The sequence below is a fragment of the Pezoporus flaviventris genome, unplaced genomic scaffold (assembly GCF_033815535.1).
Source record: "Pezoporus flaviventris isolate CSIRO_AGI_PZ_B2104156 unplaced genomic scaffold, CSIRO_AGI_Pfla_v1 ptg000002l, whole genome shotgun sequence".
NCBI classification, from domain to species: Eukaryota; Metazoa; Chordata; class Aves; order Psittaciformes; family Psittacidae; genus Pezoporus; species Pezoporus flaviventris.
This window is the reverse complement of record NW_026892550.1, coordinates 58723617-58992609: the sequence shown is the minus strand read 5'-3', so window position 1 is coordinate 58992609 and position 268993 is coordinate 58723617. Positions and strand designations below refer to the sequence as shown.

The 268993-nt window shown below is 45.1% G+C and overlaps 14 protein-coding genes across 23 annotated transcripts; 7 read left to right on the top strand and 7 right to left on the bottom strand.

The window, feature by feature from the left end:
• The first annotated feature begins 9783 nt into the window (after positions 1-9783).
• LOC133283411 (placenta-specific gene 8 protein-like) lies at positions 9784-20938 on the top strand. Of its 3 annotated transcripts, none has more exons than XM_061480154.1 (5): positions 9784-9938; positions 12935-13063; positions 13273-13397; positions 14198-14301; positions 20781-20938. In XM_061480154.1, coding segments are annotated over exons 2-5 (345 nt in total). In that variant the 5' UTR covers positions 9784-9938; positions 12935-12948; the 3' UTR covers positions 20782-20938. The 3 variants fall into 3 exon arrangements, with proteins under 3 accessions (XP_061336138.1, XP_061336120.1, XP_061336129.1); XM_061480145.1 differs by lacking the exon at positions 20781-20938 and adding an exon at positions 14571-14726 and having other exon boundaries at positions 9785-9938; XM_061480136.1 differs by lacking the exon at positions 20781-20938 and having other exon boundaries at positions 14198-14305.
• Positions 15651-20938, top strand: LOC133283398 (placenta-specific gene 8 protein-like). Of its 2 annotated transcripts, XM_061480124.1 has the most exons (5): positions 15651-16223; positions 19545-19689; positions 19921-20045; positions 20377-20485; positions 20781-20938. In XM_061480124.1, the coding sequence occupies exons 2-4, from the start codon at positions 19584-19586 to the stop codon at positions 20482-20484; spliced, it is 339 nt and encodes a 112-aa protein (XP_061336108.1). In that variant the 5' UTR covers positions 15651-16223; positions 19545-19583; the 3' UTR covers position 20485; positions 20781-20938. The 2 variants fall into 2 exon arrangements, with proteins under 2 accessions (XP_061336108.1, XP_061336099.1); XM_061480115.1 differs by lacking the exon at positions 15651-16223 and having other exon boundaries at positions 17798-19689.
• Positions 20939-29090: 8152 nt separating this feature from the next.
• On the top strand, positions 29091-52153 carry ABCG2 (ATP binding cassette subfamily G member 2 (JR blood group)). The gene is made up of 16 exons (XM_061480222.1): positions 29091-29698; positions 35426-35638; positions 38075-38134; positions 38609-38723; positions 39771-39923; positions 40690-40847; positions 41568-41719; positions 42809-42913; positions 44388-44638; positions 46680-46762; positions 47729-47818; positions 48417-48541; positions 49351-49505; positions 50389-50478; positions 51052-51149; positions 51622-52153. Exons 2-16 carry the CDS (start codon positions 35433-35435, stop codon positions 51770-51772), a joined length of 1992 nt encoding a protein of 663 aa, XP_061336206.1. The 5' UTR covers positions 29091-29698; positions 35426-35432; the 3' UTR covers positions 51773-52153.
• A 7244-nt stretch (positions 52154-59397) lies between these two features.
• Positions 59398-81812, bottom strand: PKD2 (polycystin 2, transient receptor potential cation channel). The gene is made up of 15 exons (XM_061480105.1): positions 81394-81812; positions 75363-75476; positions 73066-73199; positions 72474-72724; positions 71541-71765; positions 70744-70972; positions 69494-69664; positions 68072-68253; positions 66888-67008; positions 64337-64435; positions 63246-63367; positions 62663-62780; positions 62236-62399; positions 61304-61451; positions 59398-61085 (listed from the first exon to the last, which is right to left on the bottom strand). Exons 1-15 carry the CDS (start codon positions 81794-81796, stop codon positions 60852-60854), a joined length of 2715 nt encoding a protein of 904 aa, XP_061336089.1. The 5' UTR covers positions 81797-81812; the 3' UTR covers positions 59398-60851.
• Positions 81813-82177: 365 nt separating this feature from the next.
• On the bottom strand, positions 82178-86598 carry SPP1 (secreted phosphoprotein 1). Of its 2 annotated transcripts, none has more exons than XM_061480084.1 (7): positions 86452-86598; positions 85124-85190; positions 84978-85028; positions 84006-84104; positions 83828-83869; positions 83338-83586; positions 82178-82867 (listed from the first exon to the last, which is right to left on the bottom strand). In XM_061480084.1, the coding sequence occupies exons 2-7, from the start codon at positions 85175-85177 to the stop codon at positions 82466-82468; spliced, it is 897 nt and encodes a 298-aa protein (XP_061336068.1). In that variant the 5' UTR covers positions 85178-85190; positions 86452-86598; the 3' UTR covers positions 82178-82465. The 2 variants fall into 2 exon arrangements, with proteins under 2 accessions (XP_061336068.1, XP_061336077.1); XM_061480093.1 differs by having other exon boundaries at positions 83338-83583.
• A 23732-nt stretch (positions 86599-110330) lies between these two features.
• On the bottom strand, positions 110331-116664 carry MEPE (matrix extracellular phosphoglycoprotein). Its single transcript, XM_061480059.1, has 5 exons — positions 115927-116664; positions 115095-115166; positions 113590-113643; positions 112793-112885; positions 110331-112683 (listed from the first exon to the last, which is right to left on the bottom strand). The coding sequence occupies exons 2-5, from the start codon at positions 115152-115154 to the stop codon at positions 110686-110688; spliced, it is 2205 nt and encodes a 734-aa protein (XP_061336043.1). The 5' UTR covers positions 115155-115166; positions 115927-116664; the 3' UTR covers positions 110331-110685.
• A 909-nt stretch (positions 116665-117573) lies between these two features.
• Positions 117574-122463, bottom strand: IBSP (integrin binding sialoprotein). The gene is made up of 6 exons (XM_061480070.1): positions 121850-122463; positions 121708-121758; positions 121519-121590; positions 121285-121344; positions 119178-119279; positions 117574-118874 (listed from the first exon to the last, which is right to left on the bottom strand). Exons 1-6 carry the CDS (start codon positions 121964-121966, stop codon positions 118287-118289), a joined length of 990 nt encoding a protein of 329 aa, XP_061336054.1. The 5' UTR covers positions 121967-122463; the 3' UTR covers positions 117574-118286.
• A 9734-nt stretch (positions 122464-132197) lies between these two features.
• On the bottom strand, positions 132198-149995 carry LOC133283343 (dentin matrix acidic phosphoprotein 1-like). 3 transcript variants are annotated; one of them, XM_061480035.1, is made up of 5 exons: positions 149431-149995; positions 135115-135188; positions 134969-135016; positions 134246-134497; positions 132198-134090 (listed from the first exon to the last, which is right to left on the bottom strand). In XM_061480035.1, exons 1-5 carry the CDS (start codon positions 149621-149623, stop codon positions 132834-132836), a joined length of 1824 nt encoding a protein of 607 aa, XP_061336019.1. In that variant the 5' UTR covers positions 149624-149995; the 3' UTR covers positions 132198-132833. The 3 variants fall into 3 exon arrangements, with proteins under 3 accessions (XP_061336019.1, XP_061336035.1, XP_061336026.1); XM_061480051.1 differs by lacking the exon at positions 149431-149995 and adding an exon at positions 136101-136802; XM_061480042.1 differs by lacking the exon at positions 149431-149995 and having other exon boundaries at positions 135115-136013.
• Positions 149996-152295: 2300 nt separating this feature from the next.
• Positions 152296-170269, top strand: SPARCL1 (SPARC like 1). Its single transcript, XM_061480024.1, has 11 exons — positions 152296-152912; positions 158075-158192; positions 158321-158374; positions 161108-162274; positions 163352-163421; positions 164058-164176; positions 164761-164881; positions 165675-165811; positions 167539-167687; positions 168584-168732; positions 170131-170269. The coding sequence occupies exons 2-11, from the start codon at positions 158139-158141 to the stop codon at positions 170157-170159; spliced, it is 2049 nt and encodes a 682-aa protein (XP_061336008.1). The 5' UTR covers positions 152296-152912; positions 158075-158138; the 3' UTR covers positions 170160-170269.
• Positions 170270-172777: 2508 nt separating this feature from the next.
• NUDT9 (nudix hydrolase 9) lies at positions 172778-180898 on the bottom strand. Its single transcript, XM_061479996.1, has 8 exons — positions 180663-180898; positions 178954-179190; positions 178045-178140; positions 177181-177267; positions 175544-175655; positions 174958-175104; positions 174634-174718; positions 172778-173379 (listed from the first exon to the last, which is right to left on the bottom strand). Exons 1-8 carry the CDS (start codon positions 180851-180853, stop codon positions 173204-173206), a joined length of 1131 nt encoding a protein of 376 aa, XP_061335980.1. The 5' UTR covers positions 180854-180898; the 3' UTR covers positions 172778-173203.
• A 424-nt stretch (positions 180899-181322) lies between these two features.
• Positions 181323-189100, top strand: LOC133283325 (estradiol 17-beta-dehydrogenase 11-like). The gene is made up of 7 exons (XM_061480014.1): positions 181323-181610; positions 183415-183522; positions 184110-184241; positions 184978-185084; positions 186421-186558; positions 186821-186937; positions 188426-189100. Exons 1-7 carry the CDS (start codon positions 181401-181403, stop codon positions 188511-188513), a joined length of 900 nt encoding a protein of 299 aa, XP_061335998.1. The 5' UTR covers positions 181323-181400; the 3' UTR covers positions 188514-189100.
• Positions 189101-191118: 2018 nt separating this feature from the next.
• Positions 191119-197591, top strand: LOC133283316 (estradiol 17-beta-dehydrogenase 11-like). Its single transcript, XM_061480004.1, has 7 exons — positions 191119-191412; positions 193213-193320; positions 193907-194038; positions 194636-194742; positions 195844-195981; positions 196244-196360; positions 196922-197591. Exons 1-7 carry the CDS (start codon positions 191203-191205, stop codon positions 197007-197009), a joined length of 900 nt encoding a protein of 299 aa, XP_061335988.1. The 5' UTR covers positions 191119-191202; the 3' UTR covers positions 197010-197591.
• Positions 197592-209303: 11712 nt separating this feature from the next.
• On the top strand, positions 209304-224558 carry KLHL8 (kelch like family member 8). Of its 4 annotated transcripts, none has more exons than XM_061479978.1 (9): positions 209304-209572; positions 212960-213280; positions 215800-215986; positions 216682-216825; positions 218611-218722; positions 220437-220605; positions 221170-221329; positions 222318-222519; positions 222984-224558. In XM_061479978.1, exons 1-9 carry the CDS (start codon positions 209372-209374, stop codon positions 223105-223107), a joined length of 1620 nt encoding a protein of 539 aa, XP_061335962.1. In that variant the 5' UTR covers positions 209304-209371; the 3' UTR covers positions 223108-224558. The 4 variants fall into 4 exon arrangements, with proteins under 4 accessions (XP_061335962.1, XP_061335957.1, XP_061335970.1 ...); XM_061479973.1 differs by having other exon boundaries at positions 212732-213280; XM_061479981.1 differs by having other exon boundaries at positions 209527-209661; positions 212732-213280.
• A 7893-nt stretch (positions 224559-232451) lies between these two features.
• On the bottom strand, positions 232452-262545 carry LOC133264980 (AF4/FMR2 family member 1-like). The gene is made up of 20 exons (XM_061445177.1): positions 262541-262545; positions 262277-262397; positions 260786-261691; positions 254253-254297; positions 252864-252950; positions 252456-252492; positions 252032-252083; positions 248239-248296; positions 244188-244238; positions 242012-242112; positions 239182-239431; positions 237989-238080; positions 237634-237637; positions 237422-237481; positions 236498-236628; positions 235274-235345; positions 234561-234663; positions 234433-234470; positions 233630-233844; positions 232452-232564 (listed from the first exon to the last, which is right to left on the bottom strand). The coding sequence occupies exons 1-20, from the start codon at positions 262543-262545 to the stop codon at positions 232452-232454; spliced, it is 2541 nt and encodes an 846-aa protein (XP_061301161.1).
• Between the last annotated feature and the right edge of the window lie 6448 nt (positions 262546-268993).

Genomic DNA, 268993 nt, shown 5'->3' with positions numbered 1-268993 from the left:
ACATTTTTTGGGGCCTGGAACAGACTCCTGTGTGTAATGAACATTTCTTGAACATACACCTTGTAAAGCTGGCTTTTTCCTTCTACTGTTTAAATCAGTGATGATAAATACGTTTTGAACAAATTAGAGTAGATTTTTCAGCCTGACTGCATATAAGACAACTACGTGAAAATGTTAGGAAGCATAACTGCTTTTAGGGCCTCCTTGGTCCTCACACAGAAATTCTTAAATAGGATTTATGATTTCGGGGTGGAGAAAGTATTCCGTTGAAGAAAAGCAGTTCAAAAATTAGGAATAACAAGTTTCTGAGCAATTATGAGTTGCATTTTGTAGAGGGAGGATTGGATGCATCCAGCTTTGTGCTGAACTTTCAGTATAAGGCATTTACTTGTAATAAAAAAGTATTGTGATGTAATTAGTATAGATTGGTTTCTTAATACTTGTAACATTACCTTGGAGAGGTTGTGGCAAAAGTTATTAATCTGTTTTTAACATGTTAAAGTGTCTCTAGATTTGGGATTTTTGGAGTGCTTTGGACCTAGCGGTGTCCTTTGTCTGATGACAATGTGCCACAAGCGTTTGTCTTATAATGAGAGGGAGTAGGAGGTGTAGCTAGATAGAGTAAAAATTCAAGTTATAAAAACAGTCTTCATGTCCTAAATGCTAAAATCATTGCATGTTTTCTGTGGGGTTTCCCAAATTCATCTTAAAATGCGTATTACAAAGATAAGCCATAACTGTACATTAGGTTCATAGCCTGAGAAATGGAGAACAGTTTAGATTCTAGCTTATAATAGTGTCATTTGTGTGAGCATTGTATGATTTGTACACAGAAAAATGAAATAACTTTTTAAGTGCAAAATAGACAAAGGCTGAACTGCTTCCTGGGTAAAACCCTGTTTGTATCTGCTGACAGGTATATGTACGTATCTTCTCCTTCCATTCCCAAGCTATTCTATTCCAAAACTTCACAAAGACACTCTCTGCTGTATTTAGATACTGCCTATTAAATAAATCTCAAATACACATATTTCTAAGCAGCAGCTTCCTTATTAGCTAGTGTGCTTTTGCAGAGATAAGCATTGTCCCCTGGAATTTTCTACTCCCCTTCCTTTTCAAAGTGTTCCTCTGCAGGATCTTGAGATAATAAATGCTTTTGGAGGTAGCAGGAAGGTCAAATGTGCCTTGCAGAGACAAAAGCCTTGGCAGTTAGTGAGACAGAAGACTCTGTAACCAACACAAATGCTTGCCTTTGTGTGCTCCTATTGTACTTTGTAGAAAAGCATATGAAAGCAACACCGGCTCTTTGTAGGAATAGTAGTACACAGTAGGGGTGCTAGCTCCTGCCGGATATGGGCAAGGGTTGCCAAGGCATCAGCAGCCCTTTGTGGTGGGGCTGCATTTTTGACTCAGCACATGCGAGCTTTCGCACTCACTCAGGGGGAGGGACTCACTAGAGGGTCATCCAAGATGAAAAATGCTTGAATTTTGCTTGTTTGCTCAATGTGCTTGTGAGGTGGGCCAATGCCAACCTCATGAAGTTCAACCAAGCCAAGTGCAAGGTCCTACACCTGGGTCGGAGCAATCCCAGGCACAGCTACAGGTTGGGCAGAGAAGAGATTCAGAGCAGCCCTGTGGAGAAGGACTTGGGGGTTTTGTTTGATGAGAAAACGAACATGAGCCGGCTTCAGTGTGCGCTTGCAGCCTAAAAAGCCAACTGTATCCTGGGCTGCATCAAGAGAAGTGTGAGAGCAGGTCGAAGGAGGTGATCCTGCCCCTCTACTCTGCTCTTGTGAGACCTCACCTGGAGTATTGTGTGCAGTTCTGGTGTCCTCAACATAAAAAAGCACATGGAACTGTTGGAACAAGTCCAGAGGAGGGCCACAAGGATGATCAGGGGACTGGAGCAGCTCCTGTATGAAGATAGGCTGAGAAAGTTGGGGCTGTTCAGCCTGGAGAAGAGAAGGCTGCGTGAAGACCTCATAGCAGCCTTCCAGTATCTGAAAGGGGCATACAGGGATGCTGGGGAGGCACTCTTCATTTGGGACTGTAGTGACAGGACAAGGGGTAATGGGTTCAAACTTAAACAGGGGAAGTTTAGATTGGATATAAGGAGGAAGTTCTTTACTGTAAGTGTGGTGAGGCACTGGGATGGTTTGCCCAGGGAAGTTGTGAATTCTCCATCCCTGGCAGTGTTCAAGGCCAGGTTGGACAGGGCCTTGGGTGACATGGGTTAGTGTGAGGTGTCCCTGCTCATGGCAGGATGTCAGAACCTGATTATCTTAAAGTCCTTTCCAACCCTAACTATTCTATGATTCTATGTTTTTGTGTTTCTTAGCAAAATCCAGGAAAAATTTCTTCCCTATGAAGGTGATGAGACACTGGCACAGGTTGCTGAAAGAAGCTGTTTGCCCCATCCCTGGCAGTGTTCAAGACCAGGTTGGATGGGGCTTTGAGCAATCTGGTCTAGTGTGAGGTGTCCCTGTCTGTGGCAGGGGGTTGGAACTGAATGAGCTCTAAGGTCTTTTCCAGCCCAAACTGTTCTGTGACTCTATGGTTGATTCTTGGTAAATACATTAATGCAAGGGAGTCAGATTTTTCCATCCCTCTGATTTCAGGAAAGTATGCACTGCAGGCACCTAGTTCAGGAGCTGTGGTGTGCAAACAGCACAGACCCGGGACATGGCACACCCAGTGTGTCTGGAAGGCAGTCGAGCCACTGTGAGTCACCAGGTCTGTAGGTCACTCGTATCATGACATGGGAACAAGAAGAAGGCTTGAATCAAAGTCAGAAAGGTGTGCCAGCCTGCAGAAAGATCAGAGCATCCTGTGGGCTGAAGTCACTAAAAACATGGCTGAAAACTAAGGTAACCCTTCACCTGTAGCAGCATTGCACTGTGGTTAGCCAGTATTCAAGGAAGATGCTGAAAGCACAGCCTGATGTGATGAAGTGCTGGTGTGGCAAAGTGGGAGAATGTATTTTGTGGGTGCTTCTTTGTTTTCTCCTTTTGGTGAAAACAGGGAAAGGGCCATTCTTATTTCTAAACACACTGCAGTGCGAATACCGCAGAGAGAAGAACCGTTCCAAACCGCTTGAAAGCGAAGCTGCCAAGAAAAATGTGGATGTTAACCAGCCATAGATTATGTGACATTCTGATACTAGCTGAAGGTTATTGGTATGAAGGTGCTAGCTCCTGGCATACTGGAGAGGTGAGTTTCCTGTAGTGCCTCCCTGTAGTTTGTGATGGAGGTGAAAGGCCAGAGCAAATTTTGGCACAGTGTGTGCCAGATACAGTACCAGAATTACAAAGGGAATGAAAAAAAAATCTTGTTTGCACTTCTCCTGAATTGTGGTGGTTAAAAATCACCACCCTCCTACCCCCAGCCAGGCAGCTGTACCCATTGTGGTGGCTGTGCCCATTGTGGTTTTGCTTGAGCTAAGCAGGAAGAGGTCTAATACAACTGAAAACAAAACAAAACTGCCAACCAGAAACAGTCTTCAAATGCTGGTTCAAAACTTCCATAAATGCAGCTATAGTTTCTGGAAGACCAAGCAGAAGATCCCTGCCCTAATGAAAAAACAACCAAACCAACTCCCCCCCCCAGACCCACTCCTGGATGTTTACACCAGCAGAACACAAGTCACTGAAATTGCAGAGCTGCTTGGCTATGACAGGCAGAGTAACAAGGAGAAATACCTAATGCAAATATGTTGCTTTAACTGCATAGCAGAAGCAAGCCTTTAGCAAGCCTAGAGGGCACGGGGAGAAGAAAACTGCCTTCCCCGTTACACAGTGCCTTGTTTTTTTTCCTGGACTGGCATCAAAGTATTGTTCAGCTCTGAATGAAAAGTATATTGAAGTGAAAAAATGTTGCCTCCAAGTTAACCCTGCAGGCAAAGCGCACATGCATAGCATGAGTGAACTGTTCCAAGGAAAGTGTTAACTGGCTGCTTAATGGAAAGACCTGTGTGCTTTGTGTTGGATGTCATGCTGTAGCATGACCAAATACGTCAAACATATTTTCCAGCTTCGTCATTGCTTATTTCCCCACAAATGCTGTCATGCTATGTCATGCTTTTCCAGGAAATGTATAAATGGAAATAAAAGTACTGCAGAGAAAAAATGAAGGAAAGCGCAGACTTTGTGTACACCGTAACGTGATTTTTGGCAGTACCTGCATTACTGCTGTCCTTTATTTAAGCATTGGTTGGAAGGGACTTTAAAGAATTTGTTTGCATAGTGTTGGCATGACGCTTTTCTCCCACCTCCCCAACTTCCCCATGCATGACACCAGACATAGATGCAGTAATGCAACAAATGAAAGATTTGGCAGGTCACTGTAAAAGTTGTCATGCTGACAGTGTCTGACAGAGAGAGGGGCTGGGAGGTCTCCTGTCTTCTTCCTGCTTGGGGTGAAGACCCAGGGCAGAGAGCCTAGTCTGTCTTAGCACATTATCCATGATGCTAATAGGGCTGAGGTTGCTCTTGTGATACTCAACTTGCTGAGACCATAAAGGGCTAATCCTTATGGAGTGGGCTGAGCCTGGCAGGCAATGAACTGAGCTGTCTTCTATACATTCTGTGATGAGCAACTTAGGTAACAGGAAATGTTTGACCAGGAGTAGAATAGGTGTCTCTGTAAGCAAGATAGAACAAAGGGTGTCGGCCTAGGCCCTGTTGAAGCAAATTTTGGTAAAACACTGATAAAAGAGGAACGTTATTCATGAGTTCCAGGAAATGATTTATATATATATAGGACTTTCCTGGGAAATCTAATGAATATGTATGTATCACTGTCATACAATGCCTGCTTTTGAGAACTCCAGGTGGAAGGATCTCCATGTCTCCAGCTCTGCAATAAGGAATGCCCACTTTCTAAGATTCCAATGCAAGTCTTAGAGAGTTTTACTTGCTGACTTTTATGGTATCACTTGGTGGTGTAAAGGACAGGCTGAAGGTCTGGTGTTGTTGGAGTGCATACGTCCTCTCCCAGGTGACAGATGATAAAGACCCAGTTGCTCAACCCCAAGCAGGGCTTTGGCACCGGCAGGTTCATCCCTTGTTGGGTCTTTACCTGGCAGGGGTTGTCTCTGCAGCCAGCACAGCCCAGGGACCAGTCACCCATTTTAATATGCTGGGCAGGACGGGGAGAGAGTCCTCTCAGTCCTTCCTGTGTCTCTTAGCCCCGTCATGAGATGCTGTGCTGTCAGGGGTCCTCTGAGATGTTGGGACATCCATGCAGGGAAGCCATCTGCTACAGAGGGGGTGCAAAGGTGGTGACTGTTGTGCCTATCTGCTGTTATGCCTATCTTCAGGCCTTGCTCAAGAAATCAGTGGCAATTTATGGGGGGGGGGGGGGGAGCGACTAAAAAGTTGACTTCGAGAGTTTGAGCTGCTCAGTACTGATTTATTTACACCAAGGTAAGTCAGAAGGTACTTCCTAAAATTGGAGGTTAAACACACAGGGAACTACCATGAGAGGCTATCAGGGGGAGCACATTGCGTGCTGCATAAGTCACACGGAAGAAATCCCATCATACACAAGAGGCAACATGTGCAGACATGATGAGGGGAGAAACAAGACTGCTGTAGAATTGAAGGTGAGCAAAGCTCTCCTTCAAGCAGGACTCATGGTCATGTGCACACAGCTGATGTGGAGCTGCACAGCTTCCCCTGCACATCATCCAGCCCAGCTCTCAGATTGCCTTCTCTCGTCTTAAAAAGCGCCTTTGTTATTGAGTAGTAAAGGCCCTTTTTAACTCACAGCACAAGTTATTCTACTAAGTAACAGCAATACACTTTAAAAGTACTTGTTGCATGTCAAATTCTGTTACAAAGTGTGTTGGGTGTCATTCTGCCAATACCATGGTTAATGTTGGATTAAATCTGTGATGCACGATGTATGGCTGCGCACTCAGCTCAGGTTTTGGGCTAATACCGCAGTTCCTCGTGTATGCTGAGAGCAGCATCGTCAGGTTAAAGCAAGGGCATCATGTATGCTGGACACAAGGGACAGGAGAATGGAAGATCCATCGTTCCCTGCAGCATGGTGGCAGCAGCAGGCAGCTTGGGATAAAACTCTTGGGAGGCCATAGAACTGGCAAAGAGCACATGTCCAAGGTGGAAGGTAGACACAGGTCAGCTTACCCAAAAAAGCCTCTGGAACTGGTAGCCACACTTCTGGGGTTCTCCTGCTTCCAGCCACCAGCTGGGCATGAGGACGGGGACAGGAGGACCACGCTCTCTGGTAGCTCTTCTGCTTGTGCATGAGTGCGAGTGAAGTGAATGTGTGAGTTAGGGAATTAATTACGAAACTAATTAATTGAACTAGACTGATACAAGGGGGTTGATTTGATTGTTGGTTTTTACCTTAGTTGTTTTTTAACTCGTGAGCTCCTCAGATGAAGTCTGATTCTCAGGCCAGTAAATCTGAGTGGAGGAAGAGTAGCACTGCTGACAGGATGTTGAGAAGTAACAGAAGATGAGTGCAGGAAGCAGCTCAACCAGGCTGCGTGAAACCTCTTGTGACAAATCTTTGCACAAAGCCAGCATGTGACCACAGATGGATGTGAAACCACTTCCTTATTACTTTCCTTTGGGTCTGCTTGGCGTGAGCCGTATATATGAGGATCTGGGGCCCTTGGCCCCAGTTGTGAGCTCCTTGCTGCACACTGGACTTCGTGTTTGGGTGTCTCCCAGCCATACCCCCAGCACCATGTTGTGTCTGATGAGCCAGCTGAGCAGACCCACTCCACTGTGTGCAGTGCCCTTGCCATGGGAAGGACCAGCTGTAGCCACTTATGTTTTGATGAGATGTGAACCTGACCTTAGCTACATTTCCAAGGGCTGTGAATATTTCTCCCAACACTTGCTCAGCTCCTTTCTCCTCTGACTTCTATAGTTACAAGGACTTCCCTTTCATCTGAGTCATTCCTTTTCACTTGAGTCATTCCAAGTTGTGGAAAAGAGTCATGGTCTGGGTGAGAGGGGCTCTTCCATCAGATCAGTGGAGACACCGGGATAAACCAGTGTCACACGCAGAAGTCCTTCTCCGCGTCTGAAATGAAAACCTGAGTTTGTTACTCTGCTTTTTGAAAGGGCTGGTGGGACCACAGCTTTGGAGAGAGGCCCCCAGGCACCCTCCTACCAAGCAGCCACCCCTGACCTGCACACCAGTGAGCTTATAGTGGACCCTCTGTTAATGAACAACCTGCTTTTTGCCACTCAAGACACCGGGGTTCATACAACTAATAGTACAAAGGCAGTGTACTGGGGAAGGCGGCTCTGCTTGTTTGCAGCAGTGTTTAAAGTTGTGCGGTGGAGTGGCTTCAAATGGTACAAAGAACAGGTGGGAATGCCTGCATGTGATTTGTGCCAGCACAGAATAGATTAAGCTAGTTTCTGCTTGCCATGTCCCTGTAAAATACAATGGCAAACCACATAATTTATACTTTGTTCTTGCAGAGAAAGCAAAAATGTATTCAGGAAGAGGTGTTTTTCAAGACTCCTGAGTCTTTATCAAAATTGCATTTACTGTAATGCATGTTAAATAGGTGAATATTAATTTCAGCTGAATTTTTCCATTGCCTCCTCAGAAATAATCTTTTATTCTTACTGTGTGGAAAAAGGCATTACAGGTTTGGACTGGTTACCATACTTCTTTCTGGCTATTGAGGAGTTTTGCTCTTGGCCGTGCTGTGGCTGAGAGGAGTGCTTTGCAGCTGACTGCCTGTCTTCCCCCAGTGCCACTTCATGGACCAGGAGAAGCCACACGTGAAGGGTAACCACAGCCACCAGCCATAAGCAGATGCTCAGGCCTTGTGGTGGCTGCGATGGGAGGTGACGGGCACACTTGGGCCAGCACTAGGTGATGGCGATGCCCTTGCTGAGTTCCAGGAGCTCCTGTTTTGATTTCGCTGGTGAGATATTTCCAGGGTTTTTTGACCAACTTAAACAGCAGGTGAAAGGAATGAGCTGATGCAGGTGGTTTTGGTGGTGGTTTCTCAGAGTGACAAAGGGCAGTTACAGCTTGATGCACTGGAATCACGGGTTTCTGTGAAAGAAAAGCACTTGCAGGGTCTTGTTGCTCAGACAGTCAGTGTCACCCCCGCTCTGAACAGAGCTTTAACAGACTGTTAAAATCCCTAAGGTGTTGCTGATGAGCCTTTTAATGCGTTATCTCCCATAATGACTGCATTTCAGCTTCCCATCTCCCTCCTTCCCCAGAAGACTCCCAACCTAGTCTGGCCAGCCGGTGGGAAGTCAGGTATCTCCTCTTCTATAAAGCATTGGCTGAACTAAAACTTTTTTGCAAACCTCAATTTCTGCAGCTCCTTGCAGTGTTTGGTTTGGTTTTTTGGTTTGGTTTTGTGTTTTTTTTTTTTTTAATTGAAAGAAAAATGCGCAAAAAAAAGATAAAAATGAAAGCAGGTACAATGCAGCCAGGGATCAGCCAGGTAGCCCCGTCATAAAGCAGTGATAGCTGCAGTTAGACTTTGGAGATGTTGTAAGCCAAAGGGAGCATTCAGGGCAGGGCTTACTGTTATCTCAGCAGTACTACTGGTAAAAAGGCTCTGCTTAACATGCCATAAATCCCAGCCTGTTGACAAAGCTGGTAAATCGCAGTTTAACCCCAACTTCTTGCTGGTGGCAAGCAGGAAGCAAGTGCCATCAGCACTTTATGTGGGAGGCTTTGAACTTGGTTGCTCCTGTCAAGGAGCAGCTCAGATCCCTCTGTGCTCTCTGCACGCTCTGTGCATTGTGCTGGGAAACAACAATCACTGTCCTGGTGTCGCAGCTTCTCTATGAAATACGGAAGTGTATCCAAACCTGCCAGTGGCTCGCACAGGACATGAGTGGTTAAATATTTGGGGCATGTTGGTGAAGAAATAGTAAACATTAGCTTCTCAAGGAGAGAAATGGATGTGCGTATAATAAGGACTCAGTTAATTTTACAATAGCTGGGCTATGAGGCTTGTGACAAGCACTCAGGGAACCAGCCTGATTTTTATAGAAAGCCTCCACATGAGGTATACTGATTAATCCAGAAATGAAAACCCAAATGCATCCTCAAGAAGGAGCAGGGAGCATGCCTGCTGGAGATGGAGAAGAGGATTAAAAGCAAAATTACCATCACATCCTGCTGCCTCCTTATCTGGGCTCAATAGAAGTGGAGGAGGACAGTGGGGCCTGGGGTTCCCTCCACATCACAATGCCATGGCACAGGGTGCTGACCTGCAGGGAGCTACTCTGTGAGGCAGGTAGGTCTAGCAGTTGCTAAACAAAACCAGTTGTTGCTGGCTTTGGTGGAGAGCATCCTGGTTTGCCCCCTGCACCAGCAGGTTGGGGCAGGGGCTGTTCTGGGCACCCCTTTCCCTTTCACCCCAATGCAACCTGCCCTCCGTCGCCCAAGCCTGGTTGTGAAAGCAAGCATATTGGCACAACCCCTTCATCTGAAGCCTTTTCCTCAAGAAAAGGGAAAAGCTCAGAGTGAAGGACCCTGCAGTGCTGTTCATCTAGTCTGGCCTGGAATCTGGGAAGTATGCTTTTCCTTTAGGGAAAAATGGTGGGGAAATGTCTATCCCAACGAACACACATCACTCAGAGCTGTTCTCCCCCAGACAATAACCTCATGTACACAGAGTTAAGGGAATAAGACGATACATGCAATCAGTTTTTTAAAAGACAAATAGCAGTCTGTGATTTAATTTGCAGGGCAGGGGGAAATAAAATTGTGCAATATCTATAACCATACTGAAAGGGCACAGCTCCTGACCTCCCCTTCTAGTTACCTCCCACCATTACACTTGCTTACTGCTGACTGCCAGTAACAGCCTCCAAGAAAGAGAAACTTTAGTTTCATCTTCCCCAGAGCCTCTTTGTGCAGGGCTCCAGATAACAAGGAAGAAGGCACTGGCAGAGGCTGCTCATCAGAAGGTTGGTTCTCTTAAAGCATTGGAATAGTAAAAACCTGATAGCCTGGGAAGAGTGGGATAATAGTGCAAAAGGATTTTGTGGTTGTTGTGGTTTGGGTTTTTTAATATTTCTTTTTTTCTGCCCAGGACATTTTTTAAAGCCAAAAATATGGCAAATCCTACTTGGAGAAAGGGGGTGGATTAAAAAAACCTAGGCAAAAAAGCTGGATTATGGAGAGGTTATTTCTTCTGCGCTTCCTCCTGCTTCCAGGATTGTGTAACTGCATTAAAGGACTCTGCTGGTTCTTTGCTCTCTGTTTAAATTGGATTCTTTCTTGTCTACATGGACCCTTAAGATGAAATTCCTCTTAGCAAGGCTGTTTTGTTGTACGTGTTTCCTGGTGGGCTCTGAGGATGTGCTGGATGTAGCTGCTGTCCTGCCAGAAGCTTGCATGTCAGTCGCTTTTATATGTTGCTACCTCCTCTCCCTATGTGTTTGCTGTCCTTTCCAATGGGATGTGCTATTGGTGACAAGAGCAGCTTAATGTTGTGATCCTTCATTAATGTTCGCAACTATGAGAGAAGAAAGGATGTCAGTAATGCTCAGGATACAGTATACTATGCATTTCTAAAGGTGTAGAAAGCAGATTTACAGCGTGTTGGTGACATTGCTGTGGGTCTGCAGAGGGCAGCGCTCCGAAGTAGTGCGTTGCTTCCCTCGAAATGTCTCCCTCTGGAGAGAGACATGTCTTCCAATGCCTCTTCCCAATGTCTCCCTCTGACACATACCTGATACGGTGCCTTTGCCTGCATCCACACCGGGCTCACAGGCTGGTGTGTGCTGCCTGGTGAGCTAGGAGTGGGATTTCTGGAGGAGCATGCATCTCCCCAAAGGGTGGAGAGGAAAGGAGAAACTCCCCTCCCAGCACTATTCACTCAATTTCGGTTTCTATTCTGCCTTCTGAGCTCAAGAGCTGGTGGGGAGGAGCCAGACCACCCAGCAGTGGTTCTGCCTTTGCCAAGAAAGTCTCAACAAATGTGAGCAGGCAGGGGCTTGAGGTTTTCCTCCCTCTTTCTTCTACTAGTGCATAACTAGAAGAACTTGGCCTCAGGGCAAAACTTACTTGTAATTGTTATCTGCGAATGTTTTGTGTTGTTTTTTCCTTGGCTGGGAGAACAGGAGCACAGAGCTTTTTTGCGTTGATTTTTTCTTTAGACCTCAGGCTTCTTGGTTCTCAGGGTTTACTTGCTTGCTTAACCACAGGAAGACAAGGACTGGGGTTCAGACTTGGGACATTGCATTGAGTTTCTGCCTTTCTGGCTCTCTATGACAAGAAACCGGAGATACTCGTTTTCTACAGTATCTTTTTTTGCATGGAGCCTGGCTTCGTTATGAGGAAGTGAGAGAACATGGCTGCTTCCTGCATGCTTTCTATTCATGCCACACCAGTCTTGTGCAAAATATGACAAGTTCAACGATTGAAATGCCCGGGTCACTGACTTTAGCCTAGGTTCACTGCCCAGCCCTGCTTGGCACAAGGGAAATGGTGAACTGTGTCTATGCACTAGCGAAGCCTTTCTGGGATGGAGTGGGGAACATCAGTGGCTTGATGCTATTTTGAAGGCTGGATAAAATGGCAGAAAATGCAAAAACCTTGAGAAGATGTAAATGTGGGTAAGATAGGGTCACGCTTTGCCACACATCCAGTGGCAGCAAGGCAGCTGGCAGAAGGCTGCCTGCTGAAGAGTGATGGCGACCAGCTCGGTTGGGGGACCAAACTGAGCACTGTTGTAGAATCATAGAATTGTTAGGGTTGGAAAGGACCTTAAGATGATCTAGCTCCAACCCCCTGCCATGGGCAGGGACACCTCACACTAAACCATCTCACCCAAGGCTTCATCCAACCTGGTCTTGAACACTGCCAGGGATGGAGCATTCACAACCTCCCTGGGCAACCCATTCCAGTGCCTCACCACCCTAACAGGAAAGAATTTCCTTCTTATATCCAATCTAAACTTCCCCTGTTTAAGTTTTAGCCCACCAGCCCACCTCACAAGCATGTTGAGGTCCCTCTGGATGGCATTCCTTCCCTCCAGCGTATCAACTGAACCACACAGCTTGGTGTCATCGGCAAACTTGTTGAGGGCGCACTCAATCCCACTGTCCATGTCACCGACAAAGATGTTAAACAAGACCGGTCCCAACACCAATCCCTGAGGGACACCACTCGTTACTGGTCTCCAGCCGGGCATTGAGCCATTGACCACAACTCTTTGTGTGCAGCCATCCAGCCAGTTCTTTATCCACCGAGTGGTCCATCCATCAATTAGAGACAAGGATGTCATGTGGGACAGTGTCGAATGCTTTGCAAAAGTCCAGGTAGATGACATCAACTGCTCTACCATCAGTTCCGTAGCCCCATCACAGAAGGCCACCAAATTGGTCAGGCAGGATTTCCCCTTAGTGAAGCCATGCTGGCTGTCACCAAGCACCTTGTTGTTCTTCATGTGCCTTAGCATGCCTTCCAGGAGAATCTGCTCCAAGGTTTTGCCAGGCACAAAGGTGAGACTGACTGGTCTGTAATTCCCTGGGTCATCCATTTTCCCCTTCTTGAAAATGGGGGTTATATTTCCCTTCCAGTCGTCGGGAACTTCACCTGACCACCATGATTTTTCAAATAAGATGGACAGTAGTTTAGCAACTTCATTTGTCAGCTCCTTCAGGACCCATGGATGGATTTCATCAGGTCCCATGGACTTGTGCACATTCAGGTCTTTAAGATGGTCTCGAACCAGATCCTCTCCTGCAGTGGGCCCAAGGTCTCATTCTCACAGTCCCTGCGTCTACCTTCCAAGACTTGGGTGGTGCAGTCAGAGCCTTTGCCAGTGAAGACTGAGGCAAAGAAGTCATTCAGAACCTCAGCCTTCTCCAAATCCTGTGTTTTACTAACTCCAAATCCTGTGTTCTCCAAATCCTGTGTTTTTCTAACCATCTCTTTCCCCTCCCATCTCTTTCAGAAGAGCAACTAGGAATGGCTGTCCCAACCGTTGTGACGATCCAGCCACAGTACGGCATGGCCGTGCCCACTGCCTCAAGAAACATATGGCAGACAGGGCTGATGGACTGCTGCTCGGACTGTGGCGTGTGTGAGTGGTCCCATCTCTCAGCCATCAGCAGTGACATGCTGCAGTCCGTCCCATGCCCTCTCGGGATGCTTTTCTCACCCCAGCTGCTCGGGTTAATGGTGTGACAGCTACAGTTGTGTAGCCTGGTCCTCTCAGTTCCCCTCCCGATGGCAGTGGTGCTGGTCGGGCAGGCAGAGCCTCACATGCTGCTGTGTTTCTCTCCCTGCCAGTCTGCTGCGGGTTATTCTGCTTCCCCTGCCTGGCGTGCCAACTCGCTGGGGACATGAATGAGTGCTGCCTGTGTGGGACTAGCGTGGCCATGAGGACCCTCTACCGCACCAGATACAACATCCCGGTCAGTGGTTAACCTGCCCCTCACTGTGCTGTGGGGCTGGAATATGAGATGCACCCAAGCCCCCCTCTCTGCACATGAGGGATGAGCATAGGGTTGCAGCAATCTCCACTCACCCCTTTTTTTTTCCCACTTCTTTATCCTGCATGATGCCAGGAGCACAGGACAGGGGTTGGGCCACCCTCGGGCACACTGATCCCTGGGATGGTGTCCAGCAACACTCTCTAATCATTAGTCGGACACAACTCCTTCCCAGCAGCCTTCACTGGGGGCACAAGTCCTGCCTTCAGCTGCTGCTGACCACAGCTGATGCTTCCCCGTGCTATTGCCAGTCTTTGAAAGACGGGAAAGATTTGGGAGAATTGTGGGCAGACCAAAGAACAGATTAAGCCAGTTGCACAGATGAACATCTGTAATTGGATGCAGGAGAAAGGTGGACATTCATTTAAAGTACAAAAGTGAAATGGTTTCTTCCCAGCTGGGGGTTTGTGCCATCCCCAGACGAACCATGCTGGCCTAAAACCAGTGTGCCCAAAAAAATCTCCTTCTGTGTGTGTGCTCCCTCCCAGTTTTAAAACTCAGAAGCCAAAAGATAATTAGCTATCTGCAGCCTGCAGAAAGGGCTCTTTCTTTCCTTTCCACTACATGTGGGTTCTCCAGCACTGCTTTTTAGTATCTGCTACTCAGGACACTGCAGCCAGCCAGGAAACAAAGGGCACACAACCTGGAGTATGCTAAATCTCTTCCTGGCTGAAATGCGCCTTTTAGGAAGCCTTCACCCCTAACCAATTTCTTCCTAACAGGGGTCCATTTGCTCTGACTACTGTGTCAGTATGTGGTGCCTCATGTGCTCTGTTTGCCAAATGAAGAGAGACATCAACCGGAGGAAGGAGCTGGGCATATTCTGGTAAGCTGGGTATGCTGGTACTGGTTTATAGAGCCACTGCCTCAAGCAGTCATGCGGCTTCACAGAGTCTCTCCTGCCAACGCCTGACGTGTAATGCAGGGTCACTGCAGTGGGGAAATGGCCACGGGTGGGTAACAAGAGAGACCTGTCCCTCAGCACAATATTGCTGGGAAACTTGTGCAGGAAGGGGTGGGGAGGACTGAGAACATACACACGGTGTGGTGGGGCATGGCTCCAGTCCCTGATCCTCCTCTTCCATCCCATTGCAGATGCTGCTGTCCTCACTGCATCCTGCAGAGCGGCTGCAGGCAGGAGTCATCGCATTCTTGGCTGTTGGGAAATGCACCATGGAAAGGTTGCCTTGACTGTGGTTGATTTCCCTTTCCCTAGGTAACAGCAGCAATAAACAGCAGTTTGTCTTCCTGCCTGTGTGTGTGTGTGTCACTCTTGCACCACCTGAGAGCACCCAGCCTTCTCCTGCTCTGCCTATCTTGGCAGCCCCTGGTGCAGCTGAGATTTCCCTGTGCCTGCTGCAGAAACAGATTTTCACTGTGTTTTGTTAATTACTCCGCTTTTAGAAAGGATGTTCAATGCATAGGAGGAGCCAGTGTTGGATGAGCAACACACTCATCCAAGCTGTAAAACTTGGCAAAGTGGCTTCTGTCCCAGGGCAGAGCTGGGACTTCTGGTAGGTGAGTGATGGCTGCAGGCCACTGAGTGCTGAGGTGCCCCTGCTGTGGTGGTCCCAGTGGCCATCCAGGGCTGCTAGCCAGTCTGAACATAAAGCTGCCTGACCCCATTCCATCTCCTGGGTTGCAGAGACACGTTCCTCTATGGACCTGAGAAAGAAATCCCACCTGCCTGTGAAGATGACCAAAAGTTTAGAACAGCTTCCAGACAAGGAATAAGTAAATGCACTTCCCTGGCAGTATTCAAGGCCAGGCTAGACAGGGCTTTGAGCAACCTGGTCTAGTGGCAGGTGTCCCTGCCTGTGGCAGGGGGTTGGAACTGGGTGAGGTTTGAGGTGACTTCCAACCCAAACCGTTCATTTATTCTGGGGATCTGTGATAGTATACCTGGCTGGGTCGTGGGTTGGCCCATTCCTCTCCATGGGCAAACCCTGCCGCCTCCTGGCCACAGCCACGCACAGCACACCCGCGTGCTCAGCGATAGATAACGCTGTCCAAAAGGCAGAAGTTACATCCACCCCTCTCTCCATTGCTCTCTGAGAGATGCTAAAGGATTTTTGATCCCTACAAATCTTCCCCCATCTTCACTGACTAAGGAAAATATGATATTTTTTCCCCCTTTACCTTCTTTACCACAAACCTTGTGAAGGGCAGGTGGAGCTCTATCAGTGCAGTGGGTGGGTCTGCATCATGGTATGCCTAAACCCCAGATAGCCCAGAGATTCCTATGAATGATCCCTGGAAATGCAGCAGACTGCATTTTTAGCCTGAGAGGTGAAGGCTAGTGGAGAGGGGGAGAGAAGAAACACCACGCTGCTGCTTCATCCCACCATAGCATGGCTTGATTTTGTGGCTGTACCTCGAGGCAGCACCTGCATCACCCAGTTATGGTCAGTTCTTGCTAATGCTCAGGCTTAACAAAGAAAAGGCGCTGCACCTCTAGCAGCAGAATGATTAAGGCAGTGCCGGAGCCTGAATGCAAACTGTCCTCTACCAAAAGCAGTATGTCCCATCAGGGCTCTGTGGCTGCAGGAGCCTGTCAGAAGTGGCATCAAGCTTGCAGCATGCTGCCTTCAGCAGGGAAGCTGCAATTGCGCAAAGCAGCAGCTAAGCCGGTGTCTGGTCTGTTAGTCAGAGGGAGCGGAGGTCATTCACCAGGGGGCACCCAGAGCATATAAAGGATGAGAACCAGGAAAAGGATATGCATCTCCTGGGACAAAGGCGGCTCATCGGGTATGTATGGCTTGGCTTTGCTTTGCAAGAGCTGCGATGCAAAACTATGGAAACTGCTCATGGCTGAAGTGGTGTTGCTGGGGAAGGGGAAAGGGTGGAAATGGAGGTGAGATTTTCAACCTGGAAAGCTACTTCAAAGCTAAACTAGAGCATTCTGGGTGCTGCTGACAGGCATCTCAACAGAAGCGGCAGCAGAGGTAAAGGATAGCAGCTTTTGCACTGTATCATTCATTTGTACACGTATACATGTGCCATAGCAAAATGCCAGTTTATGACCTTGGTTATGGGTAAAATGTGCCTGCATGCACCTCAGGATCATGCTGTAGAGCTGTAGAGTTGGGGGCACCCAAGGTGATGTGCAGGGCCTGGGCAACCTCTCAGGAGAGGAGCATGCAGTGGAGGCTTCTCCAGGCTGCTGCCTGCTCATACCACAGCCTCCATCCATGCAGAGGCATGGTGTGCTCAGACTTGGGGAGAGGAAGGGTAAGTCAGCCCTTCCTGCAAAGGGCACAGTGTGTGTGTAGCAGTGAACATCACTTGGCTGCACTGAACATCACTGTGCTACTATTAATCTTGTTATCTGGTGGGGGGCAAGTGCTTTCTTTGGCACAGGAAGCTGGTGGGATCCTGTTCATAAACCTTTCCAGGCTGCTGCTCCCACACGTGCTTCTCCCTGTGGTCCCTGAAGTCCTGCCTGCTGCTGGCCATCCCTTTCCCTGCATGGCATCCCCATGGCCACCCTGTGGTCTGTCCCCTTCCCTGCCCTTCCTGGCTCCTGCCTCTTCTTAAATCACCCTGTGCCAAGGCTCTCCATGGGGCTGCCGTTTTGGTGTGCTGTGGGGTGTTACATTGGCTACAGAGGTGATGGGAATTACCTGGGGACTTCGGCATGAATAAGAAGGGACAGAGAACTGGGGCAGAGGTAGGAGATGTCCAGTGACATCTGATGGGTGCCATGGCCCCCACTGCACCCCTGAGTGGTGGGGTTGACTGTGCTCACCCCAGAGGTGTCTGCCAACAGCCAGGAGATGTGCTCCAGAGAAAGCACAGCAGCATTTTTTACTGCTCAGCAGCCCTGTTCTGTAACAGCAAGAAAACACCCTTGTCTTTTAAACCTCTGGTGGAGGCCAGTGGTGGAGAGAATCCCTCAGGGTAGTGGTCCCCCCTTAATGGCCACTTGTCACCTAATGGGAGCAGATACTGGTGTCTCAGATAGTGGCAGCCCAACCATGTTTCTGCTGCCTGAAGAAAGCAGAAAAAAAGTTATGAGCAAATCACTTTGAGAGTTTTTACAAGCCTTCTTCTATCTTACAGCATAACCCAACATCTCTTTTCCTCTCTATGTACTACCAGGGAACAAGGGTTGGCTATATGGCAACAGGCTGTTTCTGACAGCAGAGATGTGTCCAGGCTAGTCTGTAAATTATGGAGAGCTGCTGGCAGATCCACCAACCCCTTTGCCACCTGTTAACAATAGTCAGTATAGTCAATACAACTGCAATCTGTATCTCTACAGTGTCAGATGCGGGTAATGCACTCTATGGTGTCATGTGAATTCTGGGCATAGCTCCACCATATTCCTGGAGAATCGCCTTTAATACTCAAATTCTGTGCAGATGTGTAATTCTAACAAGGCAGAGTTAGATTAGATACTAGGAAGAAATTCTTTACTGTGAGGATGTAGAGACACTGGAACAGGTTGCCCAAGGACGTTGTGGATGCCCCATTCCTGGCAGTGTTCAAGGCCAGGTTGAATGGGGCTTTGAGCAACCTGGTCTAGTGGAAGGTATCCCTGCCCATGGCAAGGGGTTGGAACTGGATGAGCTTTGAGGTCCCTTCCAACACAAACCAGTCTGTGATTCTACAATCTACTGTGAAAATAATCCCGTTCCCTTTAGAGTGGTTTTAAAGACTTTACAGGAATTAATGCCATCATGCTTCGCTTCAAAATGTAAAAGCTTCCCCTGTTTTTCTTTTTGCTCCTCCTAGCAGCACGAAACTCATGCCCTCCCTTGCCACACAAGGGCAGGGAGCTCCAGGGCAGGGAGGGAAGGGCTGCTTGACAGGCACCCCCTGGACACTGTCACCCAGACAGGCAGCAGTGTTGCCTGCGCAGGCAGGATAAACATGTCAAAGCTGGGCAGGTGCAGGCAGGATGCAAACTGTGCAAGCGTTCTCTGTTGAACACAAATAATGTCCACCACAGAAATGCCCATGGGTTGTGCAGGGATGTGATGGTGGGCGAGAAGCTATCCAGGGAGCTCTCTTAGGACCCCTCCTGGGCAGAGGAGCAGCAGCCTGCAGTTACGGGGTTTAAAGCTCTGGCGGCTTTCCTGCTGATCATTTCATTGCTGAGGATGAGTGGCTGTGTGCTAGAAGAAAGAGGAAGCCTTTGCAGCTGTAAAAGCATGTGAGCATCTCATTCACATGCTGCTTACCAGAGTGGTGCTCAGCATGGGCACAGGGCTGGGAGTATATCTGCATGGGACTTCCTATTATTATAGAGGAGCATCCTCTATTATTGTTGTTATTATTATTATTAAAGCTCTAAAGCTGAAATGAGAATGGCAAAGGGTGGTGCTGCGCTTTGCAGAGGGTGGTGGTAGGCAAGAGGCCACAGGTGTAGATAGAGGTGGAGATGGAGTTATACGAATCAGGTGGGTTTATGGATTGTGCTGCAGATGAGGAGCTCTGCACTCACTGGGAAAGGACAGGCAGTAGAGGGGTTGTGAGGGCCCAAGAAAGAGGAGGACAAAGATGAGGCACTGGCAGGTGGAAAAGTGCTAGGAACTGGTCACTGGGCTTAGGATGATGGAAAGGGACAAGGAGAATCCACTGCCTTGAAGCGTGCTGAGAAAGGAAGTGAAGAACGAAGGGAGAGGAAGGCAAACAGGCTGAGGTGCTTGGTGACCAAAGCAAAGATGAAGGTGAATACTGAGAGCTTGGGAAAGCTAGGACTGAGCTGTAGTAGTTTTGGAGCACTGAAAGCATAAAAATACTAACACTATTTTAAGCCGATAATGATGAAAGATGAACTGAGGACGCGAAGACAGGATCAAAGTGTTGAAGCACTGAGGTTCTGAAGCAGAAGGATCTCTGTCTTTATAGAGGCATTTTACTTGCATAGGCAGGGGGATGCGGTGCTGCTGCCTTTAGTGGGGAGCTGGTTTTGTGGACGGCTTTGCTGCAAAGGACAGTGGCAGCTCCTGGCAGTGGGGTCCCCTTGAGAACCTGTACTGCCCTCTCAATCTTTGAATGAAGCAGCCTGAACCCACTTCAGAAACACCAGTGGCATCTTTCTCTGATGGCTTTTCTTTCCAGACCACAAACCGCCTAGAGGGACCCAATCCTGTGCTAGCAATGGCCTCTCAGCAAGTGATCACAGTCCAGCCACAGTGTTCAATGGCCCCACGGGCAGGCGAGTGGCAGTCAGGGCTGATGGACTGCTGCTCCGACTGTAACGTGTGTGAGTACTTATGTACCCCTTGCTCCTGGTGTTGGCCCACAGTGTGTTTCTGGTGTTTTCTCCACTCATTCTGCAGCATCACCTCTGTTGCAAACCCCACTTTTGTGGGTACCAGTAGTAAAGCAGCTTTCATCTGAGGTCAAGAGTCATGGCCCCCCGACCAGCTTTGTTCCGTTACCTCTTTCTTTGCACCCCTCAGCCAAGCCCATGCCCATGTCTTGCTGTCCACAGGTCTTTGTGGAACCTTCTGCTTCCCCTGCCTGGGGTGCCAAGTGGCTGAGGACATGGATGAGTGCTGCATGTGTGGCCCCAGCGTGGCCATGAGGACACTCTACCGCACCAGATACAACATCCCGGTCAGTGACCCAGGCATGCCCTGCTGGCAGTGACAGTCACAAGCTGGGTGCTGGGGTGTGAGTTCAGGGGAGGATAAGGTGGAGTCCAAGGGGAAGAGCAGTGGTAGGAAGTTGCATGGGCAGCCCCACAGGCAGTGAGCCAGGGACACATCTGCATCACTGCTGTGAGCTTCTGGTAATCCTATTGCACATCACCTTATCCCAATCCTTGCTGGGCATCAGCAGTGCACTGCAGGGCTGGAGTGAGATGCCCAAGAGTGTTGGTGATGAAAAATAGGAACACTTAAAAGCTGATGTGGGAAGGGGTTATTCAATGTCCCTTGCTCCACAGGGCTCCCTTCTGGGTGACTTTGCCTCCACTGTGTTCTGCCCCATGTGTGCTCTCTGCCAGCTGAAGAGAGACATCAACCAGAGGAAGGAGCTGGGCATATTCTCGTAAGGTGGGTGTGCTGGTGCTGGTTTATAAAGTCACTGCTGCACAGAATCAAATGTGTTCCCAGAGTCTCCCTTTCTAGAGACACCTGACTTAAGACACAGGGTTGCTGTGGTGTCAAAACAGCAATGGGCAAGTGAAAGGGTGACCTGTCCCTCAGCAAAATGTTGCTGAGAATCTCTTGAGGATGGGGGATCTGCTAAGGGCTCATCATCTGGGTCCAACCAGCACGGCTGGGACACACACACAGTGTAGCAAGGCATGGCCCTACTCCCTGACTCTCCCATCTCATCCCACTGCAGATGTTGCCGTCCTCACTACACCCTGCAGAGCTGCTGTGGGCAGGAGTCTCCAGTGCCTTGGGCTGTTGGGAAATGCACCATGGAGGGGTTGTCTTGATTGTGATTAATTCCCCCTTTGCTGGGCAACGCCACCAATAAACAGCAGAGTTTGTCTTCCTGCCTGTGTGTAACAACTATTTATTTCTCTGCATCCTCCTGCCGCACCAGAAGAGAGCATTTTACTTTTGTATGCTGTGTGGTCAGAGCAATGCTGAGGTTATCAGAGAAAGGAGACTTTCACTTGCAGTCCTACACTGGGATAAAACCAGATCACAAATTTCAATGAGAAGTTAATATAAACCAAAAGCCTGCTGTGGACAGCTCAGCTGCTCTGTAGACACTGGAGCATGCAGAGCTGGTGACAGCATCACTCTGTGCTCATAGGCCTGAGAGCATTGAACCCATCCCTGTTTCTGCCTGGACCATCTGAGCAGCAATGGGGGAGTGATGGTGATGGTGTGGGGATAGCAGTCCCATTCACTTCCCTCTCCACAAACCTTTCTGGGAGTCCATAGTGTTGGAGCAGGGTTCTTGGTGTGGTGAGACATCCACAGCTGCAGGTGTTGGGTGTAATACACTGTGGTGGAAGAGCTGGGAGTATCTGAACCTTGCTGGGGCTTGGGTGTGCATTATCCATTACCTGCCATGGTGAAGAATGGTGAAGAAGTAACTCAGGCTGGGGCTGATCCGCTGTTTTCACTGCTGCAAATCCCATTGTGCAATTCCCCTGGTGTGAAGAGGCTGTGGCCCCTGTTGACAGTGTGTACATGCGCATTTGCACATTTGAAACACGATGTGCAAAGAGAAGCAGAAGAAAGCGGTTGTGGCAAGGTGACAGCCTGAGCAGGGAGCAGAAAAGTGTGCGTGTTGCTGTGGGTCCAGGTGTTGCCACGCTGGCTTGTGTGTGACCCACAGGCCTGCTGGGTCACCTCTCCTCAATCCTGGCTGCTGGTCCCAAATCCCCATCTCTCACAGTCCGTTAGGCATGGGGACTGTGCCTCCCCCTGTGGCACAGGCAGCTGTGTGATTCAGGGTGGCAGGGTCAGTGACAGCCCTGCTGCTCTGGAGCTCATGGGTGAGCTGAGAGCTCCCAGGATCAAGGTCTTCAAAACCACCCAACCATGAGTGCTGGGGTTGCCCCTTTCCAGTGACAGGTGAGCCCTGTGCCCCAATCTCCCCTGCCACCATAATGGTTGTTATGGGGTCCCCCTAAAGTCATTCCTGCTTGGGGCCCTTCTATCCCTTGGCCCACCCTGGCAGGGGCTGCTGGCCCCCCATGGCTTTGCCCATCCCTACTCATGGTATCTCTTCTCCAGGTCTGTTTTTCTCCCAACACATACTTGGGACCAGAGCTTTGGCCTCTGCAGGGACCTGAACCCTCACAGGGCTCTTGTCGTAGAATCATAGACAGGTTTGGATTGGAAAGGACCTCAAGATCAGCTGGTTCCAATCCTCTTGTCATGCACAGGGATGCCTCACACTAGACCATGCTGCCTAAGGCCCCATTCAACCTGGCCTTGAACACTGACAGGGATGGAGCATTTACCACCTCTCTGAGCAACCTGTTCCAGTGCCTCACCAACCTCACAGTGAAGAATTTCTTCATGATGTCTAATCTAAGTTTACCCTCTTTCAGTTTAAACCCGTTACCCCTTCTCCTATTACTACAGTCCCTAATGAAGAGTCCCTCCCCAGCATCTTTGTAGGCCTCCCTCAGGTACTGAAAGGCTGCTATGAGGTCTCCATGCAGCCTTCTCTTCCTCTTCTCTTCCTCTTCATTCCTGCAGGCAATGCTGTGGCAGTGCAGTGAGGAGCCAGGAGTAGCCAGCCCTGGGCCTTGGTGCAGGGCACCAGTGCCCACCTCATCCGAGGAGTCTTAGAGGTGCAGAAACCGCAGGTGACGCCCAGTGAATGCCCAAAGCAACTGCTGGCAAGAATGGATCTTGGGGTCATGCTGCAGGAGAGGTGCTGTGCCACAGGGGCAGGAGGGTGGTGGTACTGCACCCACAGCAGAGCCCAGTGGGGTGAGCATGCCATGGCTGTGTCTGGCTGTTCCACAGAAAAACTCTGCTGTGGGTGGTGGTATTGGTTGTTGCTGCATACATGGCTGGGGGGCATTCTGAGGGCTGCTGGGGCTGTGTGGGGTGGCAGCAGGTCTGTGTCACCACATGGGGGGTCTCCCCCTGGTTTGGCAGAAGGAGCTGTACCCCGGGGCACGTTTCTCCTCTGGGGGTAGTTTCTCGGCACAGGGGCTGTGGGGTGAGCGTGACTGCTCCGGGCAGCAGGGTGACAGCAGCCCACGGCTTGTGACCCTACGGGAGCTCCACGCAAGGCTGATTAGGCTGTGCTGTGTCACTGCCACAACCTGCAAGGGTGACACAAGGGTGTGAAGACTGCAATACCAGGTTTGTAGGATGTAGTACACCAGGACACAGAAACTCTGTTTCTGTGAATTTATTACAAGTTACGACTAACAAGGCAAGTACATACGTACGATCACTTACCTACAGGCACACCTATATGTGGTTTTGAGGCGTTACCAGCACAATATTCGCCAAACCACCGGCAAGAGCCAGCGTGACAAGAGTAGTCTCCTCACACACCATCCATGTCAGAAGTGAGTCAGGCACCCCTAGCAAGGGTCTGCCTGGGCACGAATGCGCCTGACCCAGCACCCTCCCGCCCGGGACACGGCTTTGGTCCTCCCTCACTCGGCTCCTGCGCGGACAGCGGCTCCCGCGAGAACCGACCGGGGACCCCCGCGGCCGCACTCCCACGGCTCCCGGAACACTCCACTCCCCGGCGGCAAGGACCGCTACCTTCCTCCGCTCCGCCACCGCCTACCTCCGTCCCGCCAGTCGCCGCCGCACCGGGCTCCGTCCCCACCGGCGCCCGACCCGCGCAATTGGTCAGTGCGTCTCGGGGGAGGCCTGCGATCACGATGTCGAAAGATGGCGGCTCCGTGTACAGAGGTGCTGCCCTCTAGGGACCCCCGCTGCCTGCTGCAAAACGGCGGGGTATTGGAAGAGTGAAAGCTGTGGGTTGGGAGAAGAACAGTTTAATAATTGAAATAAAGGATAAGAGGAAGAATGCCAACAATGACAATAATGATAATAATAGAAGAGATAATAACAAGAGAAGAACATTCAGAAAACCCAAGTGATGCACAATACAACTGCTCACCACCCACCAGCCGATACCCAGCCAGACCCGAGCAGCCATCTGGGCCTTCTGAGTGACTCCCCCCACTTTATACACTGAACATGACGTGCTGTGGTATGGAATACCCCTTTGGCTAGTTCGGGTTGGGTGTCCTGTCTGCTTCCTCCCGGCTTCCCTTGCCCCTCCTCACTGGCAGAGCATGAGACTGAAAAGTCCTTGATTAGGGTAAGTGCAACTGAGCAACAACTAAAACATTGGTGTGTTATCAGCATTGTTCTCACACTAAAGCTAAAACAGCACTGCACCAGCTACTGGGAAGAAAATTAACTGTTACAGCTGAAACCAGGACACACTGAAACACCACCAGCCTTGGATACCAAGACCTCAGTGACACTACAGTACCAACAAGCCCTGCCCGTTCTACGTCCCCAGGGACACTGCAGTATCACCCAACTCATGCTGTTATGCCTCCCTGCTGACAGTGCAGTACTACCAAACTTGGACCGTAAAACCTCTGGTTGGATACGGCGATACCACCAAATTCAGGTTGTAAAACCACCACAGTGCCACTGCAATACCCCCTGCAGTACCACCAAAACACTGCCCTAATATTGGTCAACAAGAATATTACCAGCTCCTGTAAGACCTCCACAGTGCCACTGCAGTACTACCAAACTCCTACCAGAAGACCTCCTCTGCAGTACTGCAATGTCACCCAACTCCTCTCTGGAAACCACCCTCTAAAAGGCCAGGGCCAGAGGTACCCACCTTAGTACAGGGGCTACTCCAAGCACGTCCTGCTGAGCCAACAACCCCCACCACTCATGCATTCCCAAGAAGCCCCATGGAGCAGGAGGCTCCAGCCCATACTTCAGTTACAGGCTAAATTGAGGAAGAATACATCAGTGAAACGTAGCCCACTCCAACCTGCTGAGGAGCCTGCCCACTCGAGTACAATGTGTGATGTTAACACTGCAGTGGTGATTTAACTGGTGCTTTTCAGGGGTATGGATGTAATCACTCGGGGTGTGAATGTTAAGCCTTGCAGGGAAAAGGCCCATCATGTTAGTTTCATAATAAGGCAGACCAAAGGGACTCCTGACAGATTTGCGTATAATGCCAAACTGTAAGTACTGTACAGTACCATGCCAGCCTGATCCACCGCTCAGAAGTAATTCTTGGTGAGCATCCTATCAAGCAAGATTAGAATCAGGCTCCACAGTCTTTCCTTGCATTCATCACTTCAAGTCTCTTAATAGCAATTACTCAAACAAGATGTGCTTCCTTGTCCTGTTCCTGTAATCATAAATGATTATCACAGATTTAAAACATTGTCTCCAAGTGCTGGGGTGAAGGTGTAGAGCCCTTTTCACCTCTGAACAAAAAAGGGGCAGACTCAAGGACCTCGCTGTGGTTGGTGTGGTGGCTGCATCCATTCCAGCTTCTGAACTTCTTAATGGACAGCCAGGGTGGTGAGCTTCTGCCAGATTTAATATTAAACAGCAAATGCAAATGCATCAAAGCTATTTGGAAGCACTGTCTGATAAGGCTGTATCCCACTCGTGGTGTGTGTTACTTATTGTGAACTGACCAAAGGTGAGTTGTGTGCTATGGGTGTGCCCCACATCAGACGAAGCACAAAACACAAGTCAGAAAGGTTGAACTGCAGGTTTAATCAGTTACTAATATTAAATATTTTTATGATGTGGCCACAGGTTTGTCTAGAGATAGATGAGAAACGATCTATGAATGCTTGTTATGAATGCATGCTCATCTGACAAACAAGCAGACGGGGCTGGCATGGCCTTGAAAACATTAAGATAAAACAGAATTTATTTGGGTAGAATTTGTTAGTGAGCTTTGTGCTCACTTCTGTGGGTGGAGGTTTCGAGCCTTGCAGAAGTACATGAGCCCTGAGTTCACCTGATCTCCTTGAGGCCTCTGCTGTAATAAAACCAATGAGATAGCAGAGTCTGCACTCTGAAGAAATCTGTAGTCTTATCACTAAGGAATCGTGTTCTAACATTATTATTGTTATTATTGCTATTCTAAATGTAAATAGCTATATACTATCTTTCTACAAGACTATCAAGCATTTCAGCAGCTAACAGAGTTGGTAACAGTCTCAGCAGCAGCCTCTCTAGTACACGTACTTTAAGAAAGAAAACTTCACAGTGAAGTTCACTCTTGGCCACCTCCCAAAGCTGCAGAAAGACAGGCTGAATAACTTTCACTCAGTGTTTCAGACTGTATTGAAAGCATGAGCTGTGTCTTTTCTTTAGTGTTCTCTATGTCTGAAGACAGGAACATCTGTGTATTCACAGAATCAGGCGTGGAATTCCAGGTAGGAAGGGACCTCAAGGATCATCTGGTCCAACTTGTCTTGGCAAAAGCAGGGTCTAGACAAGATGTCCCAGCACCCTGTGTATCTGAATGTTAAAGGTGTCCAAAGCTGGGGAACCCACCAGGGAGATTATTCCAAAGGCTGATTTTCCTTATTGTGAAAATTTTTCCTCTTGTGTCCGATCAGAATCTTCCCAGGAGTAACTTGTACCCATTATCCTCATATTTTTCATGTGCCTCCTTATAAAAAAGGAGTCTCCATCTTCTTTGTAGCCACTCTGTAAATGCTGGAACATGGTGACAAGGTCTTCCCTGAGCCTTTTCTCCAGTCTGAACAAACCCAGTTCTCTCAGCCTTTCCTCAAACAACAGGCTTCCCACTCCTTGGATCATCTTTGTGGCCCTTCTCTGGATCCTCTCCAGCCTGTCCTCATTTTTTCTGCATAGCAGGGAGCAAAACTGAACACAGACTCCAGGTGTGGCCTGAGAAGAGCTGTGTACAGTGGGAAAATGACATCTTTATTTCTGCTGGTGATGCCCATGTTGGTGCATCCCAGCATCCTGTTGGCTTTCTTTGCCGCAGCAGCACACTTCACTCACATTGAGCTTCTTGTCTGCCAGGACCTCCAGGTCCTTTTCCACAGAGCTTCTCCCCAGCCAGGTAGATCCCAGCCTGTGCTACAGTCCTGGATTATGTTTTCCAGGTGCAAGACCTTCCACTTGTCCTTGTTGAACTTAAGGTTCTTGTTAGCCCCCTCTTCCAGCCTATCCTCTCCCTTCCAAAGTATCCACTTCCCCTCTCAGTTTGGTATCATCATCAGACTTCATCGAGGTACACTTGATTCCATTTCCAGATCACTTATGAAGACAGTGAACAGCGCTGGGCCCAATATTGATCCCTGGGGGACCCCACTACTGACAGGTCAACAGTTTGAAAAGGAGCCGCCAGTTCCCACCAGTGCACACACCACTTCTCCAGGCCATAACACATCAGCTTCTCTAGGAGGAGGCTCTGGGAAACTGCACTGAAAGCCTTGGAGAAATCCAGGTAGACAATGTGCAGCTCTTGGCCTACACCAACCAAGCAGGTTTCTTTGTTGTGGAAGGCCATCAGGTTTGTCAAGCACAATTTGCCCCTGGTGAATCCGTGCTGGCTTTTCCCAATCATATGCTTCATTTGGCTTGTGGTATCCTCTAGGAGGATTTGTTCTATAACTTTCCTGGAGACTGAAGTTAGACTGATGGGACTGTAATTTCCTAGATCCTCCAGTCTGACCCACTCAGAAATTATCTGAAAAAAAAACCCAAAAAACATATTAGGTTTTACCAGTAGTGCAAATGTCTGTGAGATTTTAACATCTGTGGTTTTTAATCTCAATTCTTTGTTGTTTTGTTTCAGCATGAGTGCCAGTCATGAGATCAGTAGCTACTTCTTACTGCATCCTGTGCAAATGCTTTTTTGTGACTCACTTGGGAACAGCCCAGATCTGATACTACGAACAGTCTGCTGAGATTTCCAGGCCAGACAGAAGATATGCTCCTTGAATGAGACAACAGGTTTTTTGCATCTATTTGGTCATATGTGCACCTTCTCAAATGCTACTGTGACTATGCAATGCTTTCAGCTACCTGCTAGGATGCTTAAAATTCTTGTATAAATACAGTACAGAGTTATTTATAAAATTACTGATAAAGAACAAGATCCCAGGAGTGTGATGCCTGAATGATGGAATACTTACCCATCCCAAGTTACAGCCAGCTAAAAAAGCTGGCCTTGTGATGTTCTGGCCTGGGCAGCTCTTACAGGCAGCCTTGATGTTTACTAATTAGTGATGAGTCTTGGTAGGAAAATGCGAGCATAAAGCTTACGTTTTTAACTGGAAACTGTCTGTAATGTATGCTTTTCTGCATCTCTCTGCCAAGGGGAATGACTGTGAATGCACTGGTTCCTGCTTTTGCCAAAGCAGTGGCAGAGCCCTCCTGCATGATGGTACCTGGGATGCTGGCCAAGTGCAGGCAGCCTGTCTAAACTGAAGGATTTTCTTCATCATCCTCCAGGGCCTGGCCAGCCTCATCTTGAGTTACTGGACTCAGAAGCTACAGCAGTCCTGGCAAGCCAAACTGTGTCAGAGAGCAAAATTGAAGAAATGGTGTGCCTGTCATCAGTGCCGCTCCAGATGTTAGTGCAGCTCCTGGAAAGCTGTGGGCTGCACTGCCCAGTGGGCCCAGTTGGGCAGACAGCATGTGCCAGAGACCAATGCCCCTGCCTCATATAATGAAGCTGCCTCAGCTTTGGTTCCCTCCATAACATCACTTACATGCCCATATGTTATCATGTGAAAACCCCACTCTGATGGGCTCTGTACAGCATTCACACTATTGCAGGTATTTTCAACTGAAGAAAAACATACTAAGGTAATAACCATCTGGAGGCCACTTGGGGAGAAGACTTCACAACCAGCTGTGCCTTGTCTGACATGCCCTGCTGGCATTCAGCAAGCAAATCTAGAAGAGGGTCATAAAGATGTTCAGAGGGCTGGAGCACCTCTGCTAAGAAGACAGGCTGAAAGAGTTTGGCTTGTTCAGCCTGGGGAAGAGAAGGCTCAGGGGAGATGGTATAGAAGCCTTCCAGCCCCTAAAGGGGGCATAAAAAAGTGCTGGAGAGGGACTTTTTATGAAAGCAAGTAGTGATAGGACAAGGGTTAATGGATTTAAACTGAAAGAGGATAGATTCAGAAGTTCTTGACTGTGAGGGTGGTGAGGCACTGGCACAGGCTGCCCAGAGAAGTTGTGGGTGCCCCATCCCTGGCAGTGTTCAAGGCCAGGATGGACAGAGTCTTGGGCAACATGGGCTAGCGCAAGGTGTCCCTGTCCATGGTAGAGGGGTTGGAGCTGGATGAACTTTAAGGTCACATTCAGCCCAGACCATTCTTTGATTCTGTGACTCATCATGCCCTGCCGGCTCTGCCAGACATGGCCATCACTGCAAGCCTGTGGCAGTGGAGATGCTGTGCTTCATTCAGATGTCACCACTGCTGATGCGGTTGGCTCAGGGCAGCTAAAAGACTTGCTCAGATAAAAGGAAAAAAAGTGGAAGTTTTGTCTGGCCCTGCCCTCCCCACGAAACTCTGTGGTGCAGGGAGAGGGTGGAGACTCCCTTGGGTAACGGAGCGCAGGGAACCCAGCTCACGGCTCGCAGCCGTCTTGCAGCAGATGTGATGACACGGGTGGGACTGCCCTGCCCTACAAGCTGAGCGAGCCACCGGGGCTGCCTTCCTACACACCACGCTCTTCTCATCTCTGCCTCCTGCTTCCTTTCCACCACCTCTGCCACTTCCTCAGCAGCCCTGCAGCACTGACCCAGACCTGCTGCTGGTAAGTGAGCTGGTAGCAGCAGTTCAGCCCTTTTATTGAGATATAGATAGATAGATAGATAGATAGATAGATAGATAGATAGATAGACAGACAGATAGATAGATTTAATTCGGGTAGTGACTTGCTTTCTCATCCATGAATTGCTTATGCTGCCGTTGCTAAGGAATTAGATTCAACAGCTGTTTCCCTCCAATAGCCAAGGAAAACACAGAAAAATGCTTGCTACATTTTCCTAGCTTTTCAAGGGAAATTAATAAAAATATGTTTTATAAATGGGGGACAAAAGCCTCAAGGCTTAAAGTAAAACCATTAAAAAGGTGAAAAGTTAGAATATTTTGCAAGAGCTCCCATACTCGGAGTTTGCCCATGCATGTTAATGCACTGCAGATAGCACACGTGCAAATGCCTGCACACACAGGGTGCTGTTTACTCAGTCCCCAGTTAACACAGAGGGCTCTTTTCACAGAAGGTAGGTTACAAATCCCTAGTAAATCAGTTGGCAATTAACTTACAGATTGCCTGAATCGCATTATCCTTTTTTACTCAAATGGTTTTAACTGCCTACACATGTTCCTGAGGAAGAGGACTGTATGGTCCTGGGCTGGCAGTACTAGGCTGTACTGTCCTCTTTGTGTGTCCACATCCATTCTCTGGCCAGTCTACACCCCTGTAAGTGCATGTGAGTAGGGGAAATAAAGGTATGCTTCCAACCTCTCTGAATTTATATGTATCCAAAGCCTAAAATGTGCATCTGTAGTACATGGTACTGTTTCAGCTTGCAGGTTGCAAGACTGAACTTTGTACCCATTAAACTAAGAGAAATAATAGCTCACTTAACTGTGATTTCTCTGACAAGTTCAAGTATTCAGAAAAAAAAAAAAACAGGCTATTTTTTAAGGGGGTTGTGACAACTTCCTTTAGAAAACTCTGCTGGAAAATGCCCATGTCTCCAAGATTCTTCCTTCTAAAGTAATTTCAGTGCTTATTCTCAATAGAGAAGTACTTTGACTAACTGCCTGGATTTAAAAACAAAACAAAACAAAACAACCCCCAAATAATTAAAAACCCTTTAAAATGCACTTCTGAATTTTGCCATTCAAAATTTACTACAACTCCTGTGCTATTGTTTTCTTGGTTTGAAGTACAAATCCTGCTGGTGCCAAAAGCTTCGCCAGAAGACTGGCAGGAATGAATGCTACTTAGCTTTCTGTATAGACAACATATCTTAAAGCATACAAATAATTCACTGAAATTGCTTGACAGACTCCAGACATGGTATTGCTGTGGTTGAAGTCTGTTTAAGTCAATGAAACTTTGCAGTATATTTTGTTGTTGTTTGATGTTTTGTTTTAGTGTCCCTGTGTCTGTAGGGGAAAATGACACTTTGTACTTTAGATGTCTCAGAAGAATACACAGGAAAGTGACTGTATGAGACCTTCATTTTTTGTGCATCACAACAGTCAGTGGTCAAAGTGACCTTAAGAAAGCAGTTTAATTTTGCCGTTAATTAAAGGTTAAATCTCAAGATCCAGTAGTTTGCCTACTGACAAATTATTATGATACTGTCTCTGAAGAAAAGGGGCTTGTATTGGGCTTGAACTGAAACTGATGCTGGCAATAAAAACATTTTGGAAAAAAATGAAATTTGTAAAATTCCTAAAGAGTTCATAGATTTTTATATTTAGCTAATGCAAAAATAATGTATTATATCCAGAGCTAGTATCATGAGGATATGAAATGCATTAACAAATATTTCTGAATACAGCAGACAGTATATGTTGTCATTGAATCTTCTGCTTATTTCTGATCTGAAGTAGGTATTTGTATGACATTGACAATGAGTTCTAGGAAACTTCATTTAAAGAATTTTAGTTTGCAAAGAAGTTGATTTGATTAACATTCATCATGCCTGTTTCTTTGTCCTGCACATGCTCTGACTTAAAATGTTTTGTGGTTGTTTGTCACATTAAATGTAATAAATAATTCTTTAAACAAGACCTAAAGCAATATTCTAAAAAGTCCATTCCTGAAGAGCTATTGCAAAGAGTCAACAGTTATATGAGCTGTAAAGGCTCATGTCCCTGTACTCCTGTGGTGAAGTTTATCACTAGATCAAAAATTGAAAGGTTGGTTTCTACAATACCAAACTGTTTATCTCACTGCAAATACTTACCCACAGTGTAAAAAAAAAGGTCTCCAAAAAAAAAGAAAAGCAAATCAAAAGCCTAACTCTAGTACACAGGTATAATTTCCACTGTTAGCACTTCATCTTCTCTCAGCACACTGTTAGCCAAGATCCAAATTTCCACTCTCAGTGGTTTCCATGAGTTACTCACACAAAGCCAAGGCTGCCCTAATCTTGTAGTGACTGCCCCAATAAGAGGGAGAAGTTGGGCCGTGGGCCTTCCCAAGGCTTCTTCGCACCAGCATGTCCAGAACTGTTTCATTTTGTCGTCCCATGGAGCTGCTGTGATGAAGTCCTTGCAACAGTTAGTTACGCTCCTTTGAGAGAGACAGCTAGCACAGATTTCATACAGCAACAGCGAAATAACCATTCCAGTTTTAAGCGGATGAGTATTCTTCAGTTTCTTTCTGTAACAAATTCTAGTAGTTCTGAAACGGTAAAATTATTTTTAGTATTAACCCAACATCTGAAATAGATTTTTTTTTCCTTTAACTCTGATAAATGGTGTATGCCCACAAATACACCTTTGCCTGAAAAGGCAGCCATCAGGAAGAATAGCACACAGACAAATCCATGTCTTCCACCTACAGCATCCCACCCTATCACTGCAAGCAACAGAAGCTCACTGCAGCTATGAGGAGCCACGCTGATTTACATCAGAGGTCTAGCTAGAATGTATCCAGCCTCTGCTTATCGCTGCCAGTAACCAACTCCTTCACAAGAGACAGTATCAAAGAACGTTATTTTTCCCTAAGAGATTTGGACAGTTGGTGGCCTCAGGCTTTCCTGAACTGGAGGTTTCTGGTCGACAGCTGTATTAAATAGCCATTGAGAAACTGTCTGCTATGGATATGTCTAATCCTTCTCGTAACTCGTTTATTTATCTTGCTTGTGCAGTGTTCTTTGCAGGGGTGTGTACAGTCTAGTCATAGCTCAATTGGTAAATTAAATTTAACTTCAAAGTACTGTCTGTTCTTAAGAATGACTGTGAAAGTTGTGTGATCCTGTGTTTATGAAAATAGATTCTGATTCTGTGCTTATTGTCTGCCAGTCAGGTTCAGTCTGGAAGATTAACTCTGTTTCATTCCTACATGAAAAGTTTGTTTTCTAAAGAGCATTTCTGCAATTTCTGTACAAAGCTTTTCTGAGTTAGGTTTTGTTGCTGGTTTGTGAAAGAAAAAAACACCTAAACCCCAACAAAGCAACTAACAAATGAAACAATGAAGAATTTAATTATTCTGCTGATAATACTGGAGTTCAGACTCCACTTTCCCCCATTTGCTCAAAATTTTACATCAGCAATACTGAAACATTAAGCTGAGAAAAAAATCTGATAAGTGAAATACTGTTCTCATATGCTGAGTGTTTGGTACTTTGCTTGGCATACTAGCAAACATCTGCTCAGTGTGTGGTGGGATTTCCAGCAGAAAGCTCCCACTGTGGTTCTGAATGCATGTCTCTGCTTTACCAAAGCATCCTTGCAAATGCCAGTGTTTGATGTCAGCCAGGTTAGCCCAGAAATTACTAGATAAATAGCCTTAAAAAAATTAACTGCCCTCCTAACAGGTAGGTAGGTCTCCTCCAGCACAAGTAGAAAAAAGTGTAGGCAGTTTATCAATAACAGGCTTCCAGTCTTTAAATGTTGCACATTTAATTGATGTTCAACTTACTTAAAATCCATTTTAGTTAAAATTAGAGCTAGACCCATTATAATTATATTTCAAACATGGTTTCTTTTCATTCTAGGAAAATTGGGCCAGGATTACTGCTTACTAAACCAGTAAGACCTTGTATATTCACCAGCACAGAAGACTGCAGTTTTGACAGAAAAGGCAGCCTTGGGCTAGATTTGGGATAGTATCACTGGGAGACAGATGAACCCTCCTTTATGTGCATATAGGCTTGTTGCTGAAAGTAGGGCTTCCAGGGGTTTAACAGTGCTGATAGCCACAAAGGAGAGTTCAGCTGTCTGGTCAGGCAACCTTAGCAAACTAACAAAATAAGGGCTTGTTTTTTTATGCGATCATATGATTGTGTTAGGTTAAACAGCTTTTTTTTATGTCTCTTTTTATTAACTGCTCTCATATTAATTAAACGTTTCTGAAACAGTCTCATAATTTGCCTTCTACCTTGCTGCAAGCTAGGGTGCAGGACTGATCATCCCAGAGCTCCTAGCTGCTCATCTTCCCTCTCCGTTCTCATGAGCTACTGCATTAATAACGTGTCCTGTAGTGACAGCTAGAGTTATTAGACTCAGGTGAGTCAATATGATATATAAAGAGAGGCCATATCCTGCCTCCCACCTAAATAGCCCTGTGACACTTAGGAAGCACAAAGGGGACAAAGGTCTGCCTGCACAGGGGGACGCCCCTGCAGTGCAGGTAGATGGCTCATAGGCAAGAGCCTGTCTGACGGGGAAGTGAGCTAACTTTAGTTATTCCACAACTACCTTCTAGTTATTAGATGGAAAGCAAATCCAAGGAAGAGAGTTACTTGGTAGCGGTGTCAGTTTCCATGTTGCTATACTGTTGGCAAAATTATTTGGATTAAAAAATAACCAAACAATTTTAGATTCTGTTACCTTTACTCAGGAGTGCTAGAGGTTGGAGGAGCATCTTTACTTCCAAACTATCTCTTTAAAAGAGTATCTAATAGGCAAATATTAAGCACATTCAAAACTAGAAAGAAGGCTGATGAAGTGGACAGGCAGAAGGTCATTTTGGACCTCAATAATTTTGAGCAAGTTTTTCAATGAGTCACCTGTTGTACCTGTGGTTTCCAACAAGAATGCAGTTTATGTACAGCCCTCTCTGCCAGGGGCAGCCCTCCTGAAGGAGCATAATGTCATGCTAATGTCTGCTGTGAGAGGTATCTACTTCCATGTGCCAGGAGAATAGATGTAGTTGGTACCCATGGCCAGATGCTGCTTCAGTGAGGTCCCGGGGCGGGGGGAGGAGGGGTTGGTGTCACTGCGAAAGGACCTGGGGTTGCTCCATGCTGGACACAGCTGCCTCCAGCTGGGACTAGCAGACCCACCACTGGCCAAAACCAAGTGTGTCTCAGTGATGCTGGTAGTGCCTCTCTGAACACCTGTTTAAGAAAGGGTAAAAGATGCTGTGCAGCAGCTGTGAGAGAGGAGTGAGAAAACGTCGGAGAAACAGCCCTGCAGATACCAAGGCCAGTGAAGGAGAGGGAGGAAATGCTCCAGTGCCTGGAGCAGTGGTTCACCTCAAGAGGGCACCAGCTGGGTGGGCATCAAGGTCAACCCACCACAACAAAACCATCAGGGTGGAGGGAGAGTCTTCTACATCCCTAATACTGCAGGGGTGCGTAGCAATATGGCAGACTCGGCTTCTCATCAGCTCTGTGAAATCTCCAGGTCTGAGCCCACAGGACGCAAACTTCATGTCTGAAGGAAAGAGACATAGATGGACATCTACAAGTTTCACAGTAGGTCCAGTGCCGAACCCTGGATCCAACAGACACATCTTTCCTCTCTGTACCTAATTGAATCTTTCCCATCCTTGTTTTTTCATTTCTAGAGGAAGGATGGCAGAAGGCCGGCCACACTTAAGTATTCAGATGTCAGACTTGAATACAAATGGCACCCCCAGCAGAAAGCAGTCCTCTGCAGACTTAGCTGTTAGGGGAGGAAGCGTACTCACTTTCCACAGCATCTCCTACCACGTGAAGATGAAGACTGGGTTCCTGTGTTATCAAAAAACAGCTGATAAAGAAGTTTTGAGAGATGTCAAGTACGTATTTAAACATCTCTTTAGAGCATGTTTATGTAGTTTTTCTTTCTGGACTGTTGAGCCTACTCGAGTCACTGAGCCACTAAGCACAATATACAGAATTTGATCAAGATTAGAAAAAAATGTGTGCATGTATGGTTCCTTTGTGTTCGCTATCTACTGTGCTCAAGCTTCCCAGTGGGTCCCAGTGGTCCTCAGTCATTAGACTTGTACAATAGTACTAGTCTGTACAATAGAGAGCTCACACTGCTGGCACCCGAGAGGGACTGCCTTCTTGACTGCTAATCGGCATAGGGGCACACAAGCCAGCTGTGGTTGTTCTACACTACTTGGCAAGTCTCCCACTGTGCTGTGGTGTGTAACTGAGATACCAACAGCCTGCCCCAATGCTTGCATCTCCTTTGCTAAGGTAGCCTTTGGGAAGGTTAATTTTGGGGGTTTTCACTTAAAGTGTTTGATACAGTAATATAAATGAGGGTTAGGTTAACTTTGAAGATATTTGAAGTTTTCTCCCATCCCCAACATTGAGCACTACTGCAGTAAAGCGATCACATTATTATGGCCTTTGTTCAATAATATATGCATAAAGTTTGTCCATTCATAGTTCAGTAGTTAAGCTAAATGGCAAGCACTCATACAGTATGCCATTCCAAGGCACACATGACTTTCAGCTCCCTAGCCCCAATCTCTATCATAAATATTCAACCTTTTGTGTAGCTCTGTCTGTCCCACTCTTTGCACATGCAATTTCCACACCTTCTAAACATGAGCTCTTAAAATCTTGCCTACTTTCCTCAAGAGGCGTAAGTTATGGTAACTCGATTGACATTGGTCATTTGCAATAATGTGAACAGAAGGCCCATTTTGTGGCTTATTGTAAAAGATTGATGTTAAACACGCATTATGCTTTTCTCTTTTAGAAAATGCAACATCTGCATTTATTTTATTGTTATATTTTATATTGTTATTTTGTGTTAAAATCACATATAATGTATACCATAACTTGTGTATAATCTATATGCTTCTTAACCTGTGGAACCATAAATTTTCACAATGACAAATTGAAGGCAACAATTACAGGAAGGAACAAATATCCTCAGGAAGAGCAAAAGGGGCAGCTGTTCTGGGCCAGGTACACAGCCAAGTACTCAGATCACTGATAACAACCAGTACCAGAGTGCAGTTCAAGATAAACCTAGTATCATAAAAAGCAGGCAGGTATTTATATGTGCAATGTGATTCTTGTGTACACCAAAGTTTGTTGAGCATGCATTTTTAGGGGCTAGTCAGGAAAAAGAGCAGATATACCTTCACATTCTCCATTGTCCTGGTTTTGGCTGGGATAGTTAATTTTCTGCCTAATAGCTGGTGCAGTGCTGTGGTTTGGATTTAGTATGAGAGAATAATGCTGATAACACACCAATGTTTAGTTGCTGCTAAGGAGTGCTTACCCTCATCAAGGACTTTTCAGTCTCTCATGCTTTGCCATTGAGGAGCTGCACAAGAAGCTAGGAGGAAGCAGAGACAGGACACCTGACCTGAACTAGCCAAAAGGGTATTCCATACCACAGCACATCATGCCCAGTATATAAACTGGGGAGAGCCAATGATCGCTGCTCAGGGCTGCGTTGGGCATTGGTCAGAGTGTGGTGAGCAATTGTGTTGTGCATCACCTGTTTTTCTTCAGTTTTATTCACCTTTTCCTTTTTAATTACTATGCCTATTATTATTATTTTACTTTATTTAAATCATTAAGCTGTTCTTATGTCAGCCCATGGTTTTTACCTTTTTTCAATTCTCCTCCCCATCCCACCAGGACAAGGGGAGTAAGCAAATGGATGTGTGGTACTTAGCTGCTGGTTGGGCTTAAAACACAACATCCAGCAAAAAGATAGAGAGAAGGCAGCTGTTTTTCCATATACTGAATAATTTCTGTAGGGTCTTTTTCCCCAATACTTAATCTTTTCTATCTGGCCTTTGAGTTCCATGTGGCTTAAAATCGGATACAGAGGAACTATCAATCAACTGCAATTTCTGTAAGTGCAGACAAATCCCTAATATATTCTGTCTCTAGGGCCATTATTCTCTCTGATAAGAGAATAATACTGTTAGAACTGAATGGGTTAAAATAAGTGGTTGCTTCACTTCTAGAGATCCATGGAAGAAAAGTATGCATACGAGTTTTGCTATATTTTACTCACAATTTCTGTATTGTCTTCATTATACAAGGAGTAGTTCCTGAATTAGGAATAAAAAAAAAAGAAAGGTGGAGTTTAACAGATCATAAATATCGCTTGTGATCAGGCAGCTTCATTAATTCCAAAATTAATGGGATGCAGAATGTAGTTCTACAGGTAATTTACACTAGCCTACCAGGTGACACAAGAGACAAAATCACCCATCTATTTTATAAAACCTATCTGTTTTGTCTTACAGTGGCATCATGAGACCAGGACTGAATGCAATTTTGGGACCCACTGGCAGTGGTAAAACTTCGTAAGTTCCCTCTTTGCCCTACTCAGAAATTACACCAAGGAGAGAATGACTCTGCACATATTTAGCAGTAATGGACAATACTTTCAGGGAAAGATTTTGTTTTCATTTAGATCTGTGCATATCTCACTGGTTTCTGAGAAATACCTGAATTCAAATAAGACAATCACCTTACATGACACAGGTGTAATTCAATTTTAGTCCACACTTTCCTGAGACACGATCCTTACGTATCATTCTTGGGTATGCTATAGAACAAATGGACACAAATGCACTATGAAATTGCACAGATATAATTTCTTAGGAAACCAGGACAAGAGAAACTCAGCCCTTGAAAGTGGCTGGGTTTTTTCTAAATAGCTAAAAAAAACCCATGGGATACTTTCATGTAGCTTTGTGTTCCATGAACTGGGTTTGTGGTTCAGGGAGCTTATCTCCTGCATACTCATCTGATGAAGTAACCAACTTTTCTCCTAGTCTGCTCGACATTTTGGCTGCAAGGAAGGATCCCCAGGGGCTTTCTGGTGACATTTTGATCAACGGAGCTCCTCAGCCTGCCAACTTTAAATGTACCTCTGGATACGTAGTACAGGTAAGTATTTTTTATCACTCTACCGATTTTACTGTCCTCTTCTGACTGCAGTTGTAAGAAGTTGCTGCTGTGTTCCAAGCACATTGCATTGAATCAAGAATCAAGGCTGGTGTGGTATCAACTCTTCTTCACACATCCACCCTCACTGGAAAAGATACTTTGCTTTGTGTTTGGATCTCTTTCCTTAATGCTCTAAGTCAACAAGAGCAGGCTCTTTGGATCTCTTCTTGTTCTCCATTTGGGGGAACAGCCATAGGCTAAAAATATGCATGGAGTATTTTCTAAGTATGATGCTTTCTAGTAGTCTACAGCTTGTACCTCTGCATGCCCAGGGACAATGTCACTAGGTCTCATTATAAGAACAGCTTTGTTCTGCTAGGGTGTGCTGGGGAGAAAGACATGTGAAGGACAAAAGAAGGAAAACTGTATCTCCTAATTTCTTCCCCTCTCCACTAACCATGCTTAGCAGCATGCTTGCAGTTTATCAAGACCTGAAGAGATACATCTGTGAAAACCCCTCAAAGCACACATAACTCTCTGAACTGTCTACAGCTCACAGATCCCTTTTGCAAGAGACAAGCAGCTAATACTGAAAAAAACTACCCTCCTTCTCCTTTGCTGAAACAAGCTTGGAAAACCTTCACCCTACCCCCTGTGGAGCCAACATCTCTTTCCTTAGGTCCCTTTAGCCCTTCAGTATCTCACTTAATGCCTCCAAAACTCTGACTAAGGTAAGAAGAGGCGAGGGATAGTTTTAAATACGTCATTATTTGTGCATTTTGGTATCATGCATGATGGAGGATGTTCCTGTACTGCATTGTTTTATGAATAAAGGCAAATACAATTACGTGCATGAAATCAACTCTGCTATGACTGACATTGAAGATGCACCTTACTGCATGTTCTGGCAGCTGCTACCATCCCTTAGCATGCAGGGACAACATAAAACACAAGTAGATGCAGTTTTCAGAGGAAAAAAATAGAATTGCTAAGTGATCACCAAGTAGCTAAATTTGCCTTATTTTGTTTTGGTTTTTTTAAATGAAGGATGATGTGGTGATGGGAACCTTAACTGTAAGAGAAAATTTGAAGTTCTCAGCAGCAGTCCGTTTGCCAAAGTCAGTGAAGGAATATGAAAAAAATGAACGAGTGAATCAGATCATCAAGGAACTGGGTTTGAGTAAAGTGGCAGATTCCAAGGTAAGGTGTGTGAGTATGGTGCTTAAATCATGAACAAATCATAGAATCATAGAATGGTTTGGATTGGAAGGGACCTTAAAGCTTATCCAGTTTCAACCCCAATGCCGTGGGCAGGGACACCTCACACTAGACCAGGTTGCTCAAAGCCCTGTCCAATCTGGCCTTGAACATTGCCAGGGATGGGGCAGCCACAGCTTCTCTGGGCAATCTGTGCCAGTGTCTCACCACCCTCACAGTAAAGAATTTCTTCCTACTATCTAATCTAAATCTCCCCTCTTTCAGTTTAAAGCCATTGCCTCTTGTCCTATCACTATCTGCCCTTGTAAAAAGTCACTCTCCAGCTTCCTTGTAGGCCCTTTTTAGATATTGGAAGGCTGCTCTAAGGTCTCCCTAGATATTAAGTGATTTCTTTAATTAACCAAATGGCTCAGCTTGGCAGATAAAAAAAGAGTAAAATTAAACAGACTATTTTGGTAATACAATAACATTTCTGTATGGCGATCTGCATAGACACCGCTGTAATACTGGCATATACTCTTACATTGAGGGGAAGGGAAAGGTAGTCTGTTGCTTGAGAAAAAAAGAGAACACCTCAAGTAATACTGATGTTGAGAGCTGGCCTGTGTGAGGTACCATCTACATCTGCACTGAGAGCAGGGTCAAAATTTCTTACAACTCTTCCCAAACATGACCATGTCAGCAGGATGCTGTTCACTCAAGTATTTGTTCTCAGGCCAAACAAGACAAGTTTCTTGTTCTGTGGCAGGTTGGCACCCAGTTCACTCGCGGGGTGTCTGGAGGAGAGCGCAAAAGGACCAATATTGGGATGGAGCTCATCATAGATCCTGACATCTTGTTTTTGGATGAGCCAACTACAGGACTTGATGCCAGCACTGCTAATGCTGTTCTACTGCTACTGAAAAGGTGATGGCCTTGGAAACAGCTTCCCGTTTTCATCACTCACTCTGCTACATTTCAGTTGTATTTGACTTAAATCACTGTTAGAATAGGCAAACAGGGAAATCAGAAATGTAATCGTTTACAAGTGAGCCAAGGCGCAAAAAGATTTAGGAAAAAGGATGTATAAATTCTCTCACTCCAAAGCAGATGCTTATGGCAGTGCACAAAACGTCTTGCACAAAGCGTGTGCATGCCAGGACTACAATTTGTCCAGGCAGCTTCCTTTTTCATGTCTGCCTGAGCCAGAAAAGTAATTAAAACACCTGTTGTCTGGTAAAGTGGTCAGTTTTAATATGGACAGTAGTTAGAACACAGCTGGCTGTTTTGCCATCAGCAAAAAGTCTATCTTTGGGAAAACAAGCACAACATGTTTTTCGTTTGCAAATTTTACATAGTTTTGCATTTACTACAAGCAAACAGGACTCAAACGCCTCTTTTCAGAGCTTTCTGTTTGCATCAAAATCTTCCCCTCCAACAACACTCCCAGTGACAGAGAACCTTCTTTTCTCACAGAGGCACTACAAATATTACCCAAATATTTTCTTTTTTTTCTTTCTCCCCACCCCAGCCTACTTAGTTAAACAAATTTAACTGAGGCTTAACTTAACTTGCAAATTCTCTTATCTAAGGGCTTAATCAAACTTGCTTGCAAAACTAACATCTCTTTTTGTTCTTCACATTCAGGATGGCAAATCAAGGTAAAACTATAATCTTCTCCATCCACCAGCCTCGGTACTCCATATTCCGACTGTTTGACAACCTGACACTGCTGGCCGCAGGGAGGGTGCTGTACCACGGCCCCACTCAGCATGCCATGGAGTACTTCCAGTCTGTCGGTAAGCATAACTAACAGCAGGGCCAACTGCAGCAACATCTTTAGTTTGCACTAACCTGAATGAAATGCCAACAGCGCTTGATCAGAATTGAGCATTGTGTATTAGCAAGCAGTGATTTTAACAGGCTAAGCATTTCTCTTGTTGTTTCACCTCTGGACCCATATGTGCTTTTGGATGATAGGCCTGACCTCTAATCAACTGTTCCTGAGCTTATCTTAATTAGACAAAGCCTAGGCTAGAGCTGGGAAGGGCACATTGCCAGCTGTCACCTTGCTTTCACTGATAGAGCTGTCCAGCAATGCCATTCATCTCTTGGATAAGCACAGACCTTTTGAAGCCTGCAGTGCTTACAGTACAGGCTGCTCAACCGGCACAATAATGTGCCTGGGGACTGTCAATCTGTGCTTGCAGCCCAGAAAGCCAACCAGGACTGCATCAAAAGGAGTGTGAGCAGCAGGTGGAGAGAGGTGATCCTGACTCCCTACTCTGCTCTCGTGAGACCCCACCTGCTGTACTGCATCCAGCTCTGGGGCACCCAACATAGGAAGGACATGGACCTGCTGGAGTGACTCCAGAGGAGGGCCATGAAGATGCGCCAATGGCTGGAGCACCTCTCCTATGAAAACAGGAGGGGAGAGTTAGTCTTCTTGAGCCTGTAGGATAGAAGGCTCAGGGGAGACCTTACAGCAGCCTTCCAGTACCTGAACGGGGTATACAAGAAATCTGGAAAGTGACTTTTAATAAGAGCAAGTAATGATAGGACAAGGAGTAATGGGTTTAAACTGAAAAAGGGTAGATTTTGATTAGATAGTGGGAAGAAATTCTTCGCTGTGAGGGTGGTGAGACACTGGCACAGGTTGCCCAAGGAAGTTGTGGCTGCCCCATCCCTGGCAGTGTTCAAGGCCAGGTTGGATGGGGCTTGGAGCAACCTGATCTAGTGGAAGGTGTTGCTGCCCATGGCATTGGGGTTGGAACTGAATGGTCTTTAAAGTCCTTCCAACCCAAAGCATTCTATGATTATGATAGCCATGCACAGCCTTCTGCCAGTCACACAAACACCGCTTAAAGCTTGTAATGCTGTCACCGCAGGCTACGAGTGTGAGCCATACAACAACCCTGCTGACTTTTTCTTGGACATCATTAATGGAGACTCCACTGCAGTGGCACTGAGCAAGACCAATGAAACTGAGACAGGTATAAAACAAAGAGCTGTATGAAATTGTTGTCACGTGTATTTTGTCAGAAGAAATCACTTGCAGGTGTCAACCAGTAACCATATTGTACAAGCGCATGATTGTTTGTATGCATGTGAGTATCACATACTGATGATCCATGGTGCTTTGTAGGAAAACCCCTCATAGTACTCTTAAATCCTTTTTGTTTATGCATGAAAACCAATTAGTATAACCTGAAATAAGTACCAAATTCACATACAGTCCTACTACATAAAATATTCATGTCGTGTGTGAGACTAGTTTGCCTTTCATAAATAATATTTAGTAATTTTTCATTGCTATCCATTTCTTCATACATATGCAGTGATCTGCATACTTCTGTGTCACACTCAAATAACAAGATGTTAAAGGTGAAAGAATATCTTTCTGCATTGAAGGTGTAATACATGGGAAAATAAACTATTTTGTTACCTCTCAACACAGATAAAGACCTTTCATCTTTGACGTAAATGAACTGGAGTCCTGCCAGAGAGATGATAAACCAGGAGAGTTGTTACAGTTAGGGACATAATTTGATGTGGTTCTGACCTGTATTTTTACCTAATGGAATAGTCTGTCTGTTATGAACTTACTGTTTTCCTTCCTCAGAGTAGGGTGGGAAAGGAGGAAGGAGATAGGGGACCAGTGTTCTGAAACTGCTCTGAAGCTGTGGTAAGGCAGAAATGATCCCAAAGTAAGAAAGCAAATCTCACCTACGTTCAGTAGCATGTTTTTTCATCCTATCTGTTGCTACTCGTTAACAGCACACTCCTTTCACATGAATGAAAAGGGAAATGTAGTATGAAGTAATAAATATGCTCTGTGCCCAAACACAGATTTTCACTATATCTTTACCAAAGAAGCAGCATTTTACAAAATGATGTCTGTGTTCAGGGTCTGACTAATGTTATAGCTGGCAACACGTTGCATTTGTCATTGGAAAAGGACACACTGTCCTACAGTTGAGATTAAAGAGTCCAGCTGAAATTTCTTGGAGACTTGACAGACTCAAACGTTTTACTGAAGCAGACACATGCAGGATTACCTGGATCTAGAAGTCTGGGAGGTGTAGGATTGTCTCATCAAATCTGCGAAACAGACCTCTTACAGAAACCCAAGGGGGTGTGGGAAATCACTTCTTGATGAAAAGTCAGACTGTTGTGAGTTTGAAACTTCATTGGTGACAAGGGTTTACCTACAGTAGTCTGCTGTGAAGCTGCTGCCTTCAGGGACATGTTGCACTGACAAACGTAGAGATTTGGTCTTATTTGTACTGACTCTTCTGACTTGTATGCTATGAGACTGAGTGCAATGAAACACTGAAACTAAATGTACACATTAATTCTGCTTCGTTAGTTAACTCTCCCACCCCAACATAACTCTCCGGGCTTAGCTCCCAAACAACCTTCCCATCCCTTACAGAAACAGTTGTATTTCTTTCCATTTTTTTTCAGCAGAGAGCACTGAAGAACACACTGAATATGATTTAACCTTGGCTGAGAAGTTAGCAGGAGAATACTTCAACTCTGCCTACTACCAGGAAACAAAAGCTGTATTAGAGAGTATTTCTTCAGGAAATGAAAAGAAAACAAAAGCAGTTTTCCAGCAAATCACATATGCCAACTCCTTCCTTCATCAGCTGAAATGGGTGTCCAAGCGCACATTTAAAAACCTGATAGGAAACCCTCAAGCTTCCATAGCTCAGGTAACACTATTTGTATATACCCTTTTGTGATATACATTGCATTTATTCCACTCCTGTCTTAGATAATTCACTGGGATAGTTTTGCCTCTTGATATTTTAACTGCAGTAAGCATCCAAAAGAAGAGTTTTCAAGGTCTGGAAATCTGATTCACTAGAAGATGTCCTAAATGCTTCCAAATGAGCAGCATGAGGGTCTGTTCAGTAATTTATTTTGGACTACTGAGAGGCTGGGAGGCAAGATCTTGTCCAGCAGGGTATTCTGCTGCTCCCAGCCAGGAACAGGGTATCTCCCAAGTAGTTTCACACATTAACTCAAGAACATTCTTCAGACTTGACTTCAGGCTTGGCACTGTGGGGTTTGGCCACAGATTTTCTTCCCTGCCAGGGAAAGTTAACAGACTACGCTTGGATACTTAACTGAACTTCAGCACACAATGAAGTGCTGCAGTTTGCTCAAGTGTAAAAGTATTTTCACAGTCTCAGAATGTGTGTGTCATTTGGTCATTTCACTGTTCCTAATGGCAATGATGTCTTTTGGAGAAGACCTCAATAGAGACTAACACCTGCCAGAAAAGGTGAGCATGTTCTAAATGACTGGCCCTCTCAGTGCTTTTCAGAAGAACCAACACTGAAAATGTTGATTTCTTGAAAGCTGCACATTGCTTTCAAAAACAAAGAATGCCTGGCTGCAGAATGACTAATCCTCAGGAATCCCCTAATTCATGGGCCAAACTTTGCAGTCCCAGCACCACCAAAATTTGCAATTCTAGAAGAGCCAATAGAAAAATTGATCCCAAGCCAGGGGTATAAATTATCTTCACCGTGATTTATACAATGAGTGAACAAACATCCAATGTGGAGAAGAAATGAGCCCAGAATGCCCAAGGTTAAAAGGCTTTAAGTATGTGTGTGTGCCTGTATGTTGATACTATGAAGATCCTTAATAATTGCATTGTAAAAGCTTGACCTTGTGACAAGAATTAGATTCTCAAGGGTCTCATAATGCCCTATAGTTAATGGTCCTGACTTGTTTCTCACCATCTCTTTTATCTCCCCTCCCTCGTTAGGGATGGATTTTACAAGCATTCTTTTTATGGGTACTTGGCTCACTAAGCCTTCTTTCAATAATCTGCTCCAAATTGGTCTTGATATGATCCCAGCTTTCCACTGTAATTGGTTTAGGAGCCAAATAATCCCTGACATTTGCTCCTTTCTGCAGGATCTTAGCCATAGGGTACCATGGATCAAATGGTTTATAGTGTTAAGACTCATGCACTGCTTGGGCTTAAAAATGTCAGAACTGCCTGATACTGTCAGTCTTGCTGAGATTTTTGTCATTTGCATTTAGTGTGATGTACACATTTCTGTCTTTTCAATGACATCCTTGAGGCAGCTGGTGTCTTTGCAATTTAAATGGTGTGCCAGACTGCAAATACCACGGCACCTGTAGCCTGATCATGGTATCTTGCTCATGTTAAAAACAATCCCATGAATAAGATATGTGATATTGCCCTGCAGTTACACACTGTGGAGCACGTAAATAAACTGTCAATCCCAACCCACCATTCAGGAAAGGCTTCTTTCCGTTATTGGTTGCCAAGATCAAAGTAGCATTGAGATGGCTCCAGAGAAACCCCTGCAGAAGCACTCGACTAGAGCCATGGTCAGCCCTTGAACTGAAGCAATCCTTATCACTGAGAGCAGATAGGGAATCACTGTCTGTCCCAAGGAGGATGAATGATGGAGAGCATAAGCAGGGAGAGAGGAGTGATGTAGCAGTACATCACCAATTAACTTAATCGTGACATCCAAGAATGGCTGAAACAGTGGTGGAGGAAAAGAGCATGGCTGATGTTCCCCAGATGTGATGAGGGGTTCCTCAAGGGAAAGGTGCTATTCTCTATTTCTAACCTGCCCGATCAAGCCCCTGCTATTATCCTTCTCCCATAGCTGGTGCTAGCTACACTCACCCACTATGTATTTCAAACTACTGAAGCACTGAAAACCATGAGAATAATACTTGTCTTCTATTTACATTTAGCTGTGTGTTACGGCTTTCCTTGGCCTGGTTATAGGTGCTATTTTCTTTGGACTTCAAGAGGACTCTACTGGACTGCAGAACAGGTTAGTCAGTTTAGGTAACGTATATTCAAAAATTTGATAAAGCTCCCTCATCACTGTGATTGATAGGATAACAAATAGGTTGGAGGATGAGAAGGAACCCGTGAGCTCTTTATGAACTATATTTACCTCTCTAATGCAAATGTTTCCCTTCACATCAGTAGATAAGGCCAAGCCTACATTAGTGACTTCAAAGTGAGGATGCCCTTCTGCCTCTAGGAAGGTCCTTGCAGAACTGAGAGAGGGATGCAGTTCTGCCCTGCCCTACCATGCTGTAACCTAGGCAAGCAGTCCAAATGAAGTGAGTAATGCTACTTCTGTAGGATGACATTTTTCAGTCCCAGTCAGATTGCTGAAAACACTGAACAACAGACATCATGTTAAAAAGGCTTAATTCAGCATGGCAGCATTTTAACTTGTTTTTTGCAAAGATTTCCCCAAGATAAATAGATTAAAATATATAGATTTGGCTACATAAACTGGGTAACTAAAACTTTGCTCTTGCAGCTACTTCTGTATACACCCTTGAGTTAACCAGCAACAAGTCAGAAGGTCCATCTAAAGCCAGATTCTGCAATTATTCTGGTCTGTGTATGATTTTGACAGCTCTATGTACATGACCTGAAAAATGGATTTGCAACTAAAGGAAGCTTTGGGTTCTTAGTCTTGGAACACTCCATAGCATTTACTTTAAAACTGCCCAGTTTTAAATGGGATCTGAAAGCCTTAAATTTTAGTGGAAAAGGTAAAAACAACTTCTCACATTGCTTACTCAGTTCCTCAGAGTTTGCATCAGACAAATGCCTCACAGACTGAGAATTTTTAATGTGCCTTTTCCCATGGACTTCAGAGTGGGAAGTCACATACTGCTGAGCTCCAGGCACTAAAGCTGGATTTACATACACTGCAGCAGAAGCACTACACTTACATCACATCTTTAATAACAGCTTGCTGGTTTGCTTTTTGTAGAGTGGGTGCAATGTTCTTTCTGACAACCAACCAGTGTTTCAGCAGCATCTCAGCTATTGAACTCTTTGTTGTGGAAAAAAAGATATTTATGTAAGTAAAACATATAAAAACATTATCAGGGACTAACTCTAGAGAGCTTGTTTGTTTGCCCTGCTGTAGCCAATTGTCACTTAAGTACACCTCGTGCAGTTTTCAAATGAATTCATTGTTAGTGCTCATCGCAAATGTACTCTTTCAGCCTGCTAGTGAGTTACCTGCAAATCCCCCAAATGGTACCTGTCACTACAAACATCTCAGAGTTTAAAATTATTAACATATGTGGCAAAAAATTCCCTGAATACTCAATGTAGGTATTGATTAGTAAGTTTGTGATTTGCTAGTGAGGGCAGAGAACATTATCTAATTGCAATCTTCTAAGCTATGCAGATTACACTGTACAGAAAAGAAAAAATATTGAAGCTGTACTCGCTGTTTCGATGACATGACACATATGTTTACTAAAAATTACGTACACAAGTATCCATATTAATTTGCATAGGAAAAGGGCATCATGGCTATAGTATGTGGCTTACTGGTCTTTTATATTACAGTCCAACCATAAAACAATTCATTATTTCCACTTTGAGTTAAAATAAACCTTACTGTTTCTTAGTGATTAAATTTGTAATATGCTGTGTATTTGTTCCAGACATGAATATATCAGTGGATACTACAGAATATCTGCATATTTCATCTCAAAACTAATGGCTGATTTAATACCCATGAGGACTATACCAAGCATCATCTTCTCCTGTATAATTTACTTCATGTTAGGCAAGTGTAGTCTCCTACAGACAATAAATCAATGAGGCATTAGCATTTTGTATATGTGCATGTATGCATGTATATTTGTATAGGCCAAAGTACTATACCAGCATGGCAGTGGTTACTTTGCTTGCTTTTACTATAACATGCAATTTACAGAAAAGACACACTTTTAAAGGTTTTAAGCTTCCATGTCTCAATCTGTGACATGTCTCTTCTCCACTGTCCGTAGAAGGAAGTGTGCCATTACTATATAGGTTTGGTTTATTCTTTTCATTTATGGCCATCTTAGTTTCCAGTGACTTTTACAAGACACTTTTTCCATCTTTGCAAGAGCACCTATCAAGGAAAAAATGTTGTTTTAAGAAGTTAATATTGTGTGATTTAACACTAGCTTGTTCTTTTTGGTGAAATGCCTTCTGGTTAGTGAGCAGACTTTGCTATCGAAACTATAACCATCCAAAAGCCTCTGGGTCTGTTAGGAAAGCTTTCTGCTGGAAACAAGTGAAACGTTATACAGCTGCTGCTCATGGAAGTGCACTAGAAATTCCTCCTTTGGTAGACAACTTGAAGCTGCAGCAAAGGCTTCACCTTAGACTGTGTGGAGTACAGTACTGTAATTTCTACCCATTCTGCTATCTCCAGTGCTACTGCAGTTACAGGCATACTACTTACTCATCCTGTCCTCCACTGACAGAGCATGTTAGACAACATGCATTCTGCAGGCAGGATACACTGCCTAAGTCAGAAGAGCATTCAGGTTATGGTAGAGCTTTTGGCAGGGTTATACTGAAACCATTCCTGTTCTGATCTTTAAGGTTTGAAACCAACAGTAGAAGCTTTCTTTACAATGTTGTTTACCCTTATGATGGTGTCCTACACAGCCACTTCTATGGCACTAGCTATTGCAGCAGGAGAGAGTGTGGATGCTGTAGCAAACCTGCTCATGATGATCACATTTGTTTTTATGACTGTGAGTACCATTATTCAGTATTCTAGACTGAATTCCGACATCTAGATATCCTATCAGAACAGAGTTCAGCTGAATTCTGAAAAAAGACTGTGGGGGTCAAGCGTGTCAAATACTTTTCTGATTTGAATATTCTGAGACTATAGCATTAAATATTCTGATTTGTCCTTTTAGTTAACAAGAACTGTAGGGATTGGGTGTGAGGGGGAGCTAAGAGTGGTTCCTCTGTACTCTTTTCTGTGGCTCTGGCAGCCAGCATACTGCCTGAAGAGCAGCAAAGCAGTCCAGAGCTGCATTTTGCTTACTCTCATCTTTGCCAAAGGCAAATTTGGCTAGCTGACGACATGACCCTGCTCTCTCTCTCAGGGAGTTGCTCTCCTCAGCTGCGGAGCCAACCATCAGTCATATTAGGACTAGGCAACACACAAATAGGTACAGTTAGAAGACAGGCACCACAAACAATGAGGCAATGCTGAACCAAGAGCTGAAACCCACATTGCCTCAGACTCAGGGCACACAAGCAAAACCAAGTGCACAAATTCAGCAGCTCCTTGCTATACCTGAGTAAAAGCAGACAGCTCAATTGAACCCACGTGTGGCCCACAGATGGAAAGCATCTGGATTTGATGCACATGTGAAAGCATTCCCCATTACTCATTTCAGAAGAAGGACCACATGGCGTTATGGCCCAAAGCTGGGTAGCAGAAATGATTCCTACCCTTTCCCCTGTTCTTCCACTGGAAGAGCTTTTTCCTCTAGAAATGCCTTCCCAGTTGTTTTTGATCTGAAGAAGCAGAGTCAAGAGCTAGAGAAGGACACCTGGTAACGGTATGTAATTTGTAATATGTTGTTGTGGTGGGGTTTTTTTTGTAATCCTTGTATCTAGATTTTCTCTGGGTTGCTGGTCAACCTCAGAAGCATCGTGTCCTGGCTCTCCTGGCTCAAATACTTCAGCATCCCTCGATATGGAATGACAGTAAGTGCTATATTTTCCTGGGCACAGGTTTGGAAAAGCTTTGCTAGAAAGGAATGTCTTTATTCATGATAAAGAAAACTTCAAACTTTATGGGATAATGAGCAAAAAGTAAGCTAATTAAGTACAGCAACCTCAGAACACAGGGCAGTGTCTTGAAACAAGAAGAAAGGCTTCTCATCAACCAGCACCCACTGCTGTTTAGAACTCATTTCTGTTAACACCAAACACCCATTTTGGAAACACCTCACATGACAGAGACACTAAACAATTACAACCACTAGAATGCAGCTGGACAAAAACAATACAGAGTAAAGAACAATGTTATCCCAGAAAAACAATTCTTCTCTTTTCCATCAGTAAAACAAAAACTTGTTAAGCTAAAATTTTTCTCCTAATTTTTGATAATTTGAGGTAGGGTTCTGTTTTGCAGAGAGATCTGGGCTTTTATATGCCTGTGCAGAGGTAGTCTAGCCTGAGGGACGTGTTGAAGCCTGGCAATTGAATTATATCTCATGTTGTTAAAGTATCATTACCTACTAATTTCAATAGTCATTGTTTCTTTTCTTTTAAAAGGCTTTACAAATCAATGAATTGACTGGTCTGAACTTTTGCAGCAGCATCAACAACACAAATTTAATCAGCAACAATAACTATCCACAGATGAGCCAGCTGTAAGTATTCTGGTACAGTAAAATGAATCCCACCACTGGTAACTTACAGAGTCCGAGAGCATTAGTCTGTGAGATGCTCACGAATGACCAGCAGAATCTCTGAGTGTTTATGTGGAAAATGAAATTTTCACTGCGCTTTTGTATTTTGTCTGCAGAGAACATTCTACTTACAGTCATATTTAGTATTGATAACACTAGAAATACCTGGTGTTGTGCTTCTCACTTTAAACTGTGTTTTCTGAAACACACGTGCACACACTACAGTTATACAGCCTCACAAAATCCATTTCAGCTTCCTACAGGAAATCATTGTAGCTAGAAGAAAAAAAAAATTTACAAACAGTAAAATAGCAACGTGTAGCTGGTGTTTGCCTGGCCTGCTATAGACATAAAATCACATTGCAGCTTCTAGGGTTCTGCTTGGGTACTTCAAACTGACTAAGCTTACAATTGTGTGTGTATTTACCCATAGGTGGTGTTTTGGAGAGGAATATCTGAAAAATCAAGGCATTGATGCGAGTAGCTGGGGCCTGTGGCAGAACCACCTGGCTCTTGCCTGCATGACCATAATATTCCTTACCATCGCATACCTGAAACTGCACTTCATGAAGAAGTTTTCTTAAAACCAGAATGAAAACCACAGTTCCCACTATTCAGTAGTTTGATAAACTGTGATCCGACTTGATTCTTTTTTAAGAGACCTTCCTTTGTACTGTTGTTTATGATCACACAAATCAACAATGTGAATGCCATCCTTGTATATCAAATACTTAGTATTAAAGTACTTTGCTGATGTGTAGCATTCCTCAGTTCTCTTTGCCAGAAAAAGGATACAACTATTCATTTCTTCAAGAGACCCTTCAGACTTTCTGCATGTTCTAGCTGTGAATTTGTTAAATAATGAAATTAGTATTTAATGGCTTAACCTGAAAACCAAAACTAATGGTTCATTCTTTTAATTAGCACCTACACTCACTGGCAAGCCAACTTTTACTTTGCTTTTACTTTATGTCTCCAGATTCCTTTCAGAATGGTTTAATTTCTTCTTAGGGTCTTAGATATTTTTTCTGCAAGGGAGGATGCTCATGGGCTCTCTGGATGATAAATGTACCTCTGGATATGCAGCAGAGGTAAATACCTGCCTTTGCTGTTTATGACCTCCAAGGGACATATTCTGCATTAAAATTAACAGTCATTCCATGGAGACTTGAGCTCAGATGTCAGGTATTAAGCTTACTGTAATAAACCTCTGTAAACTAGTTTCCATAGATCAGTATCTATATACAAATATGTGGAGAATATCTTTCCATATACTGAGATACAGATAATTTACATACATGGAATTCTCCTATCTCACATCCCATAATTCCATGGAAAGGATTTGGTTTAGGCTTAAACAACACAGCATTTAGGACAGCCTGACTGGGTTAGATATATCTTGAACATGTCACTTATTTGCTTTTTCTCAAGTGTCTCTTCTGCTTGAGATCTGGGAGAACAGTCACAGTATTACCCTGTTTTGTGAGATGTGACCCTAACCAGCTTTCTCTCTGCTTTGTTTTTAGGATTTAGCCAATCTCTATTTTCACCTGCTTCATTTATATTGTTATATTTGTAATTTTGTAAATAATATATATGATTTTTTTTTAATAAAGAGATCCCAAATATTTCTGGAAGGCAAAAAAACCTGAGGCTAAGCAGTAATTTCAATGGTCTTTCTTGGGACGATATTTATAATGTTATTTTAGTAGTCAAACCATCAACAGGCTCAAGTTTATTTAATTACTTTCCAGGAGAAGAATTTATCCTCAGGAAATATCACGTGAGCACTAAATCCCAACTTACTCTTTTGCTCAGATTTTACATATGCATTTAAATTCAATGACAATATATTCATAAAGGCTATTTAAACATGGAAAAGGTCATCAGGATTCATACTGACATACTTCATACTACTCAGATTTGCATGCATGAGTGTTATTAGTTATTCATAGCACAATTTCTCACAGAAGGGAGGGGAAGAAATGATAAATGCAGAAGTTGAATGGCTGTTCTGTATTTTCTTTTACATTCAGGATGGCGAGGCAAGGCAGGACCTGTCTCACTATTCCATATTCAGTGTTTGACAGGAGGCCAGGAGTACTGTGGCCCTGCCCATAATATCTGACAGTACTTCAGATAGATCAGTGAACTTTCAACAGCTGGGGGTTCTGGTCACACAGTGACAGGCACTGAGTAAAACCTTTCACCTTGCACAATGTTGGTCATGTTTATAACGAAATAAAATACTAGATTTTCATTAGAACCCAATTGGTTATGCAAGGTATCACTTAAATGAGCTGTAGCTCCCTCTTACGGTAAGGTCTGAGGTGTTACACTGCTGCGTAAAATGCTATTTGAAGACAAGACTTTCCCATACAGCTTTTCAGGAGTAGCTGCATTAAAATGAACCAGTAACTCTGGATTTAGATTCAGGTATTCTGATTTTAATTCAGATATTCCAGCTTTATTGCTAAATGGTTTGCAGGGAACAATTTACCTAAATATCCTGATACTCGCTCACTCGCAGTGGGAAGGGTCCAGTGAATAGTGTTTTGCATTCACAATGTCCTGCCTCCATCTTCAAGGGTTAGTAGGACCCTCGTTAGAAGTACCTAAGTGAGTTGCAGCTATTTGGAACAGATATGTATAGGCATGTTATTTATTGTATTGATAGTTCAGTTTCTGAGTCAAGAGTGCATTTTAATAGTACTTTTTTAAATCTATGGGGAACGTATCGTACCCAGCCTTATCTAAACTTGGTAATAACTGCACTGTCATCTTTCTAACTTTCCATATTTCTAATGCAATGAACCAACACACGGAACTATTTGTAAACTTTAGATCCAATCCTGACCTTAAGGCTTGCTCTTTGCTATTTCTGGCAGTGCAAGGTTTGATGCTGAAACACGTACCTCCGAGAATGCACCATCATTCTTGGTGGTAAAATTCTGATTGTAAAACATAAATCTGCTTAACTTCATCTATATTTTGTATTTACAGATTGAATTGATTTTTGGTTTCAACTCAGGTCTTATCTTTCCAGTGCTTAACTCTGTATTTCACCCTGCAGAGAAGTTAACATACTGCCTGTATGATTTCACTTCCATTTAAGTGGCCGCCCATGTTACCAGAGCAAATCCCAAGAGTTGTTGCCCAGGAAGAAACCTCTTCATCTCTATGAAAGGACAGACTATGCTACTCCTAGGACATCACTTTTTAGCCTATTTGCTCCCACTGATTTTAATAAGTACCCATACACTAATGAACTGACAGCAGCACAATCTAGCCATCAAACTGTTAGCTGAGCTCTGCAACTCCATAATGAGATATATAAAATTCTGTACCTTAGTTCCCTGAGCAGAAGTTACAGTACTCATGTCACACTATGGGCTTTATATTAACATTTCCTCTTTTTATCCAGCATTCTACTTTCCATATATATCTTAGCAGAAGATAGGACCAATAAATTGCTTGAAGCTGATCACTCATGGCAGACTATTTTCATGGTTCTCCTCTTTCATTTGGACACTGACTGGTACAATTAGACTTGCACAACCCAGGAGATACTTAATCTCTACATGCACTATAACATGTACCTTAATGAACAAGGAAAGCAGAAAAAGGGGTAGGCGGGGGAAGTAGTTAGTAGAAGGAAAATGAGTCCGGAATGCCCAAGGTTAAAAGGCTTGGAGTACATGTGTGCATGCCTGTATGCTGATACTATGAAGATCCTTAATAACTGCATTGTAAAAGCTTGACCTTGTGACAAGAATTAGACTCTCCTAGTAACCCAGGGTTAACGGTCCTGACTTGTTTCTCACAATCTCTTTTATCTCCCCTCCCTCATTAGGGATGGATTTTACAAGCATTCTTTTAAGAGAACATGCTCATTAAGACTTTTTTTCATTAATCGGCTCCAAATTGGTCTTGATATGATCCCAGCTTTCCACTGTAATTGGTTTAGGAGACAAATAATCCCTGACATTTGTTCCTTTCGGCAGGATCTTAGCCATAGGGTACCATGGATCAAATGGCTTATAGTGTTAAGACTCATGCACTGCTTGGACTTAAAAATATTGGAACTGCCTGATACTGTTTTCTTCCTGAGATTTTTGTCATTTGAACTTAGTCTTACACAAGAACTTAATCATTCTGATCATATCACTAACACAGGTGAAAAGGTGTTTTTGTGTTTGAAAATCCCTGTTTCCATTTGCTTACATTTAACGTTTGCTTACATTTTTAATAAAGAGTCTAGAAAACTTTGAAAGACTTATATTTAAGTTTGATGTGAAATGATTCAATCTGGTTCAAGATTCTGCTTTTAAATCCCTGTCTGAACTACTTTAAAATAATTAAAAATGGATCACAAGCTGAAGGTTGTTACTTTCTAAAGAGGTACTGTTATTTGTTTGAATTGATTAGTTAGAAGTTTTACTATAACCTTACAAGCTACTGCTTTTAATTTTTATTGTTGTCAGTACAGAAAGAAAGGGGTTTATATTTTCAGTCCCAGTAACTGAAAGTAATTCTTTGTTCCTTGTAAAGAATGCTCCATTTGCTGTAATTAATAGCATAGGCACTGCTAAATAGCAGGGGTACTGCATTTTTTACTGACCCTTTCTCCTCCTTAGGGATCTAGTAAGAAGCGTTTTCCCCCAAACATACCTACATATACCATGTGAAGTATTCATTACTGCTTGGTATGAACATTCATTTCATTCATTGCCTAAATTACAACTTTTCCATCTGTTTGATCAGCTGTTACAATCTCTCAGCCATACATTCTGTTACTAGCAAGCGCCTGATGTTACACTGCTATGTAACAGGCAAGAACAGATATTAAACTGCCTAGATACAACTAATAGCTCCAAACATGCTGCCCCAGTGCTGCTTGGGAAGCAGCTTCCTCCTCTTTTGACTTATTTTACGACAAGTAATTGACTGAGGTCCAGTTTTCAAAGTGTAATAAGTAATTACAGGAAAGACATCTAATTTCAATTAGGATTTTTCATTTTTTAAGTTGAAAACTGTATCTTTTCAAGTGACTTCAAAGTACTAATTGAAAAGTGTGTGTGTTTATCAATGAAGATGGGTTCAATATCCCAAGCTTTCATTGCAGGCCCTGATGTGGTTAAAGGGTAGGTGAAATTGCACCACCTGCTAAAGATATGTGACAGATTTGATACACAAAGTGACAGATTTGATACACAGTTCTCAACAGAATTATCATGTGATTCTGTAGGGATCTAGTCTTGTCACTCACTCATCACAAGTATAAACGGCCTTAATAATCCTCAAGACAATTTACAGAAGAAATTTGCTGTGAATTTACCTTTTCAGTACTCCAAACCCGGCACTGAGAGTGTTACCATTTTGCCATCTTTTGAGACCTCTGTGCTGGTAGGTACAATAAAAACCTTGTAGGCCATATATTCACTATCTGTGAGGAAAAACATTCATTTAATTTGGGTTTTCTGGGAGTCATCAAGGGAATTGTAGAGTAGAATCCTACTTAGACAGAGAATGACAGCCCATTCCACAAGGATTTTCGATGATAAAAAAGCAATAAAGGTATTTCAGACATCCACTAGAGAATAAGGGATTAAGACAGCAACACGACAAAAATTAAATATTGCATGTCTACCTCTTTTCATCAGAGAGACCGGTTACAGATTAAGAGCTCAAAGCAACACTTCCTTTACATGTGGGAACAGATGGGTAAGTTCAATCTTATCTTGTCTTATCTGACAATACCACTTGGTATTGTCAGGTAAGTATCTTGAAGAATGTATGGATTACTGCCCTTCCAATTGCCATCCCTCTTTGCTCTTACTGCATATTCTATATAAGCAGGAAACAAAACGAAGCCCCATTGGTGCCTAAATATACAAGTAACAATTGCTCACAGTTGTTTTATCATAACTTTAACTTTTTTCCCTTCTTCTCTTTTTTTTTTTGTCTTGTTTAGATTTACTGGAATGGAGTATTTGAATAGAGAAGGCATCCAAGTGATGCCCCTGGGATATGGAAGAATTATGGGGCTCCTACCCCAAACATGCTTCTCAAACTGCAGTTCCTGAAGTTTTCAAAAGTCAGCAACACTATAGCATACACACAGTATGAAATAAAAGGAGGTTCCCACTTTCCACATGCTGTGACGTCTATAACACACTAAGGGCTTGCTTAGTTAGCTTAGTCAACTCAGTATGTATATATTTCATTAAAGACTACGATGGATTTACATTAAGCACTCAATTTCATTAATAAAACTTCTGACCTGGTGAGACAGCTGCCCAGACAGAACTATGGGCCTGGGATCTCAAAGGACCATTCAGTTTTCCAGATGGTTAGGACCACCTGAAACGAAGGCAAAAAATAAAGGGAAATAGAGAAAAAGAGAAGTCAATTTACATAGCAACTGTGACATAATAAAGGGACGAAGTTATCAGCTGCTACCTAAAATGGCAGAAAACAGACCTGTGCATTTGCACAAATGCACATGAGAAATAAACTGCTAAAAAAAGCACTGCTTGGGCAATGAAGCAGTTGGATCAGCCCAGTCCCCTCTGTTCATTTACACCCTATACTCCTGTTTTATGTGATTAGGTAATCTAAGAATAAGCTATGGGATAGAAGTAACACACACAACATAGGATTCTTAATGTTCTGTTATAAACAAACCAAGTGTTTGGCACAAAGATTGCTTTATAGATTATATAAAATGTTTATTAGGAAGTAAAGTGCTCAGTTTTACAGATCAATACAATCTTGATCATTGTAGAAGGCTTGCATAATTAACAGCTTCCTAATAAGACCAAATACTGCACATTACTATACAAAAACCTTACCTTTGTAATATGTGACAAATGGCATTATAATCTAGTGGAAAAATGAAATAATAAAATGTTTATAACATTTGTCAAGTGCCCATGCACTCACTGCAAGGCCACTGTCAACACACACGGGTACCCCATGAAAACTTACTGCACTTCAAGATGAAGTTTGTTATTAAGTAACGACACGTTACAGAAATATATTTCAACAAATACAGCTACGAATGCAAACACTTTCCGAATAAACATATACTACAAATAGAAGATTAACTGTTTGACTGAATTTACATTTTGAAAGATACACCTTTATAATAAACCTATTTAAAACCATACTGACAGGTTTAGTTTTGCTTTCTTTCCCCCATTAAGGCACTGCCTCACCAACAGATGACCACAAGATCCCTGCTGCCATAAGCCTCAGCATGCCACATGCCTTACTGGCTGCAGGCACAAACCTGAACACAAAGTATTCCAATTACGGTTCCTCCTGATTGCTGGACAACTCCAGCTGGGTCATTTGGCGAAAGTCTTTGATTAAGTACATGATTATTAAATACTATTTTAGTATTTAGGTAACTCTGGACCCTAGAAACCCAATATTAATTACATGTTACACACATGTAATTAGTTAGCATGCTTCAAAGTTTAAACTGTAAGTCATGCTACACACCAACACACTACCCATTCTAAATATGAAGACTATGCATATTTAAATTGCTTTGTATGGTATTTTCTGTTTTCCCTGCACATCACCTGGCCACGTGTTCAGCTAGTGTTCTTTGGTTGGTTTGTTTAAAGTTACAAATGCCAGTTCAATACAGAAATGCTTTCCTCGGGAAGGGTTCTAAGGTCCAAAAAGTTTCAATTGAGGCAAGACAGAGCTTAGCCTGAGTGTCTCGTTTCACACAAAAGCCCTAACTACTGTGCTGTGCGCTGTTTTGGGAAGCTGACAGGGTTTCTTCTGAAGCAGTATGAATTTCTTCCTAGTACAGGAACCACAGAAAGAATAAACACTTCACCTGTTCCGTGAATCACAACCTGTTTTCCCACGCTGGTCTGCTCTCAAGCCAAAGCTACTAAGAAATTCCAGTCCCGGCACTGAACTTCCTCCTGCACCACTTACATTCAGTTTCTGTGCATATGGTTTCTCATAAACTTAAAAACAGGGAAAGGAATTAAGTCTATTTAGTTCTAGCAAGTTCTCTGGTTAGGAAGAAAGAATTCTGAGTCACTGTACATCCAGGCAATGCAATTGTAAGATCATACGCAAGGTGTAAGCTTCACCTAAGCAGCACAACTGCAAGAATAAGGTGTTAACTTCCGGCAACAAATGCTTTTTGAAACACAAAGCATCAATATAACATATACATATGCTACTTATACTTTGTTAAATAGGCATTTTTCCCTCTATATACCCTGCTAACAGCTTTGATGTGTTTGATTGTGTAGGTTTCCCTCTTCCTTTACAGCAACTCTAAGTCTTTAAATACAACTGCCATCTTCAGGAAAAAAAGCACAACTGAAACTCCCTCCTAAACCAGTATTCCACAGACGGAAATACGTTGCTAGGCAAAACCACAAACACTACGCCCCAATGGTTTCTGTAGGAAACCAACCTAATTTCAGTGTCCTTTCATAAACAAAGCTTCTACGGCCCAGAAAGCAGAGGAAACTAAACACTAAAAATCAGTGATTATACTACAAACACCTTTCGAAAGGCATCATGTGTTGCACCTCAGCAGAGAAGCATATGTAGAAATATACCTAATAATATTACAAGCAGTTCTTTTAAATGTACATACAGACTACACAGTTGAGACATGGTTACAACTTGACACAGCACAGGATCAGACTGCAAACCATCAGCAACTTCTCTGCCCCCTTCCCTGTTGTACCCACAGAAGAGTTGATGTTTCTCAATTTTGTGAGCTTTGAAAGAATCTATTTTCTGCAAAGTAACCATATTTACCTAAGAATTGGTGGAATGTTTATCCCAGGAACACTTAGATCATGAAATCATAGCATTAAAAAATGGGCACTTTGCAACAAAGCCCAAAATTATTACTTTCATTGGGTGTGAAGAGGCAGCTCTCAAATAGTGCTTTTGAAATGCTAATGGAACACAAACACCTGCAATGTGTACATTTCTATTATGGAATACGTGATTTACCATTGTACAAAGTGAGTGTACTTTCTTCTGTTTAAAAAAACATAGTATTTCTCAAAACCAGGAAGAAATGAACATTTGAAGTTGATTAAAATGTTAGTAACACCAAGAATAACTCAGAAACATAGGCAGAAGCAAAGTAAAAAAGTGCTATTTTATCTCTGAAAAGTGTCAGCTGTTAACAATGAATGAGGCAATAAATTCATGCCATCTTCTTTTAAAAATTGCTTTTAAAAGCATTGGGAAAAAATCCTATTTTCCAACAGAAAGCAAAATACTTGCAGCCTTTCAGTGGAGTGGTTTTAGCCACAGCACATTATTCTGTCTGAAGCTTGATGCCCTTGTGGAAGTGTCCCCATAATACATGTATGGAATCAAACTTCTGGCCAGGTAGATTTTGTAACAACTGTTTCCATTCTGCCTCCTGCACTTTCATTTGCAAGGCTGACAGTTTACTGTGGGCAACTTGAACGTGACACATGGCTTATGTAGGTCTGAAAATGCCTTTTGAAGAGAATATTTACTTTTGCCCATGGGTGAGAAATGTCCTTAGTGGTCTGATGAGGATGATCACCTCATGCTGGGAAACAGTGGAGTAGTGTATTTGCTGGCTTAATACTGACCTGAAACATTCAGAATCGCCTACAAAGTTAATCCTTACACATGGATGTTATTCCCCCCATTTCCTCCTCCCCCATCAATACCATCTGACTGGGAGGATGATGGCCGAGAGTTCCTTGAACGAGGCTGGCCATTCAGTCCAAGTGGTGTTCCCAACCGATGGCTCATTTGGGATGCCGTGTCATCTGATTCCCACCTCTCCAACTCCTCTCGCACAAGTCGCTCCATTTGTTCTCTATGGATTTCATTGTCACGACCCAGTCTTTCATCCTGAACAGATTAAAAGACGCAACCTTGAAGCTCAGCTTCTAAACAACAGCCTAAGCAAATCCCTACACAAACATGGGAAAGTCTTACGCCACTCAAGTATTTCCATAGGCTAGTGGAGAAACACTGCTAGTACAGTAAATGGTTTTCTTTCCAGTGATGTAATGCCCAGGTTGTCACCTTCACTGATGACAGCACAATTTGTATTACAGTTTTCTTACCTCTGTTACTCCATCTAACAGCCTTCCTAACACATCTCTCCTTTTTAGTTTGGCTCTCTCCATCGCTTCAAGCTTCACGATAACCGCATCGATCTTGGAGACTATACTGCCGATAGAATGCTCCATGCGATCCACCCGCCTCATGAGCCTAAGGGCAACAAGTGTGAGCTTCAATAACCCTGTCTGAGTCAGTATCACTGTAGTATGCCAACACACAAAGCAGATAAGGATGAGAGCCTTTTAATTCTGGCATGCATCTGACCCTCCACAAATCAGTCCTGATGTCCAGGCAGGGACAAGGTACACAAGAGCAAAAGGATAACACAGAGATAAAGCAGATGGGGAAAAAAACCCCAGAAACATATTCCACTCTGTTTTCCCTGCTTTTAGGGCATCCTCATGAAAATTTGTTGGTTCTAGTTACTGAAATTCTTCATTCAGCTAGTGTTGCTATAATTAATTAATATGGAGATCTATTATTTTAGACAAAATACACACTCACAACTAACTTAATCTTACTAAAAAAAACACCTTAAGTTCTCAGTGAACCTAAAACAACCTCAAGGTTTTACTTCTAAAAATCGTAGAAAAGTCTTCTGGCATTATTGTATCATTTTCCCTGTTCCCTACTGTACCATTTGACCATTTTTTCTGTCTTTTCAATGACCAGGTTTTAAAGACAGGGGCTTTTTTTCTTTGGTTGGTTTGTTTTTGGTTTTGTGTCTAATTCACATCAGCCTCTCTAAAGTAATTCCAGTTCAGACACTAAAGAGTGACTTAAGTACCTTCAAAACACAGCGTTTACTTTTATGAATAATTTGATTAATAGAGTTACAGGAGACTCTATTATAGAACTGAAAGAAGAAAACCTACAAGGGAAAAAATCCCCCAAACACCATGCAGATTTTTCCTCCTCAGAACAATCAACTTACACTTGGAACTCTTCATAGGAAACCCCACTAGAGCTGCTGCCCCTCCTCCTGGAGCTGTGTCCACTGTCTTCATCCTCATCCTCCTCAGAGTCGTCCAAGCTCCGGGGGAAGCTGCGGCTGCTCAGAGGACGTGGCAGAGAGCTCCTATCCAGGTCCAGATCCTCCTTTGTGAAAACACAAGACACAGACAAAGATGATGTAAAGATTTTCACCTGTACATGAGGGATGGGGGTGTCAAGGTCAAAAACCTCTTGCCCTCCATCAGCTCCTCCTTGCCTATTTACAGTCCTGCTCAGACAGGCAGGAATGAGAGCAAATGTGAAGGGAAACAAGAGGACTCTTCTAGGGCAGAATTGTTCAGAAACAAGCATGGGGAGAAGACTGGCAGATGGCAGTGGTGGCATATCACTCCTAACACGGAGCTCACCCTCTCTTTCTCAAGGTCATCTCTCATCTGCTGATGTTCATGCTCTGTCAATTCCTGGTCCCCATCCTGGTCATATTTGGTAAATATTGCTTCAATCTCTGCATCCGTGTGCCCCTTCCTGAAAACGGAGTAAAAACAGTTCCCTTATTTCCCATTTTTTGGACGCCAAGTGAACTTCAAGTATTAGAAAAACACTTCACTCCATCAGACCTTCATCCCCCAGCCAAAGGCATAACTGATCCTAGTGCTGCCTATGAATTCACAACACTGATAATAAACACCTCAGCCCTCACCTTTTATTACTCAGTAGCACAAATCTCCCCTAGACTGCACCCTGCTCCTTCACAACCATCCCTTTTATACCTCTTTGTTTGCTTTCCTTGGATTCCTGACTGTTCACAATCTCCTGCAGTGGCTCAGATAGAAATATTACCATTTCCTCAAATGCTTTAGATCTCTGCTTCCTAAGGCCCCTTCTACCCACAACAAGAGAATGTGGCATTCTCTTGCTTCTCACAGAAGCATCAAAGACATGACATGTCTCTGGGATACTCTTCCAGATAATAAGTAACAGCTTCCTTACCCTTTCAGATCTTGCCGGAGCTCATCAAAATTTAACTTTCCCCCACCTTGTCTCAGGCTTTCTGAAATGTCATCAACAGTAGTCTTCTTCAATTTAAGTTTGATCATGGCTTTGTTGTAGCCCTAAAAGAAACAGTGATATTTTGTGTTTTACTTGTCATGAAATGTTAACACTTGATTTCTAATAACTTTCTCATTATAAAAATCACCTAGTGTATACTATCATTCAGTGCGTCCCAAAAGTCCTGCAGGAATCTCTCTTTTCCTCTGGTTTACCCATCTTTTATTTCAGCATTTAAATGAGCAACATATAAATACCTCTGCAGTTAGAGTAAGGCTTTCATCCTTCAGTTTGCACTGCAGGTCAGCAGGAATGGAGTATTTTGTACAGCAAGACCTTTAGCAGTCAGTTACTGACAGTTAAGTGACAGTTTTAAATAATGCTGACAACACAGGTACAACTTCCTGCAGTTATTTTGCTTCTCTGTCATGCTTCCGTTGTAGGAATGACATAAAATCTTCATCCCAAAAAGCAGCACTCTTTGTTTTTCTCTGCTCTGTTTTAATAACCAGTTTGCAAGTTTTAAACTCAGAGTTACTGGTCATGCCGAGTATGTGGTTAGACATTTCTGACCACAGTACAGCACCGCATCCATGCCAGAGCACACGTATGTGCACGTTTTTCCTAAACTGGGATTCAAGTCAAGCTCCTAACTTTGTATTCAACAACCTTACTGGCAGCTGCCCCTGGAAGCTCCCAACGCATTATCCAAGACTCGCCTAAATTTATTGCCCAAAATGAGGTAGTTCTGTGACCAAACCAAACAGCAGCTTAGCTTCAGTGTTCAGTGTTTCTGTAGGTACTTGACAGTCAAATCTTATGTTGTATTCAGCAGGCTGATCATTCAACACAAAGTCTCAGATGACTAAAATATGTTGTGATGGAAAGTTTTCATTTATTTTACACTCAGCTCAGATTAATTTAACTAGAGATGTGTATATTCATCAGCTGCTGCCAGCTTCACTTTGTAGCAATTTATGGAGTGAGTTTAGATGTGAGGAATGTTAAAACAAACAAAATGTTACTTTTACCTTTCTGATAAGGTCAGACAGTTCCATTTCTGCCTTCTGTTGTGCCATATCCGATTTGACTTCAGAGTACGTATCATTGATGATGGCCAAAAACATGTTCTGTTCATGAGAGAAATGAAAAAGCCCAACTGAAATTTCACCAAGCCTAAGCCCTGCTCCTACAACCTTCATGTGCAGACCTATACATGACTTTTTAAAAAAGGCCAGGAGAAAATGGTGAGCTTTTTCTAAAGCACTAACATCAAGAACTTGAGATATTGAAATGGGATGCACTGCAGTGTAGCAACTTCTAGTCAAGACTACTGGTTATTAATGTAACTGGAGTATTACTTTCCAGAGACAGTTCATACCTACACAAAGCAGCGGCAATAAACCATGCTTGTTTAACATTATATATTTAAGTTTGACCTTCTATCTGCCAGGCCAAACTTACACAGATAGTAACTATTAATTAATCTAGAGAACACAAAAAAAGTGCCTGAGTAGTCAAGTCAACTATTCATCTCATAATAACCAGGACAAACATAAATTTCTTACCTAGTTACCGCTCTGCTTGCATTTCAGACTAAGATAAAAACAAAACAGCTTGCAATCAGACATTTGGCATGTACACCACCAACTCTGAAAAGAGTCTGGTTGCTTGCCCAAATGAAAGAGAAAAAAAAAAGTAGGTCTCACTAACCCTGCGCCAAGCATATAGTTTGAGACATGCTGTCATTACCGAAAGGCTCCTGCTGAACAACATGGAGTAAATATGACTGAATTGCAAGCTGGATATTCAAGTTGAAGAAGAATTACTTAATTCACTGGCACATTCAATGTGCCACTCTCACACAGAAAGGCAGTGTTAACCTCTATTTCCTTATGGACTTAAAAAATTGCTTTAGGATAAATATCTTCCAACACTGTACCTTTATGCATTATTGTCCAACACCAGAGAAGAGGTAACTTGACTACCGTATATTTGCTTTCAGCTACTCAAAATTAAGAGCTGGTGCTTTCTGGTCATCTTCCCTAACTTAGTTTCCAGACCTCAGACTAGTCTCAAGGAGCTTACAGCAACATTTCACTCCAGCCAAATGACAGGATTGTGCAGGTGTGGATAGGCACAGAAATTATAGTGAGTATTTTGGATAACCTGGTCATGCCTTCACGCTCTAGTACTTTTCTGCTACCCCTTCAGAAAAAAAACTTCTCTCCGTTGCTGAACACTAGCCTCTGCTCCTCTGCATCTTGTGAGGTGCTTCAAAACAAATGTAAAACCTGCTTCGTTTGCTTCTTGGGCCGAAGTGACCCATAAGTTATTTTCTGTTTGACTACTGGTATATCCTTCTGAACACTTGAGATTCAATGCTTCCTTACTAGCCAAGATGAAGTCTTCTCCCACAAATAATATCTGAATGCCATTTCTCCTCATTTCAAAGATTAATAAAAAGCCTCATTAAGTACAAGGTTCACTAAGTAACTCTAATATTTATGATGATACAGGACTGCTGTACTGTTCCAGGTTAGTAAAATCCTACTTTAATGCTTGCCATCTTATCAAATCCCCCAAAGATACACAGTTTGGGGAATCATCTGAGGGCTTCTTGCTCACATAACAGCTTCCATGTGGTGATACACTAGAAACAAAATTACTACATCTTAATGTCAGTACCAAACTAACTGAAAACTACATTTAAGTACAAGATACTGAGGCTCTTCTCTTATATCAAGATAAAAATGAATTTACCTGGTCTCCTAAGTTTCTAAGAGTGGGGCTTCCTCCCTTCAGTTGCTACTATCAAAAAGACTAATATGGATTCAATATTAGTATTAACAGAGAGTTTACAAAAGATGCGTACTCACAATGTACTCACTGTTTGAATTTATTTGTCAAACAATCATGTCTACATACTGCCTCTCAGATAAGCTAAGCTTCTTGCAATACTGTTTGTCAGAAAGTGGACAGGTAATCTGCACTGGGAAGGTGAGAAAGACAGGGCCCAACTTTGCCCTGGAGAAGGAGAGAGGCCTTTGCAGGGAAACCTGCATATCTGACAACTGCTGCACTGCTGATGAATTAGACACTGCTAGCAGACAAGCTGTGTGTTGCATGCATAAACTAGACTGCTGTAAATACAACCAGCCACATGTTAGAGCACCTTTATAAACTAAGGACATTATGTATGGAACATTACAGCTACTTTGCACCAGAAGATATGGGCTTGCTTTGTGTGTCAACCAGGCACTATTCAGCTTTTAGAAATAAGTAATCCTTTATAATGATAAAATTACATAAATTAGAAAGAAAAGAAAAAGGAAAGAAAAAAATAAATACACTCCACCAGAACGTGGAGCACTATATGGGAATGACAACAAACATACAATGCAAATTCATTTTAAATGAAGAAAAACTGAGGAGTGTAGTGACCAGCCATGGAACAGTCAGGCCCCTACATGGACTGCACACTCACCAATATCAAAAAAAGCCCCAAAGCAGCAGCAGAAATCAAAGAACAGATGCAGAAATGGCCACCTACCCACCCCACATAAACAAAAGTGTACATACCAAAAGAATGAAGAACATAAAGAACACAAATGTAGTGAAATAAATTGGTCCCAAAATTCGATTAGCTTCTTCAACCTCTGTGAAGTTGAAGTCTCCCAAAATGATGCGGAACTGAGTAAATCTTAAAAAACAAAACACATCCAGGTGTTGAACAAACGCACTTTCAGAGCTGTGCAAGAATTCTAAAACCATTTTACCATAACAGTCTGACTGATGGGCAGCAGAGAGGTCTGCACTACTATAATACTTTGTCAGGCACTCCAATAGCCAATTCCTCAAACCTACCTCTAGGCATAACCAAACTCGCAGTCAGATATCACAAACAGAGCAAAACTGGGGTGGATACTTCTGACTTTTAGTCAAAACTGATAATAGGAACCACAGAGAGTGGAGCAGAGCAAACCAATGGTTACCATTGTGAAGCTTTAAGACCCACTCCTGTCCCTGTCTTATCCCTTCTGCCTCTTGCATACAACCTCAGTGCTCTCCACGTTGTCTCTACAGTGCCAAGGCAGGAAGAGGCTTGGCACTGCACAGCACTGCCATCATATTTCAAGTTCCTTCAAGTTCCTTCACCTCTCTACAAAGAAGTTTTTGCAACACTGCCCCAGTGTAAGGGAAGAGGGGGAAATCAATAACTAAACACTACCCCCTTTAGAATCAAGTTACGTTGTACCAAATCAACTGATTACTGACCGTATATTAAAGTCCAATCTCTCTCTGGATTACAGCAGATACTTACAAATTTACTAGCTGGCTGTCCAAGATGCAACCTGTGAGTCAAAGAACTACACATGCTACCAGGAACATGGTGTTATTACACATACAACATTTCCATAAGCATTAGAAATATAAGTAAGCATATAATAATTCAACTGCTGAAGACAGAGTTATTGCTTTATCTAGGAATGTGACCAACTGTTATAAAACCCATGTCACTTCTACCAATCAAAGCTTGCCATTTTTGGCTCACTGATCAAACTATAGCACATTTTTAATCTCATAGCAAAGACAGGTTTTGAACTAAAAATGTTATTAAAAACATGCATTTGCTACTGAGTTACATCAACAGTGATATGTCTGCAGCTTATCTGTTTAGATTGATGTTATAGGATTTGTCTCTCATGAGGCAACCGAATCTATTTACCAATGAGCTGAGAAATTCTTAGCACTTTTGTACTTACATGCAGTCCTGGAAAGTACTGAAGTCATCAATTTGAGTGCCAAAGACAAGATAGGCCAACTGAGCATATGCTAAGAAAATAATAAAAAACATAATAGCAAAGCCAACAACATCTTTGACGCAGCGAGACATGGTAGTGGATAACTGACTCATTGTTCTGTTGAAGTTAACGAATTTGAAAAGCTGTCAAAAGAAAACATGACAAAAAACACAACTGTAAAGACAAGGAAAACAACAATTTCTTAACACAACTGTTCTCCAGCCTTTTACATATTAGATGTCTTACTTAATTTGATGGGAGACGAAGTCAGATAATTTACATTTAGAAATACACCCTTTCCTAAAAAACACTGAGGCTTGAAATGAGAAGAAAACTCTGTGAGAATGACATTTCTTGTCTAGCTGCAGGGGTTTGCTTGTTTTTCACTCCTGTATTTGTCAGCCAGGCTTCAGAGAAGTGTAACCAAAACACCTCATTTATTGTCAAAGAAGATGTTAGCTATGAAGTAGTAAAATGTGAGAAAAGCAAATCTCACAGCTGACCTAGCTCTGAGCAGGTGGACAGAGACTTCCTGAGGCCCCTCCACCCTGCATTATTCTATTATTCTGCAGTTTACCATTACTTCCTATAATAAGCCGCTTTATTCCTTAAACCATGATGCAAAATAGACGCAGCTTTGTAATTATAAAACGGTAAGAGACAGCTAACTTACTTAATAAACTTAAGTATCAGTTTGGAGTATCATAGTGGAAATTCATTTATCATTGGTCTTGTATTTTCCCCTATTTATCAGTTTAGTAATTAAATATTCCTCTGCAATGTTATATATACAGAGGACAGGAAATGAACATGAACTTGAAAAGAAATATCACTATAAAGGAGGCAGAAAACCAGAGAAATTAAGTCTAAAGTAATATACATAGTTTTCAAATGAATTGGACTAGGTTTACCAACACTCTAAAGATTTAGAAACTTTGAATAGATAGAACTGGCACAGTTAAACCAGACTAGGAAAAAGCAGTACCAGTAAGTTACTGACTTATTAACTCAGGAATACTAAAAACATTGATTTATATTTCTGCTGTGACAAAGCACTAGCACTGACTACATCTTTGAGACTTAAGGCTGATTAAAACTTATGGCAAATTACAACCTTGTTTTCAGCCTGCAAGAAGTTACCCCTGTGCTCTGACTTTCCTTTGTGCCCAATTTTATGAAAAACATAGAATCATATAATGGTTTGGAAGGGACCTTTGGAAGCTCATCCAGTTCCACCCCCCCTGCAATAGGCAGGGAGACCTTCCACTACACCAGGTTACTCAAAGCCCCATCCAGCGTGGCCTTACATGACTAAATCTCAAATCATGTAATCAACAGAATTACATTCTAATGTCAGAATAAGGATATACATCTTGGAGTTACCTTAATCCAGACAAAAAACACAGTGACTGCAGCTATGTTGTTGAATTGCATTTGCCAATATGCCAAAGGTTCAAAATTGGGGAAAGAGTTCTGATCTTCCAGCAGCTTCTTCAGGAGCATATCAACAGTTGATGTTCTGTAGATGCTAATTCCTATAGCTGCCACAGAGAGCTGAGTACAAAAGAAACATACAAATTTACCAAAGGTGATGAGGGTTTTAAAACACTTTGCCATGTATACAGAGTCATAAAGTACATAATCCTAAAGTTAAACAATGTCCACCAGACCAGGTATAAACAAAGCGTTTTATCCCTTTGTGTGAACCGAATTTTATACTCGCACTTGAATATACTTCACTGACTGTAACAGTAAAGCATCTTACTCCTGCCCCTGCCATTAAATATAAGGAACAGCACACAGTTCATGTAAACATCCCCCCAAACAGCCTTTCATATAAAAAGCACTGTGATACAAGTATGATTTCTCTGGAGCACTGGCTTCAAGACTTAAACCTCTGATACATCCAAGCCTGAAGATAGGAAACAAGAACAAGACTGGGTCTGTTTCAGTATTGCTTACTTTGTATTCTTTTGGCAGGCACAGCTTGACATAAATCCAGAGAGAATTACATATGTATTTTTAAATCAAAGATCATGATTTTCTGTTACACCAAGATTGTTGATGTGCAACGCTGTCCACTTAACCAAGAAAGCAGCCCTGACAGCTGCTAGAACTCTACAATTCGAGACACTTCTTCAAACTTGGTATTAGCTGCTGAGTATTTTAATGACATATGAAATCTCTTTGTGGTTCTCTGCAAACATATTCAAATCCCAGTCCCATTCCTCCAAACATAAATCACTGCTTTAAAGCAGCTGATTTTCTTACTTGAAAGTCACTGCAATAGTCAGTATCAGATCTGTTGAAGAGAAACATGGGCAAGTTTGTTATCTTTCATAATGACTACACCATTATAGACAAAAAGTGTGAGGAAGCACACTGGAGAAATACTCTAATTTTTCAGCAGGATGTTAAGGTTGAAACCAACAAAGAGAAAAAAAGCAAGTCTGCAAAATACATCAATATTACAACACAGACTAAAATAGTCTTATTCAGATTGAATAGCCCATTAGACTGTAAGTATCCTTCCTAATAATATTCCTATCCCTTAAAGCAATACTGAGTCATTAATGTCACTCACAAAGGGCATTTCAGAAAGTAATTTTAGCCTTATTATAAAGATTACTTACCACAATGATAAGAACATCAAGGCAATTCCAAAGACTTCTGAAGTAGTGCAGTCTATGAATGTGAATTTCTAAAATCTCTTCCACCATGTAATACAGCACAAAGAGACAAAATGCCATTTCACAGGCTGCCAGGAAAAAATCAAAAGTGGAGATGTAGTGAATCAGCCTCACTGGCTGAAATTGCCAAGATGTAACAAGGCCTCCAGTCGCTGGAAACTCCACTAACAACCTGCATCAAAAACCAGAAAAAAGGGCAAAGAATAAAAGATTTCATTTACACAGCATTGATGAAAAGCAGAGTGAAAATACATGGGTTTATTTCCATAATTATTTAAATAATGGAAACAGGCAAAAGCCCACATTTGATTCAGCAAAGACACTACACAGAACAGAAGGTGTAAACCTGACCACACTCAATTCTGACTAAAATCAAAAGCATTTCAGGAACAATGAGATAAACAGAGACAGAAAGACCTGTCTTCATCTGCATTTGTTTCATGGTGTTGAAAAGACTGATGTTGTGTATCCACATATTAATAAGTCAACTCTCTAGAGAAGTCGCCTGCAAACTGCACCCAAGCTGCTGTAGCATCAGCAAAGCCAGAACTGTCTCCAGACAATGAGTGCAGCTTCCATGTGGAGTCTCACTTCTTTGACAGGGAGGCATCCCATTTCACTTGTCTGCCTCCTTTATGCAAAACACTTACCCACGTCCTGAAAACAAAGCAATCACAAGAAAACCCCAAGTCAATAACTGACACTGTGCAATTTGAAAACTCTTATGGCTCTGTTCATACCTCACAATGCAGAATAGGTTGATGTTTGCATTGTATACAGAGAAATCAATGAAAGCTGCTCTGGTCCCTCTGTCTAGCCACAGGTTCTTCTTAAGGCTAGCAATCTGCACAGCTGTCACTTCTCTGTTCCTTGAGAGGTCTTGGTAATAACCAGCCCCACTGTATGTGGCAATCAAGCCCCAGTGGCTGCTCCCATTCAAATCCTTCTCATTGGTGTATGTCCAACTAGTTCAGAAGTAAAACAGAGTACATTAGTCTTTCCATTTGCAACTTACAATTAAGAAAACAGACACCACCAAAACCTGACCAAAAAAACATATCAGTTACTTAAAGCCATTTAAATTTAAGAGGTACTTGTAGAAAGTTTTGATGTACCCTGGAGAAAGATCTTACAAAGTTCCTTTGACTAACACAACAAAATGAAGATAGAAAAATGGGTCACAAGTATATTAATTGCCAAAAAGAAAATACATTAATCTAGTCACATAGAATTTTTCCTAAGGGAAAGAAAGAAAATTCTTTTCCATCTCCAAAACTTTTCACAATTAACTCACAAATTGTCCTCCAAGAGAGGCAGTGCTATTCCCATTTTTAGCCAGGAAAGACAACTCAGTGAAACCCACCGCAGTAATACAATCCGGAATTACAGAACAGGCGCTCACCAGTTGTAGTGCTGCACTCAGACCACAGAGTGTCTCCCATGCATAAAATGGTACAACGGCAGCCCCTCAACTCAAGCGGGTAAGAGCACAGTGCTGTCCAAGTTTAGTAAGGTTTCTCCATGAGCAGAACTGGCAACTGCTCATTTTACTAGGCTTTACAGACAGAACAGACAATAAATGCAGAGTTGCCTCTGCCAAGTGACTTATTGTGTAATTCAGCATAACCAAGATCAGGAAAAAAAATCTATGTGAATACAGGAATACTACATACGCTGTTCCATTTCGAAGTCCAAACGGAGCAGTATCTTCATTAGCTACAGAATAGACATCATAGCAGTCCTTGATTTCTTCCTTTAAATCTTCAGGTATTGAGCATGAACCATTTCTAACTTTCAGCTGCCGAATACGAGGCACCCCTAGGAGCAGGTTCTCATAATAAATGAAGCTTTTGTTTTCTGCCATGGTTTTGTTGTTGTACCACATTTCCCAGTAGAGACCATCCAGCAAAGGGCCTTCTGTGAACTGGGGAATAAGACAGGATTTCAGTTTGCATGTTTCCATCATGGTTTTTATAGATCTTCATTCCATGGATGTGTTAGAATTGCAGTTGTTAATTTTTCTGACATAAAGCCTTACTTGTCCTCCAAAGACATTCACCTTGCCCTACCCTGGCCCTCCAGCCAGGCCCCCCCCCGCCTTTGTTCTAAATTTTCACGTATTAAAGGCCAACTCTGTTCCATAGCTTTGACACATAAATCTTCACGCACAACCAAAACCACATTAGAAAAAAGATCCTGGTAGGTTAAATACACAGGACAAGCATATCACAACAAAAGAGAGATAAAAACTTGGGCTTAGATTACCTTCCAGAAGTCGTCCATTGTGGATAAAGTTTTGAAATCAGTTTTCTCCATTTTTGATACAGGTGTTTCCAGGAAGAGCTGCGACATGACCCTCGTGTAATAATACATACTGGAACTCACTGTCCCGTAAGTCACTGCAAAAGATTTAGTTAAGAATGAGAGGAAAAGGGTAGGGGAAAGATAAGAGGAAAAAAAAAGGGAAAAGAAAAAAAAAAATCTTACTTTTTTTGTTGAAATTGTATAGATTTTGCACCAAAAAGTTTAAGCTTCAGAGCAAAACAAAATCCACACCAAGCAGCATTTGTCTTTCAACTGTGAGTAAGACATAGAAAGCAGTGAAGAACAGTCTGACCAATGAGTTTAAAATACTCAGTTCTCTTTCCCACACCTCATTCTATTATTAATGTTTCTACAAAAACTAACTTCAGGAAAAAAAACCTGCATGATTCAGCAGCCTGAAGAGTGCCTTTTTAGGTGACTTGTACTATCTAAGGCATCATAGAGAGCTGGCACAGATGGCATGAGATCTCAGGAAAACTATGCCCTGCTTGAGCACATAATAAGTCAACCAGGATATTGCAGGGCACTGTGAATGACATCAGCTGCCTATGGTTGACAACGAAACCCCACCCAAGATATGCAGCGCTTCTAAGATAATCTCCCCACAGAAAATACATGACTCTGTGTTACTCTTACACTGGGCAGAACATTTGTCTGATGATGGCCAGAGCATAAATTATAAAATGACGTACAAAGGCAAGATGGCTTCAGAGAATGGTCTCTGGCTCCAATAACATCACTGCTTATAAATACTTAAAGCCATTTTGTGACAGAAACTCAGAAAGGCCTGAAAGATTAATTCTACACCAAACAATCTCCATCTGTTTTGACAATTTTATAGAAATATTTTGTCTTAGGGAAGAAAATGTGAACAAGAACTATTTTTAATAGACTTCTGCTCTGCTCTCAGAACCAGTCAACCCACGTAGTTTTGCTTTTTCTTTCCACTCCACAATTCTCTCTCACCTAAATAAAAACATCACTCCATTCTATCACAACTGATCATAAACGACAACTTAAGTGTCACTGACATTTCAGGCATATAGAACAGAACTGCCCACACTAAAAACTGAATGCTTGAAACATACCGGCTTTCCAAAGATACACTAACTTAATGCATACAGATTATTCTCCTAGTAACCAAATAAAACATCTATTTCACACTTCATCATAAGTTCTATTTTGCATCAACTTCTAATTTTTGTGCAAATACATGAACATGCCTCATTTGAAGTTCCCAAGGCCAAAGGCGGCTGCTCTCAGAACCGTTACATTATACCATATCTATTATACATTATACCAACTGTTCACAGTGCTGTGTGAGGCTTGTGATAAATCTCTATCTCTGCACCAGCATCACTAAGGTTCTTCACCTTGAGAAAAGAACAGCAAACTCTGTTCAGGATACTCTCTTAAACTCCATTTAGGCCCAGGAATATAATTCAGCACGAGGCTGGTGATCCATCAGGCTCCTCACTTCTGTACTAAGTCCGTATTTAGTAGAATCTGCTCATATTCAGTGTCAATTCTAGAGCACCTACTTTCAAGCAATCACCTACTTAAAAGCCAAAAAAAAAAAAAGTAGGTTGACTGTTACCCTGTTCTGTGTTCTATAGTGTTACAATACTTCATATGATATCATAGACATCAAAACAAATAATGCACTTATATCATGGAAGTCTCCAGCTGTGATCCATATACACTTGAGTACATGTAGGTTACAGATGCATTTAGAATGTCCAGCATCATGCAAACACAAATTATTAGGTATTTCTAAGTAGCTGGCATCATCTCTGCCTTTCCAGCAACCGTCAAGAGCTTTTATTCTTAGAATGATCTGTACATAAGCTTGGAGAGAAATTCAAAACTCAGTGATGTAATTAATTTTTAGTCCCAGATGGTAACTCAAACTCTTCACATTTAACAGTTCTGTTCAGCAATTTCAAAATGTGTAGCAGAACCATTACACTGCAGTGTGGTACTACATTAAAAAAATACTCCTTAAAAACAAAGAATATTACCACCCTGCTTAAAGGTTCAAAATTTGTGAAGTTACAGAAAGTTGCAGTACTTTAAATCTCAAGCAATAATCCATGTGCAGAAGAATTAATTCCCAGTATTTGCCTATGCACCTGCCCATTAATTCTTCTCCAACATCACTGAAACAATCTTCATTCTGGAATTACAAACAGCAAGCAGTACAGAAATGGATACACATAATGCTGAATGGTACTTACAGACACACAAGACCACAAGGAAAACCATGTACGTAACCAACTCCCGTAAAACACTTTTCAGGTATCGCTCTCTGCTGGTGTTGCTTTCTTCCATGAGTCTTGTTCCCCATAGACCTTAAAAGGAAAACATATATAATGATGCATACAGATGTCTACATAAGCAATGTAATAAGGTTGTGAAAGCTTAACCCGTCTGCTCCAGGTTCTTCTCTGGACTTTAAACCAATTTAAGGTCAAGCAAGAACTTCTTCCATACACTGAACAGGGCCTGAGACAGTATTAGCTATTCATAAGATACCATAATAATCTATTAACAGCTCAGCAGAACTCTTAACAGATTCTGCTGAAGATTTGCCAGAAGTGCTGTCCCTTAAAGCCACATGGTAGGAAAACAAATACAAGTATACAAAGACAGACAAACAGAGTCATCCTTCAAGAAATTATTTGTTTGGGGTTTTTCTTTGTGGTTTGCTTGCTTTTTAATATGAAGAGCATTGTTAGATGAATGAAAATGCATGATCAGTATTTAAATTTTATTAGGAGGCTTAACTAACCTTCTACCTGAAAGGGTATGTCCCTGCCCATGGTACAGGGGTTGGAACTAGATGATCTTCAGGTGCTTTCCAACGCTAATTATTCTATGATTCTATGTCAACCAAACGTATTTTTTAAAGAACAAGTTGTAACCATCCTCTCCTAGATAGGCAAGGCATGTCCAACAGAGACATAGGAGGGACCTTGGTAAGTATTTCTATATGATTTCTTTCCTTGCATATCAAAAGATTATCACAGAAACATTAAGTAGCAGCCTAAATGAGCAACTGCTGCCTAACTGTCAAACTGGGCAACTGCATTAGCTGAACTATTTCCTCCTGTTCCTAGCTTCACGTTCTCAAGAAGACAGTGTAAGAGAAGCTACTGAACTTGTGTGATCCTGTCCAAAAGGGTTACGGAAAAGCAAAAGGATCTTCCAAACTGTCTCTGAAAGAAACAATAAAGAAACAATCACCTGAAAACAGAAAGCAGTTAGTAACCACCATACTTATTTCCTATGCCTAATACAGGACACAAAAAAAAGCTGGGAACAGCTGCTGATGCATAGACCAGAACTGCTACCTTCAAGGAACTTCTCTTCATTTAAACCTAAATAAAGCAAGGTGATTTGACCTTAGTTTATGGTGAGAGAGAAAGTATATACAAATAAAAATTCACTGTAGAGAAGTGCACCAAACTTACACTCTTTTCCTTTGCAGCTATTTTAAACAGCCAAACTTTTAAAATGCCCCATATGTTCTCAGTAGATGGAAATGAAGTAACCTCAAACTCCCTAGGAAAAAATCCTGGATCCATCAAACATACCACAGTAATTTTAAATCAAATGGAACAGCAACAAGGGATAGCCAAAACACACTATAAAGCTCACAAACAATCAAGAGTTCAGTTGCTTTGCAACTGCTGCTGTAAGACTACACGGACAAAGGGCTCATCTGCCTGCTGCAGAACCTCATTTGCTAACAAAGAGACGTGAGTAAGGAAGCTCTTCCCTCTAACTGCAAATATGAGGTGTATTCAGGAAAAAAAAAATGTGTCAGATGATTTTAGGAGCCTTTCAGCTACCACATATTTAAGTTGCGACCTAACCACAAAGTCAACCAGGAAAGTTCTCTTGCATAGGCACAACAAGCACTAATAGTCTTAGCATTAATTTCTCTTCACATTCCTTTAGCAAATTACAACCTCCACTAGTGTCAGCCTCCAAAACAAGAGAGCCTTTTCAGAGCTGTTCTCTAAGCCTGGAAATTTACAGATAAAGACTGCAACTTTACTGCACAGAATGCCAAATCCTCACCATTAGGTCATTCTTGAAGACAGAAACACAAACCCAAGAACATTTAGAGAGTCACATAATAAAGAACTCAACAAATAGAGCCTTTAGCACAGCACTACGTTGCACTAGCAACCCTCATAATAAAGGCAGGAAAACATTACAGAAGAGAGGAAGAAAAGGCTGGAACAGGCAGTGAGCTAAGCTGGCGAGGGAGCCGAATCCCGGCTGTCAGCACATTACTCACCAATAAGAAATGTGGTGAGCAAAAAGCTTGCAAGCTCAAATTCTGTCATATTAGAATCTTGTTAGGGCTCAGCCAGGAGCAGAAAGTTACACGTGAATAAAAGAACAAAACAAAACCCAGCACCAGAGATCATACAATGAACTTTGTGTTAAATGAGCTCTGGATTTATGTGTCAGCTACAAGCCCCTTTTTTAGAAGACACACACATTATTCTCCTTTCGCATTATTAGAATATTGGTTTAGATGCATCAAGAACAGTGGTGGTAAGCAGTGCTGAATTTAAGTTGACATCCACTGCAAGCACCAAACGCACTTCATTTCTAGCCATTTTCAGTCCATTCCTTATGTAACTTTTCTATTCATCAACTTTTTGATAAAATCTATGTACGCTTTATCAAACAAACCTGAAACTAACAATTCTCTCACACTCATTCTGTAGTCCAACTGGCTTACTCATGGAGTATGTGAACTCAGAAGAGCTGTCAAAAAATAACGATCAAATGCAAATAAAAAACAGATGAAATTTCAAACAATAAAGTCTAGCTCATTAGGTACATGGGAGATTAAAGTATTTCTGTTTATACATATATAAAGTGTTATATAAATATATAAACACACATATATAATGTGTATGTACTTATACACATAATCACAAAGCCAAGTTTATAAGGTACAAAGTGCATATAAAATAATTCAGACTTGTGTGAAAGTTAAGTTCTGAAAGCACCCAAACCAAAATACGTATCACTAATCTGCCTACACACAAATTCAGATGCTGGGGAAACAATGGGGCTAGGGGAAAGAGAGGAAAGCGACCATCAGGCAAAGATGCTTTGCCCCCAGACAACAACAAAATAGTCTCAAATTCCTTAGTAAGGTATAGTCAGAGCCTACACTAGGTTCAAGTCAGTAAAAATGTCATAATGCATTCTTTGTGAAAGTAACAATTAATGACTGGAAATATCTGATGCTTCCATTTAGCAGTAATTAAGAAAACCTTTCAAGAAATATCCCGCATACGCTCCTTAGTATTGATACACGAGGACTCAGTAGCACTGGGTGACCAAGTACAACTCTGAGGGGCAGACCTTTCCAGCTTGGCTCTGGAAATGGACTTTGCTCTTACCCATCGAAACCATCTCCTTAACAGAACTGGATAGTCATCCCCTCCTCTCCTCTCAGCATCTGGGCTGTTTGCTGAAGAGATGTGCAAAACTAGGGGGGCTAAAGCTAAAGAGTTAGAATCTGAAAAGAACCCACAAAGAGAAAAAACTAAGATACAGGTAGTCTGAAGTAGCTTTCTCTTCACTTAGGAACTCATGTTAGCTATCTCCCCTGTAGTTGCAATTATCAAAAATCCCATCATCTTAATCCTCTCTGCTTTTTTATTTCACAACTGACAGCAAGGAAAGTGTAAGCTGTCATTCAATATCCTTCAGTTCATGCATGGCAATCTGTTTCGCCATGGTAATTCTATCACTTTTGATATCCAAAGGATTAATCCTTCTGGTTGAATTCTGTCTAGTGAAATGGAATTTCATTAAATAAATCTATGCTAACTTCTCTTTAGTCATCTTGAAATAAAATTTAATAAGAAGTATGCCCCTTTCTAGTCTTCAAAGATGAAACATCAAAATAACTACCGAGTGCTCTTTCCAGTATTAAAACCTCTCTTATCCTTTAAGTGCCCTATATTAATTTCAAGTCCTTTCACTGTGTAGCCTGCAGCAACAGCATTCTTCAGAGGTTAGTTACCTCCACAGCAGGCAAGTACAGCACCCGGCAGTACCTTCACAGCAATAAAATTACACCTAGCCATTTACTGTGGTTATAAATTAATGGCAACATTCTCATGAAAGAGCCAGAAAAGAATCTGTCTACTACAGTAACTTTGGCTACACCTCCCTACAAACACAAAATGTAGGCAGGTCAGGAATCAACAGGAACTGTGGATAGTAACCGCAGGGATAAATCCACTCCTAACATTCCTATAACATGAACCCAAGTCTTTTCATTTTACAGCCAAAAATAGAATACTACCAGTGTACACTATCTCCAACAGCAAGAGGCAACTTGGTCCACGGCCATTACTGAAAATATTGGTTTTCTTAAACTGCAAGAATGTGTAACTTTGCACCATTCTCCACACATCACACACTTGATTAATCAGCTCACACTCAGTAGTGTAAAAGAACCACACTAGTTGAAAGGATGCATAACGTTACGACGTCAAAGGTGGTTCTCATCTTTCAGAGCTCAAGCTATGGACATGCATCAGCTCCAAAGTGATTAATCTAGCCCCAGATACATTGCTTTTAGGCAGCAGGACAGGCCCCTGTCAGCACAGGGCCAAGTAGCTTCTCTGGCAACATCTGCCTGATGCTGATGAAGACTCATTCTGCCCAGCACAGCATACAGCTTCACCAAAAGCTTATTCCTCTTTGTTCTGCTGTGCAACTGAACCAGGTTGAAACAAGGTGAAAATACACAGACAACCTTAAAACAAACAAATAAAAAGCTAGAAAAAAATCATACTAAGAATAAGCATCTTTCCTTCACCCTAAACCACCCCTAAGTGCAGATAAACTATAGGTGATTCAACAAATCTATTACAAAGCCTTTGTTAAATTACATCTGGGGGGGGGTGTGTGTGTGTGTGTGTGTGGATTTTCCTTTCATCTGCAAATACTCTGACCTTACACAAATCACATGTTATTAAGCTCTGACTTCAGGTTCAAAACGGCTCAGAAACCAACACCAAGATCAGTCCTAGTGTGGATGATCTGTTTTGAGCATTGCTGCAGAAATCATGACGGAGATGAAACAGGAGTAACTCATGTCAGGTCATCATGAAGCCACTCTCACCTCACATTCAAACACCACTACTTTTCACCGCAGTTAAAAGCATATACAGGAGGTTCCTTCTTGGCAACAACTAGTATGAAGGGAGGATCTGAAAAGTCTACTTAGGTGAGAATTTTCATGAAAGGACTTCAGTTTCTCCATGCTAAGCAGCTCCTTTCCTAGGCATTTACGTATCTCACTGACAGACTAAATTAAACACACCTCCGAAAACTCTAGAGCAGTGCCATTCCATGCGTAACACATAAAACCATTCTACAACTGACATTTTTTTTCCCCAGCCATTCCGGTCTCTTTTTATGAAGAGACGTAGTTCATTGAACACTCTCCCAATAAAATCTGCTGAAAACATGCTTTATTCCATAGTCTCTGTAAATCTGACTTGCATCCAAGTAAAAAACTGCAATGATCAAGACAGACTTACTTTGGTGCAAGACTAAGGCAGAGAAATCATTATAGCAAATGATATCTGAATGCACATGAAAAACCAAAGTGAAGCATACAGGACACGCAACAGCCTAATTTACAAAGTCCTGCTTAAAATCAAGTTCATACTGACACCTCTGCTGACGCTATGCCAAGCAGTAACAGTACAAGCACTTCAGAACACTCGCATTTTAGAAGGAACCTTATTTCCTAACTATGGCTTCCTTCTGCCATATATAATATAATATATATATTTTGTCTGACACTTAAGCAAATCCTACATTTAAACCCTTCACGATTTGATGCTGGCATTTTAAGCTTCTCTAAAAAAGTAGCCAGGACTAAGACCTGGGAGGCAGAGCTCTATGCTCCAGAGGAAACCAAGGCGAAAAGGGTGTGTGCATCTGGGACGGGAGAGGGGGGCATAACCAGGTCAGAGATGGGAATACACATGTGCATAAAGCGGGGACACAAACATGGATGGACTGACGGGAGAAGGAAAAAGAATAGGGACAGAGGAAAGAGCATAGGCAGCAAAGGGGTGGGTGAAAGAAAAGGCACAAGGGATCACAAACAACCCATGAACGCTCCCCTCGCCGACAGTCCGCAGTAAAGGGCAGCCCAGCAAGACTCGGAGCCCCGCTCCGGCAGGAAGGGCCAAAGGCTCTCACCTCGCAGCCGCCGCGCCAGCCGCTTGGCCCAGGCCGCCCGGCGGGGCGCGGCGCCGTCGGGTGGCACCTGGTGGCGGCTCGGCACCTCCGTTCCGCCGCGCCCCGCAGGGACCCGCCGCTGCCGCCGCCCGCCGCCGCCCATGCCCGCCGCGCTGCTGCCCAACGACGACGAAGCGCCGGCCGCGGGACTGCCCCACTCCACGTCCATCTCCAGCACCGGCCCCGCCGCCGCCGCCGTTCCCTCCTCCTCCGGCTCGAAGCCCGGGTTGTCCCGGCTCCAGGCCTGCCGCGAGCAGGCGGAGAGCGGCGGCGACGGCGGGCAGGAGCCGGCCCGCGCCGCCTCGCCCAGCCGCTCCAGCTCCAGCTGGTCCCTCCCGCGCCGGCAGCCCCCACTGCCCGCCATCGGCCAGCCGCCACCACCACCGCCCGGGGCGGGGCACCCCCGCCTCCGCCCTTTCCCCGCCCGCCGGCGCCTGCCCGGAAAGCCCAGGGTACGGAGGGAGATGTAGTTGCTCGGCCTCCTTCCCTCACGGGGGGCGCGGCCATTGGGCCAGGCCAGGCCGAGCTGTGAGGCGGGAAGCCCGAAGGCCTGGGGCGCTTCAGTGGAAGCGGTTCAAGGGCCGGCACCAGCACGCCGCTCAGCCTCGGTAAAAGCTCCACGGAGGGGTTTTATCTACTTAATAAATAAAATATCAGCTATTTAATTTTAAGGAGAGGGATTACAACTCCTCACGCAGCCGAGAAGCTGCCCTCTGACCCAACCCAGGAAACGGTAACACAGCCCACAGCTACAGGGTTTTGTGTGTTTATTTAAATCCAGTTACAGCAAAATACAGGCTGGCGGTACATACAGCAGCATGCCACAGGGGTAACGCTCGTTCTGTGCGCCTGACAGCATCAGACTCGCTTCCCCATGCACTTGCAGCCAAGGGGAGGCCACCGGGTAAAAGAAGCTGTCCCGAACCCCAAAAGTCACCACGCATTCTACATTTACAGTTACCAGACACGAAGCTACCCTCCCTCCCCTTAGGTAGGAATTGGAAGAGAAGGGAAATGTTACATCTGCCTCCCTTTAAAGAGTGACTTCGTTGTTCTCGATGCTGTGACGGTCTCGAGCATCCTCGGCACTCTCCAACGTTTGGTTGCTGTTATCGTCAGGGATCTCAGCGGAAACGTGGGCCTGGCTCTCCCTGCTTTCTATGCTGTGGTGGCTATCCTCTCTGACACCAGCCTTGCTATCATCATCTGCCTCATGGCTATCGAACTTCTGCTGGCTGTCATTTTCCAGGCTCCGGTCACGCTGCTTGCTGTCCAGCTCGCTGCTGTCCTGCCCATGGCTCTTGTCAGCCCATTCCCTGCTGATGTACTTCACCAGGGAGTGGCGGGCAGCAGGATGATCCTGGGAGAGCCCCACTTGCTGGCTGTCTGCATCCAGGGCGCTCTCATCCTCCTCGGTGGCATCATAGGCAATGAGCTGTGTTAGAGACCAAAATAAGAACCATTATCACTCCTGAGAAACTGACCTGTCAACAGGTGCTGCTGTACTGTACCAAAGCAAACTGCATAGGGTGTTGGAGCACTCAAAGCCTGCATGATGCACCTCTGCCTGGAGACACTGTGTTCTTTTATGGGGTTACATGAACCTTTCACATAACAAGAAATTCCAATTTGAACTTGCCCTCAGATTTTGTGTGTGCAAGTAGAGCATGATAGTTCAAATGGTAGTATTGCATAGCTTGCAGCAACGGGCTACACTCCTACCTCAGCACACCACCAGCCATAAGCAGGCCCTGTTTTGGGATATCCAGAGAAAGGAAATACATTCCTTCACTTGTGCCTACCTTCCCCTCACCAATCCTTTTCAAAACTGACATGTCCATTTTAAAGGTTCAAGTTCACTATCCGCTTTCCAAAATCTGGGTACCAATGCTCACCACTATTTACCTTCTTTGCAGCTTTGCGGAGTTTGCTAGATTTCACCACTGAGGCTTTTGCCCTCATTCTGTAGGCCACGCTGTCGCCTCTGCCAGCATTGTCTCCCCGGGTGAAGGGGAAAGGTGGGAATGGTGCAGTTACGGGAATGTCTGTGGGAAAACTTGTGACAACCTCATCGGATTCATCTGTATCATTGGAATCATTATCATCATCATCATCCACATCTTCATGGCTCTTGCTTGACACATCAGGGAACTGCTGGAAAACATTTATTATGCATCAGGCAAATGAAGACTTACGCGAGATTTGCAGCCTGGTATCTGTTCTGCTCACCCAGAGTTTATGCAGTGTTGAGGAGCTATTCCCCTCACCCTCCCTGAAGCTCTGGGGCTTTTTTTTAGAGAGAGATGTTATCACAAGAACCACGATCGATTGAGGAAAATGCGTGTTGCTACACACTGCAGCACTCAACTGACATTTTACTGTTCAAAATACTTACCTGTTCTGGGACATCCACACTTTCCTCTGAAGAGTAGAGAGTCTGAAAACAACATAAAACTCACTATTAGCACACAAAGACACATACAGTAGAGCTGATCAGTATGTTGAATATTCTTTAAGCACTTAATCCTAAATTGAAAAATGCTCTGCTTTCTCTTCCAGTCAGTTGCCTGTACCTGCTGAGGTGACGCCAGGTCATTCTGTTGCTGTTGCAGACTCTCCCAAGACTGAGAATTCATGTGGTGGTATCTTCGTGAGTGATGGCCCTTGGGGTCCTTCAAGAGAAAAAGGAAAGGCGGGTTAAATCCACAAAGAAGCATATAGGAGCAGGCAGAGCTGCCTGCATCACAATCTCTGTTTTCAGGCAGATGTGACATCTGCAATACACTCCTGCGCAGGATGTGTCCTCAGCAATTCACTGCGGTAAGAAGAGGACTCAAACAATGTAATACAGAAGATGTGCCTCTCCCACTGGCAGAATCTGGGGAGCTTCAAATCAGTTTCCCTGGCTCACTTCCACTGAGTGAAATTTGGAGCTATTTCTAATGACCATAATTTCTTCCAGTTCTCATGCCTTTTTCCAAAGAGTGATTTATCTCTCACATCAAAAAGACTTGAAACTAAATGCAGTAGCCTATTCTCCAGACAAAAAGTTGATTTTACATGGATAGTAGCTAGCAGTGGAGCATAAATCAAACAGTTACATATAAGGTTAATGCAACTCACTCGCACCACTCAAAAAAAATAATGGGAATTAGGTTAAAGTCTTGAGTTGGTGTCTCCCAACACCAAATATTGTCATCTGATCCACAGTAATGAATGTGGATTATAATAGTTGTGCCATGTTGTAGACCTTTTTGCTTTTTAACTGACAGCTTTCACATTTTTCATTAAGAGAAAAGGTTTCCAGTGCTGGTCCAGAGACTAACAGAAGTCCACAGCCAGGATGCCTAACAGGCAAAACTCTGCTGATGTTGGTGTCTCTCCTCTTTGGCTGCCTGAGGAGCTGGCTTATAACAGCTAGGTGAGGACAAGTTCTGCAAGCAGCTACAATCATAAAACAAGCATCAGGCAATGTGTATTAGATGAAAAAAAATATAAAAAAGGATTTATTAAAGAAAATTAATAGAAAGACAAAAGGAGCTTACATATTTTTCTTCAGAGCTGGCAGAAATGGCATGCTGCTTGGTTTTACTCACCTTCAAGGGAGACAGGAAAAAAGCATTTGTCAGTATTAATTTCTTGCTAACATACAAAGAAAATACACAATTTGTGTATTTTGTGATTTACTTACTGGCCATGCAGCAGTGATGCTGATAAGGCATAAACACAGAACTGCCACCTTCATTGTGATGTTTTACCTACAAAGTATTTTGGAACAGTGAGTCAACAAGGTAAAATACCACAGAAATACCACAGGTGTTTTCTCCCTTCTGGTGTACTTCACTGTGCTGAGACCAGGTCTCTGCTGAGGATTCAACCTGTCCATTGCTGATCTTATTCCTCTGTCCTCCATCACCACCCCACATCCAGTTGGTTTTGTAATGACTTAGCAACTCAAAAGCTACAAGGATTTTAAAACCAGGTACTGGGAAGTGCTGAGCAGTGGTGAGAGTAGCCACAGAAGGTGAGGAGTCTCCTGTCATCTACTGACTTGAACTGGCAAAGGAAAAGCTTTGTGAAAAACAAAGTGCTATGAAGATAGCTTTGGGTTATCTTTGTTCATTTAACATCATTTTGCCAGAAGAGACAGGACAAGACAAACTCAGCTTGGGTTCTCTCTTCAGTTATTTTAAACCTAGTTTTCAGGGTTATTAACTGGAGTTGCTGTGAGTAAATTCAGTCTATATGAGCATAAATTGCTTTATTGATGGACCTTTATTTCCCCCTCCAGAAGTTTGAGCAGAATCACCTGTGTTTCCAAGCAAGAGATGAAGTGAAATATCTGCTCACATTGCAGCTTTAACAATTTAGTAAATGAGTGATTCATGCTGAAATTAGGAGAGTGCTGAGCTGCAGTAAATTCCAGTGCTGATAGACCAATTCCCAGGATAAGGAACATCCCTGAGAAATTAAACTGATTTATTGATGAACAAGAGGCATTCAAAACTTCAGTATATCATAGCGGGAAAGAAAGGCTACTAAGGGCACATTTAAAATACATTAGTAAGGCTGCTCCTGAGACAGGACACTCAATCAAATGTGTTGCAATTTCAAGAGTTAAACAGAGAAGGGTGTGTGTCCCATCCATTCAGTAGCGTACAGCACAAGCTGCAAGCCTGCCAAGAGAAACAGGGGCACTGCCAGGCAGTGGTTAAACAAGGAAGGAAGCTTTCTGTGTTCAAGTATCAGCTTTGAGCTTCCAGCACTTGATTCAGTGGCAAGGTTTTCAGTTATCTCCTCCGAACATCTATCAGCACTCAGGTCTAAATTGCTATTATGTATAATACCTTCATCGCTAAAGCAACTTTGCTCCTATAAAAGCATACCTTTTTCCATAGAGAAACATCAAACATCCCTGACCAGTGAAGCAGTTTTCAAAGATCTCCTGCCCAATGCTTCCTTGACTAAAGCTGCAGACAAAATCGCACATAATCAGGTAAAAAGAGAAAAAAATACTACCTTTTGTGGTGCTGGAGGAGTCAATTGCAACAACAGCACTCTTGGTGATCCCAGCAGCTGCTCCAGCCAGTTGGTTCCCAGCAGCTTGGCCTTTCTCCCCTCGTCCCCTGTCTGCCTAACATCTCTGATCTCGGGGAATTTAAACCCTGTTCCAGGCACAGCCACCAATCCCTGTGAGGCGGAAACAGATGAGGTCATGAGGTTCCTGGCCGCGGTCCTGCCCACGTTCTCCTACACTTCCTCTTTGGCTTTGTGGCTTTTGAAGCAAACAAAAACTGCTCTATGGTTAAAACATTACTTATGGGCAAGATCATTAACCAGCAGTTCTGTTGAATGCACAGCATTTGGTTGGTAGCATGTAGAAGGACTTCAAGGCACATCTGTCCTCTTGTTAAAAGGCAGAGCCCAGTTTCCCAGAAACCTTTCATGCCCTGTTCTATAGGGGGTAGGAATATGTAATGTAAGAAAAAAAGACATCTGAAAATAAAATTCCCCAAAAAGGTGTTAATGCTTCCACAAAGTTGTAGACTTGCTGTCTAGGATATACATGTTGCAATGTGAATTGCAAAGACGGTGCAGACTTTTTGGTCTGACCTGAGTCTCAGGTGGTTTGGTTGAGTCATCTGCTACAGCTGCCTGCTGCACCAAACCTACTCCCAAACCCTTTTCAGGGACTAGTTGCCAGATATTTTTCAAGGTAAAAAAAGAAAAAGAGGTGGGGAAGGAAGCTGTACCTCTAGCATGGGGAGTGCTATAATAGCACTGGGAAGCAAAGGACTTCATGGGATGAAATTCCATGTCTGCTGCAGGGCAGTGGATCAGCCCTGCTGATGGGCAACATCTATTCTGGCAGTGCCTCACCTGAACGGCCATAAAAGCTATGGTTTGATTCTGCCTTATCTGTAATGTGAGACTCTCTTCCATTCAGTGTTTCTGTAAAATGACAATGAGGCGTCATTCAAACACAGGAAAGCATGCCAAACAGCCCTTCTAGATGTCAGAATATTTCTGTTTCAAAGCAGTTATGTTCTTCCTCATTTCTGATATCCAGCTAATGTTTGATGTGTCCTTCATCAAGGAGCAACAAAATAGACAGCTTGATGTCCCAACCTATGTTTCCAATTATCTTGTGGTTACTAATTCTTCTGTGACATGTTTAGAAACACCATGAGAGACATACCCAAGTTAGCTCAACAACTGCCCATCACACAGACCTATCATAATTATATTTTTGAGCTGAGGTGAGCAACAGCTAGAAGTTTAACTTAGTCTGTTTAATAGAGTATTCTAATACCCTAGGAGGAGAACTGGATAAAAAGACAGTATGTCATTACTGACATAGTATGTCATTATGGACATACATGTCCATAAACCCATGTATGCATCCACCTGAATGAAGGACTATCCTAGCTTCTAGTTTTGAAGCTACATGAACATTATTATTTACTAACTCAGGAAAGATGTTTCAAGCAAAAAAGCTTTCAATAACTAGGATTTCAGCAGCATGATCTGCAGATTTAGATAGTTTATATCATCTCCTATTGTATCTGCAGCTCAGAGCTTCTGGAAACTAGACAGTTTACAGAAGCCTTTGAATGCAGATGCAGGACTCAAGCTGTAAATGGACGCTATCTGTAAGTTTTGTCTTGAGCACTATGTAGTAGCTCATACACCCAGATTATAATACATCACTTTTACTTAGTAACTAGGACTGCTTCAAAAGGCCACTGTTTTTGACTCCAAGGAACCCCAAACCAGCCCCTTAGGTAGCCAAATACCTTTGATCCCCAAAACTGATACAAACGAGCAGTACAGCTTGCAGCTCCCCTGACTGGTAAGAAAGAACTATTTCCCTTTGATGGAACTGACAAGAAACTGAGACACAGAGAAGCTTGGTGGGTCACACCAGTGAATGTGGGACTGGGTATGCTGGCTCATGCTTTCTTGTACACACTTGCTCAAATTTGCAAAACCCTACTTTCTCTAACAGCCATTCATTGGGAGACACAGAAACAAAAACCAACGTTATACTGAAAGATCCCCTAGAGCAGTTGTTTGGCCAAAACAAGAGCCTTTCAGCACCTGCGATCTGCATAATAGCATATTATTGTCCATCAGACATTCAGGAAAATACATATTATGTCAGGACTTGTAAACAACCTGTTTCACCAAGTTCAGCTGCAGTTATCAGTCATGCTGATGGAGAGCTCAGAGCCATCAGAAACATAGTCTTACTGCAGTTTGTGAAGACCTTCCTGTACAGGTCAATTATTATTGTGGCTTTTCAAGGCAAATGTTTTCCAAGTACCTAGGATACTTGTCTCCAACCAGAGACACTATGTGACCCCCAGGGAGTTGGTTTTGGCAGACAACTGGTATTTTCAATGTGCTGGGAGATGGCAGAGTTTCTGAGCACTATTGCCAAAGCTGTATGGTTGATTTTGTAAGAACTAAGGAATAACAGTGAAGTTTTGCAGTAATCCAGAAGCAGGACATGTAGCTACAGTTTTTACTAAATAGCTTCATTTTATGCAAGATCAGCTGGTACAGAGCTGTAGTAAACTTAGCATTTGCCTCATGCCTGTCATTATGTGGTTATTCATCTGTAAATCATTTTGTCTGGCTGAGGAATCCTTTGCCTTGGTACTGCTTCTCATCCTCTCAAAGATAAGGAACAAGCAGAGCAAAATGGGAGCAACTTTCACCTTTTTCACTTCCCACACTAAAATGCCTAATTCTGGAGAGAACATTTGGCTGGCAGTGTAACAGTGCACAGCAGAAGCAGTGCTCACATTTGTACAAGTGGGAGCCATGACAGGCTGTAATTTGTTGCATGTAGGTGACATTTTCTACTTGGCTATCCTGTCAAACAAAGCGTTTGACCACAATTTCTTCCATCTTGGGCTGCATTAGGAACATGTGGTTAGGTTGCTGTTTCATGTAGTTGAGAAGCACTATCAGTGCCTCCCTGTGCAACCTCCAACACATAAGATCCTGAGCTGAGACATCAGCACAATGCCTGGTGATATCTCTGGCTGGTGTGGGAAATCCCAGTCTGCCTGCAGTGATCTGTAATGCTCAGTCTTTGAGGACAGCTGGCTTTCATTTAGATTTGTTCACCAAAAAACAAGTCCTGGGGGAGATGAGAGCAGTATCTTCTTGGTGGCGAAGATTAAGACTGGAAGAGAGAGATTAGTTTCTTCAGCAGCATTAAGAATGCTATGAAGTAAAAGCCCAAAGAAACCCCAGCCTGGTAGTGTTCTTAGATACAACCATTCTGCAACTAGAATGTCCCAGAGAAAAGCAGAGCTAGTAAATAATGGTGCCTGTGGAAAACATGGAAAGTAAGCCTTCTTTGCATTGCTAACATAAAATATTCCCAAAAGGTGCCTTGGAAACTCAGCATGCCAACCAATGTAGCCCTTAAATTTTCCAAATTAAAGCTTCAAAAGTGGGGAAAAGCTTACATTCCGCAGTTATTACGCTTCAAAAAAATCTTCTCCCTCTTAAATGGTGTTTGTGTCCAGGTATGGACAGGGGATACAGGTGTCAGATCTGTTCGCTAAAGAAATTACAAGAGATTTGCTCCTTACATGTGTGAGCAGGACACCTCATTAACACATGCTGTGCACCGCAACTGTGTATCTTCTGCTTTGCACCATGCTCTTAAGTCTTCCTGCCACTTGTGATCTGCAGTGCAGCTCAGATAACTAATTACCAAGGCAAGCTCTATTTAACCCTCATCTAGGAAATAAAAGGGGCTATGTTATCTTACTTTCCCAGGGTCAACCCTAGCTGTTCCTGTTTGCAGAATTAGGCGCAGCACTCACCTAGAGCTGCAGTAGGTGATCAATCAGAGCAGAACAGAGACTTCCTGGGAACAGAGATTTTTTTCCACCACTGTAATGTCCAGCATATTAGAAAGTGCCACTGTTTGATAGTTGTTTGGGCTGCCTTTATGCCTGTCTGCATATAAAGAGACCCCACTCACTTGTCTCTGACACCTGAGACTAGTTGCTACCTGTTGACATTTCCAAATGCCTTTTTAGGAATGGCTTTGGAAGCTAAAGGGAAAAAAAAGAATCATTTGAGAAACTGCCATACAGCTGTGGCCCACAAATCCTGGAGTCTCGTCAGCCTCAGTCAGATCCTGGCTTTCATAGAGGCAAGTGGCTGCTTCTACTTGCAGCATAAATGCAGTCCAGCTGTCTGTAGCTTCCTTTTCCTGATATTTCTTCCATTGGTTTTTACAGCCAGCTAGGAAAAACAAATTTTCAAGATCTTTTTTTTCTTGTTGGAATTAATGTATTTTAATTCTGAAGTCCATGGAGCAGCAGCAGCAAGAATTAAACCAGCACATAAACGTTAGGTTATTATCAGGTCATCATAGTTACCAGGGTGAAGAGCAAAACACCACATACTCCAGTGCTGGTTTTGTGGCTGTGTTTCAGCTCTGAATTGATATAAAAAGAATTGCATTAGTTTCAACTTGAAAATTTAATAAACACAATGATAATCTGAGCTACTACTAGAAACAAAAGCAACCTGTGAAAGTATTTATGGTATAGGTCATGTTTTCACTACTGTGCAGTTTTGTGATGAATGTAACCCTCAAAAAGCAATTGTTTGATAATAGAAGGATGAGACTTTCAGCAACTCAATGGAGCTGAGCTCAATCCACTCTCTAAAGATCCTGGCTCTGAAGCCTGAACACTACTGCAGAGGCAACGCTCCAGGATGAAGGAAAGCATGTAAGATGCATGTGCTTAAATCCTCTATATGCTCATAAGAAAGTAACCATCAGTTTGCCAGCTCAGGGATCACAGTTCAAGTACTGAGGGGAATTTGATGGTAGGAAATAGCTTCACAGAAGATTCAGAAGATTCTTTTTGGGCAAGCATTGCAAAATCTTTGTGACAAGTTGTTTCCCTCTCTTTACCCCTGCTCAGTTCCGTGTTTCCTATCCTACTGCAAATTTTTCTCGTTCCAGAGAGAAAGGACACTAATGGAAAAATCTGAATATGCAGAATGGGTATGGAAAGAACAGCATCTTCTTGCTCTGCATTGTGAAACTGTCGGAAAGTCACAAGATGCCTATTCCACTGAGTGCAGGGGCTTTTTGCAGGGCACCACAGGAATGATTCTGCACCCCTCAGCTTGCATCTTCACTATGCACCACCAAATCACAAAGAGCCACGTCCTTCCTGCAAGAAACGGGACAGATTGCAGCACAGCATGACAGGGAAGGGGTGAAAAAGGAAGGCCAACTCCTCCTCTACAGTCATCCATTCACTGCTTTTGTGCATAACTGAGATAAACACTGCAACCCTATACTGCCTGATAGAGTCCTAAATCTGTCCTAGCAATCCTTATCACAGAGCAGCCTTGATTTTGCATTCCACATATACCATGTTGAGCTTATGGCTTGTTTCCGACACAACCACACAGAGTTCACAACATGAGGAGCAGAGTCCAGAAAAGGTTGCTGCCAGTCCCAGATACAAACCTTTTACAAGGCACACTTTCTGAGTGCATCCTGGAAGGGGTCAGCACAAAACATCATTTGGAGAGGCACCAGGCATTACGCAATGCAGGATTTCAGCCTGCATATCTGTGGTTATCAGTATACAAGGCATCTTTTCTGCAGCCTGCCTTGACTTCTCTATCTCCAGAAGGTCTGGGGAAGATGAAGCATGTGCTGTACAAGTAGTACAGGACTGCTAGGACAGGTTGTGACCCTGTCAGTAAACCTGACCTCAGACCCAGGCTGGGCTACACACCAGAAACCCTTCGGATTTCACGTGGCTTCAGGTTTTGTTGTGAGCAGCTTTCTTAACTCTTGGTCTCAGTCTGCTGTGGTCTGAGGTGGGACAGATACAGAACTGAGTCAGTGTGAAAGCAAACATCTCCCACTGGGTGTGGAGCCCCTGCTGGTGGAGTGGGAGGAAAAACCCATCTGTGGGCCTGATAAAGGGAAATTAAAGAGTTGGGGACTGGATCTGGGGAGGAAGTTGTTTGGCTGAGAAGCTGATTTGATTTTGTGGGGGAACCAGAAACCAGCAGGCCAGGGTCAAGGCCTCTGCTGTCTAGACTGAGTCATGGAGAGATTCCCCACAGTTTGCTCAAACTCAGAGGTGAGGCTGTTTTCCCTCGAAGCCTATCCAGGCAGGAGCCCTGCAGGATCCAGGGTTCACTGCCACAATGGACCATTTTGATTCTGGCTTGGAAAGCTGGGAAAACTCCTGCATGTCAGGATACTTCATCTTAATTGGTACTGGGGTAGCCACCTCTTGTACAACAAGCAATCGATGTGCCAATAGAGAGCATCACTCAGACCCAGCAATTTCTCCTTGTGTTTTGCATATTAAAATTGTATTAATCCTTTCAGTTTTCAAAAATTGGGGTTTGTTTTGGATGGAATGGGAAGTAGTAACACACACCTGACAGGTATTACCATCAGGGAGTCAAAGGAGATACTAATTTTCTTATTTGCGTAATTTCTCAAGTAAATAGGATAAAGTGATACACGGAATAGCTCAGATGATGGGTAATACAAGTGCCTGGGGAAAAGTAAAAAGGTTTCTTTTCATTAGAGAGGTACCTTCCCGCCCCTCTCCCGCTGCCTTCATACATGTTCAGTCAGTTTTCTTTTCCTTCCTGGCCTCCCTTTTAGCAGGACTGGAATGCAAAAATGCCTTGTTTTGAAAAGTACCTGTGTACTGTCTGCTGAACTGGCAGCTCATGTGCACAGGACGGGTGCCCTTCCTCCCCACATTTCTCACCTCCTTGACCAGCCAGCCCAGGACTCTGCCCAGCACTGAAGATCAGGAGAGCCCAGCAGCCCGTGATAAAATGGAACTGCATGGAGGCACATTGAGCTTGGCTAGCCAGGAGGGCAGACAGCCTGCTAGGTACAGGAGCACAGCAGCACAAACACTTGGCAAGCCCCTGCTCTCCCTCCTGGCTTACCAGCTCTCTTTGGAAGGGAGAAGCATTTTTGGAAATATGCAGTTGAGAGATAATCACATCCAGATTTAGGAAATAACATTTTGCACATAATTCATACTGGCTACCTAGACAGATTATTGGTTGAGCATGTAGCTACAAATTTGGCAGAATAAATGGCAAACTGTGGTTGGCATATGGATACAAAGCAGGAAACCAACTGCAGCTATACATTAACTAGAGCAAATGGGTTAACCAACAGGCTCTGAAGCAAACAATAAGAAGGGGCAGCTGACTGGACAACTAGATCTTGAGGGGCATATGCAGCATCAGGGCTCTTTGCATTAGGAAGAACATTACCAGTTAGTAAATAACAAATCAGAACGTCTGTTTTGCTCACTGAATCTTGTTTATCACAAAGAAGTCAAATGACTTCTCCTCACCCATGGAAAATGTGAACACAGAGAATGACAAACAATTTTGGGAAGCAACATCCGTTCTGTATGGAGAAACTTGATCTGCTGTACCCAGAATAGCTGGTGTTGAAACACAGACTAAATCTCATCTAAGCAATTGATTAGAGAAAATGAGAAAGTGCAACTGCATGTTGGAACTGTGTTGATCTCACCTCAGGCAACAGGGCAGTAACAGGGGAGAGACACATGGGCTGGGACAGATTGGAAATTACAGATCTAAGGAGGCAGGTTGTCAACAGATAACCCTGTGCCCTCAGCAGGGCTGAAAAGCATTTGTTGTGGCACCCTATCCATGAAAGAAGCACTATAAAACCTCTGGCACTTGTACCTTCCTTGGCAGTGGCACAGGCACAGGTTCCCAAAGGAATCTGTCTGATCCATGCAGAACCACACTGCTGCCCACATCTCTGACACTACCCTAATAGTGCAGGCAACTGTGTATCAGCACAGCACCAGGCTTCCTGGGTGTGCTAAACAGAGAAAAAGAAATAGCATGCTTTCTATAGCAAAACCCAGAACTGGTTTCAGGTCAGTATTCAGCTAGCAAAGCTGAATACAGATAGATTCATGACTTGTGCAGAATGCACAAGGTGCTTCTGTATGCACCTTTTGCAAAAAGCCCCAGGCCAGGCTTTAGTACAGAGAGACCCCTCATTGGTACTGGGGTAGCCACCTTGCCTCCACACACAAGGTGGCTGGAATTTTGCAGGTTGAAAATTAGAGGCATAATTACATCCTGGGCTGAAAGTCTGATCAGAGCAGGCTTCCTGCCATACACAGATGCACATATGTAACAACATACATATGCACATATAGTTAACATTTCAAATTCCACCCTCTGGACCAAATAAAGTTCTGGCATTGCAAATCACATGGAAGTAACAGAAAAATACCCCCAAAATCAACAGCAAAAGAGAGTGCCATACCACAGCAAATCCCAGTGAGAACAGTCTGAGCTTCCCAGCTCAGGCTTGGGGAAAGATGGAAAGAGGAGTGCTTAATTTCAACGAATATTCACCACCACGGGTGTCTTCTTTGCCTCTGCCCCAGGCAAAGAAGTCAGGCTGATACACGGGGCATTTTTAGGTATACCTTCCAATCTTTCAGGTTGGTCAATTCATTCATCCCGCCACTTTGCTAGGTGGCTGCTGTCATGAATCAGAGTTGTGTAGCACAGCAGCAGTCCCATTGACAGACACTTACAACAGGAAATGCAGCACTGTCTCAGAGCAAGGGTGAGAGGAGGTGGGCTGTCCTGGGAATACTCACCATGGCTTTTTTGGCCAGTGCCATACAACACTCCTGCTTTTACAGTCAAGATACAAGCATGCTTGCTGGCTTAAGTTCTTCAGATGATGGAATAATGCAGATTTTCCAATGATAACTAAACAAAAACCCAGTACCAACAAAATAATAAGAAATGCAAACTACCATGGCAAGATTTTTTTTGAAGTAGCTTTTTATTTAACTTCATATCTACTACACCTGCCCATCCCACACTGATGTTTTAGCATGTGACTTACATTATTCTCAGCAAAAATAATAGTCATTATGGCTCTGATATTGCAAAGCTACTGCGTGGGCACAAGCTTGCTCTTATTGATCATACAGTTACAGAATCATAGAATACCAGGTTGGAAGGGACCTCAAGGATAATCTGCCTTGACCTAGACTAGATGTCTCAGTACCTTATCCAGCTGAATCTTAACAGTGTTCAGTGCTGGGGAATCCATCACTTCCTGGGGAGGTTATTCCAACGGCTGATTGGTCTCATTGTGAAAAATTTTCCTCTTGTGTCCAATTGGAATCTCCTCAGGAGTAACTTGTACCCATTACCCTCATCTTTTGATGTGGCTTCTTCTAAAAAGGGAACCTCCATCTTCTTTGCAGCCACCTTGTAAATACTGAAACATGGTGATAAGTTCTCCTCTGAGCCTTCTTTTCTCCAGGCTGAACAAACCCAGTTCTCCCAGCCTTCCTCAAACAACAGGCTTCCCAGTCCTCGACTCATCTTTGTGGCCCTTCTCTGGATCCTCTCCAGCCTGTCCTCATTTTTTCTGCATAGCAGGGAGCAAAACTGAACACAGACTCCAGGTGTGGCCTGAGAAGAGCTGTGTACAGTGGGAAAATGACATCTTTATTTCTGCTGGTGATGCCCATGTTGGTACATCCCAGCATCCTGTTGGCTTTCTTTGCCACAGCAGCACACTTCACTCACACTGAGCTGCTTGTCCAGCAGGAGCCCCAGGTCCCTTTTCACAGAGCTTCTCCCCAGCCAGGTAGATCCCAGCCTGTGCTACAGTCCTGGATTATGTTTTCCAGGTGCAAGACCTTCCACTTGTCCTTGTTGAACTTCATAAGGTTCTTGTTAGCTCTCTCTTCCAGCCTATCCTCGCCCTTCCAAAATACCCACTTCCCCTCTCAGTTTGGTATCATCATCAAGCTTCATCGAGGTACACTTGATTCCATTTCCAGATCACTTATGAAGACAGTGAACAGTGCTGGGCCCAATATTGATCCCTGGGGGACCCCACTACTGACAGGTCAACAGTTTGAAAAGGAGCCGCCAGTTCCCACCAGTGCACACACCACTTCTCCAGGCCATAACACATCAGCTTCTCTAGGAGGAGGCTGTGGGAAACTGCCCTGAAAGCCTTGAAGAAATCCAGGTAGACAATGTGCAGCTCTTGCCCTACACCAACCAAGCAGGTTTCTTTGTTGTGGAAGGCCATCAGGTTTGTCAAGCACAATTTGCCCCTGGTGAATCCTGGCTTTTCCCAGTCAAGTGCTTGATTTTGTCCAGTTATTGGGTAAAGACTATTAAATATAGTTAAAAAAGGAGGCAACTGTAAGACTCAATGCAAATAGAATTTCCCCATTTTCTGTATCGACTCCTAGCTTGAAACCACACACACATCAGATGCTCTGAACTCAGAGGTATGTTAGCATTTACCTTAACACACTGATTTCCCATCACTATTGTCATGAAAAGCAAGGAACAACACAGAGGCAAAATAGGAAAAAAAATAACCTGGCCAAATAATTGCATTCTTTGCCAGTAGGTTTAAAATGTCTTTCTTTAACAGGAAGTCTTCCCCATAGGCTTCAGTGGAAAACAGCTATGTTTGCACATATACAGATTGTGCATTGGAGTCAGGGAAAGAGGGCAGCTATTTTTTTATTACGTGGGCTACACAGACTGCAAACTGAAGCTTAAGACAGCAGGGCTGCTCCTGTTTCACCATGGTACGGCCTGCTGACAATTAACCTGTCTGCTTGGGCTGCTCTTCTTCCCTATCCCATCCCTGCATAGCAATTAACAGGGGTGAAAGCAAGCCTGTGCACTCCGTTGTTCCATGTTGGACTGCTGCTTGGGCTACCCAGGGGCCCAGGTCAATGCCCAGAAGATCTTTCCTGGAAGGCCAATGATTCTGGCAGGCTTGAACTTGTAGTACAGACAGACTACAAGAGTCCATTACCACAATGTACAGATGGTACATAACAGAGGGTGAGGATTTGTGGATTCTTAGAGTTACAAGACACCATCTTCCACTTTGACCCCCTGCACAAATTGGACTGAAGGACCAACTCCAGATACTACTGAGCTTAACAGCTTGCAGTTAACCAAACACAGTTTTTCCTCCTGAATTCAGGTTATTCTACAGTACTGGTATTAGCAAGTGGTACTCTGGTTTTAACAGAGATAACCCTGGTGGCAATGTTGGTGAGGTTTTCCCTTCTGCTCACAGCTGAGAAGGTCTCCCTAGAGCACTGGTTTCTCACTCTTCTCCATTTTCAGACTTTTCTGTCCAAGAAGTCTTTGCTTTACTTATGGTGGATAGGTCTGTGCTCTCCTGCAAAATAGGAGTTCCTCCAACACCATTAGGCTTCATGGACATCTTCTGACTTTCTGGAAATAAGATTTCTCCTCCCAGTGATCAACTCTGGAAGGCAGCAAGATGGTCAAAGTAGCTGAGCCACTGATGGAAAAGGGATCAGAAACACACAGGTATTAAAAAAAACCTAGAAATTAGTTCTGGAAGTGACCAGTGACAATGTCTCTCCATTTCTCTCTCAATGCGGTGCAAACTCCATTGTCCGCTGTGTTTTTATTCTACTCCAAGTTTTTGTCATAGAAATCCAGAGGAATAACTTTTCTGGATTCAATGAAATCGAAGCAGAAGTGTGAAGGACATCCCCAAGTGGAGGATCCTTCCTGCCTGATACCTATTCAGCATCTCTGTACATAGGAAGCAATGCTACAGCTTTTCAGGTTACACAGCGTGGTGTAACCCAACCACTCTGTGTGAGGTACCCACCTAAGTGGGGTCTCACCTATGTACATGCTCCCTCTCAGTGAGGCACTGGTAGGGTCGGCATTTCTTATGCTGGAGCTACCAACAGTTCTGTACATTGTCATCATGCAGGGCCTGTGCCCAGCAGGAGCAATTCTTTGTGCAGGTTATTCAGATATTACTCTCCAGGAAATGGCTTCATCAGCATAGGCCCTACTCTGATGAGCAGCAGGGCAGAAACTAGGCTCTCCAATGAAAACAGCCACTGGTTTATTTGTTTTCTTATTTCAACACAGCAATCTCCCTACAGAAAGTTCTAGGAAAGTACACGAGAAACGTTTCTTCTGTGAAATGTAATGAACACAGTTTTCTTCCAGTTGCAAAGCATAATTGAAATATAAACCAAAGCACAAGAATAGGGTTATTTTGGGTGATGGTTTGTGCATCAAAATACTGTGAACAGTTTGGTTTGTCAAATTGAAGACAGGGCAGACGTCTCTCTCCCTTCCTGTTTAAGTCAGTGGTCTGGGAAGGACAGCCATAACCTATAATGATGGTTAGCTCACCGAGAGCAACTTGTTTCCCCCAATCTATAATGCAGTTTTCCAAAGATTGAACACATGCCACAACATGCACATGCTTTGTGATCCTGTTTGACATGGCAAACCCTGGTCTGATTTCAAGTAATATTAAAATCTACACATAAAATAATCAGTTCTGGCAAACCTGACAATACACTTTCTCACATACACAGCTCACACGAAGATGTGGAACAGTCCTTCAAAGTCAAAGAAATGAGTCAAACTTTTCTCTGCAAAAGCAGTTCCTAACTACGGAAGAACTTCACCAAACATGGGACCATGGGACATTTCACTCTGTATTTGCAATTGCTTTTGAGGTGGCAAAGCACTTGAACACATACACAACTGAGCTGCAGGAGCTGTTGAGAGAGGTGGACAGCAGCATGATGTGGCTGCAACATTGCAGCCTAGGAAAGCAGTGGTAAGGCACCTTCTGGCCAAAGAGCATTTTATCCAGATGGGTAATTCCCTGCAACGTGTCCCTACATGCAAAACGTATAATCCAAGACGGAAACAGAGGACTGAAATAACGAATGGTTTAGTTTCTCCTGCTTTCAGAACAAGGTCAATCATTAAGCAAAAATGAAAACATTCTGTCAGTGGAAAGCCCCACTGCTAGGTATAACACACTTACTGAACTTGTTTGGATCTGGGCTCAATAGTCTTTTTGAGCCAACATACCTTAAAAAATATCAGCTGCTTCCTACCTTATTTTCTTAAGTCACTGCAGGAATTTACAAGTAAATACTCCAGCCTCCATCCATAAGAAAACACACTGCAGCACAGGCGTCACGGCTGAATAAACCACTGGGCAAAAGCAGGCAAAAACAACACACAAGCAAACTTGTCACACTGTATGCGGCTCAGGTGAAGTGAAACAAGGCTGGTCTGGCTTGGACCACATGGGAGCAATACCCGTTTGTCCAAGAGCTGCTGTCTCCTGACACTTGAACACGGGAGTGCACTTCTCTGACCCTCTTCTCTCCCTTCAGGGTCTGTCTGTCTGTCCCTCTGAGCTGTCAGGGGCTGGGGGCTCCAGGCAGACTCACACATCTTGGTGAGAAATGTGCTGAGCATCACCACCACTGCCCAGGGAGCTGGCAAAGTGACCAAGGGACATCAAGGGGTGCTTCTCCCAGCAGTCAAGATGTGTGTTAGAAGGCTACAGGCACATGACTGAGGAGAAGTGGTACATGCACATAATTTTAAGATTAATATCCTGCTATCAGAAGATGCCGAGGTAATCCACCAGAAGCTATCCCCATCTTACTGGGAAGGTGTTCGTCAAGGTCTAAACCACAACTTTCAAGACAAAGAGGAGCAACACAGGGGAAAGAAAGGAATGTGGGAAGAAGATGAAATATTTTGATTTCCAAGTAATTGCACAAAGGCCACTTGACAAAACCTGAAAAGCTTCTTGAATCAAATTCCTGCTGAAAGCCAGGAACCTGAAAGGTGTCCCCTCACATCTGTTTTACAATGTTTTGGCTCATTCAGTTTGGCAACTTACTGTCAAACACAACATCGTCAGCTATGGCTCAAGCAAGGGTACTCCCAGAGACCTGACACTTCCAGTGAGCATTTAGCAATAGATTACTCTTCTAGCTCTGTTTTGGAACCCGTGACAGGTCTAGCATTATGTCAGGAGCCAATCTCAAGGACAGAGGTGCCAAGACTGCTTCTTCTCACAGCCAATGCCTACCTCTACCCTCCCAAAGCACCATCAGGGTGCTGCTGCGAGCCACTGCCCTCCTGTCCACCTATGGCTAGGCAAGTGCCAGCTAGATGTGTGCAGCCTGAGGCATCAGACACATTTCACTCTTGTCTGGCAGCACAAACCAGCAAGGAAAATCCAATCACAAGCTCCTCAAGTCACTTCTTTCTTTAGCAACATACACGAGGCACCAAATCCTAAACCAGCCCCAACACTTGGTAGAGTTTCAAGGTTCTGCTGTGTTTTGCACTGACTTTTGCCACCTGACCATCGGGAAGAAATGAGGTCCCTTTGTATATAAAACACAAAAAAAACCAAATTGACTCTGAGCACCTCCACAGGTGTGACAAACTGCTTTGTTTCAGTAACATGTAAAGCTTTTAAACTGGGATTTTCCATCACCCCCCAGTGCCAGGCTGGTGGCTTATGAATCACATTTTACTTATCACATCAGCAAGATGTGTCAATTCTTGCATCAAAGAGGATTAAAACTCTCTTTTGCTTACTCTCATGAGAGCAGGCTCCAGGCTGAGCAGTGTTTTACTTCCTTTACACTAGACACAGAACATCTTCCAGCACATGCTTTGCCTTCCTGGGGTCTTTAATAACAGCATGCCAAGACCAACCCCAAGTAAAAGTCTCTGAAGCACACAAACACTGAATATCCAGCAGTGTTAGGAAAACATGAGTAGCTATCAGTAGGCACTTGTACATGAGCTGAATTACAGCAGCACTCTGCTACCTACACCACAAACTAATTCCTTTGTGGTTACTGCAAGAAGAAGAGGTAATAGGACCATGCAGTGCTCCATACTATGAGCAAAACTTTCCCCTTGTGCCTGGCATGCTGACTGGCCACTGACCCTTGCTAAGGGTCAGAGCCTGTGGCAGGCTTTGGAAATACAGATCCTATGTGCAGATAGGACAGGAAACATGCAACATGACCACTCCCTTTCTGATAGAAACTACACCAAGGGGCTGGTTGCTTTAGTGGAGGATCAAAGAGAAAGAAAACAAGTAAGATTTCTTTTTCCTTTTCCCAGTTTTCTCATGTCCTGGGAAAGCACATCATGGTGCTACTCTAGGTCTCTAGGTACTTGCATTGTCACCTGCACACAGATCCAGCTGTCCCCTGCTGAGCTGTTTACAGCATCAGGGCTTTACCTCGCCTTTAAGAGGTTAGCTTTTAAATTGCACCTCCTACATCTCTGAGCCCTTAAAAGCCTTTTCGTACCATGAGGCAGAAGTATTTTATTTCTGTCATTAAACCCCAGAGATTTAATCTCACTGGTGTCACAATGCATGCATTGTTAACTTAATCCCATTTTCTAGTTAGCCATGAACTCTCAGATTGCATTCACGCCTTTAAACAAACAGGATGTTCAGGGATGGAGTGTGGCACATAGCTTGCTGCTGCTAAACCCAGCCAGCACCTTCCACTCCCTTTAGGTGTGCCACAGCAGATTGCCCAGACAGCACCGCCCAGGACAGTGCCTGGCCACAGAGCTCAGTCCCTGTGGAATCAGCACCTCAGTTTCCCCACTGGAAGTGAATGCAGTGGCCATGGGTTGCTGCAGAGGGGATGAAAGCTTCTCCCTTGCCACAAAACCCTGATGGATGACACAGACACCCCCCACTTCCCTTCCACATCCTCAAATGGAGAAACACAAGCCCCCACCCCAACAAACGCCTCCACCTACCAACTTGAGGGAGGTTTCTCTAGCTCTGAAACCCCAGGCCTGGGCAGTGTTTGAGCCGGATGGAGGAAGGGAGCAGTTTTGGTTTTTCAGTGACCATAGTGATGCCCTGCTTTTTTCTGGGGTCTGGCCTTTTGTTTTGTGTGGCCCAGAGCCAGGCAGCACTAGTTTAGCAATAGCAAAACAGCTCTGGTCTAGCACAGCTCCTGTTAAAATCTTACTCCTGGCTCAGCAAACAGGAAACTAAAAATTAACCACCTCCCTTGAGCATACCTTCACAAAAGCCCCTTTTGTAGAACACACCAGTGAGGCAGGCAGGACAACACGGGAGCAGGGAAGCATTGAGGGCTGTGGATGACAACAGGGAGCAGAGATATCCTCCTGAGCAGGGAGTTGGGAGAGGGTGAGAATATGTTAGACCTCGTGTCAGCATCTCATGTCAGCATCTCGTGTCAGCATCACATTTGGTACCCACCATAGCCATGGCTGGTGACAAGCGGGGGGAGTATTCATAGGGGACAGAGGTCACTTTTCATTCCAGGAGAAAGGCAGTTTCCCGACACCCATTTCCAGGATGCCTTACTCATTGCTGGGAAGTGCTGAGAGCAGCAGCTGTTGCCCAGTTCTTGCATAGCAAATCCCATCTTGCCCCCAGGCATGTGTCAGAGCTGGTTTCCAACCACCAAAGGAAGCCCATGCAAGTCAGGAGGCAGCAGGAGGTCACTAGGTCCAAACGAGGTGGCAAAACCATCAGCTGCTTGTGACTCACCTCAAGCAACTTTGCTTTGGGCAGTTAGTTTGGAAAACAACATACCTGCCTGTCAGTGATTTACAGTCTTCTACCCTAACCCCCATGCATGGGAGCTGTCTGTGAAACCCAGGAAGCCCATCCAGAGAAACCCAATCTCAGAGGTCCCTGGTTATCTGCAGCCCAAGCCTCCACCTTCTAAGTGGAGATGGGACCTATGCAAAATAATCTACAGGTCTTCGACATCCGATTTCTCTTATCACCAGTATAACAGTTAGTTATTGTTTTACAGATGACTGCTTCACAGCAAGAACCATTCCTTTGCACTAATGATCTTCATTCAGACACATTAATAATAAACAGGAATAAAGGCAAAGATTTTCCAGGCAGCAAATGAGACTCTGAGGAGGTCTGCAGACCACAGCAGTAGCGGGTTTCTTGAGTGCCCACTACAGCATCTTCCTTTCACCTCTGTTCTGGCTCATTTAAAAAAGCAGAAGGTGAAGCTTGGAAGCACAGATACAGTGAATAAGCAGGAGACTATTCCATAAAACTGACACCTAAGGAATTACATTAAGGAATTCTTTGACCTCCATTTGGCTGCTGGGGATTTTGGACAGTCAGAGCAAAAAGCCAGCACCAGTTTACTGAGGGTGGAGCAGAAGAGGTGAGCCCTGGGAGAGGGCAGAGCAATGAAACAGGGAGAAATGAAACACCAGGGTGGAAATGCATAGCGGAAAAGGCAAGGCTGGAGAAACAGGAGTGGGAAAAGGCCTAAGGGGAAAAATGGAAATTGAGTAGTCAGAATGCTGGCAGGGGAGAAGGCCTTAAGCACAGGTAGCTGAGGAAACAGAGCTGGAAAGGGGGGAGGGAAAGCAAAATAAGAAAAATGAATCTACTCCAAAAGGCAGAACTCATTAGTCAGAGGCAGAGCTGAAGCAGAGGGAAAGAGCAAGGCCCAGGCTATGCAGTTCCCACCAGCACTGCACAGCCTTCTGCCCAAGTCTGTGGTAATGGTCCCTGCTGGACCATAGGTCTGCCAGCACCTATACTCCTGCATCAGCTCTGGTTTCATGAGCCTGATCACTTACTTATATGTTATCCTCAGGGAATCAGCTTGCAAGCTCTGCCTCAGAGCTCAGGGTGATCTGCATTGAAAGTTTAGAGTGTAAACTTAGCTACCATTTCTGGCACAAACCTTGGTGCTAACACAGCTCTCTGAATTCCCATAGTTTACCTAAAGGTGCCCCTGCTATTAATGGCATGTACAGCATACACTGCCAGCAAAACTCCACTCAACAATGCTGCCAACTGCAACCATTTTATCCAATTTCTCCCAGGTGTTTTCCATATATACCAGCACCCTGATCCTGGTCCTCTGCCATATGCCAGCAAACATCGTGCTGGAGCATCACCTCATATCTGCACAGGCTCTTAGGAACATGGCACCTTGTGCTAGCCCTCCTGGGTACCCCCAGCTGCCTTCACCTGCCTGCAGAAATGCAGCCCAGTCCCACTTTGCTCAGGACACAGCTGCCATTGTGTATGCATTCAGCTGCTCTAATAGAAAATAAATGGAAAAGTCAAAAGCCAGTGTGTTCCTTAGCTGTGTGACTGATCCTGCCCAAGCATAAGCATCTCCTTTCCAGCCAAGTCTCTATTTCCAGCCCTGCAGATTTAACCCCCTCTTTACTTTCAATTCAGCAAGTTGCTTTCTAAGCCGCTGCTTTGCACTGCTAAATTTTGGTCTTTAAGAATTAACACTCCATCTAAAATCTGAATTTAATGTGTATTCCCAAAGCATGGGACAGAAGATAGTTTAATGCAGGAATTAGTGTCTGCAGACATGTCAATTCATTATGTTGCAGCCAGCAGCATTAAATCCTCTGTTCATAACTTTTGGCTACAGGTGGGGTAAAGCAGGTGACAGAAGTATCATAGAATACCAGGTTGGAAAGGACCTTTGTTTAACTTCATAAGGTTCTTGTTAGCTCCCTCTTCCAGCCTATCCAGGTCTTCCTGCAGGGTGGCTCTCCCTTCCAAAATACCCACTTCCCCTCTCAGTTTGGTATCATCATCAAACTTCATCAGGGTACAACTGATCCCATTTCCAGATCACTTATGAAGACAGTGAACAGCGCTGGGCCCAATATTGATCCCTGGGGGATCCCACTACTGACAGGTCGTCAGTTTGAAAAGGAGCCATCACCCTCTGGTGCATGCTGTCAGCCACTTCCCACCAGTGCACACACCACTTCTCCAGGCCATAACACATCAGCTTCTCTAGGAGGAGGCTGTGGGAAACTGCACTGAAAGCCTTGAAAAAATCCAGGTAGACAATGTGCAGCTCTTGCCCTACACCAACCAAGCAGGTTTCTTTGTTGTGGAAGGCCATCAGGTTTGTCAAGCACAATTTGCCCCTGGTGGATCTGGTGGTCTTTTCCCAATCACGTGCTTAATTTGACTTGTGATAGCCCCCAGGAGTATTTGTTCCATAACCTTCCTGGGGACTGAAGCACAAGTGATGGGACTATAATTTCCTGGATCCCCCTTTAAGCCCTTCTTGTAGATGGGGGTGACATTTGCCTTCTTCCAGGCTTCTGGGATGTCCCCCAGTCTCCATGACTTCTCAAAGATTATGGAGAATGGCCTCAAAAACACATCAGCTAACTCTGTAACACCCTTGGTTGGATACTGCCAGGGCCCATCGATCTGTAGGGATTAAGCTCCTGTAGCAGTTCACAGACAAACTCCTCTTTCCCTGACAATAAGTCTGTGTTTGCATCAACCTGGATTGTTGATCCCTGAGGCCCAACAGTGCTGGTAAAGAATGAGGTGAAGAAAGTGTTGAGAACCTCTGCCTTTTCAGCATTTCTGGTGATTAATTCACTTCTACTGCTTAACAGTGGGCAAATATTTTCCTTCTGTGCCTGCTTGTTGTTTACATACCTGAAGCACCATTCCTTGTAGTTTTTGACCTCTCTGGCCAATTTCAGTTTGAGCTGAGCTTTTGCTTTTCTAACTGCACCTCTGCAGTTTTAGCAGTAGGAAGGGATGCTCCTCAGCAAGGATGTGGGATTATGACCTGACCAAAACAAACTGTGTCTAGCATGTGATGTCTGATCCACATCACTGCTTCCCGCAGCAGCATCCCTTGGTCCCTGCCAGACAGCCATTACATGCTTTTGTTAGATTTCTATATATTCTCTTTTCTGTAAATTTAAAGAGGACCTTCCCTTCCAGTAAATTACAGCTTTCATTTGGCTTTCAGGCCAGCGTGCAACTCATGTTTTCATACAGTCCGAGCTGCTCGCATTTGGCTTTCCTGAGGTGCTGACTGTGGAGAAGGTTAAGCAGTTTAGCGGTTGAGTCACTGGTACAAAAACAAACCTACAGATTTCTGATGCAGAACACACACCAGAACAACATGCTTTAGAGAAGCAGCCCAGCTGGAGCCAAGTATACGTGCTATCACATTGCATGCGCACAGTGTTTATTTACAAAGCAAGCCAAGTAGAACTGCCATCCTTCCAGGTTTCCTTAAACGCGTACTTTTCGTGCCCAGAAGCTGTCCCTGGCTCAGGTTTTTGGTGGGTGGGGGATTGTAAAGCAGCCATGCATGCAGGACCTGCAGACAGCAGTCTTCTCCAGCACAGCAACCTGCTCTAGTGGAAGGTGTTCCTACCCATGGCAGGGGGATTAGGACGTTAAGGACCTTTCCAACCCAAACCGTTCTGTGATTCTGTGATCTACCAGGAGACGAAGTGCAGGTGTGCAGGGAGGGCTTGTCCACAGCTACTCCCATGTGGGCTCTGAGATTCCAGAGATAACAATGGGTTTTCCACACCTTCCCTGTGGCTTTCCTCCCAGTGAGCACACCCATCAACCCCCTCAGGGGACCTCAGTTGTCACCGGAGACGAAAACACCTTTCCAGGGACTGCAGCTTCACACAGCTGCCCTGCACACCGCAGTCCACAAGCCTTGTGAGCACTAGCAATGGGCAGAAATTGCTGGCAAAAATACTCGAGGAAGGGGAATTTTCCCCTAAAGGCTTGGGAACTTAACACTGTTACCTGGAGCTGCACACTGAAGCCTCTGCTAGCTTTTTACAGTTTTTTCTGTCCTCCACACTCATTATGGAAAAAGCGCTTCCCTGCTCCCCCCCTCCCCAGGAGATGGGATGGTTGAATTCTCACTTCAGCAGGGCTATAACAAGTCACAAGGTAAGGCAGGTGAAAGCCCTTCAATTTATAAAAATGTCTCTGTATCCTCTAAAAGCTGAAACAGGCTGCATGTCAATAACCATTTTCCAAAACCCCACTGATATTCATTTGCCCTCTTTGTCCAAGGCTTCAAGGTCCTCTAGACCTATGGCTCCATGGCAAGAGGCTCCTAATTACCAAGGTTACAACATCATCACTGCTGGATTAACAAAGCACTGGGAGGTGACTAAGGCCAGGTTTCAGACCATGATGGTGAGGAAAGGTGATAATTCAACTGGCTTGCCCAGAGATCCAAGGATGGCTGTGAAGTGCCCACAAGCCCATGGCCACTCAAGGTCCAGCTGCAGCATAATAAACACACACATGGCAGAGCAGCTCACTTCATCATATAAACCCTAATGCAGCCACGAGGCATAAAGCCACAGAGTAATTACAAAGAGAACTACTTTTAAGACATGTAGCAAGGGTTTAGTGCATTTCTTTCTTGCCCCCCTTAACAGCAAAGGTGCTGTGGAGTCAGCCAGGTTCCCAGTCCTTCACCTGCCCAGGTAAAAATCTGCCCTTGGCAGGAATGCTCAGGAAAAGCAGAGCAGGGCAGGCTGGCCGTTGCTTCCCCTCTGCCCAGCAAACGCAGGGAGATACAGCCCCTCTGACACCTCACTGCTGGTGTTGATACCTGCAGTGCTGCCAGCCCCACAGCCAGGAGCATGAGATGCTGCTCACATCCTGCTTTGATGACCTTGGCACCCGCAGCTCCCCTCCAAGGGCTGGGTTTGAAAAGGGGCTGGTACCAGTGCGTAAGACAAGAAGCAGCCCACAGCCACCTGCTGCCCTCCTGGAGAAGGTAAGGAGGCTTCCCAAGGGACTGTATACCCAAGGTCTGGGTTTGGTAGTTTTTCTTAATGAGGATGCTGCTCCAAGGTATAGCACTGGGAAACCACTGTGTGCTTTGGGGAAAGGATCTAACCAGAGCCTTGCCCAGCTGGCCTGCTGTGACAATCCCCAGTTAGGGGTCATGGCTCACCCTACCCTTATCTGGCTCGCTGAACCACTTTTCACCCAGCACCAGCTTTTCCCAGTACTGCTGCCTGTACCAGCCCACTTGAAAAAGCAACATGAACAGAAATCCACCTTTACAAAACCTGAGGGGTTTCCCACTGCCACAGCTGCTGCAGAAGCCCCTCCGCACCTCATGTGAGAGGGCTTTTGGCCTCTAGAAATTAGTGATAGCCCACAATAGCAGATTTTTCCTCTAAGCACCACATTCACCTGGGTAAACAACCATACTCACCTGGACACATCCTGACAATTAGGATTTGTAAAGCAAGCTCTGATTTTTTAGCTCATCAGCCCTTGCTGCAGGGAAAAAACAGCTCCCCAGTTTGCTCAAGTACTCCAGGAAAACCCTTTCCTCAGGAAACTAGCACTTTGCCCATTCAGTGGCCTCTTGTGCTATTTGGCAGGTGAGTTTTGGAGGAGCAGAGGCACCACAGTGGTGGTGAGGAGGAGGCTTGGAGTGAGCACTCCAGGATGCCATGTGCCCCAGGATGCAACCCCAGTCACTGCACGAAAATTCTAGGTGCTTTAACAGCAGCTGTGCAAGGAGGTAGTGCTGGTTTATAAATGCATGCCGTTTACACCTGAAAGAGCCGGTTTTAATCCTGACCTTGCCGCTCAAGCAGGGCTCCCCCGGAGGTCGGGGAAGAGGAGCAAGAGGGAAGCAGTGCATATCCCGGCACCAGGCAGAGGGGGGCATCATTCAACAGGCACAGAACCCTCCCAGCAGCAGGCTCTTTACTCCACTAGATGGTGCTCACACCTTGCTTATGGATGCTGCTTAATGGCGTAGACAAGGATGAGCTCCGGACTGGTGAGGGAGGTGGCCAGGCACCGCGCTGGGGTCTCCACGGGGCTGCAAAACCACCAGTCCCAGCCCTGACAGCGGTGAGACCCCCAAAACCACCCCCTTCCTTTGCCATGCAAAATGAAACATACATTGAGCCCCAGCTCCCTGGAGCATCGCTGTGGCCCGTCAGATGTGAAGCGTGACATGCCATGGCAATTCTGGATGCAAGTTTCCAGCCCAGGCTGCCAGCAGCCCTGTATTCCTTTTCACTCTGACCCGGGTGGGCCAACACAGGAGGTACCGGAGCCTTTGGGGGTCTTGTGGATGCTGCCCCACACCTGGGAAGCTGCAGGCAAGTTCCTGCCCCAGACTGCTAAAACCTTAAACCAGGCTGCTTGGCACACCTTCCCTGGGGCCACTGCAGCCTGATCCCCTGGTGTGGGTGTAGGGGGCACATGCAGGTTTTGCCCCTTTCTGGCAAGGCAGAGCTCTGACAGTTGGTACTACTGGTAGCACCAGAGATGTGCAATGTTATCCTTGTCCTGGTGGTCTCAGCGTCACTCACCCATGCATGATGCCCAGGAATCAAGTCTATGGCCTGAAACGGGACATGCCACTTTACCACGTGTGGGTGTGCAGAGGACGAGGGAGCAGATGTTCTACTGTACATTGCCATCATGGAGGCTGCTCCCACATCCTCTCTCTGCAGGGTGAAGCTCCTGTGGGGGGTCTCGTCCTGCTCGTGCTGAGAGTGGCACCTATCCCAGCTAGGCTTGAACGCTGCTCCCACTGTGAGGTTCGCTGCTGATCACACCCATTTTAGCAGCTTCTCAGACAGAAAAAGCAACCTGCAATTGCATAAACAGTGATTAACTCTGGGCACTGGTGGCACAGCTCCAGCGTGTCGAAGCCCAGCCTGGCTCACGTGCCGGGGACAGTGGTGAGAATGGCGGCAGCATGGACAGGGCATTATGGTGGTGCTAGAAGGGTGGCAGGGCTGGCAAGTGCCCTGGCAGGGTGCTGGAGAGTGCGATGGGGAGTTCTTGCTGCAGGAGGTGGATGAGCCAAGGGGTGGGTGATGCTCTGTGGGGCCCCCCAGCAAGGACAAACTGTTCCCCTCAGTTTGGGAGGTTTGATGAGGATGGATGTGTGGGGCTAGTTGGCCAAATTGCTGCCCCAGAAGTGATAGATGGGTGAGCGATGTACTAGGGCTAGAAATCCCCTCGTGCCAAGGACCAGACCCCTCGCACCATGCTGCTGGTGGCAAAGCATTTGCCTGAAGTCCTGCTGCAAACACCAAAGTCATCAGAGCCTCAGTTACAGAAATGCCTTTATTTCTCCATTAGGCTGGAAATGAAACCGCTAGGACAGAGGCTTTTTCTCACCGTTTATTAACTTGCTTCGCATCAGTGCATGAACAATGCTACCCTATGCCGTGTAGCACGATTGCTGTTACATGGCTGTCTAGCACAGCAAACCCATACATTGCTGTCACAACGCTGGATGCAGTCCCCCTCCAATTAACAGCAGGATTGCATGAAATGAGTGATTTTTGGCTCCTGGACTGTGAAGCACCACACAGCGACATGCACAGTGCCCCTCACCCAGGCAAGAGCAGTGCCCGCAGTGGGGATGCTGAAGGGGGGACAACACATGGGACCCCGCAGCTCCACTGCTGGAGCCCACTGAGGGGAATACCAGCAGTCCCTCAGAGGGCCCCCCGGCTCCAATGGTCATGTGGGGCTCCCCACTCTGAGGGCTGCAGTCCTGCCTGCCGGCTATCGCTGCGGCTGCCCCGCTCCCCCTCGGAGGACTGGCTGCTGTCAGCACTCCCCAGGCTAGCGTAGGAGCCGTGGGGGCCGCCCCCCGCCCCTCCAAGGGCATAGAAGGCCTGCTCGCGGACATGGAGCTCGTCGGCACGCTTCATCTGGTCCAGCTGCCTGCTGCGGCCCAGCGCTGCGAACGTGCCCGGCGCCCCAACCCCCAGCCTCCTGCCATGGCGCATGGGCAGGCGGCCTGCCCCTGCCCCGGCACCCACCACCACCGATCCTGCCTTGACACCCCTCTCCTGCTCCTGGCCTCCCCCCGCTGCCACACTGTCCCTGCCTTGCCCTGCCGGCAGAGGGGCGCTGCCCCTCTCTGCGGTAGGACGTGATCTGTCCCTGTCATTGCCACCGTGGCTGCCAGCCCTCATCTGGGCCCTGCTTGGTGCCTGGACACCAGCTTTGCTGCGTGGGGATGGCACCTTCTCCATCTTGGGGGTCTTGTCCAGCCCTGCTCCCCCCGGAGAGACCTTCACCCCTGCCCCGGGCTGTCCCTCCCTGTGGGGCTTTGGGGTGGCTGACCCCACTTCCCTGCTCCCCTCTCTCTCTGCTGCAGTGCTCTTGCCTGCCTCATGGCCACCAGCCGTCTCCAGCGGGGTGGTGCAGTCCTTCTCACTCACCCCAGGGGAGGCCACTGTGGTGCCCAGGCGGATGCCGGCTCCCTCAGCTTGGATGGTGGCACCAGCCTCCTTGTCGCCCTCTGGCTGTGGGGTGGTGACAACCAGGAGGGCTGGCCTCCCATCAACCCTCTGCCCCCCATCTCTTGCCTCATCATCATCATTCCTATGGATGCCAGGACCCGCAGGGACAGTCACGTCACCACCAGCAAACCCCGAGGGGCCAGGGGTCACTGATCCTTCTCCATCACCAATGGTGGTGGCACCATCCTCATCGTCTCCTGTAGGACGCCCATACCTGGGGCTGCTGGTGATGCTGTACCCATGTCTTGGAGTGGCTGTGGTGGTCCGTCCTTCAGGCTGCCTGTGAGAAGGGATGCCATCATCATCATTGCCATCATGTGCCACAGTGACACCCAGCCTGGGCAGGGGGCTGCTAGTTGCTGCAGTGGGGATGCCATTGTCCTTGCTGCTAACAGTGGTACCGACGTGGGTGGTTTCTTGCTCTCCCACATGGATATTGGCCCTCCCAATGAAGATGTTGACCTCGTCGTCCTTGTCTGGAGAGATCTGGGTGAAGCTGGTGGCCCTTGGTGTGCTGCCCACCTTCCCGTGGGTGATGGTGATACTGCTCGATTCAGGGATGTAAGCGTATTCATCCACACCTTTGGCATCAATTTGGACGTCCTCCATCTTCTCAGTGACAGAAGCAAGAGCGGCCCCTCCTGTCCCTGGGCCCTGCATGGCACCCTCCTGCCCTTGGACAGGGATGGTGGCCTCACCACTGCCCTCATCCACAGCCCCTCCTGTGGCAGGGGCCCTCTCCCTGCCAGCTGTCATGCCCCCCTCCACTGGAATACCCGCAGGGGCACCAACATCCCTGTCCTCACTCCTGACACTGGACCTGTTCCCTGCCACAGCCTCACCAGAGTGTCCGCCCTCCTGGGGGACAATGGAAACACCACCATCGACTTCAAGCACCAAATCCAGGTCACCGCTGCCCTCTGAGCTGGCTGGGGTGGGACCTGCGATGCCGACACCACCGCGTGCTCGTGCACCAGTGCCTGGGCGAGGTCTGTGAGTATCTCTGCCAGTGCCTGCAGTGCTGTGGTTTTCAGGCCTGAGGCTGGTCCCGTTTTCCATCACAACCATGCTGCCATTGCCATCGTGCTCTGGGGCTGTCCTGTCATCCGTCAGCCCCTGCCTGGCATCATCCTCACCCAGCTGACGGCCGGGGACGGCACTCTGGCTGTCAGCCTCTTCCTTCTGCGCAGTACAACAAGGGAGAGATCAGGGCCAGCCCCAGTGCCTGCCAGCTGCATGGGGCACTGCAGCCACGCTGGGGTCCTGGTGTGACACCCAGCTGCCTCCTCACCTTTATCTGTGTCTGGTTCCTCCGTGTTGAAAACGAGTAGACGTATTTGAAGACATAGAAGCCATGCTTGGCATTGCAGCCTTTCAGCAGTATCTGGTGGAGAAGAAAAGAAGCAAACCCCACAATTTTCTTAGTAAATGTGATGTCAAGAGCTTGCCTTGCTGTACCTGGCACTGCAGCAGGGACCTACTAGCATCCACCGGAGCCCTGAAAAGGTAGCTCTCACTACCTTATAGCTGCCATTGTGGGCAGGGACCTGGGTAGGATTCAGGTGCTTGCCTCCTGATCTCCAGGGTTTGGCTTTCCCTTGGGCTCATTTTTACAGGGTAGCTTGTGGTTTGAATGAACAACCTGGTTGATGGTCCCACCAGACATTAAGTGATGGGACTGATGGTGACTAAAGTGCTGGAAAGACAGCAACTGGCTTCCAATAGGCAAAACCAGACATTTTCTCCCACACTGCTCATCTGAATTTTGCTACTGATGCATTTTACACTGATATGCTTTGACAAAAACAACCCTATAGCAGGGTTTTAGTGGGCCTGGGACTTCTGCAGCCTCACCTGAGGGTACATCAAGCATTTATGCTCTGGGGCTGGGCAGGGGCAGAGCAGCAGTTGGTGTTGAAGGAAGCCTTTTTCTGCTTAAGCACATCACACCTTTCACCTCCCCTGCTCTTCATAAAGGCTGCTCAGATGCAAGCAGACAGATGGTCTCTTTTTCTGTGGCTCGCTAGGGCTGCCCTCCAAAAATGTTTTTTTTTCCTATAGGGTCCAGATGGGGCAGGGGGGACTTACCCGGTGCTGTCCTGCACAGTTCCCGGCAGCTCTCCCAGACAGTGGCGGTGGTACCTGTTGGCAGCAAAACACAAATGAGAGCTGAGGTGTCAAATGCTGCCCTGGTGTGCAGGCAGTTTCCAGCACCCACTGCTAGCCACTCTCCTTGCCCAGTGTGATGGGCATGCCATGGTGTCCAGGGAAGGGTGGGAAAACTGTTTGTAAGCCCATAAATCCTAAGGTGCTACCTGGGGTACTGGCTCAAAGCCAGCAGTAGTAGGAAAAGTCAGAACCCCATTCTGACAAGTATTGCAAATCCTGCTACAGCATGCTTTTAATACGATACAGCTACTTTTAATGGGATATTGTTGCTCTGCAAATACCCTGGATTATGCTGCAGGGTATTTTCATTGCAGAGCACTGCTCGCACCACAATAAGCTGCAGCTTACGTCTGGGATCTGGCTGCAATGAGAGCCTGAAGCTGGTTTAACTGGTTGTGATTCCCAGTGTTTATTGGGCAAACTCAGCAGCAACAGCTGTGCCCCCACAGCCAGGTTTCTGTACAAGCTTCTGGCTTCCTCTGGTTATCCTGGCATCTTTTGAGATGTATTGGCCAGTGTATCCCTCAGGGATGGGGAACCTGGAGGTGGGAGCATCCTGTGAGCCTCACCAAGACATTCCCTACATGAGAATGTGGCCCTGAGCCACCTCCAATCTCAGCAAAATCAGCCACTGAAGTGCCTTGAGCACAGCTGAAAGGGGCAGAAATGTACCCCAGAGTATTAAATATTCTGGAGTTATTCTACTGCTTGTGAACAATGTCAAAGGCTGGATTACAGCCCTGGCTACACAACAGAGTATTACCTGCCTCTTTTTTGTACCCTTATCTGAAAAGCAAATCTGTGCTGATTTATTGCCTCCCCCTGTGCTACCCTACAACAGACCTGCTTGTACTAGCTTGTTGTGGGGGCTAAAGGACACACAACTGGTGCCCAGCCCTCAGGGAAGATGTGGCTTCCCTCCTCCTTACCATGCCAGAAAAACATGCCTTCACTAGGAGCAGATTTTCACTCTAGCTGTGTATGTAATACATTGGGAAGCAGTTTCAGAGAGAAAAATGACTGCTATTATATTCATCTTAGTTTGCCCTTTGTTTCAGTTATGTCTGTCTGAATTTCACTTTAGGAGAGCTGGAATATAACTGCAGGCACCCCTCTGACCACTGATACCCACATGGATAAGCTGAGAATCCTCCCTGTACCTCCCTTTCCATTGCTCTGCTCAGGCTGTTCCCAGGCCAAAAGCTCAGGCACCTCAATACTAATATTCCTCAGTGATAACATATATTTTTCTTGCTGTGTTCAACTTTGTGCCAGCACTTCAAATCCCCCACCCCAAGCCCCAGAGGTGCTACGTGGAAGCACAACTCATGCTTTCCTGTTGCTGAAAGCGTGGTGGGCCACACTGGATGGCACACCCCATGCTTTCAGCAGCACACTGGGAAGCTGGGGAGAGCCATACTCACAGGTATTGAGAGGGCTGTGCTGAGCAGGCACAGGCACAGGCACACGAGGGCTGTTTGCATCTTGGGCAGCTCCTGGAGACACAAAGGAAAGCATCACTGAAGTTTGTCTTCCTGGAACTTGTGGTATCCAACAGTCCCAGTCAGCAGCAACCCAAAATCCCCCACAGCACAGGTTATCCAGTGACCCTGGCTTTCCCCATCCTTTGCAGTGGCCCTCAGCATTACTGTGCCTCTCTGCGCTCCTTGCAGCAAAGGTGATGCTCTTACCACGTGCATACAGCAGCAAGGTGAGGACACATCCATGGCCAGCAGCACTGACTGGGTACTTTAACACCAGCTGTTAAAGCTTCTTAACATGCCATGTCAAAACACCTTGGGTGGATATTTGCAATAAATGACCACCACAACCACTGCAGGCTAAGCCATACAGTCGTAAGCCCGGATTAAGACACTTGCACACTGTTTTTAACAGCACAGATAAATGGCAGAAGACAATAGCTCTTTTGGCTAATAATTCTCATTTCACCCATCCACCCTGGTTTGGGCTTGCAGGTCTAGCCCAGAAATTATATTCAACCATGCAAGAGCTGCTACAGAAAACATCAGAAGGAAATTCATATACAAGGATTCTATGATTCCATAAGGATCAGCAGTACAAAGCAATGTAGGTTCAAGAGATCTTAACGTAGAGATATGCATAGCTGAGGCTGGGACCATCTCCCTGTCCCCACCAAGGCTTGCCCAGAGCGAAAGCAGAAGATGCCCTGCTCAGAGAGAGCAGAGACGAAGGGCTGTGGAGAGACAGGCCAGGCAAAGCAGGTAAGGAGATTACCTTTTGCTGTCGGAGGCAGGTCCCAGCAGCAGACCGTGGAGGCTGTGTCCACTTTGCTGAAATTTAAAGTTGGCCCTGGGTGTGCAGAGCCAATCAGCTCCTGCCCAGGGACATTTGTCAGGGCTGGCAGCACCCGCAGATAACCAGGGGGAGTAATTTCCAGCTAAAAATGTGTTTGTGGTGGAAGACAGCTATCAAATGTTCCACCTGGCTGGATAAACAGAAAGCATGGGTTATAAATATCTGTTCTGAAGGCGAAATTGCTCGATGATTAGCGCAGATCTTAGTGTGGCACACGTCCAGCCTGGTTATTGATAAGATGGGTTGCAGGGGGTTTTAACGTGCTCACTGTGACTGACATGGGAAAGCCTGACAAGGCTGCAGGAACAGAAGGGTGAGCTTGTCCTGGTCGCAGCCACGACAGGCATTGTGGGACAGTGCTGGCCAAGCTGAGAGCTGCCACCACGCCTTAGCTTCTGACACTTGCTTTTGGGGTTTCAACCTCAGCCCGCCTGAGGCTGAGCACCCCATCCCTGTGCAAGTGCAAAATAGAAGAGTGGTTTTAAAAAAAAGGTATTTTTTTAATGCAGGGCTTCCACAGGTCTCTTCAAGCCCACCTTTGCTGTAGGAAGGTGTGCTACAAGGATGTGCACAACATACGTAGTCTATTTCTGCACCCTCTATCTTTAGTGGTATTGCTGGTCACCTACACATATGCCAAGGGGGGTTGCCCATGCTGTGGGCAGCCTGGCTAGGTGGCTCACTGTGGTGATGGTGACAACAGCTCCCATCCTGCATGACACCCTGCCTCAAACCAAACCCTGGGAGTGGGCACAACCATTGCATTAACACCAGAAATACTCAAAACATCAGCATCCAGCCTCAGGTGGGAGCAAATCTCAGGGCCAGGAGGAAACTTGCCCTTTCCACCAGGCCAGGGAGCTGCAGTCGAATGCAGCCCCGTGAATGCTGGAGCAGTGGCCAGCGCGCTTTGGCTCAGGGGGCAGAGCTTTGGCCAGGTGCCCGGGGGGACTGACGCACATGGGACTGGGCCATGTGCCCTGTGGGAGCAGGACCTGGCCCTCGGCAGTGCCAGGGCCCTTTGTCCCTGCTGGTTCCCTGACGTCTTTGGGCATCCCTGGGGATGTGGACAATGGGGTTCCCCTACCACAAAATCTTGCAGGGCTCCCCAGTGCCACCGCAGGTATCTGGCTCTGGGCTCCCATCCTGCAGGCAGCACCCTCTGCCACCCTGGCAGCTGCAGCCCAGCTTTGGCGCATGGAAGTGGGTTTGTACAGTGGCCAGCAAAGGAGAATAGAAACTTGATCTACAGGTTGATCTATACTGGAAGCTGAACATAAGTTTCCCTTCCAGGAGTGAGAGGGCAGCATGGTACCTGCTGTAACTCATCACTTTTCATAAATGGGGGCCCTGCCTGGAACCCAGAGGAATTTGGTCCTTCCCCATCCCTGGTGCTGATCCCCAGTTGACTGGGCCCATGCTCACATGGGGAGGTGACTTTGGGTAGAGATCTGGGGACCACAAGCCAGGCATCCCCATCTCTGATACAGGAGGCAGGTAGAGGCACGACTGCTGCCACTGTGACACCCTTACCTTGCCCTGGGGATGAGACTGTGTGGTGGGGAGAGATGTGGACTGTTTTGGGCTGTAGCACTCGTGTCCAAAACACACGTCCAAGGTGCCTGGATTTGGTGTGACCCACATGCCTGGCTCAGAGCTGCAGGAGCAAAGCTGTCATTACAGGGATGTGCATTTACAGCTAGTGATGCACGAAAAGAGAAATTAACATCATTACCTTTATTAATATTGCCTGGTCTGTGGTCAGGCTACAGGAGGCATGCTACCAAGGAGTGGAAGATGTAAAGTTATCATCACCCACATATTGCAAATTCATGCCAACTCTATGTAAGACATGGCAGTAATCCCACAGCAGTGACCCTGAAAATGCCCTTTCATTTTTTGGAGGGGACTCTACAGAGGCATTCCTAGTTAGTCTTTCTGCTTCTCCCTCTTTTTGTGTGCACCTGAGCTGGAATAAAGAGATTTAACCCTGAGCAGCATGAGCACCTGCAGCCCCTCAAATCCACCAAGCGTTGTGCTGCCCCACTGACCCCAGTGAATTTGGCAGTAGAGCTTTTATCATCAAGAAGCTCAGTTCTGTTGCTTTATTTCGTTTTGCTTCTTAAAATACAAAAAAAGGATGGGACAGAGCCAGTGCACACCACAAGCTGCCCAGCATCCCCTCTGGGGCGTGGCAGCTGCAGGGAGCATGCAGATGGATGTTCCTGAGTGAGATGGGGCAGGAGGGGCCAGCACTGGGGCTGCCCCTCACTCCCTGCTCATTGGCTGTAGTAGTAATCCTGGCCATACACATCATAGCCGTGCCCCTTATAGTAGCCGTACTCATCCTCGTAGGCCCGGTAGCTGTCCCCACGGGCATATTCATCCTGCTCCCCATAGCTGCCATCGGTGGTGCCCTCGTCCCCTCGGCCATGGCTCCCGACCGTCACCTCATACTCCCACTGGTCCCCAGCTGTGGTGGCATACGTGGGTGCCACATCTCCTGTGGTGGTTGCCTGGGTCAGCCCTTCTTCATTGGTGGAGCTGGGAACCGTGGTGTCTTCAGTTTCCTCCTCCTCTTCCTCCTCTTCTTCTTCTTCTTCTTCTTCCTCTTCCTCCTCTTCCTCCTCCTCCTCCTCAGCTGCAGCATTGCCCTCCTCAGCCACTGCAGTGCCATTGCCATGAGGTCCATCTGCACCCTCAGTGGTGTTGGTGCTTGTGCCATTGATGCCACTCTCATTCTCGGCTATCTCTTCCTCTTCCTCCTCTTCCTCTTCATTCTCATCACTGTCTTCATTTTCAGAGTCACCCCCCTTGCCCACAGTGCCGTTCCTGCCTGCCTTTAGAGGCCCTTGGCAGCCCTTGCCCTGGCAGGGGAAAAGAACACTTTTAGTTGGGTGCTGGAAGGTTATAGCTTTTTGGTGCCACATGACATGGGGCAGGTGTGGGCAGAGATAAGCATCACCCCCATCCCTTGAATGGCAAAACTGCCTTTTTGGGGTGCCCCTTCCAACCCTCTTGACAAGTTAATGGTCAGAGCTTGGTCCAGCTATGGGTATCTTGCACAGCAGACCCTCAAGCAGAAAAGGGGTGCAGGGCACCACATGGGTGCAAGCAAACATGCATAACCCCTGTCCATGGGAGCTCCCCTCCAGTCCCCCAAAACACACCTGCTGGGGGCATGCAAGGTCTCCTCCCAGCCCATCCTTGCTGTCTCCAGGGGCTGCTCCAATGAGGTGGCCATCTGCCTTGGTGCCAGCATGGGATGGCTTCTGCAAGGACAGGGAGAGAACAGGGTGGGTGGTCAGCAGTGGGAGCACAGCACAGCCCCCCCCCCCCGCCCCCCCCCCCCCCAGCAGTGAGGGGGGCACACAGCATCCCTGCACAGTGTTTGGCACTGCTCTGAGTTTCCTTCCTTCCCACGGGTCTCGCCCTAGGCTGAAATCGAGAAGCTGCAGCAGGGCAACCCCAGCCATGCAATTAAGCGGTGGTGGCTGGAGCTGGGTGTTCCCATTCTGGCTACACATTTTGCTTTAAGAAGCATCTAAAGGTTCGCTTTTGAAGTTACCTCTCCTGGCTTCCAACAAACAAAGAAAACCACAGGCACACTACTTGCAGACACACTACACACAAGGTGGAGATAGATGGCAAGAGCATGACAGTGAGGCATGAGCCCCAGCCCCACCAGCAGTAAGCCATCAGCACCACTCAGCCCCAGGGACCACACAGCAGAGCGAATCCCTCAGCAGGGTGCACAGCAGTCCATGCTGATAAAAGAGGAAATGAATACCCCAAATTCAAGCAGAGCCTGGAGCAACCACTGCAGAACTGGTGGGGCAGCTTGCCCTCTCCATAGCCCTTGGAGCACCTTGCCACCAGCAAATGAACCCAGGTATGGCAGGGAGACACAGGGTCACTGCCATCCCTGCCCAGGGCAATCCCCATTGCTCATGTGCCAAGACCAAGGATGCTCACCCTGGTGTTTTGAGCCAACTCAGACACTTAAAATACGGGTGTATCTGAAACCAGAAAAAAAAACAGGCTGTTTTCTTCTCCACTGGGGAGCCACCAGACTGCATGGTGAAGCCAGCTGTAGTGGGTCTGCAGCGGGGATACCCCCCATCTAGTAGCCAATATAATCGTGCTCTTTATATACCTGGGGGTATAAAGACCCTGGGGACTTTAATCATGATTTATCCTGCTGACCATTTCCTGCATCCCTGCTCCTGAACAGCCACTGCTCTGCTGCCCTTGACACAAAAAAGGCTACCTGGAACAGCAGGCTGCATTCCCCAGATGCAGCTGCATTCATGCATATCGCTTAATTTCTTCCTCAGGAATGAAATTCCCCCTTTGGCTGTCCCATCTCACTACTTGAAATTATCCCTAATGATCCCAGTGGTAGGAAAGAGCAACAGGCAAAAAGGGGCAAACTGCAGGGAGGTGCAGAGGCCACCTCATGCTGCACCCCAGCCCCAGGCAGGCCTGCAAAGTGGGGTTCAAGACCAGATGCCCAGGCTTACACTCCTGTTAAAAAGACCGCTGAAACTGGCATTTAAATCACTAAAAAAAATTGGGGGGGAAAGAGAAAAGAGGTGATTACACCTGACACGTAGGTTTCCAAGTATGATGGATCCCTGTCTCAGAGCACTTGTATGCCTGAGACTACTGAGCATTTGCAGCCTGGTGGGGCACAAGACACCATTGTAATCCCTGGTTTATAATTCTGGGCCTGAGTGACTCTCTCAAATGCAGTGGTACCAATGCATGTTGACCCAGCAGAGAGGAGCAGCATTTCTAGATGGGCTGGTACAGACGTGTATTTCCCAATATAGCATCAGTTTGTGTCCCTTCACACAGACATGTGCAAAGCACAACTGTATTTCCCACAGCAATATTATCAGCTCTATGGGGGCAATGCACCCGGAAAGGAGAAGGTAAGAGAAGTCCCTAACAGTACTTTTTGCCTGTGTGATCCTCCCTGTTTCTGCCCTTTGGATTGTCCTGCTCCTTTCTGAGCCACTGAAAATGGAAACCCAGACAGTTTGTCTCTGTTGTTGGTCCATCCTGTGCCTATCCTCTTTAGAAAGGAAATAAAAAGAGAAAACATACAAAACACAATCAAATAAAGCCTAGAGTAGCAAATCCAGTCTCATCCAGAGCACAAGGCTGTGGGCGGTCAGCAGCCACAAGAGATGATGAGCAGAGACTACAAAACCAAAGAAAGTCCCCAAATTCCCGTATTTGTTTTTCAGACTGATGGTTTGCTGTACTCACCCACCCTTCCTCCTCTTCCTCATCTGAGCCGTCCCCCTCTTCCTCCGATGAGTCACTGCCCTAAGGAGATGGAAAACCAAGCCATAGGTAGCCAGACTTGGAGATCTCCATTAGCATCACAACTGTGATGCTTGCCCTGCAAGGCAATGGCAGACCGTGCCCCCAGCTCATCTGGGTCAGAATCTCCACATTCTGTGGGCAGCGAAGCATCAGCAGCCTCTCTGAAGCACCCACCTGGTACCGTTGCTGCGGGGGATACAGGTAGGCATATCTGTACAGGTAATACCGATGCCTGCTCTTGAGCACCTGTAGAAAGAAGAAGGGCGTAAATCCCACTAGGCTGGGGCTTGAGTGACTGAAACGTTCCCATCCTCAAGGGCAGCACTGCGTGGGGCTGGGCATGTGGGATGGGGGACATCCTACCGCGTTTTCTTCTGAGTCATCCAACTTGGCTCGCCGCAGCCAGCTCTTGACCTGGGAGAAAGGGTGGGTTGGCACATGTCCCACACCAGCCCCAGCGAGGCCAGGGGTTGCCAGGGTGTCCCCCCAACTGCCTGGCACTCACCGAAAAGGCACATGCTATCCCCACCAGGCAGGCGAAGACCAGGGCAGTCCTCATGGCTGCTTTCTCTAGGAACAGCAAAATATGGCAAAGACTTGCTTTCCAGCTACCCCAAACCATACAGGTGTCTGCATCCACATGGGTGAGTGGGGAGAAAAAAGGCTGATCTCCAGCAACTACTTGATGTGGTCACCCAACCTCTCCAGAGATCCAAGTCTTTCTTTTTGTATTTGAACAAATCTACATTTTAGTTTTGAAAGAAGCCAGAAGAGTAATTTCACCCAGTAGTAGATGCCTTGTTTTCCCTAGGCAGGACTAGTTGCTCCTGCTTCCCCATTGCCTCCAAGTGAGTGGGGAATGCCAATCCCCATTGGAGATGGAACAGGAGCAGCCAGAGGGAGCGCTGCCCACTGTGGCCACCCTCCCACAGCCATGCAACCTGCTCAGTCTGCCCAGGGAGCAACGCTCATGGGAATTACACCTCAGAGAGCTAACCTCATGGAGGAAAAATAAATACGCAAGCAAAGAAATTAATATAATTGCTTCTGCAGTCTGCATTGACAAAATAGCACTGGCAAGGCACAAAGGCAAGAAGCCTGCTGCAGGCATATCTAGGAGGGGAGGCTTGGCTCTAGGCAGGTCTGAGCTGCACTCCCTAAGCCCCACAAAACCCAGCCTGCTTGCCTTCATCATGGCTCCAGCAAGGAACACGCCTGATCTTTCCCCCAGCACCCCAGGGAGGGATGCTCCCAGCCACCAGTCAGGCACAGTAACCTTCCTTTTTCCCTACTCTTCCTCCAGCTAAACCCACCATCAGTTCTGCTGAGTTTTTTGGGGGTGGGCAGGGGAGTTGTTATATTTATCTGCACTTGAGTTTTCCCCATCTTTGTTTAACTCAGGCTAGAAAACAGCTGGCCATGTGCCACCTTCCCTGGCCATGCAGCAAGGCTCTGGATGATCATCCCCTCCACCCAAGTGCTCCATGAAGGCATAGACCCAGGAAAAGGCTAAAAGCAGCATCCAGCCCCACAGCAAGCCAAGTCCCTCCATCCCCACAGAAAGCAGGTAGCAATGCACAACCCGGACAGGAAAAGCAGCAGCAAGCTTACCCAGCCCCAGCACTGATGGCTACCCGTGGAGTCAGCCAGCACTGATTTCCTCACGCTGCTTCCCACTGGGATATAAGGTCTATTTTGCCCCTCCCCCCCCCCCCCCCCCCCCCCAGCCAGTCACCGCCCTGTCCAGAGTGACGCCAGCCCTCCAACGTGCACCAGAAAACCCCCAAACTTGAGCGCTGGCAGATTTGGTGCACAAACATAGCAGCCGCACAGCTGCCAAACCCAGGGAGGTTTGGCACTGTGCCGCTTAATTGAGGGTCTGGCCTCAGAGCATGGCCAGAGGAGGCCGGAGGGTATAATAACACCCTGGGTTTAAATGAAAATAAATATTGGGAAATCTGTTCTCAGGGGGTGTCTGCCTCCTTTTTGGGAAATTCTGTCACTGTTTTTTCAAGCAGACAAAAAAGACCAACCTCAAAGGCCTGGCTTCACAGGCACTTGGGCATAGCCATTAAAGACAAAAAAGGCTAAATCCAAACAAATCACTTTCCAGACTGTCTGTAGAGGTGAAATGGGCCTCAGGCAGGGCAGGGAAAGAAAAGGGGACTCAGATACAGGTGTTACCACTCCCCCTTTGAGAGCCATTCTGCCACAGTGATGCTACAGAATGCAGGTCTGCTTTCATTTCTTATGCCCCCTGAACCACACAGAACCCATGCAGGGGCCGCCTGGCTCTGCATAGTCAGGTGTTGCCCAGCTGAAACCTGGTGGCTCTGTACATGTCCCCAGCAAAGCAGAGTAACTGCCTGGGGCAAAAAAAGATGCAAAACTCCACCCTCATTGCCGCCCAAAGCTCTGTAGGGACCTGGTGGCAGGATACAGCCAGGAGTTGGAGAGCTCCTGCCTTGCACCCTCATGGCAGGGGCTGGGGGCACATGGATGCTGCAGTGCCCCCTGGCACTCAACTCTGCAGAGACATCCTTTCCCTGTGTTTACTGTATCCTGCTGGTATTTTAGCCATTTATCTCTCCAGTGCACCTCTGCCTCCCTCTTTCCTAGATTTTTCTTGCATGAGTGATGTGCTGATGATGTCAAAGGCCCCTTCCTACTCATGCATGTGCCCGGGCTGCAGCAGCTTAGGGAAATGACTCCTCACTGAATGCAGCTTTGCTTACCACAGTGACAAGGAGAATTGCAAATCCCTCCTGATGCCTTCAGCCCTACAACCCCCAGAGAGGGAACAGCAGTGCTGGAAATGCAGGTCGATTCATGATCGGGTTAGCCAGTGTTCAAACCCTGGTTATTTAGGCAGAAAAATCCTCTTTGCAGTGGAAGACTCATGTTTCTGCTCAAAATCAGAGGCTGAAAGCCTCACCCACACCCAGGGGAGCCCAGTTTGAGTCTGAATTCGATTAGGAAACAAAGGATTTCCAGTTAACCAAATTCACAGGTCGCAACCAGAAAGATGAAGTGGAGTTTTTTGGTGTTTATTTGTCTTATTTTGCTCATCACCACATCAACAGGTATATGGTGGGAAGCTGCTAACTGCTGACCAAACACCATGCACATCATATGCTTTGGGGGATCTAGAGGCCCCTTGAGCCCCCGCGGCGGTACATCAAGCCAGGCCATGTGCCCACTATGCAACCTTTGGGGTGCAGGGCTCAGCAGTGCCTGCCCCAGAGGCTTCAAAGCCCGTTGTGTCACTGTGAGGAGCCTTAATTACAAGGGAGGCCTGGAGCTGGCTGTGGCTTTAGGCTGGCTCCTCAGACCAGGAAAACCCACACACACCAGGAAAAGAAAAAGAAAAGAAGGGTAAAAAAAGGAGCTGTGCAGTTTTCCTAAGCCAATGCAGCAGCCTATGGCAAAGCCAGGCACCAGCATTGCGAGGGGCTCGGCATCCCCCATCCCCAGGGAGCTGGGGTGGCTGGAGGGGTGGTCGGGGGCAGAGGACGGAGACAGCCCTGCTTTCCACTGCCCCATGGGCTGCCCTGTGCAGGAGAGCAGCAAGCATGTGCCCAGCTTTGAGGTTGAATTTCATCAGAGCTGAGGAACAGAGAGTGCTGGTGGGAAGCAGTTTCTAATGTAATTAAAGGGCTGCTGCTGCAGGCTGCTTAAAAAAAAAAAAAAAAAAAAGAGAACTGACTATAAAAAATGTTTATTTCACCCAAGATCCCTAAAAAGCACCTAAAAAGGATAATTAACGTGTGCTGAAGTGCTCCCACTGCCAGGACCTATATTTAGCCCCTGGGCCAGGGAGTGTGAGCTGCCTGTGCAGGCTCCTGGCAGCAGGAACCTCACAGCACCATGCAGGGGAGTTGGACAAACACGTTCAAAATGTTCCTATTTGAAAGAATAATAAATACATTTTAGAAGGCATCACATCTAAGGATTGGAGCTGCTTCATGAAAATAAACTTGCCTTTGCAGCTAGAAACAGAACATGGAACAGCTCACCTGCCTCCAGGGGATGTGTAAAACCCCAGTACCAAAACCCCATTTTTCAGGGCCACACTGAGATGATGAGCAGGAATGTTGATCTGCTGCAGGACAGGAAGGCTCTACAGAGGGATCTGGACAGGTTGGACCCATGGGCTGTGGTCAGTGGTATGAGGTTCAACAAGGCAAAATGCCAGGTCCTGCACTAGAGCCACAACAGCCCCATGCAATGATACAGGCTTGGGGAACAGTGACTGGAAAGCTGCCCAAAGGAGAAAGACCTGGGGGTGCTGAATGACAAAGCTGAACATGAGCAGCTTGCGCCCAAGCAGCCAAGAAGGGCAGCAGCATCCTGGCCTGTATCAGCAATAGTGTGGCCAGCAGGGCCAGGGCAGTGATCATCCCCTGTACTGGGCACTGGTGAGGCTGCACCTTGAATTCTGTGTTCGGTTCTGGGCCCCTCACTGCAACTGAGACATTGAGGTGCTGGAGCGGGTCCAGAGGACGACAGAGCTGGTGAAGGGCCTGGAGCACAAGTCTGATGAGGAGCAGCTGAGGGAAGTGGGCAGGTTCAGTTTGGAAAAGAGAAGGCTCAGGGGGGACCTTATCACTCTACCTGAAAGGAGGATGGAGAAAGGTGGGGGTTGGTCTCTTCTCCCAAGTAACAAGTGATAGGACAAAAGGGAATGGCCTCAAGCCGTGCCAGGGGAGGTTTAGAATGGATATTTGGAACCATTTCTTCACTGAAAAGGTGCTCAAGCATTGGAACAGGCTGCCCACGGCAGTGGTGGAATCACCATCCCTGGAAGTGTTAAAAAATGAGGCCCTCAGTGACACGGTTTAGTAGTGGACATGGCAGTCCTGAGGTAATGGTTGGACTTGATCTTAAAGGCGTTTTCCGATGCAGGTGATTCTGTGATTCCCTGACAAGGCGGGCATGCAACATGCAGCCCATGTGTGCAAATGCAATGGCTTCCCTTCCTCACCCGCATCAGGTTTTCACTGTGTACAAGTACATCGCCACGTTGCTCGTTACACGCTTTGGTGAGTGAGGAGGGGTCAGGCCAGCAGCCCACTCCCAAAGCCCTGTACAGGCACATCGCTGCCCTCACACAGCAGGCGATGACAACCCCGTGTCCCAGCGGTGGTGCGGTTTGTGCCAGCTGCTGACACCAGCTCAGTGCTGCAACTGGGCGGGCTTGCACCCAGCATGGCCCGGCAAGGGCACTGCCTGTGGCTTTGATGTAGGAGCCGGAGCCCATGGAGACCTCTCGGTCAGCACATCCCTGCCTGGAGCAGGTTGACATGGCTCCTATGTCCAAATGTAATTGTTAATTTGGCAGGGCGGTAAGTGCTGGAGCAGCGTGCTCCTGTCTTGCTCCAGCCCGCTGCAGGGCCAAGGCTGTGGTTGGGGCTGCACCAGCTTATTTCCACGCCCTGGAGCTATTCTGAAAGGAAACCTCAGGGCCAAAAATAAGTAAAGAAAAACAAAGCCAGAAAGACACATTGAGCGTGGAGGCCAAGGTGCTGCTGCAGCCAGGGAAAGGGGCACCCCTGTCATGCAGCCGAGTGGCCATGGCACCTCCAAAACTGGGGGAGAAAGCACCAGAGGCAGAGCTTACCCCAGCTCCCACCTCTCCCAATGTGCTGTTAAGAGACAGGAGCATGTGTGCCAGGGTAACAAACTGGGGAGCAAAGTGATGAGCAAGGAGAGGGTGAACCAGCAACAGCATAAGAATCCCTCTTTTATCCTCCCTTACCTCTCATGGCATAAACCTAAACACAAACCAACATCAGCCTGGCATAGGGCTTGTTATTTTTTTGCAAGCAGTTAATTTTAGAATAAAAGCAGGAGGAGAAAACACCTAAACCGCACCACGCATCAACCTCAAGTATCAGTACACAATCTTTGCATGTTGGCCCTCTGCAACTAAACATCTAATATAATTTTCTTTTTTTTTTCTGAGGCAAGAAACCAGATAAAGAAAATTAATTCTATTCACATGCCTGGCAAACTGTGGGCCACAAGTAGCTCTGTAATGCAAGCACTCTGAGGTGGCCTGAACTCTGGGGTACAGAAACTCAGCAAGGTCACATCGTTATCGCAAATCCCAGCACTTGCCACCACCCAGGTCCTCACGTGTCTGAGCAATACCTGTATATCATATTTCCTCTAGTTTTTTCTTGGTTTGTTTTTTTCAGGAGGAAGAACCCATGCACCAGACAGAGTGAGTTACCAGGACTGGTCCCACCACCAGGCTGCTGCCTCCATCTGTGTGTGAGCGCCCTCAAACACAGCCACATGACAGAAATAGGAGGAAAACAGCCCAAATAAACCCCCCAAAAGCCCCCTTTTTCAGGAGGAGAGCAGGCAGACAGCCTAGGTCCACTGCAGAAGTACCCACTGATAACCTGCACTGATAACCCAGCTCAGGAGCTGAGCTGTCTGCCTAAGTCAAATCAGTGTCCCTGAACACTCAGGCATCTGGCTGGTGTGAAGGCACCAGTGATGGCTGCCTACCTCCTCCCCAAGCAGGCCCTTCACAAAGATCCCTGCATTTGGGCTTAAAAAGTTGCCATTTGCAGCAGAGGCCTGTGTCAGCAGGGAACCACTGGCTTGCACTGAGTATTTGTTGTATACATACATGAGTTGCAAAATAATTGCATATGTATCCACATACACATAAACAAGTACATGCCTGTTGCATCTTAACACTTAGGCACTCTGAAAAAGAAGGTTTTGAAAGTTTTCATGCTATAATGAACCTAATTTTTGCTCTGTGCATGAAATAGCATAAGGTCTGCAAGAGGAAAGGTAGGCACTGCCTCTGTTCCCCAGCTGCAGGTTCAGCTCCTGTCTTCAGAGACCTGATACCTTCTGCTAAAACAAAACACCAGCTCTTTGCAGCTTTGTATTTCAGGGTGTGAAAACAGAAAAACCTGAACTGCAAACCATTTGCTCACACTTTAAGGTTTCCATAAAGAGTTCTGGGGGTGCCATGCAGGTGGATGCCAATGATTGCACTTTATGTGCCCAACCCAGTGCTGGGGCAGTGCTGGGAGGACCATAAAACTCCCAGGACATGGCTGTGCTGGGGGAGTGGGGGGAAAGTTATTTGCTATTCAAGTGCACGGCAATAAAAGGAGCTGGAATCAAAAATTCCTTAGAGCATTCAAAAGGTTTGTAACGTTTTGGGGTTTCACTGAAGTCAGAGGCTGTTTTCCCACAGCTGAGACATTCTTTTGTCCAGACTGATGGCAGCAGCGATTCCATTAGAGGTTTTTCCTCCCCATTGAAAAGGGCAGAGAAATACAAACTCTCCTTGCCTCAGTTGGTGAGCAGCAGTTCTCATCATAGAATGACTTGGGTTGGAAGGGACCTTAAAGCTCATCCAGTTCCAACCCCCTGCCATGGTCAGGGACACCTTCCACTAGATCAGGTTGCTCAAAGCCCCATCCTACCTGCCCTTGAACAGTGTCAGGGACAGGGCAGACACAGCTTCCCTGGGCAACCTGTTCCAGTGCCTCACCACCCTCACAGAGTGTGGGTTCACTTCAGCTTAAAGCCATTCCCCCTTGTCCTGTCACTATGTGTCCTTGTATAAAGTCCCTCTCCAGCTTTCTTATTGACCCCTTTAGGTATAAGACTGTTTTAAAATTTCCCTGGAGCTTTCTCTTACCCAGCTCTCAGCCTGACTTCACAAGAAAGCAGAAAACCATCACAGAAATGCATCCAGGGCACACAGAAGGCACAATCCTACCTGATTGTTTCTTCCACAGATATTCCCATTTCTGTAAGGCAAACAGGGGCCAAGGAGAAGCCCTGCAGCCAGCTACATCACTCAGCCTGCCATGGGAAGCCCAGGTCACTTGGCTGTGCAGCTAGAAGAGCCACTGCTGGATGGAGAGGTGCTCTGCTGGCAGTGAGGGTCTCTCCCACTCAAGCCAGGAAAATCAGGGGGTTGAATGCATTCAGCTTGCATGCCGTGGCCACCCCACATCTAGCAGCCATACAGGGCTCAGTGCTGCTGCCTCCCACTGCCTCAGCCACACCAGGTACTTATTAAAAATGGAATTTTTTCTTCTAGGAAAGGACAAAAAAAAAAAAAACCAACCCACCAAACAAGAAACTTTTCTTTTAAGATGGTGCAGACTGGTGTTTTCATAAACCCAAATGTGACCAAAAATACCTGCTTTAAACCCCAGTGCTGGTTCCTGGGTAAATCACTGTGTTCGGCTTTAGAGGCCACCCCCAATGCACAAAAAATGGCATGTGGGTGGATAAAGAAAATGCATACATTGACGTGGGCATTTTTTGTCCTTGCCTAACCCACCCGGCTTGCTGATCCTTATGATTTCATTGCACAACCAGCCCAAAACTGGATGCAGGAACACCTCCAGTGATGGCAGAGCCTGCAGATGCCTTCTCAGCCACTTCTCCTGCCTGCCTGACAGCAGAGAGTGGGAACACTTCCCTCAGATGCATACTGCATACAGGCAAACACTGGAAAAAAAAAAAAAAACAAAACAACCAAAAACCACATTGGAAGCTGCTAAAATGCCTTAAAATCCTCAAAGCAAGTATCTTTCTATTTTACTATGAGGGGGGTGAGGCACTGGCAGAGGTGGAGGTGCCCCATTCCTGGCAGTGTTCAAGGCCAGCTTGGACGTGGCTTTGAGCAACCTAGTCTAATGAAAGGTGTCCCTGCCCATGGCAGGTGGGCTAGAACCGGTTGATCTGTGACCATCCAAAACCTCACACTGTGAGGTGCTTGCTGCTGGCCACTTATGCTCTCCAGATGACAACCAGAGATGAACAGCATTTGATGGGGACTGCCCAGTGCCACCAGTGTCCACCAAAACCTGCCTGTCCTCTCAGGCAAGTGCTGCCAGGTGCAGCACAGGGGGCACAGGAGGGCAACACCCCCCACGCAGTAAGCCAGGAGGGACAGTCCCTTGGGAAGCCATCCCGGCACAACTGGCAGGCGTCAGCCAGCTCTGGCGCTAGCTCCCTGGCCTTTGAGGAGCAGCCAGCCAGCGGGAGGCAAATCCTGGCGCTGCTGGTGGGGACATGCGTATAACTGCAGCAGAGCCCTGGGAAGGCACGTGGAGGGGACCCACGTGAAGGGGAGGACAGCCAGCTACCCCCTAGCACAGGGTGCAGCGGGTGCTGCGTGGCTGTTTGCTACGCACGTACCCCTCCGGCTCAAGCTAAAGCAAATCAACCCAGTTTGTCTCTCATGCATGAGCCAAGAGGAGGACGAGTGTTCGCCTCCCCGTCACTTGTCTTCACCCTTCCCAGCACTGCTCACTCAAGGGTGAGGACAGGCAGAGAGTCACACACAGAGCTCAAGAAGCCGTCTCACAGAGCTTGCTCCATTCACCCTTGTGACATCTCAGCCATCCTGCTCAGGGGATGGGCTCACAGCAGAGCTGCAGGGCATCCATCGCCAAAAACCCCTCCCAATGCCTATCCCCAGCCGCTGTCCCTATGCAAACACCTCCTCTGATGTGACCTAGCTAGCGCCCGGAACGTCCCCACTGCCTGCGCGGCAGCACCGCTTGCTGGACACGGAAGACTTCACAGCAGCGCTACCCCATGACGCTGCGCAGGGGTGCCAGCAAACACATCATTGCTACAATCTCAAAACAAAGCAGCAGCTGTCAGCCAGCTCTTTTTGCACTTCTGGGCTGCAGCCAAACTTGTGTTCGCTGTCTTCCACCCCAGCGATGGGGCTGTGCACCAGCATTTTGGTACCCAGGACCCTGACAGGCATCATCAACTTCACAGCATACTGAACTCCTCACACATCTAATGCAAAGAGTCCAAGAAATAAGGGGCAAGACACAGCTGAGGTAGCCACTGTGCAGACCATGGGGGCAGAGGAGGAAGGGTCAGGAAAGAGGCAGTAACGTGGAAAAGCTGTATGTTTCAGAGCCAGCCTCATACAGAAGTAGGAAGGGCTTACACAGGGTGGAAATTAATACAAATTCCACTAAACCCAGGAGCTGTTCATCTCCCAGCTTTTCTAGTGGTAAGTAGAAAGAGCCTACAAATTAAGTGCAGTTTTGCTAGAAGTAATACCAAATTATTTCTTTACTGGCTCTTGAATTTGGCATTGCAATGCTCAGTAGTGACATCCAAGGCGGCTGAAAGGCATGCACAAACTTGTGCTGACCCCTTGGAGACAGTCCCCTGAAGAGCCACAACTCCATGCTGTAAAATTGTGCTGCTAAGCAACAGCCCACAGCTTCCTCCCTCAGCATCGATACCCATTGATGATTGTACAACTCAGCATACACATGTCAACCAGGGCCTGGGTGGGATTTTAAACAAATAACATGCTGTATAGTTGCAGGAGAAAAAAAGAAACACACTGAGTAACAGAAGCTTTACCCATGACCTACAAGCCCACAACAACCCCTTTATCCTCATTCACCAGCTCTGTGCTGCAGGAGACCTGGCATCAGGAGCCACTGTGAAGACACAGAGCCAGTGGTGCCCTGGAGCATCTCTTTCATAGTGCCTCAGGAAGAACAGAACAACCCCTGCTCACATTGCAGCAGGTTGATGGCCATGATATAGCAAAGCCCCAGGCTCAGCTTTTCCCACCTTTTCCCAGCTTTTCCACCCCACTGCTGGGTCACCTCAGGGCAGGGTGGCCCTTGGGGTGCCTGAAAATCACAGTTTGGAGCATGTCTCAACCTCTGCTTTCCCCCTCACCCCAGAATGCTGTGGCTCCCAGTGTGAACAGCCTGGCTCTTGCTTCTTGCTCGCTCCAGTCCAACCTCAAATCTCAGCACCCATCTCCCTCCAGAAAGAAAACCAGCAACACCTCAGACCACGCCACTATGGAGTGTGATGGTTTTAATGGTAATTAGAGAAATCAACAGGGTACATTTCAGCCTTGAAATACAAGTGCAAAAAGGATACAATATAGTGTTTTCTGTACATTTCTTACAAAATATTACATACATTCCATCCTGAAGTGGTACTTCACACACTGCTGAGCCCACGCACCACACGTGTACACCAGCTGTAGCTTTTCCTCTTTCCCTCCTTATGTGCAGGACATGGATCTAACAGAAAGCCCCCATTAGAGTCTGGACAGATGCTTTCAGGGCAGTGCTAGGTAAATACAAGGGGTGAACACAGGGACCTTCCTGCCCAGCATGCCCAGGTGCTGGCAGCTCCTGCAGTGCTGAGCTGCCACTGTGCCTATGTGGCAAGTGGGCAACATCACCCTGCTGGCACTCAGAGCTCTTGGTTTAGGAAATCTTTTTCTCACTGCAGTTTGGCATTTTCCCTGTGCCTGGCATCACCTCCCACTTCATGCCCTGTATAGTATACCCAGATCGAGTCATGGCAAACCTGCTTCCATTTTACCCACAGCATCTCCTCAGGAAGAAGCCAGCCAGGCTAAATAGCAAATAAATTAAACCCTCCTCCCCCCGCACTCCCCCAGCACCAGTGAGCTTGTGTGACATGTGTCAGTACCCATCCTGGCAGTCATTGTCATCGTAGTCAGCAGCAGGCTTGTTGCGGTAGGCACCCAGCCGCCGCTTGCGGCTCCCGCTCTCCAGGCTCTGTGGCGAGCTGTTGTCCCCACGGCTGCTGGACTCGCGGGTGGCATCCTCCTGGGAGTGGCTTTCATCATCATCATCATCCTCCTGGGACTCACTGATGTTGCTCTCTGTGGACCTGCTGTCCTCAGCCGCATCATCCTCTTGGCTACCATCGTCCTCTGGTGATGAGCTCTGGCTCTCAGTTGATGTGCTCGGCTCATCCCCATCAGGGTTGGAGTCATTCTCATCCTCCTTTGACTCCTCTGCAGTGTTCTCTGTGGACAAGCTCTGGTTGCCGTCATCTTCTCTGGACTCACTGTCAGGTGTGGATGGTGCACTCTTGTCCTCAGCAGACTCCTGGTCCTCCTGCTCTTCCCGGGACTGGCTGCTGCTGTGCTCACCTGATGCGCTCACCACCTCCTTGGGGATGTCCTCTGGGGACTCCCCTGGCTCTTCATCTGACTGTTCAGCGGTGCTCTCTTTGGACTCGCTGTCCTCATCCTCCCTGGATGGGCTGTCCTCCCCATCCCCGTCCTCCCTGGAGCGGCTTGCACTGTTCTCCTCTGACTGGCTGGTGTCAGGCTCTTCTGACTGACTGCTTTCCTCTGTGGATGGGCTGTCTTCTCCCGAGTCAGCATCCTCCACCTCTGGGGACCTGCTGTCACCCTCCTCCCATTGGGGGGAGCCAGCCTCCCAGCTGCTGCCCAGGGCATGAGGGCCAGCACGACGCCCCTTATAGCTGCTGGCTGGGCCATCAAAGACAGAGGGGTCATCACCCTGCATGGCTCCACCCTCGAAGTTGTAGTGTTCCTCCTCCTGGCTGCTGCTGCTGCCCCCTCCATGCCTGTAGGTCCGCTCATACCGGCTACCGAGGTAGTTCCTGTACTGCCGGTGGTCTGCCCCCATGCTCTCACTGCTGCTACTGCTGCTGCTGTCGCTGTGCCCTCCAGCAGCCCCGGTGTCCCCATGGCCAGTGTCATGGTCATGTTCGCCTGCCCCATCAGGAACTGCCACATAGGTAGGACCTTCACCCCCATCCTCTGCCCCATTCTCATCAAAGGTGTCATCCCCACTGTCATCCTCTTCATCCAGGAGCCTGCCAGCATGGGAGGGAAGCACATTGACTCCAGTGCCATGGTGCTCTCCGTTGTCACTGTCATCAGCATCACGTGCATCCTCCTCCTGTGGAGATGAAAAATGGAAATGAATGCAAAGGCTTGTGTGTCACAGGCACCAGGACTGCTCAACATGCAGCCCAAGTGCTATCCTGACCAACACAGATTTGGTGCTATGTTCACTTTCCTGGCACAGCAGAACACCCCTCTCTGCTCACTCACCAGGAAACCCAGGCTGTTCCCATCCCGGGCACTCGCATCCTCGTGGTCCACCTGGTTCAGGTGCTGAGGCTCCCCAGCTCTGTCCCCCTTGTCATGGCCACCATGCTTGCCCAGGTCCTCACCAACAGCGTTCCCAACTGCTGTGTCCCCAGCAAGGGTATTTTCCGTCTCTCCTGTGACTGGAGGATGTCTGCCATCTTCACCATCCAGGAGGTTGCCCAGCTTGTTGATGTACTCTTCATTTGCTGTGTCCTGAATACAAAACATGACACAGCGCTTTGGGTTATTGAACACCACTGCACATTTACTGCTACTGCTATGGGATGATGTATCACTCCTAAGCCATGCAAGTACTCAAGCATCTTTTTATTGCTTCCACCCCAACCCTTCAGTTGTTTCTGCTGATGCAAAACCAGAAGTAGCCGCCAACAAAAGGGTAACACAGAAAAGCCATGACAGTTCAGAGCAGAGAAATTCATGTTTCAGGACCAGCACAGCAGAACGCACAATGTGAATTGGGAATGTGCACAAGGAAACAAGGCAAAATGAGGTGAAACCAACCCAGACTAGAGAAGACTGAACAGATGGGCAAAGCTCAAACACCCACAGAAGCAGCAGGTGTTCCCTCAGGTGCCTGCTTCAAGGATGCCTACCTGGGGCTGGCTCCCCATTCGTTGCCCTACAAGTATGCTGCTTATGGGACCAGGGCACCCCATGGCTTACCTGTTGCTGGGCACTGCGGAGGGAGCGGGTGGGCTCATGGCCAGGCACCTAAACACATCCAGGAGACATCTGATCAGTGACCGGTGTGCCTTGAATGGGCAAACCACCAGGGTTTGGGGTTTGAGTACCTGTCCATGGATACTTACAGGGTGAGCGCAGGCTATGGGCCAGAGGAGCAGCACCACGAATGCAGCCCTCATGTCAGTTGTGGTCCCCTTGGCTGCAATAGGGAGCTAAGTATTAGCACACTAGAGCAAAACACTGCTACATGCCCCTGGTTGCAACCAGGCCCTACAAAGCCCTTCCAGCTGATACAGCCTTGCCACCCTTGCACATGGTGCTCAGCCTGGTGTGTTATCAAACAAGCCAAGGATTTGTCCTTGTGCCACCTCCTGGCACCTTCTGTGCAGAAACTTCCTTTTAGTTTGGAATTTTAAATAACTGGCCATGCTCCTGCAGATATTTTGTCTAAGCATCATTAAAGAGTGGAAAAGTTCATCCAAATTCGCTGTTCCCACAGAAATGTCACCAGCCACCCAGCTGAGATCAGGGGCAGTGATGGGAGCAGGCACCACAGATGGGCAGCACCATAAGACAGTGGGCTACAGAGCTATGCCTCCCACCTGGTGTAGTTCCTACAGTCCATAAAACCCCTGCTGCCCAAAGTGGAGTCCCTGGTAAGACAACCACATGGAGAGCTGCATCCCCTGTGGCCACTGGCTCGGTCTGGCAGGTGAAGCAGCAAGGGGCTTTCCTCCAGCTCTGCTATCATTTTCCAAGTCACACAAGCAGCCCAGCAACACATCCCCGCAGGGCATACTGACTGCACTGCACATCAGGCCCTTAGTGACATGGTTTAGTGGTGGACTTGGCAGTCCTGGGGTAAAGGTTGGACTTGATGATCTTAAAGCTGTTTTCCAATCTCACAGATTCTATGATTCTATGATCATCCTGCACCCAAAACACACTGGAGCAAAGAGCTCCCAAATTCTTCCCTTAAAAGCAACACCAACACTGCAGCTTACAAGTGCCCTGCTTTCTACCAAAACTTGGCTTCAACCCCTCTTGCCCAAAAATCACCCTTTTCTCTCCAGGTAATGCCAAAGCAACCCAAAGAAAGCAAAACCTTTACCTTGAGCGCTGTGTGAGCGGGTGTCTCCTCGGTGCTTGGGATGGGATGGGCTGGCTGCCTGTGCTGGGATGCCCCGTGCTGTGTGCCCTGGCGTGGCTGTGCAGGCATTTAAGCGCTGCCCGGCGCCAGCCCCGGGCAGGGGGCAGCCAATGGCACCGGCAGGCAGCGCGGCCACGCGTGGAGGTGTCACCGGGAACTGGCCTCCCACACTTCCTCCGGCCTCCGCTGGGACGCCGGCCCCAAAAAAGCTGTTTGTGGTTGCAGGACGACGAGCCGGGCCAGCAGTTAATGACCGACTGCGCCGGCCTCTGTTTTCACTGCTAAATTTGTTCCGTTCACACACTTCCCGCTGTGACACACACAAACAACTACAGCCTGGCCAACGCCGAGCACCAGGCCCTGTCCCGGGGATGGCATCCTCCTAAGGCATGCACTTGGGAACAGCGTGTGCCCTGTGCCATGGTGCTGAAACCCACGTGAGAGCATTCCCACTCAGCCTCCTCCTGCCCCTTGGGGCAGAAGCACAAAACACTGTGGCAGAAGGAGAGGACATGCTTATTTCCTGCCCACATTTGCACCCATGCAAGGGAGAAAGGAAATACTAACTAGGTGCACAGGGAGGATCACACCCCCTGCACAGGGGACTGTAGCACCCCCAGAGCTTCTTCTAGCTGCTGGTCAGGGGATGAAATCTCTGCTCTGGAAAACACAGGCAACAAGACATGCACATGTGTATAGGCATGTATATACATGGGCATGTACATGCAAACATACATATGAAAACACACACCACATATACCATTTGGTGTAGCATGGATTATAGGCAGGTAGTGACAGGACAAGGCAGGGTGGCTTTAAGCTGAAAGAGGGAAGGTTTAAATGAGGTATTATGAAATAATCCTTCACTATGAGGGTGGTGAGGCACTGGCACAGGTTTCCCAGAGAAGCTGTGCCTACCCCATCCATGGCAGAGTTCAAGGCCAGGCTGGATGAGACTTTGGAGAAACCTGGTCTAGTGGGAAGGTGTCCCTGCCCATAGCAGGGGGGTTGGAACTGGATGGTCTTTAAGGTCCTCTCCATCCCAAACCATTCAGATTCGATGATTACCTACTCCAAACAACACAGTAACCCAGCAGTGCAGATATCCTCTACCTGATCACAGTGTGAGAGGGAGTTTGCAAACCCCCATATGTGCACACACACACACACACACACACACACACACACACACACACACATCCTGACACAGTGCAAATGCACCTCTCTGACCATGTGGTTTAGGTCAGGACCAGCATGCCTCAGCCTTACACCTGGCTTTTCCCTCTGCCCCAGTCTGGGTGGAAGGAAGGCAACTTCCTTGCCTGTATTTGGCCATTGCTAAATCCCCTGTGCCCACAGTACCCTCTCTCTGCTAATAAATATCACACCACAAGTGCAAATAGATTGCTTTGAAGCAGCAGTGCTTCTCTGCTGTGCAAGCTGGGTTCTCACACAAACCAAGCTGCGGATTATGGGCACAACCACAGGGCGAGGGGCCAGGAGGAGGGTGCCTACAGGTGTTTTATTGAGAAGGAAGTGTAAATGACAGCACTGATACTCTGTGAGGAGTGTTTGTACATCCTCCAGGTAGGAGAAGGCGTTTCTGCTGCCCTGGGCAAGTGCTGGAAATGCTGATACTGCAAAGTAAATGAATTAAAGAAACCTGAGCAGGGTCTGGGTTGAGCCTGGGCTCTGTGAACTGCAGATTACCTGAATTTACCTGGAATGTCCCGTGGCAGGGGGTTGGAACTTGATGATCTTAAGGTCCTTTCTAACCCTAACTATTCTATGATTCTATGTATCACCCTCAGACAACAGTATCCAGGAAGCATCCTCCATGCTATGAGACCACCATGGCTCAACAGAGCATCTTGTGAAAGCAGGCGTGTCAGTCTGCTGTTGTGGCTGCCTGCTTAATTTCATTCTTGAAGATCTCCTGCTTTCCTGCTTTCCCCCCCAACCCCATCATTACCTGCCAGGGGAATTTGCATACCTGCCCTGTGAGGACTGGGCAGGGACCAGAGGTGCCAAATGCGACAAACGCCTTTTTTTCCTTCCTCCTGCTCCCCACACAGGGAGGTCCCAGGGCTGACCCAGCCCCATTGCTCTCCCCATAGCCCCTCAACCTCAGGATGGGTAACACCAAGCTGCTCGCTCTCACGCATGCGTACACTTTCAGCAGATGTTTTCCCTGTTCTTCCCTACCCAACTCCTGTTGCAGATACTGTGGGATGTATTTTCCTCTTGACCTGTGATAAAATTATACCCCTGTCCCCGGCCAGATATGAGTTCATGTTGCCAACTTTTTTTAGGCACCTTCAACAATTACCGTGTTTTGTTGTGCTGGGTTTTTTATGTCAAACCTACATTTAACTCAGCCCCCAAAGTTCTGGTGGTGCCTCACGTCCAAGCTGTGCAAGAAGGGGATAAACACCAAGCTGTGCGAACCTGGCTTTTTTATACCACATTTCACTTGCTTACCCCTCTGGCCACCCACCCCCAAGTCACCTTCCTCCTCTCCAGTGGCCCCGAAAATGGCACCAGTGCACCCAACAGCACTCGCTGCCAGAACCCTGACCAGACCCCAAGTCCTTGTGTCCTCCAATAGCCCTGGGTTGAAAGACCAGGTCTGCCCCCTAAGTCCCTTCCAGAGAGCATCCCATATCATCAGCCAGAGTGTCCAAGCAGCTCTGCCTTTGTTCTGCAAGGAAAGGAAAGCCCAGCCCACACACTGTAACCTTACAAAAAGGCTTAAAAAATCCCAACCCCCTAAACCGATAATATTGAGGATTATTGTTTGCTACACCATAGGTGAGAAATGGGCTGGGGTTGGGGGAAGTGGCTGCCCGAACAGTGTTATAAGTGCTACTGTGCATTTCCCCAAATCATCATCTCTCCTGCGACGCTTGGTCCCTGGAGGCAGCCAGGACAAGAAGCAGCAGGGCAAGGAACATAGGGAAACCTGGCCAGGCTAAAGCTGGCACCCGCAGGCTACTGAGGAGGTGGCTAATTCAGACAAGAGGTCTGGCAGGGCTAATGAGAAGACACAGGAATATCACTCTGCTGTTTGACAAGTTGGACTGTGCAGTGTTCATAAGGCAGAGGTAAGATATGAGCACAGACAGCAGGACAGATTAGAGATGCAAAACCAAGACAGAAGTTGGAACGGCAGAGAGTGAACTGATGATGGAGGCACATAACTGCTGCTCTCTTCCACCAACTGAGCCATCTCAGCATTGAAAACTCAAGAAATCAGTATTTAAAGAACAACAACAACAATAACACACTGTTCCCTCTTTTTTTCAGTCCAAGGTATTTTCATAGTGTTTATGTTGCTGGTGCACTTTTCTCTTGGTGACACCCATGGGTTTTGACAGCAGCACCAAAAGAAAAGGATTAATGAGTGAACTGGAGGAGGAGAGACCAGAATGAGAGCACAACTCAAGGCACACATCTCTGTCCCTTTCCCAGACACTCAACACCAGCTCCTGCCTTATGCTTAGATCCAAATCCCTCTGCCAAGCACTTGCTGGTGACAGTTACTACAGTGCAGGGCTGTGTTTTCAATTGGGAGCAGGCAGGAATGCCTCCTATTCATTTTCCCTGTACATGCCACATTAGCAACAGGAATTACCCAGTGCCCAATCCCAAAGGACAGATTCCCACACTGCTCCTCTAACAGGTGCTTAGCCTTGCAAAGCACCCAGATTCCCATGTCACAACCTGCTTTGCAGGTAGACAGACCATAGCTGGTGGCTGTGGGCACAAAGGGGAGAAGCAGCCTGGCTGTGGCTCCTCTGCACATGAAAGGAATCTGAGCAAAGGCATCATGCCTGTTCCCTGAAGTCTGAGTAAATATTACCCGTGTTTCACAGCATTAAAGTAACACACAATGCAGTAGCTACTGGTAACATTTTAGGTGTTTGAAGAACAGCATTGATATTTCAGCTCCCCCCAGCAGCAAGCCTCAAAGCTACAAACACTGTGGTACATGGCAGATGGAAGTTAACGTCATGTTTTTCACAGTGCAGAGGCGCCAACAATACTGGTTCATGCTAAGCTTTTAAAATCCGCTATTTCTTCTCACTGTTAGAAAAACACATCTTAGGTGCTTGAGTCCTGGAGCTCTGAATTACAGACACACACAGGGCCCCACTAATGCTAGACCCCTGCACAAGACCAGCAGCCCTCTGCACAAGGGTAGGATCATAAACCTGTCCTCGGGTGCCACCATGGAGCTTCCTTTACAGCCAGAGAAAACAAGCACTTTAAAGTCACCCATCATTTGCCCTATTTCAACCACCTATTTCAGACTGAAATGCAGCACAGACTGCTTGAGGTCTCCGTGACAATGCCAAAGGAAGGTGACCAGCATGCTGGTCTTGTCCTACCAAGAAGATGCACCATGCTCTTGCCCAATACACATAGAAGGCAAGTTCCCGAAGCCCTGTCTCTCGCCACTTCCGATCAACACTGCTGGCACAGGTACCAGGCAGCCTAGTGTGGCTGGGCTCTCATTAGTTCAGCACAGACAGCAGTAATCATAGTGACAGCAATGGATAATTATGGCTCCTAAAATTTCATTCAGAGTACAATATCTTCTACAATCATTCCCTGCTCAGAAGTCAGTCCACTGGGAGGTGGGAGCAGTGTGTACTTGTCAATCACAAGCTGGAAATGGAACAATAACAGAGCCTTAACTTGAAAAGCCCTCTCTAAGCATCTCTCCGCACTCGCCCCTACTCCACCTGGAATTGCAGATATCTGTGCCAGACTCCGGCAAAGCAGCACAGTGAGAGTGCTCTTGGGAAATAACACAGCAATGATCTGGGGCCAGGTATGCCCTCACATCAGCTGGCAGCTGGTGTGACCTCCTCTGAGCTGCAGGTTTGAGATACGGCCAGCTGCAGTGTGTGTCCTTATCAGAGGTCTATAGCTTCACAGTACCCTGATCTCTTGTTGGAGGGGGAAAATACATCATAAGGAAATGACTGATTGATATGATTGTAAGAAACAGGGACAGCATGAGTACAAACGGGTGTTGAGGAGGCACAGGCTGCCCAGAGTGGGTAGAGAGGTCAGGTCAGGGCTGGCAGCTCGAGGGATAGACATCTGTAGGGACAGCCTGACCCTCCTCCCGGGAGGGCGGTCAGCACTCCTTTGGTTCCTGTACTGTCATTATGGCTCACTTAGTCTAAATTTATCACTGCTTGGTGTAGCTGGGCAGGAAGCATTACCACAATCCCCTGGGAGCCTGGAAAAGCTGCATAGACACTATCAATGCAGCCCTGAGTAAGAGACCAGCGGCAATTTGGCTCATACCTCCAATGGACAGAAGCCAGTTTGTAGCATTTTCCCCACTATAAGCTTCATCACGTGAAGCTGCTGAGCAGCTGTGAGCTGGGGCAGCCCAGCCTTCAGCCAGGCTTCTGGGTACACTACACTCAAAACTCTATTAGAGAATACAGAAACATGGTCCCCATCAATGATTAATCATGTGAGCAGAAAGCCTGCTTCATAATCAAAGCATCATCTGTTGACAAAACCTGTGCACTCCTTGCATACGTGTCCTGTGCCAGGCCCCATTGGAAAGGTTACCAGATCCTTAATGTGGCTGGGAATGAAAAAACATGTCTCCAAATTTGTCCAGTTTGCAATGAGCTAAATCCCTGAAATGCTTGAGCTGAGATGTTCTCCCCTAATGCTGGCATCCTTTTCCTTACTCATCTTCCTTTAATCTTCAGAAAGTTAATAACTTTTTAAAAAGACCAAAAAAGACCAAAAAAAACCCCAAGCAAATATCCACTACCAAAACCCAAACAGCCCAACCTCCCCCCAGAAATCAGAGAATTCTCAACTTAAATACAGCCATAGAAAATAAAAGCAAGACAGCAGAAGCACTTTCCAACACTCAAAAAGACCTATTACTTCATATGCAAATTTCCTCCTGTGCTTACAAAGTAATTGAACCCTCATTGTTCAAAACCCAGCCCAAGCCCAGCTGTAGGACCACATCATGCATTGGGTGAGTTTCCCTTTGAGCTGAGCTTTTTCAGCCCAGCACCCACACCATGCACAGCCAAACTGCTTGTCCCACAGCAAAGATGGGAGCCAAACCTTCCAGGAAAGATGGTCAGGGCAGAAAAGGCAGGAGAAGTCCAAAGCTGCCTGCTTCCTTGGAGTGTGAAGGACAGAGGAGGGGGAGGAAGGAGGAACCCAGAAGTTTCCTTGATTACCCACAAGCACCCTATGCAGGTGTAAAGTCTACAGATTTCCAATAGCTAAGGAACCCCATTGTTGCCCGTCTGCCCTCTCCAGCCAGAAAGGCACAGTTTTTCTTCTATTTGATTCACCAGGAGCAGCCTCATTTCCAATGCAAAGATGCTTAGCTGATGATCTAACTTCTTATTATTACACAACTCCTGTAGCCAGATCTTTCATGATATTCCAAATTGTACAAGGGTCTATACAAAAAAAACCCACAAACAACCCAGAGAAGTTATTCTACGCTACATAGGAATGTATGTGCCTATGTTAAACCACTTTCAGTGAGAAACAAGTATTAAATCCAATGAAATGTTTCTTGGTTTTCCTTAGTTCCTAAAAGAGTGTCTAAATACTGGTGGGGTGGGGAAACAGTATTTTGCATATCAGAGGGACAAAGGAAAACCTGGAATGGTTAACTGGAAATACTTTTCCTGAAAAAAACATGCGAGGTTGTAGGTGACAAATGACAAAGCCATATGAGCACTCCACCAGCAGCCAAAGTGCTGGTGTGCATGTTTCAGGGGGCCTGTGTACATTGCACTGCCAGCACACTAAAAGGCCGCTCAGGAATATTGCTCCAGCACTTGACAGCAGCCATCCCCAGTCCTGAGACAGGAATCTGTATTTCACACAGGAACTGAATCTTGCTGCTTTTAAGACCTAGATTTAGAAGACATTCTATTTATTCACCCCAGCAATCAGTTCACCCAATTCAGATACTGGCTATAGGACTGGACCAACCGTTCACTCTCAACAACATGGTGACTTTAACACTCTTCCTTGTTTGATCTATTCATGAAGAAAGTTTCCCTCCACCCCCCAATTGTTCTTTGTAATTCTGTACCAATCAGCTTAACTGAGCACACTGTAAATGACAGACTGAAGTCTTATACAACAGACTAATTCTGCTGGACAAGTATATTCACACTCTGTTAGACTTCCAGCTGAATTCCATGGTACACCTCCAAGGAGTTACACACATGTGATTGCACATGCTGATGGCAACGTTTTGACTCAGGCTATTTCCTCTTCACTATTCCCACTGGAGACCTCCCTTACCACACAATGTTTTTTTTCTGCATGCTGAATACATGGAATAATATCACACAAAAGATAAAGCAAGCAGAAATCTTAAAAATGCTGGTAGAAATGAATACTCGATAAGCAATTACCCTTGTGCACATAAGTAACGCTTCTGCATAACCACTCACAAACAAAAAGATATGGAGATTTGATAACCAAGCAAGGAAGACTGATGCAAACCAATGCAGGCAAGGTCCTGGCTGGGGAAGCAGGGTCAAGAACTGCTGCCTGTTCCCACCCTATGCGGTCCCACTGCTGGAGCAGGTACACAACACCATCACGATTTATTACTTTTTTAGTAACGTCAAGGCTCAAGTCATTGACAAAAGCTTCCCTGAGGGTTTCTACTATTTCTGCCTCCTGAAATGCCTGCAAGCCTAGGCACTGCCTGCCTTCTCAAGTCACGTATGCTAACTGTAAGGTGCCTGTGTTGCTCTGCCCAGATGTAATTACATGGTACACTTCGTGGCTTTCTATAAGGAAGTGGCATCATCACCTCTGTCTTCCGGCAGGCACCTCTCCAGAGGCAGACCAAACGGGAATGCAGAGCCATGTAAGGACTTCCTCTGTCCGCCCAGCCATGCAGGGTGGATCCCTGGAAACATCACCTCAGCTTACATATCAGGGCATCCTCTGCCTTCAGCAGGGTCTGGGCACAACTCACTGCTCACTGGAGAAATTGGGCCAGCATCATAAAAACTGATTCATTTCACCCGTAGCCCTCTCAGCATTGTGGGTTTAAGCACTTCATTACACAGCCCACATTCAAATCTTGCCCATGCCCACTGCTGTCATCTTTTCATATGACTAATGCGCTCCAACTCCAGCAGGTAAGCTCAAGACTTTCCATTCCCTCCAACACCAACTTGCACAGCTGAAAACCAGGTGGAATAAAGGGAGGTTTCAGTTTGATTCTCCTCCAAATTTTAACTTTTAATGAAGCTGAAACCCAAAATAAAGCAAAAAGAGCTAGTTTAGCATTAATGCAAATAGTATGCTCGAACAGGCACCATCAAAAAACACTCACTTTAGTGAACTTTTCTATAAAACCTATTTCCTAGTGTAGATCCATTAGTAAACGCAGCCCATGATGGCTGTGTGCTGTACAGTGGCAGACTCGCTGCACAGCATCACCAGTGCCAGTGCCAGCCATCAGCTTTCTGCTGAGCTAGCATGGGCTGGGGACCAACACCAGCCAGGCTTGCTCTGGCTGAGCCTTCCCTGACCCGTCTTCAGTGTGTGTTGGACCAGGTTTAGCTGTGATGGCCACTTCTTTAGCTGAACAAGTGCTTATGGCCATGATTCCAACACAAGGATGCAGCATAGTGAAGGTGGTGCCTGCACAGAGCTCTTTGTAATCCCCATTCACGTCCCGAGCACAGGAAGACAGACATCCGTGCCCACACAGGGTGCAGCATCCTTCTCCTTCCCACCACCTCATCCCATGGTAAAACTATAATTTGATTCCTCTCCCAACAGCTATTTTTGGCTTTTCAGCACTGAAATTAGTATGATTTGTTCAGACGGGAAGTTGTTGCTATAGCACTAGAGAAGGGCAATTGGAAATGAACACTGGTCTTTGATTAAAAGACAGACATCTAAAACCCTTTTAATAAAACATACCTAAACAGACATATAAGAGAGGCTTATCAAAAGAATGCTTTAACCTTTTATCCTGACTTCATTTAGGCAAAAGACAAGGAAACCACTTTTACAACAGTACTGTATAATTTACCAAAGGCTTTCTGTAATGGCAAGGAAATGACTGAACAAAGCTTTTTAAATAAAAGAAAATAACAAGAAAAAGATATCAATAGAAATCGAAGCTCTACAATGTGAGACATATCTTGAATATGCAGGGTAAACACAACCATGTGGAGTTATCTACGAAGCCTTCACGCAAAAAATAATTTAGAACCCATACAAAAGAGTGAGATGGTTTTGTAAGAATCCAAGGAATTGACTGAGGACCAGTCAGACACATGTCTTAAAGCAGCTCAACTACATCAAGGCTTCCCTAACCCCAGAAGTTGCCTAAAGGGGAAATAGGCCCATGTAAATGTCTTCTGTATTTCTGGTGCTGGGGGAGCTAGAGACAATGGACATCTTATGGCAAGAGTGTTTTTCTCTCCTCACTCCTCTTTTTCCCACCAGAATGTCCCTGTCACCTACTCATTCCACTCCCAGTTCACCCCATCTCCCCTTTGCTCCCCTGTCCCTGATACTAATTCAGTGACCTGAGCTACTCCAAAGAGGCTTTGGGACTGCAATAAAACCCACCAGACTGTTTCATAATGATGCTGCCCGAGTCTGAAAGATATTTGTCTCCTTTTGTGTCCTTTTCCCTTCATGTATAGTTAATTTTGTTTTGAAATAAACATTTCCCACCAGAGAACTAAAACGTGCAGGGTGTGGATTGCCTTCTAAAACTGCTCCCATCAGGTAATTCACAAGTGGTATTTTTAAGCCCATCGCTCACTGAAACACAGACATTACACCCACCCACCCACAGACACTTCTTTGTCTTGTGAGAGGCTGTAGGCAGCGAGACGCCACACACGCAGATGGCACATTTGATAGGAGCCTGACCTTCAGGCTGTCATGAACACACCCTCCTTGGTATTCATTTATATTTGAGAAAAAGGCAATTGTGCCAAGTTGAGGATGCACATGACGAGGAAACAACCCGAGGGAAGACAGGAGCAGTTACCCAGGGCACAAGCTGGGGGCACCATGCCATGGCAGGTACTGAAACTCTCCTGTGCCCTGCAGACCCCCGAGAGAAGCTGCCTGCTCCAGGGCAATGCCTGGCTGCCTTCAGCCAAGTGAAAAACCCCCAAGAGATGCCACACCAGAGCTCCCAGCAGCAGTGGAAGCTCCCTGACATGCTACCTTGGAGGCAGGGTAAGAGTGGCCCAAGAGCATGGCCTGGCTACTTTAGCTATACAAAACCACACTTGGGTTATGTCAATTCCTGAGCGAAAGGGAGGCAACATTAGAGCTGAAATAAGCCACTTGCAGGCTGTATGGAATCTTAGCAGTATAACCAGGACCACAACAGGAGATGTCAATAGTCCAGGCTAAGGCCATGTTATTTCTGAATCAACGAGGAATAGATTCAGTGCAATGTTACACAATTTTCATGTCTCTTTATGGACAAAGGCTTTGCTGCTTGTCATCACCAAAGATCACAGCACTTATTAAACATACAGTCTTGACAAATTCCTTTGTGAGTCTTGACATGCTTTTTACATCAACTTCCCTGTCACAAGCAGATACGGCTTTTTTCTCCACTCACATTTCTTTCATGGCGCTGCCAAACAGCTGCAGAGCTGCTTCACATGGCAGTCGAGTTCCGTACTGCATGAAATGGCATCCATCCGTAATATGAAAAGCATTTGAACCCCTAGTGCTGAGACTTAAATTCCTCTACAGGCAGGCTTAAGGCTTTTACTCAGTGGAACATCAGCAGCAAGGTAGATGAGCCACAACAACACCTGATCCTGTTCGCACAGCAGTCTCTACTGTGTAACTGTCTGCTTCCGCATCACCCTTCCCCGAAAGCCTCTAACTGCACTCGTGTCTGCAGCGATTAAGTGAAATAACCACTGCCTCCCAAGCCACCCCTGAAGATTGCGCAACATTAGTGCTTTCAGCAGAATTGCCCTTAAAATACCTCCAATCTGTGTGTGTCATTATTACAGCAATGTACAGATAAGAGCTTCACAGTTTAGAGCCATGACTACCTCTTGATGGTTTAAGGATTTTTTCTGTTCTTTTTTTCTTCTTCTTTTTAAGAATTTGGTCAAAAAAAAAAAACACCCACCATTTTGAACAGTATAGATCATTAGCTGAGTCTGTCTGTCTGAAAGGCAAAAATAGCCATCCCTCAGTCTGAGCTTTAAAATAGCTCCTCCCCAATGGGAGTCAAATGTTCCCTGGCTGGGACAGATGTTTCTTGCTCTCCCTCTTTTTTAAACATTTAATTTCACCTTATGTAGGCATTGTGGTCAAACATGACACAGTCCAGTGCAGCAGCTCACAGGAGACAGAATGAGAGTCTCTAATACAGTCACTGCATCACGCCTCGAAAGACAAAAGCCTGATTTAGCAGCATTACATGGGCAGCCTCATCAGAGCCTTGTCCTTTTTTGGATCAGTTCCCACTCATCGTAAATGCAACTCGTGTCCATACATTCAGGCAATAAGAGTCTTGGCTGGTGCTTGTTCTTATCTCAGGCGTCATGAAAATCATACATAGAAATACATTCAGTACAGCATTTATTAAAGATAGATCAAGAAATAAAGAGCACCAATACTGAGAAAGGCAATATATGGTTTTGACAAATCAGGATTGCTGAAGGACTGGAAAACACCATGTAATAAAATAAAGGAATTATAATGGGCAAGAAGACAGAACTCCTGCTAAACGGATGATGGAGCACTCCTGGACTAGTGTGTAAGATAAACTGTGAAACCACTTAGTCTATATAGCTCTGGAACCTGTTTCTAGATGTAGAACTTACTGAAAAACAGGCTAAGAACACACAAGAGGACTTATAACTTAGTCTCGCTGTGATTTTCTTAACATTTTTAATGATATACCACACTTTGTTGAGATTTTTCATTGAAAACCTCTTAGGAGGTAGCTCAATTTCAAAATATCATCAGCTTATATGCATTTATTATTATGCTCTATCTTAACAGATGCTTGCTAATTTTGAAAGGACCCAGGACATTGTTACCTCTAATTGAGAAGGGCAGCTTTTAGAGTCAAAAAAGCTGTGCTGAAATTCAATTTTTCATAGTATAAATATTTCAGTCCAAATTCAGAACAAGGAGCCTTCTGAAGGCAGTCAAGTTTTCTTTCTTTTGAGGTAAAAAAGAAGGAAGAAATAATGTACTACTATTACTTAGTCCAGAGGATGTAATATATATGCATATATACACACACATATATATTGTATAAACACTATAATTATCAGTGATTTATTTTCAGTAGATAATTTAGAAAACAATGCAAGCAAAATACTTGGGCAAGGTTTCCTGTCAGATGTCTGTCATAAGATACCTAAAGAGCCACAACTGGCAATACACTGACATATCTAGACACTCTCCTGCCTCTTCAAGAGTAAGGGTCAGGAAACCTCTTTTGTTATTCCTTTGGTGCAGCACAACTGAACTGAGGTGGAACACAGCTGGTCAGAGGCACCAGCTGCCTCCTTTTCCTAGCACTGTCTCCATCCAGTTTTTCTACCTGGCTAGCTCTCAAGAAAACTAAACTCTGCATAAAATGCCCTTATGTTTCACACCAACTCAAGCAACTATTTCCAATAGGAAAGGATGAGCAGTAGCTGTCAACATTTCCAGTTGGAGCTGCTACAGGCTGTGGTCTTTTGAGAATCTAAACTATTTGTATAGGTATCCAAAATGAAGGCTACTTCACGGGCTCATGAGAGGCTTAAGGTGTACCATTTGGTAAGGAAGTTACGCAAAGATTTCCCTTAATTTCCTAATCACCTGTTACTTAATAACTAACAGACAACCACAGATGCGCTTAGAGCCCTATCAACACCATTTGGCAGACCTAACAATCTGGGAAGCCATGGCACACACACATCAGCACTGCATGATCAGCTCTGGCTGTAATTAGACTATTTCGTGTCTGTCTCTTGTTTTGTGGCTCTTTTTTTCCCCCTTCAGTAAAAGAAAAACCAGGGACACCTAAGGTAAGCAGGGTATCACGGATACAGCCGCCCGTGTACATGCAGTTTCTTCATCTACTGTAGAAGCCCCACCTGAAATCCAATTTTCTTATATTTTTTCATTTCAGGGTAAAGAATATTTGATGGAACAGTCAAATTTTACTTGTGAATGAGAACTAGCACCAAGGTCAAAACAGACTTTACATTTTAAAGTAACATAAATTGAACCCTTGTACCTGGTGTGGAAGTGGACGGCTCAACACCACTCTCTTGTGGGCAGAGATCTGAAGGCCTATGGCTGTGCCAAGCATGTAGATGTGCAGATGGCTTCAATAAAAAAAAATGTCTTTTCAGTCTAACTTCCTCTTCCCCACAGTCAGTCATGCCCACAGTCCTGCTCTGCCAGGGAATACAAGGCAAGACAGACATATTAATAAATGCAATGCAAACTTCTCAGAGCTTTTCCTTCACGCTTTGTTTCAAGTGTCCATTTAGCAGCTGTCACAGTGAGACACTGAGAAATCAATTTTTTTTCACCTCCCTGTACTCATTTGTCTTCTTTCTTCCATGTTTAATCTTTCTGTGTTGTTTGCTGCGTATTTTCCCTTTTGATTTCCTCTATATGCAATTTTTTTCCTTCCAATAGCCATACTCCTCCTCACTACAGGTTAGACTTCCTAATATTCACCAGGAAGCACTCATTTTGCCTGAAAATACTCTTAAGGAGAACCCCGCATGTCCAGTTTTCCCACCCTCCTGCTGGAAAATGCATGACTTCACCCTAACAGAGTAGGCTGCTGTCCTGGGTTCAGCTTAAACCACGACAGCTGCAATTGAAGAGCCAATTCTAAAACGGAACCAGCATTTCACGTGAGGTACATCAATAATTGCACAGTATAGCAGACAACCAAAATGGGACACACTGATGCACCAATCACAGCGACATATCAATACATCTCTAGCACATGTTGACAGAAGCTCTCATATTCGCTGCTAACTGCAATGCATGGATCAGGCAATTTGTGAAAATATCTAGTCTTAACTCATTAAATCATGGTTTAGGCCAAAGTCTAACAAAATAAGAAAGCGTCTCTCCACTGACACAGGTGCTGAGATGTGTCCCATATTTTTGTGTCCAGCGCACAGGCTCCAAGCACAGCACAAGCATAAATGGAAAACAAAGCAAAGATCAATCCAGGACCTCTGGCGTAATACTGGTGTTAAATGAATTCATGCCCTTCTATTGTTAAGCCACAATTGACGCAGCCGTATACCTCACTAAAAGGTTATTTAGCTATCAAACACACTAGTGCTCAAGTCCTTCCTCCCAAGTAAAATAGAGGTGAGGACAGGATATAATTATTCTACTTCCAAACTGAATCATCTAATGAGTCACAACAATAATAATTTCTAGGTTGTAGTTTTCCTGCACAGCAACAACTTGGCTTCCCCCTCACTCCTATACTTTACCATGATGGTACAGCACCTCTTTCTGGTGAGAGAACTATCAATGCATAAAATGAAAGGGTTTCCAAAAGTTATACTACCTGACACAGTGGGAACGGCTACAGACTTCCTTGCTAGTACTGATGGCTCTGAGACAAGCTCAAGTTGCCTGATGACACCCAGAAGACAACCAGGCATCTTTTCCTAGACAAAGCATTTTGTCCCCAAAGGCAAACCCAGAAATTTTAATTCAATGAAACATTTTAAAAACATGCAACAAAGCTGATAAAAAATGTATAATTCTTCAACATCCTCAAAACCGAAACACTTCCTGTCCTACCATCCTATAAGCCCCAAGAAAGTTGTTTCAACACAGAAACAGGCAAAGCTTAGAAATCACATACATATAATAATACAATAATAACCTTCAAGCCCAACAAATTTCAGGTTCAAGTTCTTGCACAGCTCTTGGCAGTCTGGCACCTTTTTTATGAATTCACAGTTTCAAAGCAGTGTTAATAGCCATTATCTGAAAATCTTATGAGAAAAAGAGCTAAATACTTTACTAGTGTAAGATTAGCAGTGGTGCATTTGTCCTAATTTCTGCTGAGCTACCTGAATATCTTTCTTCTGTCCATACCTGGAATATTTAAAAATCACAGAAATCCATTTATCTTTGATTCTCCAATAAAGCTAATCTGATAGTACAAAGAGGGATGCTCCTGGCACTCCACAAAGTTTCGAATAGATAAAACCAATCATCTTCTAGTAATGCACAACAAAAGAAAAAACAAACAGGAAGTTCTGAAATATCACTGCTCCTTTCAGACGCTGACTGGCTGACAGACCAGCACAATTTCAACTCCAGTAGGCATGAATTAGTTTCCAGGCAAAGAAGCAGAGATAAAAGATGAAAGGATTTAAAGAATTTCTTATGAAGTTTTTGTCAGTTTTGTTTTGTGCTTGGTCTACAGAGAGAGAGCTCAGCTGCGATTTCAGCCTCTTTTTTTCTTTTAATTATTTTATTAACAATACACTTCACTATTGGCCACACAAAACATGGTAAATCTTCACACTGTAACTTGTTTATCTCATCTAACCATCTTCCCAATGCCTATTGCCTTTGGGGATGAGCAGAGTACAAGCTACTAAAACTGCAGCCTTAAAATAAAATGTTAAAACATTATCTAAAATGAGGGACTTTTCAGCATTTGCATTATTGTTGTTACCATTCACACACTTTATTTCATTTTACTTTGACATCTCTAACAATTGTGTCAGTACAATATGCAAAGCAATCTCATTAGTAAGACATGATACTGGCAGAATGGGATATTGGAGACCTATCTGCTGACTTTACTGCACATGCCACTGGAAGTGCCTCTGTTCTTACATCGGTGCATCCGATCCCCTATTTCTGATCTGAGAACCTCCCAGAAAATTTTCCAGTTTGGGAGGTGCATTTCATGGAATAATGAAATAGGAAATAAAAAAGTAAGATTAAATTCATTACTACTGAATAATTGCAAACCCAAGAGCCACAAAGCATCTGCTGCAGGCAGGGATCACTTGGAGTTTTCACACTTACACCAACTTGCTCTACACCATCACTATCAAACATGCAGCACAGCCATGGCAACAGCTTCAAAATAGCTAACTCCTCAGACTTATGCAAGACACACCAACCAATCCTATTTTTCACATTTTTAGTTTAGAGCTTGGCTCTTCAGTTCTCACCTTCTTCCTCTTTAGAGGCTTACACTTCCATGTACAGTACATCAAAACAACACTGAAAAGTCTGGCAAGGGCAGCATTCTCTGTACTTTACTTTTCCTCAGGCCCACAGTATGACCACCTCAACTGATCACTTAGTTCAGCTCTTCTGGGGCCAGCCAATGCAGCAGAAACTATTGCACCCGCTCCCTTTGGCTCCCCTCCCCACAAAAGACTAGATACGTCCTTCCGACACAACGGCTGAGCTCTGCTGGCCTGGAGCCTGGGAACACTGAATGGTCCCTCTGATTCAATTAATTCAGCAGGATCACACTAGCCCATTACCCCTGCCTCATCCCATGGAAGTCTAGGAGACTGTTTCCTCTAGTTCTACCAAGACCCATAGAGTATCATCTTCCTTCATTGAAGCTCACAGCACAACACACTCCATACCAGACACCAAAATTCATCACAAGAAAAGCAGCAAGATTTTGCAGGGCTCAAGGATTTCCAGTTCATCAGTGGCTAACCAAGAAGGAGCACCTCCTCTACTGCTATGGTACTGTTTCTTCTTTATTTTCAATTAAAACCTTAGAATGCCTTGTACCTAACCCTCTGCAAGCTTCTTTCACTTACTGTGAAATAGCTGAATACTCTATTTCATAGAGTACCATTGTTTAAGGATAAATAATTTCAGATATTTATGTCTAGAACAGGAAGAAGTGTTCTTTATAAGATAAAACACCAACTATATGGTTATTGTGTTGAGGGACATATTCTTTATCTTACTGCTGGGACCATTACTTTCCCTGTGATTCTGCAAAGCTATAAAGCATTATGCGATGGTCAAGAGTCAAACAAAATTCCTGCCTTGTGCAGAAGCATACAACCATCCATCTGAAAGCCACAGTGAAACCTGCTTTCCCAACACTTGCCACAGTCTCATGTAATATCAATTCAGGAATCTCAATCGAATTAACATAGCCACAAAAAGCAGATTCATCCTTCTCTTTTCCATAATGGAGAGGAGAGAAACTGCGTCTGGTTTTGAAGAAGCCTTTCACAAAGAGTGTTGTTAGAACTGGTAAAAACCTCTACTGAACAGGGCATCCAGGAAAGAAATGCAGATTCTGGGATATGACAAAGCCCACCAATTGATATCAAATATAGAAAATACTTCTGGCCACTAAAGAGGTCTCATTTTGAACCTTTTTCTAATTAAATTAAAGCAGCTCTTTTGGCTTGAACTGGATTTAAACTACACAGGGCTCTGAAAAACATCTAGATCTGAAAAAACCTCTGATCTCAAGATGTAGAAAATAAAATCAAACAGCAGAAGGGAGTAACAAATCAAACAATTATATTAAGTTAATGTGATTCATTTATTTTAAGACTGTTTTAACATGTCCTGAAATACTTTGCTTTGGGGTTTTGTGCATTCAGGTTTTGCAGCTGTAAAACTGGTAGCATCAGAGGGATTAATATTCATTAGCAGCTATTTACTGGTACAGAATGAGTGGAGTAGTTTCATGCTTTGGTATTTATTTTCTAATTACAATCTCTTCTTGTACTCGGATCAGATTTCTGCCTCAAACTCTGCCTTTTATTTTTATATACGTACACCCATGAACCAGCTTATACACATAAATAACATGTATGCACACACATGCTCCCACAAGACCTTTTGAAACAGACCTACATATAAGAATGTACTGTACCAGTCACAATTTTAGAGTATCATTTGTACATCTTGGTTATAGAAAGAACAGATGTTGCACGGAGAATTCCCCATTTCCACACTCATTAATTTTCCCTTGTACACAAATACTTGCACGCAAACTCCATCCACTCAGAGTATTAATGCTGTGATCATCACCTGGCTATGAGGACTAGATCTTCATAGCATTTATCACTGAGGCTGTGGGCATCAGCCTTTCTTGCTAACAAGCTTGACATAGCACCGAGCAGAGACTGTTTGCAATAATTCCAAGACATCCAATTTAGTGCAGTCCAGAAAGTTTCAACGGGGTAATTAAAATTAAATAAATAAAGAAAAATCGCATTACATGGCAGGGGATTGGGCAGCTTCATCTTCTAGAGTTAGGTCTAATGACAAAAGCCTCTGCAGTTTTCTGCCAAAGTTAGAACTGAAAGTAGGTCAGTCTATGTGATTTCTTCTGTTAAACATAAGGCATTTGTCACTTTCAGGTACAGCCTTTGCAAGCTAATCATTTCTGGGTGGCATTTCCAAAAGTGAGAGACCCTATTAGATTGCAGTTGAATTAGGCTGGCTATCTTGGTGGCTGACAACAATGCTGAAAACAGAATACAGAAGCAGCAGGGAAGACTGCATTTGGCATCTCTCCTATTCCTGAAATTCTCTCTAATTTTCAATTAAAGATGCAGACTCCCTGCTATGAGCAACGAGAAGCAGTAGACCTCAGTGACATTCCTGAGTGACTGAGCTAGACTGCTATATAAAATACATGTGATCAAGCACAGCTGAGCATCGGCAAGACTAGCAGACATGCCAGCTACCAGTACTCCAGGCCCTCTAGACAAAAATAATGTCACTGATAAGTATTTCAAGTGACTGCTGACACACTATTAGAATGGTAGCCCTTGTGCAGTCATCCTGTTAGGGAAGTAATCTCTTTGATCCCCAGTGTTCGAGTTTCAGCAAAGATAACAGCAACTGCAGAACCGTGAGGAGTGACACAAACCCTGCGCAGTAGTCTCCGCAGCTGAAGGCTGAGGGGCACAAGCAGTCATCTCAGTGAAAACTTGACCCAATGAGTTCTAACCTTTTGGTTTCCCAAGAGGAGACACAGAGTCATGAATCTTTAAATGGGACTTTTTTTAAAAGCACTTACCTAAACTAACATTGAATTTGTGAGCTGTGTTTCCAGCTCTCCTTACTGGAGGGAAAAATGTTACTTTTTGCAAGTTCAGCAAACCACATAGATGGATAATCATTCAGTAACTTCATCATTTGCAGATGTTTGCCTACCTGATAACAGGCTGGGACTGACACTCGCCATTGTCCCCAGGCCCTCAGATGCATATAGAGATGACAATGCAGGGTTGCTGTACGTAGCCCATACTCAGAGAGGCAACTCCTCTTCATAAAGCACCTCCACTCAAGTTCTGGCAGAAGCTCTCACAAGCTGGATGTACTTCACTATACATGAAGTCTGCCTTCAGGAGGCAGACTGTACATGAAGACTGTCTAACATGGCCCACTGTATCTATGTTCAGTAAGACTTGAGTTCACCAGAGCCCTCTTAGAACCATCTCAACTCAGCATCTGTGCACTGTCCTCTGAAACAGGGTCATTCAGGGGTTAGTTTACTCAGAGAAATGATCACATCCACATCAAGCAGGTTGCTTCTCCTGCTATTTTAAGCTGAGCTACTTTTACGCCTGCTAGGAATCCACTGCAATGGAATAAACAACTCCTAGCTTTTGCCTTCTCCAAGTTTCAGGCAAAACATACTCTTCTTTCTAACCCTGAAAGTGGTGTGGAGGGCATAGTGTGGTGGGCTGACCCTGACTAGACATCAAGTGCCCACTAAATTTACTCTATCATTCCCCTTTTAGAGAGACAGGAGAGAGAAAATACAACAAAAGGCTCGTGTGTCAAGATAAGGACAGGGACAGATCACTCACCTATCACCATCATGGGCAAAACAGACTCAACTTTAGGAAATTAGTTACCAATCAAATCAGAGTCGGATAATGAGAAATAAACCCGAATCTTAAAAGCACCTTCTCCCACCCTTCCCTTCTTCCTGTGCTCAACTTTTTACTTCCAGTTTTCTCTCCTCTCTTCCAGTGGCACAAGCAGACAGGGGATGGGGGTTGTGGTCAGTTCATCACCTACTCTCTCTACCACTCCTCCCTCCTCACGGGAGGACTCCTCTCACTCTTCCCCTGCTCCAGCTTGGGTTCTCTCCCACAGGAGAACGTTCTTCATTAACTTCTCCAATGTGGGCCCATCCCATGGGCTGCAGTCCTCATGAACTGTTCCAGTGCAGGTCCCTTCCATGGGGATTATGCCCCTGCATTTCTGGCAAGTTGCCTGCATGACCCTCAATCTAACAAAACTTGCCTTGAGCTGAAGTGACTGCCCATATACAGTCCAGTGAGGCATTTTGCATATGCTCATTAATGGCTTTGTTGTATTCTGTCTTTCCCTCTGAAAACATCTTAAACAACTAATTGTGGATGCCAAAGAGATAATAGATAATTAGATAAGAGACAATTTGAGGACTACATCAGTTAACTGCAAGAATAATGGTTTGCATACCACATATGCCCCACTAATGAAGTATTTTGCTCTTCATTAACTAAAAGATACTGACATTAAACCATCTATAACACAGGGACCTTTCAAATCTAAGCACAGCAGTAGCCAGGATGCTTTTGCAAGCTTCTACACCACAAATTAATGTAATGTTTAAAGTCCTTGCTTCTTGCTTCAGCAGTCTGGCTCCCACACACACAAGCTCCCCTGGAATTCTCCTTCTGGGGCTTAGAGTTCCTTGCCCTCCCCAAGAAAAAACATTTTAAAACCATACTTTGAGCCTCCTGTGTTTGAATAAGGTTGGCCTAACTGGCTGAAACCACTGCCAGCTTCTTCATACGCCAGGGAGTTTAACCAGCAAAACATACAATGTTCTTCAAGTAAGGACACAGTAATACCCATTTCATTAGGAAAGGCGGAAGCAATGAACAAGGACATATGGTATGCGGAAAGTGAAAATATTTCAGTGGGCAAAGGTGGGGCATGAAGACTGAGAATACAATTTCCAAGGAAGCGCAGGCACTAGAATGAGAGAAGAAACACAAACAGAGTGAAAATCCTACCGATTACATTTGAATACAGAAAAAAAGAACAGGAGGAAATTACAAAGAATAAGAAAGCAATACAGTTAAAAACAAAAGGGGAGGGGGGCAGGGGACAGAAACAATAAGACTTATTTTTGCTTTTCTCAGTCATACAGCTACAGCCATAGATTCTTTCAGTTCATGTGCACTGCAAGAGAAGAGAAAATTTACTGGTAACATCCAAGATAAAAATGAGGTGCTTGTTTTTCACTCACATGAGGATAATAGCATAGACTGAGGAAATTCCTAGTGCATTGCACCATTGCACGTTCTTCCAGCCAGTAGTCTTGCACACTGCCATACAGCAGAGTTGGTTTTGTTGCTTCCAAAGTAGGACAGCACCCATCCATCCAGCAGCTTGGACAGCACTTCTGGGCTTTGAGACCTGCTGAGCAGGACTTCACCACTCAGTTGTGACTACCGCAGCCACAAAGGAGAGCAGCCAGGAGACACCTTGGCCACAGAGAAGCCACAAAAAGGTATTGTCTCAGAAGTAAATAAAAGGGACATTTTTCACAAAGTAGCTTCTGAGAAGGGTACATAAGGATTTACAGGGCTGAATCTGTGTACATTCATAACTCTGGCTTTCAGTAACATCACTAGAGTTTGTGAACACAGCATACAGCTTAAGCCCTGTAAGAGGACTACGACCAACGTATCCTTTAGATAGGCTGGTCTAATACCTGAGTTTACACACAACTGAACACCGAGTGGAAATTCTGCAGGTCTTCAGATTAAGCAAGTTAATGTGGCCACTACATTACCTCCACCAGTCATTTATAGACCATTATACCTAAATCCTAACTTTATTTCTTCTTATGTTATTTGCAGAAAGGAAACCTGTAAACCCTACCACTGTACCATTAACTATTGTCCTCTACGAGATCTGAAAAGCATGAAGGCTGTAGCTCTCTTCATTTGTCTTGTAGGACCAGCTTTTGCTATTCCAGTAAGTCTTCATCACGCTATTATTACTAGGCAGTTAATTTCCCATTCTGTGAATATTCTATGTTATCCCATTGACTTATACAAAATTCTTACTTAAGTGCAGATAATGAATATATTTGTCTATTGTAGAGCCATCCCTTAAACTACAAACTCAGAAACCATGGACAGAAGACTCTAGAAAAGGTACTCCTCTTGTTCTTTAAACATTAAGGGGCAGCCTATATAACGAATCTCAAATATATAAAACACATTAGTACATATGGAGTGATGGCAAATTTTAGGCAAAAAAAAATGTAGGGCCCTCATCTCATGAATGAGCACCAAGCAACTCATGTCTCACATATTACATAGTTGGAAACAGAATAGGACAAAATCTAAAGCTCACAACAGAAGTTTCACTAATTTGAAAAAGTTACCTTTAATGAATCCTCACATATAATCATTGCACCCACATTTGTACAAACTATGAGCTCCACTGGCAGTTGAACTTGTGGTTATCACTGCTTCAGTGAACAAGGAGGACACGATCCTCTCTTTATCACACCAAGTGATCAAATGCAGTCTCAAACATGTAATTTTATCTACCTTAATTTAAATTATTCACAACACAGAGCATTGGGTACAGCTCATCTTGGAAAAGTACACTGTGGCTGACAAGCCAGATACACAGCCCTGATGGTATTGAGAAAGATGACTTCAGCAGCCCCATCCCATATATGCATCCTAATGACAGAGCTTTTTCATTCATGGTTGACTCAAATTAAAATTCCTTTTTATTGCACCATTCTAGTGAGCATTTGTGGTTCAGACACAATGGACCTTGACTCCAAGCCAATGAATGTTTTGGAACAACAATATTCAGAGCATGCTCTGTAGTAAGAAAAGCAAAATTCCAACTCCCATGTTCACCTTTTTCTTTAATTATCAATTATATCCCACTCTGGGAAGCTTTCCAGATGCATTGCATGTCAATCCAGATGATGCTCTGCATTTAAAAAAAAACAAAAATTCACTTTCCTTAATGAAGTATTCAGCAGAACAAATTAAGAAGCATACACTAGTGTGTGGCCTACAGCTGCGTCCCAGAAACCACTCAGACATCAGACACCTGCATCAAAATAAAACATTGCAAAACCAAACAAATCATCAGTTCCAATACGAAACATCTATCAAAGGCCAGCTGTCCCCTAACAGTAGCTAATTACAGATAGATTGATTGAAATTTACCATCCTATTAAAACTCAAGTATCTTCACAGGTAATCGAGCTCTAAACGTTTATTATACCCTGGGGACAGAGGTCTAACAAAAACTGGCAGCTGAAAGTCACATCTAGGCACAGCTCTGCTTTGAGGCTGTGGCACATAATGAGGCTTCCTGTCAAGACATGAGCCACATCTTCGTCAAACTTCTGCTATAAATACAGACACACACAATAGACAATCTTAAGGACCGTTTGGCCATAAAGTTTCTAATTCTATAGAACTGGAAGCCCTTCACAGAAGACTGGGTTTTGCTTAAATTTAAAGACATGTAAAAGTTATATGAAGCAGTGCCCCAAACTCATGTAAACTCATATAGCAGCAGTTACAAAACACATGTAAGAAGACCAAAAACTGATCTTGAAACTTAATTTTCAAGTGTTTTCACATCAGCTTGAGATGCTTGGTAACACACAGATCACTTTTTCTCAGGTCTTCAAGAAATGTGCATTTAATCTGGAAAAGCTCTTCACTGAATTTCTGTTAGATCTGAGCAAATATAAATCTTTCCCTGAAAATTTAGAGTGGGAAATGACAGTGAATACACATTGCAAACACAAAATTGTAACACACTGAGATACCACCTTCACATTAGGAAACAGGATACAACCATCTGCCAAAGGCCATATTAATGTGTCTAACCCTACAATTTATAATATTTCTGTAATAATTTGTTAGTGTTCATTTCCAAGCAGTCATGACTCTGCCCACAGTAAAGGAGATGCTATTCCAGCAACCTGGGTACTGGGAAGGTCTCATCTTCATAAATAAGACATTCCCCCTCTCAAAGCTTTAATGAATATCAGCACCAGATGCCACACTGTAGCAAGCAACAAGCAACAGTAAATATCCACGTTAGTCAGAAATACATCTGGTATTGTTGCTATTGGAAGTGCCTATACTCACCCAGCAGCTGCTGTAATGCTAATAGTAGAAAGCCAATTGCTGCAGCAAGAGCTATGAGTCATTTTAATACCCGTTTTTTCCCTTAGCATTTGAACCTTTTTCACTGAAGTTACTAGTTGTGCCATTGGCTTGACAGCATGTATAAATGAGCTTAGCAAGTTTACGATGCATTAGTTGCCATCAAATACAATAGTTCCCAAAGAATTCAACTAGGAAGCAAATATGTATCAGGCTCAAAGTAGCTTAATACACTGATTAATAGTTAAGATGCAGTGCACTCCTCAGGAATTGCTACCATGACACCTTGTGCAAGGTGGTCTCTCCCCCTCATGCTCTTTTCCTATTTATTTGTGCAGAAAGACTAGCATCACATCCTATTTCTCTGGGGTAACTGATATTTACAGCAGCCTGGAAGTGCCTGAAGTTATGACACTAAATTACTACATTAGTAAGCATTTTGAGATCTCACAAGACATCCATATGCATCTATCTTCTATGGGATCTTAAACAGAGTTGCAGAGACCCCTTTAGAAACTCCATCAATCAAAGAAGGGACAGATAACCAAATTTGCTGAGAAATAGAAGTGACATCAGCTGTGAATTTCATGCTCTGGGCTAGCTTAAAAGGAGCTTTTATAAGGAATACAGTCAGTGTCATGCTTTGCAATACAAGGCAAAAATGAAATAGCACTGACTTAAATAAATTCCAAGATTTATTAATTTACTTGGTTTTTATTTGTTTGTTTAAAGGCTGAAGATACTCACCTTGAAGCCTCAAAGGAAGAGATCACAGGGCATGCTGACAACAGTGATTTGGTGCCCAGCTTCAAAAGCCTAAATCCAGAAGTATCGGTACCAGATGCTGAGCACATAGGTGAGCTCCAGAGTACTAGAAAACAAGGAAGAACTGGTAGTGAGCATCAAGTGAAAAATGCCCTAAAAAGCATCAATTTCCTTGTGATGCACAATAAACCAGGTTTGGCTTCCAATAAGCAGGACAGTGACTCTGGAAGCAGCAGCAGACAACAGTCCAGCTCTGAGCATTACCAGTTCAGGAGGCAAGAGAAACACAGCAATACAGCTAAACCACATGTTCTGGGCAATGCAGAAAATCCAATGGATGCTCTCAGTCTTGATCATGAGCATAACACATGGAAATATAATAAAAATACAGTTGGCCTGTCTGAAAAAAACAGTGAAAGTGATGAAGAACATGTGGAAGAGGAGGAAGAGGAATGGGGTGAAGAAACCGATTACATAGATACAAATTACAAAGGCTACCAGACAAATCAAGGTAACCAACACAAAATACAGCAAAATGAAAACAGTATGCAATCTGATGAAAGCCTGAGAGATTCCAGTCAACCAATCCAGACGGCCAAAAGACATGGTGAGAAATTTGACCTAGAGGAAGAAGAGAGGAAGAAGGGCCAGAAAAGGCCCTATAAAGAAGAAATCCTCTCTCAAAAACCACGCAATGAAAATCAGGATGACAAATGGCAAAGCCAAGAGAAGAAAGACGATATTCAAGTAAACTATCAGAGTGATCACAACACAGTAGTGAACAGACAAGATATAGAAGACGGTAATGTTGACGATGATGGTCATGACAGTGGTGATGTTGATAGTGAGGAATATCTCAGCAATACCTGGAAAGCAGCAGCCTATGAGGAAGAGGAGAGAATCCACAGTAATGAGCAGGAGAGCACCAGTACGGAGCACGAAAGGGAAGAAACCACTAAAGATAACACCGCAGTTTTTAGAGAGACTGAGGATTACAAGGATGTCAAGATTAAAGACCTTATTAATTCTGAACAAGATGATTATGATTATGCACCACCTAATTCTGACAGCAACCAGCAACTAGAAATTACTAGCTCTGTTCAGAGCATGAATTCAATGGAAAGGGAAGATAAGGTAAATTCTCTTTAAAATAAAGTTTGAGTACTACAAGAAGGAGGGGGGAATGACATTGTGAGTCCCAAATTTATATTCCTGGTGATTGAAATGATATCTTGGATAAAAGCAGGTGTAATAATTGATATACAGAAGTATCATCTCTCCTCTAATTCACTATTCAACAGGCTCATACCACATCACTTCACATGTAACATTCAGATGAATTGTACCAGAAAGGAACCGACCACAGCTCATGTAAAAGCTCCAGACCTGATGGGCTGTATGACAAAAGATACAAATAAGTATGGATACACAGATATAAAACCTGGAACTCAGTCTCAAGCCATCTACAAGAACATGTAGTGACAGAACAAGGGATAATGGCTTTAAACTGAAAGAGGAGAGATTTAAGTTAGGTATTAGGAAGAAATTCTTCACTATGAAGGTGGTGAGACACTGGCACAGGATGCCCAGAGAAGCTGTGGCTGCCCCATCCCTGGCAGTGTTCAAGGCCAGGCTGGATGGGGCTTTGAGGGACCTGGTCTAGTGGAAGGTATCCCTGCCCATGACAGGGGGGTTGGAACTGGATGAGCTTTAAGGTCTTCTCCAACCCAAACCATTCCCCGATTCTGTGACTAGGAAATGCAGGGCTAGAGTTCCTGGAATAATTACTGTGGCTAGAGCACTTGCACAAGATGAATGATGTGGGCTTTGTCGCTTCAGACAAAGAAAGATGCTGCACCCAGATCTCCCATACACCCATCAGCAAGTAGATAACCAGTGGATTATCAAGGTGTTCTTCAATAGGAAAGGAATGAGTTTTTCTATTGCTGTTAAATAAGGACCTAAGCTCCTGTTTTTTCCTGTCCACCCCTACTTCCCCCACCACACTCCAAATAACAGAGTACCTTAATACCACCAGAGGCTTTATGCACTTCTCGCACATTTTGCATAGCAACCCCTTTCTGCTGCAAGCAGAGCAAACAGTGCTTCAGTCAGCTTTCTATTTGTTCCTGAGGAAAAAAAGAATGTCCAAGTATTTTTTTCTTCCCATGGTTTACCACAACTTCTGCTTATGTCTCTGTGACTGCACAGGTTAAGTCTACACGTGGTTCCTATGGCAAGATGGAAAGTGCAAGCAACAGGACTGAGGAGGCTTTCCTGGGTAAGCCACAAGCAGAGCCATCATGTAACTGCTAACTCTCTGCAGCTGGGGAATCTGCTGGTCTGCATTTCTTTTCTGCCTTTGGCAGCACACGATTTCACATGATTGAATTGCGCGTAATCCTGCATCGCAGTTATGTTACGAGAGAATCCCTTCCATACAGCCTTGGATTTACTCATTTGTTTGTGAAAATCATTTGTAGACAGCGCACAAATTTTTGTGTCAGTTATACAGGAGTGAGAATTATTTTGCACTGAAAATATTCAGTTTCAGAACAGTAGCTTGAATTCAGCTTGGAGTGGGACAAGTGCTAGTACCAGATTCGGCAAGGACAGATACGTTTCAAAGGAAGCCAGAAGTGAATGTCAGTTGTTACAGACAAAATTGCTTTTTCTGAGAAATGTATTTCCCCATCAAACTTGGGACTGTTCACAGTCTCACCAAGAAAAAATAATTCTTATTAAAGTTTGGCTTGCTTTATTCAATACAAGATCAGTTGCATTTTAACAAACTTTATAAAACACCTGACTTCTTGGTGAATATTTGGCTGTATTTTGCTTTGACTGTCAGTAGTACCTGACAGAAATGTTTGGTTTCATCCTGTTCCTTCTAACTCCCTCTTGCTATGAACTCCAGACCCATGTAGGAACTTCCACTGCAAAAGAGGTAAAGTGTGCCATGTGGACAAACAAGGGAAACTCAGCTGTATTTGCCAAGATCCTACTGCTTGCCCTTCCACCAAAGACTATGAGCATGTAAGTATTTCATTCAGTGCACAGCATGGGGAAAAAACAACTAAAATGTTTAAAAGATAACACATTCTCCTGCTATTATTTAGAATAGTTCTGCCCTAAAAAGCATGCAGTGGGTCTGGGTGATTCCAGTAATTGTAAAAGCATGAAGTACCCAAACTCACTGATTATAGCTTGAGTATAATAGGAAAACACGTAGCTAATTAGTACCTAAAGTGATTTGCTTCACTTAGTCTCTCAGTGATCATAGATTCCCCTGTCACTATACGTTCTATTTATCTGGTATTTTAGAGCATATACAGAACGCTACACATGTCTAGTGCAGTAATCCTGTACTACCTAAGAAAGTATATTACTAACACACAAAAATAAATTCCAAGTGTGTCAAAACAGGGTAAGTACAGACAACTAATCCTTATGTAGGCATCTAACAACTACAGTTTTCAATACTTCTGATCACACGTATTTCCAGCTGCTACCCCATAGGTTAACAATACTTGTATTATTGCAATGCCTGTATGAGTGACCAGAATTTTTCTCAACAGTGGTGGTGGTGGGGCGGGTTTGTTTTTTCACTCCTCCTCTAGGTTTGTGGTACAGATAATAAGACTTATGATGGCATATGTCAACTCTTTGGCACCAAATGTCAACTTGAAGGGACAAAAATGGGACGTCAGCTGCACCTGGACTATTTGGGCTCCTGCAAATGTAAGGCTTGTTTTACTGTGAAAAATTCACCTAGGTATAAAGAGCCAGCAGTCTTAACTACCAGCTAGCCATAACTTACCTGCTTTCTTCCTCCGCTCTCCCCCTTCTGCATCATTTATCTGCTAATTAAGACCTTCAAACCTTAAACACGTCTAAAATGTCACCTTTTCTGTAATTAAGGATATTAAAGACGTCCCACTTTTGCTTAGACTGATTTGTTGACAACCCTGTCTTCCCGCTGCACTGTCTTACATGCTCCCATTGCTATAGCATCTGAAGGTGTTTTTTAATATCTCAACCAGAAAACCAATATTTACAGACAGTTAAAAAATTATAATCTCAGGTCCCCCAAAAAACAACAAAACATCCTAAAACTACTTAGATGCCAGATGCAGAAGCCAGGATCTAAAATCCAGAACTGATTTCCAAGTTGTTCAACTGCTGCATACCCTGGGAGGAAAGTGCACTCTCAGCCTTACTATTCCTTTTCTGTCAAGATCTTTGCTTTCACACAACTGGCTAATGAGAGTTTCACTGCACATCTCTGCTCAGAAGCTCTACAGATATATAAAAAGTTGTGGTATCCACAACTGGTTAAGCATGTGCTCCAAAGAATTGTAGATTTATAACTGAACCCATAGGTTGCTTTCCCAAATTTATGCATTAACAGCTCCACCAGTTTTAAGCTTAACTGGAAGTTTGCTAGTGAGAATCAAATCTAACTTGGCTCAGAAATGCCTGAATGGGGACTTAACAGATCACTTGTTAACAAAAGCTTTCCTGTTTGCTACAGACATCCCACACTGTACTGACTATGAAGTGGATCAGTTCCCCCTCCGGATGCGAGACTGGCTCAAAAACATCCTTATGCAATATTATGAACGGGATCTGGATACTTCTGGATTTCTAACTGAAAAGCAAAGGAATAAGGTCAGCAATCCTTTTCAAATGCAGTAACATTGTTAGAGCTGGACTAACAATGTGAAAAAAGTGATTTCACATTTTCTCCCATTTCTATGAGTTCCCCCATTTCCTATGAGCATTCCCTTTCTGGTCAAGGCAATTTAGACTCAATTAGATTAAAAAGTTGCAAAATACGTGCCCTCAACATGCATTTAAGCTGAGACACATTTCTGCTATGAATGTTCCTTTTGTCCAAGCAAATGAAACCCAATTATATTACTTTGAAGTCAGCGTCTACAGACAAGAGGCAGAAAAGTCAGAATTAGCGCATATCTAGATAAACATTGCTCGCTTGAGAAGACACCAAACAGCTTCTGTTCAGGTACGTTCTTTGTGACAGATCTCTTGGAAAGATCAACCAATACATAGATAAGAATGACTCAATTCATGCAGTCAGTGCCATTTTCCAAAGGACTTGAGGAAACCAAGCAGCCAGAAGATAGAGCTAGGTATGGATAGCTAACTAATTAAAATGCAGAATAAGAGGGAACAGCCAGCCAAGAGCTCACACGTGGAGTCCCACGAGTTGAAAGGAATTGTGCCATTCAGCTTTTGTTAAGTAACCTGGAAAAGGAAGGTAGGGGACAAAGTCTGCCGACAATGCATAGGTATTCCAAAGTAAGTAAGGAAGGAAGGACTTAGGCTCACCAGGAAGGAAACTGCTCAAGTATCTTAGGAGACTGGGCAGTCACACAGGAGGGGTTCAAGACAGAACTACAACAGAGAGTTCAGGGGAGCCTCATGGGACAGGGAATCCCTGTGCTGAACTGACCAAAAGTAGCTCCTCTTCTGTTCTTGAGACATACCTTGTACTTGGCCATCAATACAAAATACCTGAAAATAAACTCAACAGTTAAGGGTATCATTTGCACTATTTAATCCAGCCACACCATCTACACCATGACATTTAAGGACTATAAAATTACACAATTCTGACATTCAGTTTTAAGAGAAAAGAGATGCCCTCTACCATCCAGTAGATCTGTAGCATCATGCTACACTGGCTTAAAATAGAGTAAGCATCTATTACCATTGTGCTTTTGTTTGTTTGTTTTAAAGAGAATTATTTATGTCAAGTGAATTGACAGTAGTTTGGTTTTGAAGATATAGATGTCATAACTGCCTAAAAAGCTGTAAGTGTTAGAAATAGTTTAATTTACACCAAGACCTGAGCTGCTCTAAGTCCAGCGTAGGATATGCATGCAGTAGGTCACAGCAATTTTATATAAAATAGGCTTGAGTAACACCAAAGACTACTTACACAGTTATCAAGAGAGACGCTGACCTACTCAGAACATCTCATACTAAATGGTACAAATAAGATGATTTCTGAAAGGCTTATTTCATGCCAAAAGCTGAGTTGCTTGCCTCAGAACAGAAGATCAAGAACTGGTAAAATTTGTTTCATCTCCTACCAACCTGAGGCTACTGCCCTGCTTAGCCGAGTCTGACAATTAGACCACAGGAATTTCACTTCCTTTCTACTTAACTACAAAAGCTGACACGGAGAGCAACAAAAATTACCTGAGGTAAGCTTTTCATGTCGTGTATAGTCACAAACACTAAACCCTATTTCCTCTGTGGTATTTTATCACGTTTCATTTCTCCAAACCACCTCCTTGCTGGATAGTTCTCTTCAGGACAGATCTTCACCCTTAAATAAAAAACCCCACCGATTTCTCTGTTGTGTTCAGGTCAAAAAGATCTATGAGAATGACAAGCGCCTCACAGCTGGCAACCACGCTGTTGAGCTGCTCCTGCACGACTTTGAGAAAAATTATCACATGTATGTGTATCCTGTGCACTGGCAGTTCCATCAGCTTGATCAGCACCCTGTTGACAGGTAAAAAAAAAGATCTCTGTGGTTCAGATTTGCTGCTGAAGTTCAGGCTGTTTCACTTTTCTAAACTACTCAAAGGATTCTCTATCTGCAGGACCAGTCCCTCAGCTGATAGAAGTCCGTATCTCCCTCTTTCTAAGGAGGCATTCATCTAACACAGAACCTCCCTCATTGTTTTGCTGAAGCCATGTCTTAGGTCAGAATGTGGTACCCTCTTGCCTTTCATAATCATTATACATTACACCTTAGGGTCTATAGTGTCTTCATAGCTACTAATACCCTGATCCTGAAAGAAAGCAAGGCTCACAAGATTCTGTTATTACCGAAGCTAAGAGCAACAGGCTAAGTACAAAGGGCAGAGGCCTGTCAGCAAGAATTCACTAGTGGTATACCCATAGCTTTCAAATAATGCCACGGAAGTCTCACAGTTTAAGGAACACATATGGTAAGACAGCACCAGCGTCACAGTTCAGAAGAAGCCCTCAGCTTCTGAGAAAGTGATTCAGATTTCAGGCTTTTAGTCATGCTACTCACTGCCAGAATTCATGTTTCCAGGCTGCAGGGTCCCAGTACCTCATGCTGATCACACCTACCGTCTTAGAACATAGCTAAGCACCTTTGCAAGCTGATCTCCTGAAGACTAACAGCAAAACTCCACAACTTCTTCTAAAAAAAACATGTTAGCAAACAAATTGCAGTAAAAACATTTTAGTTTAACATCAGGTATAGAACAGCATTGTAATGACCTGGGACAGATTCACTACGGAAGCAGCACAACAAAATCCACCAGAGCACTTGTGTCAAAGCCACCAGTCATCTTCTAGCAGCTTAGATCATCTTTGATGATGCTGATGATTTATTAATGAAATACAGCTCTACATACCTGCTCTTTCTTTCAGATTATTAACACACTCAGAGCTCGCGCCTTTGAGAGCCTCCCTTGTTCCCATGGAACACTGCATAACCCGTTTCTTCCAAGAGTGTGATGGAGACCGTGATAAACTCATTGCTTTGAAGGAATGGTGCCACTGCTTTGGGATTAAGGAAGGTAAACCTAGAAGAACAGACAGATGTATAGGACAAAATGTTCCCATCAATACTAGACACATTTTCAGACCACAACATATGGGATTGTAGCCAGAGGCTCATGGCTGTTGTGCACAGAGGCAACTGGAACAGTAGCAAGACTGCAAGAGGTTCAAGGTTCTGAATTGCTATACAGATAGGAAAAAAAATCATATTTTCCATGAGGAAAAATTTGGGAAGCAGTTTGTATTAAATATCAAATAATTCTTGTGTGATGTCGGAACCTGTATGCTCCACATGTCTGTCTCTTAGAACACTCTATTTTACTCCTTGGTGCCAAAGGAAAGGCAAAGTGAGCATGTGTTTTAAATGAGTGATCAAAACATACTGTTTGAAAATGCCTTTAAAGATCTCAAGCCAAGCAGAGAAAACTACAGAGATCTCTCACTGATCAAGTAACTATGCTCACTTCTAGATTGCTATATACAACACAAATGCTGTCATCACACAACAGTTGAAGGCCAAACCATCTATTTCACCTCATCTGTCAGCTGCAGATGGTGCCCACCAGACTGCACGCATCAGTAGGCTTAGGCAGAGGCAGTGTCAGTTTCTGAATCCCAAATACACTTACGCATGTTTGGTTCAGCTCAATCCACATCCAGACTTCTCTAGCAAAGTGAAAAGCTAGATACCACTGTGCTGGTGATGTCTCTAGAATTAAGCAGCAGCTGAACTGAAGCTGGCAAGATAACAATTTGAGATTTACATACCTACATTTAATGTAGTACATTCTTTTGTAATCCACTGTCTTCTGATCTAACCCTGAGTGACAGCTGAACAATACTGCCAGTCATTCAGCAAGGGTAGCAGTAGCACAGGTTAATCCTAGCTATGTGACAGAAGGCCTTTGGTGAAACGTGCAGACTGAAGTAATGTGTTCAAAATCCTACTATCAACTCCCTGCTTTTAAGTGGAAGCTGATCCCAGCCAGACATGCAGAGCCTTCACTCTCCCCAGAATTTTTCCAAGTCTTCTGATAACAATTTACCAGTCACAAATCACACATGGAAGTAAGCTGTGAGGAGTTAATCATAATATGCATGTACTATGCCAATGATTGTTCATCCAAAGAGGGGTTTAGGGTCAGTTATTTGTGAAGAGTGGGGTGGAAGGGATTCTTGTCTTACAAAGAGATCAAGGAGACCTAACACTAGAAACAAAAAAGCACCTATCTAGAAGGGTCTAAATGGATGTCTCCTGGATATGATAGCAGCAAGCATATTTGGATTTTTGTTAGGGATAGCATTCCCCTACATGAGCCCTCTGAAACTTTAGGGTATCCTTTTTTTGATAGTGATACAGCATAAAAATGTGTCTTTGGCATCAAATGTTACTAAAGTTTTCTTCTTTGTTGCAGAAGACATAAATGAAAATCTCCTGTTCTGAGCCTGGCTGAATAGAGTCCAAGTGCTGCACTAAAACTGGTGAAATAGGTGAATTCCATTTCTTTCGGTAATTAACAGCTTCAGAGTTTTCAAGACACAGGTGGCATAAGGTTCACTGCATTCTTATCTAACCCAAGGCAGTAAAGTATTATATTCAGTAACAGCAGAAAAAAAAATTAACTACTCCAAGTGGTTCATAGATAACTAAGCATTCCCCCGTATGTACTCATGATCTCTCTGAACCAATAAATAGTACTAAGCTGATGACTGAGCTGTTCATAAAACCCTTCAGTAGAGTGCTAGGATGTGGATTTAACTGTACACTTAAGAAAGTTAACTTGAAACAGGACTTGTTTCCTTCATTTACTGTATCATCAGTTTAACATTCTGCATAGAAGCCTCAAATAAAAGTCTACCTAGATAACATGGGTTTTGTCAGAACTTTGTCAAAGAAAGGTTATCAAGGCAACAGTTCAATGGAAATTTCGTTTTAGATTTAAGGCAAGTGAAGAAACTAGAGGGTACATCATATATAACACCAGTCCTAAAACTGTAATTCCTAAAATGCATGAAGAAAAGCCAGAGCTTTTCCAATACTTCTTCCCCCACCTCCTGAAATGCAACAGTAATAATACCAATGCCAAACAGCTGGCAAACTGTGTAAAAAGCTAATTGCATGAGCATGTTGATGTGCGTCAAGACAGGCAACAGGCCCACCATCACAAGGAACAGAGGATATAAACAGCTCCAACACCTCCTTGTTCCCCTTAGTAGGCACATTCTTCCTGCCTCCCACAGAAGCAGCAACTACTGCTACCATTTCTCCTGAGAAAAAAATGTTATTTATTTCACCATCTCCCAACTTCGTCTTTCCTAAAGTCAGACACAATTTAGGCATAAAAATCGTGACAGGATGAGATTATTCCTGAATCCCATTCTCTTTGTGATTTTAAGCCAAGCACTTCACTAAAAATGCTCCAGGCATGCTCTGCTGTAAGCAAGAAGCCCCAGATGCTATTCCTACAAAGGAAGGTCAGAAAACACCTTTCGCTTGAAGCACACCACCTTTCAATGAAAAGAAAATGGAATTCAGAAATGCTGTTTGGGTAGCTTAAATAGTGGAAATCTGCTTGCCACTTGTTAGTTTGTTCTTGAACCAGCAAGGACTGCTAACCTGTACAGATCCAGTCTGATGCCCTGGGAAACAATGAATCAAGCTTTGATTACTTTCAACACAGTAATTTCTTAAAAGCAAAAGATTATTTCTCTCCAAAAGCAGTTTCACAAACAGCTTCTCCTATGAGCCGGATTTGTCACCCACTTCACACTCTGTAACATCACACAGCACTGTACATAAATCAACCTGGATTACGCGTACAAAAGCATATTCCCTGTCTCGCCCAACCTGTTTTGAAACTCTGTGATGCTGCCACTTCAGCTTTTTCATTGCAAGGCACAGAAAAGGAGTATTTGCTAATGTAAGCAGAGATAGATGCTACCTACAGTCACAGTACAAGACAAAATTTTCACGTGACCTCATGTAGCCTGTGAAGGGGCAAACACCACCAGTATTTAATCTACAAATTACAAGAGCACTAAGAGTAAGGATGATAAATGAAAGCAAGTTTCCCCATCCATACTTTAACTACGTTATTATTCTATATTAATTTAAAAAAATTTTAATCTTTATTATTTCTTCATTTTGTGAAGTAGATAAGACATTGATGATTTTATTGATCTTCTGTAGACTTGGTTGTTTCCATTTAGTTTTAAATGAACCTAGATTAAAGCATTTATGATGTTTTAGTAAGACCACAGAAGAAACCAAATGTGCAGGAAGAGGTGAGCAAGGACTGAAAGAAAAATTAATAACTCTTAGCATTACTTTTTCCTTAGAAAGTAACATACGTTAACTCTAGAAGATTTCCTGTGTCTCCCCATATAAATGTGTATGGCTTCTCCAGATTTCATTAGCTAATTGGGAAGAAGTGGTGTTGAAAAGGAACAAGCTCTAAAAACATTCATTAGTTAAGCAGGATGTGGCCAACAGTCTCAACAAAGCATGAGCATGTCACAGTACCGTTAGAGAAGGTAATTCCAGACCATGACATTTACCACCATCTGACTTCAACACATGGCTCAAAATTCATTAAGATCCCCTCCCCAGGTCTCAACCACAAAATCAAGCTGTCACTGTCACCAACTCTTGACACACAATTAACAGCAATTACCCCTGGAATGAAAATATAGGGAGACATGTCAGCAACTGTTGTGCAGCTATTGTTACCAGCATAAATGTCACAGAAGGCCCACATCAGCCTCCTGACTGCAAGTGACTCACAAAAAAAAAACCACCGCAATTTACAAGATTATACTTTAAGGTTGCTCTTCCCAATGATCCTGTTCATGGCACAGTCCTCCTAACAGCCATAAGCAATATGAAGAGAAGAACCTTAAAACCCAGCTCCCGAAGTTAGTCATCAAGTTACATCCATCAACAGATACTGTTACAGATAGAGACATTCAGATGTGAATACCATCCATACTTTAAACTACAGAGCAAGAAATGTGAAAGCTAATCTCTCAGAAAAATCACTGAAAGGACACATTAAGCAAAACTCAGAAAAGAAATGTCATTTTATTATGTAGCACTTCAATCGAGTTATTATTCAGGCTATCCTCCCACAAGTCTCTCATCCTGTATGGATTCATACACTTACAAGAAATGAGCGCAAAAATACAGAGCTAAAGTGGAGAGTCTCTGAACTACAACCAGTCAGACTCTGTGTTCTCATGCAGATTAGCAGATGATATGAAATTGTTGCAAATAACGAAGACAAAGCAAAACAAGGTAACAGTTCTACATTCACATTATTTCACATTAGGTAAGAAATCAAAAGAAGCAATCTCAAGGTCTCTATTTATCATTGCCAAGTGTTTTAGCCAGATGAATTCTGCAGAACTGTCACTGAAAAGGACACCGTCATCTGTTTCAGAGCTGGAAAATGTATTCTCCCTTTGATGTTCATTGGGTCTTCATTTACATCACTCATGGCACTCAGGACCAGGATTCTCACTCCAGTGGGCTCCCCATTTCTCAGTCACAAGCTTAACGAAGTAGCTATGACTTGCATAGAGCTTGAGCTTCTCAGTTATGTCAACCCACTTGACCATTCCAGCATCATCACCTGCTTCCAGGGGCAAATTATCCAATGTCTCACCTGTTCACAGAACAAGAGTTAGGACATGATACTGCATCTTCTTTCCTGCTTTTTCTTCTCACAACTGATCAGCTCCACCCTTCCACATGGCTCTTTTGCAATCTTCAACTACTTCTCAATCAATTAAGTTGCTCACTGTTTCTGTGCCAGAAACCTTTTTTCATACTTGCACTATTTTAAACCAAATCCGAGTAGCAGAGATGGTGTTAACTCCTTGTCACCACTCCTGGGGTATCATCAGCAGCATAAGTTAATAGAAATCATCATAACAACATGTACTCACTACCACAAGTTTAGCTAATCCCTCTGCCTTGGTTTGTTTGTTTGGCTAACATCTGACTGCTTCCTTTCTCAGGCACTGTTCTACAGGACAAACTGAATTCTGAAACATACATGCTTACGGAAAACCAAAATAATTAAAATTTTACTAAAGGCCCCAAAATCAAAAACAGTACTTAAGGAGGGATGTAGAGAAGCTTCTGAATTGTTCTCCAACGCTTCTTACTCTGTTTCCAAAAAGAATCCCAAGGACTTCAGACAACAACCAAATAAAGGCTTTTAAAAGTATTAGAAAATGTGTATTAGAAACAAAAAGGAACAGTATCTTTGCAGTTTTGAGTGCTGATAAATCAAGGACCAGTGACATGTGAAACTTCACTGGTATCTATTACCCAAAACACAGTGGAAATGTCATTAGATGAAGTCTCTGACTTGTTCACCTAACTAGGTTGACTTACCTTAAAGGCAAAAGGTTAGAATCCACATTAACAGAGAAATCTAAAAGCTAGCAACTTATGCTATGCCCACTCCTACTGATTTATAGAAATAAAATAAAGTCCAACAGTTACTCTGGCACAGTAACCAAGATAAAAGGTCTCAGAGCAGTTACACCAACAAAGCAATAAATGCGGTGAGAATCTGCCAGGAGCCAGATGGAATGTTCCTGAAGCACACACTACCTACTAAAGAAAAAATATCAAGAGAAACAGACTATCCTCTCACCCCAGACTCATTAAAAAGGAAATAAAATGAATTCAAGGTAAACAGTGACAAGAAGAAATCCTTGTCCAATGTCCAATCTCCATATGAAGACTGAGCTTCTTAAGGCACAAAGTCCATAGCTTAGAACTAGCTAACAAACAAATGTATCATTTTCAGGCGACGTCCATATGTTTCATCCTTATTTCATACAACCCTATTTCAAACCAACATACAGAGTAAAAGGCAACTAAAAGCACATATGGAGACACCCACCAGTTTCATCATGATAGTTCACAGCCTCTGTCTCCATCCAGGCATTATCAGTGTTACGAGGGTCATCCACATATCCTCTGTATACCTAAGGCCCCAAACAAACCAAAACAAGCTCAGTGTCAAACAAACAAGGTGGAATGTCTAAGATTTTTTTCCTTTCTTCCTATACATTTGCCCTTACACAGTTTTCAACAGTCACTTCCTACACCCTGACAACCCCAGCATCACAGTTTATTTCCATTTTAGCAACACTCTTCCAAGCTCCACACAGCTGTGAGTTACATGCATAGCTCAAGAGGCTATCACAAGAGACACAGAGCTCACCACAAAGTGTTCCTGGCTGAACAGCTTGTGGAGTTGCTTCTCTAGTTCCGCTTTCTCCTCAGGCGATTTCTGCAAGGAATTCAAGGCCTCCTCCTCAAATTCTCGCTTCAGGGTAGCGCTAATCTTCTCCCCTGGGTCCACCATCCCCTTAAAGGGGAGGGGAGAAAGAAAAAAAAAGAACACAAACATGACTATCCCTCTGATTCCACTTGGACTTAATCCCCTTTAACTGGCTCTTAGTATATTACATCCACCTGCATCATACTCTGGACATGGGAGGAACTGTACACTTAGCTGTAAAGTGAGAGCATGCACGCCCTTCAAAACCCGCAATGGATTAAATTATGCCTACATTAAGCAAAATACATGGTCAGAATTAAATACAAACATTGCCTTGTAATGCAGAAACAGCAGAAGGCATCCCACCTGATGGTTGGGCAAAGTCAGTTTAAGGAGCCTTTCTCCTCACCTCTGTACACAAGGCTGCTCACCAGAAGGCATGCTTTTACTGAACACACACAAGTTATCGCCTCATGTCCTTGCCACAGCAGGGAAATGTCTACTGTTACCAGAACTTTGTTCTTACCCCTGGAATGGCCCACTCCCCACAGTCTCTCCTCTTGATAGCTACAAACTGCAAGATGTTTCTGCCAGTAACTGGATGAGCAACTTTATTACCACTTCCATTTCTCTTCCACCTGCAGCAAATGACAAACAAGAACATGCTTTTTTGCCTCTTGACATGAGGGCCTGGCAGAGCAACAGCGAAGCAACTGCACTGCCATCTGTGCAGGAGCAAACAAAGCAGAAAAAGAACCGTCATGGGGGGCAGATGATGGATGCTGTCTGGCACACTCACAACCCAGGGCAAACCACTTTGTTTTCTGCACACCTCTACCAACTGCATTTTCCTCAGCCAGAAGATCAGAAACTGCCCAAGAGCCACACTTCTGTAACTATACTGATAGCAGCAGCTCCTTTGAGAGCTGCCTCCAGCACATCCTACTAGCTGCAACGCTCCCCAAGCCTGGTGCTTATCCATAATGAGAGGGTAAGTATGCCTTCTGCTAAAACTGAAAGTACATGCAGACTGCAACACCACGTCTAAACTGCTTGCCCAGCACAAGCACAATGCCACAAACAATTCCTTACTGAAGACAATAGTAGATAAAAACTAACAACAGAATCACAGAATAGCTAGGGATGGAAAGGACCTCAAGATTATCTAGTTCCAACTCCCCTGCCATGGGCAGGGACACCTGGCAGTAAACCAGGTCACCCAAGGCTCTGTCCAACCTGGCCTTGAATAGCACCAGGGATGGAGCATTCACAACTTCCTTGGGCAACCCATTCCAGTGCCTCACCACCCTCAAGCAAAAAGCTGTCTAAACAAATACAAAAATCAAACCATCATTTCTTTTACTTTCAACAAAACAACTTGGTGGCATTGACAGCCTTCTGAAAAGGGAAAGAACGAAAATGCATTACACTGATTTTCACAATGGTTCCATCTTCAGCATGGCCCTGCTTTGCTTGCACCTGCATTAACTACACAATCTTTTCTGAATGCTTTCTTTGCGTAAAATAGTCAGTATGTACACACAGATCCTCCTAGCAAAAGCACCATTAAAAGAGCATATACTGACAAAAATATATTTTTAAAAAAAAAGGACGCTAACCCCACCTCCTCCTATAATATACTAGGCCAAGTTAGTATTCCTTACAAAGCAAAAGTAGGCACACCGCTTTTGTTTGCGGTTAAGTCATTGTAACAGAAAAACCTATCCCTGTAATTTAATATGCCTCACCTAAGGCCTTTTGAGATATTATGTATACAGTATTGAAGTATCACATAATCCTTTCAGTTTTTACATTCATTACTAAAGATTATTTGTAAATTGCATTTCTATTTTATCCTCCTGTACTATTTTTTCCCTTAAATCTGTTTCCTCAGCATTTCAGAAACTACTGCTTGTCATTAGCAGCGAGTCCTTATTCTTCTTCAGAGACCAAGGCTGAAAAAAATAAAATTAGGAAATTTTTACTCCAGATGTCTATATATCTCTCCATTCAGCTACCCATATCTGAATGAGCTTACACATAGATAAACACATATAAAAGGCCTATGATAAGTAATAGCCTGTCCAGAGATGCAATGAAAAAGCAAAATGCATGGGTTTTTTATTTCTACTGCCAGGCAGCTTTCTGTCACCTGGCCCTTACCTAGTTACAACAGGATCAGCAGCATGGTTTGGTCCCCAGCGCCCTAACAATCCTCTGCCTGTGAGGCCAGTCCTTCCCACCGGATTTCTGAAATAAGTGGCACAGTACATTAAAGACATTTACTTCTCCATGTTCAAAATATGCTCCAAGTATTCTAAAAAAGCAGCTTTAAAGAAGCCTAAACAACAAAGGAAAGGATAGCAAGATACATTCAGTGCTACCATATGCTTTAAAAAGCAATAGAGACAAAGCATTGTTCTCATCTTTATCAACCTCTTTGCCTTTGACAGTACAGGGAAAGGAAATACACAAAATGGCTCTATCATTTCCTAGATCTTGTGTCCCAAGATACTCTGATTAAGCATTACTCTTATTGTGCCCACAACCTTGTCTGAAAATGGAATCTTGGTTTCCAAGACTACAAATGCACAGAGCATTCAATTACATTCGGAAGACAGAAATAAAAGATGTTATTTTTAGGTGAGATTACCCATCTGTGCTATGCCAGGATTTATCAGTAGAAGGAAATACTCTTCTGCTCTACCACAGCACAGAAGTATTACAAAAGCTGCACAGGCCAACATCTGGTCAAACTGTAGAAACAACTGATTCAATAGACCCTACTATTAACAGATCAGACCTCCTCTGACTCCAGTATCACCACAATGCTCTGTTGTGGCAGTACTGGCTAACCTTTAGTGCCTCTCTGCCACAGTCTTCTTCCATGGCCCTGAAGTATCATTTTCTCTGTCTCTAAAAATGACTATCTCAATTTTGTTCTAGCAGGTGTCATGTATCAAAACTGACAGACCTGTAAGAGGCCTACATCACTGAAATGAATATGTGAACAGTGAGCATACTCACTGGGGCCTCCCATTTTCAACCACGTATGTGCCATTGAGACTCTTCCTGTCCACTTCTCCATCTCTCTCATTGAATTTGGGAGAAAACCCTTTATCACTGTGTGGAAAAGAATAATAAAGATATTTATAAAACTTATCATAGAAGAAGACATGGTAAGTCAAGCACCACCTGCCTTTCATAAACCCCTACTGATTGGGCCTGGTCACCTAGTTGTTCTGTATGCACCACCTGAATACTAACCAAAATTAAGAGCAAATAGAAGCACATGTTCACACAGCAAAACAAACAAGGAAGGCAAGGCTGAAACCTCAAGTAGCACAATCTTCTGATCTTTACACACAGATATGGATGTAGAGGATGTCATTTCACACTATGACAAGTTACACTAGATGGATGGATCTAACTTTCTAGGCAAGAAGCACACAGCATTCCTTGAGAGGAGAACTTATTCACAGAATCAATAAAAATGAATACACACATTCATTAAAAAAAAGAATTAGTCATGCATTCCACCTGTCACATTTCCTGAATCAGAGCACTCAAGAGTCATAATTCTACTTTGTCTTTTCTCATCTTGCATTCAATTGTGAACAAGTGTATTATGAAAATGTTCTCCCAAATTCTTAAGAATGAAGAAATTTTTACTTAGCTCACAAGACAGAGAAGCAGCACTACCCAGCATCAACAGATATCCATTACTGCAATTAACATTATTCTTAGCTCTGTAAAATCATGGGTCCTTAAGAGCTAACTCAAATGATTCAGTTCTCTAACCACCATCTTTCTAGGTCTTGACTTTCACACATCACTATAGAATCACATCACTTAAGCTGAGGATTTTATTAATTCAGCTGATCACTATTTCCTACTTCCATGTTCACAGGAGAAAAGAGACACAATGACACTCACTTGATCTGGGGATCTGCCCAACTGGGTCCAGCCAAAACAGATTTTGCAGTATACTCCACAGGATTATAATCTTTCCACTCAGTCAGCCAGCCCACTTTATCTGCAGGAACGTGGCTACGCTCCACGTGTGATCCTGGATACGGGGAGGTGAGAGCTTTGCTGTGGTAGAGCTTAACATTGTAACTGTTGAGCATGTTAACAGGATGAAGATGGGACCAACAATTTGCAGACAAATTACTGAAATAAAGAAAGAAAAAAGGCATCTCATCTGGTAGGTTTTAACCCTCTTCCTTAATCCCAGACCTGCATAGTACATCATAGCAAGCAGAACAGACTAGTCTTTTTCCACAAAACAGCTCTCAGTAATATATTATTACTTCTTTCAGGTATCATGCAAATGCATACCTGGACCAACAAATTCTGAATTTTACCTTCATCTTCCTGATGTATTCTACTAGACACACATGACAATTTCATAGCATGAGTGAGAAGCTGAGAACTACAACTACCCTTCTCGATCGTGGAACACTGACCATAGACAAGGAAAACCTCAAGATACTTACCATAAATGCAGCAGGAAGGCCTGCTTGAACATTAAATCCCTATGTGAGCATTTCATCAACAAACCAACCCAGCCTTACAACAGTCCTGCTCTCACATTCAGTGGTAGGCCTGGTAAGAGAAGAATGAAACATCCAAACCCCGGAGCAACACAGCTCTGTAAGTTGCCGTGACCACCAAAATATCACTTTGTGCAATACCAAATAGGACAACATATACCTTGTTTTTCAATTTTAAAGAAAGCCAGAACTATCAAACTAGTTAACAGAAAAAAATAATAGTTGATACCTCTAGTGATTTTATTCTGCCATGGGTCTTGGGAGCTGAAAGACTAGTTAACAATAAAATACTTAACAGCAGATTGTGTTACAGTATCTGATCACCAGCTCTTAAAAAGAATCACTTCCAGCATGTAAGGAAACATACATCCTCTTCAAAAATACATTCAGGTTTTAACAACATGACATCTGAGCAAGGTGATGATGGGACCAATGAGTTTCAGGTAAAAAAGAAAGCAACTCATACATTAAGTATTAACCCTGCTGTTTAAACCCAGATGTGAATATTGGATTATAATCAGCAGAATAGACCAGGCTTTTTCAAAACCAGAAGTTCCAGTTCTCAAACACCTCATTCATGCTATGAAATCCTTAGGTGCATCTAGAACACTGAAGTCAAGAATTCCTTGGTCACAATTACAGCATGCACGTGCTCTCACATACACTGCTGAGACAATATTCTCAAGAGCACAAACCAACTCACAAACCACTTGAGGCTCACGACATCTTTAACAGAGATGGGGAAAAGTGCATACTTGATACCAAGGGTGACCTCCACATGAAGATTAACGTTAGACTGCTTTTGTATTTTTCAGTGAGTACATCAATTTAAAGGACAGCCCGATTTTTGTTTCTGCCAGGTCCCAAAGGGACACGCTCAGCTACACAGCACATCCTGCACCAAGATCCCCTCAGCTGGCAGGGGGTGGCAAAACCCTGAGTTCTTGGCACAGCGATGGGGTGGCTGCTCCAAGGGGAACAGAGCACCACCTCAACGGGCCAAACATGAAAAGAACCACGGCCTCAGGCAGGCTCTGCGCCCAAGGAGCGACAGCCTGGCCACTGCTCAGCTTTACCAAGCCACGGTACCTGAGGGGCGGGCGGCGCTGCAGAATACAGCAGGCAGGCGGGGCGGACAGCGCAACCGCGAAAGTGAACACGGCGACTGCCCGAGACACACAGGGCACCATGCATGCACTCAGGGCGCCGGCGAGGAGCAGCACTGACAGCGGCACCGGCCCACCTCGGCTGCGCAGAGCTGAGCACGGGTTCAGGCACATCCGCCCGAGCCTCCAACAAGAGCGCAGGCCAGCACCCCCGAACCGCGCCGGGCTGGGCCGCGCCAGCGGCCCTCTTTACAAGCTCACTGTTCATTGGGTAAGCGCCTCCAATCAGGAGAGCCTCCAGCCCTTCGGCTCCTCCTCTCCATTGACACGCCCCCCCAAACGCCCCTCTCTAATTGGTTGTTGCGCCGCTGGGAGGAGTGGCTGGTCGGGCTGCCCACAGCGGTTACTCCTCACGCCTGGATTGCTGCCGGACCTCGGCGGTTGCGGTCTTCCCGCTTCACGGAGTCCTGCGGGGCGAGGAGAGCCCGGAGTCCGGGTGGAGAGGGCTGGGCAACGCGGGGCAGGCCGCGGCGAGGCAGCGGTCCCTGGCTGTGACTAACAGGACGGGACCAGCAAGCTCAGGCGGGCCGCGGGCGCCCCCTTGTGACCGGAGAGGCCGCCTGCGGTACCCGCGCTGAGCAGGGCAGCAGCGCGCACAGACCGGCACTGGCGCTGCGCTGCCGTGACATCGTTCGGGAATAAACAGACTCTCAGCAACAGCATGAATCTGTTCGTGGAAATCCTCCTGTTCGTGGTCACGCTCATCTACTCCTACTTAGAAGCGTTTGTGAAGCTTTTTATCCCTGTGAAGAGAAAGTCTGTCAGTGGAGAGCTCGTTCTCATCACAGGTGCTGGCCACGGTATAGGGAGAGCGACAGCCTTGGAGTTTGCCAAGCGTCAGAGCAGACTGGTGCTGTGGGACATCAGCAAGGTAACGGCACAGCTCGTGTCTCGACTCGTCCGTCCCCGAGGGAGGCACTGGGGGTTAATAGCACGGGAAGGGCGGCACACGACTGCATCCACACACCTGCTGCCACGGCCGCTCCTGCAGGCTCACGGATGGGGACGCTGAGCCCCAGCCCAGGGTTTGCCCCATTGCACCAGAGGATGTCAGTGTCTGGGTCCCACAGTCACTCGGTGCTAATCGGCGAGGTGGTATCCACAGCACGGCAGAGAGAACCTGCAAGAGGGAACGCAGGGGTCAGCAAGGTGCTGTGGGAACTGCTGCCTGGGCTGGCAGGAAAAGGCATGTGAGACCAGCAGCCTGTTCCTACAGAGAAGCGGGTTCACCACCTGCTCGCTGCCTCCCTGGCATCAGATATTTTGTTTATGTTGCTGGATTATGCATACGTTGCATTTGTCTCCCCACTCATATCCAGGGGAATCACTACTTTGAGCTATGGGTGAGCCCTGCTGCCCTCCGGCGCAGTTACATGTGTAGGTGGCTCCTTACTAAATGTTGACAAATCTGCCCAAATGCAAGAGATCTTGGCAAGTGGAGGATGGACAGGTACAAACACGCAGGATGTCATTCAATGGCGATTAAGGCAAAGGCACGTTCGTAGGAGCAATTGGCTGTACATGGGGTTGAGTAGGTGGGAAGCTCTGTGTGGAGAGGGCTTCTGACACAGTGGATCAGAAGTTGCAGAGGAGTTCATCATGTCATCCTGGAGCTGCAATAAACAAACAGCCCACCACAAACAAATAAACCCCCAAGCCAAGCCTACTGTAAGGGGATTTATAAATAGGGAGGATATTGTAGAACATTTTTGGTGCCTGTTCATGCTACCCATGATGCCTAAGACCAGAGGCTGGAGTGGGTGGGAGGAGGCATGGCACTGGAATGGGTGAAAAGGAGTAAAATCAAATAGCAAGCTATACCTGGCCTAGGTGCTGGGGAATATGTTGTAAAGATGTGTGTAAGCAGGCATTGAAATACAATTCAAAGAGGTGGTGGATCCCAAGGGTTTTAAGAACATACCTCTCCAGTCCAGCTGCCTTGACATAGGCCCCATTCCTGAGGGGCATCTGCCTTAAGCAGCAGTTTGGGCTGAGCAGAGATGCCCAGTCACCCTCGACCTGCAAAGATTCTGTGAGGCTCTGAGCTGTCACAGGTCATTTGTGACAGCTCAGGTCCACATTGCCATGGGTTTCTGGCTCCTGGGGACAAGGATACAGCTAAGTCACTTTTGCCCTCACTTAGTGGCTTGATAAAATGACTTAGGGGAACTTCTGTTGTGTGTGCGTTGAATGCTGTTCTCATAAGAGAAGTCTCTCTACACTGTGCCCTTTGGAGCAAACCGCTCCTCTCACATCCAGTCTGTGAACACAGAAACGCAAAGGGCCATTTTTACGTCTCAGGGGGTGTCACCAGGGTCTGTGTTTTTAGAGCTCTGAATTCAGCTGTGGAGTCTGCCTGCTGTAGTGGGAAAGCCACCGAGTGCCCCCTTCCTGCCACCTACCTATGTGTGCTTTGCCAAGGTAAACTTACTCTTGCTGCCACATGCCCTTTCTGGCAGTTACTCTACACAGGGCCAAAATTTGAGGCTGGAATACTGGTCCTGCCACAGTACCCCAGCTGCAGCTTTTCCACTTGGTCCCTATGAACTGTTCGGGGTCTTAGCAGTGGTAATGCAACTGACAGAAGTCTTTAGCCTCTGGCTGGTGTGAACAATGTCTGAGCAGCAACACGTGGGCATGGTACAATTGCACGTCTTTCGTTTCTGCCTTTACAGCACAATGTTGAGGAAACGGCAGCAGAATGCAAAAGGCTGGGAGCCACTGTACAAGCCTTCGTGGTGGACTGCAGCAAAAGGGAGGAAATCTACAGTGCTGCAGAGAAGGTAGGGGAGCAGGGGCACTTCCAAAGGCTTACCCAAACATGCTTCATCTTTGGAAAGGTTGGGAAAACAAGAAGTGTTGTACGCAGTTCATGACAACCCCTGGAATCTGCCCACTTCTTGCTGATTTCAGTACAGAGAGCAAAGTAGCATTTCGTTTCCCAGATGGCAGCCACCCTCTTCCTCTTCTGTGAGGCTCTGGCATATCACATGTCATTGCAGGTTTGCTCTTTTGATGTCCAACTCCTGAGGGACCTTCTGCCTTTTAGTTTCCTAAAGAGCAAGGAGAGAGCACTGAGGGCATTGTGTTGTTACTTGAAACAAGCTGGCTCAAAACAGTCTCTATGTCCATAGTCCCAACTAAAACTACTCAGAGCATACTGTGTCTGTAGGCAATGTGTGGAAGACTACAGATACTGGCAGTAATTAACAGGGAGAAGCACCAGATCTAAAACCTATTTCATGGTACTGCTGCAACAGTTCCTACCACCTCTGGAAATGGGACACTACTGTCCTCTCCATAAAAAAAAAAAAAACAAAACCCAAACTTATGACACAAAACTTTCTGGTTTTTTTTTTCTGTCTGAAAGGTGAAACAGGAAACTGGGGATGTCTCCATCCTGGTGAATAACGCTGGTGTGATTACAGCTGCTGACTTCCTCTCAACTCAGGACCACCAGATTGAAAGAATGTTTGAAGTCAACATTCTTGCTCACATGTGGGTAAGGACCACCATCAACTTCATACCTATATTTTGAGGGGAGTGTTGTCCAGGACACATATTTAGACTAACAATTCTTTTCAGCTACCAGTGCATTTACATGTGTATAAACTTGATTAACCTCTTGCTAATCTGAGCCTGGCCCTGATTTTCATTTTCTCTTGTCTCTGCAAGAGCCAGCTGGCCACAGCCTCATCTGCAGCATGGGTTTGTCTCTATCAGAAATGTGTTGGGGTTTCCCTTTGTATGGGGTAGTTTGGGCACCCACAGCTGAGCACCAGCACCCTGCAAGTACAGCAACAGGGCAGCTGCCAGCAAACGCTACTTAGCAGGAGGGTTTCAGCTGTTAAGGACTTCTTTTTTTGCAGTGGGAGAAAAGGAAAGCAACAGATTGAAGAGTGTTTTATTGTATGTGCTGGGGTGAGACACCAGCAGCCTTCCTGCTGATACCCAAAATCTGAAAAGCAGCCTGGGACAGATGTGAGAATCACCTCCTGTTGACAGCCAACTTCCTGAAACATTCCAGTTTGGGAAATAGGTTGCCACTTGTACCAGCTGACAGGAGAACGGGTATCTCTGTGGCTCTCAGAATCTGAGGGGCTGTGCAGCACAGAGCATTTATGATGGCGTTTGTCAATTAAATGATAGTGAGGGTCAGTACTGAATACACCTAAGAGAACATTGTTCTTTCTTCCCTTTTCTCCCCCCTGCAATTTTCTTGATTTCATTGATGCAAGACCACAAAAGCTTTTCTGCCAACTATGATCAAAAATGACCATGGTCACATTGTCACGGTGGCTTCAGCAGCGGGTCATTTAGTAACTTCTTTCATGGTGGCTTACTGGTAAGTGACTTTATCATCAGATCCTTTTTTATTATTATTATTTTAATAGCATCTTCTCCATCAGAAAGCATAAAATAACCAAAGTAATCCAACTACTGAATACAGTATGGCCTGAGGTCTGTGCTAAGGAGAAAAGCCTAACTGCCAGAACTTACAGATGCTTGGAGGGTCTCATTAATTTGCTTATTAGCTGTGACTGAATGAGGATCAATGCTTGTATGAAGGAATAATTATATGACACAACAACTAACGAAAGCTTTTCTTTGTTCTCTTCCTCATTGATCCAGACTTTTGCTTAGCAAAAAAAGGTATCCTCTTCCCTTCTCCTTCTTAGAAAGTAGTTCTTCTGTAAGTTTGTGTAGTGTTGTCAAGTATATCCAAATGAATAGCTTTTGATCTTTTTACCTCTGTGGCAGTGACCGTGGTATATAGAAATAATTTTGCCATCATGAGATAAAATGGTTTTTGACTGTAAAATTAACTTTCAGAAAAAAAAAACATAATAATACTTACTGTGTTGTGAGCAAACTGATGAATCTGAGAGGTCAGTGTATTGCCTGTTTCTACTATAAGCAATTGAATCGTGGTGCATGAAGAGCAAACCTGTTAGACTGCATATTGTCATTCTGTATCAGATCCAGCCCTCTATGATAGCAGCTCTGGGAAGAGCAGTCTTCCCCTAGGAACACTCCTCCTTAGAGAGTCATTCACTGGTGGCAACATGAGCACTCCTGTGTCAGGGATTTGATTGGAATTACACTGTCCAAATCAGTAACAGTCAACAAACTGGTTTTACTTTCTTGGGAGTTGATTCATACTCCTGGCCTGCACCATTTTCTGTGGCAGTATGTTCCTCAGCTTTGGCACACATAATGCTCTTCTATTCCAACACTCACACATGACTGTCAGGAGACACTCCTGTGTGGTACGAGGAGCAGTAGAGGGTTGTTCTCCATTTCTACTCTTCCCATCCTTCTGAACATCAGAGCTTCAGGCTGCATGCCTTCGAAGAATCTCCTCACATGGGAAAACCAGCAACGCTATCAATTGATGCACGTTGGTTCTCATTTTCTAAGAATTCCTGACATTTCTCTGTCTGCTCACCGCAACGGCAACTTCTGAAAGGCACCGCTCTGCATTCCACAGTTACTGCCCCTAATCCAGCACTATGCTCAGGTCCAGGGCAGTTAGAAGCAGTCTCTGCACCATTTCTCAGCTGGATTGTATTTTGTTGCCTCCTAGTCAGGACTGTGTCAGGGTTTTAAGCCATTTCCAGTTGCAGAAAGATAGAAATAGTATTTCTGCCTTCTCATTTGTGCTTTTCTCACTCCTGCAGTTCAAGCAAGTTTGCTGCAGTTGGATTTCATAAAGCTCTGACAGAGGAGCTGTCTACCCTGGGAAAAGATGGCATAAAAACTACATGTCTTTGCCCGGTTTTTGTAAATACTGGATTTGTCAAAAACCCCAGTACAAGGTAACTACTGACTCTCTGCTTTCCTGACCTGCCTTCTGTGCACCAAGACACACCACATTAGCACCAGCTTTAGGCCTTGTGTTCCAACTGACTGTATAAAAACAGTTGTAGCATTGGCTAAAGAAAAGCTGCAGTTGCCTTTAACCCCCATAACAGCTGCATTTGGATTACCTGAGCATGTGCATATGTGAAGCATCATACATCAGCTCATACCTCCCCTGTTTTACCAGTGCAGCTCTTACATGTTTGGTTTCCTGTGCAGGCTTGGGAAGATTTTGGAGATTGAGGAAGTTGTCGAGGCCCTGATGGAAGGAATACTGACCAACAAGAAAATGGTTTTTGTTCCACCACATCTAAACATTGCTTTACTCTCTGAAATGTAAGTAGCAAAAGGGGAATAAAAAGGGGGTGAGAGGGGAAGGAGGGAATATATCAGTGCTAACTACCTGAGCATACAAGCATAAAACTTAATACGTCTGATTCAAGATTACTTTTTATGAGGAACTGCATTTTTCACCTATGTGTTAAAATATGTTTTGGCAGCATAGAGAAACAGTGGAATAACAGCTGTACAGCAGAAGTTCATATTCAAACAAGTTTCGATTATTTTCTGTTATCTTCGGTGTTTGACATCACTATACAGTTACCAATCCAAATCTGACATTATTATGCCTACAGTAACTAGATAATACGTAACTCTCTGCTGAAGAGAATATTATTTTTTAAACAACCACCCATCTGAAATATTATAGTATGAGAAACACATGACAAGTAATGAGATAGCAGTGTTGTTTTTCTAATAACAGCAGATGTCATACACAAAGGCTTTTTTTTTAGCCCTGTCATAGGTCCTTGTGACCCACTCTCTGCTGCTCACTGTCCCCGTGGAGAACTCACCTGTTCTACCAGTTTGTGCAGAAGGAGAGGGAGAACAAGTTAACACTTTTTCTTCACAGACTGCCATTTCCCTTAGGCTTGTGAATAACAGTTCCTCTGAACCAGCAGCCCCGGAGTAGTTTCAGAAAGAGGACCTGCTGCTTAGTGGTGTTTGTTTCTTCATGTCGACACCAAAGACTAAGGTCATAGAAGCTGTGAAAATTGCTTCAAAAAGGCTGTACTTCTTCTTCCTGCCATGTAAAGCAAGATTTGTCCTGTCACATGATTTTAATAGCCGGTGTATCTGCTCTGCTGAGGAGGTGGTTTTACCAGAGGACAGATTCCAAATCTGGAATCACATCAGAACAACTAAGTTAACTTTTCAGTTAACTCCTACAGTATTTCATGAGACACTTGGTAATATCTTATTTGCAAAACCCAGAACAGAGACTGGAAAAAAGCTTTTATGTCTTTTTGCATCTCCAAGAGCTGCATGCTGACAGTGCAAGTTGCAGAAGCATAGACAAGTCAAACTTAATGCTGTCAAAGCCCTTAGGATAACTTTGCTTTTGTGTCTTAATGTGGGAGAGGGAAGACACAGAGACATGACTTGTAAGAGAAGAAATCCTCAGAGAGGAAACCACACCTCAGTTTCACATCTCATCCTTCCACAGGCCAACTGTTTTTTAGAGCATAACACATCCAATATGCACCTAAAACTGACTTTCTTTGGTCCTGCAGCAGGATTGCAACCCAAATCAAGCAGATACACAGACTTGGCAATGTCAAGGACATGACTGGGATTGGAGTTAAACTAGGCAGAGATTAATGGAGGCTATGTATTCTTCAGAAATAACACCCGCCTTAAGCCTGGTCTCAGTCTGTGTGTGGACACTTCCACTCCCAGACCAGCTCTTCCATCACCTGTGGTTCCACTTTTACGCTGATTTTTCTTATCTTACATCAAATCTCCTGTTGTTGTCTCTTTCAGGTTGCTTCCAGAACGTGCCTTGGCTGTCTTGAAAAAGCTCACCAATGTCAAATTTGATGCAGTCATTGGGCAGAGAAGCACCCAGTGAAAAGCAAAAGTTGATTCTCACTTCCCAGTGGCATCAGTGAAAACAGAACATGGGCTGAGTGTAGTTCAGCTGGTTTGATTCAGAGCAGAACTAAGAGATATGCTTCCAGGCCACCACTTCCAAGAACACCCAAGTGTTCATCCCACACATGCAGCAGGGACATACCTGCATAATGCAGTGTTAACAAAGCAGAGAAGCAGCTCTAGAAGTGTAAAGGCTCCTTTGGCTGTACATCATGTTGCTTCTATCTCCTAGAGCTGACGCAGACAGAAATTCCCACAAAGGCACTCCTACAGTGCACTCTCAGGAGTGTACTGAGAGTACGTTCATCTGGCCTCATATCTGATCAAAGGGATCTTGGAAGTAGCAGTGTATGGAGGACATGGGTGGCCTGTTTCACCTCAATTTAGCTTTTTAAATTTAAAAAACTCTGTGCTAATGAGCACTCCCTTTTGTGTGCTTTTGTAATGAGTACTGAAATTATACAGCCTTGTTTGTAACATACTACCTAATTATATTAAGTATCAATTATGCATTAGCACCATCAACACTCCTCATTACAAATAAATACAGTTCTCTAACTTAAAGGTGTCTCTTGGCAATAAAAGTGGTAATCAGGTTTAAGCAAGGACAGTGGAGCAGGAGCCACAACAGTGAAATGCTCAGCCAGAGTCTGCCCACCCCACCAGGCTGCAGAGACAGGCAGATCCCCAGTCACACCAGAAGCCACATCAGGATCAGCAAGATACATGCCTATGCATGCCACACCAACAGCACAGCTAGGGCCAGGGCAAAAGAGTGCTTAAACATGGGTACCAGACTGGACAGCAGAGGAGATGGGGGAAGGCTCCAGATGAGCCCTCTCACAGCTCCTCATCACAAGCCAGTGGCCTGTTCTGACAGGACCCACCTTGACCAGGACCCCAAAGGTCTGTGGCCTGTGGTACAAGAGAACAGCACCTGATGAAACACAGGTTAAAGATCTCTTCAGAATGCAGACTGTCATTCCATTCTACTTGTGCAACTCCCAGCTGCACCAGGCACTTGCTGGCTCACAGCCATGCAAGGGAGGCCTCAACATGCTACCACCTTAGGCACAGCAGGAGCCTACACAAGTGATCTTCATACAGCTGACCACAGCTAGATCCAAAATTTGAAGAACAGAACCTCACATCCTGGCTTAGGACTTGTTATGAGTCAGTTGGTGACTCTGGCCTCGTGCTCTGCCTCCCTCTGAGGTATGTCTTGAAGTCAGTGCTTCTCTGCCCTCTCTGCCTCCTCTGGCTTGGCCATAGCATTGACTGGAGCCCCCTGCCAGGAAAATGACAGCACCGCTGAGCTGTGCAATTGGGGCCTGGCCCAAACGGCGATGTGTTAATTAAGAACAGAGCCAAGTTCCAAGAGAAAAGTAGGGAGTGCCTTGCTCTGAATCTCTGCTGGAGCTGACCCAGTCTCCTGCAGACAAGATGACCAACATGGCAGCCAGACCACCAGGAAATTGAAAAAAATCCTTTCCAACAACTCTGATCTTAACTTTAGTCCGATTTTGTTCAGAGGACAGATGTTCAGGCATCCTTCACTCTTTCTCAAGCATCTCGGAGATATCCTTATGTAAAATTATGAGCATGACCTGGGCATATTTAGCTTTCTAACTGAAAAACCAAGGAGTCGTCATCAATCCTTTTCAAGTAAGGCCATACAGTTATGTTCTTAGAGCTGGACAAACCACCTGAAGTTAGTTTTATCCTATTTCCTATAAGCACTGCTGTTCCGGTTAAGGTTCTGTATATTCCATTACACATAAGCAAGTTCAAATGTGAGTTGTGCAATTCAGACTCAATTAAATAAGGATGACCTAATTCATTCAGTCAGCGCCATTTTCTAAAGGACTTGAGGAAACTAAGCAGCCAGAAGATAGAAGACATGGGTATGGATAGCTAACTAATTAAAAGACAGAGAAAGAGGGAACAGGCAGCCAAGATCTCACATGTGGAGTACCTCAAGTTGAAAAGGATTGTGTCATTCAGCTTTCATTAAATGACATGGAAGAGGAAGGTAGGGGACAAAGACTGCTGACAATGCACAGGTATTCCAAAGGAAGGACTTGGACTCGCCCTGAAGAAAACTGCTTAAGGACCTCAGGAGACTGAGCAGTTGGGCAGCCACACAGCAGCATTTGAGATAGAATTGAAATACAGAGGCGAAGGGCGTCACAGAAGCTCTCGGTTTTTTGCCAGTAACTGAAGGAGCAGCCTCATTGCCATTCCCGTCTCTCTCCCACCTGCAGCAATGTTAACCAGAACACGCTTTGATGCTTGCTTACAAGAGGGTACGGCAGAGGAACAGCAAAGCACCCGCACTACAGCCCTCATATAAGCTCGCCTCCCATTGACGAAGCGCCGCCACTCGTGACCGCCTCCAGCCCACTGGGTTGACCTCCCATGGTCACGCCCCCCTCCCAAACGCCGCTCTCTGATTGGCTGTTGCGGCCCCGGAGGTGCGGCCGGTCTGGCAGTCCCCGGCGCTCCTTCTGAACCGTGGAGCCGGTGGATGCCTGTTGGAGCCGTGCAGTATGACTGACCGCTAGGTCGGTGTGTGCTTAGGCGGGCGGCTGGTGAATCATCAACCCGCGTCCTCAGCAGGAGAGGCTAAAGTCCAGTCAGACAACCAAAGGACTGACAGCAACAGCATGAATCTGTTCGTGGAAATCCTCCTGTTCGTGGTCACGCTCATCTACTCCTACTTAGAAGCGTTTGTGAAGCTTTTTATCCCTGTGAAGAGAAAGTCTGTCAGTGGAGAGCTCGTTCTCATCACAGGTGCTGGCCACGGTATAGGGAGAGCGACAGCCTTGGAGTTTGCCAAGCGTCAGAGCAGACTGGTGCTGTGGGACATCAGCAAGGTAACGGCACAGCTCGTGTCTCGACTCGTCCGTCCCCGAGGGAGGCACTGGGGGTTAATAGCACGGGAAGGGCGGCACACGACTGCATCCACACACCTGCTGCCACGGCCGCTCCTGCAGGCTCACGGATGGGGACGCTGAGCCCCAGCCCAGGGTTTGCCCCATTGCACCAGAGGATGTCAGTGTCTGGGTCCCACAGTCACTCGGTGCTAATCGGCGAGGTGGTATCCACAGCACGGCAGAGAGAACCTGCAAGAGGGAACGCAGGGGTCAGCAAGGTGCTGTGGGAACTGCTGCCTGGGCTGGCAGGAAAAGGCATGTGAGACCAGCAGCCTGTTCCTACAGAGAAGCGGGTTCACCACCTGCTCGCTGCCTCCCTGGCATCAGATATTTTGTTTATGTTGCTGGATTATGCATACGTTGCATTTGTCTCTCCACTCATATCCAGGGGAATCACTACTTTGAGCTATGGGTGAGCCCTGCTGCCCTCCGGCGCAGTTACATGTGTAGGTGGCTCCTTACTAAATGTTGACAAATCTGCCCAAATGCAAGAGATCTTGGCAAGTGGAGGATGGACAGGTACAAACACGCAGGATGTCATTCAATGGCGATTAAGGCAAAGGCACGTTCGTAGGAGCAATTGGCTGTACATGGGGTTGAGTAGGTGGGAAGCTCTGTGTGGAGAGGGCTTCTGACACAGTGGATCAGAAGCTGCAGAGGAGTTCATCATGTCATCCTGGAGCTGCAATAAACAGCCCACCACAAACAAATAAACCCCTAAGCCAAGCCTACTGTAAGGGGATTTATAAATAGGGAGGATATTGTAGAACATTTTTGGTGCCTGTTCATGCTACCCATGATGCCTAAGACCAGAGGCTGGAGTGGGTGGGAGGAGGCATGGCACTGGAATGGGTGAAAAGGAGTAAAATCAAATAGCAAGCTATACCTGGCCTAGGTGCTGGGGAATATGTTGTAAAGATGTGTGTAAGCAGGCATTGAAATACAATTCAAAGAGGTGGTGGATCCCAAGGGTTTTAAGAACATACCTCTCCAGTCCAGCTGCCTTGACATAGGCCCCATTCCTGAGGGGCATCTGCCTTAAGCAGCAGTTTGGGCTGAGCAGAGATGCCCAGTCACCCTCGACCTGCAAAGATTCTGTGAGGCTCTGAGCTGTCACAGGTCATTTGTGACAGCTCAGGTCCACATTGCCATGGGTTTCTGGCTCCTGGGGACAAGGATACAGCTAAGTCACTTTTGCCCTCACTTAGTGGCTTGATAAAATGACTTAGGGGAACTTCTGTTGTGTGTGCGTTGAATGCTGTTCTCATAAGAGAAGTCTCTCTACACTGTGCCCTTTGGAGCAAACCGCTCCTCTCACATCCAGTCTGTGAACACAGAAACGCAAAGGGCCATTTTTACGTCTCAGGGGGTGTCACCAGGGTCTGTGTTTTTAGAGCTCTGAATTCAGCTGTGGAGTCTGCCTGCTGTAGTGGGAAAGCCACCGAGTGCCCCCTTCCTGCCACCTACCTATGTGTGCTTTGCCAAGGTAAACTTACTCTTGCTGCCACATGCCCTTTCTGGCAGTTACTCTACACAGGGCCAAAATTTGAGGCTGGAATACTGGTCCTGCCACAGTACCCCAGCTGCAGCTTTTCCACTTGGTCCCTATGAACTGTTCGGGGTCTTAGCAGTGGTAATGCAACTGACAGAAGTCTTTAGCCTCTGGCTGGTGTGAACAATGTCTGAGCAGCAACACGTGGGCATGGTACAATTGCACGTCTTTCATTTCTGCCTTTACAGCACAATGTTGAGGAAACGGCAGCAGAATGCAAAAGGCTGGGAGCCACTGTACAAGCCTTCGTGGTGGACTGCAGCAAAAGGGAGGAAATCTACAGTGCTGCAGAGAAGGTAGGGGAGCAGGGGCACTTCCAAAGGCTTACCCAAACATGCTTCATCTTTGGAAAGGTTGGGAAAACAAGAAGTGTTGTACGCAGTTCATGACAACCCCTGGAATCTGCCCACTTCTTGCTGATTTCAGTACAGAGAGCAAAGTAGCATTTCGTTTCCCAGATGGCAGCCACCCTCTTCCTCTTCTGTGAGGCTCTGGCATATCACATGTCATTGCAGGTTTGCTCTTTTGATGTCCAACTCCTGAGGGACCTTCTGCCTTTTAGTTTCCTAAAGAGCAAGGAGAGAGCACTGAGGGCATTGTGTTGTTACTTGAAACAAGCTGGCTCAAAACAGTCTCTATGTCCATAGTCCCAACTAAAACTACTCAGAGCATACTGTGTCTGTAGGCAATGTGTGGAAGACTACAGATACTGGCAGTAATTAACAGGGAGAAGCACCAGATCTAAAACCTATTTCATGGTACTGCTGCAACAGTTCCTACCACCTCTGGAAATGGGACACTACTGTCCTCTCCATAAAAAAAAAAAAAACAAAACCCAAACTTATGACACAAAACTTTCTGGTATTTTTTTCTGTCTAAAAGGTGAAACAGGAAACTGGGGATGTCTCCATCCTGGTGAATAACGCTGGTGTGATTACAGCTGCTGACTTCCTCTCAACTCAGGACCACCAGATTGAAAGAATGTTTGAAGTCAACATTCTTGCTCACATGTGGGTAAGGACCACCATCAACTTCATACCTATATTTTGAGGGGAGTGTTGTCCAGGACACATATTTAGACTAACAATTCTTTTCAGCTACTAGTGTATTATAAAAGTGTCTTTCAGATACATATAGCACAAGGGCATCGGCTGGACTGACTGTTGGGGGCCTACAGTAACGTCTTGCTCATCTGAGCCTGGCCAGGTGTTAAGGACTTCTTTTTTGCAGTGGGAGAAAAGGAAAGCAACAGATTTAAGAGTGTTTTGTTTTATGTGCCGGGGTGAGACACTGGCAGTATTGTCAGTGTCACCTGAAATCTAAAAAAGCAGCCTGGGACAGATGTGAGAATCAGGTCATGTTGACAGCCAACTTCCTGAAACATTCCTGTTTGGGAAATAGGTTGCCACTTGTATCAGCTGAAAGGAGAACGGGTATCTCTGTGGCTCTCAGAATCTGAGGGGCTGTGCAGCACACAGCATTTGTCATAGCGTTTGCCACTTAATTAATGGTAGTCAGGGTCAGCGCTGAATACACCTAAGAGAACCTTGTTCTTTCTTCCCCTTCCCCCCCCCCCCCGCAATTTTCTCTCTTGATTTCATTGACTTCAAGACCACAAAAGCTTTTCTGCCAACCATGATGAAAAACAACCATGGTCACATTGTCACGGTGGCTTCATCAGCGGGTCATTTTGTTATTTCTTACATGGTGACTTACTGGTAAGTGAGTTTAAAAACAGCTCTCTTCATTATTTATTTATAATAGTATCTTCTCTGTTAGAAAGCATAAAATAACCAAAATAATCCAACTACTGAATACAGTATGGCCTGAGGTTTGTGCTAAGCAGAAATGCCCAATTGCCAGCACTTACCTGGAGCTGCACAGCAAGTTTCTTATTAGCTTTGACTTAGCTTCCCTTCTCTTTCTGAAAATGTACTGCTACTGTGAGTTGTTGTAGTGTTGGCAAGAAAACTCCTAATGAGTAAATTTTGATCTATCTTTGTGGTAGTGATTAGTTTGATCATGAGATCAAATTGGTTTTCTACTTGAAACTCATCTAGAAAATCATGGTGCATGAACAGCAAACCTGTTAGACTGCATATTGTCATTCTGTATCAGATCCAGCCCTCTATGATAGCAGATCCGGGAAGAGCAGTCTTCCCCTGGGAATACTCCTCCTTAGAGAGTCATTCACTGCTGGCAACATGAGCACTCCTGTGTCAGGGATTTGATTGGAATTACACTGTCCAAATCAGTAACAGTCAACAAACTGGTTTTACTTTCTTGGGAGTTGATTCATACTCCTGGCCTGCACCATTTTCTGTGGCAGTATGTTCCTCAGCTTTGGCACACATAATGCTCTTCTATTCCAACACTCACACATGACTGTCAGGAGACACTCCTGTGTGGTACGAGGAGCAGTAGAGGGTTGTTCTCCATTTCTACTCTTCCCATCCTTCTGAACATCAGAGCTTCAGGCTGCATGCCTTCGAAGAATCTCCTCACATGGGAAAACCAGCAACGCTATCAATTGATGCACGTTGGTTCTCATTTTCTAAGAATTCCTGACATTTCTCTGTCTGCTCACCGCAAAGGCAACTTCTGAAAGGCACCGCTCTGCATTCCACAGTTACTGCCCCTAATCCAGCACTATGCTCAGGTCCAGGGCAGTTAGAAGCAGTCTCTGCACCATTTCTCAGCTGGATTGTATTTTGTTGCCTCCTAGTCAGGACTGTGTCAGGGTTTTAGGCCATTTCCAGTTGCAGAAAGATAGAAATAGTATTTCTGCCTTCTCATTTGTGCTTTTCTCACTCCTGCAGTTCAAGCAAGTTTGCTGCAGTTGGATTTCATAAAGCTCTGACAGAGGAGCTGTCTACCCTGGGAAAAGATGGCATAAAAACTACATGTCTTTGCCCGGTTTTTGTAAATACTGGATTTGTCAAAAACCCCAGTACAAGGTAACTACTGACTCTCTGCTTTCCTGACCTGCCTTCTGTGCACCAAGACACACCACATTAGCACCAGCTTTAGGCCTTGTGTTCCAACTGACTGTATAAAAACAGTTGTAGCATTGGCTAAAGAAAAGCTGCAGTTGCCTTTAACCCCCATAACAGCTGCATTTGGATTACCTGAGCATGTGCATATGTGAAGCATCATACATCAGCTCATACCTCCCCTGTTTTACCAGTGCAGCTCTTACATGTTTGGTTTCCTGTGCAGGCTTGGGAAGATTTTGGAGATTGAGGAAGTTGTCGAGGCCCTGATGGAAGGAATACTGACCAACAAGAAAATGGTTTTTGTTCCATCACATCAAAGTGTTGCTTTACTTATTGAAAGGTAAGTAAAAAAAAAAAAAACAATGCCAAAACCTCTCTTCAAAACACCCCCAGCCATGTATCAAATACAATTTGCTGAGTGTACCACCCTTAAACATGCAACATCAAAATGCTTAGAATGCATCAGAATGTAACCAAACAGTGCAAATGCGCTACAGGCTGACAGGGAGGGAAGGGAGAGAATAAAAGAACACTTTTTCTTTCCAGATTGCTGTTTCCCTTTTGCCCAGAAACGCTTTATCTACCAGGAGTCCCAAAATAGTTCCAGAAAGGGCTGAGAACCTGTTGCTTATTATTGTTTGTTTCTTCATGTAAACACCAAAGACTGGGGTGTCAGAAGCTGGGAAAGTTGCTTCAAAAGGCTCTACTGCTTCTCTCTGCCACATACAGCAAGATTTGTCCTTTCACGTGGTTTTACTATCCTGTGTAGCAGCTTTACTGAGGCAGTATTTTTACCAGAGCATCATTTTAAAGCTAGAATTAGCATCAGAAAATCTGAGTTTTCAGTTAACTTCTACAATTTCTTATCCTACATTAAATTTCCTGTTGTTGTCTCTTTCAGGTTGCTTCCAGAACGTGCCTTGGCTGTCTTGAAAAAGCTCACCAATGTCAAATTTGATGCAGTCATTGGGCAGAGAAGCACCCAGTGAAAAGCAAAATTGATTCTCACTTCCCAGTGGCATCAGTGAAAACAGAACATGGGCTGAGTGTAGTTCAGCTGGTTTGATTCAGAGCAGAACTAAGAGATATGCTTCCAGGCCACCACTTCCAAGAACACCCAAGTGTTTATCCCACACGAGCAGCAGGGACATACCTGCATAATGCAGTGTTAACAAAGCAGAGAAGCAGCTCTAGAAGTGTAAAGGCTCCATTGGCTGTACATCACGTCGCTTCTATCTCCTAGAGCTGACACAGACAGAAATTCCCACAAAGGCACTACTACAGTGCACCCTCGGGATTGCCTGAGAGTATGTTTGTCTGGCCTCATATCTGATCAAAGGGATCTTGGAAGTAGCAGTTTATGGAGGACATGGGTGGCCTGTTTCACCTCAATTTAGCTTTTCAAATTTAAGAAATGCTTTAATGCACACTGAATTCCATGTGATTTTGTAGCAAGTACACGAATTAATACAGCATTTTTTGCAACATACTACCTAATTACACTGAATATAAATTCTGCAATAGCACCATCTATATGCCTTATTCTGAATAAATACAGTTCTCCAACCCAATGGTTTCTCTTGGCAGTCAAAGTCATAACCACGTCCTGGAGGTGCACTTAAGGTACAGTATCAAATAATACACCCTTTCCTGGTATCATTTCTCACACTGTTCATCTCCAAATCTCAGATACCTTTGAAATGCCTTACTGTGAAAACAGTGCAGTATTTCTCCACAAATTTCCAAGTTCCTTCCTCCATTTCATGCATGCCAGAGAATAGTATTTGTTACATGAAACACAGACCAATCTGGACTATATTTCTCCTTGCAATACAAGGCAAATAATCCAGCCTAATAAAAATTCTGCAGACCATCTGCTTCAGTATTCATAAGTCAGACTCATCTATGAAAGAAAAGAGCAGGGTTATGCTGAGCCAGGAAAGCCTTCATTCACATGTAACAGTTGAGTGTAAGTTGAAGTCCACAGAGCCTCTGCATCTGTGTACAGTGCAAGAGAAGGCCTGAATACATCTTCATTTCATCTATTACATTCAGCATAACACAAAGCTATACCCATACAGACACTGGGTATTGCATGTGTATTCCATGTACAAAAGCATGCACCAGAGGGTTTAAGTATTCCACTCCCGAAATGCTGTCTCACTGACTGGAAAAGATGCTGCAGCAACAACATCCCTGTGTGATCCCCAGCTTTTCCTTCCCAACTCTGCTCTGCCCATTGCAGGTGCATAGGAGCATTGGAGGAGAGATTTTTGGCAGGAGGAGGTACATCAGGTACCACAGGTTGGGGTGAGGCAGAAACCTCATCGATGGAGCACCGACCCACTGCTCCCAATCAAGGATGGTGGAGCACGAGACACAAGGTGAAAAGCTCAGCTGGAGTCTGCCCACCACCCCACCAAGCTGCAGGGACAGACAGGTCCCCAGTCACACCAGAAGCCCCATCAGGATCAGTGAGGTACAGGCCCATGCATGCCACACCGACAGTGCAGCCCATGCAAGGGCCAGGGCTTAAATGTGGGTGCCAGGCTGGGTACAGAAGAGCACAGAGAAAGGCTCGAGATGAGACCTCTCACAGCTCCTCATCACAAGCCAGTGGCCTGCTCTGACAGGACCCACCTTGATCACGACCCCAAAGGTCTGTGGCCTGTGGTACAAGGGAACAGCACCTGATGAAACACAGGTTAAAGATCTCTTCAGAGCACAGACTATCATTCCATCTACTTGTGCAACTCCCAGCTGCACCAGGCACTTGCTGGCTCACAGCCATGCAAGGGAGGCCTCAACATGCTGCCACTTTTGGCACAGATGAGATGGGTGCCTTCCAGTAGAATCCATCCCACTCACCTGTGAATTTCATGTTGTCCTGTAAACTGAGGTTCTTCAGGAAGGGGAGGGTCCTCGTCATCCAGGTCTTCTTGCTCTTAGGTGGCAACGAGTGGAGGTTTGTGCTGCCAGCAGCATGAATGGCTGCTAAATGTGCTAAATGATACAAAAAGGTTCCCTTTTTTCCTCATGGAACATTCATGTAACAGGACATTCAGGCTGTGTCAAAGCCAAAGTTCCCAGCTTGGGAACTTCTGTTCTACAGTGCAAGATTCCTGTACCCAATAAAGGACAGGAAAAAGGGGTTTGCTAATTTCAGGGAATGAGAAAAAATAAACAATTTAAAAGCCAATTAAAGAGTATTAGACATGTTTTGTATTTAAAACCAAGACCCTTCAAACCCTAAAACATTACAGAGAAGCACGCTTTGAGTCCCAAAGGATAAAGGAGACTAATTGACATGCATATTCAGTGAGTTATTTTGTAAGTCTGTTTTCCTTGCCTCAGAAACATCTCCCAAATCAGGAGCAATGATTTAATGTCTACTCTGAAAGAAGTTCCTTGTTTTATGCAGTTTCTATTTGAGCTATATATAAAGCTCTTGCTAAGAGGTCAGGCCTGTCACAACAGAGAGCCTCTTACTCTTCTGAATGTTGCCTGAGACTCCCAGTCTTCTGCTTGGCATAAAGAAACAGAGACAAATGCAAGGATTTAAGCCTTCATCTCCTGAATACCAGTGACAGAATTGAATCATCAAGCCTCCTAGGCTCTTCAGTTCTCTTTCTGGTCACAACAGACAACTGAAGCTTATCCCAAAATCTGGTAACTATGGCTGCCTAACAGGAACCTATGCAAGTAAGCTTTACATAGCTCCCCACAGCTAGGTCCGAAATTTGAAGAACAGAACCTCACATCCTGGCTTAGGACTTGTTATGAGTCAGTTGGTGACTCTGGCCTCGTGCTCTGCCTCCGAGGTATCTCTTGGAGTCGGTGCTTCTCCGCCCTCTCTGCCTCCTCTGGCTTGGCCATAGCATTGACTGGAGCCCCCTGCCAGGAAAATGACAGCACCGCTGAGCTGTGCAATTGGGGTCTGGCCCAAACACCAATGTGTTAATTAAGAACAGAGCCAAGTTCCAAGAGAAAAGTAGGGAGTGCCTTGCTCTGAATCTCTCTGCTGCAGCTGACCCAGTCTCCTGCAGACAAGATGAGGAACAGCACAGCTAAAGCACTGACACATTGGCCAGAAGCCTGTGGAGATCCTTCCAGCTCCTGCAGCTGTTCCCTTTTCAGAAAGCACAGGCATGAGAGGACCCCACAGAGATTTTATGTACCAGATGCACTACATATTCCATGAGCTCCCAGCATGCAGCTGCCACTGCTGTGACTGCTCTAATAGCTGACAGTGGCTCTGTTCCCCAGCACAGAAGGCCAGAAAGAGAACCAATAGTATCACAAACCCTATGGCTGTGTTTGTAAGCTATGTGGCCAGGCACCATGCTAATCCCCCGCTTTGCTATCATCTGTACTGTTGAAGTGCTAGCATGCTTCCTGGCATAGTTTTGGTCCTTATGGGGCCCTTATGCTGTGTCTGGCAATGCCTCCCTGGCTGTGAACCGCTGGGCACATAGTGTGGGTGAGACCATCTGCTTTGGAAGAGGAGTGGAAGTTTATGGACACAGAAGCCTTCAAAGGACACCATCAAAATCAACACTCAATAACACAAAGGAGAAGCTGTGACAGTTTCTCTTTGTCCACTGTATATGCAGACATGACTGGTCAGAAATTTGAGAGGTTCATTCAACTTTTAACAACGATATTTAACGACAATATTTAACATAATTACTGTCTTCATCATGATAGGTGAAATTTTCAGTCTCTAAGGGGCTTCATCTCACCTTAGTCACATCAAGTCTTACTGAATTTCTGATAGCAGAGATTAAAACTTCCCACAGCACTTGAGCATGTAGCTAAGTCTGAGCATACTTCTTCAGAGACTGCCTCTGCTGCATTTTTCCAAAGTCTTTGATTTATAAGGATTATTTTGTTCCTAACCCATATGGCTAATCAGTAACTTGTATAGGGGCATGAATGGCTGTAGCTCATTTCATGCTCTCTGTCCTCGGAACAGACAGAAAGGAAGAAATGGCAGCATGTGTCAAACAGAGGTGTATTCTCCCTTAGCAGGATGACGTAAGTCCATGTATACCCCAGGCCTATAAAAAAGCAATAGGACAAATTTTTCAGCTAGTTATTTTTCAAGCCATGGATTATTTCAATCTTGCCCTGTCATATATAATGTTGTATTTACATCTACAGCCTCAGAAGTCATGAAACTGAGGATGCTCCATACAGTTATATGAAGCACAGATCCCCTCAAATTCTTAAAAAAAAATCTTAAAATAAAAATCCAAACTCATTAAATAGTTCTGGTTTAGATAGTAATGATTATCCCCATCTTCCCACGGATGAAGTTCTAGTTCTTTCTCAAATAGGCCAACTCAAATAGCAGTGTTATTTAACTGAACATTTTTGCCTTTAAAAACTCAAAAATAAACGTGCATCTCCTCCTAATCGTAGTGTATGTGTATTCTGTTTGGAACTGTAAACCTCCAGCCACTCATTCTTAGATAAGCATGGATTTATAAAACACCTTCCTGCTTTTCAGCAGAATTGTGTTGTATTTGGGAAAAAAGCAAATCCTAGGATTATTACGCGTATCTATAGAGGTGAACCTGGCACGGAAGCATGAAGCATGAGATTCCAGCTGCCAACTCTACAGTATGTATCTGGGAAAACTATGTAGTTATTTAGCTGTGGGGCTGGAGGCAGAGGGCATTTTCAGCTGGCTAGCTGTGCTTGCTTTTGTGCAAGGCAGTTATTTAAGAAGAATGTACTTCCCAGGGCATGTCTTTCTTTAATAAGGTCTTTCTTTGGTTCTAACAGCCCGTAAAATATTCCTAGCTAACTCTTCAAGTTCTTAAGTTGAACTTTAAGCAAAAGAGGACCAAGGCTTACCCTTATCGCTCCACAGGCAGAGAGAGACACTACAAACAAATAGAGATTGAAACAAACCTGAGGGGAAGCGTTTAATGTGGAAATATATTCCTGCACTGAAGGGAGTGTAAGGCAGCACTGTGTGAGATATGTACATACATACTGGGCACACAGGTGGGGAAGAAGAAGCTGGTACAGCCTTTTCCTCTCTCGCCTAGGTCCTTCTCTCTCTGAACTCAAAGAGAGAGGCTTCTCCAAAATCTGAAGTTGGATTGCTCTGATCTGTATTACCTAAGAGACTGCACTAATTTGGATTTGGAGGGGTCAGGGTGATGGTATTTCTCAGGAACTGTTCTGCCTGCTGCTGCTTGCCACTGAATGGCAGCTTTTTCACATGCCAAGAGGAAAGGAGTTAAGCTTTGGTACATAGCATTGAACCAGAAAAGGGAAACACGTTTATGAGAAAATAGCAAGCCAACAGACCCATTTTCACAGTGAGCCTGTCCTCAGATGTAGTGTGATCCAGCAGCACTCGTGTGCCTTTACTCAAGTGGAAATCTCAGGGTTTTTTTAAAATTGGCCTGGAAAATGTATTTTCCACAGAAACCACTCTCTAACAGAAAGAGACCAAATACAGCAAGAAGAGCAACTATTTTCATCTGGCACTTGATACAAGTGGAGCTGGCACAGAGGATTAGATACCCCATGTAGCCATTGCCTCTTGCCAACCTCTTTTCTCCTCTGTCCAACAAGATGAAGCCAACCACAGCCAGAGCAACTCCTGTCAGCAATGCTGCACCAAAGCCTCCCCCTGGAGCAGCAGCAGCTGCTTTGTGCCATCACCATGAATTGCCTGAGCCAAAATAAACCCTGCTGCTGGCCCACTGTTAGATAGCAATGGAGCACATGTTCCTGTTTCCACTGCAGAGCTTGCCTTCTCCCCTCTCCAAACCCCCACATGCAGCTGCCTTCCCTCAGTGTGGGTTTTTTTTGCCCATGTTTGTTCAAAGACAACCCTTGAACTACAGGTGCCGCAGCATGCTCCAGCCCTCACAGCACCGAATTGCCTGGTCAGATAAAGCACAGCTCCAGTGAAATGCCAAGAGACACAAGAAATGCTGTATCAGCTTGGACACAGGCCAAACCCTTCCTTCTCACGCCTAGGTGGCGACCAGTCATTAGTGGTGTCCCCCAGCGCTTGGTATCACAGCCACTGTTGTTTAATATCTTTATTAATGATCTGGATGGGGAGATTGAGTTCACCTTCAGTAAATTTGTGGACAACACCAAGCTGAGCAGGAATGTTGATCTGCTGCAGGACAGGAAGGCTCTGCAGAGGGATCTGGAAAGGTTGGATCCATGGGCTGTGGTCAGTGGTATGAGGTTTATCAGGGCAAAGTGCCGCGTCCTGCACTGGAGCCACAACAGCCCCATGCAATGATACAGGCTTGGGAAAGAGTGGCTGGAAAGCTGCCCAAAGGAAAAGGACCTGGGGGTGCTGACTGACAGAACTGAACATGAGCAGCTTGCGCCCAAGCAGCCAAGAAGGGCAGCAGCATCCTGGCCTGTATCAGCAATAGCGTGGCCAGCAGGGCCAGGGCAATGATCATCGCCTGTATTGGGCACTGGTGAGGCTGCACCTTGAATCCTGTGTTCAGTTCTGAGGCCCACACAAGAGAGACATTGAGGCGCTGGGGGGAGTGGGTCCGGAGAAGAGAAATGGAGCTGGTGAAGGGCCTGGAGTGCAAGTGTGATGAAGAACGGTTGAGGGACCTGAGGGATTCAATCTGGAGAACAGAAGGCTCGGGGGGGGGACGGGACCTTATCACTCTCTACAACTACCTGAAAGGAGGATCCAGGGAAGTGAGGTTGGTCTTTTCTCCCAAGTCTAAGAGGTAACAGCATTGAGCTGTGCCAGGGGAGGTTTAGACTGGTTTACTAGGAAAAAATTTCTTCACAGAGAAGGCACTCAGGCATTGGAACAGGCTGCCCAGGGAAACGATGGAATCACTGTCCCACGGAAGTGTTTGTAAACTGCATACGGCCCTTAGTGACACGGTTTAGTGGTGGACTTGGCAGTCCTGGGGCAAAGCCTGGACTTTATGATCTTAAAGGTCTTTTCCCACCCAGCTGATGCTCTGATTCTCATAACGGGACTCTCGGGGGGTGTGTGGGAACACTGGTATCCCACAACATCGCAGGCCCGGGACCAAAACCACACAACCCCTACCGATCCCCACCGCACCGCGCAGTTTAAACCCTACACAACCCCCTCGCGGCAGGCCCACCCCCCCGTTCCGCCCCCCCCGGGCCGCGCATGCGCCCCGTCCCGCCGTCCCGCCCCGTGTCCCCCTTCCTCCCTCCCCCCTGGCCAGGCGGCACTCCGCCGGACTCGGCTCCCGCAGCGGCGGCAGGTGAGCGGGGCGGGCAGCGGGAGGGGATCGCGTCTCTCGTCCCACCCGGCGGGGCTGCATCTCACGTTCCCGGGCCCTTCCCCCGCGGCCGCGCTCCCGCCCTCCGCCGTCGCACCCCTCTCGTTCTCCGTCAGGGCCCGCCGCCGCCATGGTGGGTTGCCCCTGCCTTTATGTAATTCACGCCCCTCCCCTCAGGTGTAGCGGGGAGCGGCCCTGCTTGCTGTGGCGCGGGGGGCTGTCGGGATGGCTTTTTCTTCTCCTTATAGCCCTCTGGAGCACCCCTGCCCGCCCAGCCGCTCGCCTCACGGTAGGGCGACTGGACTCCGCTCCTTCGGCCGCGGCAGCAGCGGGCCCGGGCCCCTTTCACTGCAAAGTATTGGCCCCACCGTCTTCAGAGATCCAGACCGAGTGTGGGTTCTTGTGAATTAACCTAGAATTGATTCAAGTCACCCAGGGCTGGATTATGCCCCTTAGAAGAGTATCCAAGGGCAACACGCTGCCCAGGCTAGTCTCCTCAGCATCAGTGGTCTTATTCTGTGGGAGGCACACATGTAGTCCTAAGGTTAACAGAGCTCTTGGATTGTATGCTTGCCATAAGATTCCAGCACAGAGACAAAATCAGACGAATAAACTGAGCTGGGAGTCCACATGTTTCAAGATGCTGCATGTAATTCACTGCTGTGGAGACTGCAGCCCAAGAAACTAGTGCATTGATGAGCTTACTGCTGACATCTTGTAGCAGAAATGCTTAAGTTACCCCGAGCCAAATATTTCTTGTTTTAAAAAATAGCAAGAAATTACCTGTTGCCACTCCTAAGTGGCCTTAGGAGTTCCTAACCTCCCCCTCCCTCTCTTTCTTCTCAGATAAGAATTTCAGATGCACAACTCCACCAGCTCTTTATATTGCCTACTTGAGTTTCCTTCCTGCTTTGATAGGTGCCACTTGCCCATCTCCACTCAAGCCAGTTGTTTACTGGCTGCTGGGAAGTATCAGTTAATGAAGCCCTTATCCATAAGGGATATGGAGATAGTTCACAAATCAAATCCAGCCTGATAGTTCATAGATCCACATTTCCTCCTTTGCCTAGTCGTTCCTATGTATTCTGCTGTAGTGAAAGTTATAACACTCAGAGGTACTGACTTTATGTGCGTATTGCAGAGGCTTCTGGCATTATAATTAAGAAACTATTCATGTATGTGACTGTAGAAAAGTACCTCAGTAGGTAAAACAGCTCATCAAATGTTAACAAGCTGAAATAACAACACGTGTGTCACACAGGCTTTGTTTGCTTATAATGGAGAGTAACCTGCAAAAGGTTCAGACACGTTCTTTACACAATTGATTCTGAGGGTTTTGAGTTAGTTTGGGCTGATTGCCCTGTAATATTTGTGTGCTATGTAAGAAGATGTGTCCGCTTTGAAATGTGCCAAGATTGTACCTGTAGTTTCAGTGCAGCATGCTTTTAGCAGTGTACTCATGATCTGGTTTATTTTATAAATGGTTAATAAGATGTCAGGAGCCTAGCATTCAGTTTTCTAGTTGGCCACTTCATTTGTAAAAACAAGTTTAATCAGTGTGGTCACAAGAGGACACAATCATTGTGTAATTACTGCCAGTAATTTGATGTGAGGCAGCGTAGCACCATGTTAGCCAACATCTTAGTTCTTCATCAGCAGGTTTCAGCAAACAGATTTTGTAATAATAGTTTCCTGCTTCTTGGGTTATGAAACCTTTTATCTTGGATTACTTCTGTCCCCTCCTGATTTCAAACAGATTTTAAAGGAGTCTTACAGCTCCAGGATAAAAGAAAGATGATACTGCTTCATGGTTTGAGCTGTTTGATTTGTGAATGTAACATGAGGCTGCAGCCTCAGTGAATCTCAACTCTAGATGAGAGAATACGACGATGGTTGGCAACTAAGGCAGACAGCCCTGAGAGGATGGGGCTGGTTAGTGTGTGGGAAATGGTGTTGGGCTACAGCCCTGGGATGCTCTGGTGGGTACCATGCCTTGATTTACATGTCTAGAATAAAGTGCAGCTGATAAATTACTTAAAAATTATTTTACACTCTGTTAACACTTCTCAGGAAGGGCTGAACTAAACTGCTATGGAAACCATTAAACTATTGTTATTTTTAATCAGGTCCCTCAGAAAATACCATAGTGCGTCTCCTTGGTAAGGGCCTGTTCTGTGCTCTTAGGAATGTAAGGTAATAAATAAAAGTTTTATTACATAACTATCAACTCTTCCCTATGCTCCCTAGAATTGCAGTGGTTTTCTGTTATGTTCTACTCTTCGGATATTCTCAAGGTTACCCTGAATAAATAAAGCACTTCTTAAGTGAAGCGATACCTTTATCTGTAAAGCAGAGTCCTTCCTGTTTTGGGGCTTCTGATGGTTTTTGATGGTTGTTCTGAAGCAAAAGTAAGTCAAATATAAGTAAATCGTGGCATAGTTTGATATTAATTATGCAGAATTGATCAGAATTGTCAACCTGTCATCCCATAAAGCCCAGAGGACATGTAGCCGTGCCATATAACATATGCCATATAGTTTCTGTGGAAACTGGGATTAAATTTCATCAGAACTTTGCTGAGCGTTTCCATGTTGGATCAAAGAAAGGAGGGAAGAAGCTACCTCAAAACAGGATTAAAGGGTTGCCAGGCAGAATTATTTCCAAACTGATATTTTATCTGACTGTGGGTTTTTATGCTCTACAAAACACCTATTTGGTCCTTTTACTGTTGCATTTTTCCAAGAAACAGCAGTCCTCATTCACTGTTTGTGTGTCTGCAGCACTGATGGGATTTTGGTTATGGAAGCGGATGAAATGTGGTGCCAACAGTACCCATTTCACTGTTTTCTGAACTACCTGTGTGACAAGTAACATGGAACAGTAATACATACCAGGCTTTGCTATAAGGAGCTTTTGGAATACTGAAAGGATCTAGAAATTTTATATTAGTGTTGTTTAACAAAATCTTTAATGAATTTCTGCAGAAGAAAGCCTTGTAGTTTTAAACAAGCTAAACTAGTTAGATGTGTGGTTTCTGATTTTTTTCCCCATTAAATTATTTTTCTGCTGAGAAGTACAGTAGGCTTAGGCTTGAAGCTTGAACTTTTCCGTGTTCTCCAAACTTGTCTGTTTTGATCTAATTAGCCTGGGCATCTGAGCAGTTTTGCGTGAGGTTTCCATAACTCCTTTGATGGGATTGGAGAATGGAGAAGGGGAGAGCACTGTGTTTTTTCTACACTATTGTTTTTATCTATCAGGTTTTTTCCCCTATGTTCCTTCTTGGTGATGCAGCTGTAACCAGATTGAACAGCAAACAGCTGCTTGTGCAGTCCCTGCCAGAGCTGCTGCTTGGCTGCAGTTTGCAGTGCAGCTGCCTCCTGCCTTTCCCACTTCCTTCCCTCTGTCTCTTCCTTAGCTCTGCCAGCTGCCCTCTTTTCAAATGTTCAAGTTTTCTTAGTACAACACAGGACAACAGCTCAACTTGTTCTGTTAGCTAGATTAAGTTGGAGAATTTACATATGCTTACCTAATCTTGTGGTCAGGAGGACCAGCACATAATTACCTTCAGAGACTTGTCAGGCTCTGTATTAGACAAGTTAGTTTTACTCAGTCACATGAACAAACTTGTATAGATTTATATGCATGTGGTCTGTTTGTACTAGAGCCACTTCCAAAACCTCCCTGCTCACAGGGCTACAAACTCTGCTTTTACAGAAGGCAAATTTCTCATCTTCTTTAATTAAAAGGCCCTTTTGTTTCCTGAGTGAGGCTACCTGCCCTTTTCTGCACAGATCATGATGTGATTTTTGTTAATTTTATGGGTGGATAAACAAAGTTACGTACAGGATAGTTGGTGAAACTTCACCTGTATCTTGACTTCTCCTGGGGTTTTGCCTTCTTTTTTTCCAACTTCAATACCACTGCTCATAAAAAGCAGTGGATTTATAGGTATCATAATACCTATCTTAACACCTCCTAGTCACGGTTATAAAGGTTTTGTTTCTGTTCTGTGTCACTGAAATGTCTTCCTTCCTTGTGTCGGTGGAAGAACAAGGGGGATCCCCTCTTTCTGGGACACTGTCTCCCAGGGTAGCTGACCAGGGAGGAGGCCATGTACTCCAGCATCTAGGTTGGCTTTTTGGCCAAGATTCCTGGTGTTTAATTTCATGACAGGGGAAAACAGAGCAATGTTCATTCATGTCCTACCAGCCTACCACTGTCTAATGTTTTCTGTTTCTTTTTGTTTCAGAATTATTTGAAGCATTTTACCTCATACTGGAGGAATTTTACATGTAATTCAGTTTCAGATTTAGGTAGAATCGAAATTGCTTCATTTAGGATTTTACTGTTGTTTGAATTGTTGGAGATATAAGATAACATGCTTGTGCCCTGACCTCTCATCCCTGCTTGCTTTTCTAAGTTTGATAGTGAGGAATATCTAGGGACCAGAATACCAACTCTGCAGTCTGAAACAGCTGCACTCTGGGAACAGCAGACATACCAATATTTCTAAATGTTTAACTTGAACAAGAAGATTGCTGACTTGCTCTCAGCAAACAATGGTGAGCTGTAAACAATGTGTGCTTTGTTTTTTTATTCAGACAGTTACCCCTTCATGGGAAGTGTGAAGCAGCTGTCTGCAACAAATAACAGATGATGTTATGATTGAGGCACTTCCTTTAGTTTCCTTAGGATCAGTCACTTTCCTTGATGGTCACTTATACTCTTAGTATAGTCTCTTTCAAGAAGTGTTGGCAACAAGTTCACAAACAATGGCTTTTCCTAAAGCTCAAGCATAAGATTCCTGACTGTGTCTTTTTCCCCCTTCTCCTCCCACCTTCCTAAGTAAGATTATAGGTACATATTTATAATATGTAATCACAGTGTTAGGTACCAGCAGTACCTAATGTTTCATCTGCTTTTTTTTGTGGTTTTTTTGGCTTTGGTTTTGTGTTTTTTTTTTTAAACAGGAAAATGAATAGAACTTAACTGCATTTTAGGACTTGATTCCTGATGGGCTGGATTTTTGTCTTGACAGGAGTTTTTGAAGATTCATGCAGTGAAAGAAGAAACAGCCAATGGCTTCAGAATCCGTGGTCCCAGAGCAGGGAAAACAACATCTGGTAAAGGGAAAAAGGCGTCAGCAGCAAACTAGGTCTTCCAACAGTGACGGTGAAGATGACATCTTTGTATTTGAAGCAAATGAGGCTTGGAAGGATTTTCACAGCTCTCTTCTTCACTTCTTTGAAGCTGGAGAGCTCTGCGATGTTACACTGAAGGTGATACTGTCATACATTCATTGCATTTAACAGTCTGAAGATTAAGCTGTGAATAAGTGTGCTGGAGCTGGCTGTGAATTTGGGCACGGGTATGGAAGCCACAGAATACCTATTAAATCTGAGGCATCTCTAGATATATTTGTGGGGTTTTTTCTTATTTAGGAAGTTTACAACTGAAATGTAAACACTTAAGTTCCTGACAGTCTGAGAGAAGAAGTTCATGACTTTGACCCAATTTGCCTGCTAAACAAGTTCCTACAGTTGATCAGTATATTACTGCGCAGTTTCAGATTCTTGTAGCCTCCTTGCTGTGACACACTTTCATCCCCAATTTTATGTCTATTTTTGCATTCTGCATTGCTTCGCTAAATCTTTCCTGATAAACAGGATTTCTGGAACAAATCTAGCTTCCAGCATTCTCAAAGGGGAAAAAAAAGTAAAGCCAACAGTCAATTATGTTCTACAGCTGATGAAAGAGTTAAAGGAGGAAGAGGAAACCAGTTTTATGATTATGCATAACATTGCTTTAATGCATTCTTTGTAAGTCATCTGTATGTTACTTAAATCCTGATCACAATAAATTTATATCTAGCATCTGTAACAGTCGTTGCCAGTGCCTACAAATATGAAGTATTAGTTAGCTGGGCATCTTAGTAGGGCAAAATAGTTATTTAAGAAAAAGAGATGAAGGAGATTTGCTCCAAGAGCAAATGACAGATGCCTTCAAGAGAAATCATTTGTCTGCCACTTTTACTTTAAGATATTAACAGAAAAAAACCTTGAAAGATGTGTGTCCCTGGTCCTCCCCCAGTAGGCAGCTCATCTTTCTAAAATGCTTGGGAGACAATGGGAATATGTGCGAGGAAGAGGGTATCTCTCCCTCCTGCTCCAGTGGACGTCAGGAGTGGAATAAGCAAGAACATTGTTCTGTTCTGCTCTGCAACAGGTACTAGATCACAAGCACTGAGCAGGCACTAGAATAGGTGCAGTGGCTCATAACAGTTCAGATAATTATCATAGGACATGGAATGACAATACTGAAGCTGCTCCAGACAGCATGAGAGCCATGAAACAGAACTGGCCAGACTGCTCATCATCAGGTCTTTTTAGATATGTCATTTTAAAAGGTGGTTTGGGGAAGAAGGTACATGTCGCAACTCTTAACAACCCTCTTACCTTTTTTTGACCTCATCCTCACTTTTCTCTCTTTCCACTCACCCTTGCAAAAAAAGGTAGAAAGTCCTATTTTATAAACATAGTTAAATGTATACTCCTGCTAGGGAAACTTGGCTTGTAAAACACGCTATACTGTGGCTGCATTTTAACTTTCCCTAAGTTAGGCTTATGTTAATGTCCCTTTGTATTATTCATGTGGAGATACTTTGGTAATTTAAGAGAATTAGATTGCTTGACTTGGCTTCCAGTCTACAAGTGGAGCCTGTTATCCATGGAGGCTAGAGCAGCTGTGTACATCTTACATAAAGCTTCTGAAATCAGTGATTTTCAAGTAATTAGTAATAAAACTGGAGCTAGAGTTTTCTGAAGGGCTTGATTTTTTCTTTCTGTAGTGCTCAGGCATTTCTCATGTTTTAGGAATAACTACTTCTCTACTGAACTTTCTGCTTTTGTGCATGGCCTCTGATAGTGAGCAGTTCTGTTATTGATGTTGTCAGGCCAATTACTGATTTAACTTCTGGCTGTTAAAATATGATAGTTACTAACTGGAGGGGAATTCCAATTTCAAAATACCAAGAACATGCTAGGTATTTTAAATGTAACAGATTCAAAAATTTAAAGGAAAGATCTAATTAGAGAGTGGGAGGATAGGCACAATAAAAATCTCTGAAGGTGAAAATGGCCTTGGAGCTTTCCCTGATACAGCAGACCAGCTGGTAGCATATTTTTGCGTCAGAACTGTAATTAGCTGGAGTGCTCCTGTAACAGTGACAAACTATGGGGGCACACAGGGAGACTTCCTCTTCTCCAAAGGTTTAAAAACTGGAATTTCACCTACTATAATGCTAATGTCATATGAACAGCTCCGTGTTAGAAGGTGGAGAGTGGCAGATGCATACTATCTGCTTTTCTCCTGTTGTTTGGGGTTTTGTTCACTTGGTAGGTCTATGAATAGTTCCTTCTGGAGTGATCTTATTAACTCACACTGAATCATCTATTTTTTCCTCTCTTTTAATCTGTGTATTCTTTCATATGTGTTTGCTTTCTGTACTCGATTTACTACTCACCAGGCAGGTTACACATGTGATAATACATACTTTTAAGGGTAGAGCTACTTTGTATTGAATTACAGCTAGAAAAAAACTCCAAATCATCCTGTATAATACCTTTTTTTTTTTTTGTATGTGTGAGATTGCAAGATGGCTCAGTAACACCTTCATCTGAAAGTGAGCATGTAATTCAAGTCTATCAGGGAAACTGGTTACTTAAGTCAGCCATCCCCTTATGTTAGTGCAGACTGCAGAATGACAAATGCTGTAAGAAAGCACTCCTGTAATACAAATTAGTGGATTGTTCATTTACCTTCAGTGTTTACATTCTCATTTTAATGTAATTAAATTCTGTAATTTTGTTAGTGAAAAGCTTATTTTGCACATTTGCTGATCACAATTTTGAAAAATACATTGTCGTTATGGGGAATACGCTTATCTTTTGTAGCTAAACACCTTCTAAAAATCTTGAAGTGATTGGTAGCTTTATCAATTCTTCAACAGTAATACAAGTCCTGAGGGTTAAATTAAGTAGTCTAAAAATATCACTTTACAGTCCCCCCATCTCTGAATACACATGAACCAAACAAGAGCCTAGCATTCTGTCTCCAAGATGCATCTAGAAGGTTTCTAAGGATGTTTCGTTTAAAAAATAGCTCTTAAAGAAAAGTTCATCACATCAGTGCTATTGCTTTCTTGGGTTACCACCCTGCCATACTCAGGCAGCCAAGTTACAACTCAGATCTGATTGGGATACATTGATCTATGTCAGAAGTACAGGGCAAATGGAGTTAATTTGTTTAAACAAAATACAGTAGCTCAATGCATATTGAGTTCAGAATTCTTATTTCAGCTTACCTGTCCATTCTTCCATAGCTGAAAAAGACATTCCCATAAAAGATTGGGGTTTTTTTGTTTTGTTTTGTTTTTTCAGGTTGGTTCAAAATTTATCTCCTGCCACAAACTGGTGCTAGCTTGTGTTATACCTTACTTCAGAGCCATGTTCCTCTCAGAAATGGCTGAAGCCAAGCAGACGGTGATCGAGATCAGGGACTTTGATGGCGATGCAATAGAAGACCTAGTGAAGTTTGTGTACTCCTCCCGGCTTACTCTGACGGTGGATAACGTCCAGTCTCTCCTGTACGCTGCCTGCATTCTGCAGGTGGAACTGGTAGCAAAGGCATGCTGTGAATACATGAAGCTGCACTTCCATCCCTCCAACTGCCTGGCAGTCAGGGCATTTGCAGAGAGCCACAACCGCATTGACTTGATGGAAATGGCTGATCAGTATGCTTGCCAACATTTCACAGAGGTGGTGGAGTGTGAAGACTTTGTGAGTGTGTCACCACAGCACCTCCATAAGCTCCTGTCCTCCAGTGACCTGAATATTGAAAATGAAAAGCAAGTTTACACTGCTGCTATCAAGTGGCTGCTAGCCAATCCACAGCATCATGCTGCATGGCTGGATGTAATACTTGCCCAGGTAGGGCAGACCAAGGTTCCTGGTGTCTTGTCTCATCACTGGTTTAGATTTATAATCAACTGTTTGTCCTTAGGTAGATCTCAAGATGAAATATGTTCTTACCAGTTGGTGACTCATCTGGTATTTACAGTTGTGAGTTGACAGTGGAAGCAGGTTAAATCTCTTGAATATCAGGAAGAGGCTGTATTCTCCAGTTTCTTTAGAGAAGAATATTCACTTTATGCTCATGGCTGGGAGGCAGGGAGCCAACAAAAAGCTGCATCTTCGTTAGAGCAGAAACTCCTTAGATTTACACATGGTGGAGAGCAAAGCCATCACTTCACTTGGTTTGATACTACTACAGCCTGAAATACTTCGCTTGCTGGTAAGAATCGGTACTTAAAAAAGGACAGCAACGCTGTTGAGTTTTTTTACATAGCTAGGAAAGTAAAGCTGTAATCGAGATGTGTCATATCAAGTTGAGCTACTTCTAGAATATTCCATATATTTAATTAACAAAAGACCAAGATGTGTTAGCCCTATGAGCAGCCTAGGAAACATACTCTAGACCCTTCCATGTTCAGTAGACTAGTGCTACTGATTAGCTGTAGGACCTGAAAGGAGCTGGCAGTTTAATCATCTAGACTTGATACGAGTCTGCTGCTTCTGAAAGAAACAGGATATCAAAAGGTCACTCAGCTGAACTTACATAAACTCCCTCAGTTATTCAAGCTCTGTGTGTGCTAGTTATGGGAGTTTAAAATACAGTAATTGAGACATGTATGGAGAACCTGTGCGGGGGAAGAGGGAGGTACATGCTGTGTGCTGCAAAATGTGCTATGATCTTAGCAGGTAAGATCAACTGTGCTGTTTCAGCTGTCACTGAATGCCAACTTGAATATTTTGCATTTGGCAGAATTGCTAATATTGATGTCATATGAGTAATGAGAGGTCTACTAACATACTGCTGTCATTGTCTTCACGCATCATTTTTCACATTTCCTGGTAAAAAGATCACAGCTATGTATTAACTGTCTCCCAAAGCCTTTCAGTTTCATCTAGACAAGCATAAGATTTTTTGTACAAAAAACCCCTTCTTTAGTACACGGTAATTAAATTCACAGGCAATGTAATTTTAGATTTTAAAAAATAACAATTTTTATTACCCAATTATGATAGCAGAAGGGATTTACAGCTTTATTCTATTCATGAAAACCAGAGTCTAGAACAAAGCAATGAAAAAGTAAGCCCCTTCCTGTAAATACGGGTTATTTGCCAGAGTATATGGAGCCATCACTTGATCTGAACATTACTGCTAGGAGAAAACACAACATTGTTTCTTGACGGTTATTATCTACATCATAATCAGCCTTACAGGTTTTGCTGTTATAATGAGGCTCTGAATTTGTCAGCCTTGGGTTCTTACCGTATCACTAATCTCACAAGTCTGTTAGCAGGGCTTTGGTGGTGCTTTTGATCAGCCTAAAATAAGTTGAGCCAAAGTAAATGAAGAAGTGGAACTGAAAGCAACTGGGCAAGGAAGAACTGGTACAGACACTTGCTTACTTGAAGACAGGGACACTTGCCAGCCTATCCTGCTGCTCTGAGAAGCACTGCAGATACTGGACTTCTTCACCATTGTCTCTGAACTGACTGGGAGCTGCTTGACAGCATTGACTCCAAACCTTAGGAAGTCAGATGGTGGCTTACTTCAGTTCCCCCTACTAACACACATCCCACCTTTGTGCCTGATTGTACTTCATAGTCCTCACTGTTTCTTTCTCATGATAATGTGAAGATAAATGAAAGCTTTGCCGAAATAAATAGAAAGGGAAAAGGACATTTCAAGGCAGTTTTGGAGAAGCTGACCTTATTTCAGATATGCCCTGTCACTGGGGATTGCTCTGGGAGGTAAATACCTGTAGTTGCACCCAGAAAGACCCTTCCATTCCTCCACCTCGTCACCAGCTCTCTTCTGGGAAACTACAGGAAGGAAACAGGTAAACAAAAAATTAGCTCTCAAGGTGGTTTTTTGTTTGGTTTTGATTTTTAAATCCTGTAGTCAAGTCCACACCAGAGAGAGGTGTTACACTAGCAATACCTCCTTGATAGAAACAGTTCATGCTGATAATGTTTCCTTTTTGACTTGCCACCCACAGAAAATGAACCATTCTAGCAAAAGGCCTCTTTTGCTGGCATAGCAATGAGCTGGAAATCCATACGCTCCTCAGACTAACCTGACATGGGCTATCCTGGCAGAGTCACAGGTACTGCCTTCATCACGCCAGGCAGGTGCCTGGGCCACGGAACAGTTCTCCTCTGCTGCTTAAATGCAAATGGTTGTAGCAAATGTTTGTCACTAAAAAAGAACTGTTTGTATTGCTCTTACTTTAGGAAAAAAATATGAAAACCTCTCTTTTTAGTGAAGTGCGTGGGGCTGCCAGCTGACTCAGAAGCTCCATCTGTTATGCGTGTGTCACTGTAAATGGTGAGACTCAGTCAGTTCAGCCAGTTACTCCAACTGTGTTCATTTCTGTTAGGTACGGCTGCCTCTCTTGCCCATTTGTTTCCTTATGGGTGTTGTGGCAAAGGAAGAGATTGTCAAGCAGAATCTAAAATGTAGGGATTTGCTGGATGAAGCAAGAAACTACCACCTTCGCCTGAGCAGCAGGGCAGTGCCAGACTTTGAGTACTCCATTCGCACAACACCAAGGAAGCAGACGGCTGGTAATTAAATGTGTGTCTGATTATCCAGTAGGAAGTAGTTTGGAGAAAAGGCAGTACATCTGTGCAGGGTTAGCTGGCTTGATATAAATGATTGTTAATGACTTAATGCAAAATTGGGAAAGCCATTGGTTATCTCTCTGAATTACCTAATTACAGGTAATGTGCTGCATTTTCCTAGCAGAACTTTAGCAGTAATTTTCTTTTTTTAAATCATTATTTATCCTAATTAGCTCTATCTGCATTAAAGCCAGAACTGTTAAGTATGGTATGACCAGGCAGTATGCTCTAAACTGTACTGAAAACAACACTTACCTTTTGGTGTGAAAAGGTTGAGCTAACTTTTAAACTCTTGGGCTAACCTACATCAAAAGTAAGTGATGAATATTAGACTGCAAATCCTAATTGTTATGTTTAACAAAATCTGTTTATCTCTCTAAGCAAAATCACAAAAAGCATATTTAAAATATGCATTGGTTTTGCAAGATAGTTAATTGGCATAGTTTACAGGTAGTTAATTGGCATAGCAGCATGCCAAGCAAAGCCTAAAATCCAGCATCCAGTTATGGAGGGCAGCCATACCCCTTGGAGTGAAATACAACTTCTCCCAAACTGCATAATTTTCAGTTCACTCTGCTCTGCAACTTTATCTCTCTTCTTCTTGCTAGTTTTCTGGAAACTTGTTTTGTCTTCTTCAGGTGTGTTGTTCTGTGTTGGTGGTAGAGGTGGATCAGGCGACCCATTTCGCAGCATTGAATGCTACTCTATCAGTAAGAACAGCTGGTTCTTCGGCCCCGAAATGAACAGCAGGAGAAGGCATGTGGGTGTGATCTCTGTGGGAGGTCAGTAAACCCATTCAAGCAACCCTGATCAAAAGGCGGAATTTGGTGGAATTGGTACTTTTACTACTTGTAGTACTTACACTACTTTACTTGTTTAACTTGAATATTCCTCAATTTAGTAAAGCTTCTTCCCATTAAGAGGTTTTAATTCTGAAACAATCTGAGAGCAGGCTTACTGAAAAAAGCATTGCTGCAAACTGAGAGAGCTGGAGAGGGCTCCAGGCAGAACTTATGGTGGCCTTTCAATTCTTAAAGGGGACTTACAAGAAAGATTGTGGTAGGCTTCATAGTAGGGCTTGTAGCAATAGGACAAGGGGTCCTATTTTTAAATAAACTGAAGGAAGATGGATTTTTTTTTTTTTTTTTTTACAATGAGGGTGGTGAAACACTGTAACAGGTTGTCCTGAGAGGCAGAAGATGCTCCATCCCTGGAGCAAGGTTAGGCTGGATGAAGCTTTCTGAGCAACCTGATCTAGTTGAAGATGTCCCTGCCCATGGCAGGGGTGTTGGAACTAGATGATCTTAAGGTCCTTTCCAACCCTGACTATTCTATGATTCTGTGTTCCTCCTCATTGCAGGAGGGTTGGACTAGATGGCCCTCAGAGGTGCCTTCCAACTCAAACTAGTCTATGATTCTATGAACTGTATACAGCGTCTTGCCTTAATACGTGATTTATTTTTATAAATCCATTTACAAAGAAATGGTCTTACACAGCAGTTACCCAGAATTTGCTAGTGCCCATATTCACTCCCTTCATTCTTAAATCTGTGCAGTCAAGTCACTAAGACCATAACTCTTCCAAGGAGAGACCTACCTTTATTTTCGGGTCTGCATCTTCTGAAACCAGATCCATGAAGTCCAGGGCAGCTTAGCACCCATGATCATAGAATCACAGAATGGTTTGGGTTGGAAGGTAGTGAAATAATAAGAATAAACTAGCGGGGTGTATTGTGCAGAATTTGGGTTGGAAACCTTAAAAATCACCCAGTTCCAGCCCGCCTGCCGTAGGCAGGGACACCTTCCACTAGACCAGGCTGCTCAAAGCCCCATCCAACCTGGCCTTGAACACTTGCCAGGGATGGGGCAGCCACCGCTTCTCTGGGCACCCTGTGCCAGTGCCTCACCACCCTCACAGTGAAGAATTTTTTCCTAATATCTAATCTAAATCTCCCTCTTTCAGTTTAAAGTAATTTTCCCTTGTCCAGTCACTACATGCCCATGTAAAAAGTCCCTTTCCAGCATTTTTGTAGGCCCCCTTTAGATACTGGAAGCTGCTCTAAGGTCTCCCCCTGAACCTTCTCCAGGCTGAACAAACCAGCTCAGCCTGTCTTCATAGGAGAGATGCTTCAGCCCTCTTCATAGCCTTCCTCTGGATTCACTCCAACAGGTCTATATCCTTATGTTGGGCTTATGATGCAATTTTTCCTTGTACACAGTAGCCCCTGTGTTGCTGCAGCAGAACAGCAATCTCCCCCACAACCCCCTAGAAAATCTGGTGAGACTGATAAAAATGTCCAAAAATGATCTGACCTGCAGTACTCAAGAGATTTTTTTTTTTTGTCTATATGACCTCAAGGTTTGTATAACAGTCCACATTAGAGCAGATTTCGGGTTGAATACAGCATTTAAAAATATGAAGTCCATACTTGTTAAAATCCCGATACTGAAAACATTTGAAAACGTTAACCTTTGAGCTTTTTGTCTCCAGGTAGGCAGATATTACATAAATGAAAAGTGAAGTATTGCCAAGCAATATCTCTTTCAAAAGATGTTTATGTGTTCAGGTAAAGTCTATGCAGTAGGTGGTCATGATGGAAATGAACACTTGGGAAGCATGGAAGTATTCGATCCTCTCACAAACAAATGGATGATGAAGGCATCAATGAACACGAAGAGGTACGTGTCCCGTGATCCAAAATTTAAGCCCTAGTCTGTGACAGATGATTTCTTGCTGATGCTGAAAATAATCATGTCTGTGCTGCCTTTTTGTTTCCAAACTTTGCTATTTTTAGGATTCCTTTTTTTTTCTTATTCTGGGGCTTCATGCTAATACACAGCTTGATTTACTAGCTGTAAAGCAAACGCAAATCTGCATCACACTTGCATCTGTCACATACTTGCACAAAGTTGTGCATAACATACTGTAAATATTTCAGTGCAAAACTGCATAATCCCCGATTATGTTTCTGCTTTGGCTTTCTTTTATTGCTCTATTTTCCTTTTATTTTTTCCTTTTCTTGGGGGGGCTGGTTTTTGAAGCACTGAGCTCTTTGTAGTCTTACATTCTGATATCTAGGGCCTTTTCTGCTATGCCCAATAAAGAACTCAAAACTGACTAACTGGTTCTGTGGGGTTTTTTTGCTCTTTTTTAAGAATGAGCAAGACAAGTGCCAGCAGAACATGCACAGTGAAATACTTCATGCCTAGGAAACAAACAGCTGCCTATGCTTTTGCCACAAAAGGCCAGAAGAACTAAAACATTGAAAGTCAGCCTGAGGATTTTTCTTGCCTTTTGACATTTGAGATTCTTTTAAGGAGCTACTGGACTCACAGATCTGTAATTTTTTGTTTCTGCTGTCATTTAAATCAGCCTCCTTAATTCTACATTCCATTGTTATTTGTTGTTTGTAAAAGCATCCTGTAAAAGTAGGATTGAAATACGGAGCATGGCTAAGTCCTAAAGCTGTGACCTCATCAAAATAAAGACCCAGACTCCTAGAAGGGGCTTCTTGCTTCACTTCCTCCCATCTGCCACCACCCAGGGCATATTTTCAGCAAACTTAATGCTTACATTATAGACCATGTTTTTCATTTTGTAGTACTGATTGTACACTCCTACTGGTACATTCAGTAGAAAAAAAAAAAATCTGGCAAAAAATCTGGCAACTACTTTAAGACAGACCTATTGGAAAATAATAGAATAGAAGAAATTGCAATTAAATCTTGCTAGAGGTCAGTCATCAAATACCTGGCACGGGTTTGCATTTTAATACGTATCAATATCACCCCCCAAAAATCATCCCGAAGCATAGCAGCCGCTATACCAACAAAGTTAAAATCAGCAGGTTTTGGTTCCCCATCAGCTACAACAAAAAAAGATACAAAGTGTCAAATTCACTACCTGCATCGAGAAAGCCAGGTAACTAAGGCAATCTCATATATCCAAGCATGTAAGTAGAGGACTTGGGCTGTAAGTGACACGCAGTCAAAACAGTATTCCATGCCTCCCCGCCTTTAGGTTTTTATTATTTTTGAAACAGGAGCTTTTGTCTTTCTGCAGTCTAAAAATATTCTAGCTGCAACAGTCCTGTTCATGGGTCACACAGTAACATACGGGTACATGGGAAGGGTGAGGTGAAGGTGAGAGAAAACTCAATGGGAGGCTGCAAACACAGAAAAGACTTTGAGGATAAAGCTGCAAGCCTGGCACAGGTGTGCCTGCCACAGTGACTGGTCATTGTTTATTATAAACTGCACTTTTTTAAACTTCATTACTTTTTCTCCATAGTTTGAAGGAGGTGCCAGTCAGGTAACATTGCACTTCATGTGTCTTTCCCATTCCCTTTTTCTAAGGATTTGCACTGAGGTATTGATCCTATGGTTTTCTTAGGAGAGGAATTGCGCTTGCCTCTCTGGTTGGCCCCATTTACGCAATAGGAGGTTTGGATGACAACACTTGTTTCAGTGATGTGGAAAGATACGACATTGATTCCGATTGCTGGAGTGCAGTTGCCCCAATGAACACTCCCAGGGGAGGAGTTGGCTCTGTAGCCCTTGTGGTAAGTGACTTCTTCCTCCCAAGGTGGGGCCAACCAAGGAGCTGACCGGCTTTTTAAATCTTTTACAAGGCAGAACACAAACGAAAATGAAGCTGGTGGGTCTGAGCACCTCCAGTCATCAAAATCCTATGGAACTGTGCACAAGGTGAGGATATTTAGGATAATACTCATGTCATATTGAACTACATGCCCTGTTTCAGCAGTATTTGAGGTTCTGGGTGCAAGTAGCCGGACCATTCTGACATCAGGCTAATGCCTCATGTCTCACTCAGAAGACTGGTTTGTCGTGGTTACTGTTTAAAGGTAGTGAACACATCTGCACTTAAATCCCCCTGTCACTATATATACTTTGCAAAATATCTACAATACTACGTAACTTTTTCACTTCTTTATTTGCAAAAGAGCATCATTAGATAATTACGTTTGTTGCTGGAATTCTTACATAGAAGTAAATAATTGGAGCTGTATTTTAGGCACATTTGCCTATAATTGTAACAAGGCTTATGAAAAGCTGAGTAAATAGATACATTACACATAAGCTTTCTTTATACAACTGTTTTCCAGAACCATGTTTATGCTGTGGGTGGCAATGATGGTGTAGCATCTCTTTCCAGTGTGGAGAAATACGATCCCCATTTGGATAAGTGGATAGAAGTGAAAGAAATGGGTCAGCGAAGAGCTGGCAATGGTGTCAGTGAGCTCCATGGCTGCCTGTATGTTGTCGGTAAGTAGAGATGAGGTATTTTGTAATGCTCTTTCTGCCAAGTACTGGCATTTGGAAAAGGCTGTTGATAGAAGAATTGATAGGTAGACCTGACCTGTAGTTTGTGTTCTTGGGCAGGAAAACAAAGCAAGCACAACCAGGGCACGCTTATATGAAAGGGTGTTAGTGAGGAAATAAAAAGCAGTTCCTTACCCACATTTCAGGATGCCTATACTGTTCAGGACAGTATGTCCATACAGAAAATCCTCTTGAGATTCACAAATCTTGAGTTTCCTTTAGGAAAATTATTAAGTTCACATACTTTCAAAGCACTTTATTTCTATTTTGTGCTTAAATGGTAGCTTTTTCACAAAGTAATTACACTTACTCCACAGCCTGTTGTCCTAGGCCTGTCTTGATCTGCCCTATGTTGCATTTACCTGCTTTCCTAAGGGAGGAAGATGCCAGGTAGACACACCATAGTGATAGCTGCAGTCTTCTGCCTAGTGTATCATCATAAGTGATTAAAGAAAGCTTTGAGTAAGATGCTCCTCTGCCAGCTGCCCCAGCAAGGGGAATGCAGTGCTGAAGTCTAATTTGAGGATTTTTTCCCTGAAGTGTTCAGCAATGCTGTAATTTGAAACCACCACAAGAGGGTGTTCTGCTTAAACCAAAATAAATCAGGCCCATCCTTTTACTTGTCTTAGGTTTTTTTCTGTTCCAAATTAGAAGTTGTTTCATTGTAATGATGTGCTAAATGCATTTAAGGAGGAAAATAATAGAAACGCCTTTCCTTGCAGCTTGAGTAGAACACTGTCACTCTGGCTGATGCTTACACAGTGACAGAGGGAGGGCCATTAGATTAATTTTTAGAAGCTTGTGAGATTCATGTAAAGAGCTGGAGCTGGACACTAGCCTACTGAATGCCAAAAATAGCCTGATAATGCAGTCCTGGATATCACTGGCACTAGAAGTGGCTTAAAACTGACAATGTGATGATTCTTTGCAGGTGGCTTTGATGACAACTCTCCGCTGAGCTCGGTGGAGCGGTTCGACCCACGCAGTAACAAATGGGAGTATGTAGCAGAGCTTACAACTCCAAGGGGTGGTGTTGGCATAGCGACACTGATGGGTAAAATCTTTGCAGTTGGAGGTCATAATGGCAACGTGTACCTGAATACAGTGGAGGCATTTGATCCCATAGTGAATAGGTAACTTAAAATGCTTTATTTGGCTTAAGAAAATGAAATCAGCCTATATGAAAACATAACAGAAATAGCATGCAGCAGGAGTCTAGCTGCTGTTTCCTGGTAGTAATTGAGTAATATCCATGACTAGCTACATTTACGCCACTTGGTTCTTCTTGTAAATACTTAAACACCTCCTCCTTCTTCCTCCTCCTCCATCCCTTGTCCTCTTCCCTTCATTCAGTAAGAATCTACATACGTCTGGTTGTTTCAGTCTGATTTCACACTAAATTTACTAGTGAAATAATAAGAATAAACTAGCGGGGTTTATTATTGTGCAGATTAAACAGCTAGGTTGTATAGTAGAATTTCAGATGACTTTGGAAGGTCCCTTCCAACCCACACTATTCTGTGATTCCGACACAGAGAAGAAATACTCAGAAAGGACAGGAGCTTACTTTTCTTGTTTCCTCTGCCATCTTCTTCAGGTGGGAACTCGTCGGCTCCGTGTCGCACTGCAGGGCAGGGGCTGGCGTGGCTGTGTGCTCTTGTTTCAGCAGCCAGATCCGGGACGTGGGCCAGGGATCCAGCAACGTTGTTGACTGCATGTGAGATCTGCTGCCTCCTCCGAATTCCAGAGGAATGCGAGCAGGGAGGCACTGCAGAGCTTTTAAACACCGTGTTTTGTATGGTAGCTTAAGAAATAAAACCAATGCATTTTTGTTGTGAAAGTGTTACCTTCTGCAACTGCAAAGCTTTTGGTGGCTGTCTGCCAACAGTGATACAGAAAAGCCTGTGAAAATGTAGAATACAAGTGTGACTCACAGGAGAGAACCTGCCAAGAGCTGCAATCATCCCATTTTTGAGAGGCTCTAATTTTAGAATCATTTGAGGCAGCTGCTGCAGGAACTCTGTTGAATTGTAAACCAGGCATGGGGTGAGTGAGGAGAGAGGGTAGCAGGTGGTACTGCTGAGCCTTACCCAACAGCCCTGCCACATGTTTCCTGGAGAACTCAAGTAATGTTTAATAGAACCCATTTTCAGGAATATCGTCTTAAACATTTCCTAATTACAAGATCTTTGTAATACAAAGCATCTCAAGTTTTGGAAGGTAACAGCATCCCTGTTGCACACTAAGGTAACTGCCCACCTCCCAGGGGGCCACTGACAGCAGTGGAAATGGCATTTTTCCATCTGAAACCTGTCTTTCCAAGTACTTTCTCAAGCTAATACGTTTGTTAGATTGCTGAAAAGATTCTTGACCTGGGTTTAGCCACAGGAATACTGGAATTTTCAAGTCTTCAATAAAATTTATAGTAACTTCTGCCCCTCCCCACCCAAGGCAAGTTTCTGTTTACGTATCATTCCTGAAGTAACCAGTGTAATTTGTCCTAATAGCTTATGGAACTGTAGGCTTCAGTGGTGTCTGAATCACCATTTTTATACAATTGGAAATACACAATAAAAGTTGCAGTATTCTGTTAAGACCCTCAAATACAACTCCAGGAGGTGAGATGTCCAGCTTCAGTATGCAGTAGTTGTAACTCTAGAGGTACTGGCTCTTTTAAGGGAGTTAGGCCAGGAAGCGTAGCCTCAGAACAGGTAGGTGACATAGCTCACGTGAACCAAAGACAAACATCGACAAAAAACATTGGAAATAAACCATTACTTACATAAAAAATTTAAGTAGAAACTTGGCAGTGCTGTGCACAAAGGTGTCTTGCATGAAGCCAGAAACTCTGCATTCTGAGTGAAGTACAGCTAGAAAGACAGCAGATTCCTGTTCCTGCATCACCTTGAACAGAGCAACTGACAATCCTGTGTGACCAAACTTTCACCTTACCAGCTTGTGTCAAGTGACCAGGAAGAACAGAAGACTGCTCTGCATTCAGTACCAGGACAGAGGCAGGACAGCAAGAACATAAGACACAGGCATGTTTTACTGTTGAGTTACTGTCATTCAGCTTTTGTGTTTCTGTGGCTTGCACTTTGGTAGCGCCCAGGGACAAAGTGAACGGTACTGTGAATAATGAACCATTGCAATAAATTGTTTGTACTTCAAAGCACCTTGTTTATAGTGCAATCGAAGTGTCCTGTTGCGAGGAAACATTACACCACTGAGTATTTTTACCTAGTGGAAGGTGTCCCTTCCCATGGCAGGCATTTGGAACTGGATGATCCGTAAGGCCCCTTCCAGCCCAAACCATTCTGTGATTCTGTAATTCCCAATAGGAAGCCTTTGTTAGCAGGGAAAATCCCGTGTTACAGCTGCAAACTGTACTACCCTGCTACTGCCCTGCCCCTGTGCAAGGACATGGTCACCCTTGTGGCTCTTGATCTGACTAAGAGGGGTGGTCAGAAAAGGTCCAGGTACCCTCTATGGAACTGAACAGGTTCTGCTGTGGATGTTCTGGCTAAGGAGAAACCTTCAGAGAAAATAAAGTCAAGTTTTTCACGAAGTAACACTGGCTGAGAAAGCCAGCGCTGCTTGCCCGCTGATCCATTCCTCCTCCTGGTGGGGAAGCGCCAGCGCCTATGGGTGCAGCCTGTAACTCACACACGTCTGGGTCGCACTGGCGCCTGCAGGGTGATTGCTGTCAGAGGGAGAGTTTTCATGGCTTTGTGTTAAGCCGTGAAATGAAGCTAGAGCAAACGCACTGGGATTCTGTACTGGTGGGAGGAGCTCTGCTTTGGCCCTGTAGCTGGAAGGCAAATGGTGCTAAAAGTGATAGCGATAGAGACATTTCAGTCTGCATCCCCTCCACCCCCAACATCAGCCATGCTCAGGCTTCCAGAGGCCTGTCACTAAGGGCTGGCAGGAAGACTGCAGACAGGTTTACAAGGAACAGCCCTGTTGCCAGCAGAATGGTGTCCACATTATTAATCTCAGATGGCACCAGAACTACAAATAGTTTGTGCAGAGCTGTTTTTAGAAACACTATTGCTGGAAATGTGATAATGATGTCAAAGTATCAAAAAATAAAAACAAATTAAAAAAAATACAGGATTACTGTGGCAACCAACTGTAATGACTTAGCAAACTCATTTTAATTCCTCCAGTTCTGGCAATAGAATGATGATAAAAAAGTAACACACACCTCCCAGGCTGCGGAAACATTGTAACACTGGTTCCCCCTGGTGAGGCAGCCCCCCAGGGGCAGCAGACTCAAACTCCCACCACGTCTTCTAATTTAAACTTGGGATTTGTGATAGCGAAGTCTTTAAACATCCAAGGTTATGAAATCCTTGCATCTAAACGTGATGCACATCCTAATTTAGAATAGAATCATAGAATGGTTTGGGTTGGAAGGGACCATCAAAGTTCATCTAGTCCAACCCCCTGCAATGAGTAGGAACATTCAACTAGATCAGCAGAAATTGTTATTGTTTCTGTTAATGATGTTCTTTCTGCATCTAAAAGCCTTGTCCTCACCCATAAAAATCATAGACCCAAAGATGTCCATCAGTACGTCCATTAAACAGAGACTAAAGTTGTTTTGGAAGAATCAAGTGTGGTCACGATTAATCACATCAAAGCTTCCAGCCTGCCAATTTGAACCACGTGATGGGCTTCCCAGTGGGAGCGAGACCAGGCTCTGGACCACTCCTGACTATTCCCCTTGGCCATGTAACTCCAGTTGCCAGTACTTCAGAGTCCCACTGCTGCTCCAGCTTCAGGCAGAGATTTGTCTGATCTGAACAGCTGTGCTACAATCATGGCTCTGTTATGAATGAGAAGCCTCTGGGGAAGAGCAACATTAAAAAGTATTCAAAGCTGTGAAAGCATAGCCAAATTCTCACAAGCCCCTTTGAAGGTTTACAGTAAGGTACGATTGTGGCTGGGGACTCCAGATGACTCCCACCATTAAATGGGGCTTTCTATCTTGAATTAGGCTGAAACTGCTTCCAAAACTGTTCTCAGCACTGCTGCAGTGCAGAGTTGTGCAAACCCAAGTACTTTATTCCAGATGCTCCACCTGAATTGTTTGCTGGCCTGCTGTTACCACATCTGTATTTGTTTTCTGAACCTTTGCATGTTCTCTCGACTGGAGCCGGCAGCAAATAAAGCGCTTCTAGCCAAGAGATGACACTTAGATCTGCAGTTCCTTCCTGGCTCTAGCAGCAAGGTTGGTGGTGTTGCTGCCACTTCGTGGCATTCCAGCACAGCTCCTTGGATTCCAGACTGTTGCATTTCCGAGCTGTTCCAGCACAAGAAAAGCCACCAGGAAGCTGTGTGGTTCCTGCCATCTGACTTGCCTGGTGTGCAGGGGTTGTGGAAACAAACCTTTTGGGGTGCGAGGGGTAGGGAAATGATGGAACAGAGGATGCGAGTGACACAGGTGCAGCTGCACCCTGGCCAGCAGAGAGGGCAGCTTGTGTTCAACTCACCCTCGCTCCCCACCAGAACCACAGCAAGATCCACACATGTATGGCCACAACCACGAGCTGCCTTCCCATGCTCCTCTTCTTACCTTCCATGCATCTTGCAGCCGGCCTGGGGGAGACCTGCTGTCACACCACTTGAAACACTGGTTGATGGCAGTGAACTGGAGTCCCAGTCCCACCTTGCCTGAGCAAAGGCACCACCAAGCTCCTCCTGTCTAAGCCTGTAACTAAAATTCCCACCAGATGCTCACATGGGGATGTTTCACATCTGGGTTATTTTACTAATGAGATACTTCTTTCCTTTACTCTTTCTTCAGTACCAGTTTTGCCACTGGGGCTTTACGTGTACAGCAAAAAAGCGAACTGAGCCCCCCAAAAGTGTACCTTTTCTCTACGTCTGTAACAGGAAAGTGTCTGGTGGGTATTACAACAGGCTTCAGAATCCTCTACAGTTTACAGACTACGTTAGAAAACCACATCCATGCTTAGCAGACGTCTTTGGCGCAGAGTCTGATGCAGAAAGGACCTGAATAATGCACGAACTGTATCACAATAGTGCATAGAGACATGCAGAAATCATTCTTCCAAGGCACAGTCACACTGCCCAACATAAAACCAAATAATGGGAAAAGCCCCAAACAAGAACTGTTAAGGCCGTTGCAAAGAGCTCACCTCACACAACCCACGAGAAGCAGAGCTACCACGGGGCATGGAACCCTGTGGGATTCCCTGAGGCAACGGGATTTCCCTGTCAGCGAGTGCTCAGAGCCAGGCTCTGGTGGCTGCCGGCGGCGGACTCTGGCACAGTCTTCTCTGAATCCATTTCAGGAGGAGAAGAGGCTGATGCCTTGAATCATGACCCTCCTGCCACTCTGAGCACCTAGATTTGCACACATTCTTGTTCCCAAAGGAAAGGGCAAGGGGTGACAAACAGGGGAGCAATTGAAACGGAGACTTCTTGTACATAAATTCATACTTAAACCTCATTCAGAAGGGAAACGCTAAGACCAGTCAGAGAGAAAAGGCAACCCGCAACTTCTCTACAAGAAGCACGAAGACGCTTGCAACAACTCATAACAAATGGGCTACTTCATTTATTGTTTATTTCCCCACATGAATGAATCGACCATCTCAGAAACTCCATCACACACAGGGCAGAAAACATCATTTACAAGACGAACCTGTGTCCCCAAAATAAGTTTCAGACGTACAGATTTAGAAAGGGAACCAAGAGGGAAGGGAGAGGACAAAACAAGACCAAGGACATCGCAGTCAGACTTTGACCTTAATTTACAGAAGACATCTCTGGGGGGTTTCAACTATTGAATAAATGGCATCTTAAAAATAGATCATTTGACAGTTTCAACACGTGCATTATTTCTCCTAAATAAATAGGGCATGGAAATGGTTTCGCTTTGCTACCACAGCTGCCTCCTTTCCTTACGGGACTTCACCATCACCCGTTTCCCTTGGATTCATGATTTTGTTCCTCAATGGCAAATGTTATTTCCTCCACTATTACGTGTTTTGGTTTTAGTCATTCCTTCATTCCTTCATTCGCACTTGTTAAGACCTGATACAGGCCCAAGTGCAAATGATGAGCATCTTGCCTAACCCTTCACAGGCCTCTGAGCTGGCTCGAGGTGGAAACATGATGGCTTTAAAAAAATTAACTATTATTGAAACAGTCTCCTCCATGACCTGCAACAAAGCACAGCTTCCTATGTAGCTTGGTACCAATGCTTCCTCAGATTGCTTTTGAAATGAAAGCCCCCAAATACCGCCCTGCACACCTGTGACATGAACTGCCCAGGATCCCATTTCCTCCAGTTCCAGGGGAGTTTGCTTTGGGAGTGGGAGCAGTCCTTGCATGACCACTGCCACACAGTAGCAGAGCACATGTGCCCTTTCCCAGCTGTAAAGAGGCAAATGCCAGTACATCTGCCTTGCCCAGGCGTCTTCTTACCAACTCTGCTCACATAATGCACTTGCATGAGCTTTCCAGGGCAGCAGATGATTGCCATCTGGGCAGCAAAGTGCCTAAAGGGCCGGCAAGGACAGGACCTGGTGCACCCACAGCTTACAGCAGGGGTGGGCAAGTGGCTCTCCAATGGGAACACGGTCTGGCAGCAGGGAGTGAGAGGGGTGTATGCAAAATTAGAGTCCCGAGGGGACCTGCGTCCCTGCTTCACCTTATGCTTACCCATAACTAACACTCTGCCAAGGCTCTTGCAGACTCCCACAGTGGTTTTCATATTCAATAAAGCTTCCTTCCTCTTCCTCAGCCGGTGAGCCTAAAAATTGCTAAGTTGCTTTGAAGACAGTCGCAAGGCGGCATCGACCCACTAGTATGGAATCGAGCTCCAAAGTGCATGTCAAGCCTTCAGGCTGGCTGGCCATCCCCATGCTTCCCGAGAACAAAACACTTAAAGCTGAGCCCCTCTCTGTCCCTGGCTCACCCAGAGCAGCCCAGGGAGAAGGAGCGCAAGTGAAGTTTGATAGGTAAAAGAGCGAGGGGGGGACATGGACCTTCCTTCCACTGGTTAGGACAGCTTATCCCTGAAAGGCACTAAGGCTTTCAATAAAGTGAACATACAAGGACAGTCCCTTGAAGGTACAGGAGGTCCCGCACTGCCAGGGTAGGCGAAGGGACTCCAGGCTTCCCGGTGGCAGAGGCCATTTCTACAGGAACTACTTCTGGAAACGAACACCTTTTGCTCTCCGCTTTCGTGACCATCCAGACTACTAGCAGGTAATTTACACAATACTGCTGCACACACGCAGACCTGTTCCTCCATCCTGAAATCATGGGGAAAATGGAGCTCATCCTTTCCTGCAAGTACAGCTATTTTAGGACACCATTCTCTTCACCACTCCCACAGGTCTGTCCGAGACAGGGCAAGGGATGCCAGAAGGGACCAGAGGGCTAAGGCACACTGTGAGATATGAGGAGGGCAGGATGCTGCTGCCACACAACAGGAAATCTTTGGGTAGAGAACGGTGTCCCCCTACTGAACACACAGGTGCCGCAGATGCTGCCCTCACAGTTACTGTCACCTGCAAAATCACATTTTCAAAACGCAGCCCCCAACAAGGAAAAAATTGCTTGCAAACAGCTCATTATTCCCTCGGGTGTCCCCTTGACAAATTCCTAAGTTGCTGGGCCCATCCTATAGTTTGGTTCAGAGAGAGCACATGAGTTACCTCCCACACGAAGGAGGTCCTACTTTGCTACCAAACCCTGCTTTTACATAGTCACTGACAGCAGCAACGGTTACAGGCAAATACCCAAACACAAAATTTGTCCAGGCAAGGCAGTAATTTTTGCGGCTTTTATTAGAACGTAACGCTGCCCGGCGCTGGTGAGGGTGTTACTTGCCAATGCAGAGGTAAAGACAACAAAGACTGCACCTGTGCTTGCAATAACACTTCTCTCAGATGTCTTCTGTTCAAACAGCTGTTGCAAACACTGGGATGTTGCATAATAACCTCAGGAGGAAGATGTCCTTCTTGAAGGCACTTCTCAAAGTATAATTACTGTTCCGCTGGTTATTCATAGAAATGTTTGTAGACCATCAATACATTGAGCCATTCAGACACTTCATTGCGCTTCGTTGTTTTAAAGGAAGGTGCCATCAACGCTGTGGCTTTCCTCCCCAGAACAGTTCAATGTTTTTCCAGTATACCCAGATCTATCCCACGATGATTCCTCTTCCTCTGCAGGCGCTTTGTAGCTGACAGTTCCACAGTTCAACACCTGAACAATCTAAGAATTCAATAAAGAGAGGCTGAGACTTTGAAAGTGCAAAGAACAAACAAAACCCCAAGGGCAGAAAACAAAAATAAAGAAATAATAATAATAGAAATAAGAATGATAGTAAGAAAAAGAAGTTCCAGGTACTTCAGAAGAAAAAGTTGTTCCACGTACCTACGACGTTCTTCCAGGTACCTACGACGCTGTTCCAAGTACCTAAAAAGTTCTTCCAGGTACCTAAGAAGTTCTTCCAGGTACCTAAGATGTTCTCCAAGGTACCTAAGAAGTTGTTGGAGGTACCTAAGAAGTTGTTCCTGGTACCTAAGAAGTTCTTTGAGGTACCTAAGAAGTTGTTCCACGTGCCTAAGAAGTTGTTCCTGGCAGTTAAGAAGTTGTTGGAGGTACCTAAGAAGTTGTTGGAGGTACCTAAGAAGTGGTTTCAGGCACCTAAGAAGAGGTTTCAGGTACCTAAGAAGTGGTTGCAGGCACCTAAGAAGTGCTGGGATGTACCTAAGAAGTGGTTGCAGGCACCTAAGAAGTGGTTGCAGGCACCTAAGAAGTGCTGGGATGTACCTAAGAAGTGGTTGCAGGCACCTAAGAAGTGGTTGGAGGCACCTAAGAAGTGCTGGGAGGTACCTAAGAAGTGGTTGCAGGCACCTAAGAAGTGGTTGGAGGCACCTAAGAAGTGCTGGGAGGTACCTAAGAAGTGGTTGCAGGCACCTAAGAAGTGGTTGCTGGCACCTAAGAAGTGCTGGGAGGTACCTAAGAAGTGGTTGCAGGCACCTAAGAAGTGGTTGCAGGTACCTAAGAAGTGGTTGCAGGCACCTAAGAAGTGGTTGCTGGCACCTAAGAAGTGGTTGCTGGCACCTAAGAAGAGGTTTCAGGTATCTAAGAAGTTGTTGCAGGTACCAAAGAAGTTGTTGCAGGTACCAAAGAAGTTGTTGCAGGTACCAAAGAAGTTGTTGCAGGTACCAAAGAAGTTGTTGCATGCACCTAAGAAGTGGTTGCAGGTACCTAAGAAATCGTTGCAGGTACCTAGGTACCTAAGAAGTTGGTCGAGGTACCCAAGAAGTTGGTCGAGGTACCTAAGAAGAATAAGTTGTTCCAGCTACTTAAGAAGAAGAAGAACAACCAACTTAACTAACTTGAGCACCAGTTAAGGCATGTTGTTTTCCAGTCTCAGCCAGTGTAAACCCTGTCTAACATAGCGGACTAGTCTGATCAAGCTGCTGGTCAGTGACAGCTCCTCCGATGCTGTGCCGAGTTCCCCAAAAAACTCTGGAAAAAAAAGAGAGAAAACATTTGGTTGGTTTCACACAAGAGGCACGGAGGAACAACAGCAGCACACTGTCACTTGGGAAGTCCCGTTAAACACATGGTTAATACAGACAGCTCAGCGGTATTAGAAGGCTGGGAAGTGTTAACAAGCACGCACGGCAGGGCATACGAGAGGAAAAGGCACTCGCGTGTGCATACACACTGAACCACCTCCCCCAGTGCCTGTAAAAGGACATTGAGACTCCACGGCAGGGGGCAGAAATCTGGGTGTTCACACCCCAGTCCCTGCCACATGCTCCTCCAGATGTTGAACCGGCCAGATTTGACCGTCTTTCTGAAGGATGCCCAGAAGCACACACAGCTGTCAGAACAGCCCTTTCCTTTCATCCATCCTCAAACCCTGGAGCCATCACGATTTCTCAACTGAACAGGTTTAAACATTTCTAAGGCTTGACAGGCTATACAGCTCTAATTTGAGTTGCTTTTAGCTGGGCACTTGAGGCAGGGTTAAGGTAGTGTTCCTATCCTCCCACCAACTTCAGGCACCATGCTCCTTCTCCTGCACAGGTAGGAGACGGCTCTTGTAGCCTATCTGAGGCTGCTGGGAGGTGCCGTCAGGCCGCACACCCTGCTCTGTACTGGCAATCTTCTCTGCAGGTGACAGCAAGTTATGGGAAATCAGCCCACCTGTTCCTTTCCGGTCACCTTTCTGAGACGTTCCTGTAGGACCTGCCTTCCAGTGACATGGGCTTTTCCCAGTCCCTTAGTCCCTCCAGTCTCAATCATGTTGCAGAGTACCTTTCGGCTCTCCTTTTTTACACACAAAGATTGGAGGCTGAAAACTTCTGCTCAGCTGTGTAAGGAACATTTCGGGAGTATTCTCTGAATTCCAGCCACTGCCTCGTTAGCGAATTTTTACAACCTTCCAGCAACTGAGCCAGGCACATTGGTCTTTTTGGGTTTTTCTGAGTTTGCCAACAGATTGTGACACTACACCCCTTCACCCACAGCAGCTCAGAAAGCTGTGGTTTATGGAAAATGACTGCAATGGCTGCAAATGCCACGTGGAATAGCAGGTTACACACTGAAGGCACCCAATCTAGGGCTTTTAAGCATTCACCGCTGCTTGTACCTGTCGCGGCACCACAGGACAGTACAATCTTTTTAACAACAAAACTGTAAAACACAAAAAGTAGCAGCAATGTCAGGAGATGCTACCGGCAAATACTGATCATGTGCCCCAGAAGAACTCCAGTTCAAGGGCAGCTCAGCCTCTCTGTTACAGGGTGATGCCAGCCCCACTGCTCTCAAGACAAAACTACCTGGAAGATTGACCAACAAAAGCACAGGGCTGCAGGCCAAAATGTTTCTAGTAAAAGTGAACCCACTCAGCAAACCTAAGCATCCCAAAGGGAAAAGTAAAGAGCAAAAAACTCCTTATGCCTCTTGTGTTACCAGGAAATGCGAGTTGGCTGGTTCCCTGCACTTGATACGCTCACCCCTTAGCTCTTAGACATTTGAGGATGCCGAGCCAACCTTTAAATGGCAACACTCATCAATATATCATCATCTAGCATCTCTGCCAACATGCCATAGCTGTCTGTATGTAATGCTTTGATCTTTAGGTATGGTGCTTGCTACACTGTTAGAATTTAGGCATGCACATACGTACAAACACAACACAAAAGACAGAAAAGCCAGAGGGCAAAAGCTTACCCTGATTCTTCAGAATCAGTGCATCAGCTCGCTCCCAATTATTAAGCGCAGAGAGAACATAGGAAGTGATGTTGACGTAGGAATAGGTGATGTCTGGGATATCGGAGGAGACGGCGGTTGAAGAGCACATACTGTTGCCACTGCAGTTGCCAGCTCCCCGCTGAGAAGTGGTAGGAGACGGCACTGGAAACGATGGAGAAGGCATGCCTGTGCTCCTGCAGGAGAAAGAAACACCATCATGAACATTTAACTTTCGCTGCCACATACACAGCAACACTGCTGCAGATACCTAGAAAGGACAACATGCTCTAGAACTCACAAATTAGAAAATGAGTTTCTTAATTGGTGACTGAGCTAAAGAGACAAATATTCAGGTATCACCTCAAAGTTATGCTGCCACAGGGTGAAGGCACGACCCTACCGGACAGTGGCCAGGAAGACAGGAAGGGTATCTCACTAAGTATCAAAGGATCTCTAACAGAACAAAGATGACAACAAGGGCTTTGAAACAGCCTAGTGATGATACCTTCTTTGCTCCTCTGACCACTTCTTTGGTAAAGACCAGCTCCGCCTGATACACGGTAACTCTGGACCTCGTAACAAAGAAAACCCCTTCCCAACAAGAAGAGGTGGGAAAGAGAGAGCAGAAACATACTCATGGCCCCTAACAATAGATTTCAGGTGGCAAGAAAGAGCCAATGGAAAGGCACTCTCACATGCAGCTTGCAACTCAAATACTCCAGCTGCTGTTTTCACTCACACCCTTATGGGCACATTACAACCCATGTATTTTCAAATCTTACCTTGCAACAGACGGAGAAGGTGCTTTTGTGGGAAATCTCTGCAGCAAGAAAAGAACTCTTGTTAGATTTGGGCTGCTCAGCTGCCATCAGTAACTAGCGCAGCCATGCATCTGGCAGCTCAGTTACGCGTGCCCTACCTTGAAGTGGTCGTTCAGAATGCTGGAATACTTTGCTGCAGTCTCTTTTTTGCCACGGAACAGGGCCATGTTCAGAAGGGACAGGCAGCGCATGCTGTCAACAGAAACACACCCAAGCTTGGTCAATATTCACGCTTGCTGCTGCCTGCTCAGCAGTCAGCAGCCTTGTGGGACGCAGGCAGGCATGCCTCAGCTCTGCTGCAAAGTCCAGAAAGCTCGGGATTTCTCCTCCTTCTGCCTATCTTTAAAAAAGTCACTGTGAAATAATCACAAGGGGAAAGAAACCAAACGAGGGCGGGGTCTGGTCTTTCATATAAACAGGTGCCCAGCCTCTTACAGGTGCCACAGGCTGAGTAAGCCCCCCTGCAGCCACGTGCCTCAGCTACGTTCAAGCTACAGCTTCAGTTAGGTGGCTCCAACATGAGCAGCCAAATTGCATTCTTTCACCTTAGGTGAAAGCCCTTAGGTGCTCTCGAGTTACCAGAATATCAGATTTTAGAGCCTGTGCCTTCCACGTGTGGTCCCTTGTGATATGTTGGCTCACACTAGAGGTGTTCCAGTTCAGTCTGGATTTTCAAGTGTGAGGATTTCTTCCTTGCAGAACCCTGATTCCCATTTCACTCATTCCTTTTCCCCTGAAAGCAATGAGTCGTTCACTCGATCAAGTCTAAAAAGTACGAAGGCACAGAAAAAGAGTTACGCACCATAACACGGTAAAGATTTCTTCATGTGAAGGTGCTGAGGGGCTCATACAGTATTTTAGCGTCATGATGAATCTAAGGAAACAAAAGAAGGAGAACCTTGTCAGCCGTCAGTGATCTGATGGCCCGCTCTTTATAGGAGAAAACAGTGCATGCCATTATCTCAAAGGCTGGTCCAAAAGTCAGGGAACATGCCTTGAGGTCTTAGTCCTGGCACCAAGTGCTTTTATGACCTTGAGCAGAGGACTGTCTCAAAACGCCTTGTTTTCCATGCCACAGGAACAGATAACGGCCTCTTATGTGACTCACTCTCCTCTTACACGATTAACAGGCAGCACCCCTTCAAGTAGATGTTCCCCATGGGCCACCTAATGGCCTGGGGCAGACATCTTAGAGGAAATGCGTCGCTTGGTAAAACACAGCCAAGCAACTCTGCTTTCTGAAAGCAAAGCAAAGCAACAGCAGCAGCTGGGAAATACAGTCCCTCAAGAGCAGAAAGCAAACAATTCCTTTTAAAAGTTTGCAGGCTATGACAGAAAAACCTGACAGCTGTTTCAGCTGTGAGGCAAGGCATCAAATCAACTCTCAAACACACTCATACATCCCCTCATTTCAATAGGAATAAACTGATACCTGTCTCCCTCCTATCCAATACATGGTTCCTCAGGTTGTGCTGCCTGTACATGTCACACGGCCCGTGTATGTCATACTACCTGCATATATCTACTATGGCTCTGAAACTAAATGGGGAAGGTTGCTAAAAGAAGCCCCAATAAAGCGTACTGGTAGAAAAACACATGGCAGAAACCAGTAAAGTCTGCCTTCAATCAAGTTGCAAGACCTCTGGGGCACTGACTGCTCTTTCACATGCTGTATTGCTGCTTTGCTTTTTAAAACTGAAATGCTACTGAGCTCGCATGCAAAAGCAACTTCAGGTCTGGATAAAGGAAAAATCCCTTCATGCCCTTTCTTGTCAGAACCGGTGTTCTCTGGTGTACCTCAGCTGCAAGGCTCAAATGCTCAAGAGGACATGGCGCCTACTTCTTCCGATAAGCAATGCTGAACCATTTCAAAGGATTTGTCTCTGGTGCCTTTGCATGGCCTGTCCCGTGCTTGTACAGCAACCTGAACTCTGCTCCATGGTGGGAACCCACAGCTGCCACAGGTGCAAACAAGCAATGCAACTAACCCTTCCCCTCCAAACATGCTGCTTTGAAAACTGCTTACTTGATGAAATCTGTGGTGTCCTGGAATATTTTGTAGGCGAAATTCTGTGCATTCGCTTCCAAGGCAATTCCGTACTCGATGAAGAAAAGGGCAGATTCTAGGTACTGAAAGGCCTTCGCAATCTTGTCAGTCTATTGGGAAGAATATTCTCATTTTTAGACTACGACAAAAATGGCTTAGTGTACCCAAATGTCTCAAGTGTACCCACATTCCCTTTTTCTCCCTAGTAAGTCAGGAGTTGAAGGAAGAAAAAGATGCGGGCCAGGCCTCCAGGTGACAGTTAATGTGGTCTGGGTGTGCTCTGGCTGTTTGTAGCTCTTCCTCTTGACCAATGGTTTCCCTAAGTATTTATTATCTGTACAGTTTTTGGATATTACTGTCTGGTCTTGGAGGCCTGCCTCGTGAAAGGCAGGTTCCCTCACTTCATTTTCACAGGTAAATGGCAAGTAGCATATGTAACTTATCTGACTGAGGCCTAACTAGCAAAAACTACACTACTTCATGTACACTGCTAAACTGCACATAAAGAAGAGAGCTGCTTACATCTGCAAAGGGCACTTCCAAGTCTTGTCCACCAGCAACACAATTACTGTCAGGATCGTGACATTTCAGGGTAAACTGTCCTATAACTGTTCTGACAAGGGCTTTGTCATAGCTCTGCAAAGCAAAGTGGCCTGCTAACCTCAGACAACATCTGCTCTAAATCCTGTTCTTGAGGCATGTTCTCTAGATGTGTTTATAACAAAGGGAAATGTCTGAACATTTTGGGAAACAAAGACAGCATCCCCACATATGACTTGAACAGACTCCAAGTTTGGAGTATGGGAAGTCATTTTAACTGGTGAATCCTTATGCACATGAACACAAATACTGGCTCCCAATGCATGAGCTGCTTTACATTTCTAGCACAGAGCCAAAACTTACCATTGCATCAGCTTTGTGTTTCAGCCTCCTGGCCTCTTCTGCGTAGTATTCTGCTGGATACTTCAGATGTCTGAATTTGGGACACAGAGAGGAAAAACAGAAAACAGGGAAAAGGCAGTGGGATAAACTATTCACCGTGCAAATGGCACACAACCAGTCGTGCACTAACAAAACGAGCAAGTAAAGAGTCATGCCCTCTCAGAAAAAGTTACCTGCCTGCCCAGCACCTTGTCACAGAGTAGTTTACCACTTGCCAAGAAGGAGGCAAATCAAAACCTATCATTTGTAGGCAGGCACAAGAGGTACCTCCTCTCAGAGTGAAAAAGTAACTAATTTCTAGAGTAGTGCTTCTAGTCCAAGAAATGCTGTAATTAGACCTTTGCTTTGGGGTAGGTGGGGTAAGTCCCAGACATGAGAAGACAGTACAGGGCAAGTCGCCGACACCTCTCCTTCTCTCTTTCCTCCCCAGAGAAATGCCTATTAAGGCAGAAGCCAGGGTAGCTGCAGGGCCAGGCTGGCCTGGTGGCTTTACAAAGTACAGATGACGGGTGTAAGACAAAACCTTACCTTTCAAACTTGAGTTGAGGTCTCTTTGGCTGGGAGGTACCATTTGGCAAAGAAGGCACTGGGAAAAGTTTTGTGACGTGTCCGGCAGATCCCTGACAAATCACAGAATACAGATAAATCTGCTTAGAGAGATGTCGAAAACGATTCCAAAGCTTGCCTTTCCTGAATTTCAATAGGAAATATTTTTTTGTCCCAGGCATAGTCTATCTCCCAGGCTCTACCTGTCTTCTAACCTACTTCCCCAGCACCTCCTCCAATAATGGAAATGAAAACCTGGCTTCTTACCTGACTGCTAGTAGAAAGGCTTAATACCATTCACATCATTAATACTTTTCCCAAGCATGGGGAAATTAAGTAGCAGCTTTCCTTGCACAATGGCTAAGATAGCAGTAAGGCTGCAAGCAGCACATTTTTCAGGAAACCTTTCACTAACCAAGGCAGCAAGAGGTAATATCCATTCACACTTATTTCCAGCTTAACCACAAAATCGTTGATTCTCCATTACCAACTACATTATAAGGAAAAAGCAAGCAGTTAGAAGCCAGCTGAGAGAGCGAGCACAGTCGGGCTTGACTCACACAACATACTAGAGCACACCCACCCAGTCACTAGTAAATAGGAAGACAACTGAATTTTACAACCCAAAAATGCAAAGATCCAGCTGCAAGGATCACTAACAATTTCATAAGCAAACTGTGAGGATGGTGAGGCACTGAAACAGGTTGCCCAAAGAAGTGGTAAATGCTCCATCCCATCCCAAACCATTCTATGATACTATGAAAACCTTACACGCGGGTTGTATGTTTCTTATTTTTAAGCAGCCCACTTTTCCCTTTTGTAAACACCCTTATTTTACACCAGTATTGTACTTGCAGTTGCCTACAGTCAGAAACAGTTACTGCCATCAACACGATGCCTTTGGTTTTTACACGGGCACCTCTTCTCACTAAGCTTCACTAAATGAGATGCAAACAAACGATGGCAAGTCAGCAGAGAAGTTACAGTGTAGGCTTCTGGGCTAGTGACGTACGGTTACAGATAGCCGTGAAAGGGGCAAAATGCCTCAGAGAGCTTTCTCTGGTGGCTGGTTTATCTTCTTTCCTTTTCTATATCCTCAGAGCATGTTTCTAAAGAGAATCACGCAGCACCCACGGGCTGCAGGGAACTTCCTGTTAGTTATAACAGATACCTACCTTGATATCCTTTGATAGTTCAGCTTCATTACTCTGCACTTTGCGGTGCTTGCAGATCAAAGGATCCTTGTTGTTGCTCTCGGTCTTGGTTGTGTTGTCGATGGCAGACAGCTCGTCGTTCTGGCTTCTGCGTCTCTTCTGGGCCACCTTTGTTGACTTTGGTGCAGGAGGTATAGGACACAGTGGTGGCAGTGGTGGAGGTTGAAAATCTTTCTTCCAGTATTCATATGAAGCCTTGGAGTTTGATGCTCTGGAGACGGGAAGAGCATTCAGCAATTGGGATGAATACGGTGCATCAATAATGTAGTGAATTTTTACAAAATTCGTTGCATCATGTACCGATGATGCTGAAATCTCTCTGGAAGTGAAGATGACATTAAGAATCCAACAAAGGCAAAATGAAATTTCAGTGTGCATTAGATACCACATCTTCAGCTGCTAACAACAGACAAGCGAGTTGCTTTTCAAGTAGAATTAAGCCCCAGGACTTGTCCTTGGAATACAAATTTATAACCAGGATAGCAGGATATTGCAAAAAAGGCATCCCTCCAACACAGCCGCTTTTTACTTAAAGACAGAGACAGTCAGTTCTCTGGGAGAAATCAGCCAACAGGGCAAATAAACTGCAGCACTGCCTCTCTTGCCCCATTACGGTAGGAGGTGTCTTCTATGGTTACAGATACTCACCCTGACACTTGATCCTGTACACACTTGGACAGAATTAAACCGAACTGTTCCTTTAAGACTTGCCTGCTCAACTAGACAACACTCACAAGACTGAGAGGGTTCAAGTCAGAGATTTAAAATGTTGCACTTTTTGAATGGCAGGGACTATCACATTTAAGAATATGGTGGCATAGCAGATTTCTGATCATCTGAAGTTAGCAATACAAGGGAACTCCGGCAGCTCGAAGCAACACCAAATAACTCTAAACCTTGTTTCACAACTCCTCCTTTCCATCACTTTGATTCAGCTTCTCAAAGTTTACACAAAAATACTCAGCAGTGCATTCCACCTCATGGACTGCAACATCACAAGGAGGAAATTAAGCTAAACCCAGAGAAAAGACTGAACTGTAACGTTGCGCATCTGGCTTCGTTCTGCTGTGCATGAGACAGTCCTCTCCCCTGCTCCACAACCCACTTTTCCCATGGCACAGTCCCTACCCACTGCACTCGTGCTCCCTAACTTCACTGCCTTGTTACAGCTCCAGAGAGGATTATAGCACAGCAGCACCCTCTGACCTGATCCAGTGCCCTCTCTCCTCCAAAATACATATTCTCCTTTCACTCCCAAAGCCGGAACATGGGGTTTGCCTTCACTGAGAAAAAGGGAGGAATGAACCCCAGTGTCAAAGCCCCTCCGTTATTACACCAGCTGAAATACCACCCAACTAAACGTTAGCCCAGCGTTTCAGCGCTTTAAGAGTACGTCTCTATTTTCTTGGCAGAAAAGCAGATTATTCGTATTTTCAGGCCACAAACCTCAACGCTATACCAATCCAAGGCAATGCCTCAAATTCAAGCCACAAGCAAGAATTTAATGCAGTAGCCCATGACTGATGCGCAAGCCTCCCATTTGAAGACATGCGCCTGGAAGCATTTGCTCTAGCAAAGATCTAGCCAAAATGCTGGTAGCACAAATTACGCAAATTATATAGGGGAAATCTCAGCACATCCATTAGAAGCACTGCAAACGCTATGCTGGAATAAAGGAGAAATTCCCGGCCATAAAGGCCCCCTGAAATTCCAGACAGAGTCATGATTCAAAACACACGCTTGTCTGCCCATTAAGTCACAGATACAAAAAGACAAAACCAACAAGATGATTTTAGTGGAGAAGGGAAATGCTCGCCACCTGCCTAGAAAGCATTTTAAGGCTACTTCTGTTTCTCATGAAAGCAGAAATAATGAACTCTCTGAGAGTTCAAACATCACAGAATAGAATCGTAGTTTGGTTTGGAAGGGACCTTTAACACTTGTCTAGTTCAACTCCTCTGCAATGAGCAGGGGCATCTTCAGCTAGACAGCAAGTTCTCTTGCCATCCCCTGAAACACCTCAACTACCATGCAGAACAAGCAGACGCCACTCCCCATAGAACAGCTAACACCCCCCAGACCATCTAGAGCAATCACCTGCTGACAGATTGCCTCCACGGAGGTTTGGAGAAGGGGAATGACTCCTGCATCCCAGCAGGCAGGCAGTCTACCGCACTGTATGGAACTCAACCAACAAATCTGGTTGGCACAAATGTGTTTCCTGCATCTGGTCCAAAAGGCAGCAGCGCAAATAGTTGCCTACCAGCTTAAAAGGACAAGCAATATGGGCACAACTGGCAATTACATTTCCTGCAGCGTAAAGAGATATCCCGAGCTATGCGCAATACATGGAACAGAGCAGACGGCAACGGAAGCTGCAGGATGGGAAGCGTTTAAAATCATGTCCATCTCGACGGTTAGAAATCTGGACAAATGCCACAACATTCAACGCTTGTGCAGCAGCGAACAGCAAGAATGGGAGGACGATCGGCCACTGAAACATCAGCTTATTCTTGAATGGTTAGAACCATAATCCTCAGCATTAAGAAGGGATCGGAAACAGGTGACACCCAAGTATCACTTCACACCTGCAACAAATAATAAGGTGAATAAATTCCATTCCCACAACCACCTGGTGGGTTCCAGGAGTTAAAGACAAATCTTCAGCAGATGAAGCCTCAGGAGGCACATTACGTTATAAGCAAATGTGTGAGGACAGAAGATACAGTTCCTTGTTTAAGACACACTCACTTTCGTGCATCTTTCTGCCATTCCACCACCGTATACTCACTTCAGTTTCTTGGAGTCTTTCTTAGGTGAAGAGTTCAGTGATTTTTTTTCTTTCTCTGATTTCAGTTTCTTCCTATTCGTCTCTTCGTCCACCGCTTTCCTCTAACAGGAAGAAAGAAAACCAAATCACTCAGGTTTTTAAAGTTCACGTAAAGTATAAACCAATGCAGCTAAGTTTGATCAATTCTTGTTAGAAGTATTGAAAAGATAGTGGAACCAACAAAGTGGAAACCCAGACCACAGCAGATACAGATTTCAGGTTCACTGAGCAGTATCCTAAGATGACATTTTATCTCCTTCTGCTTGGATATTTTGTAGTGGCAGAGATGGAACTGCTCAACCTCTTGCGGCTAATAGTAATCAAAATTAAGGCACTTCCATTGCTCAAAATAAGCATTGCATCTGTTCTGGCTGGGCTTTTTTTCTTCTACTTGGTATGAATTATACAGAAATGTATTCAGATTCCTCCTGATGTAGTCATGAACTGCAGACAGTTGGGGGTTTTGATAAGTCTTATCAAAGGGAAGGAAAACGCTGCATTCAGATGTGCAGGGGTTTTTGGGTTTATTAACAAAACTATGATCTAGATGAAATTTTAAGAGTCAGTTAAAATTGCTGCCAGTCTTCCAACAGGAACCATTAAGGTAGAGAGGTAATAAATACTACTTTTCAATTACACTCCCTAGATGGAAAAGTACAAGATATCAAAAATCATCAGCTCACATGAATGAAAATCTTCAGAATACTTTGCTACAAGCCAAGAAAATGTAAAAGAACCTGCACTTATCAGTCAGCGTTATCCACTGGCTGTCAATAGCCAATAGCATGCTAGGACTTTGTGTCCCTCCCAAGAGTACATCCAGGTTTATGTCACTATCACAGAGCTCAGTGGGCTGCGTGCAGCACCGAGTCTACCTTTGGCAGTGTGCTCAGGGCAAGGCTCCAGATCATGACCTTCAACTGTCTCTCAGGTTGAGCTCCACACTGCTGCAAAAGATGTCTGACAGCTGTACTGACCTAGGTGGCTGTGATGAGCCTCCAAGGACAGATGCATGCTTACATAATACAGACAGTGAGGCTCTGAGGGGGGGGGGTCCTGAAGTCAGACGCTCAGACTGCCAGGCAGGACATGTCTAAGAGCAAACAGCTCCTGCCTTGGGTCTTCTGAGGCAGCAGGAGAAGTGACAGATTTACTGCCTCTTCACCTTTCCCCCACTGCTCTGCACAAGGGGGACTGCTGGGGTCTCTCAAATTTCTTCACGATTTCCCCACCCTCCTGAATTCTCCCCTACAACTATGGGAAGTTCAGAAAATGCCAAGACTAAACTAAACCCACATGGGAACCAGGCTTATTCACCTACACATGCTAAGCTACCCGCTTGGTGCGGACCACCAAAAAGGTATACAGGCACAGAAATATCCATAGCGAATACCCATCCACCATAAGGCTTGCAGCCAACTTTCTCTGTGCCTGCCTGGAAGCTTATTCACAGTCCCCTTTGGGAGATAGATAGCTTTCCAAAAACCACTTGTGAGCAATTACTATCTTTGCTAAATAAAGGGCTGCCTTTAATTCAAAGGAAAGCAACTATTACAGCAGAAGGACTCTGCAAGGATGTGTCTGGAAAGCCCCTTACTGGACATACGTGTCTTTTCACGTATGTCTGTTCACTGCTAGAACCACGACAGCTCCAGGGAAAGCCAAAGAAACCTTCTATGTATTTATCCAAGCACTGAGATCCAAAGCAGGGTTTAGGGATGGTTGTTACTGTCAGTGAACCTGCTTCAGTTAAAAGCCTGCATTTATGGAAAAGCAAAAGGCACGAAGCTTCTACCATCGCCCCTAAGGAATAACACAGTTCAAGCCTGCAGAATTCCTTTCTCTTTGTGTAAGCAAGCAATCACAACTGTTTCAGACTACTCCACACAGGAAAAGGCTATGCTACTCAGACTGAGCTTACTTGGCTAATGGCAGCAGAAGGGGCACCCATGGACAAAACTGAAAAGCACAAACTGGGATGGCTGGGTTAGTTCTTCGGGGCACACCCCCAAACTGCAGACAAGGTGCTCTCCCACAACAGACATTAAACGGGTAGCACAAATGACTGCACACTCTAGCAGGCATTTCAGATACTGTGCTGCTTTTAAATGGGTTGCAGGGAGAAGGGTGGGCTTACCTTGGTTAGGCAGTTGCCAGGCTGCCACTTACTGGAAGTTGGTGGGTCAGGCTGCAGGCAAAAAGAGAAAGGAGAGATGAAAGACTGAGGGCTTCATGAGCTATTTTCCTTCTAGCACAGCTTACTAGAACCCAGGAAAATTTCCTCTTTCAACTGTTTGAAAGAGCTTGAGAGACCATGAGACCGTGGGGATGCTCTAGCATGTGCACATCGACATCTGCTTCAGAAACACGGACCCCATTTCTCCACAGGATCAGTCAAACGTCTTGCACAGCACTCATGGATCACTGCTAGCCCTGCCTGTCACTCACTAAGACACCAGTCTACATGAAAGCTTCATCTTTGTTTGCCACTAACCAACCCTGCTGCAAACTGAGACAACATCTATAAAGAGCGTCAACTGTAAAAACAGATTAGGTGCTGTCCTCGCAACGTTTGCGCAAAACTTCCTGCACGCAGCACTGCTTTCAAAGCGACAAGAACCTGTGCCAGCTGTCACACCTCTCTGCAGTCTGACAGGTCGGCTGTCAGGCTCCTGTGGTTTAACCATGAGAAAACCATTTACCAGAATTGTATAGCACATCAAGTCCGGCCTCTTCCCACTCCTCTGCCTACACAGCCCAACACACGCTTCCCTCCGCATCAAGCAAGGCATAAGCAATGACCGAGGTCTGAAGGCCTCTGGAGTCAGTCAGATAACAGAATGGGATTGCTACAAGCCCTGCCTAATCTAACAGCAGTCTGACATATTACAGTAAAGCCAACTAACCCTGAACCAGACAACAGAAGCTGCAAATCAGACACAATTCTCTAGGACCCATGCTGAAACTACCATGTGTGTGTCAGCATCACTCAAATGTGTAGCTCATTGTCTGGACACCAGAGCACAGCTATGCTCTTGCCCACATCAGTTCTCCTCAGTCACAACTCTGCTTCCAAGAGGAACCACAGTTCTTCTCCAAAAAGACAGCCTCTACTACATGAAAAGTTTACCGAGACTCCTGGGTCCCTTCCGCTGTGATTTTCTTCTCTATCCACATTCAACTCGCTGTAGAACACGTCGATAAACAAGACATGTCCTCAACTTTCTTTGAGTGAAACTACCTAGAAAACCGGTTTAAAACCCAGTTTGTTTCCCCATGGGTTTAGGGGTTTTCATTAGGTTTTCCAAACACTAGACTTCTGTTTAAGAAGAAGAAGGAACTATGGCCTGTAGGTCAAAGTCTGTGCTTTTGCATGGGAAGAACTAACTATAAACAAACAGGCCGTGTGCACTAACTTGCTCCTCGAGCATCATGGATGAACAATTTGCTGTATAAAACAAGGATAAACCATCAGTGGCAAATAGCTGATCATTGGCAAACAGTGGCAAATAACTTCACTGGAGCAAGAAGGGTCTTTCAATGGAGGGTTCTCAGGACAAAGCAGGCAGCATTTGGTAAAAGAAGAGAAGCACATAACATCTGCTTCCTTCCAAAGACACCCACGTTGCAAAGGGCAAAGTCTGTAACTGAACTGCTGGATGGTAAAGCACGCAGATCAAAGATGAGAAAGATACTCCTTTTCAAATTCTGTTTTCTGCACATAAAATTTTCCCCGTTGAGGTGCTTCTCAGGTAAAAGACAGGAAAGCTAGGGCTGGCGGAGGGGGAAGAAATAAATTATAGGGTTTCTGGGGTTTGTGAGAGCACCTCAAAACTGTCAGCAGACTGCTTACATCAGCTGTGGTCCATAGGATATAGGCATGCGCTTCCCTTCCCACTGGCCTGAGAACGTTTTGCAAGCTGGAGGAACTGTCTGAAACCATGGGACACGAGCACTTCCGCAGCAGACTTTTAGAAAATGCATGCTCTCAGTAATGAAACCTTAAGGCACCACATTCTGTTTGTCTGCTTTTCCCAATAAAAGCCTCAGAATTGCCAGTGCAGCACTATCTGAGCCAAATCCAACAGAAGCAAGTCTAAGCACATTCCAGCCCTTCCTGCAGGTCTGATCACTTCAGCTGCAATCTGGGAGAAGCTCAATCTGTCACTTGTGCACAGGAGCTGCACTGAGAGAGGGGCTCCTCTTAACCTATCAGGAAAGTGGTCTTATCCTGAAGCAGTCCATAGCTTTAGCACCCAGAAAAGCCCCGTGAGCAGAGGTGGGTCCCAGACACCCCAGACGAGCTGTGCTGCTCATCTGCGCCTTCCTTATGTTTTGCCAGTGAAGTCACTAATTCCTCAAGGAGTGCTAGACAAACACTTCAAGGTTAAGCAGGTAAAACTCTAATTATGCTGTTAACAAGGGTTATAGAATTGATCAATTCTAGAAGGGGAGCAAAGGGCAGGAAAAGTCTGATGATGCAGCATAGACGTCACAGGGACACCTGAGCCATGAGAGGATTTCAGGTCTCCTGTCCTGGCTGCATTCAGACAGCGGGGAGGCTGAGGCAAGAGGCTGTATTAAGCAGCCTCTGCATTTTATCTGCATTCACCTCAGGCGCTGACGCTCTCAAAGGTTCCTTGGCTTCACTGCCACTTGTCTCTGAGTCTGAAGAGCTGTCTGAGTCACTGGTGCTCCCTGAGTCACTGGTGCTCCCTGAGCCACTGGTGCTCCTTGACTCCGAGCTGCTGGAATGTGCTGATGCTACAGTCTTGGCCTGGGACTGTTGGACACTGCAAGGCCACCATGAGATAAAATTAGAAAGCAGCATAGGTGAAGTTTCTTGTTATATTGACATGACAAGATTCAAAACTAAAACTGAAACCCCTGTTTTGGTACTGAGACGAGAAAGGATAAGGCCAAGGAATACAGTGCCATGCTCAAAAGATAAAGCACCGGAATAAAAAACCTCTAGAAGTAATAAAACCTCCAACTCTATAACCAGGTCAGAGAAATCTCTGAGCAGGACTGCTGCAGTCTGCAGCTGCATTTAGCCAACTGAATTTTAAAAAGGAACCAAAACTGGCAAGTGCTCTTTTGAAAGCCTCATCCCTCAAAAGAAAAGGGTGCCGTAAAGGCTAATGACACAGAAACATCCACGCCAGGATGATTTCTCTTTTCTATATTCTTCCCATAAAGTTTTCAATTCATCTGTGTTACTTGGGCAAGGTGCTGGAACTGCTTCTTTAACAACCACGTCAAGCACCAGCAGTTTTTGCAAGACTCTCCTCTCTTCAGGAGTGTTTTCCTCCAGCACTGGCAACAGGAGTGAATGGAACTGAGGAAGAGCCATGACTTGGATGCAGTCCTTTGTTTCGAAATGGGCTTGTGAATATTTTTTTTTCTCTTTGAAACTTGTTCCATACGTCAGAATCAACACATTTGTATGGATTGGAGGCAAGTTTCTTGAAAATCTTGAAAATTCTGTGCTTCTCAACTTCTTGTAATACTGGCAGGTGGCCGTTACGTCTACCCTAAATATTGCTTCTGACTAACAATACATGGCAGGAACTACTTATAAGGAGCTGCCTTATCAGGAGGAGCTGAAACAGCCTCCGTGAGTCTACCCAACGCTTTTCCGTTCTTCGCCTGCTTGGCTGTTTTGGGCTTCCTTCTAAACTAAAACTGGACTCACACCTCACCCAGCACTACTACAACTGAGAACCCCCTTGGCTCCAGGGTGATCTTCAGATACTCTGGTGGAGGGCAAGAGAACTTGGGGAAATATAATTCTGGTTGATAAGAAAAATCCAGCATGCCTGGATTATTCATTTCTCATTGGAGCTTTCTGTAAAACCCCATACAACTAACGCCAATTTTCAACAGCAGCTTCGGGCAGCTAGAAACCAAATCCTGTATCTACAGGAGAAACAAGGAACCCCTTACCCATGCACCCCATATATTAAGACGTAGTTTGTTTTTCCCTTCTTATTTAGTCTAGCTGTTAGTTCAAGAACAAAGCTGTACCTTGGAGGAGCAAGTGGATTGTCAGCAACCTGTTTTGCTCACAAAAAAGAAGGAGGAGAATGAGAGTAAAGGTTAGCTTAAGGCATTCGGAACAACGCAACAAGGCCTGATGATTTAAAGGCATGTCTGCGCGCCCAGCGTATAAAACATCTAAAACCGACTTGGTTGTCATCGCTGTCTTCGCTATCACTGACTTGCAGGTCTTCCTGGAGCAGCACTCTGAAAGACAACCAGAAGATAAGTATCAGCCAAGGCAGACGTACTTTCAAGTACCAGACACTGAAAACGACTTGGTTTGTGTGTGCTTGCCAAAAGAAACCAACCTCCCACATTCTTTAGGAATGTTTGGCATTCTCTATCTGCTAAACCCTGTCGTTAATGAATGATAAAACGATAACACACAATCTAGGAACATTATATTGTACTTTTCAACTAATCTCAGGACATTTTGAAAAGGATGTCAGTATCATTGGCTGCCATCTACACACAACAAAGATGAAGCTCTGTGAGGGGAATGCTCCTCGCTTAAGTTTGTCCAGCGCACTAACGCAGCAGCACAGGGTGGAAGAACTCTGATCCTTGTACATTAAGAGAGTGGCGTGCTATTGGGCTGCACTGAGTCCCCAAGGGACAGAAAGCATCATCTGTGCACCAGAAGCTGCGTGCGCTCATGCTCTCTGCTCTCAGGGGCTGCAAATGTTTTTCTGTCACAAGGGTTCTCTTTTTGCTGCTCAAGTGTTCTACCGTACATACGTAAGTAAATGCCAAGGGCAAGCCTCCCTCCTCTTTCTTCTCTACACAATGAATTTGATGCTCCTGCACATCTCAGCAATAACTGTAAATCAAGCAGTTCAGACACTCCAAGCAGCTTACAAGTGGGGAGTCGCAAACTCTCTTTTACTATTGCTAGAGAGCAGGCTGCCTGCAAATGTTTCTAGAAGCATCATTTCGTCCTCTGCCTGCAGGTGGTAACTACTGCTTGCTATTTCAATGTATTACTGAAGGCCTCGAGAGGCTGGAAGGGAAGGATCTGTGGGCGGGGACCCAGCCTTCCCCCAGGTGTTATTCTCCTCTGGAAATCACACAGGCATATTCAAAAGGAGCTGGAAAACAGACAGGCAAAACTCCTGCTGTTCGAAAGTACAGTGATTCAAATCCTGAAACTAGCTGGAGACCAGCTCCTCAACCCAGAGAATTACACAAGTGTCATTTCAAAACGGGATGAAAGCTTGGCCACTGTCACAGGGATTTTGATCAATCAGGTCAAAGCTGCGTTTATTTCAACCTCATTTCCAACTAAGGGCTTTCTGTGAGAAATTTCTCTCATGCCCAAATAAGAAAAGTAAGCCTCCAACCCCTCAGGACAAGACATTTTAGAGCAGGAAAACAAGTAAGAAAGATTCCCAGGAAACCACATCCACCTTGAAAAGTGGGGGCAGAGTTTGTGTTCCTGATACTTGTGGGGAAAAGGAAAACGACACAAAACTTCACGTTCTTTCACGCCTTCATGTCCGATTATGAACAAAGCAAAAACCATTTACAGCTCTGGAGGTCACCTCTGATGACCCTGAGGTGACCTTTGCTTTCCTAATTCTGCGACATCGGAGGAGTGAAAACCTTGAGTCAAAAAAGTGATTCCCTCCTTTAAGCACAAAAGAGACACGCTATTTTACAGTCACACCAAAGCAGCTGCCATGCACGGAGATATTCTCCTTGAAACAGGACCACATTTACTGCCAAAGCTGACCACGGACTCCCAACAAACAATTCCACAAATCAGATGTGACAAATCCACTCTTGTCCACGGAGCAGGACAGCACGAAGAAACCCCAAAGGTCTCCTGTGTCTACCAGTACAGAGCCAACCCTTGCCACACAGATGATGCCTGTTGAAAAGGCACCAACCCCACAGTCCCCGAGTACCTTACCCTGATGCACAAGAGGTTCTCTGCGCACACAGACTTTGATTACACCCAAAGGCCTACTGTGCTCTCTTTGCATTTGGCCCGTACCATTGCCCTGTGGCTGTCCTACTCCATCCCCCCGTCTCCTCTGCCTCGTTTCCTCACACACCTTGTCAGTGGAATTCACCTCTTGCCTCTTCTTTTACAGGAAACACTGAAGGGAAGCGCTATGAGACACCACCTTGGAAAACGAGGCCCCTGAACTTCCTACAGAAGGCAAACGGCACACAGTCTGCAGCAACCCTGCACGCTCCAACTTCACACGTGGGCTAGAGCCGAAACTCGCTGCCAGTCCACCGAGACACAAAAGGGAAAAAGCAAGAATAGCAACAACACAGCCACTTCTGGGCAGTTTGGACAAATGTCTACCGGCAGCTCTATGAATTCTTTTCTTTTCCAACTCGTTAAGGGAAACAGTTCTTCAAAATGATAATGAAAGAACTTGCAGATACTAAAACGTTCTGAAAGTGATTTTGGCTTGCTTTAAGAGTTGTGGGCTAAAGATACATTTCCCTTTGAGGTAGGAGGATAATGCAAAGAAATGTTACCTAGAGCTTCTTCTAAATCTGATTTAACTGCTCCTAATAAAAATGTCTGCCTTTTCACCTGAGCTGCTGGTAAATAAAATGCATCGGCATAAAAGAACATTGCAACTACTTTAGTTCAATTTAGGATCAAGGAAGAACACTAAAACTTGGAATAAGTCCTATTTCTGCAAGGACAGACAAAGCCAGTTTCCCCAAAACAAGGTTTCAACAAATTCCCAACTAGCCTCGTTAAAGACAATCAATCTGCTTCAACAACTACACTGCCTTAATTAGCTCATGCCTTAACAGACGCCAAGTTTTCATTTGCAGGACCTGTTCTATTCCAGCTTAGATACACACCATCAATCTCCCTCCAAAGCTATATAAAAGCTCTGTTAGTGAGAGAAGGAGCACTAAAATCAGCATCGCTTGAAAGCAAAGGCTGGTCCTTCCCCGCCAGCTGGGCTAAAGATGCATCACCACAAATGAGTGAGACGTTTCCCCTTTTAAAAGAAGGGCTCTTCCATTCCAGCACTGCCAGGTGCTAACTTCGGGCTGTATTCAAGAATGAAAGCCGTCTGGGAAACCCTTGCACCCTCTGTAAAGCCGAATGCTTAATTTGGGCACACGAGCACCCTGGGATTTCAGGGCTGCTTCAAATTAAGCAGCACAAGCGCTGTTTGTTTTCAGCCAGCTACACTTGGTAAGGCAAGCTACTCCAGGCAGCTGGATTTTCAGTCACGTGTGCTTTAAACAGCAAAGAAAGCACGCCCTGTTGTGCGAGTGAAAACAGAAAAACAAAGAGGAAGGGACGCATCGGTTCAAGGGACAGGTGCCGAGGAAGTCCCTGGGGAAATCCTTCTTGACTCCATTTTGGACATTAGCCTAAGCCACCCTCTTCCTCCCACTTCAGCTGTCTTTGCTGACTGTGGGTACACTGGCTCTGAAGAGCCTGCATGGACGCTGAGCAGAGAGGGGATGTTGGCGAAGGACAGAGGTACGTACCATGCCGAAGTTACAATTCTGGACCTCTGCGCTAAGAAAGGCGTATTTTCAGATTCTTGTCTACAGTAAAAGTCTCTTCTCTCTCTGCTGCCTGGAAAACTGACTCAAGCTCAAAAGGGATTTTTACAGGCAGCTGAGAAGAGCTGAAAAAGATTGTCTGTGGAGGAAGGCAGAGCCTGCAGCAGTTGAAACGAGTATGTTTAACAGTGCAAAGGAAAGTCACAGAAGTCCTTCAGGAGGAGCAAGCTGGGGTGGAAGAAGGAGCAGCAAAACAAAGAATGGATTAAAGCAGCAGCTAACTACTCAGGAAGACACTATCCCACACTACCAGCCAGGGGAGGCTCCTCCGCAGAATGTCAGAACAGCACGAAAAGGGTTGAGTTTTACAGACCTGAGAGAGCTTGAGTGCAAGACTCTACAATCTCAACCAAGAGATGGCAACTGAGTCTGGTTACTTACGATACTGTTGTCTGAGAACGAGGCAACGTATCCGAAGGTCCATCGTACTGTCCTGTAAATCAAAAGAGAATCAGCAGGGTTTATCTGCCTCACCGGTAGCGTATTTTACCCTATGGTCTCTGAGCATCAGGTTAGAAAGTCACTTTCTTCCAGGACGTAACTGATTGCCACTGAGATTATTTATCACTCCAAATGGGGCTTCCTAATGAAATACTGTTTGTTCTCTGCTGAACTGCTGCCTTAATTTCTAGGTAAGGAATGCATACAGTCTCTTCAGCATTTTCTAAACTCATCAATGTTTAACAAAGCACAGGAAACCACGTCCCTTAATCAAGGTAAACATTTGATGTTCTCAATGTATGACACTCAAAACCGTCTCTCAATACACATAGAACAGTGTGCTTTCCTTTGGATTTCTACTTACTCTGGTTCTGTGCTACACATCCAACAGGCTGCGACTCCTAGAAAGCAAGCACAAGGTGCAACTTGAGAATCAAATACATCATCTCTCAATAGCAGCGTATCAGTGATCCGATTTCCTTGTGTTTGTTACTCTAATCGATACTTTGAGCAACGTGACAAAGAATAACTCCGAAGTCTCCAATAGTCTAAGCTTGCCTGATGTAGCTTAGCACGGACAGAAGTGATGCATTGCAAGTAACCATCACACAATTCAAAATCCATTGTGACTTCTAAAGATAATTTCTCCTAAAAGCCTTTACCTATGAAAGGAGGTGCAAGAGTTGGAAAGCTCATCAGATGAAAGTACGTGCAAGAGTTGGAAAGCTCTCTTCTAATTTATCAAAAGCCTTGGCAAAAAGAGGGTGTTTACCTTAGTTGGTAATGGAAATTTGGAAGGCTCTGCAGTAGGAGGAGTAGGAATATCTGTCAGAAGAGGTGGCCATGACTGGGTCATTTCCTGGAAAGCAAATGACAGAAGTGGGTTACAGTATTTTTGCTGATACAGGCAGCTGAAGTTGTACCTCAAAGACATTTATATTCATGTACAATAAAAAGCTGAGCCCATCGTAAACCCAAGAGGCAATACCACAGCAAGAAGCCCTCTTTGAGCTCAGCAAGCCAGACCGTCATGAGCACTTGCTCCTTTTCTCCAAGCATACTTGCATTGCCCAATTAGCAGCAATCTCAGTGAAGCTTGTAGAGAGTTAAATACTTCCTATGTTTGCAGGATTAGGCTATCACAGTTAATAAAGGGAAAAGGACATAAAACCTGTCTACCAGTAGCTCTGGACTTTTTCAAAGTTCAGGAACTTCCTATTATGTTCCTATTACAGCAACAACACCCCCCTGAAAGGCTTTTCAAAACTCAAGGGGGTCAGCTAGGGAGCTCTGACTGCCAGCCATTCCTCATGCTATTCTACCTGAAACACTGCCTTTTGCTCTGACTGGCCAAGATGCCTTTGCTGCAGAGCTCCAAGACGTGGTTTCAAACCAAAGAGAGCGACTGCCTGATGGGCTATGTCTTTAGGAGCCTTTCTGCCCTGTTGCCCTGCCCTAACTCTCACCCAGGGACCAGCTAGTTGGGCTAAGCCATGGTCCGGCTAAGAGCACAGCACACAGACCGCAGCCAGGAGATAGGGATCAACCTCCAACCTGCCTCTTCTGGCACCACAGCTGGACACAGAGGACTGGGCTAAAGCTTTGGCTTGCACTGCAACAAACACGTGAACAGCCTAGCACAGACAACGATCTTTGTCTTGAACATACGCTAAAACACCTTAATGGGGGTCAATCTAGACAAAACCTTTGGGGAAGCTGGGGCTCAGAAATTCAGAACCACTCTGTTGAAATCACACAAGACAGACTTTTCTTGTCTCCCTATTAAGTTTAAATCCTGAAGAGTGTAATACTCACTCCCAGAAATAAAGGAATTCATATGGCCTGCCACCCTCACTGCCTCTCCTGGAACACTTATCTTATTTGCACTCTGTGCTCGGTGAAAGGGTCCCATGTACTCAGACCCAGCTGAGTACTGGCAGCCTGTGCGCTGCCCACAAAGCCATCTCTGACACAGGTTGCAGAGGCAGTTTTGCATTAAGAGCTGGCTCAGATTGGCGCAAATGTACCATAATTACAGGGACAGAGAAGCCCAGTCCAGCAGCAGTGCCATGCACGCGGTGATATTCCTCCTCCTCCCCCCACCACTACTTCAGTGTATACAAAACACAAACACGTCGATCTATTATTTAAGAGCACCTACCTTCAAAATTTCCTTAACGGCTTGGGCATCCCAGCGGAAGGTTTGCTACAAGCAAATAAAAAGAAGGAAGCAGCATGAGTTTCTTTGTTCCTTTACCAGCTGACTGAGATAAACAGAGGCACTCATCAAACGTTTGCTTACCAACAGTTCTACAAAGGCCACGGGAGTCCCTTAATAAGAAAAGACTAAAAAGCCCCATCAGAAGGGCACTTTATTCTACAAAGCCTGTTGTTTTCAAGTCTTTAGTAGAAGATATATTCCAATAAAGATGAGAAAGAACCAAAGTGAAAGAGAGTTCATTAAACAGTGGTGCTTGTCCAGCTGACAGGATTCCCCCTGCTTCCTAACTGGTGTCCTTCTGTGCACCCACGTGCACTCAGCAGAATAAGAAGCCAGTATAAAGCCCTAAACGGGGAGCAGGCAAAGTAAAGGTGGCTGTAAGTGGAAGAATAACCCACCGGACTCTTAAATGCCAGCTCCTGGACTCAAGGGAACACCAACTGTGATTAGAAAAGTTGAAAAGCAGTATGACTAACTTGTGCAGTTCAGGATAAAACCTTGAATGCACCGCCGGGTTAGAGCAACACGGGGAGGAACTAGCCTGCCTTCACTACAACAGGCTTGCACAAATGCACAGGTGCACACACCCGCAAAAGAAGGGAAGGAGATTTTCATGTAGAAAACAATTTAAGAAATGCACAGGCATTCTGTTCAAGCTGCACAGCAACTGTGTGACAAAACTCTCCGAAATACCTCCAAGTCCTCTTTTCACGGGCAATTCCAAAAAACCCACACACTTCCATAAGCACATGCCCTGAGGCTTACAGAGATCTCTTAGACACACTAGAGAGAGATGAACAAGGAACTCGGGATAATAAGAATCACCCCAAAGCAAACTAAATTGCTTGAGGAACCACCTGGTACACAAAGGAGATGTCCACTGGCCATGATGTGTGGGCCAGACACCCAGCCATCAACCAGAAGCAGTGCAGTGCCCCAACCAGGCAGTAACTCAAGACAGGGACGGCATCAGCCTGCCCGGCACTGCCGTCTTTTGTGGCAGACTCAGTTACAGCCTCACAGCAGGAGGCACCAGTAGCCTGCTCCTTGGTCTCGGTGTGATAGCTGGAGGCGGAAGGGCAAAGCACGAGAAGCATTGACAGAATAGTGGCAAAAGCCCAGCTTTCTCCTCTCTGCACAATGCAGTCAACGCTCGCCAAAGCTGGGAAACTCAGAAAGTGGGCATCTTTTTGAAAAGAAGGTTTTGCCACAGATACTACAAGGAATAAGCAGCGCTGGTTTGGGGTAATGGCTGAAGAGCTTTTAAGGCTGCTGCTTTTTATCAAAGGTATTCCATTAGAAATTACAGCACACATTTTTATTCCACTCTGCCAAGGTGTGCCAAATGGAGCTGAAGGACCACACAGCTCTGGCATGTGGAAGTAGGGGGCTGAAGCTTGCTCCCTGATTTGTAAACAGCCTGCCTCGCCTAAAGACCTTTCTGCTCCTTCTCATTTCAGTAATTTCCGCCTGCTTATCTGTATGCCTCTGTCGTCACAGCCCACGTAGAGCTGCCCCTCTGACACCAATCAGCCCTGTGCTGCTTCTCAGTCCCTTTCACCTCAGGTGAAACTGGTGCCTGTAGATATGCAAGCAGCGTAGGTCAAGAAGAGCTAGAGCACGCAGGCATTTCCTATGTTGCCTGCTATCTCCTCCTAATTGAAATGGACTCGCAACGTGTGTGTGTGTGTGGCTCAAGAATACCAGCTACTGCTCTTTGCCTGGTTTCAGGCTAAATTATTAGTGCTGAGAAAACCCGAGCGAGCAGGATCAGAAAAGCCAATTTGAGTTCCATGCCCTTCACTGTGCTGGCAGTTTTCTTTGTTTCCTAATGAGAGCTTTGCCACTGCAGCTATCAATTATCAGCAGAGAAGGTCACCTCTTCAGGCTGCTGAAAAAGTTTCCCATTTACAGCTGCTTCCAATTTAATACTATATTTTAATAGAAATATTTGGTTACAAATTTATTTTTCCATGTCAACCGCATGGGCTTTTGCCCCTTGAATGCAATGGGGATCACAAAACTGCATATGCATGAATGAAGACTTAGTTTGAATAGAACAGGCGGGGCAAGATCAGACCAAAACCTACCACCCTGTCTTCACTTCATCTGCACGTGCTTCGCTAGCTCAGAGCGGGAGGAGATCTTGCATATTAAATGCACTCTCTGTTCACACACAAGTCACGCTAGGAATAACACACTAACTTACTCTTCAAAGTGATTTTCCACCTGCATTTCTGTGTTAAGAATCTACCCTCTAATACTATAGATAGATGCAAGATGCACACACATAGGGCACGCTTCCAAAATGACCCAGCCAACAAAAGAGACTGTATGTATTTTAACCAAGCCTCTAATCATCTTGATTAGGGATGCAATAATGTTCTGCTGTGTACTGAAAAAGCCTGCCAAAACTTGAAGCTACAATCAACTTGATGAAAACAAACACGTAAACACAGAAATCCATACAGGTTTTTGCAGGCTATCTTAAGAAACACCAGACACCAAAGCAGATGCTCTGCCAAACATTTACCACTAAAGAGATTATAATACATCTCTGATACAAAGACAGGTCCAACGATCTGAAGCATGGCTTACTCCATCCACCTGGTTTTAGAGGATGTGGTGACAAAGCTGCTTTTGGGGAAAGCTGAAGCAACCGTTCCTAGTTACCTATTCAGGAGAGCGTTTATTGGAACAAATACGAAGACTGTGTGAATATACTTGTGATTAAAATAATTTCTAGTCAGGCAGGCACCATCCTGCAAGCAAACTATCAGCATGGGTGGTCCTTAAGCATGTTTTTAAGGGATGTTTATCGCTTGCTGCAGACACAGTGCACTTGTTCAACAGATCTCTTTCTTTCATCCGCTCACCGATTCCCACAAGTGTTTGACGCATGGGGAACGTCTACCCTTTCTTAAGAGGGCAAACAAAACTGGCAGCTGCTGCAGTAAAAAAGGCCCCTGCAAGCCACAGGAGAACTGGCTACACAGGGGAAACCGCAACACTGGTGTCGAGCAAACAAAAGCAGCAAAACCGCATCAAGTACGGGAGGTACAGGCAGGTAGTTAACACAAGATTTTCTTCTGACTTCTTTCAGGTTCAGGAATTGTAGGGGTTGTTTTTTATATTTGTTTCTGTTTTAAAGTTCACACAAAAAGAGTTATTAGCCTTTTTATAAGGAAAAATATGGAACTTGAGCTGAAGCTTACCGAGGTGTCTTCGCACTGTTGCCTGTGGGCTTTGCACTAAGCCAATAACAAACCAGATAAAGTGTGCGCAGACTTCGAAACAAGCTGTATTTTAAGGATGAGTATCCCTTCCCTGACTTCAGCGTGGGAATACTTGCACACCCTTAGGTTTCCCTTGGTGCTATTTTTGTATTGGCTCAAAACCATTCAAATCAGAAGCTCAAAAAGGGACTTTTGTTATCTAGTCACAAAATCTTGGTTGATATAATTTGTTTAAATTCTCAGATTGCACAGAGTTAAATATGTCTTTCATGACTGCTCCATGAATTATAGCTACAGACTTTAAAGGCCATTTTGTTACGTGGAAATTGCCTGAGGGTTCGTTGCTACTGCAAAATAACGTACAGATACTGTTTGGCAGCCGAGTCCCCGTAGCAGCAGCTCGAGCTGTTCTACGAAATTCGGGAAGCTGCAGTCAGAGAACGACAAACCCATGAGCAGAGAAGGCAATTTTCTGAGCAGATTGCCTAAGGCTAGGATTAATTTTCACAGAGGGTTAATAATTACCGCAAGACGCACCGTTTTTAGCGCAGAAAATTCACTTCATTTCATCAAAAACACAATGGCCACAACAAACAAGACAAAAGGTGGAAGAGAGAAGGAAAGGCAAAATGCAACTCAAAGAAAACTGAAACGGAAACCCAACTTTCAAAAACCTTCCTATCCGACTGTCCTTGTGGAAAGAGAAGAAACTTGGTTCCAGTGCTGCACTAACAAGGCACCTCACACTGCAGCAGCTGTAAAATGTACGTTTGGGGATGCACTTGTTCAAGTTTTCTTCTAGCTTCAGGTAGCCAGCTGGGTGGGTTTAGCAGTGCAGGAGGAGCAGAAACAAGCAACGCATCCTACATCTCCCCTCTCACCAGCTTAGTTCTTGACCGTAATGGAGCAAGACTCTTGTAATTCCAGCAAAGCAAAGCTAAAGTCCATCTGCTTGCCATTGCTCCCAGCGTTAAGTTTCACTTCTACATTTCATGAAAAACAAAAACCATGCTATACTTTTTGCTTTATGCACACTAAAGCAATACTGAGGCACCACAGAAATGTACAGAATGGCTCTGCCTCATTCAGCGAGACAGAAATCTTCAAAGTTACATCAAAATCTACTTGTTCTCATATTTGTGTTTACGCTGCTCGCTTGGTTTTGACACCCGCGACTTCATGGCAGACTACAAATCAAAGCCACCAGGCTCAAAGTCCACAGGAGCCTTCTAAAATAATTTATCTGGGTGCTATTTCAGGTCCTCTGTGAGCCCCAGTTTAACCAGCAGGTTGCATGCAGCCAAGTCCCCTGTGGACGATTTCACAAGCGCGCTTAACCCATTCAAGTCCACTCCTCTCCTTTCCAAGGCAACCTAAAGTTGAGTCACTGAAACAATGCCATACCTCCAGGCACTCTCCTGCTTCTGTCCCAGGGTCAACCCAGAAGCCCCACTCACAGACCAGACCAGACCAGACCAGACCAGACCAGACCAGACCAGACAAGACCAGACCAGACAAGACCAGACAAGACCAGACAAGACAAGACAGACAAGACAAGACAAGACAAGACAAGACAGCAGCTCCAGCCTGCCACCACCCTTGCTGCAGGTTTGAAAACAAACCAAACCGTTTCCATCAACTTCTACTCTTGCTTTCTTCAGCTGACAATGAAGGCTCCTGGCAATGGAAGCATTTTACATCAAAATGCTCAGTAAACAATGGGTGCACTGTCCTGTTCCTGCCTGGCTGCCTGGAGGAAATAAAACAGTCCTCAAAGATATTACATGCTTTTCTAACTCCAAGATGGATTATTTTGCTCAATCTCAAACTAAATGCATGGACCTCTTTCTTGTGTCCAAAGAGCTTCGGAGAAAAAGAAAAAAAATCACAGGTTTGCCTTCCTTTGCCTGAAGGTTTCAAGTTTCTCAGAAGCTCTAGCTTTACTTCCTAAAGCCATTTAACCACTTGAGGGTTTATGTACTGCTGGAGGTCAGCAGGAATCAGGCTATTAAAAGCTAAAAGGCATTTTGCAACAAAATTCTAGTCACTTAGATCCAAACCCAGCATAGCTACTGTTTGGTTGGGTTTAGTCTGTGTCTATTACTTGTTTCTTTTCAAACCTGGGCATTAAGGTACCTGTTAACTTCTCATCAATGTCATTTTGCCAGTTTCCTCTCCTTTTCCACAAGAAATTGCCTACAGCCGTTTGCAGCTGATCAACACCCTCTTCCACAAAAGGCAGAAGGCACCCACACTCTCCCTTTCTCCTACAAAGGCAAAACACAATCTTAAAACTCTCTCCACCTCTCTCCTTGCCCAGCTGCCTTAGGTCTCAGTCCTTGGCAGAGAAAGGACAAGTGCAGTGACCAGAACTAAGATATGCTCGAGCTTGCTGCCCAGGATGCCTTCTGCTGACAACAACAAACAAAAGAGCTCTGCTCCTTTTGCTCATAGCTGGGGGACAAGAAAGAGCCTACAGTCTTTCCCTGAATGCAGAATTTTAGAGGGCTTTCAGGGTCTTGCTTATGATTTACAATCCCACTTCTGCACTAAATTTCCTTCGAGAAACTGCTCAAAAAACATTCCATGGAGCGGGAAACAGAATGGTCTCGTGCTACCCAAGGGCTAAGTCCATCTGGTAGAAATCTTCAGGATATTTTTTGTTTACATTGATACTTCCCTGAGGGTCTACAGTTACATCGTACAAACTCACTTAGGAGAGCCCTGTGGTGTTCACAGACAACTACCCAAAACCCCAAAAAGCCCAAAAACCTTCATCCTACCAGGTGACCATAGAACTCCCTGCACAGTCAGCTGTCCCAGTACTCAGCAAACATATGGGACTTCTACTCACCAGCACTCAGACCGAGTACCAACGCTCTGCATGCACTGACTGTAGGTACATCACCCCCTGACCTCTCAGCGTATCATTTCCCCCCTTCTTCTTTTCAACAATCTTTACAGGCAAGACAAAAGTCACAGCAACAGAAGCAGTCGCTCTAACCATAAGGCCTGCTGCAGCCTCACTGATAAAACAGACACGGAATCATGGCGAGTGCTGCATTTTCACCATCCAGGTATCTCCCCCAGATGTACTGGCAAAAGGCACTCTTAAAATACACCTTCTAAAAGTGATAAAGTGTGCACAGCCATCAATGCTGCTCGTAGTCTCTGCCCTTTGGTGACCTGTCCTCCCATAGCTGAGCTTACCCTGCCAGCAACAGTCTCCTAACTCACCTTTACGGGCTCAGAAGGGATTTCTGATTTGAATAGTCTGGCTCTGGCATTCACCTTCAGATCTGAGATCTTTTCAAAGGGCTCTCTATGGTATTCCTCCAGGAGAGGTTTGAGATCTGGCGATTCCTCTCGCGCCTGATCTTGGACATCCATTGGTCTCACACAGGCAGTTGGTTTCTGCTGCATCGCGCTGGGCTTTGATGGCAAAGCTGTAGGAACCGTCCGAGAGGAAGGCCGAGTGTTGCTGCTCAGGTCAATGTCTGAGCCGTCCTGACTTTCCTCTTCCTCTGATCCTGTCACTAGGTCCTGAAACGATTTTCTTTGACTGTAGGTCAGCTCCTGGCTTTTGCTGCTCTTTTCTGACTTGGAACTGACGTGCAGGTCGGAACGCAGAGGTGACAGAGGTTCCAGTGGAGGAGGCAAAGGTGTCAGAAATGAAGAAAATGAGAAAATGGAGTAGTCCAGATCATGAGCACGACCTTCACCAGCCGCACGCCTGTCACTTCCCTTGCGATGAAGACCTTCGTGACTTTCCTTGTCACCACAACTGCGTTTGCGACTTTGGCTCTGACCGTTGGATGAGCTGCCGCTCTGCACGTGCAAACCTGAATGCGGTTTTGTCCTTGATTGTGCCTTTTCGCAGGGACTTGAGCGGTGAGCAGGAGGAGCACTTACAGCCGTAGTGGGTGGATGGTGGGCTGTGTCGTGGAATGAAGGTGATGATGTAGGGCTGGTATTTTCATCAAGGGAGTGTGGGAAATGAGGTGCTTCAGGTGAGACCGGAGGAAGGACTTCCTGAAGCCCTAAGAAATTCCATTGGGTTTTGGAGTTGATGAGCCCCATGACATCCTCATAATTGCCCAGCACGTTCCGAATTTGGTTTGACAAGTCATCTCCTTTATGAGTCTGCAACAGAAGAACAGAGGCAGAAATGGAAAAAGCACGGACCCTCAACTTCAGGAGACTCAGCTCTGCAAGAGAGATTCGTCAGGATCTTAATTGCATCACCGTGTATCACCACAAGCAAAGTTAGGCAAGCTCATCTTGATCCTCCAGTGCAGTCCCTCCAAAGCAAGTGGGACTGCTCTGCTCACTCTTAGTTCTTCTGAGCCAAACTTGTAGGTGTGCCTGCAGTCTTCAGGAACACTAACAGCAGACCCGTTTGTTTCTATCACAGCTGCACACAGACAGGCAGCCAAGCTGCTCTTGGGTGCTCTCCCTCAAATTCCCAAACTACAGGAAGTAGCCTCCAAATGAATCTGCCCAGCCCAAAGACCTTACTGCGCTTGCACCATCTTCAGAGCTTTAAACCCATACTCTGATGAGCTTAAGTTAAGCAGATGGGAAGATGCTGGTTCTGCACGTGTCACACTCAACTCTGCTACACCATATGCAGAAGCCACAGCTCTGCTCTTACGCTCCAACCATCTTTCCTCCTCTCCCTCCACCACACACACACCCCCACACCCCACACCCCCCCCCCATCATTACCTTGTAGGGTGCTGCAAAGACGGGAGGCTTCTCAGGGAGCTTGTTTTTCTCCTGCTGAGCCTCCCCAATTCGTCTCTCTCTCTCTCTAGCATGCAGCAGGTTTCTGTCCTCATTGCATAAGCTTTAGGAAAGAGAGAAAGAAAGGATGGTTAACGCTTTACACCACTGTTACCAACGAGTACCTACTGTGCTTCTCAGACAACAGTGCATGTCCAGCATGAAAGTCATTTTGAACAGGATGCTTACAGTTGGCAAATCAGTTACGTCATGTCACCGCATGGTGCTATAATACATACAAGGTACAGCAAGCATCCTTCTCAGGGCTTTCTACTCTTGATACCATACATCAAGAAAGGTGGGAAGGGAAAAACTATCCGTCCATTGAATCGTCAAACACTGGTTCCAGACTCTTTTCAGTGGTGCTCAACGGCAGGATGAGGACCAATGGCCACAAACTAAAAGTCAAGAAGCTTCACCCCAACGTGAGGAAGAACTTCTTTACATCAAGGGTGGCAGAGCACTGGAACAAGCTGCCCAGGAGAGTAGTGGTGGCCCCCTCTCTGGAGACATTCCAAACCTGCCTGGGCACCTTCCTGTGTCATCTGCTCTAGGTGGCCCCGCCTTGCCAGGGCGGGTGGGCTGTATGATCTCCAGAGGTCCCTTCCAACCCTCACGGTTCTGTGATTCTGTCTAACTCTTCACCTGAGGGTAAAAAAGAATCTACTATTTTGAAGGTGTTGCCACTTTCAGAGACTGAACTTTGCCAGCTTTATAAAGAGGCTTGAAAACTTAGTCTTTACTTTAAATTGGCAGTCAGAAAGCTGCTTGCTTACCTGCCAAACCATGCAGTTCCATTTAAAGCAATCGTGCAAATGTATTTAAAGTGGTGGTCTCAGAAATCTGGAAAGCACCAGGTCAAATCCCCCTGTTCCTCCTCAACCACATACGCATACACTCAATTCCGCCAGCCCCACATCAAAACAGCAATAAAGCTGCGTCACATGCGCAGCAGAATAACTTCACGGAAAGCCAGATACTTTAAACTACACCATCTCTGTGAAATACTCCTGCAAAATCTGGGACTATTAATGGACATTTGTCAAGCAGCAGCACAGTATGTGGATGCAGGCATTGGCCTCCTCTCCTGCTTCTACTCTACTCACAGGCACACTATGTGGATGCATTATTTTTCTCTCTTCCCTCCTCTTTCTACCCTACCGCACAGTCTACTGCATACATGCAATTCCTATATTCTTCTTAGTACACTCAACTTCTCGAGCGTCCCAGTTTGGAAGGGAAGAGCTTTGCCTTCCCCACCACTGACATTTTCTCAAATACCACACCGATGATCCCCTACTGAAGGTCAAGCTAGAGGCCTGGCTTTCCTGAAACAGTTAATCAAGAGGTCCAATTCCTGCAGAAGTGGCTTCCTGACACAATGTGAGCTATGGAAAACTGCTGTCTGATGGCAAGCTTCCTGCTAGGCCCTGCTCCCATGTGCCCTCCTGCCACCCAAGAAAACGGCTGTGTGACCTCCAAGACATCAAGCGTGTCCCTAGCCTTGGAGCCAAGCCAAGCTTCACAGCCAGCCAGTGGCACTAACACTTATGCTGTAGCCCCTCTTAGCACGCAGCCTATTAAAGCAACGGGCTGACACAGCAGGCCAGTAAATCATGCCAGTAAGTCATCATACAAAGGAAAGGGAAAGGATGCCGCAAACTTAAGCCTTTGCCACTTGAAGTGCTCCCAGTCTCCCTACATGCAGAGAGAGCAGGTAGTCAGAGCTAGAGAAGAGGTCAGCTGTTAACGAAGCAGCCAACCTTCCCGTCCTGCTTCCCCAAAGCTCAGGGCTCTGTCATCTTGCAGTCTGCAACGTAAAGCCACCTCTTGGCTTCAAGCCTGTCGAAAAGCACCACTGTGAAAACACACTGCGGAGCGCCAAACTTCTGTGCAGGATATACCACCAGTTTTAATTCCTTGTAATCATCCCTCGCCTGAAGCACAGGGGAGCGGGGGGGGGGGGGGGGCTAAAGAGCAACGAGAGGAGTTTCTCCCCTTGGCATTTCTGACATGCTCGTTAAAGCATCCTAAAAGCTAACAAGGCATTTAACGGGTACCTTAAACAGCACTGCGTCATCAAACACCGTGACTTCAGAAAAGCTGCCTCCCCCATGCCGAGGGTGAAGTTGACTTTAGACAGGATGCCCCCCGCCCCCCAGCAGCCAGAACACAGTCACCCGAAAACGATTTAACCGCCACTGCTGCATTCGCTTGAATTCTACTGCCTGACAGCAACGACATCGGACCCTTCGTTTCCGTACTCTTCTCTACAACCATTTCCCACCTATCCAGCAGACCTGCACACAGGCAGACGCAACCTCCCATTTACACTGCCAGTTCTCCAACCCAATCGAACAGAAACCATTTACCACCTCTTCAAACAGCGCTGCGGGCAAACACAGAAACCTGTTTAGGCTGGGCTGGCTACAAGAGAAAACCACCAAAAGAGATACGGACAAGTCCCCAGGGGAGGAGAAAATCAGTTTCCCAGTGTTGTTAACTTGCTGGGGAGGGGTTTGACAGCGAGAATTAGGACTCTGGGTATCCAGCTAAAAGCAGCTTTATGCTGAGCTGAGGCAGCGGCGCCTCAGTGAGCGAAACGCATCAACGGAATCCAGCCAGGACGCCTCTCCACACACACCGCAACAACAGCAAACTCTGCCCGGCAAGGAGCGAAGGCATCATTACCACACCAACAGCGACACAAGCTCTTTAACGCCCTACCTCGACTGGGCAGCCGTCGCCAAGTTTAACGCCCCAAGTGTCTTCTCTCCATGAGTTCTCTCCCCAGCTACCCAGGCTCTACCCGGCTGCCAACGCCTCCTCGTCCATGTGGCGGTGCCGCGTCGCCCTCCTCCGGACGCCCGTCAGCGTGCGGCTCCAAGCGGCCACCGCACCGCAGCCCTCGCTCCCCGCAGCCCGGCGCCCCGAGCCCGGCCTGCCTCACACTCATCTTGACAGACATCCAGGCAGCCGCGCCCTCCTCCGGCGCCAGTCATGCCCGGCCGGCGACGAGGAGGACGATGCGGGCCTCGGCACTTTCAGCTGGGAGGGGGGAACTCACGGGGGGGACCGGACCTGACCACACGGCCCTCTGTGAAAAACCAAGATCTGGCTCGCAGCGTGCCAACATCAACCGCGGCCCGCTGCTCTTTTAGTCCTCTGTCGCTTTATGGGGAGCGGGTCTGGCAGCAGCTCACTGCCCCCACGAGTACCCGCACTGTGGTGCGCCCACCACCCTTTTTAGCAGCGCTGTCATGGTACGACCCAACCTCCTAAATTGGGCAGGCGGTTCTGTCAGTCAGCGCAGCAGAGCGGCGCGATTGGACAGGAGCGGGCGGGTGGGCGGGCACTGCCGCCGCCGCCGCGCACGAGTCTCTTCAACCTGGCCGCTTGCAGCCGGCGCTCTGTGGACAGCGGGCGTAGCGCTGCGAGCAGCGGCTCCCTGCCCGCTGCCGCATCCCTCCCAGCGGCTTGCGCGTGTGCGTATGGGTGTGCAACGTTTGCTTGCTTTTGTAGAGGAAAAGAGGCTCGCGTGGCTTTTATCGTTTTCAAAAGCAAGTACAGGACGCACGTGGCTACGCAGGTGTAGCGAATGGAAAGCCGAGGCGGCTGCTGCTGCTGCTGCTGAAGTTGCAACTGCCCATGCTTGAAATTGCAGGCTAAGAAACTTGGGGAAAATAAAGCCTCTGGTGGCGGTTTGTAGACTCACTCGAAAGCAGATTTAAACCAACACTGAAGCAAGGTTACACTCCTCATTTTCTGGTTCAGGGCACAACTCGCATCAAAGCACAGGGCAGATAACCAGGGAACAGTTTATACCCCATTTATAGCAAATAATAAATTACAATTTTAAAGGCCATTTACAGAAAGCTTCTACATAAAGCTACATAATTTTAAGTGCATAGTTTAAAAATGTAAAAACAACCAGAAAACGGTTGGGTTCTTCCCATTCCACATCTTTGTCTCGAAAGGAAAGATCCCTCAGGGGAGGACTCCTCACGCTCTTCCCCTGCTCCAGCGTGGGCTCCCTCCCAGGGCACACAGTCCAATGTGAATCCTCCCCAGAGGCGGCAGTTCTTCAGGAATGCCTCCAGCATCAGCCCCTTCCATGGGGTGCAGTCCTTCAGGAACACTCTGCTTCAGCGTGGGGCCCCCATAGGGTCACAAGTCCTGCCAGCAAACTCGAAGGTTACGGAAGGGGCCAGGATTTTCTTTTTCCCCTTCTTACATACATTATCCCAGAGGCGCTACCGCTGTTGCTGATGGGCTTGGCCTTGGCGGGTCTGTCTTGGAGCCAGCTGGCATTGACTACACTGCACACGGGGGAAGCTCCTGGCAGCTTCTCACCGAAGCCACCCCTGCAGGCACCACCCCAATACAACTCAGCAAAGCTTTTGCCTGTGCAGGCTACACAGACCCCCTGCTTAGGGAATTTCAAGGGGTGCGACTTGTCATATGGCTTGCAGGATATGTCATACGGCTTGCAGCATATGTCAGTCATATGGCTTGCAGCAGGTTCCAATGCTAGATGTGGACATAACGTACACTATCCAATATCACAGCATTGAAGAAATGCGCTGCACCGCAGCGAGCCAACTGTATCTACACCCCCCCTAGATGTAGGCAGCAGTCTTGCATTTGCTCTGCGGTATGAGGTTTAAACACGCATTTTCTTAACGGGTCAATGCTTTAATGTTTTCCTGCATAATCAGTCTTGTAGTCATGGAAGAAGCCATTGAAAAGAAGGCTTTTCACTATGATACTGAATGCAGTTACATTTCTTATTTCTCCATGCCATAATTCAACTTCTGTATTTCAGTGCTTGTCTCACTAATGCCTATGAAACCCTGCGAGACAGTTAAAAAACCTAACCCTGCTTCACGCTGCCTACCATCCATTTCTTCAAAGCACAGAGCACAGACTTCTGCTGAGGCTCTGAAGAGACTGCAAACCTGCAAATAATCAAGAGGATGACCCAATAGAACTGTGGCACAGAGGTACCTGCTGGCCTTTTTTTGAACATATTCCTTAAACAGATACACTGTGATGAAAAGGGCACTTAAGAAATGTTAGAATCACTGACACCCAGGCACTGACCAAGACATGACCATGAACCACTGGTAGTCTTCAGGACAAACCTATCCTGGCAGTGAAATACCTGCTTACAAGAGAAGGGGAGTCAGTGTTCGTAACAAGCTCTTTGGGTCTTGCTCCTCGAGCCTCTACCCCAGTGCTGTCATTGCCCCAACAACAAAATGAACGCCATTTTCATTGCAAGACTTGATGAAAAACGCTAAGTTCCTGGGGAACATTTCAAGTCTGATAAATGAGCGTTTCCCTGAAGAAAGCTTCCTGCCAGAACATACCCTGTAACCTGTAGACCCCCCCTCCCTTGCTTCTCTTTTCAACATTAGCACACTGCAGCTTTTCCCACCTGTGTTTTTATTCACTGATCAGGGATAGAAGTGTCCCCTTTTTCAGGCCCTTGTCTCTGACAGATGTGTTGCAAGTGAAGGAAACTGACCCCATTAGGTACAATGCAAACAAAACAAATCGATAACATAAGCTTCTTGTACTCTGCAGCTTATCCTTAACTCAAAAGGGCACTTCTGAGGTGAAGAGGATTACCAAAGTAATACTTCTGAAAAACCTAACAGGACAAGCTTCCTACTGGTGATCCTAATTCCAAATGTATTTAAGCTGTTTATGAGCATGTGAATTTTAGAAGATCCATTCTTACCTACTTATGCACTGAATAAAAATGGGGGTCTCCAGAGAAAGCCTCTCATTTAAATAAACACTGCATAGAAATTCAAATCCAAGAGAAGAACAAGCAAAGGTGTGCAGGCAACCTGGATGCCGTTGTTTCTCAATTCTGAATTCCTGAAAATGCCGCGCTACTGACCTCAGGCATCAGCGATGAAGCACAGGTGGTGGGAACATTAGATGTATTTTATGTACACAGCACCATCTTACCTCGCCATATACTTACAATTTTACATGGGAGAAAGAAAAAAAACCACAACACGACTCAGAGGTTTCAAGCCTAAAGTGACAGCGTTTCCATACAAAGTGCAGGTGCTGATACATTGCCCAACCCAGTACTTCCAGACGGAAGTGTGGCATCTCTTTGCTCTCCATTTAACAGTGTCTGCCCTGAGTGTTGGTTCAGTCCTACTCACCTCACACACCCATGGATTTTCAAATCTCTTCCCTTGTTCCTCTGTTCAACTGAGTCCTCCTGAAGCACCTGAGAGTTTTCCACATGTCCCCAGAGCTTGGGGAAGTCAGTAATTTTCACCTGCTGTGAAATTTCCTTGCTCCTGGGTCTCTTCTGTTACAATGCTACTTAGGGGGCTGGCTGGGTGGGCACGCATGGGGGTAATATTACGAAATAAATCTTTGCACATTGTGTTTTCAAGAAGCATTAAATAAAACAAACACCAACAGAAAGAAAAACTTAACAGTAGCAATCAGTACCTAGCGTTGGTTGCAAGATTCCAACAAAACCGAATCAGGGACTGTTCAAAGGGGAATACAGCATCCCTTACCTCAAGAAAAAATGCAGTGTGACATTACACTAATAAAGATATGATAACCCATTAAGTTTCTGGCACAAATCCCAGAAGCTTAAGTATTGTGAAACAATCAAGC

Excerpts from the sequence above, each read along its gene's own strand:
- LOC133283411 (XM_061480136.1), top strand. The coding sequence starts at position 12,949 with ATGGCTGTCCCAACCGTTGTGACGATCCAGCCACAGTACGGCATGGCC. Across the intron at positions 13,064-13,272 it reads CTGCTCGGACTGTGGCGTGT|TCTGCTGCGGGTTATTCTGC; the intron begins GTGAGTGGTCCC and ends TCTCCCTGCCAG. Across the intron at positions 13,398-14,197 it reads GCACCAGATACAACATCCCG|GGGTCCATTTGCTCTGACTA; the intron begins GTCAGTGGTTAA and ends TCTTCCTAACAG.
- IBSP (XM_061480070.1), bottom strand. The coding sequence starts at position 121,966 with ATGGTTTGGGGTAGCTGGAAAGCAAGTCTTTGCCATATTTTGCTGTTC. Across the intron at positions 121,759-121,849 it reads GGATAGCATGTGCCTTTTCG|GTCAAGAGCTGGCTGCGGCG; the intron begins GTGAGTGCCAGG and ends CCTTTCTCCCAG. Across the intron at positions 119,280-121,284 it reads AGGAAGAGGAGGAAGGGTGG|AAGCCATCCCATGCTGGCAC; the intron begins GTGAGTACAGCA and ends CTGTCCTTGCAG.
- LOC133283343 (XM_061480035.1), bottom strand. The coding sequence starts at position 149,623 with ATGTCTGTCTTGCCTTGTATTCCCTGGCAGAGCAGGACTGTGGGCATG. Across the intron at positions 135,189-149,430 it reads GCCGTCCACTTCCACACCAG|CCAAGGGGACCACAACTGAC; the intron begins GTACAAGGGTTC and ends TCCCTATTGCAG. Across the intron at positions 134,091-134,245 it reads GGAACAGCCTGGGTTTCCTG|GAGGAGGATGCACGTGATGC; the intron begins GTGAGTGAGCAG and ends TCATCTCCACAG.
- LOC133283325 (XM_061480014.1), top strand. The coding sequence starts at position 181,401 with ATGAATCTGTTCGTGGAAATCCTCCTGTTCGTGGTCACGCTCATCTAC. Across the intron at positions 184,242-184,977 it reads ACATTCTTGCTCACATGTGG|ACCACAAAAGCTTTTCTGCC; the intron begins GTAAGGACCACC and ends CATTGATGCAAG. Across the intron at positions 186,938-188,425 it reads ATTGCTTTACTCTCTGAAAT|GTTGCTTCCAGAACGTGCCT; the intron begins GTAAGTAGCAAA and ends TGTCTCTTTCAG.
- PKD2 (XM_061480105.1), bottom strand. The coding sequence starts at position 81,796 with ATGGCGGGCAGTGGGGGCTGCCGGCGCGGGAGGGACCAGCTGGAGCTG. Across the intron at positions 68,254-69,493 it reads TGTTTTTTGTCTGGATTAAG|CTTTTCAAATTCGTTAACTT; the intron begins GTAACTCCAAGA and ends TTCTTTTGACAG. Across the intron at positions 61,452-62,235 it reads TCCTATGAAGAGTTCCAAGT|GCTCATGAGGCGGGTGGATC; the intron begins GTAAGTTGATTG and ends TGTTGCCCTTAG.
- LOC133283316 (XM_061480004.1), top strand. The coding sequence starts at position 191,203 with ATGAATCTGTTCGTGGAAATCCTCCTGTTCGTGGTCACGCTCATCTAC. Across the intron at positions 191,413-193,212 it reads TGCTGTGGGACATCAGCAAG|CACAATGTTGAGGAAACGGC; the intron begins GTAACGGCACAG and ends CTGCCTTTACAG. Across the intron at positions 195,982-196,243 it reads GTCAAAAACCCCAGTACAAG|GCTTGGGAAGATTTTGGAGA; the intron begins GTAACTACTGAC and ends TTTCCTGTGCAG.
- SPARCL1 (XM_061480024.1), top strand. The coding sequence starts at position 158,139 with ATGAAGGCTGTAGCTCTCTTCATTTGTCTTGTAGGACCAGCTTTTGCT. Across the intron at positions 163,422-164,057 it reads GACTGAGGAGGCTTTCCTGG|ACCCATGTAGGAACTTCCAC; the intron begins GTAAGCCACAAG and ends TATGAACTCCAG. Across the intron at positions 167,688-168,583 it reads GATCAGCACCCTGTTGACAG|ATTATTAACACACTCAGAGC; the intron begins GTAAAAAAAAAG and ends TCTTTCTTTCAG.
- MEPE (XM_061480059.1), bottom strand. The coding sequence starts at position 115,154 with ATGCAAACAGCCCTCGTGTGCCTGTGCCTGTGCCTGCTCAGCACAGCC. Across the intron at positions 112,886-113,589 it reads ACTGTGCAGGACAGCACCGG|ATACTGCTGAAAGGCTGCAA; the intron begins GTAAGTCCCCCC and ends CTTCTCCACCAG. Across the intron at positions 112,684-112,792 it reads GGAACCAGACACAGATAAAG|AAGGAAGAGGCTGACAGCCA; the intron begins GTGAGGAGGCAG and ends TGTACTGCGCAG.
- KLHL8 (XM_061479973.1), top strand. The coding sequence starts at position 209,372 with ATGGCTTCAGAATCCGTGGTCCCAGAGCAGGGAAAACAACATCTGGTA. Across the intron at positions 216,826-218,610 it reads GGGTGTGATCTCTGTGGGAG|GTAAAGTCTATGCAGTAGGT; the intron begins GTCAGTAAACCC and ends TTATGTGTTCAG. Across the intron at positions 220,606-221,169 it reads TTGGCTCTGTAGCCCTTGTG|AACCATGTTTATGCTGTGGG; the intron begins GTAAGTGACTTC and ends ACTGTTTTCCAG.
- NUDT9 (XM_061479996.1), bottom strand. The coding sequence starts at position 180,853 with ATGTGCCTGAACCCGTGCTCAGCTCTGCGCAGCCGAGGTGGGCCGGTG. Across the intron at positions 178,141-178,953 it reads TGGGCAGATCCCCAGATCAA|TGATAAAGGGTTTTCTCCCA; the intron begins GTGAGTGTCATT and ends TTTTCCACACAG. Across the intron at positions 177,268-178,044 it reads GTTGAAAATGGGAGGCCCCA|AAATCCGGTGGGAAGGACTG; the intron begins GTGAGTATGCTC and ends CACTTATTTCAG.
- LOC133283398 (XM_061480115.1), top strand. The coding sequence starts at position 19,479 with ATGAAGCAGCCTGAACCCACTTCAGAAACACCAGTGGCATCTTTCTCT. Across the intron at positions 19,690-19,920 it reads CTGCTCCGACTGTAACGTGT|GTCTTTGTGGAACCTTCTGC; the intron begins GTGAGTACTTAT and ends TGCTGTCCACAG. Across the intron at positions 20,046-20,376 it reads GCACCAGATACAACATCCCG|GGCTCCCTTCTGGGTGACTT; the intron begins GTCAGTGACCCA and ends CTTGCTCCACAG.
- SPP1 (XM_061480084.1), bottom strand. The coding sequence starts at position 85,177 with ATGAAGGTGGCAGTTCTGTGTTTATGCCTTATCAGCATCACTGCTGCA. Across the intron at positions 85,029-85,123 it reads GCATCACTGCTGCATGGCCA|GTGAGTAAAACCAAGCAGCA; the intron begins GTAAGTAAATCA and ends TCTCCCTTGAAG. Across the intron at positions 83,587-83,827 it reads GTGTGGATGTCCCAGAACAG|CAGTTCCCTGATGTGTCAAG; the intron begins GTAAGTATTTTG and ends AATGTTTTCCAG.
- ABCG2 (XM_061480222.1), top strand. The coding sequence starts at position 35,433 with ATGGCAGAAGGCCGGCCACACTTAAGTATTCAGATGTCAGACTTGAAT. Across the intron at positions 39,924-40,689 it reads GTAAAGTGGCAGATTCCAAG|GTTGGCACCCAGTTCACTCG; the intron begins GTAAGGTGTGTG and ends GTTCTGTGGCAG. Across the intron at positions 47,819-48,416 it reads GTGGAAAAAAAGATATTTAT|ACATGAATATATCAGTGGAT; the intron begins GTAAGTAAAACA and ends TATTTGTTCCAG.
- LOC133264980 (XM_061445177.1), bottom strand. Across the intron at positions 234,471-234,560 it reads ACCACTTCAAGGTAGGGCAC|AGATTTCCCACAAAAGCACC; the intron begins GCGTAACTGAGC and ends TTCTTGCTGCAG. Across the intron at positions 233,845-234,432 it reads CCTTCTCCGTCTGTTGCAAG|GAGCACAGGCATGCCTTCTC; the intron begins GTAAGATTTGAA and ends TTTCTCCTGCAG.